Source organism: Chrysemys picta, chromosome 4 (genome assembly GCF_011386835.1).
Source record: "Chrysemys picta bellii isolate R12L10 chromosome 4, ASM1138683v2, whole genome shotgun sequence".
NCBI classification, from domain to species: Eukaryota; Metazoa; Chordata; order Testudines; family Emydidae; genus Chrysemys; species Chrysemys picta.
In genome coordinates this window covers 86,337,214-86,539,496 of record NC_088794.1, presented here as the reverse complement: position 1 = coordinate 86,539,496, position 202,283 = coordinate 86,337,214, and the positions used below count along the sequence as shown (strand labels likewise).

Below are 202,283 nucleotides of genomic sequence, written 5' to 3'. Positions count from 1 at the left end.
GGCGGGGGTTGGATGGGGTGGCAGGAGGTCTGGGGGCTGTTAGGGGACAGGGAACAGGATGGGTTGGATGGGGCAGGAGTCCCGGGGAGGCTGACAGGGAGCGGGTGGGTCAGGTAGGGGGCGGGGCCGGGGCCAGGCCTCGGCTGGCTGTTTGGGGAGGCACAGCCTCCCCTAACCGGCCCTCCATACAATTTTGGAAACCGGATGCGGCCCTCAGGCCAAAAAGTTTGCCCGCCCCTCACTTAGAGACTGAGAAAAAGTCAGTTGAGAAATGTGTTATTCTGGGAGATAAGACAGAAGAGTTATGGTCCCAGAATTTAGTAGCTAGTGCGGTCTTGGGAAGTGTCTTATTAAACAGTGAAAAACTAGTGAGTAATTTAAAGAAAAGGTATGTGCAGTTAAAAGGAGCTTTTGTGCAAATTAACACTGCAGAGCTCAGAGGGGACTGGATAGCTGAGGGTAGTGCAAGTAATAAAATGTTAAAACATTAGATGTGATTAAATGTTAGAGGATGTTGGTGTTTAAAAAAAAAAAAAGCTTGGTGTGATAGTGAAACCTAGCAATAGCAGTACAACTCCATGCAGTCATGCCTTAGTAATAAAACAAATTATGTAAAGGGGAGATCAGGTGGGGACAACTATGTTTTGTCCCCAGAAGCCTTTACAGCTGTTCAGAAGGAAAAGGCCGCTTCCAGGGGAATGTATCTGTAAATAATTGTAAATGGCTGCTGCTGGCAGAGTGACAGTATGATCAGAACTATTTGACTGTGGAGAGACACAGTGAGTGAGGTAATATCTTTTATTGGACCAACTTCTGTTGATGAGAAGAGAGAGTTTGTAATACTCCTTTCGTATGTTTAAAATGAATTGGCTTTTAAAAGGTTCCACTAAAATTCCATCCAAATTTTTCATTCTCAATTGCAAAGGGGGGAGGGATAGCTCAGTGGTTTGAGCATTGGCCTGCTAAACCCAGGGTTGTGAGTTTAATCCTTGAGGGGCCACTTAGGGATCTGTGGCAAAATCAGTACTTGGTCCTGCTAGTGAAGGCAGGGGGCTGGACTCGATGACCTTTCAGGGTCCCTTCCAGTTCTATGAGATAGGTATATCTCCATATATTATAAAGTTGACATACACACACTCTTTGGGCAGCAGCCAACTTCTCTGGGCAGTCTTAACTTTGTTAGCACTGAGACACCCAAAGTGTTACCTATTACAAAGTTTAATGTTTTTTTAAATTAAATTGTAAATGTTAAATATAAACCAGTAAATGAAAATAGGGAATAAAAGGGCACAGGCAGAACTAGGATAGTGGGGAGAGACCCTGCATCCCTTTTTCAGTAATGAAGCAACAGCTGAGAGAGCTGCAGAAGAAAAATAAAATATTAATATATATTACGTGTGTGTATATATAATTGGTATGGCTAATATGGTATAGCAAATAAAAAGTGAAAGTTAAATTATGAAAGGAGTGAGCATTCCTATGGAACATGCAGTGTATAAAGTAAAAGGGGTAAAAGAAATGTAAACAAGACATACTACTTAATTAAAATCCTACCATGGCTCCAAAGAGGCTTTTTCAGATGGCTGTGTGCTTTGGAAGCAGAAACCAACTCAGCACCAAGAAAGATCAATGAATATAAGAAATGGTGATTAACCATTAAAAATTGTATCCAAAAGTTCTGATTAACTGTGGTGTAAAGTAAAGGTTATTAGGGAGTGAAAATCTATATCGGGATGTTTTGTAAATAGAAAAAGAATAATTGTATTTAAACTAAAACAAGTGTATACAAGATTGAAATGCCTTAGTGGATTGTTAAATGAATGCAACTGATGGTTTAGGGTTGGTTAAACCTATTAAGAAAATGTTGTGCAACATGTAGATGATATCCTGGTGCAGACAGGGAATGCCATTAAAAGGTACTAGAAGTCCTGTGTGAGGTTTTCTTGAAAGCTGGACTAAAGCTAAACCCAAAAAAGGCTCAGCTCATGAAGCAGGAGATTTCCTTCCTGGGACTAACCCTACAACCAGGCCTGTGTGCTCCAAACAAAATCTTCATGTGATTTTTAGAGCTGCCCTTCCCTATTTCGGAAACAGCACTAGATCACTGCTGGGTATGACAGGCTTTTGTGGGGGATTTCATCCCTGATTACACCGTAATCCTTGCACCCCTATACCACCTCCCCCAGAAGAAGATAGAGTGGGAATGGATCCCCCCCAGCATACCCTGCCAGCGTATAAGTTAAAAGAGGCTTTTAGCACAAACTCCAGTTCTTAGCACCTCAGCTTATACAAAACCTTTTGGATTTTTTGTAGCAAGCAGGGAAACAGCCATTTCAGCTATTAACTCAGGATCTCACAACAGAGAAAAACGTATTGCTTATGCTTCCTGGGTATTAAATGGAGTTGAAAAGCAGTATACCTGTATGAAAAATACTTACTGGGTGTTTAGTGGGCTCTGACACGTTTTAGATAGCAGGTGGGGCTGGGACACATAAAACTATGTGGCTCATACTCTTGAAAAGTATCTCTTGTCTGGTAAAATCAAAAATGGTACAGTGTCTTATGCTCAAATACATTTGTTAGTCTCTAAGGTGCCACAAGTACTCATGTTCTTTTTGCGGATACAGACTAACACGGCTGCTACTCTGAAACTAGTTCTAGAATGACATGGTCCTTGCTGCTGGAAAAGCACCACCTTGATGTCTGTCCTCTCAAAAACCCAGTCACCCTTACCAGCAGGACTGTTAATTGTACTCCATATGAGAGTCCTGGAGAAATTTTCTCTAAAAAGGGGCCCTTAACCCTTTTATCCCATGAGCAGTACATAAGTTAAATTCTGAAGGGCGGTAGCCTGAGGGACTAGCAATATATGTTGATGAGTCATCCTGTCACTTGGACCCTAGTCACAAGATTTGCTGTTTGAGCTCCCCCCCATTCAGGCTGAACCTGTGCAGCATAGGTGTAGTACACACTCAGCCAAGTGTACTGAATTGTCTGTTGTGTCACAGGCATTATCACTCTGTAATAAAGGACAATTACTGGTTGGTGTGATATGTTCAGATTCAGTGGGTCTGTGATGCTTTGACAACATACCTCCCTGGGTGGAGTATGAATTCATTTTGTAGTGCAGATCACAGGCCTTTACTCTTCTCAAGCCCTTTTGTCCTGTGTATAAGAATTAGTAGATATATTGGGTAACGCAGTGATATATGTGGTTACGGTAAAAGCTCATTCCAGACATAGGAAGTAAGCAAGAAAAATAAATGTGGATGAAGCTGCTGCTGCTAGGGAGGCTGTGGTGTGGGTTCCGCCCTGATTAGCCAATCCTTGCTGTTACCACCCATGCACAAACAGAAAACACTGATTTAGGGTATGTCTACACTAGCAGAGTTACAGCGCCGCTCAGAGAGCGCTGAAGTGAAACCGCTTTTGTGAGTTCACACTGTCATCTGCCTGAGCAATAGCGTGTTCACACTTATGGCACTTGCAGCGGTATCCGGAGCAGTGCACTCTGGGCAGCTGTCCCACAGAGCATCTCGTCCAATTCTGCTGCTAAGAGTTGTGGAAAGGCGGAGGGGGTAGCGGGGATCTTGGGTCCTGTTCCAATGCCCCATGATGCATTGCTTTGCATCCCAGCAATCCCTGTGCTTCCATCCGCATTTGGCACCATCTTTCAACGGTTTGTGCACTGTGTGCTCTGCCTCTTTGGTCTGCAGGAATGTATCCCGCACTGTTGACCAATATGCTGCTCACTCTGACTAACATGTCATGAGTGGCAGTGGAGTTATTCTTTAAACTACAAAGGCAAGAGGAGTGCGACATTGATCTCGCCATATGTAGGAGCTACGACATGAGATTGCTTGTGTCATTCACGGCAGTGCTGACCACAGTGGAACGCTGTTTTTGGGCTCAGGAAACAAGCACTGAGTGGTGGTGTGACATTATCTGATTAAAATATGACCATATAGATCTTTGTTGCAACCACTGTTATATATTTGTAGCAAATCTTGTACAAAGGTTGTCAAGTGAGGTGTCTATGAAAAGGTTATGATTTGCTGGTTATGATTATGCTATCTGTATGCATGCATCATTTTTGTATGTTGTTGAGTTATAAGTTGAGTTATGAAGTTGTAAGTATTGGCTCTATACTTTGATTTCAAATGTTTGCTCCTGGGGTAACACCCACTAAGTAATTAGACAGCACATCTTGGAGGGACTATTCATATTGAGTGACCCATCAAAAGAACATTTAACTAACAATGGACCATGGGAGACGCTTATCTACACTTAATGAAATTTCCTGCTGTGACTAGGCGAAATGCATGGACATGTGACTTGCCCATGTGACTCCAAACTCTATCTTGTTGCTAAAAGAAGAACAGGAGTACTTGTGGCACCTTAGAGACTAACAAATTTATTAGAGCATAAGCTTTCGTGGACTACAGCCCACTTCTTCGGAGGTTACTGGGCTGTAGTCCACGAAAGCTTATGCTCTAATAAATTTGTTAGTCTCTAAGGTGCCACAAGTACTCCTGTTCTTCTTTTTGCGGATACAGACTAACACGGCTGTTACTCTGAAACCTATCTTGTTGCTGTGATTTTCCACAGCAAGAACAATGGGCTGCCCTCCACATGGCAAAAGCTTATAAAAGGCCCTGGAAACACCTCCATTTGGCCTTCAATCCTGCTTCTTACCTCTGGAGGAGCCTTGTTACAAACTGAAGCTCTGAACAATGGACTGAATGACCCATCCAAGTTGCGGATGTACTCCAGAGACTTGACTTAAGCCAGCAGTTTATTCCATCACTGCTACAAGCCTGAGCCAAGAACTTTGCCATTACTATGTAATGGATTCCTTTAACCAGTTTTAACTTTCACCTTTTTTTCTTTTTATAAATAAACCTTTAGATTTTAGTTAATAAGAATTGGCTGTAGCGTATATTTGGGTAAGATCTGAAACATTCATTAACCTGGAGGTAATGTGTCCAATCTTTTGGGATTGGTAGAACCTTTTATTTTATATGATGAAATAAGATTTACAGAAATTTTCATCATATTTGACATGGGTATCTGGACGGAGGCCTGAGACTGGTTCACTTTAAGGGAACTGTGTTTGGACTTCTGAGTAACCAGTAAGGTAACAAAGAAGCTGTTTTATGCTGGCTTGGTAAATCTAAGTATTAGAATATCCCCCAGCTTTTTGGGGTTTGGCTGCCCCATTCTTTGCAGTTCACTCTAATTGAGTGACTACAGCTGGCTCCCCATTAGGACCCTGGTCACAGGTGGGATCATGCACGTATGTGATGACGAGCAGTGGCTACAGAACTTTCAGATGAGGAAAGTCACATTCATGGGACTGTGTGATGAGCTCGCCCCAGCCCTGCGGTGCAAGGACACGAGAATGAGAGCTGCCCTGTCATTGGAGAAGCGCATGGTGATTGCACTGTGGAAGGTGGCTACTGCAGACAGGGCCGGCTTTAGGAAGTGCGGGGCCCAGGGCCCCGGCAGGGATAACTCATGGCAGCGCTCCGTGTCTTCCGCGGCACTGAAGGACACGCCGCTGAAGACCCAGTAGAGAACCACCCGATGAGTACACCGCCCCCCCCCATGTCCTGCCCTCGACTGCCCCCCTCGGAAACCGCAACCCATCAACACCCCCGCCCCCCGCTCCTTGTCCCCTGACCAATCCTTCCCAAGACCCCCCACCCTAACTGCCCCCCAGGACCTCACCCCCTACCCAATTCGCCCTGCTCCCTGTCCCCTGACTGCCCCGACCCCATTCACCACCACCCTGACAGACCCCCGGCACTCCCACGCCTACCCAACCCCCCCTTCCCCATCCCCTGACCGCCCCCCCCAGAACCTCTGCCCGATCCAAGCCCCCCCCCAGCTCCCTGTCCCCAGGACTCCCTGCCCCTGCCTTATCCAACTCCCCTGCCCCGGTCTCTTACCATGCTGCTTGCCGGAGCTGGAGCCAGGGCTGCCACGCCGCCATGCGGGCCGGGGCCTGGGCTGCCGCGCTGCCCGGCCAGAGTTGGGGCCGGGGCCGGGCCGGAGGGAGCCGCCGGACTGGGGTCACTCGGCCGGAGCCAGACTGGGCTGCACTGCGCTGCGCCCCCCTGGAGCCATCCTTGCGTCCCCCGCCCCAGCTTACCTGCCGCTTCTTGTTTCCAGGCTTCCCATGCGAATATCTGATTCGTGGGAAGCAGGGGAGGGGGAGGAGAAGGGGGGGCGGAGCGTTCAGGGGAGGAGGGGGAGGTGAGCTGGGGCCGGGGGCGGGGCGGACAGCTGCCGCGGGGCCCGATTCAGTGGAACCGGTGGAATCGGCCTAAGGCCAACCCTGCCTACAGACTGCTACTGATCGTTGCTAACCAGTGCGGAGTGGGAAAGCCAACTGTTGGACTCATGTTGATGGAAGTGTGCAGGGCCATTAATCGCATCCCGCTCTGAAAGACTAGCTCTGGGCAACATGCGTGACATTGTAGATGGCTTTGCACAAATAGGTTTCCCTAACTGTGGAGGGGTGATAGATGGCACGCATATTCCAATTCTGGCACTAGACCACCTAGCCACCGAGTGCATGAATCGGAAGGGGTATTTCTCAATGGTTCTCCAGGCGCTTGTGGATCACCATGGGCGTTTCACAGACATTAACGCAAGCTGGTCCGGAAAGGTGCATGACGCACACATCTTTCAGAACACTGGCCTGTTCAGAAAGCTACAAGCAGAGACTTTCTTCCTGTACCAGAAGATCACTGTAGGGGAAGTCGAAATGCTCATTGTGATCCTGGGAGACCCCGCCACCCCCTTAATGCCGGGGCTTATGAAGCCATGCATGGGGCACCTTGACAGTAGCAAGGAGCAGTTCAACAACAGGCTGAGTAAGTGCAGAATGGCTGTTGAGTGTGCTTTTGGCCATTTAAAGGCCCGCTGGTGGTGCCTATATGGGAGGCTGGACCAGGCCGATGACAATATTCCTATGGTTATAGCCACGTGCTGTCACTCCATAATATTTGTGAAGGGAAGGGTGAAAGCTTCACTCAGGGCTGGACCACTGAGGCTCAGCGCCTGGAGGCCGAATTTGAACAGCCAGAGACCAGGGTTATTAGAGGGGCGCAGCATGGGGCCATAAGGATCAGGGATGCCTTGAGGCAGCAATTTGAAGCTGAAAGCCACTAATGTTTGTTGCTATGCTCAGGAGTGCAGTGCTTGTAATGCTAGGAGGTGATTGTGATTGGTGCAGACAAGGTACTATGAAGGTGTAAGAAAATTGCCTGTTGCTTTGCAGGGCGATGTTTGCTTTCAATTAATGGAATAAAGATTGCTTTCAAACCAAAACAACCGGAGGAGAGAAATAAACAAAAAACCACATCAGCACTGAGGGGGATGGGGGAAGGGAGGAGGGTGGGGTCCCAGAACTATTAAAGATTTGTGTATGTCCAGGTATCATATCCAACCTAGTCCTTTGGAGTACAGTGCAGCGGGTACTGTAATTCAGCAGGGCTAAACTGCAGAGGGACGTATGTTGAGTGCAGTGGGTACTGGGAGTCTGCATTGCTGGACTGTGATGGGGCAGGAGTGGAATGCAGCGGATACAGACGGGAGCCAGGAGGTTGATAACAGTGTGTTGGCGGTGTCTGGGGGGCGCATGGGAAAGAGTTTTGTGACAGCAGCTACAGGGGAGGGCGGGCTCGGAGCTGCTCGGTTTGCAGTGCTAGTAGCACCTGGAGCCTGTCCGCTTAGTGCTCCATAACGTTTAAGAGCCGCTCCATGGCTCCGTTCTGGCGCGCTGTGTTTTCCTTTCGGTCCCTCTTCTTGCTGTCCCGCCACTCCTTCAGTTCTTGTTTTTCGGCTGCGGAGTGCGTCATGATCTCACGCAGAAAGTCCTCTTTAGTTCTTCGTGGCTGCTTTCTAATTCTGCACAGCTGTTCAGCCTAGGGTGACCAGACAGCAAGTGTGAAAAATCGGGACAGGGGTTGGGGGGTAATAGGAGCCTATATAAGAAAAATACCCCAAAATTAGGACTGTCCCTATAAAATCAGGACATCTGGTCACCCTAGTTCAGCCAGCGATAACAAAGAGGGAGGCTGGGCTCCCAAGATCATATCTGTGAAGCCAAAATGCAACATTTTACAAAAGCAGTATTGTTTGCAACACTCAGACCACTGACTTAAAACACAGCCACTATTCACATACCTGTCACTAACTGGCTGACCCCAGGCAAGTACAAATGAGCCACAAGACCCCCAAAATGGTGAGTAACTGCAGGGGAAATCAGTGTTCCAGGGCCATACTGTACACTGGGCACGTGGCTCTTGGGGAGAGCCAACACTGTAGTGGGGGCTTTATAATCATTCCTGTCCCCACATTTTCCATAGGCTATGTTCATTATGGATGATATCGCGCTGCTGAAGGTGAGCAGGGAATCAAGTGAAGGTCTTCTCCATGACTGCAGCTTCTACCCCGGCCCTTATGCAGCTCGCCTGTGTGCAGCAATGTTTCCACCCCCTCCTCACAGTGATGGCAGAGTGGTGCGGGAAAGTTACTGTTAATGGGGCAAGAAACAAAGCAGCCCTGCCAAAGAACCTGCGGCAACGGATTGCCCAGTATTGAGGGAGTCGATCAACACCCTGTTCCGCTGCTCAGACTAGACATGTGGTGGTACGGGCATCATAGAGACACAAGCCTGCTCTCTGCAACCCTCGTGCCCCCAACAACTCACTTCATCGATTCCCAAAATCAAAGCCACTTACCAGGGGCCTCCTCTCTTGTTTGCACTTCACTAAGATCTGACAGCTGTGACTAGCTAGCCTCCTCTGGTGTAGAGAAAAGCTCCTGGCTGCATGCGTTTCTGACCTCCGAGTCGTCCTCTGCCTCTGGGTCCCCCTCCACATCCTTGTACAAGATTTCCTCCTCCTGTTTCGGTCCACTCTCGACTGGCAAGCGAGCCACTGAAGTAACTACAGTGGCCTTCGCAGTGAAGGTGAGGTTGCCACCGAGTATAGCGACGACCAGCTCTTTGTAGAACGAGCAGCTTGTGGGTGCAGCACTGGAGCAGCAATCTGCCTTCCGCGCCTTGTGGTAGACGTTCCGCAGCTCCTTCACTTTGACCCTGCACTGAAGTCACAGTCATAGCCCCTTTCTGTCATGCATCGTGAAATCTGTCCGAAGGTATCATAATTCCTATGACTGGAGCGCAGCTGGGACTGGACAGCCTCCTCTCCCCAAATGCTGATGAGGTCCAGCAGCTCGGCACCAAGCAGGGGATCGCATGGTGCATGGAGCAGGCATGGCCACCTGGAAAGATGCGCTGAGATCACTGCACGAGTCACCGAGCAAACACGAAGGGGACTTTCAAAATTCCCAAGGAATTTACGGGGTGGGGATGATGGTTGGTTACCTGAGGACAGGGCAGTAGAGTTCAAACCAGTGACCAGAGAGGCAAGAACAGGCATTGTGGGAAACCTCCCAGAGGCCAATCACAGTGCTGTAATCGACCAGGGTTTCTACACCAGCACCGCAGAGCTGTACCCCTGGCGCAGAAAGCTGTACACCTCTCATCAGGGTAGGTTTTTTTTACAGTGCTGCAACTGCGCAGTTTCTGCGCACTAAGTGGCTTGGCGGTGTTGGTGTGTACACCTCCGCAGTTACAATGCAGAAAGCTGCTTTACTGTGCAGAAACCTGCCTGTGTAGACAAGGCCTTAGTAACATTATAAGGACCTTAACCCCATCTGTAGATGGCGCAGTCGGCAATCCAGCTGACGTAATTATTGGGAAGTGAATTAACTAATTCCACCCGCAAACTCTCTTCCCCGGGTTTAGAGCTTCTTCATTAAAGTGCTACAGCTATGCAGTGTTTTAAGTGTAGACATGCCCTCCGTTAAGTATGTTTGTTTGTTTGTAAATGGTGTGTGTAAGCTAGCAAAGGGCCAATGATACAGCATCCAGAGAAGTATCTCCAGATGCAAGTTAGCTAGTTGGAGTACATCATGCTTCAGGTGCCCTTGTCTCTGTAATGGCAGGAAGGAAGGAATGCTGGAGCCCAGGACTGTGGTAGCTCCGTGAGGAGACGTGGCCACTGGAATGGGGTGGTTGGGAGGAGTGGGGGACACGGGTGGCTGGCTGGGCAGGATCTAGTCACTGCACAGCGCCCATCAGCGGCCACCTGCCAGAAGTGCATGATGCCGCGTGGCTGCGTCTCTCTTGGCTGGGTCTCACCAGTCCTGCCTTCGGGGGAGAAGGGTGTTTGCAGCACGTGCATATTTCAGGGGGCGGTGGGACCCTGCGTGCGTGCGGGGAGACTCGAGGCTGGCCAGGACAATGGGCCTGGCAGGGGGACAGTCAGGAGGTGGCCGCTGGTAGTGGCAGATCACAGCGCGGCGGGCCCCTGAAGGTGGGGTTGGGGCCCGGCTGTTGGATTCAAACGGCCCCGAAGGAGCCGGTGCCCGGGGGAGAGGTGAGGGCTGAGCCCGCGAGAGGAGCCCAGCGGAGGGGAGGGGCTGGGTGGGCGGGCGAGTCTCTGCGTTGGTCTCCCGTGTGGGAGCGCGGCCGGTTTCTACACGGGGAGAGGGAGCTGCAGCCACCACGGGGACGCTCCAGCAGGTTGCCGGCAGGTTTGCAGCCAGGCGCACGCGCGGCGCACACCCCCAGGCGGCTGCGCTGCCATTGGCCAGTCGGGGTGGGACCCGGGGGTGCGTCCCGGGGCGGGGCTCCGCCCGCGTGGGGGTGGGGAGCCGGCTTCTGGCTCCGGCGCGGGTGGCCTGGGGGGGTAGCGGCGATCGCGCGCAGGTTAAAAGGGGGCAGCGCGGCAGCCGCGCGAGCAGTTCTGTATCATGTCTCTGCGCAGCAGCTTCGCCCGGCTCCTGCGGAAGCAGGCGGGCTCCGCGCTGCAACTCCAGAAACCTGCCCACTCCGTGGCGCTGATCGGAGCCCCGTTCTCCAGGGGGCAGGTGAGCATCGCGGGGGAGCAAGCGCCCCCTGTCCCCCGAAGGGTGGGCGTGAGTGTGTCCCGCCCCCAGGCATCACAAAGGGATCGGCACCCCCGAGAGACGCTCTGCGGCCGCGGGAGGGGGAACCTGCCGCCCGGCCGGCCGCGATGGCGGGTCCCGGGTGCGGTGGGGGTCGTGCTCGGCTGGCCGCAGTAGCCGCATTGTCTCGTTGTCCCAGCGGGTTTCCCCGGGGTGGCCCAGGCTGCGGGGTACATTCTCGCCACGCTTCTGTGCCACCGGAGGGACGCCGCCGCTCCCACGTGAAGCGCCCTCGGGGAGCGGACCCCGCGGCTCACTGATGGCTGGTCGGGAAGGAAAATACCCTCCCCAGGTCGATTCGCGGCTCCATGTGATTTCTGCGGCTCAGTCCGCTTCTGTGAGCACCAAGCCTCGCCCCGCAGTGGATCCTAACGGAGCCCCTTTGTCTTACAGAAGAGAAGAGGGGTGGACCACGGCCCCGCTGCCATAAGGAACGCGGGGCTGACGGAGCGGCTCTCCGGCTTGGGTAAGGGGCGGGCCACGTGCAGTAGCAGCGGCTGGGTGGAAAAGTGGCCCGTCACTGACATGATTGGGGCCATTAGGAGACTGGGGGTATTGCATACCCCTACATCCCTGTTGCCTTAGCGTGACTCACTTAGCTGAAACATGAATCAGCCCCACACGCAGAGCTCTCTGCTGGAAGTGGTGGGCACCTCCCTGTCTAGAAAATGTCTCTGCCTTGTCCCTGTGAAGTAAGATGAATCACAAAACCCAGTATCTGTACTGGGGCAGCAGCAGAGATGCTGAGGATTGAATGGGCCATAGAGACTTGAAAGTAGCCTGTAAACCCCTGTTAAAAATGTTTGTCTGTGGCTCAGTACTAACTTGCACAAAACAGACATCATTTGTATGTATGTGGCTATTGGGCAGTTAAATTTGCGTGTGTGTGTAAGGGAGGCTTTGGTCTGCAGAAACTTGGGTGTGCCAGACCAAACACCCAGATTTTTAGGTGTGGAAATTTGAGAATATCATTCAGACAATACTTCTGAGAATGTCAGCAGCAAGGGCAAATGGCTTAATTAATTTACTGCACTCCTTCAAATAATCAACTACTTAGCTCAGCCCCTTAATAATAATACCTGAGCCCTGTCCCAAAAGGAGTCCAGAATTGTCTGAAGAAAACCTCAGGTTTTTGTCTCCAGTCTTTCATCTAATTCTAGTCTTGCATTGAGAGGATATAGGAATAGTGCTATCTCAACAGAAAGAAAATGTGATCTTGCCTTGTTTGTTAGTAGGGCTGGGTGTAAGCAAAAGCAAATGTTTGGTCTTGTGTAGTCTCAATAATTTATAGCCCATTCCCTCCTACCTTCAGAACCAGAGAAAACAAGTATCCTTACTTTTTTTGTCAATGGCTGAATAAGAGGGTCAGGCAACTTGCAAGTCAAATAGTAGACATGAATTCATGTTTGTGGTCTCAGTAGTGAGGCTTGGCAGAATGTGATTTTTATTTTTATTTTTTTTATAATTTTGATGGATAGTATCAATGTTGGTTGATTTTACATTTTCCACAGTTGTGTAAAATTATGGGTTTTAAACTCTGATCTCCTCTCAGGGGCTTTTAATTTTTTTTTATTTAAACTTTAACATTTGTGGGAAATTATGGGGAGGATCAGACAATTAATGACCGTAGACATGGATTCAAAATACTAAAGCTTTATTAACTGCTAAAACAATTTGTCAACATCACATGTCAAAATGTAGGAAGTAAATATCTTTAAATCAAACTCAAAGTACTTTGCAAGCAGCACTTTTCTTATTTTGTGTGTTTGTAAATTTCTATTATGGATGGATGGAATTTTTTTTGTCACTTTGTGTGTGTATGGTGAAATTATGCAGTGTTGTAGCTGTGTTGATCCCAGGATATTAGACAAGGTGGGTGAAGTAATCTTTTATTGAACCAATTTCTGTTGGTGAGAGAGACAAGCTTTCCAGCTTACACAGAGCTCTCCTTCAGCTCTGGTAAAAGTACTCAGAAATGTTACACCTAAATAACAGATGAAACAGATGGTTTAGCATAAGTATTGAACACATTTCAAGGGACACCCTCCAGTCAGAGGGGGCCGGGCTCAGATTCTGGAGCTGTGTGTCGCTCCCTTCCCACTCTTCATGGGGGCTGGCCAGGGCTCCCACGGTGCCCCTCAAATGTTCCTCCATGCCCCCCCCCAAGGGGGGTGCACTCCACAGATAAGGGACCTCCGATCTATAGTCTATAAAGTTGGCTGTGTTCCTTGGGGCTGTGTGCACACGGAATGGACTGCAGGGTCAGACCTTAAAGGATTAATTCATGATGCCTGCATGTAAATCCTATTAATACTAATTGCATATAAGTGTATGCACAGAGGGGAGATTAATCCCTTAATCACCAGGAAGCTATAGCTTCTTCTCCACAACATGGAGTTCTATTCAGGCAGATGATGATGTTCAGCAGATTTTAGTATACAGTGTTTAACCCTATCCTACCCAGATCCTTATGATTCAATAGCTAAAAGCTTCCAGCCTGCACTGCTTAGTATCTATAAATGAGTTGTCTCTTACCACCTCACTCCATGTTCACTTTTTGCATCATGCAGCATCTCTGGATATAGGCCACAACAGCCTTTGGCCATATCATGTTAGAAAAACGATTGATGGCTGTGGCATCCTGAAGTAAAACGTGGTTCTGGAGACTGGAGAGCCTTAAGTTTATCTAAAATCTCTGAAACTCAGAAGTTACCAGATGTAAAAGAAGGGTATAATGCTCAAGGGGGATTAGGCAATTCTTTATAGTTTATCTGTCAAGTGACTCCAAAATTCTTTGACCAGTCAGTTAGTCTATAGTTAACTATGGGGTCTTCTTCAGATAGCAAAGGTCTAAATTCAGTTTTGTTAAGAGGTTGTACCCAAATCCAACCTGAATAGAAATGTTTCCATGACATTGGCAACCAAAACTTCAATGAAAGCTTCTGTTTGCTGGGTGTTTGTTTATGTTTTGGTTTGTGGGTCATTCCTTCTCTTCTCCTTCCTCCTTCTCCCTCCCTATATTCAGGGGAAGGGAAATGAGATTCTTTTGACACTGGAAATGCTATCTTTTTGTGACGGTAAAAATTAAAAGTGAAACTGACTAAGTGTAGTTTTGTGTCAGTCATATGGAAAAAAATCAAAAATGAATAAATGGTGAAAAAAAAACTTCCAGGCTCAGATCCTCAAAGGTATTAGGTGCCTAATTTGTATTGATTTCAGTAGGAGTCAGGAGCTTAAATACCTTTGGGGATCTGGATCCCAGTGTTTACTAACTTAAAATATCAGTAAAGTGGGGGAAGGGCTTAATTTTTTTCTTTGTCCCTTTAAATATTAAAAAATTTCAAGGTCTTCTCTTCTTTTGTTGCTAAAATGCACTTTTTCCAGCACTGATATGAGCTGCTGCTTTTCTGTTCATGTCTGTTGTCTTAGTGTTTTATTGCAGCTTAAATTTCTGCAGCCCTGTTGATGAATAGGGTCAGATGGTGTATGGATTGCTATAGACTCTGCCAGAAGGGGCCCTCACTGACAAGCAATGATAGACTCAGTCAGCATCCACAGGGGAGAGTTTTATATGGTAGGGACAGCCTATTGCAGTGTAGCGTAGAAGGTTAGGGAGGAAGTCACTGAGCAAGGGGACGCTTTGTGTGTGGCTATTGTCCAGTGAGGAATAAGATTGAAATTCAGCAAAGGATGTTTTATTTTTCCCCTTAGCCTGGCAGGAGGGCTCCGAATATACAATATTGCTGTAGTTTCTTTTTCTTTTTATTCATTTGCAACTTTCTAATGTTACAGTAGAAAATAAAGTGAATTTACAACAGCTGTTGTGTGCACAACACTGTTGGTTATGACTAATCTAATTTTCTGGACCTAAATTCACTGTTAAACTCCTGATTCCCAGCAAAGGAAATGAGAGTGAAAAAAGACACTAAAAACCTTTTCCAAGTTCTTAGGACTCTGTCAAAGGAACTAAGTGATTCCCCTTCCCCCACTGTTGGCCTTTAGGTGGGAGGAGGGAGGTAATATTGTGAGACTGAGAAGCTCCTTAAAGAGATGTAATAACATTTAACTGACATGTACAACATCGGAGAATCAGCCTCACATTAATGCAGCTTTTGAAGCATTCACATTCATTGCGTGTCCATAGTACATTCAGCATGGACGTGAGCATGCAAAGAAAGCTTTTATGTGTGGTGTCCATACTCCCAACTAGTTCAAAATGGGGTGGGTGCATGCATGTTGTGTGCACACCTGGCGATTACATGTGCCGGGCGCATGACTTGTCCCAGCAGAAGAAGGTGCAGTGGAGGGTGCATTCTGTGGGTACATGGGAGCCTAAGTGAAAAGGCTTCTGCTTCCTTCTTCACCTGCAGTAATATGAATTAACAAAGTGCAATATTAGTTAAAAACAAGTAGAAGGAGCTTATTTATTTGGGGGTGGGGGGTGCGGACAGGGCAGAAATTATGGATCCTCTTTTTCTTCCTACTGGGAGGGGGGGGAGGTGTGTGTTTTAAATCAGTATCTTTTAAGTGATTAGTGTTCCTTGACTTATATTACAAAAGCAAGAAATAATGGTTCCTGTCTAATGCCCTGGAGTTGAGGTGGGTAAAATGCGTGAATTGTACCTCCTGATTCCTAGATCCTGTCTGCAATCATCTTTGTTGCTCTGGATGCTGAGGGTATGTCTACACTGCCCATGTGAGCGTGCCTCCCAGGCTGGGTAGACAGAGACACATTAGCTCCGCTTAAGCTAGCACCCTAAAAATAAGGGTGTGGAAGTTGCAGCATGGGCTAGTCACCCAATGTCTGCACCCTTATTTTTAGCATCCCAGCTGGAGCAGAGCTAGTGCATATCTGTCTACCTGGGCTGGGAGGCATATTCACAACTGAAACATAGAGGAGGTCGTATGTGTGAACTCCACATCAGGTTTTATTCTCCTTCCATCATCCCAGTTTTTCAGATGTGCTTGTGCCTGAATTAGGGCCGAGATTGTTATAAATAGTTCTTACCACAACTGCTTGCTTTGTGGGAAAGGGAAAGGAAAGACTTTAGAACTTTCCTGTCTGTATTGCCCCTTTCACATCTCACCCTCAATAATTGATATTTTTGGGAGGGAATTTGCAGTCCCTGCCTTCTGCCCTAACCTCTCTTCTTCCCCTCCTTCCCCCACCCCGAGATCATCTGGACAGTGTCCCCCTCCCCCCCTTGTATAATTTTCTGCGCTTCCTTCCAAAAAAGTCCTGAGCTGCCCCTTACTTTCCCTTCACCCTGAGGTCACGACAGCAATGGTTGCTGTTGGTATTGCTGTCATCTAGCTGGCTGGGACACGCACTGCTTCTCAGCTGCTCGCTTGTGCTCTTAGTGAGACAGAGGGATGGAGCCAAGAGGCAGAGAACATCCCAATGTTACACAGCTTGGCTGAGACGAGTCTGAGCCCCTAACCTGCCTTTCACCCTCCCAGCAACAGCAAAGAACAGCCTCCAGCAAAGACTTAAATAGATTGCCTGGGGTCAGCTGAAAAACCGGAGATGAGGGCTAATGCACCAGAATCCTGAGCCAAAAGCTGTAGGTGAGGGAAGTTTAGTTCTTCCTTATGTTACCAATAACTAGGCGTGGCACAACTTGTTTTTGTTTTTTTGTTTTCTAACTTTGAGAGATGTTTGTTTTTATTCATGTTTTTGAATAATTGATTTAAATTTTCAGTTGCACAAAATTATGGGATTTCAGTATTCATTTTTATGTTAAAAATGTTCATAGTTGCTGAAAATTTGGCAGTGAGATTAAAAAACTTAAAGCTTTATACCTGTTAAAACACAATTGTCGACATCACATGTCTAACTAGACAAAGAAACTATCCCTAAGTCAAAAGATCCTACCTGTTTTTAGTGTTTGTTCACTAATCTGTTTGTAACAAGCCTAATTCAAAAGTTGCTGGATTTTGACTCTAAGAAGTTCTCAAGCATCATTTTTCTTTCTTTGTCTCTGTAAATTTCAATTATTACTGATGAAGATTTCCATCCATTTGTGTGTGGATGGTGAAATTGATATTTATTGACATCTACTGATAAAAATCTTATCCTTCTAAGTTTGCTACTAACCCCTGAGATTGACAAAATTTTAAAATCTAATTGGCCAAGTTTGTGAGGCCTTATACTCAACTTGATGTCATTCGCTGTCTCAGCTGTGCTCATCCTCCCACTGGAAATTACAGTATTTGACACTTTGAATTACTTATCTTCCAGACAGAAAGAAAATAAATAAGAATGGTGGTGTGGAAAGGCCATGGAGGGAGGGGGCCCTGCCATGGGGGAAGGAGGAGGTTACGGAGAGTCCCTGCAATAGATGGGGATGGGAGCATGGCTTGTGGGGTGGAGGGAAAGAGCCCCTGGTGTGTACAGTGAGTTTGGCCTACAGAAGCAACCTGGTGGTGGACACTTGGTGTAACTTTCACTGTTAATGCTGCCTGTCCAAGCTGACTGAAGTGCAGAAAAGTAAACAGCAGGCTTGGACTGTCCTACAGTGATATTTCTTGAGAAGCCTCAGGACTTGGAGGCCCTTGACCTCTCCAGTCAGTTGCAGGTGAAGTACAGACTCTCCGCAAACTGAAATCCGCAGATCCCCTTGGCAGTGGCATTTGCAGTCCCCTTTCCTAACAGAGGAGAAGACCCTCCTCAGAGCTTAGAAGGTAGGTAACCTCAGCTTGAGCTACCACTCCCCTGATCACCCTGGGGAGGGCACCTCTTTTGTCCTTGCAATGAAGGGTCTTGTGTCCCTAGTCTGCCCCTGCCTAGTTCTTGTGTGCTGACTAATACAATGATATGCTGTTTGGGTCCCCAGACCACAGGAGATCAGGTTGTGATTTTAAAAACAAAAACAACTCTTATTGAAGTTTAAAGATATGCCTGAGCTGCAGAGTTTGGTGGCCAGATGTGGGTTTTTGGTTTGGATTGCTAGAGGGGAGGATTGGATTAGCTATGAGGTTTGGATCTGGATCCAATCTCCCAGTTTGGCTAATTAGATGAGTAGGGGGACATAATGTCATGGAGGGCTAATGAACTGGCTTGTGGGGGTAGAGGGAGACTTGCCAAGAGAGGGTGCTATGATGTTGGGCTCTTCGCTCACATAGTAGCAGTTTCATTCTTGTAAGGCTCGAGCTCTACATGGCAGCTCAAAGCTCTCTAGGAGTAGAGCTCTGCTCTGGTGGCACAGGAGCAACAAAGCAGGGGGAAGGCAGCTGCTGTCAGAGCTGATTAACCTAAAAGGGAGAAGCTCTACTCCTCTGTAACTTAGAAGCCTCTAAGGCAGGGGTGTCAAACTCAATTGCACAGGGGGCCAAAACTCAAAACTCGCGGGCCGAACAGTATAACCATTTATTTAACAGACTAAATATTTATGTTTTTTAACCATTAATATGAACCAAAATACAGGATATCATTCCAAAATAAATACATTTCAACTTAAAATATTTTGCTCTTCATAAAAAAATATCCTGTCAATACAATACATTCAAAATCTGTACATGCTGGAATATTAAAAAATCTGAAAATATAAATAAAAAATTGAATTTAAAGCAAAAGTATAATCATAACAAATCATAACATTCCATTTTCTTGTCCTATTTAGTCAGAGCCTGATACTTGGAGTCTTTTCTTTGCAACAAGTTCGTTTATGTTTGGGGTTAGGTTCTGTGTTGTGAAGATTCTCAGGATCGATTGCAGGTGTTCATCAGTGAGGCGACTCCTGTGTGACGTTTTGTTAATTTTCATCACAGAGAACAGCTGCTCGCACAGATATGTGCTGCCAAACATGGACAGGATTCGAGCCGCATGTTGGCGGAGCTGCGGCATCGCTTCAGGAATGAAGCGAGTGAACTGTGCTGGCCCCGCAGTGTCGTACTTTGCCTTCAGTGTCCCGTTACATTGCAGTTCTATCAGCTCCATCTGCATTTCTACAGGTGCGGTTTCCACATCGACTGCAAATGGGTTGCGAAGCAGCTCGAAGTTACTTTTCTGTGCCTCAAAGTCACTGAAGCGCCGTGCGAACTCAGTGCGCAGCGCGCTGAGTTTTTCAGCAAAGGTGGCATTTGGGAAAACTGTGGCACTTTCTTGGTTCCGTATTACTTGGCAACAGGGAAAGTGAGACAAGTTGCATTGGTGCATTTGTGTCTCCCATAAGCGCAGCTTCACTTGAAATGCCTTCACTGCATCATGCATATCGGTTATTATGTGCTCCCGTCCCTGGAGTTGAAGGTTTAAAGCGCTAAGATGCGACGTTATGTCAGCCAGGAACGCCAACTCACATTTCCACTTTTCATCCCGCAGAACTGTGCAGTCTTTCCCCTTACTGTCCATGAACTGGCAGATTTCCTCTCGCAGCTCAAAGTGTCTTTTGAGAACTTTTCCCCGACTTAGCCACCGGACCTCCGTATGATATGGCATATCGCCAAACTCGCTATCTATTTCCCGCAGAAAAGACTGGAATTGGCGGTGATTTAAACCGTGGGCTCTGATAAAGTTGACGGTTTGTGTTACAGTGTTCATCACATGATCCATTTTTAGGACTTTAGCACTCAGCGATTCCTGGTGTATGATGCAGTGATACACTGTCAACTCACCGGCACAGTTCTCCTCCCGCATCTTTGAGCGCATCCTTCCCACCAGTTCATTTTTTTCACCACACATAGCAGGTGCGCCATCTGTTGTAAGTCCAACGAGTTTTTCCCACGGCAGTTTCATGTCGGTTACACTTTGAAATACATTTCCAAAGATGTCTTCTCCTTTCGTTGTCCCGTGCATCGATTTAATGTCCAGTATTTCCTCTGTTACGCACAAATTGGAATCCACACCACGGATAAATATCGCCAGCTGTGCAGTGTCAGTCGCGTCAGTAGTTTCATCCACGGCAAGGGAGTATGCAACAAAATCTTTTGCTCTTTCAATCAACTGTGTTTTCAAATCAGTCGCCATCTCACAAACCCGATTAGCAACAGTGTTTCTGCTGAGGCTTACATTTGCAAACGCTCGCGTTTTATCTGGACAAAGGACGTCGCACACTTTCATCATACAATTCTTTACGAATTCCCCCTCGGTAAACGGCCGTCCTGATTTGGCGATCTCTTCGGCCACAATGAAACTTGCTTTCACAGCAGCTTCACTTTGTGATTTTGCTTTGGTGAAAAACATCTGCTGGGATGTCAAATTCTTCTTCAACTCCTCTACCTTTTGTAGCTTCTGTCCTGCGCTCAGGTTTTTGAATTTGTTCTCATGTTTCGTCTCGTAGTGCCGTCTTAGGTTATACTCCTTCATTACAGCGATATTACTCCCGCAAAGGAGACACACTGGTTTACCTGCAATTTCAGTAAACATATACTCATTCTCCCACCGGCTTTGAAAGCCTCGGTTTTCAGAATCAAGTTTTCTCTTGGCCATTGTTGGGGTCTAGCTTTGATTTGATATTAGCGTTGTATACATCAACAGACCGCGAACTTGAACCGCGGCTTGCCGTTGGCGGCAATTGCACTGCATCATGGGATTTGTAGTGTGTGTTATTGGGGCGTCATATCACAGGGCCATTAAAAACAGATATATAAAACGATTTCGCGGGCCGGATATAGTTGTATGGCGGGCCGGATGTGGCCCGCGGGCCTTGAGTTTGACACATGTGCTCTAAGGCAACTACTACCACTTGCTTCTCCAAAACAGCAAGTCAGCCGTTCTCTTCCCCCCTTCTCCCCCCCAAGCTCTTAGAGGAAGTCCACTGCCGCAGGATGGTCTCCTCCTTGCTACCATAATGAATCATGGAGCTTCCTCTGGATGTCTGCTGAAGGGGCTGTAAAACTTTTAACTGCAAATGTTGTTATTGCTCATTATGTGCTAAGAGCTGGGCAATCAAATCTTGGTAAAGTGAATTTCTGCAGGTGTCAAACTTACAGGAGTTAGGGTTGCAGGCTTGGGCCCACTCTTCTCATCAGCAACCCATTTATTCAGGAGATGATTAGGCTATTGAATAGGAGAGTCTGACTTTCTGGCCTGGAGTCCATTGATACAAGCCCCCACCCGTTCCATTTAGACATCACCTGAACTGGTCATGGGGCATATGCAGATGCCAAGTGGGATGTTTACATGTAAATCCAATTAGGGATTTGGTATTCATGTGTCATAAACCTAGATCCCATCTCAGCAGTCTCCCTTCAAGGCTCAGCCCATTAAAGCTCTTAAGCCTTTCCATGTTTGCAGGGCCAATTAAAACAAAAAAAATCGAATCCTGCCATTTATAAGGATTTCTTAAAAATCTGAGCTTCTGATTTCATCTGTAAATCTCCCAAGGTGTATCCACACTAGACTTTGTTTCTCATATTTCCCACTATTACTAACGCTTGTACAGTGACTGCTGGAGCACTTGTGTAAATAAAGTTATAGGTGACTGCTAGCATTTTAATCAGTGTGTCATCTATTATGTACTTAGTGGGTCTAGACCAGTGGTCCCCAAACTGTGGGGCATGCCCTCCTAGGGGGGCACAGAGGAATGTTCAGGGGTGGGGGGGATCACAGCACAGCCCGGGCCAGCCCCCAGAGGATATGAGACACTGGGGAGAGAGCACAACCCAGCCCTACTCTGCCCCCAGCTCTGCTCTAGCCCCGCCCCAGCCACAGTCCTGACTGCAGCTCCGCTCCTGGTCCTGGCAGTCCCAGTCCAGCCTCAGCTCCCTCCCCCAGCCTTGGGCCAGGATCCCAGACCAGCCCCAGCCTTGGCCCCCTTACCCTGACTGCACCCACCCCACCAATCACCCAGGAGCCACAACCCTGCTCCCAGCCCTGGCTTGTGGGGGAGGGGGGCACAATTTGAAAAGTTTGGGGACCACTGGTCTAGACTACAGGGGGGTTGAAGATGCTGGTTGCCACCAGTCCCTTTTATTCTCACCCATTGATAGCACCAGGGGAGCTGCATCCATGTTAGCAGTCATGGGAAATATTTTCAGAAAAACCCATTCTGGACAAAGGGTCCCAGTGTAATCTGATGCCCTATGATCATTTCACCTGCTCTACAAAGCAAAATAGTGTGAGCACTCTTCTCCAACATGCTGTTCATCTAAGGGCCTGTTGATACTAGGAAGCTTTGCCATTTTAACTATACCGGCATAATTAGTGTGGGGAACCCCCCCCGAGCGTGTAGGTAGTAATACCAGTATAAAGGTGCTTATATCAGTATACTTCATTTTGCTTCCCGAACTGGAATAAGTTATACTAGTGTAAACACCTGTTAAGTCCACACTAGGGTTTGTAGCAGTATATCTGCATCAGTAATGAATAAATATAACCAGGTCTGTTGGGGGTGATTTACTGGTATAACTTTCAAACGTAGACCAGCCCGAAGTGGTATTAACTTCAAAGGCTAGTTACAACCTATGAAGATGCCAACAATCAAAGCACAAACACTCAACTTGGAGTCTGGACACTCATTAAATCAGCTGTCTGCTCCATAGCTCTCTTTATTACTGGGAGAGGCTCTTTACTTGTTCTTTGAAGTGGGACTTTCCTGTCACATGTCCTTTTTTGGGAAATTGAATTCTCTGCATCATGATCCTTGGAATTTTTCCCCTTAGGTTTTGTCTGTATTCAAATCTGCAACAGTTTAACTTCAGATTGGTTTAAAAATCATTACAGTGCACTCTGATCACAGTGCAGATGCTCTTAATCCAATTTAAGCCATTACATCAATTTAAGCTAAATTGATGTAAAACAGGAAACTTTATTTCCTGACTCTTCCTCTTGTGTGTCCTCTCCTTTTCCTCCCACCCCGAGTTTTACTAAGATGACTTAAGGCACTGGAGCAAAAAATAGAGAGCTCTTTGTTTTTCTTTCATCCCAAAGCACTTTACAATTTTTATGTATATGTGGATCATTTTATCGATTGCTTAAATTCAGCCACCTCTGAGATAGAAGGAAAGAGGGAAGAATATGGATTCTAACTGGAACCACATATGGGATTGATGCGGGGGCAGAACTTAGTTATCTGAACTAGATTTTGGCATATTCCTTGTTTTTAAGTGCCATGGAATCTTTAACAACCATTTTGTTGGTTGAAACTTGGTTTTGCCTCTCATCTGAAAGACTCAGACATGTGAGGTCTGAAAAAGCTTGCAATTTGCACAGTTTTTTCAGGAACCCATAAAGTGGTGTGGTGTGTTTTTTGGGGGGGATGGAAGAGGCAACTTTCAGTGGCAAAACCATCAGGCAAAATATCATGAATTTGGCACCCAAATCAGCTGTCAAAAAGCTAAGCCGCACTGTAGTTTTTTGTGTTTGTTTTTTGGGGGACGGGGGTGTAAAAATGTGAAGTGATCTGGTAATGCTGAGTTCTCTTCCCCCATGAGTCTTTTGGAAGTGCTATTAGTATCAGAAGGAACTGGGAAAAGCAGTGATTCATTCCTGCTTTGGTTTTTCTTTACCCGCTTGGGAAAATCGGTATGTTATCTCATGTAATGGTAAAGAACAATGAGCTTGTTGCTGGGGAGAGATTCGTTGTAGTGGGACCTGATGTGGCTGTCATGTCCTTGGTTAGGGTTGCTGTTAGAAACATGCTGCTTTGCTGGCTTTAAGCTCATTGTGGGCTTGAAGAGAAGACCGTAAAGGGTTAAATAACATGGGAAACTGGGGGAAAGCAGTGTAAAATAGATGTCAGAATAGTTATGATAAATACAAATTCACATTCTCTGGCTTCTGGCCACCTTCCAGGAATTCCGCAGAACTGGCTACCCTGGTATCTGGAGTTGCCAGTTACAGGGCTTGTGCAGCACAATAACATTGTCATGTTATGTCACAACACATTGAGGTTGCATCAGAATATCCTGTTCTGATGCAATTCTACAATGTAAATGTTTCCCAAGCCTAGAAACTGTTTTTTTGGTCACCCATTAACGTCAGAGAGCCCAGACCCCGTGTGACACTGACTCACATGGGAGGAAGTTGGGGGAAGTGTGATGAGATAGGAAATGTCAGGGTTTGTGGACAAACTTGAGAGCACTGAGTTTGAATGGTAGTTGACTGGTTTGGTTTTGTGTGTTGGCAGAAGATAGTAGAGATCTAGTGTTAAAATAGATACTGGTTAAAGAAATGTTTTCTTGGAACCACATCTCATAAGATGTGCAGAGCAGTAGGGTGAGGGTATTGGGGTGTGAAATGTAATGGATGAGACAGCCCTATTAAACCATTCAGTGCATCTCCCTGTCAGTGCTTGAATATATGAATGTGTGTATATATAATGTAAAAAAAATAGTGGGTGTTTTTTTCAGCTTAGTTTTAAATTTCACGCTCTGATCCTTCTCCAGTAGGACACTATTCCACAGCTTTAGTAAGTCTTAGAAGCAGCAATGTCTCCTGCTGCCATTCTGCCCTCTTGCTTCAGACCTGATCACACAATCCCCAGATGTTGTGCACTTGGGTGTCCTAGATTCACATCTGTAGGGAAGACAGCATCTTCTCACCCTCCTGTCAATAGGGGAGATTTTTCTCTGCTTAGCTTAGTGCAGAGGTGGGCAAACTACTAGCCCCTGGCCCCTCCCCTCCTCTCCCCCCTCCCCCCGCAGCCTCAGCTGGCCATGCCACCAGCGCTCTGTGTGGTGGGGCTGCAAGCTCCTGCCAGGCAGCATGGCAGCGTGACTGGCTGTGGCTGGGCAGTGCGGCTGCCAGTCCTGCTGCTCTGAGCGGCATGGTAAGGGGGTTGGGGGGGGGGTTGGATAAGGGGCAGGGAATCCCAGGGGGCATTCAGGGAGCAGGGGATGGTTGGATGGGGTGGAGGTTCTGGGGGTGGGCTGTCAGGGGATGGGGAACGGGGTGTTTGGATAGGCATGTCAAGGGCGGGGGTGTGGATAGGAGGCAGGGCAGTCAGGGGACAGAGAACGGGGGTGTGTGGATGGGGGTGAGGTCCTGGGGGGGCAGTTAGGGGCAGGGGGGTCTCGGGAGGGGGCAGTCAGGGGACAAGGAGCAGGGGGGTTAGATGGTTGGAGGATTCTGAGGGGAGCGGATAGGGGGTGGGAGCCAGGCTGTTTGGGGAGGCACAGCTTTCCCTACCCTGCCCTCCATACCGTTTCGGAACCCCGATGTGGCCCCTCAGGCCAGAAAGTTTGCCCGCCCTGGCCTAGTGGATTAAAACTGCTTCAGAACAGGCTTCTTTATGCACAGGTCATAATGAATGATTCATCTGCTAGCTCTCTAATCATATCCTCTTACTGACATTCATACAGAAGCGACTGCAAGGCATATGTAGATGTACAAGTGGAGGCTAGTACAGGGGTCGGCAACCTTTCAGAAGTGGTGTGCCGAATCTTCATTTATTCACTCTTATTTAAGGTTTCACATGCCAGTAATACATTTTAATGTTTTGAGAAGGTCTCTTTCTAGAAGTCTATAATATATAACTAAACTATTGTTGTATGTAAAGTAAATAAGGTTTTTAAAATGTTTAAGAAGCTTAATTTAAAATTAAATTAAAATGTAGAGTCCCCGGACTGGTGGCCAGGACCCGGGCAGTGTGGGTGCCACTGAAAATCAGCTCGCGTGCTGCCTTTGGCACACGTGCCATAGGTTGCCTACCCCTGGGCAGTACATCCCAAACTCACCACTATGGCATGCCAGGTACCAAAAAGCTACCTGGGTTTAGGGTGACCAGACGTCCCGATTTTATCGGGACTGTCCCGATATTTCCTTGTTTGTCCCGCGTCCCGACCGACGTGCGGTCGGGACACTGGACAAACAAGGAAATGCGCCGGAGCCTGGAGCCCGGAAGTGCTCGCACCCCCCGCCCCGCCCCAACTCCACCTCCTCCTCCCACGATTGGCTCCCTCCCCGAATCCCCGCCTCTTCCCCGGGCTCACCATTCCTCCTGCCTCCACAAGCGCTGGAGGGAGGCCCGGGAGACTCTGAGGGAGCGCGGGGCCGGGGTGAGTAAGAGTCCGGCCTGGCCGCAAGCAGGCAGGACTCAGTTGGGTGGTAGGGAGAGGAGGGGGGCGGCCCGCGGGGCCAGGCGGCGGCTGTTCTCCCCCCCGGACAGCGGGACACAGGAGCAGCCGCTGCTGCAGCTCCCACTGCCGCGGGGGAGGAAGCGGCCATGGCGCTTGGCGGCTGCGGCGCCTCCGAACCCCCCGAGCCGGGGCCTGCTGCGGGGACCCAGCAGCGCGTACGCTGCGCCCAGCCCCTGACCAGTCATGTCTGGGCTGCTGCCCAGCTGGTACTATCCCGCGGCGGCCCCGGGGCGGAGGCATCGGCAGCCCAGCCCCGTTCGTTCCCCTGCGGGACCCGAGTGGGACGGGGGGGCTGGGGCCTGCTGCCCCCACTCCGGGGCCGCCGCGGGATAGCACCAGCTGGGCAGCAGCCCAGACGTGACTGGCCAGGGGCTGGTCGCAGCGTACGCGCTGCTGGGTTCCCGCAGCAGGCTCGGGGGGTTCGGGGGCGCCAGAGCCGCAGCCGCCAAGCGCCATGGCCGCTTCCTCCCCCGCGGCAGTGGGAGCTGCAGCAGCGGCTGCTCCCGAGTCCCGCTGCCCAGGGGGGAGAACAACAGCCGCCGCCCGGCCCTGCGGGCCGCCCCCCTCCTCTCCCAACCACCCAACTGAGTCCTGCCTGCTCGGGGCCAGGCCGGACTCTTACTCACCCCGGCCCCGCGCTCCCTCTGAGTCTCCCGGGCCTCCCTCCAGCGCTTGCGGAGGAAGGTTTTTTTTTTTTTTTTGGCCCCCGCCCCCCCGCGTCACCCTCCCCCCCCCCCCCCCCCCCCTGCGTCCCGATATTTGACTTGGGTGATCTGGTCACCCTACCTGGGTTCATTAGAGCCCAGGCTCCCTGATCTGGTCTGGTGGAGTGATGGTTGTACCTAGTAGCCTCTTGCTTTGTACGGAGAAAAGGGAATGTTTAAGTATGGTTTTTATAGATCATTCTTGGTTCCCCATGAAAACCTTTCCATTTTGCCTCTTTACTGCTGTGGATTCCTGCCTGATGAGTCACGAAGTAATCTGAGATGGAAGAGCCATTGTATAAGTAGGATTACTGTTTTTGTGTGAGTAAACAGTTACGTAATGAAATATAGCAGTAAACAGTCAAAGTGGGATTTTCCAGTTGCTTGCATGGTGTATCACAGCCAACCTTCTACATAGTAGTCCCAGGATTTAGAATGGCAGACTGGAAACTGCGTATGGAAATCTTTCACCTTTAGATCATTTCCAGTCCAGCCCAAGCAAGCAGTGAATTGAAGGTCATTCCTGACTGATGATTTTCCAGTTGCCTCTTTGTGTGGTATCCCCATTCAATTCCCTGCATCACAAAAAAACACCCCAGTGGCAGTATCAGCAGAGAGGGCATGAAGACTGAATTTCCTTGTGATCTCTAGAGCTGCGGCTTCTGGTTCAGGAATGAGCCACGTTGGCAGGGCGGTGCTGCTGCCTGCACTGTACAGGTGTTGTGGTTAAATGGAGATACTCTGTTTCCAGAACTACTGGGCCAGAAATAAAATTCCTCTAAATCTGTGCAGGGAAATTATCTGCTAGTGAATGTTCCCGCTTGTGGGAGCTAAGTGAAGAGGTGAATTTCACTTAAAGGGAAGGCTGGGAGTGAACATCATTCAGTCTGTTAGGACTTTATCTTCCCCAAATATCCAGGAGTTTGAGCATGTGCACCAAGGAGAGCAGATCCTAAATAGTTTAATTAAATATGGTCCTGCATTAAGTACACTAATGTAGATGCTTGGACAGCTCTGAAATCAGGCTAACCCAGGTCAGTTTGTGCTGTTCCCTTGGGAACTGAGGACAGGACTTGCTTGGCTGTCTGGATATTCCTTTGGAGTAGCTAGGACATGTTTGCTGGATTGCAGTATAGAACATAAGCATCTGTTTGAAGTTCAATTTTTTTAAATAGTTTTGAAAATAGTCATAGATATCAGATGGAAAGAATCACTAAGCCCCATCTGGGCCCCACTTCAAGAGCCAGTGCAGTGTTGATCCTATAATGTGGTGGTCTTTGTCCAGTCCAGATTTAAATGTCTCAAGTGATGGAGCATTCTCCACTCCCCTGGAGATTATTCCACAGCCAAATAGACTTTACTGTTTGGTAATATTTCCTCCTATTCAATCTAAACTTTTGATTGCGCAGTTTCATGCCGTTACTTTTGGTCTTATCCCCCTTGGATTGCTCTAACACTTTTCTTCTGCTTGGTCACACTCTTCTGTAGTAGGTTCTCTCTAGCCTTACTGGGAGCTGCTGCAGTTAAAGCTATAGCATCCTTCATATAAAGTAACTCAAAAGTGTCTTTCCAGGAAGACTAGAGAGAGAATAACTCTATTTCCAGAGCTGGATGCACATACTCTATGTACTCTGTCTGCATACTTGATTAACAGCCAAGTATCATTTGTTGGTCTTTTTGTTTGTTTTTATGGGTTTTATTTGTTTTAAAGAACGCTGCACTAGATCAGTGGTTCCCGAACTGGGGTCCGTGAAATGTTACAAGGGGTTCTCGTGAAAAAAATTTCTAATGGAGGACAGAGCTGTCCATAGGGACCAGGACAATTTGGGGCCAGCAGCCCAGAGCCCCTGGACTTCCAAGAGCTAAGCAGATCAAAACAAGCATATCTATCACACTGAGATTTAAACTTCAAGACTCCTTATAAGAAATGGAAAGGAAGGTGGATATTTTTTGCTGTTTTTAAAATTAAATAGACAGCTAGTATTGTTTTTAAAATTACTATGAAGAACAAGTTTAAGCTTTGTTGTAACGTGCGTTGTTTGCCTGGACTGCTCAAGACCTGAATGCTTGTGTAGGAGGAACTCTTCGAGTTGGCTTCTTAAATACCTTCATGCTGTTTCACATCTGATACTCCTTGATGAAACATAGGAGCCTTGTCTTATAAGAGGCTTATTCAAAATGATACAAGCTACAAAAGTGAGATCTTGGAAGAGTGTTGCCATTTTCATAAAGTAATAAAAACACTGTAATGATAAATAATAAGTGTGTAATAAGATTGTCATAAAAACAAATTTTATATTTCCAAGATCACTGCTTTTATAATTTATACCCAGGTAAAGGAGAAATTCCCTGGAAATATTAATTTTTAGGAGGGGGGTTATGAGATTTGACATTTTAGTGAAAGGGGTTCACAGGTTGTTAAAGTTTGGGAACCACTGCACTAGATGGACCACGCTGATCCAGTAGGGCAGTTCCTGTGTTCCAAACTTGGCTACAATTATTGGTGCTGCTGCATAAGACCTGAAACGAAACTGATTGGAAAATGACTATAATAAGTACAAGTGAACTCGACTTAAATTCTTGTTCATTTCACTTGTTGTTTCACTCTACCATTCAACAGACACATAAATGAGAGGCTAGGAGCTGGCAGTAAGTGTTGGTTCATCATTCTAACTTCAGCTCCTGGGCAGCTGATCATAATATCTTAGTAGTCTACTAAGAGCTGAAGTTAGAATGATGAACCAACACTTACTGCCAGCTCCTAGCCTCTCATTTATGTGTCTGTTGAATGGCAGAGTGAAACAACAAGTGAAATGAACAATATATATATGTCTCTATATATAAAGTTGTCTCAAGGTCACCAGTCAGTTCTCTGGCGTCCCAGCCTATTTAGTGTGTGTGTGTGTGTGTGTGTGTGTGTGTGTGTGTGTGTGTGTGTGTGTGTGTGTGTGTGGTTGTTGGTTGTAGTAAGCACAGTCAGGAAAGTAACAAATACTTTCCTCATGGATTGTATTTTCTAAATGGACAGTCTACCTAATTCTCAATTACTGAGGGACAATCTCCACTCATTGATATATTTTGCTTTCCACAACCAAATCGCTGTACAACTTTTCATGAGTGACATACCTGAGTATTTGGATTCTAATATCTAAACTGTGTTGTTAAATCTATTCACCAATATTTGGGTTATTGCTGATTATGTACTCTGTATCATGTGACGTTAAAAACAAACTTTGTATTTGTGGATAATCTAAGCACTATACCCAGATATACAGGCACTCTTTTCCCAACTTATGTATTAATATAATTTTTTAGCATTAGCTTTAATAAAATTTCTAATACGGCTTGCAAGATCCTTGGAGTAGGACCCTTGTCTTGCTTATCTAAAGTCCCAGCCTCTGGTGCTTAAATAATATCTAGTAAGAAGAGTTTATCGTAAAGGTTCCAGGAGCAGGCGAGTGTTTGCTCCTGAGAGTGTTTTCATGTAGTCTTCTCAGATGCACATTCTCAGCCAAGACTGTTAAGTCATCCAGAGAAATTTGAGCCAGACTCTGCAACTACAGAAAGCATTTGATGTGTCAGAGATAGGCACGTTGCTGGAAAAAGCCAGGCTGCTAAACCATCCTTCAGGGGTTATTTACTGTCCTGCTTATTCTTGCTCCAAGCCCTAACTTTTTTCAGTTATTTTTGTACGAATATTTCCATAACAAAAGCAGGAAATGGAGAGGGAAACCCTTCTTGAAGATGCTGTGTATTTTTTTTTAAATATTTTTAGTTTTATTTCCAGGGGGTTGTAAACCGTTTTGAAGGTATTCATTTCAGTGAATTGCCTGTGTCTCCAGTTGGTATCCAGTTGACTTTGGTTCATTTACATAGTATGACCTTGTTTGTTAAAATGCTGTGAAAGTTGGTGTGGCGGTGTCATGGTTCTGATCCCTTTGCAGTACCCCTTTGGGGTGTGACGGAGTTATGTACTTACTCAGGTTCTAGTCCTCCAGATTGGGGCAGTCAGTAGCAAAGGGCTTAGGACAGAATTTCAGCCCTTCAGCCGAGTTCCTTTGGAGACTTACCCCTTCCAGGGCTCCAAGGGAACAAAGAAAAGAACACAGACTAGGAAAACAAAACAGCCAGTCCCAGGTGAGCTGCTGGCTTCTCGTCCTTTGGAAGGGGGAGGGGAGGATGGCCTTGGTTAAGTCACAGTCCAGCTCTGTCTCTGCTGGTTAGCAACCGGAGCGTATAGTCCAGCCTGCCTTCACTTCAGAGAGCCTGGCCCATTCACAGGCAAGGGTGCAGGCTCTGTTGTGTGTCAGGCCTCTCCCTGGAAACTGGGGGACTAGCCATCTGTCCTCCTCCTAGAGCAACCTGCTGCTGAGCTGAGCTGAGCTTCACCCCTTTTGAAGTCTCCCTCCACTCGTGACATAACTTGAAAGTGCACCAGGGTGGGGCCACTTGACCCCACTTTAATTCCTTAACCCATTCCTACCTGGGGTGGGGTTTGTATCCCACCATCCCAATAAGTCATATTTATTTTATTCTAGTGAAATACTCTTTTAAAGATGCAGCCCCAAGATTTTTCTTTATAGTATTTGACAATGGGACTTCTACAATAGCCACTGAATATAGTCACGGTCACTAGGTGAGACATCCTAGCACAGTGGATTATGACTCAAGGCATTTAAGACTTTCTAAGTATGCTGACTTTGTTAGTGAAGAAAGCTTTGTCCTGCTAGGTCTGCAGATGTGGTGAGAAAGTCGTAAACCCTGAATTTGCTAAACATGATTGGATCTTACCTCTGGCAGTGGCCAGTAACCAATCCATCAGAGGAAGGAGATACATTGCCCTGTAGTGCACCCAGCTAGTTGTAAAGTCCTACATACTGTGGAGAAGAGCAGAAATCCTTGTTTTATGCCCCTTATATATGAGTGTTTTCTTCAGGTGCTTGCTCATGTCCATTCCATATTAGGTGTGTGTGCTCGCCGCATGCTCTGGTGCCGTAAGTTTTTTCCCTCTGTGGTATCCGTAGGGGACCGGCTCTGGCGTCCCTTGAAGCGTCACACACATGCCGGGGTATAAGGGGTGACGCTGGCTCCCCCCACCTTCAGTTCATTCTTGCTGCCAGTGACGGTGCCGGAACGTCTGCTGCTTCGGCTAGCTTTTTGTTTTGTTCAGTGTGTCTCACAAACATTTTTTTTCTTGTAAAATAGTTGTATTTAGTTAGTTGGTCCCAGACAGGACTCAGTCTAGGGACGGGGCATGCCCCAGTCCCCAGGCTTTAAGCCATGCGATCGTTGTAAGCAACCTATGCCATCAGTGACCCTCACACTAATTGTTTAAAGTGTCTAGGCGAAGGACACATAAGCGATAAGTGTCGCATCTGTAAATCAGTCAAACCCTGAACAAAAAAAGAGAGACACATCCGTCTCAGGGCACTCCTGATGGAGTTGGCGCTGACCCTGGCAAAGGTCCGACTTGGCCCCGAACAGTGCAGTGCTGGTGCAGTGCGCTCTGACGGCACCACCTATGAGCTGGCACCGATCCCCTGGCCAAGAAGCCCAAGAGGACCGCGAGGGGAAAATCTCCCACATAAGAAAGGGAAAGGAGAGGGCTGGAGGAGAGTCAAGACCTGTGCTGGGTGGCTCAACACCGCTGTCAGGGAGTTGGGTCCTAGCTTAAGTTGAGCGGTCTAGCACCTCCCGTACTATGCTTGCCACACTGGACAGTGACAAGGGCCTCTGTCACTGTAAGTCCCGTCGACACCCGAGGCCCTGACGCTACTGGTGTCACCCACACCAGCTCCAGCAGTACCCAAGTCCAAGGGTAAATCCGCCTTGGGACCATTCTGCGTGTCCCCACCTGAGCGGCACCGCTCCCCATCATGGGGAACATCCCACCAGCGCTCACCTGCATGGAGCCGTCATGCTTCGAAAGTAGGGAGGCAGGCTCAGAGAAGCCCTCTAAGGTCTCCAGACCCTGGGCACTGACAGCTGGATTTGAGGCACACCTGCAGAGGCATGCGCCCCCTAGTATGAGCATCGAGACCGACCCCTCACGTCTCCAATGCCTCAGCATCTATCACGTGACCAATTGGTTGAATGGAGCCACCGGTCACCCGCCTGCCGGTACCTGTTGCCAAGATGCAAATCCCCACGATCGGGAAGATTCTCCCAACGACCAGCCCACTCTGACTTCCGGTCCCAGTACCGGTTAAGCAGCATGAGGTGTAGATCGCCAGTCTACCAATGCCGGTCTGCCGGATGCCGAAGATCCCTGAGGGCCCGCGTGAGGAACTCGTCTTGATCAGACAGGTCGACGTTGAGACACAGTGGCCAGCACCGCATGGAGGAGGGCAGCCGGTCATAGTCACTCTGCAGCAACCGCTATGCTTACGACTCTGGCACTGAACAGAAGTCCTTGTTAGCTGGACAAACCCGGCACCAGTGGTACCGTCCACATAATCGGCGCTGCAACTGACCCCGTGGCCCCCTGGCCAATCGCCCGTGGCGTGGTACCCTTGGAACCTTAGGGGTTTACCCAGCCTGCATAGGCCGCCCAGTCAGTGGCGGGGGCCTCAGATAAGCCATCGGCTGCAGCATCCCGCCCTCCTCCAGAAGTGGAGGCCCTACAGGGAAAGACCGCCCCCCCCAAGCCCATGTGGACCTAGGGGAGCAGCCAGTTGGACCACCAGGGCATGTGGTAGATCCCTTGGCACTGGCTTCATCGTCGTCGGGCGAAGCTATTATGGGGTCCCCCTCACCCAGTTCAACAAGATGATGCCAAGGCTCACCAGGAGCTTTTGAAGAGGGTCGCCTCTAATCTGGGGCTCCAGGCAGAGGAACTTGAGGAGCTGTTGGACTCACTGTTTGACGTCCTTTGTTCCATGGCACCTGCCAGCGTGGCTTTATCCCTACATGAAGGGTTTTCGAAAATTATTAATGCCCTATGGCAAACCTCCTCCTCCCTGCCATCCATTTCAAAAAGGGCTGAGCCCAAATATTTTGTGCCAGCTAAAGGCAATGAGTATCTCTATACTCACCCAGCCCCAAACTCCCTCATAGTTGAGGCCATTGCCTCTCCCTCTGGTTAACCTGGGTCTACGCCCAAGAATAAAGACTTGAAGAGACTGGGTCTGTTTGGGCGAAAATGTATTAGTCTTCCAGCTTTCAGTTGAGAGTAGCCAATCACCAAGCCCTCCTTGCCACTGTGACTACAACATGTGGCAGACCATAGCCAAATTTGAGGTCTTGCTGCCCGAAGGAGCAAGGAAGGGAGTTCCGGGCGATCCTCAAAGAGGGCACGGCTGCAGCCAGAGCAGCACTCCAAGTAGCCTCAGGTGCAGCAGACTCCATGGCTCGCACCGTGGCCTCGGCCATTTCCAAGCAGAGGGCATCCTGGCTGCTCCTCTCAGGTCTGTCAACTGAGGCTCAGCAGTCGATGCAGGACCTCCCCTTCAACGGCCAAGCCGTTTGCAGAGCAGACTTGACAGTAAGCTGCATGGACTGAGACTCCCGCACTACCCTGAAAACTCTAGGGCTGTATGTCCCCAGTCCAGCCTGGAAGCGGTTCAAACCGCAGCCATCTCAGGGTCAAGGGAGCCAAACCCGGCAGGAGCTGCCCCAAAAGAAGAGTAGGAGCTACAAGTGCCACCCAGGCCACACCCCTCCATTCCCTGCCCAATCGGGCTCAAGCAGGGAGGCAAGCGAGTGTTTTGAGGATGCGCTCAAGGGCAACGTAACAGACTATGCCCCGGATCCGTCTTTCCCGCTGTTTCCAACCACCTTTCTTTTTTCCTCCCCGCATGGACCACTATAATTTCAGACCGCTGGGTCCTCAGTACTGTGGCGCAAAGTTATACCTTCCAGTTTCTTTCTACCCACCCAGTAGTGTAGCTAGCAGGGTTCAGGGGAAGTGGCCGCTTCCCAAAAGTGGCGCTCCGGCCGGCCGGCGGAACGGGGCCGCGGGCTGGCCGGCTCCCGGCGCTCCGGCCGGCCGGCGGAACGGGGCCGCGGGCTGGCCGGTGGAACGGGGCCGCGGGATGGCCGGCTCCCGGCGCTCCGGCCCTGAGAGCATTGCCGGGGGTCTCGGTGTCCCAGACAGCGCTCTGGATGGGGAAGCGGGGCGGCCCTGCGCATTCAGACCTGTTACAAGCTGGCACAGGTCCCATTGCTGCCAATCATGAGGGCCCACTCGACCAGAGCTCAGGCGTCCTCGGCGGCCTTCTTGGCGCACATTCCCATCCAGGACACGTGCAGAGCCCTGATGTGGTCTTCAGTTCACACGTTCACGGCGCACTATGCCATCACTAAGCAAGCCAGACACTGGGTTTGGCAGAGCTGTATTGCAATCTACATGTCATGAACGCCTACCTGCCTCTGTTGCACTGCTTGGGAGTCATGTAATATAGAATGGACATGAGCAAGCACCTGAAGAAGAAAAGACAGTTACCTTTTCCATACCTGGTGTTGTTCCAGATGTGTTGCTCATGTCCCTTCCACAACCCACCTTCTTCCTCACTGTCGGAGTTTCCAGCAAGAAGGAACTGAGGGTGGGGGGAGCTGGCAGCGCCCCTTATATCACGCTCTGTGTTGTGTGTGTGTGCGCGCGCGCCACTCCAGGGGCGCCAGAGGCGGTCCCCTATGGATACTGCTCCAAGAAAAACTTCCTGCGCTTGAGTTCCATATGTTTGTCCAGTATGTAGGATTAATAGGAGTCCTGAATGTTTGTTTTTCTTTGGTCTTATAGCACCATGACATGTGGTGGTGTCCTGAGCATGGCATGAAGGCACAAAATCATTCTGCCTGGACATAAATTAACATCCTGTAATAGAGAACAAAAAAGGTGGCACTTGTGTCTCTGAGGCTTTTTACTCTTCACCCTGCGCTCATTTTTCAGCAGCCCTCTACTTCATTGCACTGTTTAACAGGTAGAGAACTGTCCTTCTGTATCTGCTCTCCCTGTGCCACTGTAGCTCACTGGCTGGTCCCCACTTAGTCCGGACTTCGGACTAAGGTACGCAAATTCAGCTACGGGCTAGTCTTCACTTACCAGCTGGTCCGGAGGCACGCAATCGATGTTCTGTGATCGATTTATCGCGTCTGGTTAAGACGCGATAAATCGATCCCGGATCGATCCCGGAAGTGCCCACAATCGGCGCCGGTACTCCAGCTCTCCGAGAGGAGTGCGCAGCGTCGACGGGGGGAGACTTCCGGCCGCGTCTGGACCCCGGTAAGTCCGGACTAAGGTACTTCGAATTCAGCTACGTTATTAACGTAGCTGAATTTGCGTACCTTAGTCCGAAGTCCGGACTAAGTGGGGACCAGCCCTACGTTAATAACGTAGCTGAATTCGAAGTACCTTAGTCCGGACTTACCGGGGTCCAGACGCGGCCGGAAGTCTCCCCCCGTCGACGCTGCGTACTCCTCTCGGAGAGCTGGAGTACCGGCGCCGATTGTGGGCACTTCCGGGATCGATCCGGGATCGATTTATCGCGTCTTAACCAGACGCAATAAATCTATCACAGAACATCGATTGCGTGCCTCCGGACCAGCCGGTAAGTGAAGACTAGCCCTTAAACATACCTGCCCATCTTCAGCCAAGGTCCTTGTCTTGTTACACTGTGGAAATTCCGACAGATCTGGAGACATTTGTAAAGAACATCATCAAAGTTTTGAGCCTGTGACAGATCAAAGGAACATGGAAAATTTCAATAATTCAGAGGTCCGTCAGCCCAAGACACTTGATACTTATTGACTGGCTGTGTTGCCTTAGTATGTCTAGTATGTAAATGGACCCTAAAATGGTAATGCTGTTAGTCGTTAGTGGGTAAGTGTGCACACATCAGGGGAGTCTTTCAGGAAGCCGTCTCTAATTTCTTGTTTACTCTGCAACCCTCACCATCTGCTGAATATGTATCTGAGAATCCCGTAGCTCCGTTGCAGTGTTCTGCTCTGCCCAGTGGGATGGGAGCCCTGAGGCGGTTTCTCTGTCTAACACACTTAACTCCAGCCAGAGCTGGCTGGAAATTTCAGAGCTCTTTCTAATGGCTGAATCAGTGCTGTTGATGTAGTAAGTTGGGGGGGTGCCTGGTAGGGCAGTCTCCTAATAGTCACTGGTGAGCTGCAGGGCTTAGGCTGGGGAGCACCTGTTTCTTTTGGCGTAACCCAGTCATTGTGAGTGTATTTAGAATGCCTTTTGGGGTACTTGAATCCACACTTAACCTTTTGCTTTTTGCTGCTGTGTGTGTTACCAGGTTGCCAAGTGTACGACTTTGGAGATCTGAGTTTCACTCAAGTGCCCAATGACGAGCTGTACAACAACCTGGTCAAATACCCACGCTCTGTGGGATTAGCCAGCCAGGTGCTGGCTGACGCTGTGAGCGGAGCAGTGGCTGCTGGACATAGCTGTGTAACTATGGGAGGTGACCATAGGTGAGTCAATAGGTGGCGCAATGCTCTGGGCGGCAGGGCTGCAAGCTCTTGCCAAGCAGCGCAGCTGCAGAGCTGGGGCCTGACCCGGTGCTCTGTGCTGCGTGGTGGCATGGCTGGCTCCAGCTGGGTGACGTGGCTGCCTGTCCTGGTTATCTGGGTGATGCAGCTGTAGTGCTGCCAGCCACCGGTGCTCCAGGCAGTGCGGTAAGGGGGCAGGGAGTGTGAGGGTTGGATAGAGGGCAGGGGAGTTTGGGGGTGGTGTGGTCAGAGGGCAGGGAATGGGGATTGAATGGGGGCAGGGATCCCCAGGGGGCAGTCAGGAAGGAGAGGGGGGTTGGATGGGGCGGTGGAGGGTCCGGGGGCTGTCGGGGACAGGGAACGGGGGGTGGATGGGGCAGGAGTCCCGGGGGGCGGGCCGTCGGGGTGAGAAGCAGGGGGAGGCGGATAGGGAGCGAGGCCGGGTCACACCTGGCTGTTTGGGGAGGCACGGCCCCCCCTACCCGGCCCTCCATACAATTTTGGAAACCAGATGCAGCCCTCAGGCCAAAAAGTTTGCCCGCCCCTAGTGTATCCTCTTTCCCCTCCTCCAAATATCCCATTCCTCTTCTGTCTCCGCCCCCAGACTGGGAACAGCAGGGAGGCGGTGGACTGTGGTGAAATGAGGCAAAATGACTGGAGCCAACAATAGGGAGGCAGCAGAGAGTTCGGTTGGTGACTGTGCAAGATGAGCCTGCTAGGTGGGGGTAAGATGGGTTCTGTTGATGCTAATCTGGACCTGGGGCAGGTGAAGGCTAGGGCTCTTGGTAAGAAAGCAAAGCCCTGCCCCCATATCCCAGTACTAGTATACTCCTGCAGAGTTTTATGAAAGGTAGCCCAGTCTCCTGTGGGCTAATGCAGAATCATGATGCATAGTGATACACGTCACACCGATGTTCGTGTGGTGATGGCAGGTCTCACTGGGATGAGCTGCTGCAATGCAAATACTGGACATTTGAAATGTGGCAACCTCGCTTATCATAGCCCCTGGAATTGTTCAGTAGGACATACGTTTTTTATGTACTTTTTCAGCTTGGCGCTTGGTTCCATCAGTGGCCACACACGGCAGTGCCCTCACCTCTGTGTGATCTGGGTGGATGCACATGCGGATATCAACACCCCTCTCACAACTCAATCTGGAAACCTCCATGGACAGCCAGTCTCATTTCTGTTACGAGAGCTCCAGGATAAAGTAAGTGGCTCTAGGTTTTGTTGGGGGTGGGGGGAGGTGACTGTAAAGCACACTGTTTAATTTCAATTATGGTGAAAGGTGCTGGCTTATCTGCCCCTGAGGCTGATCTCCCTTTTATCCCCTAGATAAGATAGTTACAGGCATCCTATGTCTATAATCTGCTAGTGCTGAGAGAGACATTCCTTATTCAGCTCTTGGCCTCTTTGTAGATACTGCCACCTAGGGGCACTTACTGCCGAGGTACTAGTGGATTTTGTAATGGACACGTCTGCTAGGAACTGGACGGAGAGCATCAGCCCATGTCACATAAGTTGCTTGATCTAGATTTGAAGTTGGAGGTGAGAGGCTTCATGTCCCATTGCCACTCAGTCTCCTGTGCTAAAACAGACCTAATGCATCAGCAAAGGCTCCAGACCAGCAACTGGACAGCGTGTGGAACCTGCATATTCTTGTAGCCAATACACGGAGACTGTTGTAGTGCGCAGGCAGCAGTTCTGCCGGGTGAGCCAAAAAGGGAGCCTCCCCTGTCTGAGCCTGTAGGAGCTGTGCCATGCTCATCCCTGGCTGATGACCGTTATCTTTAAAGGCACAAGAAGAGTGGCCTGCTTCTGCAGCAGTCAGAAAAGAGGCTTGATATTGGTACACCTAGGGCATTTAATAACCACTCTGCCTCAACTGCAGCCTGGAAGCCCTGGTACAAGTTCCTATAGCATACTGTAGGAGCTGCCATGGTAACCAGTACAGTGTCTGTGGCATCTGCAGCAGGGACCTAGTTAGAAGTGAGCATGTCTGCTTCAGCCTAGGCTCCAGGTTAGAGAATGGGAGGTCACCACCTGCAGGTTGAGAATGGCAGCTGGAAATGCAGTACATCTGGCTCTCTTCACATATCCTACTTTGTCAGTATGCGTATTCAGCATGTACTGGGTACCTGCTGCTTATGCATCAGGATGTTCCTAAAGGAAGGATTTGACTGTTTGAAACAAGTGTTCAGTGCGGCATTACACACAATGGGAAGGAAATTATGCAGCCAAACCACCCCGAGCTGAACTCCCAGCAGATCCTGCAAGCTAAACTAGCTCTACTTGTGCACTGGAAACCTCTATGGAGCATCAATTAAGGTGGAAGTGGGCTTGTTAGCACTGACCCCCCCCCCCCCCACACACACACACACTTGGTAAGGAAACTCCCATCTTTTCATGTGCAGTGTATTTATACCTCCCTACTGTATGTTCCACTCCATGCATCTGATGAAGTGGGTTTTAGCCCACAAAAGATTATGCCCAAATAAATTTGTTAGTCTCTAACATGCCACACAGACTCCTCGTTGTTTTTATATAATCATTGTTAATCAGTAGCGCCTTGTAAGTGAAAGTTCAGTGGCTTGGCCTGACCTGTAGCGGGCTTGGCTGTACATCTGAATTACCAGAGAAGGGATTATGCATGAACAGATCTTTTATTTGTACTTGTTTAATAGATAAACTGTACTGATAGCTGGGAGAGGAGAGCTTACCTCTCCTTCCTAACTCTCCTTCCTAGGTCCCCCTTCACTCAGACCTATCACCCAGAAGCATGAAGAATATTCTGGTTCTACTCTTCTAGCTGTATTACTACACAGCCTTTTCAAAGTGCTGTACAAAAACAGACTAGTCCCCGTCTGCCCTTTAAACTAGGTAGTAATGTCTTACACATGCTGTCTTGCCCAAGGTCACACCATCATAGTTGCAGAGGATTCCTAGCTTCCAATCCTGGGTGTAGTCTATTAGGTCACTGACTTAGTGATGTCAGCGATCATGACTGAGCGTGAGCTGTATGTTTGGCTCCTCACAGGCTGCCTTTCCATGAACACCCTCTCCCAGTGAGAGGCTGGTGCTTGTACTTTGCTCAGGGTGGAATCTGCAGTTCACCCCCCTCTTAGACTGGGTCTCCAGATCGCTGCACTCCTGTTTACCAGCAGGTCCAAGTTGGGTTTGATCCCTGCTCTAAACTTTCTGTGATCAGTATAAAAAAATGGATGGACACTGAACAGCCTCTTCAAAGTACATATCCATAGGACCATGAGAGGAAAAGGGTTAAAACAGACCTATATGTATATTGTCTTCCCTAAACTTTAGCCTTTCCTTGCACGTTCAGGCACCTCCACCACCACTGAAATTGGGCAAGACAGTCTGCACCCCCTGCAGCCTGTCTTACTCTGAACCTCAGTGGCCTACCCTCTAAGTTCACAGGTTATCTTTTTATCCGTTTTCAAGTTGCTTTGTCTGTCCTGGGCCTCTGGCTTATGCAGTTCACTGAAGGTGGGTCAGAGATGGACTTCTAGCAGTGGATTCACTGTATTATCCATTAAAGATCAGCAGTTTGTTAGTCATTGTCTGCTTTCCTGGAAATGTGTAAAACCACTCTGCCCCCCATAAAGCAGACAGCATATTCATCACCTAGAACATGCTGTTTATAAGAAGAGATTTCCCACGTTCTTCACATCAGCCTTTGCCAGTTATTTACAGAGGAAAAACTTTGCTGTTGCTACTTCTGCAGCCCATCCACATAAGTTCCACTGCAGGCGCTACAAATTCAATGTTACCCTTATTTGTCCGTCCGTCCAGGTGAAAGTGCTGTCGAGGAATTAGTCCCATATTTTGAGTCAGAGCTGAGATTCAATTCCATCTGTCATTGCACTGTTGAGACACTGTACACTAATCACTAACTGTGATAGGAGGTGGGAAAACTTTGGGGACAGACAGTGGGCTGGAACTTGAGAGATTTGAGTTAATTTCTCAGAATCCTGGCATGCCCTTAAGTTACTTTCTCTGTATGCCTTAGTTCTCATCTGTGAAATAGAATTAACACTTCCCTGCTGCACAGGAGGATAAATTCACTAATGGTTGAGGTGCTCAGTTACTATGGTGAGAGCTATAACAGAACCTAGTTTCCAATCAGTAAAATGGGGATAATGTTGATCCCCCTTTGCAACGTATTTGCATCCTTGTATGAAAGGTGCAAAGGAGTAGCCATTTTCAGCCCCCTGTAGTACAAAGGCCTTGCCAATGTGCTATTCTCACTCAATGGAAGGGTTTACCAGAACTGGATGAGGGAATCTCATTATTGACACAATTGCTTTATCAGTGAAGTTGACCCTAGTTGGACCTCTCCTCTATAGGCACTTGCTGCCACAGTTTTACTCCCTAGGAAGTCTGCTTTCTAGCTCAACTTCCATTAATGTGAGGTAGCCCCTTTTACCAAAGGCATTTCATAGCATGCAACTTCTGGGGGGGTTTCCACACTGTTGAGCTGATTCTACCTTAATGGTACAGTCTCATGTAAATAGTTATGACCTTGTAGTGCCTCTTGTGCATAGATCTAAGTGCCTTAAAGGTACCTTTTATCAAGCACTTGTACCCATCTGTGAAATGGGTATAACTGAGCGAGAAAGGTTGTGACATGATCAATGATAGAGCAAGTTATTGTTAAAGCAGGACTAGAACCAGCCCCCCTATTCTCTCAGGTTATATGCTTTCCCTACACTGCTAGGCAGCCAGCAGCCTAAGACACTACTAGGTACTTCATTTTTTTTTTTATGTTCCTTAAATGCTGCTGTTTGTTTTAGAACAAATAGTATGAAAGGGGCAACGTTGAGATTGTTAGGAAATCTTGATTTAGCCCTGTTCCCAATCTATTAGACCTTGCTTTTCTGTCCCCAGGAGGATTTCACTCTGGGAGGAGAGAGGGTAGCATGAGGAAGTGAGTGTCAAAACTTTAACAAGTCCCTAAAATTATTTCCGTTGTGAACTGGAAGCTTGTTAAACAGCTGCCACTAGAAGTCGCTTCATAGCTATATACCACCATTCTCTGCTTGCAGATGCCGCTGCTTCCTGGCTTTTCCTGGCTAAAGCCCTGCCTCTCAACATCTGATATTGTCTACATTGGTCTGAGGGATGTGGATCCTGCTGAACAGTAAGTGCAAGACCGCTGTGGGGGGGAGGGCTTTTTCTTACTGGTGAAGTCTGAGCTGCATGTTCGCTTGTGCTAGTGCTACATATTTAAATGGCGTGGGCTGGTGGTGAGGGGTGTAAGGTTTAAAGTACTAAACGTTTTAGCCAAAAGCAAGAAAGTTTTTTAAAATTTTCTTTTAACAGCTATATTTTGAAGAACTATGACATTCAATATTACTCAATGAGAGATATTGATCGCCTTGGAATCCAGAAAGTTATGGAAAGGACATTTGAACAATTAATGAGCAGGTAAGTTGTCACTGAGGAGGAACAGAAGCTGCTTGTGTCGGACAAAACATAAGTTCCTGAATTGTAAGCTGTTAAGGTGTTAGAGAATAGCCCATGCAAGTCTGAAGTATTACTTTCCACACCACCATACTCGTCTTTCTCTGCTTTCTGTATATGATTTAAAAGGAAAAAAGTGCTCAGTTACTGCTGGTGAAATGTAGCCGAGTGCCAGTCCTATCCACAGCATAAGCACAGCACATCTAGCAGCTGTGCAGACTTCAAGACTGAAGTCCAGTCTGTTGATTTTAATCCTTGGGCTCTTTGCTGGCATTGCAATGAAACTACTTCACACTGGGTCAGGAACAGCCCTACTGTAACTGTTAGCTGCTACAAATGTGAGATGGACTCAAGTGCCTCCTTCACCCACATCTTGAAGAATCTGGAACCTGGCTATTAGTTTGAGGAAAAGGTTAAGTCTGCACCATTTGATGCAGCTCAGACATATAGTAACCATAGAGTTTAGGTAGCTCATAAAACCACCACTCTGGTTCTGAATCTCCATGGGCACAGAATCTCACTCTTCCTTGAAGTTATTTTTTAAGCCCTTAAGGGTTGGAAATTCCTCTTGGTTAATGTGTTCAGAGTTAACTGCTGCACTAATGCAAGTCTGCAGCCGGTTTGAAACTAGAGTTGTAAGGGAGATGACTTGTCCCATTCATCTTAATCATAGCCTCAGGGCTTACACGATGCCCTGGAATTCAGTACTTTTGCTCTCTAGTTTTCCCCACAAGATTGAGATAATTAATGCTCTCTGTGCTGTTCCATGGAGCCACACAGCATGGATTATGGGGCCAGAGCTGGAACTACTACCTTTGCTGTGCAGGGGCAGCATCTGAGCTAGACAGTGGAACAGATGATGTACTGGTGAAGTGACAAGCTTCCCCCTTTCCTGGCACATGCTTTAAGGAGGGTAAGGGAGAAAGAGGAAGTCTTTTGAACATGGCATGCCTGGACAGCCCTGTAGGAGTCCAAGTATAAGTTTACAGCATAAAGAAACACAACTGATTTTTCATTGGTTTTCCCACCTCTGAACCATAGTTTGTGGGGGGCTTAAACAATGGGAAAGTGAAAATAAGAACTTTATTCTATGTGCTGTACAGTACAGGGGGTCCTGACCACATGCACGATAGCAAAATATCAAACCACTAATTTTATTTTTCTGCAGAAGACAAAGACCAATTCACTTGAGCTTTGACATTGATGCTTTTGATCCTTCACTGGCTCCAGCAACAGGGACACCTGTTTTAGGTGGATTAACATATCGGGAAGGCATGTACATTACGGAGGAAATACACAATACAGGTAGGAATCAACCAGCAGTGTTTGATTAAACCCAATTATCACACAAACCTCTTCACCAAGAGCTACTTCTATCTTTACAAGAAGTTATTTGCGACATTAACAGGTCACCTTAAACCAGATATGCATTTCAAGTTGCTTCTCTATAACCAGACTGATAGGACTAAGTAGTAAACTTTACCTCAATGATTTTGAAGGGGCATGGTACAGTAGATCACAATGCTATAGGTCCCTACTTTATTTAGCAATGAATAGATGGGGCCAGACTTTCAGAATTTGACATGCATGAATGACCAGTTTTACATCAATATTCCTTTTTTGCATAAGTGTGGTAACTGCATATTAAAAATGGTTAGACAACTATTTTGTACATACCCAGTTCTAAAAATCTGGCCCTCATCTTGCAAGTGATCCTAAAACCCAAGGTTCAAGCTTCCACTAGGGGGGGAAAAAAAAAACTTAAAGAAGAATGCTATTGTGGTAGTCAGCCCTGACAATCCCCTGATCACTCTTGCTTCCATGAACGTGACTGAAATACTTGTTCTATCCCAGAACACCAGTCTTGCTAAAACAAGACTCTCAGCTCTGCACATTTAACAAGTTTTAAAGGTACCATATTGCTTTAGGGCTAGGATATCTAAAGTGAGGTATTAAATCCACTTAGTTAAACGGCTTATGTTTCTTAGGGATTATTACTGTTCCTTGTTCGACAATCTTAACTAACTCTCCATCTAGATGTGCTCGACAGATCTGGAGCAGTGTTGAACCTAGGCTTCAGGCTCAATATTAGGTGGACAAGGTAGCCAGTGCTATTTTACCAGACTAAGACCTCTGCTGTCTAACTGCCAGGCATTGAACTGAACCACTGATTCCCCTAGTTAAACTCCAATAGCATAACTGAAATTCAAGTAGCCACAGCTGGAGGAAGAGAAGCTGAACAAATCTTTTCCTCATTTTAAACTTCCACCTTTATGGTTGTAAGATGTTTTAGAATGTAAAGAGGCATTGCTTTCAAGTCTACAGCCAGAGATGTGCAGTACCTCTACTTCTAGACAGTTCTCACTGTTTGTTTCAGTGCTGTATAATCACTGTACTGCTGCTTGGGGAAGGTGGAGGTGGTACAGTTGCTGGTCAGAATGTAGAATAGTACTACCTCCAGTAACATGTGAGAGGCCCCAGGGGCCTCCCTGTTTGAAGAACCAAACAGGTTCAATATTCACATCTGCTAGCCCGAAGCAGCCTTTGAGCAAGAGCCACAGACAGCACTGTGGTTGGAATTCTAGCACTGGGGGATGGGCTTACCTTTCCCCAGGATGTTTTAAAGTGCAAGGTTGGGGATAGGAGCCTTGAGCTACTTGGTGACTAGTAGGATTCAAGCTGCCCTGGTTCTGGATGTGTCTCTTACTGGACTTCTGTTCCTGCTGTTTGATGGGCTGTTACTTTTTTCTTAGGATTGCTTTCAGCTGTGGACCTGGTTGAAGTAAACCCATTGCTTGGAGCCTCTCAGGAGGAAGTGAATGCTACAGCCAATCTTGCAGTGGATGTGCTAGCAACGTGCTTTGGGCACACAAGAGAAGGGGCACACACTGTTTTTGATGAACTCCCAACACCTAATTCACCAGATGAATCAGACAGTGAGGAGCAAGTGAGGATTTAGGACCCCCAGATGGTGGAAGACACTTCACATTGAGCATTCCAGGGCTCTGCTGAGGCATGTGAGTGGCTAGATTAATGGCCATGTCAAACACTTGGAGTGTTACTTTTTTTAAAGAGACTAGTTTTTTCCATTTGACCAATAACTACTGTATGATGTATACGTTTTATTCATTTAGTCAATTAGAAATATGTAAATTTAGACAAGTAATAAAATAATTATTACTGTCTATTACCATTACTTCAGTCTTAGTCTGTGTTTTCTTTATAACCACCATGTCTTTCTAGAGTCAGTACCTGACAGCTCAACCAGAGAACTTCCAACTGGACTAGACATCTCATCCACTTCTGGCGCTACTGCCACCCAGTTTCTCACTTATGTCCATGCATAATCCTTGAGAAACAAAGGGGAACACCAATCTGGGCTGTGCAAGCTCAGCTCTTGCGGAAGAACTTGTAGTAGACCACACCTCCTAGGATGGCTAGTTCCAGGATGATGATGACAGACAGCAGCAACTTGTTAGTCATAACTCTAGAAAAAGAAAAGGGAGTTTAGGATCATGATGGCTAGGGCTGTTGAGAAATATGTAGGACTGTCCTACTACATATGCTCCAGTCTGGTTTAAAAACATTCTTTAAGCAAGCACTCCAGCTTAGATCCTACCACTGAAACTTAAGCAGCCAACAAGCTTTCTTTTGAGATAAAGTAACAGCTGACCGTTACGTCTTGTCATTAAACTTAGAGTACTTCTGTTGTGGAGAATTATCCACATAGTTCTCAAAGTAGGAAGAAGGGATTAAGCAGTGTTCTCTAACAGTTATCTGGGACTTCTCTATTTCACTACTTGCAGTACTGCAGCTTTCTCTTTGCCCCCTCTCCACCCCAGCTTGTGGATATTTATCTAACTTTTTATTTCTCACTAAGATAGACAAGACTATCCCATGTTCACTCAAGTCTGTTATTTCTTGGGAGTAGAGATCCCCACATAGGACTTAATGCCAAAACCACATTATTGTGCATTTATTTGAAACTGCAGAAGCCACTACTACTCAGTGTTTGGCCTCTGAACAGCAACCCATTTTACAAGAGTATCCTCTAATATCTTTTAATCAAAGACCATTTTGGCAGTCTTGCATTTAAGTGGATAATATCTATATATTCCAAGGCTAGAGGGGACCATTGTGATAAGCTAGGCTGCCTTGTATAACAGAGCCATAAAATTCCCCAACAATTCCCTTTTGAACTACAGCATACACTCCCACCTCTACCAATGCTTTCCCCAAAATATTCATTTGTTATTGTCACTAAAGTTCAGTTTACAGAGATGACTAAAGTAGGTCATCAAGAACTCCCACTGCATCAGAGGGTAACCACATTGTACTCTTTAGAAGAATTACTAGTGGCAAGCTAATTCAGAAGCAGGTTAAAAAGTTGACTTTCCCTTTTATGTTCATGAGACAACTTCAGCCCCCCAAAAAACCAGCCTAAAACCAAATCAGTAGGCTGTTTGGATCTCTACAAGCTTTGGTAAAAAAGTTAGTTTAAGAAAACTGGTCAATTTCAACATCAAAGAAAGTTAAGGGAATGTACTGAGGAGGCCACTTAACACTGGTGTTCTGCTCTAGACTAGAAGGTGAACAGCACAGACTGGTGCCAAGATGCATTATTTGTAATAAGCAAGTCCCAAGGATTCAAGAAGAGCCAATAAACTTAAGTAGTTAGGCACCATGTAAGTGCAAGGTAACACTATGAATTGATACTCAAGAACTAAGCAGCCATTGTTGATTGCTTCTGCTTAGTGAGCAGCCTTTTTAAGCTATCAAAAGCAAACAATGTGTTAGCAGGGGATAGAACAGGGACCATTCTATAAATGTATGGTGCACATTGCCCATGAATAGCTGTCAGCTTGTTCCTTTATCTCAAAAGGTGTTGAAAGAAGAGATTAATGGAATAGGGAAGACTATAGGGGAAAAGATTTTAAGACTAAGAAGCCTATTAAATGAACAATAGAGTGCCACTCAGGAACTCAAGTTTAACTATTCTAAAGGAAAAGAAAAATAGGTAGTGAAAGTAAGGCACCTTAATTTCCACTTTGCATTTAACTGTGACACTGAGTACCTTTCCCAGACCTGAAGGAGCTCTTCGTAGCTCCAAAGCTTGTCTCTTGCCAACAGAAATTGGTCTAATGAAAGATTACCTCCCCCACCTTGTCTCTCTAATATCCCTCCATGAGCAGGTATTGAAAGATTCCACAACACTTAGAAAGGAGAGAGAGAGAGAGACAGACTATAGCTCATTTATTTAGGCAAATTTCAGTTACATTCTGTTTACCTAAAATCCCCCAGCAGTTCCAGCTGTTATAGTATTTTAAATTTCCTTTGCTGTGTGCTGTAAAATTGCTGCACCATTCTATCAGAGGTGACTGTATTTGGGTACTAGATGACAATTCCTGCACCGTAAGTAGTTTTCTGGTTGTATCCTACTTTGAGATTTAGAAGAAAGGCATAATTGTCTGGGATTGGTTATTAGTGGAGGCTAGCATTGCTTTAAAGTTTTAAAAGATAAAGTAAATTCATCACACTACTCACCTTTTCGACATGGAACGCAGGATCTTACGGGTTTTGCTTAGGTTTTCGCTTGTGTTCACTAACTACAAAGAAAAAACATTAGTTTCCACTTATTCTGAAGTGAAATGTGAGGCACAAAGCCAAACCCTGTACTCTGACCCACAGTCTGCCAGCAGTTGGTTGAGGGTACAATGAATTAAGCAAACAAAAGATCTGGGTTCAAGAAGAACCTTCCTGTAATCTTAATGCTCAGACACAGCATTGTTGCTCTAAGCATCACCTAGAAGATGGATCTCAGGTGAGGAACAGCTGCATTATACAGTAGGTTGCCTGTTGAGGTTCACTTGTGATTACTCAAGCCAGGGATGTCTCAAGTGTGGTCAATGCCCTCTCCAGGAGGAGAGAAAAGCAATAGTAGGATTTGTCTAAAATACTGATTTTGGTAAGTTGTCTGATATTTTCAATGGTGGTGTTCCAATTGTAACACCACCATTGAAAACTGAAGGATTTTTATTTTTTTAAAGGGGACCATCTAGTAATGAGCAGCAATGCATCATGTTGTCAGATGCTATCTAACAGGGTCATGGGGGGAGCTTACTCCCTCTTCCATATTATTAAAAATAAGCAAAGCATTAGTGAAATGAGGCAGCTACAATTTTGGGAATGGTAGTGCAAAAACAAATAAAAGGTTAGAGAAAGATTTAATACATGGGCAGAAAAGGAGATTAGTTAATCTATTAGTTGAAAGTTAACATCTATTACAGCCTTTACACTATTCAGTCAACAAGCAGTTTCTAAATCACCTAGTAAGAAACAAGCAAAACAACTTAGGGTTAGATTTTTAAAAGCTATCACATTATAAACAATTCAGGTGCAAACCTGAGATTCATAACATGTGGTCATTACAGCTTTCAGTATAAAATTGTCAGCCCTGTTCCAGAAGTTCAAGGTGTGTGGGTGGGTGGAGATGGGTTGTGAGGGAAATCAGACCAGTTGTCCTTATTGAGTCAAACTAGGGTTTGTCTACACTAGCACTTCTATCAGTCAGGGCTGTGAAAAAAAACCACACCCCTGACTGACATAAGTTTCACAGACAAAAGTGCCAGTGGTGATAGCACTACAGTGGCAGGAGAGCATCTCCTGCCGCTCATTGGGGGTGGTTTAATTATGCCAGCAGGCAAGCTCTCTCCTGCCAGCATAGAGCAGCTACACAGGAGACCTTACATTGGCACAGCTGCTATAAGGTCCATAATGTAGACATTGCCTCAGAGCCACTTTAGAAGTGCATGCCACTTGCCCTCCATTTACATTCACAAGCACCCTTGGTAAATGGATCTATTTATGCCCAGGCTTTCAAAACCATACTCCTTACACCTAGTGCTTTCACAGAAATCAGGGTTTACAGATCATAAAGCAAACAAGCTGTGATTCCAGCTCATTGATGCCAACACTAGCACCTGTTATTTTTCCCCATGAGTAGAATTCACTCATTTCACATAAAACAATGATGACTCCTATGTAAAAAAGGATTTGTGATGGCAGATCTGTACCATTCTGCCTGCCAAGAGTCCCCACTTCGGGCACCTTTTTTATAAATAGTTGCAAATATCCCCTGCTCACAGCTCTGGGAGAGTCCACAAGTCCATTTAAAAACAGTTAAGGGCACATATGCAAAAAGAAAGTGAGCTTGTATTTATTACTATTTCAGTAGAGGGAACAGCAGCCAGAAAGCACACTATAAATGCATAACTCCTTGAACGAGTTTAATAGGATGGTATATCCAAAGGACTACATTAACTCTTGGCTTCAGAAGAAAGTAGCTTTGACAGATGCAATGTTTTGGAAACAGAATATTTAGGTTATTGGATCAGCTGTATAAATGTTGTACATCTTTATAGGCTGTCTATTGATTGTATTCCTGGATGAATGGATGGTTCCTGCAGGAACTATAGTTAGAAGGTAGTGATGACTGTCAATTCCCAATGCTGAAGCAATTCAGGTAACAAGACTTTTGAAGTTTCGCCTCCCAGGAAATAGCCTATGCTGGTTTGACCTGATTCAAGAGACCCGCTGACAGAACTATACAGACAGCCCTACTCTGGGAGAGGGAGTCACTCACATTAAATCCAAGCTCTGATCTGGGACGACGGGTAAATGTACACTTTGAGCTAGAGGTCTGATTCCCAGCTTGAAGACCTTTGATTAAGCTATCATGCTAAAAATAGAAATGTAAGTGCTGCAATGCTGGATTCTATTCTTTCTTGTGCATCAATATATTGGTTTACCAGGTTTCCATTACTTATGTGCAAATCTACTGAAGGCAACAGGATTGCAGAAATGCAGCCAAAGATCTAATGAAACTTCATTAGTGGTGATACTACTCAGAAATAACCAAAGCTCAACTGTGCACAGGCTTAGTTTGCAGAACTAGAGGTAAGAACACATCTTCGCTTGTTAAGTGAGCAAATTTGATACAGAGATCCTAGACACAATGACTGGATCAGAGTAGAACTGCACTTTGGTTCAGTCAGGGTTAGGATTAGGCTTCAGTGTTTAAAGTCTGACTTTTAGGTCAAGTTTATATAGTTTAAAACCACTATTAATAGTTTACATTATTAGTTGTTGGGCTAGTTCCTGCCTTAGCCCCAGGGAGCTGGAAGAGACCTCTTGCGTAATCTAGCCCATTTCATCCACATATTAAGTCAGGTTGAAAAAACGGATTTAGCCTCTTCCATTTGCATCACACTGTCAGGGTGACAAAATGACTAATGTTTAAACAGGATGCAGTCACTAGCACAGGACTCAAACCCAAACTGAAATGAACTCAAATTCCACTTCACAGTTTATTCCTTGTAACAAAGCGCTTTTTATGATGGAAATTTATGGGCTGCTAGGCTGAACAAAGGGGGACAATTTTTTATTTGTCACCAGTCTACCGTCCTCCACCCTGATAACTCCTCCTCCTTCCCAGATGTCCATATCGCAGCTTTCATACCCAGGAAGTAAACATCTGATGGGAGCACCCAGATCTCCATCGATGCTACCATTCCCAATAGATTAATGCCAGGCTGTTATGTTACAGTGCCAACAGCTTTTACACTCACTCTGCTTTTGGTGCGTTCCAATTGCTCTCGCTGGTCCCCAAGTTCCTCGATTATCTCTGTACCTATCTGATCCGTCTCTGCAGCAATCCGGTGTGAACGGTCAATGCTCTGAGTGGCTCGGTTCAGGCTCTCTGTCCCCTGGAGAAGCAAGCCCCTCTGCGACTGCAAATGAGTCTAAAAAATAGGTTTTACTGTTTAGCTATTAAACAGGGGAGCAGAAACATACTGGCTTCTGATGGATTCTAGAATTGAGATGCATTGCTTTATAGACCATGTGTCTATAATGGTGACAAGGTCCTTTTAGGTTAATAGAAGCAGACAAATCAATGTTTGAAAATATATAGTATGTCAACTCTGTATTACGTAATATTAGCCCTTACTACAGATTAGAGATTTATCTGCAACATTTCTACAGAATAGGGAGGAAGCTAGAATTAAATATAACAAACTACAGTAAAAGGAGGAGGAAAGAGGACAAACTCACTACAAAGTTATAAGAGCCAAAAAACAGATTTAAAGACAGATTTCCTTTACATCCTTAACAACCACAACCATAAAATGCAAGTAAGTCACTGCTAGAGGCTGAAATATGGAGCAAGAGATGCTGTTCCATATTTAGGTTCATTTGATTTTCCCATCTTAAACTCAGTTGTGCCCCATTCCCTCAAAATCAGTAGACTAGGACTGGAGCAGAGAATTCAGGACTCTTCTTCACTACCATCTGTATCTGTTGTAATATAGGCTTGTTGCATATTACCACAAACTAGAACATTAGAAAGAAATCTATCTCCAGTAAATGCAAAAACTGGGACTAAAGCATTGGTTCCCAAACTGGGGGTGTGTGAAGAAATTCTAAGGGGGGCGCGAGGCTGCCTGGCCCTTGAACTCCCTGCCAGGGAGGCTAGCCCCTGGCCCCTCCCCTCCAGTCCCACCTCCCTTGTAGTTACACCTCCATGCAGGCAGCATGGCTTGCGCCCGCCCACCTCCCAGACTTTCCAATAAGCCAGTCCTGCTGCTCTGAGCAGCCTGGTAAGGGGGCAGGAAGTGGGGGTTTGATAAGGGGCAGGAGGTCCTGGGGGGCAGTCAGGGAACAGGGAGCAGTTGGATGGGGCAGAGGTTCTGGCAGGGATGGTCAGGAGACAGGGAGCAGACGGGGGTTGGATAGGCGTGGGAATCCGGAGGGCCTGTCAGGGGGTGTGGATAGAGGTCGGGGCAGTCAGGAGACAGGGAGCAGGGAGGGGGGTTGAACAGGAGGTGGGGTCCCAGGAGGGGGCGGTCAGGGGACAAGGATCGGGGGGGTTGGACGATGGTAAAGGGGGGGGGGGCTTGAAGGTTTCTCAAAAATTAAAAAGGGGGCGTGATGCTGAAAAGTTTGGGAACCACTAGAGTAAAGGTACTCCAGCAGAGCAACTCAAGGATAGCAAATGTATTCTCTCTAGAAAACCTCTTTTGGAAACAAGAAATAAGATTTCCTGTGCCCTATCACTTGCATGATTTTAGGGACAAATAAATATCTACTCTAGGAAGCCAAGAAGAAACAAGCTGTAGTTAAATAGATAGAGGTCTGGGGTAGTTCACACACAATTAAACTACATTCAAAATAGGGTTAAAAGGATCATCTTAAACCTAGCAAGGACATGAAAAAGGAGTCAACTGAAGGGTTAATCTTAGAGCTACAGATGCGATCTGGGAAAGGTTTTAAAACATTCTGGTTAGAAATAAATGTCATATTTTCCTTCCTTTAATCTCATTTCCCTCTGCCACTAAGGGATCCTTACTTAAAAATAGGATCTTTGTTTTTATCTGCTCCTTTTATCCCTACCTTAAGTCATTCCTTCATCTGCTGCATTCACAATTGGTTGCTGTGGAGATTTTTATGAGGTCACACAATCAGAGGATTTCATGGGAACAAGCAGCAGCAGATGGAATGCCTGGGCCACCAAAATCCTCTTTTCATGCAAATAAGTAACCCAAGTCGCAGAATGAGAGAGGCTCACTGACCTTGGATCAGAACTGGCCCTCAGAATAGAATATTTTCCTAAACTTTGAAAAAGGCTTTACATCTACCATCCTGTACTAAGGTATTGTAAGGGAGGCAACAAATGCATCATGCTGCAATATCTAGACAAATCAAGGACAGCACCTCAGTTTTCAAAGTTTCCTGGCTTCTGTAGTTTTAGATCTGGTGAAAGATATCTCGAAGACTAAAGTAATCCAACCACAGGACAGGTGCAGGATGGACAGCACCACAAACTTCCCACACAGATCAATGTGCCTCAGAGCTTTAAGACTGGAGGGGATTTCAGTCTCTATAGTTCAGTCATACTTTGCCTTAACTGTCTACAGTACAAGAAATAAAACTAACAAATCTGGTACTTAAAAGTTTTGAATGGCCTGATCAATTTGCTACTTAAATAGATGGCTTCTTACATGTACCTGGATTATTTAACAGAATTATTTTAAAACTAGCTTTACCATTGATCCTACATGGTGCATTTAAATATATACTTCATTCACCTTTGACAGTGAAATGAAATTGGTCATTTAATTTTTTTCCTGCACTACTACAGTTGTGTTTTCTGTGCTGTAAAGAATGTTTAAATAAAGTATTTTAGTATGTATAATGAAAATCTATTTTTAGGTTTTTAAAAAAATATTGAGCCAAATGCTATTTGAGCATCTCTTAAAAAGCAAGTTTGTTATTTTGAGTTTATTCTTTCATTCTTACCAAGTTGATACATGCTTTTTTTTTTTTTTTTTTTTTAAAGTTGCAGGTACAATTTTCCTCTTATGCAAAATACTCCCTATTATCCAGGGTAGGTTTACAGCCAGGTTACATGCGCTCAGAAACTAAGGAGGGTAAGATAGAAACACTAGCTAGCACAGCTAGCTACATCTGAAGTCACTTTGTGTCACAATCTAGTTTTAAAATATAGTTAATATCTATTTGACACTCACACTCTGCTCATTTTCCATGGAATAGATTCCGTATTTTGTGTCCCCCCGACTTCCAGGGCCCAACCCCAAATCTGTGCTTTTAATCTCTCTCTGGAACATGGCAAGGTCTCTCTTGTAGGTCCGGATTCTGTTCATCATTTGGTTGCGGAAGGACACTGGGGCATATTTCAGTTCTTCTTCCATCTCCCGCAGCTTTGAAGAGAAAAAGTAGTTATAAAAGTACCACATTCATTCTACTAATATAGAAGGGTATTCAAACTATGCCCAACCCCAAGCTGTACTTGCAACTTGACAGGAGTCCAAGGGATGAACCTATTTTGTGAGGGAGAACATTGTAGTTGCCCGCATCTATTACAGAGGTGGAGCAGCACACAAATCTACAGGTCCCAGCAGCTGCTTGGCTCAAGATGGAGTGCTGCATACCAGGCCAGGAGTCTCCACAAGTCACACCTTCACATAAACATATGGGACAACCAGATTACATGATTCCACAGGCCACATTTTGTCCAACCCACAGCACAGGGTTCATACTGTGTTAAACAGTCTTCCCTCAAAAGAGTCCAAAAGTTAACAAGGTAAGTCCCAACAGTTTTGTAACAGTATCATAGATATTCTCTGAATTAAGATCTCAAGTTTATGATTTCATTTTTTGAGGTGAAAATATTTTAAAAAAGGTCGTACTTGTCAATATCGTGTCATCAGTACCTTCCATAATTGGATAGGTATTGTTACTCACCATCCCAATAAGAACAAGAGACTACTAAGACACTGGTATACATGTGTGCTCTGGTATAAGACATGGATTGGGGAATGATTCAATGAAAGAGACTAAAGCCAAAATTCTAACGTTGATTTTCTATATAACATTTTGATAGTTGTATTTTGTCCTTTTTCACATTATTTAAACAGTTTTAGGTTGGTGTCAGGTTTAGGTTAGGTTTCCAATCACATCTACACAAGCGGATAGGCCATCAACCAAACTTCCTGATCTGAACTCTGAGGGGTTCAGTAACATCTCTAAATAGGACGTGTGACTAAACCTGGGTGAATAACTGATTTTTCAGTTTGCTGGCAGTTCCGAAAAGTTGTTTGTTTTGTTTTGTTTTTTTTAAAAGAGGGGGAAGGCCTCAACCAGAAATTTTCTGGAATGTTGGGCAAATCAAAAAAGTCAACAAAAATTTCATTTCTGGTCAAACAAAATGCTTCATAAAAAAGTGTCCAGCTCTATTTTGAGCCGAGTGGGAACATACAGATTTATGGATCTCTACACCAATAATCCTTTGATGGATCAGGAAAGAAAGGCAATTATTAGAGATTCATAGTTTAAGGCCAGAAAGGACCATTAGATCATCTTGTCTGACCTCTTGTATATCACATGCCATTTCATCCTGTTACCCAAAATTGAGCCCAATAACTTGTGTCTGGTTAAAGCATATCATCCAGAAAATCCTCCAGTCTTGATGTGAAGATATCAAGAGATGACAAATCCACCACTTCTTCTAGTAGTTTGATTTTCAAATATACTGTGTCATGTTTCAGAGGTTCAAACAAACATGGTTCTTAAAAACTACAAAAACCCAAATGATATATTATCACAAAATATACGGGGTCAAAAAGAAACTTCTGGATTGTCCTGTGATGGACAATGCACATCAAGGCTAATGTGAATGAAATATGCAATCCATATATCTAGTACAGTAAGTTATTTCACCAGTGTAACTGACCACCATGTCTGCAAAGCTATATGCTACAGTAAGTGAAGTTTAAAACATGTATGTGTTCCCATGGGAAGAACCAGGGAAGAGTACCGGGACATACGTGTATACTCAAAGAAATAAAATTTTAAAAAGGTAACCATTACATAATTATGGAGCAGAAATGTTAAGCCTATAGTGTTATGTGTTTGGGGGTTTTTTAGGTGTAAAGACATTTTTGCGTTGTTTACCTCTTCCGTTGCCCCAATAATCCTGTATCGCAATGTTCTTCTTTGAATGGCTCTGCATATTCACACTTATGGGTATTGTGCTACCTAATAGTAGAATCTTCTCCAAGCAGTGCCCATTAAGAGTGCACATGCACCCTTTTCTACCCCCTCCTCAGCATTTCCAAACGTTCTCAGGGCGAGGCTATATAAGGGGCACAGCACCCTCTACCACTTCAATTCCTGCCAGCTATTGTGCCAGACAGAAGTGAACCACTCCAATCCATCTTGGATCCAGGGTTTTCTCCACTGTAGTGCCAGATAACAACGTAAAGAATTAAGTGTAATTTTTAGTATAGTAATAAATTTAGATAGTTTAGTATAGTTGGTGAGATTCAGTTCCCTGTAATAGCCGAACCGAAGAAAAAGCAAAAGTCAAGATTTAAGAGGTGTGCTGGTGCCCAACTATCTTCCTGGAGACAGTGTGATGCACCCTGGAGTACCCAGTCTTGTAAGGCACCGCACCGCTACCTCCCCTTAGAGCTGGGGTTTTCACAACAAAAATTTTGGTGGCCTCTGAGTGCGGTCACCAACTCTTGCTTGTGGCCAGTCTGACAAATTTTCCTAAAATACTTAATTAACTTTAGGAAAAACAAATAAATATGCACACACAAATTACAATGATTTGGAAATGTATTTGTTTTGGGTTGTTTTTTTTTTGCAGACTCAATTAAAAAACTCCAGGCTCCCCATCACCCCCTCTGCTCCCCTACATTGCCCGAGCTCCCTTCTGCAGTGTCACACCCCAGGCTCACCCTGCTCCTTGCCTCTTGACCACCATGGTGTCCAGTAAGGCCGGTCCAGCTAAAGCCCAGAGCTAGACCCCTATGGCTGGGGGTGGGGGGGAGGCTGAAAACTGGAGCCCCGCCACCCCACGGCGTGGAAGCCTGGAGCCCCACAGCTAAAGCACCAAGCCTGTTGCTAGAGCCCCAAGGCTGAAGGGGAGTTAAGCCCACCCTCTTAGCCCCACTGCTTTGTCCCCTCCCCCATCTCTGCCCAGGAGGCTGTCGTGACTGCAGGAAAAGCCTCAGGGGGCACATGTGACCACATTTGAGAAACGTTTCCTTAGAGCAAAGGAGTCTTGTCTGTGCTTGCTGTGGATCAGCTCCCTGAAATCAATAGCTCTGGCAGCACAAGCACTACCTTCCAGGCCTCCACAGTCTTTGCTCTCTCTGTGTAGGTAGTGATAGGTATATACCAACCCACCCCAACTCCCACGAGTTCTTACAGCACTCCCTGCCCCTTACCCACTGCACACTCAGAATTACCAGGTTCTGTTACCAAACAGCAGTACACATCAGCTTGTAAGTTTCAACTCAGGACAAGCACCTCGCTTAACATCACAGCACTTAGGTATATTTAAATGAAAACAAGAATAAGTGATAGTAAGAAAGGATATTGGAAACAAATGATTACATACAAAACAAAATCATAACATGCTTTCTAAAGATTAAACTTACCTAACAGGTTAAAGAAGTTTATTTCACCCAAAATCTTCTGTAGTGTTTTCAGCCAAGGCTGGCTGAGACCCCACTTTCATGACTGCAGACAAGCCATCCATTTACTTATTCCTAGGTGCAGGATACCAGAGTGTTTTCTTGCCTTCTAGAACTAAATGGACATCCATTGTGTTAGCTCACAATGTTTAATTTACATCCTGAAAGAGATGCATATATCTTGCCTCCTGTCTGGAGAAACCAGTCTAAGGCATGTCACCTTTTGGTGACCTGCTTTTACCTTAAATGCTTAAGAACATAGTTTTCTGGAACAGATGCATAACTCCTTGCACAGTACACGCACATACATTTCAGAGTGATATTGATGACCAGTGACACTGGCTTTCATTTGAGACCTCACACAAGATTCTTTGGTGAACTAGAATCTACATACCAGAATTCAGAGACTCCTGTAACCCCTCTGTATCCCTCTTTTAACTGACACAAAGATGTTTTTGAGTCACAGGTGGACGACCATCTTAGGTATCTGAAGGGTCTGGGGGAAGGCTGCTCTCCTTCCGGATATTCTGTTTGCCAGGCTTTCATGTCCAGAGTGCATAAAGTGAAGCAGAATAGACTACAGCTACTACTGCTTAAAGAAGCTCTTGCTGGTAAACCTTCTGGTTCCAGATGGTTGTCAGATCAGAAATCTAAAACCGGTTCAGTTCCTCCAGCAACTCAGAACTGTGTACAGGTTCCAGGATTTTGGGATCAGCTCTAGATTTATCTATTAAAACCATCAAGACTTTGAAGGCACTCTTGGTGGGAAAAGGTCAGCTGCCTTCCAAGAAACCTAGAGCCACCGTAGCGGCTATATTAGTTCCAAAAATGAAGGCAAGGGAGAAGACAGCCATTCTTAGCGGTGCCAGATCCCATGCATCACGCCTATTGGAGCAGTCCAAGTCTGACATTGGCTTCGGTGGTTCCGACCCTTAAACTTAAATCAGCTCTAGTTCTGACTGAACATCAGAGGCATGGATCTGAGAATTTCTCTGGATCAGGTACTCTCCACGTTGGTGGGACTGGCTCCTTCCTCTGCTCCTGTTCTGGGACTGCCCTTGGATCCAAAGACCATTTTTTCTGTGGTGGCTGATGTGCACCTTCCCCATTCTGAGCATTCCACGAATCCGAGTTATGGATAATTGGCAAATAGGCTTTACAAGTTCTGCAGTTGGATTCCTCTTCTCAGTTAAAGAAAAGAACACAGATGATTAGTGTCTCTCCAAATCAATCCATACCTCCTCCTAAGATTTCTACAAGGTCGCCACACAGATTTTTCCTCATCTTTTATTTTTCACCATCCTCTAGGTCCATTGTTGTCTCCTATAAGGTCCATAGCGGATCCGAGGTCTGATCCTCATTTAGAGAGAGAAGAATTAAGAGACTTGATTTGCTCATGCCTTCTCAGCCTGGGTTCCCGCACTCATTTGCTTCTCTTATGGTTATGTTTCCAGATCCCAGCTACTGGCAGTCCTGGATTCTATGGCCTTATTGGGCTCCACCACAGGAATGCTTCAATCATCCTTCTTATGAATGGAAAGGCAATGTCCCGTCTGAGAAAGATTTGATATCTGGACAATCCTTGGATCTGATTCCACCACATCCACCTGCAAATCAGGCCGTTGTGCCTGACACTTTCTTATTTCAGCCACTCCTCAGGGTCCTCTGTCTCTTCAGGTAGTAGGGCGCTGGTCTGCTTAGCTGCTGATCCACAGTCCCGCAGAAGGCTCTTCTCCCTAGGAGAGATGTATACCTCCTTCCCTGGTGCAGCCCAAACTGAGCAGGGCCCTCCCTTTATACTTCTTGCCCTGTCCCGTTACTTCCGGTGAAGTGGGTGGGGCGGGTTTGACTCCACCCACCAGGGGGAGGATAGTGGTCCCTCACTCAAGTCGGAGGTAGACCACTCCACCTCACCGCACTCTGAGGCCACCAAAAAAATTAATCGGTGTGAGAATCCCTGGCCTAGCCTTCAGAAACACTCAGAGCAGGCGTAGAAAGGGGTACACACACATTTTAACAAGCACTACTTGAAGAGGGTTCTACCGTTGGGTGCCATAAGCCAGCACAAAACCCATAAGTGTGAATATACAGAGTCATCTTGATTTTTAATGCTCTGCCCATTATAGGTTTCTGGCAGAACAGGATTAGAATGCTCAGGATCCATAACATGTTGACAATCGCACAAACCCAGGAAGAAGAAGGGATTAGACTGCCATGTTCAAATGATTCTAGGATGCAGAACTGCAACAGAAGAGAATGTAAAGCAGGAATTCGCTGCTTATCTCTTGGGAGTCCCCCTGCAAGACCAAGAATCCTAAGGATTGTGATTGCACCTCCAGCATTCTGTTTTGCTTGGTAATAGTGAGGTGGCATTTTAGTTTAATGCTAGTGAAAACTGCAGGCTTGACAGTCTAGATAAATATGGTTCCATTCTCCAAAACAGGTAGAGGATGTGCCCTCCGCACTAACCCCCATCACGATTGAAGCACAAGGACCTGAATAAACCATTTCTAAGGAGAAAGAGAAATAAAAGTGTATGGCTGACGTCGCATTTGGGCTTCTCCCCAATGTCACAATTTCAGCCACATCCTTACCGTTTCATTTGCCTCCCATTGTTTCTCATCAAATTCTCGTATTAGTTTCTTCTTCTCTTCTGGAAGAAAAATGGAACCACATCAAATATGCTAAAAGGAAATTAAAACAGATCTCAAGCCAGCATAGCATGGGAACATCATACAGAAGACTGAGTTAACAGGAAGAGGCTGACTAACAGTACAGCAGGCCAAAGTTCAGCCTAAAATGGGGACCACCAGAAAATTCTTATAAAGGGCCAGAGAACTTAAAACCCACCACATTGTGATCAAGAAGTGAACACACAAAGCAACACTGGCCGCTAGTTTTGGAAGACCAAAATATTGCTGATTTCTGAGACGCCACAAACATCCATTCCCAGGACTATGCTGAAAAAGTTGCTTAACTCAGGAAGGTGATAAAGACCTATGTTGGTATGTCTCTCTCAAACAATTGCTTATCTTGGTATTTAAAGTTCTGTAAGTTGAGTAGATGTTAACCCCAGTGTCCTGGCCAAATTCTAGTCCTGGGGGAATTCTGCACCACTACACATGTGCAGAATTCAAGTTCCCAGCAGATTTCTTTGCTTCCCCACAGAAAAATGACTTTGACAGGGAAGCTGCAAGAGCAGACACGCACCACTCCCTAGCAGCCCAGGTACAATGTTTCGGGCATCCAGAGCAGCTGGTGGACAGGTAAATCACTGCGGGGCTGAGGACACTACAGCCAGTGGCTCTAGGGTGACCAGACAGCAAGTGTGAAAAATCAGGACAGGTGGTGTGTGTGTGTGTGTGTGTGGGGGGGGGGGTAATAGAAACCTATATAAGAAAAAGACCCAAAAATCTGGACTGTCCCTATAAAATCGGGACATCTGGTCACCCTAAGTGGCTCCTACCCTGAGCCAGGATCAGCTTCTAGTCCCAGCTGGGCTGGAGGCAGGAGAGGATGGGACTTCCTCTTCCCCTGCAAGGAGGGGTTGCGGTTGTGTCACGCCCAGACCCAGAAATCTCCCCCAGCTGCAGGAAACTCAGCATCCTCCCCTGCTTCCTGCCCCCATCACTCCTCAGCTATGGGGGGAGGGGTCACTGTACAGGGAGCTGCTCTCCCGTTCACCCAACCCCTCTGCATCCAGACTTCCCATACCTAGCAAGCCTCACCCGGTACATCCAGTACCCCCCTACTCTTCCATACCTGAACCCCACTGCACTGAACCTCAACCCCTGCATCTGGAGCCTCCCCCACACACACCCAGACCCGTACTTCCAAACCCCCACCTTCTGCACCACCCTGAGCCCCCACATCCAGACTACCACATCACTGAATGCCAACTAGCTGCACCCAGACCCCCACCCCACCAAACCCCAACAATCTTTACTTGGAAGCCCCTGCAGAGTCCCATTCCCCCTACACCTGGAACCCCGCCCCCACGGGTCTCTGTGCATCCAGATCCCCCCACACCTAGACCCCCCCACTGAGCTGCCCGCACCCAGATTGTCCCACACAGAATCCCCTCACCCCACACCTGGATCTCCCCACACTTGGATCCTGCCTGGTTGAGCCTACCTGCCCCACACCTGGTGCACCTGGCGCAGAGGGGCATGGCCCCAGTGTGTTTTTGGGGCAGGCCCAGACCTTATGCTGTGTCAGGGTCAGGTGCAGCCTCACTGCTGATTCCATGTCCTGGGGGTGGGGGTGGGAGAGATGCAGGGCAGGGCCGGCTCTAGCTTTTTTGCTGCCCCAAGCAGCAAAAAAGTGCCGCCCCCCAGACCCCCCGCCGAGTGCCGGGACGCACCCCCCCCAGCTGAGCGCCGCGCCACCCCCCCCCAGCCGAGCGCCGGAGCCCGCCCCCCCCCCGCGCCAAGCGCCGCCGGAACCCCCGCCCCGAGCGCCGAGCCCCGCGACGCCCCCCGCGGCCGGAGCCCGCCCCCGCCCCCTGCCAAGCACCGCCGGAACCCCCCTCCCGCGCCGCACCCCCCCGCCGAGCCCCACGCTGCTGGAGCCCGCCCCCGCCGAGCATCGCCAGAACCCCCTTCCAGCGCCGCGCCACCCCCTCGCCGAGCCCCGCGCAACCGGAGCCCGCCCCCCCAGCGCCGCGCCGCCGGAGCGCCCCCCCCCACAGAATGCCGCGCCGCGCTCCCCCCATCGCCCCTTACCAGGCGCCGCCCTAAGCATGTGCTTGGGTGCCTGGTGTCTAGAGCCGGCCCTGATGCAGGGTGATCTTCCTCCTTCATGCAGCCAGTGGCCCGTGCTCCCCCACTACCATGTTGAAGCCTTTATTATTGACAAATAAAACGTGCAGAAAACTTGCAGAATTTTAAAGTTTTGTGTACAGAATTTCATGTTTTGGTGCAGAATGCCCTCAGGAGTAAAATTCCATTTATGTAATTTCATTCTACCTTCTTAAGTTTTCCCTGCAGTCTCTACTGGATACAGCATCCTTCTCTTACTTTGTTGGACAGCTACTGACTTCAGCAGTAGGTGAAGAAATTCATGTGTCTATAGGTGATCTAGAATCCTTCCAGTAAGAGGTGCTGTCAAGAACTCAGACAATAATACTGAAATAATGCCTGAATGCACATCTCCCTTAGCTAAACTGATAATCCATGTCACCCCGATGAGCTATGTATGTTTCAGTTTTAATGTGGATTGCCCACTTGCTACTGAGTCCCTGTAATGAGTGTCTGGGCTTTTGAAGTCAATGTGTTGTGTTTTGTTTTAAACGAGCCTGAACAGATACACATAGCATTTGCTAGATGCTTTTACCTGCAGAGCCCATCGCACCCTCATACTGCAAAGATCATTGGGAATGGTATTGTGTAAACATAATCCCTTGATGCTACAAGAAAGCAATAGTGTATGTTTTTTATAAGCTTGCAGAAAGAGCTTGAGAAGGCCACAGAACTGGTTTAGAGCACAGTAAAGGGAAAGGGCAGTCATGTTTGCAAGAATTCTGATAAAAACTATTGTTTCTCTCTCCTAGAATTCAGTGCAAGTTTGTCCTGACTTCAAACAAAATCAACCTAAAATAAGGAAAAAAGCCACATGTTAATATTGACATAACTCATCTACTTCAAGTGCAGTATTATGAAGAGACTACAGTCTCTCCATAGTTCCAATAGCAACAAGAGCTCTATTACAAGGTCAATTTTCTATTATGAAGTCCCGCAACTCTGGTTCCCTAAAGAACTTTCAGTAGGTAGAAGTTTGAGAAAATATCGAAGTCTTTAAAATAGCTCCTTTTATTTTCGTTACTTGTCCGACTTCTGTTTCCCTTTCAGCCCAAAGGGAAATTAGACCATAATATTTTAATTGCAAGTAGCTTTTGACACTGGCTCAAGCTGTCAGCTAACAAGGAAAAATTATGTTCTCAAATGATACAAAAAGGCAGATACTCTAACAGTATGGGCCATGACACTAGCTGTCAGTGCTAACATAATGGTCCTTACCTTGTGGTGCTATAATAGACTCCTCACTGCAGTACTAAGGGAATAAGAAGCTGTATAAAAATATATATTTTCTATTCATGAGGGAATGCTGCACCAAAAATTAAAAATTCCACATCAAAAGACTAAAAAAAAATCTGCAAAATTTGGAATATTTTGTCAAAACAACAATATAATCACACCAGTTTCAATTATTTTGGTAATTTATTTCAAAATTCCTGTCAGCAAGTATATCTAACAATACAGACAACAAAAATTCAGGAAATGTTAACAGATTCCTTACTAGGCAAATTAATACAGAACTCCGAGTAATAATTCATTTAAACTACAATACAAAAACGTATTGTCCACACCCCTCAGAAGCAGTGAAAAGGCTTGGGGGAGTCAGAGGTAATGGAGGAGCTGAAGGAGAGGGAAGCAATTGCTGGGAAGAAGTCTGGGAGTGAATGTGGAGGATTGTTGGGTGAAAGTAAGACGTATGGAATGGGGATTTGGGGTTTTTTTGGGGGGGGGGGAATTGTTAGGGAGCCTCCCCCATGCAGACCCTTGCTGACCTTAGCCTCTCTCATTCAGGCACATCTGCCCTTGTCCCCATGTGTTAATGCACCACCATCTCTACCATCCCATGTGGCTTTGCAGCCCCACTCGGCCACCCCCTCCCCATCCCCTTGCGGCCCAAGCGGTCCTGAACCCTCACTCAGCCACCAGAGTATTTCTGGAACAGCACAGATCAGAAAAATATAACTATGGAATTTTCTATGGCACTGCTGTTCTTTCAAAGTGATGCAAGAAACTGTCCAAAGTACTTGAGAAAATTCCCACCCACTTAAATAACCAGATTTCCACTTTTTGGCTGATGCATTTTATCAGGGCTTGAATATTAATATACCTCATTATACTCATTCCAAAACCCTTTTCAAAGCTTTGAGAATCACTGCGCGCGCACACACAACGAAATGCAATCACGTCACGAATAGAAGATGGTCAGTTTAACACTCCAAAGTAATACCACAGAACAGCATAAGACAAGATGCAGAGAATAGTTTAGCAAATTGAAAGTGCAGAGTTAATAGCCAATTTGAATACAAACAGGACTTTGGGGGTTAAAATTTCTATTCTTGAAAGAAGTGTTGTTACATTGTTAATGACTATGAGTAGTCAGGACCTGGGTTTCATAATCCTCATAAAAAGGTATCTTTAGCATCACTGTATCACCTGGTATCACGCTAGGGCATTAATTGAATGCCAACAAAAAGAAAAGCATCACTTAAGCCACCAGTACAATTTACCAAGCACCAGGGCTTATATCCAAGAGACTAACTCTGACAAGATCCCAAACCTGCCAAGATCTCACACTATGGTGTTTTTGCGGTGTGTAAATTAGAACCTCTCTCTTCATACAAGTAGAAGTTACTCTTGTACACAACTACTCACTATTTCCAAATATAGCTACAGCTTTGTAGTTAACATTTTATTACTTTCTGCCATCTCCAACAGGCTTTTGGTTCTGCAGAATTTGATTACACCTCTACCCTGATATAACGCTGTCCTCGGGAGCCAAAAAAATCTTACCACGTTATAGGTGAAACCGCGTTCTATCGAACTTGCTTTGATCTGCCGGAGTGCGCAGCCTTGCCCCCCCACGGAGCACTGCATTACCGTGTTATATCCAAATTCGTGTTATAGCGGGTCACGTTATATCGGGGTAGAGGTGTCGTAATTTGTGTCCAAACCATTAACCCCTAAATCAACCTAAGGCTGATGCTGATATTCATAATGCTGTATTTTGCCTATTTTCATGCCTCCGAGTAATAGCGTACTGCAGCTTAAGTAAGCAGCCAAATAATTGCAAGTGACTATATCACTACTACTGTAGTTTGAGAAAGAAAAGTTGTCTAAATGGTGATAAAGGGTAGGAAGTGTTACAAAAAAAAAAATTATTACAATGGTTCTAGCCTTATGGAAAAGTCAGAATAGATCTGACAGTCTCATTCAGAACAGTCAGGATTAAACTGCTACTAGAATGTATCAAGCCAAGACTAATGCAATAGAAGGAACAAAGCTTTGGAAGAGCCTATGTTGTTATCCATGTGATCATAACGGCTAAAAAGAGTGATTCGATTCTTCTTAAGAAGAAACAGGAAATAAGTAAAATCATTTTACTTTTTAGTAAAGGGTAACTGATCAATATTGTTTAGAAATCCCACACTGCCCTAGTATTTTACATAGATATAGAACAGAAAATTTTGCATCTTGGTCAAGGAATTTATCTTGTTTATATAAAGAGAAACAGCTCTCTAGATTTGCATCCCTCCACCAGAGCCCAAGAATTTAAGATTCTTATCCCCCAAAGAGTTTCAGAGGCAGCCAAATTCCCTTTAAAGTAACATGTTTTATATTATCCAATTCTGAGGAAGGCTTTGGGGGACTTTTCAGAAGACAAAGCCCCTAATTAACTAGAAGCAGAAGAATCATCTAGTAAAGCAATAGTTACATGGATGGGGAAATTCTTGAATTCCCCCTGTAGCGGGGCGGCCTGGCTTCCAGGCGCCCCAGGAAGCGATGAGCCAGAACAGCCGCCAGAGTGGGCGGAGCCACCGCGGCCTGTCCCCGCCCCCCCGGAAGTCAAGGGGCGGGACAGGAAGTATAAAGGCCAGGCCACAGCGCTCAGTAGCTGGCAGTGGGAGAGGACAGACGCTGGTGCCCGAGCTCCCACGGACCTGAGCCTGCCGAGAGCCCGGTATCCCGAGGAGGACTGGCCGAGCCTGCCGAGAGCCCGGTACCCTGAGGAGGACTGGCCGAGCCTGCTGAGAGCCCGGTACCCCGAGGAGCGGCCTGAGCTTCCCCCCGCCGAGGGCCCAGAGGGAGCGACAGACCTACCTGGTGCTCGGGGCCCGGAGGAGCCCATGATCTGCGACCCAGCAGACGGAACTCAGGAGGAGCAGGTACCCATGGAGGAGGAGATGGGAAGTGGCCCGGGGATAGCAGACCCCGAACCCATGTCAGTGTGTTGCGGTCAGGATCCCCACTGACTGCGCGGCAGACAGACTGCTGCGGATAGGGCCCCGGGCTGGAACACAGTGGAGTGGGTGGGCCTGTGTTCCCCCCTGCCACCCTGCGCCGGGTGGCAGTCTCTCCTCCTCCTTGTCCAAGGGGCCTGGGCCCCTGACAGACTATCTGTTGGCTGCCCTGCCCTGACCTAGGGCCTGGGCTAACCCAAACTGACCCAGCCCCTGCTACAAGGCCTGGGCCACTGACTGACTATTGGTTTGCTGCCCCGCCCTGACCCAGGGCCGGAGCTGTTAATTGTATGCTCAGTCCCTGCCTAAGGGCCTGAGTTCTGAACTGATTAATTGTGTGCTCAGTCCCTGCACAAGGGCCTGAGTCCGGAACTGTTACTTGTGTGCTCAGTCCCTGCACAAAGGTTGAGCTCTGGACTACCAATTGCGTGCTTAGCCCCTACCCAAAGGTCGGGGCCCTAACTGTTATTTGCTTTGTAGCGGGGTGGCCTGGCTTTCAGGCGCCCCAGGAAGGGACGAGCCCCACCCCGGAACTACTACACCCCCCAAACCTCTTGCAAATTCTTTCTAAAAGCATTCTTGGGGATTTTCCTGGTTTAAGCAATGATTTTTAGCATTTACAAAGGTCTCTTTGTAACAGAAAGTCATCCTTAAACATATAAGCAGCAACTCATTTCTCAAGACCCTCAGTTCTCCATCAAACTTTAATGATCTATTTTAATGAAAAACTTTCACCACCACTGTTCATAAAATGACTATTTAAAAATAATAATAGAGCTATACAATTAAGTCAACTTTCTGCTTGTTGTTCTGTTCCGCTTTTTAATGTGGGATAGTGTTCTAGATGGGTTCTTTCTTTGCTCCCCTCACTGTGAATCAGAGTGCCTCCCAAAATTATAAAGTGAAGAGTAATTTCTCACTCTTCCATATAGCGAACCAGCAAAGGATGGATTATAGGGTTCGTGGGAGGGGAGGCTTGGTTGAAAAAGTAGGTAATTTATTTTGCTCTCAAGGAACTGAGTTTTTAAGTCAGTTTCAATATCAAGCAAGATCCAGATTTGCGGTCGATTCACCAAAAAAGATCCATTCTTCTGAACACACATATTTCATTCTTCTTGTTGCTAATACGCTGGTTCCAGCAGAATATAGCCATTTTGGAAGGTCATCATCCCAGATGAGGTAATTCTTAGGACAATTTTAAGGAGAGTTTTGAAGAGGAGAAGACAGACTTTGAATTCAACTCAGTATTCAAGGGGGAGCCATTTGACAGTGGACCACTGGAGTGTTGTGCTCTCAGAGACTGAGCATATAGGTTACATATTATGTATAGAGAATTACAATAATTAATCCCAATGGTCACATGACTAACATGCCATAAAACAAGGACTATTTGCCCTATTCACTCTTCTGGCAGAGAAAAGAAGTCAGCTGAGTAGACTTGAGGTAATTATGTGTCAGGCTTCTCCGAAGTAAGGGAGCTTCCTGATCGTGAAGAGATGCACTCATATTGCTAACATTCCCCTTGTCAGGCCACTTCCCTTTTTCAAATATAACCAGAATTCACCAGATGAATTAAAGGGCCACCATCAACTTTTAGAGAGATACTTCCATTGCAAAATGTTTTATCTACTTATCAGTATTTGCTATATTAAACATTACGAAAACTGAAGAATTTTTGAGGAAAAGCTATTTTTCCAGTATTACTTTCTGCCTTTGACAACATTACACATAGTATTTCACTTTAGGAATCTTCTCTAGATTATGTGGGTCTCACATAGCAACAGAGAAGAGAAAATCATTTAAAAATAGGAAAACATAGCAGTAAAACTACAAAAATTGACAGGAAGACTCAGCCAGCTGTACTACTGGAAACTGCTTTATTATTAATTCATTTGACTAGATTTCCACCTAACAATCCTTAAGCAAGATTCCAACAACATTTCAGAAGGGAAATGCAATTCACCCAGTAGACCTAGAGCAGGGGTGGGCAAACTTTTTGGCCCGAGGGTCGCATCTGGGTGGGGAAATTGCATGCAGGGCCATGAAAGTAGGGCTGGGGCAGGGTGTTGGGGTGCAGGAGGGAGTGCAGGGTGTGGGAGGGGGTGCAGTGTGCAGGAAGGGGCTCAGGGCAAGGGGTTGGGGCAGACGAGGGGCGCGGGGTGTACAAGGGGGCTCAGGGCAGGGGGACAGGGTGCAGGAGGGGGCCCAGGGCAGGGGTGCAAGGAGGGGTGCAGAGTGCGGAAGGGGGCTCAGGGCAAGGTGTTGGGGTGCAGGAGGGGTGCAGTGAGGGCTCAGAGCAGGAGATTGGGGCTGAGGGCAGGAGGGGTGCAGCAGGGGGCTCAGGGCAGGGGGTTGGGGTGCAGAAGGGGCTCAGGGTGCGGGCTCCAGCCCGGCGCCACTTATCTGGAGCGGCTTTGGGTGGCAGCAGTGCGCGGCCGGGCTCAGGTAGGCTGCTTGCCTGCCCTGGCCCCGCGCTGCCACGGGGGTGGCAATCCTGCGGGCCATCGTTTGCCCACCCCTTACCTAGAACAACATTAAATGAATACCAGGAAAACTTTCTCCACACAAGAATGCATCTCTGCAGCCCCATAGAGCAACACTGCCTCTCCTGTTTGTGCTGAGATCGAAGCCAAATGCCCAAAGCATACAAATACTTACACAAATTTCAGTAATTCCAGTGATGTCAGTGGGACTGCCCAAAGGCAAAAATCATGCATAAGTGCTTACAGGGTTGGGACCTTAGTTAACCCAACAGTAGGCATGCTCAAGGGTGAAAGCTACCAAAACTGGCAATAACCAACCAGTAACATATAGCAAAGCAAGAACTACTGAAAACCTACACCTCAGAGCATGCCCTCCAAGACAGGAAAGCCACCAGCAGCTGCAGAGGAGAAGAGAACAGGAGAATTAGCTCAAAGGCAGCAAGTGGTATATCAGACCTCTGCAGACATTGACATATTCCCTCTCTACATAGCTTTTTACAATAATCTTGTGAATTTAGTGTTAGTGACTGGTTCTGGCCTGACAATTTCAGAGACTGAAGATCTTCATTTATCCATAGAATATGTATTACAGGGACAGTCCAAACTTCCCCTCACTGCCCCATCAGTGCCTCATGCATTTAGCCAAAATCATCTTAAGGGTCAGACTTCTATCTACATGTCCCATTCAGTTTTTGGCCTCTTCCAAGGATGCCAATAAGAGGGCCAATTAGCTTTGGCTAGTTGGAAAGCTCTGTATTCAATTATCAATCCCCTGAGCTAAGCTGCCCACAGCATTATCCCACCTGCTTCACAAAGTGAGAGGATTTCTGTTCTGAAAGTTGAACAGCTCTGTTCCTGGAACCTACAAGATTTTCGAGCTGATCTGACACTTGTTACTTGCATCAACCAGAAATACAAGTTCTCAAAAACATCTCTGCTCCTCTGCAAGCTACAAACTGACAAGCGCAAGTGTCGTAACTCTGTGAGGCTACATTGCTTGCTACGGAAGGCCAGCACGAGGATTGGGAGGGACCGAACACGGACAGGAAGGGGCTCGGGGAGAGGGGATTTTGATGCGGCTCTAGCCAAGGGACACACTTCAAGCTTTGGGCGCTGCGGGATGACCCAGCCTGTCCTGGCTCGGCGGGGCGTGTCAGGCACAATCCAAGCGCAGCTGCCTGCCGTGTGCTTCTGAACGCTTCCGGCTCCCCCGGAGCCCGCCCTGCCATTGCAGGGAGGCTCAATAGCAGCATTAGGAATTTGGAAATCGCTCCCCCGACTGCCCCAAGCAGCGGGGCGTGGGGACGAGCCGAGTCCCGCTGGCCAGGCCCCGCTCTGCGCTCCCCACGGTCACTTGCGGCAGCGCTTGTAGCGACTCTTCAGCCCAGGAGCCGGAGGTTTCGGAGGCGGCCCTGAAGGCCGGAGAAATCTGCCCCCAAACCTAAGGGCTCCGGTTCCCGCGCAGAACAACTCCCCGCCCCCGCCAGCTCCGGGGGATCCCGACACCGCGCTGCGGGGAGACGCGCTCCGCGCTAGACACTGACCCGGTAGGAGGGAGGGGGGGGATTCCTGCTCCCCTCCAACGTAATAACGGCCCCGCGCTCGCCCCTCCCCCCGGCACCTCACGGGCCGCGCCCGCCCTGCCTCACCGGCCGCGCTCCCCCGCAGTCTCTCCGGGACGCCCCGCAGCTGCGCCTGCAGCCCCCGGAAAATCTCGTGCAGCCGCTCGAAGTGCTCGGAGGAGCCGGAGCCCCGACCCGCCATGGCGGCGGCAGCTGCCGTCTCCCGGCCCTCTCGCCTGTTGCTAGGATCCCAGGCCCATCGCCCGCTCTTCACAAACACTTCCGGGACGCGAGTCGGGGCTTCATCGTGCCGGCCACTCGGCCCGCCCGGGAGGGTGCCTTCCATAGCGCCTGATGATCAATCACTCGGCACCGCCCCTCTAGCCACGAGGTTCACAGCGCAGTTCCCCACCGCCTTGCGAGAGCAGCATTCGGGGTCTGAGTCGCCATTCCCGAATGGCACTAGCCCGGTTCTACGGATCAGGCACTATCCTTGCCACCTCGAGAGGGAGGCCCCGAGACTCCATGCCGCGCACTGCATGTTGGGAAGTGTAGTCCTGCTGTGGGGAGGATCACGCGGGAGTCATGGGACTTTCAGGTAGGTAGGTCCCAAGGCGGCGAACGACCGGACCGGACAATGCTGGGTGGAGCTGCCTCTCTCCCAGCTGCCCTTAATCGCTGGGGGTTTCTGTCCCAGCCTTATCTGTAGGGTTGCCAGTTTTGGTTGGACTATTCCTGGAGATTTAATCACATGACACTCTTTAATTAAAGATTACTTTTTAATTCCTGGAGACTCCAGGCTGATCCTGGAGGGTTGGCAACCCTATGATTGTCTGTCACAAGGGGCGCAGCCACCACGCTGTTCTCTATTCTGGAGCAACATGGGCCCCCTCCCATTCCTGCTGGGTGCAGGCAGCTGGGAGCCTTGTGGCCCCAGTTACCTGTCAGGAGCCTAAACTTGCCAGACTTGGACTCAGATCAAAAGTGAATGTTGGGAAAAATTGTCTTTAAAATACCCGTTGATGGTTTACGAGCCATTACTTGGCCCCCAGAATGATGGGGTGTCCATGGCCCTGGTGAAGTGTTGGGATCATTTATATAATGAGAATTCTAGAGTAATTGTGTTTGACAGCATTGCACTTGCTCCCTGCATGCCTCTGAATAACGATGTGGTTGGTGGTCAGGCCTTTATCGAGGCTGGCAAAGTTCAGTTCCAAAGCAACAAGATTGGTTCGACAGTTGCTGTGACCACGCACAGTCTATACCTGTTTTACCCCATCACTTTGTGTAGGCAAGGAATGGAAAATGTGCAAGAGTCCTGCACTGCAAGCACATCCAAGAGCAAGGTTTAAGGTGGTTTGCTCCCCTGACCAGTATAGCAAGGATGTGTACATACCAGCAATCTCAGAGAAACCCAGTGTGTTGAGTTTGTTATGCTATGTCATCCAACACAGTAGCTTTGCGTTCAGGTTCTGGCTTGGCAGATCTGGACATTGAAGTCTCCTGTCCAAGGAGCAGATACAGTACAGAAAGTCAACACAAATTTTCTCATGTGGCTTAACAGTAGTGGTAAAAAAAGGAGTGGGTAAACTCTTGCTTCCCAACCTTAATTTTCAAATCATAATCAATCATTATCAGAAAAAGAACAGTTAATTTGTAAGTATAATAATAATTAATATATGTATTCAGTCAGTCCACACATGGAGTAGCACTAGTTGCTTATTGCAGATTTTACAGGCCACTTGTCTGGTGCTGGATGTAATCACCCAGTAGATGACTCACACAGCAGTTGTTGTGGTCACAGGAGAATAGGGGTAACTAAAGCCTTTATTTCTTAAATGAGAAGTGAGTAAACTCCGTACTCTCCAAATGTGAAGAGCTAAAACTCTGGTTACCCTTGGCTATTTTACTGCTTAACAGTTTACTTCAAATGTGACCTGGAGGGCTCCCTTTAGGGTTAATAGTCTCTATGCCCCATTCAGTAGTTTCTTCCTTACCCTTTGCTAACAAGAGGTCCAAGTGGTGGTAGTTATGGTAGTTGTTTTTGTGATGTGTACACCTGACCACAGGGAACTAGCCTGAGACACTTCCATTCATCTCATGTAGGACATCAAATGATTTCCTGCTCTCATCAACTGTGCTGCAACCCTCAGCTTAGGAAGCAGAGTTCTTTCAGGAACTTCAAAGGTATCAAATGACACTCCCCACCCCCCGCAGTTCAGATTTGGAATACAAAATTGACTCCATTTTTGTCTTGCCAGTAGAGTTGTTAAATTCCTTGAAACAATAAGTGAAGTGTTAGAGTCCTTGCTGAGCTCCTCCTTGTGGAAGATCACCTGCTGTATTGGATGCAACTGTTGGATCCTGGGTGCTTCCAACCCTGCTGGGTCCAAGTAGCATTCAGAGACTGTCTCTATGTCTGGCCTTCAGACACACTCTCAGGGTACAGACTCCAATGCTGATATCCTCTCTTGGGATATGGAGCCCTGTGACCCAGCTGCTCTAGGTCCGAAGACCAGTGTGGATCTTCCCCAGTTTCTCCAGTAGCTTAAGTACACCTTTCACCAGAGCTCCTCTTGCACATGCGCTCTGGGTTACAGTTTAATGGTTTGGGGACAACATGACCAGGGCGTCCTACCCGTACGTGGCTGCATAGGGCACCCCAGCCCTGCCTCTTCCCACCTCTGCTCTGCCCCACCCCCACTCCACCCCTTCCCCAAAGCCCCCGCCCTGCTCCATCACCGCCCCGTCCCTTCCCACCCCTTCCTGCCCTGCTCTGTCCCAGCCCCGCCCCCACTCCCCTGAGGACTGCGGCAGGGTCAGGCCTGTAGTCACCGGTGGCGGGAAGTGCAGCAACTTGGCGCACTGCCAGTGAGTGCTGGGGGGCGGTTCCCCCATGTCCCCCAAGCCAGCCCCACTCCCCGGGAGGCCTGGGGCCCCACCCCCCACGGGGGGCTGCGTAGGGCCCCAGAATGGCTAGGGACGGCCCCGAACATAACAAATAAAGGATCATGCTGGTTTTGCAAAGGCACTTCATAACCATACACATTTTACTCATATAAGAGCACAATAGCTTTACAGATCTATGCAAAAATAACAAGCATCTGAATGCAAACCCTTCCCTCCAGTACCGTCCTCACTCCTGGGTTTTGGTCAGAGTTTTTAGGGGTTCCATGGCTCAACTGCACCACATTCCTACTCAGTCTTCTCTTCCTGGTGATGGTCTACTTGCTAAGGAGCATGTTTCCTTTTAAAAGCAGTTTCTAGCACCGGGTCTCTTTCTGTCCTTGCCCTCGGGTTTTTCCATTCTCTATTCCTCTGTCTGTTGCTGGCCACTGAAGATCATTAACAGTTCATAGCTCTGCTGACAGTCTCCATTGTTCTGCCAGCAAGGGTGGATACAAACTGATGTTTTTAAAAAAAAATTTAAAAATTAGACTTTTTAAAATTAGATTAAAAAAATTTAAATTAAATACAGGTATATTCCTTTTTTTTAAAAAGGAATTTATTTATTTGAAATTGACAACCTATGTTAAGGCCTAAACTTCTTATAATCTATTAAAATAATTAAAATTATATACAGAAATAACATTCAAGCAGTATATATTTGCTGCCAAGATTTAAAGAAAGTCAAACCCCTAAAATAGTGGAAGTCAGTGGTTAAGGACCTGGAATCACAGTTTGTTGAAGTGCCAAACCATCTTTTGAAAGCAATAGCCTCTGCCGCAGGTGCAGAGAGAATATTTTCTTCATTTCAGTTCATTCAACTAGTTCAGTTCAATGACTGGTTCATTCAAATTTAAGAACCCAATTGGAAGTTAAAAAAGCAGGAATGATTGTTTTCCTCTTCCAATATATGAATAAAATCTAGGTTTGAGAAGATGAGATCTTCTACTTCTAAAACATTGGGTAGTCACCAGAAATAATCACTTCAGTTCACTAATTATAGATAATACTTCCTTTGTTTAAAAAATCAGTTTGCTTTAAAAGGGAAACATCTTTTGATAAACTTTTTGATAAAGTTATTTTGTATACGGCACATTTTTTTAAAAATGCTCTTTTTGTATATTTTTAATTGAATTAAAATTTCCTTCCAAATAGAGCTTGACACAAATTACAAGTAAAACTTAATCAACTAATAAATAAGAAATTCATCATTCACCATTTTGTAACATAATAAAAATGTTAAAATTAAGAATCTGAATAAATGTAAATTAAGCTATATAATTGCTTAAATAAATGTGTATAGATATGGGGTATCTCCTGGTTAGCAAAAAGAATCACAAATTTAATGTAAGGGCTATATTTTGTTGCAAATCAACATGTTTTAATGGTTACCAACTAATGAGAATTAATCTTAAAGAAAATATCTAAAAAGTACAAATCAAGGTTTCCTGCTTGCTGATTTAAATCATGACCAATTATTGATGGCCACTAATGGCCCTTTCTTTCAGGACTGGAGATTGTCAGGTTCGTGCCATAAAATGGAAGATTTAATCCATATAAGGTCATAGTGAGAAAGAGATTTCATACAATCAAATGGAATTAATAAATTTACATAAGCAGATTCCCCAAACTGTCACAAATACTTAAATGCCTGCATAATTAAGTAGGAGTGCCTACTATACTGCATCTGAAGAAGTGAGGTTTTTTACCCACGAAAGCTTATGCCCAAATAAATCTGTTAGTCATTAAGGTGCCACCGGACTCCTTGTTGTTTTTGTGGATACAGACTAACATGGCTACCCCCTGATACTATATAGTATAACTATTGTTAAATATCTAACTGGACTCATAGGGAAATGTTCTATTGTCCATGGTCACTATGCAATTTTCAAATAGTCAGAACTTTGGTAAATCATAACCAAGCCAACCAAAAGCACCACTGTTTCTCAATGAGGACTGTGTTCATTCCAATTTTAAATTCTTGCTGGTTTTGTTGTGTCTACGTTTAAAAATAATTATTAGAATTATTTTATAATGGGAAGTGTGTTTTTTCACTGTCTCATAATTCAAGTCTGAAAGATTTTTGCTTGCCCTTTCCAGAAAAATTCACTGCAGGGCATAGACTGAATATGGAAAACTAAAATTGAATGTTTCAGAAAGTTATGAGTGTGAAAACAGGAAGTTATAAATGAAACTTTTTCAACCTTAATTATAATGGTTGGTACCAGCCATCATAAATATAGGTATGTGACATAGGCAATAGAAAACTTTTAATTTTAAAGGGTGCTTGCAAACAAAACAAGACATTTTCAAAAGGACCTCGGTGTCGGAAACAACAGATCTGTGTTTGCTATAGGTCCACTGAGAGCTGCCAGCTTTGGCCACCACTATATGTAAACACTGAGCAGTAAAGTTCTGGTGAATGAAGGAAACTGGATTTTGATAGCTTCTTTTTCTGTAACCAGTGCCTGCACTTAAATCTTTAGAAAATGTGAAAAATCCAGAGCTGTCAGGGAAGCACAGCAGACCCATTGCCCCAGATTCTAAATTCATTAAGCTCTCTCCTTCATTGGTAAAGGGCCCACTGGAGGAGGCAGAGTGACCATCAGTTTAATTGTCTTGATCATTAATTCGGAAATGCCAGACTTTCCCTTAGCTCTCTCTACACACACGCACAAAATCATCTACATTTTTCTAGAGCTAATAACAGAAACCTAGAAGTGGGGTTAAAGAAGGGTCATTTACTGAAATCACTGGTGTGATGTTTGAATGGGATCATGCTCCAAACAGCCTGGAAGAGATGAGTCTTCCAGGCTGAGCTTTCTGCATAATTAAACCTGCAGAACTGCTGTTTCCTCAGTTGTGTGTTTCTTTCTGAGCATCCTGGCTGAGAGAAGAGCACTGGTGCTGGTGGCACAGACCCCTCAGCTTTATTTGTGTTTTAAGAAGATAGTTCACCAAACAGGGTAATACAAACACCGCAAAGAGATTAAACACAAATATCCATCTGGGAATTTCTAGTTTGGCCACTGATGTAGTACCATGACGCCAATATAATGTAATTCATCATAGAGTGATCAGAACTACTGCCTGCTTTGCTGGCTGTTCAGTGAGTGAAATGTGGATGTTGAACCTGTGTTTGTGATGTGCGACATTTTGAAAATGCTCATCTGGAAGCTGTGAAGTGAAGTAGAGCTACATCATAACAAATCGGTGGCTGACCAGGGTGGTATGGTTGTCACTATCCTGCATAGCATGCTACTTGGAATTTCATGATGACAGCAGGGCTAGACCCCCAGTGCTGCTGCTACAAAAGGCATAGACCTCCATCACTTGAGCTAAAGGGCCCCGGGATTCTCTGTTGTTAGCAATATAGAGTCTGTGACACATTTTATCACTTCTGAGTGTATATACACACTAGCCAGTTAATTTAAATACCTTTAAATATTGCACTTTGATGCTTAGACCTCAGAATACTTTATCAAGGTGAGTACTGTTAGCCCCATTTTACAGGCGTGGCACAGTGAGATAGTGAAATGACTTGCCTAAGGTCACTTAGTAAGGCAACAGCAGAGTCCAGAATAGAACCCAGGTTCTCTGGACTCTTAAGAGCACTTTATCCATCAGATCAGAAGCGCTGCTGATATTTAGCAAATTATAAAACAAACCTCAGAAAGATATAGAGTAGAGAACAAATTAACTCAGTAACTAGGACGTTATTGATCCTTTAGATCTAAGGAACTGACTTGCTTGCAGTTTTGTTTTATTTTGGGGGAGAAGGTATATCTGTTTCCCTGCAGAGAAATCACTAGGTATGTCCCTTTGTTTTTTTTCCACCAGTACGGCACATTACCCAGACTGGGTTGTTAGACTACAACTCCCAGCACGTTGTGCTCTGCCTTTCTTCACACAAAGCTGATGGGTAGGACTACAACTCCCTGTATGCAATGCTCCCTAGCTGGTGTATTTCACTCGCCCTCCCCTCTCTCTCTGTTGAGAGACAAGATTCATTGGAAGGGAGGGCAAACAACAGACAGCAGCAATGCTAAACTGCTTGGCGACCGTGTTGGGAATATTCATCTGTGTTCCCCTTCTTCTGTTCATGGCAGCTCCCTACATCAGGTCTGTATTAGATGATTGATTAGCTACTGTGTAAACCCTTTTACCCTTTAACAAGTGTGCACCTTTTTACTTCTGCTAAATGGGGATCCAGCAAGTGCATTCTTGGTAGAGAAGGCAGATCAGTTTATTAATTATTGCACTTAGAGAAAGATCAGGTAATATGGTAGCATATCAAATCTACAAAGAAAAAATTTCAGGATTCTGAGAACCTGGGTTTACATTATCATGTTATCTGTGAGTCTTAAAACCTCTCCATTCCTCTTTATAAATGAAGCAGACTTAAAAAGCAATTAAAGCAGGGAAGTGGCAGTCAGGCTATATTTGGTTTGAACCATGTCTCTGCTGTCCATTTGCTTTGCAGTCTTGGGTAAGCCTCTCTGTGCCTCAGATTCCCCATCTGTAAAATGGAGCTAATAACTAATTTACCAAGATGTTATGAGGTTTACTATATTAATGTCTGTATAGCACTTGAAAGGTATACAAGTGCTGCATAAAAACAGTATGACCATAAATGCTTAGAGTAGAGTATTAAGTAAAAGAAGAAAGTTGTTTTGCTTCCAATAAATTTTAATAGATTGCTTGCTTTTGGAAAGGGTTTGGACAGGGGATTCTTTTTTGACTTCACCAAGTGAAAATGTTAGTTAGGCTAACCTTGAACCCTGTATCTAGGAAATAGTAGGGAACAATCCTGTATTCACTCCTGATCTTGGACTGGATTGAGACCTGCTGGGATTTCTAGCTCTAATTTCTATGATTCTCTGAATCAATTCTCAGGTTAAAATAAGATCTTGTACTGTTGGCAATAAAATGACCATATTTCGCACCTAACCTGACCCCAAGGTAGCCACTTTAAATGCGTTGTAAACTTTCTGTAATTGCCGTTTTGTTATCTCTGAGCACTTTAAAGTTGATGTAAGGTGGCAACTTACTTTGGGAAATATGAAGTTTCAAAGAATTAAAAAGATAATTGTCAATCCATAAAAATGTGAAGGAAGAAGGCCAAATTTTTCCTTAGTGTAACCACACTGTCTTGGTTGGAGTTACAGCTGGGACATCTGGCCCAGTTCTTAGTCATTAAAACCAACAGTGTCATGGGAGGCTTTTTATTCACCTCACGCTCTTTTAAACTCCTTTAATGTAGGTGCATTAGATTAGTTCAGATGGTCTAGGTGAGAGGAAGATCATTGGATGATCTTCTATGATATCAACAGCCAATAGGGTAACTCTCATCCCACCTGTGTAACAGTTTGTACACATCAGTGAAGAATTTACAACACCCAATACAGAAAGCTACCTACTGTGTTTGCTGGTGCTTCAGGCAGTTTCTGGCTGGGAACCGGCCTACTCATAGGTACCTGGACTATAGGCCAGGGCTGGGCAAGAAGACTGATATGTTGGTTAATGCTGAAGCCCAGGTGAGGATCTGGAACAGAAGCAGTGTGCTGGGGCACCTGAGATAGGATTTGGGAAAGAAAGTGCCTGTGTTAGCTCATGGGACAGGAGATGGGAGAAAGGACTTGCCTGCTGCCTCTGGTTTACTCCTGCCTCTGGGCTGTGTATAGTGCCTCTCTGCTCTGGGGCTGTGTACCACATTCCCCTGTTATTTGGTGCTCATAACAAACCCCCTGCTGCATATATGCAGACATTGTGGTCCCCACCTCTACTGCATGCAGCCTGACATGGAAAACTTCAGATCTATCCCCTGAACTAAATAAAGGAAGCTCTCAGCTAGGTGGCAGAGTACCAGGGCTTATGTCCCCGTTGGGGTGCAGCCACTGGAAACCAGGGATTAAGACCCACCTGTCAGTGCATTACATACCAATATGTTTATAGCAGAGTGGGCAGCTTGGAATATTGTTTACTTCAGGGTGCAGAGGTTTGGAAGGTGAATGGGAACCTGCATCAGTGGCCGTAATGACCTCTAAGAAGGGTGAGCAGTAGCTGGCGCCAGGGAAGGAATATAAGAAAACAGGAACCTGGAACTGGCACTTTATGTAAATATCCCCATGTCTTTCCAATTGTTCTGAACCCAATAACTAGGTGGCTGGATCAAAGCCAGCAAGCAGGGCAGTATAACACAGAACACTAAATGCCAAGCCCCAGGACTGACCCTGATAACCAGAAAACTGTCCTTGTGAATCCCTAGTATCTCCTCTTCTTGTCCTCTCTCCTAGGAGATATGTGGCAGGAGGCGTGTGTAAGTCAACAACTAAGCTGAATGGGAAGGTGGTGATGATCACGGGGGCCAACACAGGCATCGGGAAGGAGACAGCCAGAGATCTCGCACAAAGAGGCAAGTCACCTGTTCCTTCTCCACCTCCAAAAGTCCCTCTGTAATTTACATCTTCACTGGGTGTCACTGTTTTCTTCTCTGGATCTGGGAGGGGATTATTTTGATTGACCCATCTATACTACAACTATAATGGAGTTTGAAGACCTGGTTACACATGGTTGTCCTCTGACCCAGTAAAACACATTTAAAAGTTATAATGGAGATAGACCCAACCATGTCCTAGGAACTAGGTTAGAACCCTGGAGAGTCCAGAGCTTTAATATAGAATCACAGGGTTAAAAGAGACTGCAAGGGTCATCGTTTCTAATCTCCTGCCAGGATTTGTTGCGTCTATAACATGGTTATACATCCTGACGACACTTAAACTTTTAGCAATACTGGAAGCAGGTCTCCTGACTCGATAATAATTTTACTGTAGGTGAGCCTTATAGCTTCAGTACTGCACTTTGGTGGACTCCTAGACACACTTTCAGAACTTAGTCCTGGAAGTCCCTGTTATCATTAGACCCTCCTACCTATGTGAGGCTGGAAACCAACTTAGTTTCATTGGTGTGTGTCTTTGTTACAGCGTGGCTGAGGCTAACTTGGTTTAAAGCTATTTGGACAGCTACTATGGAGGGAACTAAATTACATTCTTAATCATTTGAGAAACAGTGCCCTAACCAAGGCCACCTCGGTGCAGGAGTGGTCCATTCAAACCTTGGCCACTGTGGTGAGACTACCAATGTGGGAGTCTGTAAGACCAATATTGCTGGTGTTGTGCAGTGGACACCTTGCCTACAAGGAGTTGGACAGAGACATTTCAAGCTTATTTCACACCAACCAAAGAACAGTCTTGAGAAGGTAGCACTCTTTGGTCACTACCTAGCTGGGCTGCATTTAAGCTGGTAACTCACAGGTAGAAAGGTCGTTTGTCTGACCTTTGGGTGGCCCCCTGCCTTTCTGTCCTGGCTCCCCAAGCTGCCCCCACTGCTCATGGCCCATGTTTCTGCTGTCCTTTCCCCATTGCAGGTGCCAGGGTGATCATTGCCTGCAGAGACATGGCAAAGGGGGAAGCAGCAGCCTGTGAGATCCGAGCTGAGACAGGGAACCAACAAGTAATTGTGAAGAAGCTGGATCTGGCTGATACCAAGTCTATCCGAGAGTTTGCTGAGAACTTCCTAGCAGGTATGGCCCCTAGATGCTGTCACGCTTACTGTTAGGGGAGGGTATTTAGTTAACACCATCTCTGATCAAAAGGGCAGCTCTCTGCTCTTTAGTTCTGAAGAGCGAACGTGGTGTAGCAGACAGATCGACCTGGGAGTTGCAACACTTGGGTTCTATTCCAAGTTTTGCCATTGACTTGCTGTGGGACTTTGGGCAAGGCATGGCTTAATTGCCTTGGTAAAACACTTTGAGAGCTGAATATGAAGGTCCTATATAAGTGCTCGTTATTATTATAAAAGTGACTGTGAAAATGCCCCTTTCTTATAAACTCATAGACTTTGTCAGAAGGGACCATCATGATCATCTGGCCTTACCTTCCGCACATTGCAGGCCACAGAATCTCACCCACCCACTCCTGTAATAGACCCCAACCTCTGGCTGAGTTACTGAAGTCCTCAAATCATGATTTAAAGTCTTCAAGTTACAGAGAATCCACCATTTACACTAGTTTAAAACTGCAAGTGACCTGTGCTCCATGCTGCAGAGGGAGGTGAGAAACCACCAGGGTCTCTGCCAATTTGACCCAGGGGAAAATTCCTTCCCGACCCCAGATATGGTGATCAGTTAGACCCTGGGCATGCGGGCAAGACCCACCAACCAGAAACCCGGGAAAGAATGCTCTGTAGTAACTCAGAGACCTTCCCATCTAGTGTCGTGTCACCAGCCATTGGAAATATTTGCTGTTAGCAGTCGCAGATTGGCTACCTGCCATTGTAGACAGTCTCTTCATACCATCCCCTCCACAAATGTACCAAGCTCATCCTTGAAGCCGGTTAGGTTTTTGCCCACTCTGCTCCCCTGGGAAGGCTGTTCCAGAACTTCATGCCTCTGATGGTTAGAAACCTCTATCTATTTTCAAGCCTAAACTTGTTGATGGCCAGTTTGTATCCATTTGTTCTTGTGTCCACATTGGCACTTAACTTAAATAACTCCTCTCCCTCTCTGGTATTTATCCCTCTGATATATTTATTCTTACTCACTATATGAGTCCCAGCTACTTTAACTGGAGTTGTTCCCTGTGATGGCATAGAGTCATGCTGTCCCAAAGCAAGGCTGAAAAGTGGTAATAGTCTGTCCTGCAGACATGGGCTGGACCAGTTCCACCCCACGACACTGCCAGCAATATTAAGCCAGGAGGGAGGGCACACTGTTGCCAGTGGACTTTGTCAGACACTCCCCTGCTTGATAAGATTCTGTTTGGTTGCATGGTGGGTAGTCACCAGAGACTGCAGTACTAGCCTGGGGAGGAATCTTTTTATATTTTGGAGGGGAGGGACAGCTGCAGCTCAGTCAGCCCAAGTTCTCTAGCTGATCTATGCCATGCTGGTGCTGGGCGGTTGTCAAGGGATCCCAGTTTAATGCTTCATCTCATCCGTTGTTTCTTGCAGAGGAGAAGGAGCTACATATCCTCATTAACAATGCAGGTGTGATGCTATGCCCTTACTCCAAGACGGCTGATGGCTTTGAGATGCATCTGGGAGTCAATCACCTTGGTAAGAGTCTGAGAGTTAGATGTGGCAGACAGAGCCAGCTGGGACCTTTTAATAAATGTTGGTGGGAAAAAATCCCAGGTGGAGACTTTGCATCCAAGACTCCTCCTCTCCAGCCCCTAAGAATGCAGGGAAATAATTGAAGATCAGAGTCCTTTAAGCCTCAGTAGAGACCTAAGCTGTTTTGGGAGGGTCCTAAATTTCTTGGGGAGGAACGGTGCAGGGGAAGCTTGCCAGTCACTGCCCATGGAGTGCCTATTCTGAGGGTACAGAGCTGGCAAATGGGACTGCCATCTCCTGCAACCTTTCACCAGTTCCAGCTGTTTGAGCACCCACAAGTAGAGGCCACTTTTGAAATTTGGTCCCCTGACCTGCCTGTGTCTCTTGTCTCCCATCTGTGAAATGGGGCTAATAGTGAGCTGCCTCAGTACTTGGTCTGAAGTGCTTTGAGATCCTAGGATGGAAGGCACAATAGAAGGGATTTGTTTTAGTTTGCCTCTCTCTCCCTAGGTCACTTCCTCTTGACCTTCCTGTTGCTGGAGTGCCTGAAGCAGTCGGCCCCAGCCCGCATAGTCAATGTGTCCTCACTGGCTCATCATGGAGGCAGGATCCGCTTCCATGACCTCCAGGGTGAGAAGTGCTACAACTGGGGCCTTGCGTATTGTCACAGTAAATTGGCCAATGTACTCTTCACCCGGGAGCTGGCTAGACGCCTGCAAGGTGAGTCTGAGAGGGGAGTTGATTGTATACCAGATGTGGCATACTGAGATCCTTTGGGCTCTGGAGGGTGGCATTCAAAATGGCACTAGAAAAGTGGCTGTACACCTACCTCTACCCCGATATAACGCTGTCCTCAGGAGCCAAAAAATCTTACCGTGTTATAGGTGAAACCGCGTTATATCGAACTTGCTTTGATCCGCCAGAGTGCGCAGGCCCTCCCTCCTCCCCTACCCCCCCCCCCCGAGCACTGCTTTACCGCGTTATATCTGAATTCATGTTATATCGGGTCACGTTATATCGGGGTAGAGATGTACTTAGATCCTGTGCAGAAATGAAGATATTCAAGGTGGGGTAAGGAAGTGACTTTGTGTGGGTCCCTGGCAGGTGTTCAGGGTGGGTGGGAGCAGATGCAGTCAATCCAAAGGGACCAGCAGTTGGCCTAAGCCAGTGGCTATGCCCCTACCCTCGGGGCTAGGGCGAGGGAGTGAGCTGGCCCTACTCAGAGGAATAGGTTTAATTGTTTTCAATGCTTGTCAAAAAGCAAATCTGCAAACAAACGAGCTGCATCCGCACAGACAAAGCAGCAATTGTGAACCATGGACTGCTACTGAAAAGGCTTTGAATGCTGCTGTGCGCAGCATAGGAATCAAAGTCCACAGTGGAACAGCTGAGGTTTGCTCATCTCTCATGAGACTCCAGGTCTGAAAAATAGAGATAAGGTCTCTTATCTAGAGTCCTAGTACTGGAGTAAATCAGGAGGGGTCTGTACTTTACAAAGCAATGGGCAAGCCTCTAATGTTTTTGCTAGGCTGCTTTATAAAAGGCCTAATGACTAAAATGGTGCAGTGTTCATAATTGGGATGAGATGTTGTCCAGCTTTCCAGCAAGCAAGTGTAAGGGAGTTCAATTTGCCCCACTATATCTGCATCTGGACCTTTGTTTCTTTAACATGTTAGATACTGGGGCAAAACAGGAAGGCTGTTAATGCCTTCCTTCGAAAGAGGCTCTAGTGCATGTAGGCAGGGTCTAATTTGATAAATGCTCCTTGTTGTCCCTCTTGCTGTAGGCACTGGAGTCACTGCAAACTCGCTGCATCCCGGCTCTGTTTATTCCGAATTGGTCCGGCACTCGATTCTAATGTCCCTGCTGTGGAAGACGTTTTCTTTTTTCTTGAAGACTCCACGCGAAGGAGCCCAGACCAGCGTGTACTGTGCAGTGGCTGAGGAACTGGAGTCTGTGACTGGACAGTATTTCAGGTGGGCAGAATCCTTGATCGGCTGTGGTGGGCCAGAAGGGTGCAACCCAGATGTCTCGGGGGTGTGGGGATAAGAGGTGTGGGCGAGGTAAGGCTATAATCTTTGTCTGAGAGGGGACTGTACTGAGGCTTACACAGATCTGAAGGGAGAAATGTTAGAAATATGTTTAGAATTTGTACCAGTTACAAGAATCTGAACATGTTGGATTGGAAAGCGGTTGCTCGTGGAAAGGGACACAAAGATAAAAGTCATATTTGCAAGGAATTCTTTACCTGTATAATGCTTTAGATTATACCCAGTCCTGTAGTCTTTGAATGGGCTCATGCTTAAAACACAAGATAAACATAAGAACGGCCATACAGGGTCAGACCAAAGGTCCATCTAGCCCAGTATCCTGTCTTCCAACAGTGGCCAATGCCAGGTGCCCCAGAGGGGCGCCAGGTGCCACAGATGGGCTGTCATAGACTCTGGGTTCTATTCCTACTCTGCCACAGACTTATATTGAATGCTTGGGAAGTCACTTAACTTCTCTGGCCCAAATCAGCCCTGCTGTATCTTCACTGAATTCAATTGAGTCACACCAGGGATGAATTTGGTCCTCTTTGCAGTTTTCCCCCTATCTGCAAAAGGATGATAGTACCTGCATCTCAGTGGGATTAGGACATTTGGTTCAATAATGTTTGTAAAGTGCTTGGAGGTCCTCAGATTATAAGGCAGTAGCAAATGTGCGAGGTGTTGTGCAAGTAGAGCTCAAGATTTTCAAAACTGTCTCAAGTTAAATACCTCCATATGTGGCCTGATTTCTCTGCTTCCACACTCTGAAGCATGGCACATCCTGAAGCTGCACGCATTGCAGGAAGCTTCAGGAAAGGAGATCCCTGCATGTCTGTGCATACATTGCAAAATGGCTTCCATGGCTCTTCTCTTTCATTCAGTCCAGCTCCATTTTGCTACTGATCTCAGTTGAGCTATCTTGTGACCTGCATAACCATCTTCTTACCTCTTCCAAAAACACAGCTTAGGATGGCTTAACCAAGTGATCCACATGTAACTCTTGGACAGTTACATTCAGTGCTGCTTTCTGCCTTGATCACTTCACTGTGACCGCCTCTCATTTGGGAATTCGATATGGAAATGGCCCTTTGATTTTACATGAATGCAGTTGACATGAGATAAAACTCCCTCCTTCATATCTGAAACTAGAAACTTAATCTTCTCCCTTGTGATTGAACCACAAGATTATTCCAGGATACGCCTTTGTGTCTGATCTTCAAGTACAGAGTTTGTACCATCTTAATCTGCCTTGGCTATAGAAATAGGTCCCTTAATCCTCTCTCAAGTGCTTCCATCTCCCAGTAGATAAAAGCAGCCTTTGTGACTCTCCGCTGTCCCATGTGCTGGAGCATGTGAACTCTAAGTGGATTTCAGGTTTGTAAAAGAAGCAAGCATGAACTCAGTGGAGAAATGGTTAGCAAATAGCAGCTTGAGTGTGTGTGCCCAGATTTATATTGGACTATCTCTGAAATAGAACTGTGTCCAAATCCTGACACTTAATTGAATGTAAATCGTGACAATCACTAATACTACTTTAAAATGGCCTTTATATAAATAGGAAGCGATGAAGAAGAAAGCAGCTGTAGCAGAAGCTGATGTCCTATAGCAAAACAGGTGGAGAAGAGATACAGCTGGAGACTGCCACAGCTCTTCTTAGGCACATTTTGTTCATCTCCTGTTTGTTTAGATTAGTGGGTACAGTTCTGTGCCACAAAAGAGCAGTGGGAACCACATGCTGATCAGTATCTCTGACTGATCTTCCTGCCCTGATCCATATCTCTAGGCTGCCTTTCCTGTTTTCGTTGCTAAAATGGCAAGCTCCAAATAATACATAGCCATCCACTCCTTATCAGTGGAACTCTTGAAAATTTTAGGCATTTTTTTTAATGCTGCTTTGTATTTTCTTATCTTTTAGTCTTATTCAGTGAATTTTTGTCTCAGACACTTAGGGCAATAGTAAACTGCATTTTTCCTTTAATCAAGAATACGTAGGGGGCAGGTAATGGTAATGTGACTGCTGCTGCCAGATTTTTTTCCCCCTGGACTGCACATCAGCATTCCCTACATTCTGAGGCACTCAGCTTGCTCAAGCATCATGAGCAGGTTCTAGCGTGCTTGGAAATCTTGAACAGGTCGTGAATTTTCCTTCCCTTACTACAACTTCAGTTTATTATGTTACCATACCCAGTAGTACAGCTGAGAGCATACAGACCCTGCGCCAAAGAATTCACAATCTGGTATCAGATGTTATGTAATAAAATGGAAGGGGGTGGGGGTGGAGGAGCAGGGGCAATAGCACTAAGATGACTAGCTATTCACCAAAGGCATGTGCATACCATGGGAGAGAAGACAAGGGTAGGCTTTTTAAAATAAAGGAATGTCTGACTCTGTGGGTGTCAATGGAAAAGCTGGTCTTTGGGAGGAGTTTGGAATGTATAAAATATGGAACTACCTTGTTTAGTGAAATCAGTTTGTATGTACCAAGTCTTTATAAACAGAATGATTGGGTAGTAAGTTAACTCCTGCCATTAAGTGGGAACCCAGTACAGTTCAAGTAACCTCCACCTTTACATTACAGCCCTCCTACCCCTACCGCTGTTGGCTTCTCAGACAACCATGCTGAAGAATTGTGTTTAAATATTTGTTGATTGCTGTTGACATCTGCGGGGAGGGGGGGAAATCTTTTCTCCAAGCTCTGCTACTGCTGCAGCTTATTCCACAGCTGTACCTCTTGATGAGGGGGCAGTATCATTCCCCTTTCTTATGATCTCCTGCCTGCGAGGCAGCCACACTGGTTATTTATGTGGCCCACACAGGTACATGTTGCTTTATAAACATACAAAATGAAAGGCCAAGTTCTCAGATGCTTTCCTGATAGCATGTTATTTTTATAGTCATGTCCCAAAGGCTTCAGTGAACTATGGCATTTGGGCCATTGCTGTAACCTTTGTATAAACCAGACACTAGCAGGCACAGCTTGGAACTCTAAGGATTACAGTGGTGGTCCCTTATGTACCAGCTCTCTTTTCCACCACTCCTACCTATGCTGAAGCCTGCATCTTTACCAGGTGCAGCAGTATGGTGGCCTGGCTGCCAGCTGCCTCCTCTCCTGCCGCCACACATTCCCTCTGCCCTCCCCCCCCCCCCCAAGCAATGCTATCAGTTCTCCTCTCCCCCTCTTATTTTTAAATCCAGCTTGAAGGAATTAAGCTGGACAGCATCATCAGCTAGTGTCTCCATGCATTTTAACTGGACCTTTTACCTGTGCTAATGCAGCCAGGGCACCTGATGAAAGTCTCTTCTTTCCTTCTGCAGTGACTGCCGGCCAGCCTATGTATCCCCTCAAGGCCGGAATGATGAGCTGGCAAAGAAGCTTTGGAATGTCAGTTGCGAGCTGCTGGGCATCCAGTGGGACTGAACTGTGGAAATCCCTGAGCTATAGTGAGATAAGCCTGGATTTGATGTTCTTAAGGAGCAGTTTGCTTGGGCAGAGGAACACAAGCAACCATGCAGCTAGCCCCCTGCCTGGCACTTGCCATGGCTTTACCAGTGACTTTATAGACACAACTGCCCTTGAACTTCTGTGATGTGTTATGTTTTAAAAGAAAAGGTGAGATCACTGCCCCTCTCATCCCCCTTTCCTAACTGGAGGCTCAGGGCAAAGTGCAGGGACTCAGGGCTTATCCTTTCCCCTCCCAGCCTTCCATTCCCATTCCCATTCCACAAGACATTATTCCCCTGGTTTCCCCAAAAGAAGTGGAGGCTTTAGGTCAGTTAGGTTTCTGTACAAGACAATTTAGAAATTTTGCTTGATGCTTATGGAAGGGTCTTTATGCAGCCGTAGTAACCAGACTGGTTGAGTGTTTCCTTCAATGTATGCTCCACTGAGTCGCTTGTCTCCGCTCCACTGCTTGGGAGGGGATCCTAAAGCTGCAGCAAGCCCCAGCTCACAGGAGCAAGTCTCAGGTGATTTGTATGCTGAGGCCCCTCTTGCCCCTCGAGATTGTTAATCAGTTGTACTTCAGTAGCCCTTAGTGCTCCAATCAGGCTTGAGTGCCATTTTGTGCTAGGCACTGCATAAACAGAATAGACAAGGGTACTTGTACTAAGCAAGCCATGCCCTTAAGCAGAAGGGCACAGCTTCTGCAGCTCTTTGAAAGCTAGGTTGTCATACAAGCACCACATGGGGCAGCCCATCTTATTACTTTTACATAGTAGAAGGAAGCCTAGAGCAGGCTTATTAAGAAATACCTGGCCCTTTACATCTTCTCATCAATGCTGAAGTCTTAAACTTGTCACAATAAAAGCCACATATACCTTGTAGGTTTTGGAATTCTGAGGGGGGGGGGAGGAGGGGATTGCTGCCAGTAGAGAGTGAGCTGAGAAGTGTGTTGTGTATAGGGTAGTAGGTAACAGAGCCTGCCCTCTACTTAGCAGAGTGATTCAAGCTGTGGCAGATACATCACTGCCACGTTTGCTGTCCTGATGGAGGATATTGGAAGCCATATGTACAGTAGAGCAGACAAAGGCAGGGATCATTCATACCGAGACAGCAATGGCCACATTAGCAATGGGGCAGGAAGGCGAGAGTAGACTCTAGTTTACATTGGCATTAAGTTTGCCTGCCCAGTAGTTCTAGGGAGAGGCTAGCCAAGGCTGGCATGTGGCACTTGCAACATGTTGGTCACCCCTGTTGCAAAGGGCAAGTAAAGTTGGTCATTGCTGCAGACATGCAGACTCCAAACTCTTCCCACCCTGTGTGGTAATTGAGCTGCTTGGCTATAAGATGGCATATTTTGTACTTCATTTGAATTTTTTTTCTGGAAGCATCACATAGCTAAAATGTCACTGCAGTCAGGGTATCACAGCTTGCAGGATTGCCTTCCACCTATTAGGAAATCCAGACATTCAGACCTGTACTCTGTGTAGTCACAAGTGAATGGCATTTGCTCTGAGAAGAAGATGCCTAGTTCCTGATGAGGTTAGCACTACCAGCTCTTTACGGCGAGGCTTGACCCTGCAAACACCACTGAGTTACCTCCAACCATTACATTACTAAATAAAATCATTCCTGTTTTACACTGTTACTCTTCCTTCTCATGTACTTAAGTTGTTCTTGAGTGGGTGGCAGTGGAATGCACTAGTTTCATGTGTACAGTGTAGGAGTGAAATTAAATACAATATAGGCTGTATATTAGGAAATATTTCCTCATCGTGAAATTTATTAGGTTGTGGAACAAGTCTCCCAACTAATTAAGATATTTAAACCTAGACTAGGTTAGGAAGATTAGAGTGTACAGAACAATTCTGCACTGGTTTCCTGGCTTAGAACTCCACTATTTGGGAACAATCCTACACTGCCTTTTTCCTAGGTCAGGGGTGGGCAAACTACAGCCTAGACATTTTATTCCAACCCTTGAGCTCGTGCCGAGGAGCGGGGTCTGGGGCTTGCCCTGCTCTGGTGTTCCGGGGGAGGGCAGGGGCTTGCCCAGCTCTGTGCAGCTCCTAGAAGTAGAGGCATGTCCCCCCTCTGGCTCCTATGAATAGGGGCAGCCAGGGGGCTCTGCATGCTGCCACCGCAGCTCCCATTGGCTGGGAACTGCAGCCAATGGGAGCTACAAGGGCAGTGCCTGCGGACAGGGCAGCGCTTCCGCATAGGAGCCTGAGGGGGGACATGCTGCTTCTGGGAGCTGCTTGAGGTAAGCACCGCCTGGAGCTTGCACCCCTGATATGCTCCCATGCCCCAATCCCCCTCCCACCTTCCAAACCCCTTGGTCCCAGCTTAGAGCCCCCAACCCTCCAGCCAGAGCCCTCATCCACACCCCAACCCCCAATTTCATGAGCATTCATTGCCCACCATACAATTTCCATACCCAGATGTGGCCCTCGGGCCATAAAGTTTGCCCACCCCGTCCTAGGTGTTTTCCATAACGGATGGAGACCCAGACCAGTTACAAACACAAAAGCTGAAGAGGCAGAGGCCACCCAACTATGCTAGAGGTAAAGAACAGAGCAATACACAAAAGAGGGACTGGGGCAAGTGACCTTTGCTGATAGTACTTTATTCTCCTTTGTTCATTGTAAGCAGATTATAACTTAACAGACAAATGGCTCTTTCAGCTACTAGTGTTCAATCCATTTTTATGCTTAGGCTTTTTTAAGCCCAACACTAATTGCACTACTCATGACAAGTTTTTTAGGGTCAGGGCCAAAATTCCAGTTCTGCTGGTAAGAAAAAGATCCTTAGAATTCTAAGTTAAGGACTATCAACATTGCAACAAACACTCGATAAAGTGCGTAAAGTACAGTGCAACGAAGTCAAGCCGAAAGACAGGCACAAAAATGGCTGGGCTACATGGCAGGCACCATTCTTTCCTTCTATATTGTTCAAGTTCCTCTCACTGACACATACAGAATGGTAGATACTGCATCAGTGCACACAGTACAGACCTCTCCACCCATATTTATTTGTAGATTTGGTATCAACCCAAACCATAAAAAGTATCACACCCAACAAGATAAGCCTAACCCCTGGAGCACACTGCAAGGCCGGTTCTGTCTGAGACAATAAAAGCAGCTTTTATTAGCCTTACTAATGGGATCTCTGAGATCTGGGGTTAGGAGATTCTGGAAGTTAAGTGTGGTCATCCCGGATTCTTAGCTCGGAGCTATTTCTAACCCCAAATCCAATGAGCTAAGCATCTCCCGCCGGGAGAGATGTTTGAGTCAGTGGGACAGTGGTCATGAAACACTCAAAATGAGATCAACCAAGTCCTTTTAATCTCATTGGAGGTCTGGTCTATCACAAGGACTCTAGTTGCCTGTTTAACTTACCTTATGCAATGGAATTAGTTATATTACACTTCCAGAAACCAAACATCTTTATAGATTGCATTTGGCTGCAAGTGAGCCAGTTGACTGTAATATACTGGGAGCTGCTGAAAGGGAAATTGAGTTGCCCATCTCTAAATGTTAGCAGTCTACATCCATAGCACTACAAGCATGTTGTGGGCTGCCAAAGCTAGGGAACTTTTTTTAACCATCACTCATTTCTGCTTCTTCCATTCTCTGCTGCCTGTTTCTCCTTACTCTTTTCCCTCTTCTCTGATTAACAGCTGCAGAGAAGCAGTAGCCAAATCCAAATGCCCCTGAACAGAAACACTTTACACTAGAGGAACCTGCAGTTAAATGAAGTAGAACAGGAGAGTGTGGCTTTTGGTCTGTTTCTAGTCAGCAGCAGACAACTGGGGAAAGAGATTCTGTGCAGCAGCAACTAATACAGGGACATCACTTGAGCTAAAGGATGCCTGCCAGTCCCCAGTGTATTCCAGACAGTCTGAGCTATTTGTTCACCCCAGGAACATATGGGGGGGGGGTTAAGTATATAACAATTCAGTCCAAAATGTTTCACTTTGTCGGAAGGGGAAAGGTTGCGTTGGGAAGGACACTCGTTGCGTGGCTCAGCAGTCTATTACTTTGCTGGGTGATTAAATGTCACCATATAAACCCTTTTATAAAAGGAAGGTGCTTTCCCTACAGTGCAAGGGGTGTATTGCTCAGCTTGCTTACACTACGGAGAAGGACATAAGAGTCCTTGTGACTATCCAATGACAGTTGCTTCCCTAGTTTAATCCACTAAGTGATACAAGAGGTATGACAATTCTCACAGACATTCTCATCCTACTTTAAGGTTTCCCTTTGTCTCCCCTTTGTAGTGCATCCCGTTCCAATTACATCCATCCATCCAAGGGCCCAAGCAGCAGGCAAACACTTGCCAGTGATTTCAGCATAGAGACACCTGCCATATACAACTAGCCATTGCCTTTCAAACCAACTAAAGGATTTGCACATACTGTGCTAGTGTAAAAAACATGGTGATAATTAGTATAGATCTTTAAAAAGTCACCTCAAAAGTTCAGTCCCAAGTCTATGTAAATGGAAATAAAAACTCTTCAACCTTTGCAATGATAGATTCATTATATTATGGCTCTGGCTAATAGAAATCAGCGATTTAGGTTTCAACCTACACTGAGCTGAGATGGGATGGGATTTGGTCATCAACTATACACAGGTTTACTGGGTTAAAACAAACCCATTGCAAAAGAAATCAATGCCTCTATGAAAGAGCAGAAAAGTGCGTTCTCCATAATCCTTAGTCTTGCTTGGTCAGGTTTAAAACACAGAAAACACCCTGAGGTAGAGATTGTTGGTCATTAGAACACAGGATTGGCACTTGTATGAAGTAAATTCCTTCCCTTTAGCTACAGGCACTCTAGCAGCTCCTGCTTGTCACGGAGAGATCGCTGAGCTCCTCTTCTCTGTGCCATATGGAGTCTTCCCTTTTTGGATGTTGGTGCCTGGAAGTTATTTCCTAGTGGTCTGGGTGAACCAGCTTTTTTGTTTGGGCTGGTGCACTGAAAGCCACTGGGCACAGATGGCCTGCACAACGTCTTCCCCGCTGTTCTCAGCCAACTGCCGCACATGCTGCACCAGCTCCACAGCTCTGGTATTCTCTTGTCTCACTGAGACCAGGTAGGCAGAACGCAGCTTGTTGCACTTCAGGTAGGCTTGGATCTGAAGCAATAAAGAACAGCGGTTGTTCGCCACAGCTTCCCAGACTGAGTTCTAACACACAGGTATAGGTGAGGACCCATTGGGAAATCTAGTTCAGTAGGCTGTACTATTTAGAGAGGGTGTGAATTGTGATGCAGAGGATATGATGTAGCAGAGGCCAGGTTCTGCTATAAGAAGTGTACTACAAAGGGCCAGTGCATTAGACTTTTTAAAATTTAAGCGTCTGTCACTGGCTTTTAGAACTTGGATGCTGATCATCATGGAACCAAAATCAGGCTTCTTGCATGTGTAGTTCATGCTTGAAAACCTCCATATCTGAACAGAAAAGATTCACAGAGGCATTCTGCCCATGGCCTAGTTCTTTCAAAGGTTCACATTAGGGTCACTGTAGCATTGAACTTATTGCAGTGACAAATCAAATCCAATTTCTCAGCCTATGTAGAACAGCATGTCTGGCGGTCAGAGCAGGAGAGTGGGAATCAGGACTCCTCGGTTCAAGTTCCAGCTCTGCCACTGATTTGCATGTGACCCTGGAAAGTCACGTGACCCCTGGGCCTCAGTTTTTCCATCTGTAAAATGGGAATAGAATCTATTTACCTATTTGTGAATGTAAAATTATTTGAGAGTCTTATACTGAAGACAGTAGAGAAGTGCACTGTATATAATTAACAGAAGCCATGTATTTCAGTCTTAGCATAGTCTACAAAGAAGAGAAATTACCAAATCGATGAGATAAAGGATGGTGTGTGCCTACCACAATGGCAATAATATAACACTGGAATAATAATGAACTCAATGCTGGTCTCCATAGATACACATAGATCCCCATCAGCTGCCTGCTGCCACTGGGAAATTAAGTGCATCTATGAGAAAATAAGTAGGAAGAACCAAAAAGAACCAACTGAATCTTTGCATTGCCTTTAAGTCCCACACAGTAGCTCTCAGAGACCTAAGAGTCTCTAACTTTTGGGGACACTTCACTCCCAGTGTTGAGGAGAAGAGATGAGATCAGCCACTTACAAGGTATTTAAGCTCAATCTTGAGAAGCTGTGGTTTCCAGGCTCAGTGTTCTCACAGCAGGTTAAGGGTTTCCCATTACACTTTACTCACCTTGTTTTCATCGCTGTCCATATCCTGGATCAGATTGTCCAGATCCTGTACCCCAAAGGGGAAAAGCAGGTTACAATTAGAGGACTGTAGATTGCAAACCATTATATCTTTATAGCCTATCAGATCAAAACATTGCACAGATGAAATTACAGCAAGGTGTTTAAATCATCTCAGCCATCAACTGTCCCAGTTCCTGAGGTGCCAGGTACTAAGCCCAAATCTTCCCTCTTACTGCAGTTTACCTTGTGGCCCAACACCACTGTTGTGTCTTCAAGGAACCCCATGAGGGCAGCTTTTCCCCCCCATCAGGACTTCCTTCCCCCCTCTACGCAATAGTAGCTCCATGGAGATCTTCCTGGTTTCCCACCTCCACGCCCCACACACACACAGCGCAACGTAAAGGCTTTGTGATGAGCAGGGCAATCTTAACGGGTGGCTTCCTACACAGGCAACGATTCTTGGGGGCACACGTGGCTGTGCTCCCTCCTCCATGTGCCCTCTCTACCAGCAAGGGATCTTCATGGAAAGAGATGCCTCCTCATCCCAAACAGCAATGTAAGGGAGGATCCCACTGGTAGAAGGATCTTGCACAGCACCTTGCTGGGAGATTTGAGTGAAAGGACTCTGCAGCTAGACAATCACATCCCCCAAACAGCCATTTCCCTGTGCAGATGCACACTGATTTCTCTTGAGATAGAGCATGTGAAATAAGGGGCCAGAAGAGGTTGACAGCATGTCTCAGTGCAGGGTATGGATGCTGAGAGGCAAGGGACTGTCCCCTTTCTAGCCTATCCCACCTCAGAAGACAGTGCCATGGGGGCAGCATTACCTCAGAGGGGATATCTTTAAACTCATCCAGGCAGTTTAGGATGATGATATCCCCGTCATTTTTGGCTGCAACTCCAGACTCATTGACGCATTTAAGGAGCTGCCGGATCTCACTGTAGTTCTGCTTCTTCACCAGCGCCTTGGCCACTTTACTGTACACAGCTGCAGCCTCCAGCTGGAAGTCCTAAAGTGGGAAAATGGAAAGTATCAAAGCAGCATGTTGGGTCATGGCAGATTCTACCAAGCCTGCCCAGAGGAGGAGCACTCTGCTGCTAGGAGAGCAGAGTGTGGCTCAAGTACAGTCCACACTGCTCTAAAACGCAGTCCCTTGCCACCCTCATTTGCCATACAGAAGTACAGCCCTCAGAGCAAGAGGGCCTAGCATGCCATTTTGCTCCGAAAGGCCAGGCCACTCAGATCATAGTGGGACCCTAGTTTCCAGGGGCCACTCCTCTGCACTGGAAATCTGGGCAGCTGCAGTCTGCTCCACTCCAGGCAAGGAACATTCTCTCCTTGCACCCCACCAAGCTACTAATGTGGGTCTCTCTCAGCTAAGTACCTGGGCTACTAGTACCATGCTGGCAAGTCTCTCAGCCTCAGCCATCCACACATGCTGGAGAGAGACATTTCCAAAAACAGGGACAGTTTCCAATTAAACACTTTCTGCTCCCTGGATGAGCAGTCTCTAGGAACAGCATAGCGCCAGCTCTGGGTCTGTTTCTTCACTGCCTCCATATCCTGCGCAGTCACTGACACCTGTGCAGAGTGGGTATCAAATGCTACCAAATCTGAATTCTCCATTCACACCTGGGGTAGCACTTTGCAGAGTGTGAGTGACTGAGGAAGGTGCAAAGCAGTGGAGAACACTGCTTGGTTACTCTGGGAGAGCAGCAGGGAGGAAGGGAATGCATTGCTAACTCTGTGGATGAGCAAGGAGGCAAGTTAGTTGTCTCTGAAGAGACCAGACCCATCTCTCAGCAGAGCAGGCAGTGCCCTAGTTTTCTCTTCACATGGTGCCTGGAGCCCCTTCCTTCACTTGTTCTCTCCCATCAGAGTGTCCCCTTTCTAATCACCTCTCCTTCAGTGGATGAGCAGGCACCAATTTATTCAGATGCACAGCAAGACAGCCTTCTGGCTGATCTAGAGATCTCAGAACTGCCAGACTGACATTGAGACACAGACAGGGGAACCTTGAAAATTAAGCTCTACTCCCTCCCTCAAAAAAAAAGTAGCTTAATTAGATCTGGAAGTTGATATCAGTGACCCTCTAAACTAAAAGCTGGCCAGTCAGCTCATGTCCTTGGCGGTGAGGGGTCCCTGACAATGCATGGAGGTTTAGAACCTACATAATTGATTGGTCTGTATTTTACACAAACATGGGGACAGATCTGAAACTTATGTTTTCCCCACTTGATGCAAAGGGTCTGGTAATAAACAAACAATGGTGCTTTATAGGAGTGGGATCAACCTTACATGCAGCAACTTCTTAGGTTTTCCATACCTGGAGGACTCTGAATGCAATTCCAAAACCTTCTTCAATGTTCTTCCCTTCCAGCATGACCTAAGAAGAAATTGCCAACATTAGACATAGGGGAAAGTGAGACATCGCCATTTGGTTATGTGTAGAAAACTCACAAGGAAATGAATTCACTTGCACAAAGTAGCCCAGGCATTTTACTGCCTCTTGCCTGAGTTCAGCACTGCAATAGCATTTGCCAAAAGGCAATTTACAGCCTTGTTAAGAAGCGTCTCTAACAACGGGAGGCAGCATGATCCAGAGAGGGAGAGGCAAAGACATGAGTTCTGTTGTCAGGTGCCCCATGGTGGGCAAGTTACTTAACTTCTCTCCCCCTGTAACATAAGGATAAGGATACTTACCTACCTTTAAAATGCACTGAGGGCTACAACTGAAAAGTACCTTTTGTATTATTTGAGGGTCCAGATGAGTGCTCCAGGCCCCCAAATCATCCTTTAATCCACAGAACACGTCAAGTTAAGGCAGCAATGTTATGCTTTAAATGGTAGTTAGTACCTTGCCAGCTACATCCATCTTCATGTGATTGTTTCCAAAGAGTGTGGGCAAGGTTGAGCCAGTTATCTGAGAGGTCCCCGAACTCTCACACCGATGCAGGAACTTGGTGACTTCCATCTGTAGCTCAACTGTATTGATGTGCCTAGATTGGGAAAAAATTCTCATTTAGCTGGCTACAGAGACGCAGTCACATAACCATTAATGAAATGCTCCTTCCACAAATGATTACTTTACTGAAAGTGCCTCAAAAGGTAGATGTGTCTGTAAGAAATTAAAAATGGCTATTTTAGCTGCTCTTTGACTTGTGCATACAGTAATATTAACATTAGCGCCTTCTGTCTCGCCCCAACTGCAGCACTGAAGTGCTCTCCAGAACCGCATGGGAAATGTGCGTTACGAGTGCTCACCTGAAGTTCAGCATTATGCACACCAACCAGCTGTGGATCCTTAACAACTCCCAGACATACACACAGACGAATTTTTGTTTAACTGCCGTCAAGTGTGAAAAAGTTTCAGTAACTTTAGAAGAAAATAGACCTTAAGAAAACTGTAGTTATAGACACTCCAAAAGTTAGAAAGAGAGGACTAAACTGCTAACATTTTAAAGTTTGGAAATTCAGTTAACCATCTAACTTGCTTCTAAAGCTCACATCTAGCTCCGCTACTATTCAGGCAATAAGTTTAGCAAACAAAATGTAAATTGTATAGACTACGTCCATATCAGTTTTGCCTACATATAGGAGGGTAGGTGGTACAGGGACTGACATTCTGTCACTTGAGGCTTGTCTTGACCAGGAAGAGCAGTGTTTACCCTACATCTATACTAGGAAAAAGGTCGACTTTAGGTTGGGCTTAGCTAGAGTATGTTAGATAAGCCCAACCTAAACTCAACCAGTTTTCCTAATCAAGACAAGCCTCAAGTGAAACCTCATTCCCAGAACTTCATTTTCTGTTTTGCAGATACCTTGACACATCAGTGGCTGTCATTTTCTTCCGAAAAGTGCAAGCAGCTTTTTTCCTTCCGGAACTCCTTGAAACCTCTTGCAGGTAGACTTTGAGGTGGTCCTTGACCTTCAGGAGCCATTTCTGTTTGTCTCCCAGCTCTGTGTAAGACTTTGCCTTGTGAGTGAAGAATCTAATGCAGGTCATGGCAGCACGGACATGATCCTCAAAGAAACAAACAAGTAATGAACTTTTAAAAGGGGGAATCATTTGACAACAAGACTATGATCTGTGATGTTGAGAAACGCTGTAAGAATCTCAGAAGCTGAGAAGACAGAGCATCCATAGGCAGAACATCTTCAGAGCTACTTTGACTGTCGGTACTAAAATGCTCACACAAAGCAAACATTATAGTTCCCTAAGAGGGCATACAATTAAAGCATCAGATAAGATGGTGCAACAAGACCAGATTCATGACAATAAGCACAGCAGATATGAATAGACTGTATTGCCTGGGGTCTTCCTAGGATCAGAAAGTTCCTAGCGGCTTATATTCAATAAAAATTAAACAAGCAAAAGACATACTATGCATCTGAAAAGCACAAGGACTTCACTGGCCACAGGACAATCCTACAGTTAGAAAACAACTGCAGACATGGACTCTGCAGTTACTCTCTCATTTAAGTGGTCTTAAATTTCAATAACAGCTATCAATACAAAGGATCCCAAAGTGTGGTACAAAACTAGACACACAGGAATCATTGGACTCAGTATAGAAATATAGCCACTCGGGGACAAGACAGAACAGCTGCTTAACAGTGCACAGCAACATTACACAACAGCTAGGGATGGAGCATATGGAATACACAGATGAATACTTGTTCCAACTGAAATCCCAGGGAATTCACAGAAAAACATAACGTGACCAACGCAGAGTTTAACACCCGAGTAATATTGCCGAATAGAGTGATACTATTCACTATTTCAGCAATAAAGGGGGACACTTACCTTCATAAACTGCTGCAATTCATACAGAATGTGGTAGTAGTTCTTTTTCTGCAAGTGTTTGCAGGCTGCAATCAGGTAGATACCCCAGCTCTCCAGACTTGGATCAATGGTTTCCAGCAAGTTCTCCAACATGTGCAGTTTTCCACTTTTATAACTTGGGACAAAGATCCCTTCAATGAACACTTCTGGTGGGCTCTCCTACAGGGGAAAAGGGAGCTTGAGGCAAATCAGCTGCAGGAATTGGCTTTTCTCTTGCCACTGAAGGGAATACCAGTGACCAAGAGGTTAACCCTACATTCTGGGCACAGGCAGGCACCCAGCACATAGCCAGCTGTGAACTGTTTTTAAAGGGGTGCTATCACGTTGTTTAATCACTGCATTCAAGGTAGTGACTGGGTTTGCTATTTTTTAAAAAAACCACTGCACAGCACAAGTTACAGAACCCAGTATGCACAGAAATGTTTTAACAAAAAACACATTTGGTGGAAACAGGTTAACTTTTCAGTGGAACCCTTCCCCTGCAGTGGTGAGAGCCTTAGCACCAAAACAACCTTGCACTGCAGTAAGAGAGCCAGAAAGTGAGAACTGCCATTTGAAGTCTCACTGTCCAAGTTGCAGTAGGAAGTTTTCAACCTAAAATTGTTTTGAATTACCTGAAAAATTTTACTGCTTGTCGCACCACTGGGCTCTCAAAAGTAAGCAGATTTTCTTAAATAACAAAGCAATTCACTTCTAAGCTAAGAACATGTAGGATATGTTCAAAAGATAACTGAGAATAAGGGCTTAGAATGGACCTTCTCAATTCTAACTATAGCAATCACACTGGTGATATAAAGAGAAACCAGAGCTGATAAGGCCACTTAAACAATTACCTATTAATAAACCAGTTAACAGATTGGGGATAATGGAGTTAGAACATACTGATTGAAATACCTAGGTCAAATTTATTTAAATTCTAAAAGGTTATTAAACCAGGTAAAATCCCACACACACTAGAACAGGGGTAGGCAACCTATGGCACATGTGCCAAAGGCGGCACGCGAACTGATTTTCAGTGGCACCCACACTGCCCGGGTCCTGGCCTCCGGTCCAGGGGGCTCTGCATTTTAATTTAATTTTAAATGAAGCTTCTTAAACATTTTAAAAAACTTATTTTCTTTACATACAACAATAGTTTAGTTATATATTATAGACTTATAGAAAGAGACCTTCTCAAAACATTAAAATGTATTACTGGCACGCGAAACCTTAAATCAGAGTGAATAAATGAAGACTCGGCACACCACTTCTGAAAGGTTGCCGACCCCTGCACTAGAAGTTTTAAGTATTTTTCAGTAGCTTTCATGCTGGTAAGAACTGGTGGATTGATAGTATTGGAGGAGAACAGAAAGTGGCTCTCTCTTCTCTAGCCTTCACTACTTTGGCAAGGGGATGAGACAATAATAATTCCAAGATGGAACAGTGCTAGTTAATGTTCTATATGACATGGACATTCAGTCATTTGGAATAAATCCACCGACACTGGTCAATAAGATTATAAATAGTTCAAGCTCAGAGGAAATAGAGCATGCTGGATTTTGCACTCAGTCATTATAGATACTGTACTATCCTGGTCACCAGTTTGGAAGGGAGAAGTCCTCCTAATGCTGTCAAAGCTCCAATTTAGATGATACAAGAGCAGATTCTGATACTGCCAGCAGAATTCATTACTCACCTTATTTAACAAATGCAGAAGTGCTTCTCGCATGCAGTCATGTCTCATGTAGAAGCTAATGATTGCTAGGTTAGTGCCATACGTGTGTAAATAGAACAAGCACTCCTGATAGTAGCTGTTGTGTTGGATCTTCCCTTCGGACATCATCTCCAGAGACAGGCTTCGTGTTCTCAGGGTTGCTTCCAGGTCTCTCAATGTGGCAAAGTAGTCATCGTCCTGCTATGAAGACAGAGAATCAATGACATGGGACTGTCCAGGAACAATTAATAGGAAGACAATTCTGCAGAGCCTCTCTGGGGTTAGTGCGTATCAACCAACCCCCTCTCTTTTTCTACTGGGGTATACATGGGATGAAACTCCAGCCATATTACTGGATAGGGAAACTGTATTCAAATCTTGCTAGCAGCAATGATGTTTAAACATGACTGTAGGTATTGTGGTTCTGTTCCAATATGAATGGGTCCTTAGAGGAGGTTTGTTTTTTAAAGATATTTCCATTGCTGATAGAGACTTCAGCAAATATGCACTTTAGTCCCTGACTTGCTGTTTTATCAGAAGACCAGAAATTTTAGGAGCACAACTATAATCATGGGGGAAAGCCCTCTTGGGATACCAGTTTACTTAAAAATTCAAAGCCTGAATTTTTGTTCGTACCTAATTATAGCTTACAGTAAACTCAAACTATATAAATTCTAAAAGGAATATTTTCAATCTGGAGGTTCTGAAATCCCAAGTTTCACCCTCAACTATTACATGACTATCAGAAGTTCTTGACAAAAGAGATACAGCATCACATTGTACAGCTGGATGGAACTTAGTCTCTTCATAAAGACACTTTGTATGCTCTGTATAAAGATATAAAAGTTGGTTTAATTACTAAAGCAATGCTAGTCAAAAGAGACTGAACTTCCACCTGCAATTGATAAGAGTTTTTTGAGGGTGGTGGTGTTAAAGCAAAGCTAGTGCTGGCAACAGATTCTGGATTGTGAGTCCGGGAAAACAAAGTTCTCCAGCCACACAACAGAGAACTGATACCAAAAATGCAGGCTTCTTAACTATGACCTTTGTCATAGTACCACAAGCTAATATGGAAGGGCTGCATCAGTGATGGTGGAAGGAAAGAGGAGGACTTCTAGGACTCATGCAATCCTTGCTGCCTCTGAGACCAACAAGGGGGGAAGTTAGTGCCACTTCTGATACATAGCGACATGGACACCAATTCATTAAGAACTAGACTGAGACCTCCACCCCATTTCCCACTGGCCTCCAAACAGCAGTCAGATGGGCCTCTGCATTACTGCATAACCTTCAAAAGATGAGCTTCTTTCCCATCTACTGGGCACTACACTACACAAACGGAATCCCATCATTCTGCTGTCAATCACTGATTGTGGGGTGCAGCCAGTGGGGCTTCTGCACAGGCTTCAGTATTTGTGGTGCAAATCCTCTCACCATCTGCTCCAGATGCTAATTATGTCAAAAAGACAAAAGCAGCCGCATAATACTGCTCCAGCAGTAACCCCTATAATTTGCTATGGATGTCCCACCTCCCCCGGTTGAATCATGTTCTTCCTAAAGAACTGTGCCCAGGCCTCAGGACGCTGACAGTTTTGGTACAGTTCTCCAGAGCAGGTAGAATAGCCTCTTACCACCAGGACTACGGGTTTCACGGTGGACTCCAGATATTGTATCACATCTTGGACCAGCCTTGAGCCATGATTCAACTGGTTCAGATCAAAGGGTGGCTTTAAGCATCGGCTCAATTTCTCTCTTGCTGAACTTAAGTTCCCAGCTTTAAGGCAAGCCATGCCCCAGGCATGCCATGCTCCACCTGGATCCAGCCCAGTCTTTGTAGAAACCTAAACCCCAAATCATTAGTTAGTAGTACATAATACAGAGAGACAGCACAGAAGACAGGAGAAGCAGATAATTACACTCCTAATCTAAATCTGTGACCTTCCATTTCCCAGAGAAGAAACGTTTTCTTTTACAGGAAGAAATGCCTTTATCAGTTCCACATTAGTGACCTTAAATACCAACTACTGAACTACCCACAAACTCTGATTATGGAAGCATTTTCATATTGCAAATGTAATGGAAGAGTTTAATCGATCTATGGTCAAGAAAAGTTCAATCCAACAGTTTTTACATTCCTAAAGGTAAAGTAATTTTCTCCTTCATAGTAGATTTTATAGTTTTATTACAAGAACAGAACAACACTAAACAGGTCTGTGGTTTAGGAAGGAATATGAAGTTAGTGATTTTCTGTTTATAGACTTGCTGATGCTTCATGGAAACATTTTGGCAACATTCAGTTTCACACAATTCTGCTGATAGAAAACATCATCCCACAGTTTCTTTAGCAGAGATGTTTGCATGTAAACAGGAACCATTTTTGTTTAACAGTTCATCTGCTCATGCTGCTTATTCCCTACTAGAAATCCTAATCCTGTTTGTGTCATCATAATCCTCTCCATAATAATTGTGATGCCACAAACAGAGGCTTATGAAATCAAGGGGGTAGGGAAGGCAGAATGGAGAGGATAAGCCATATGACCAGATGAGCTGTCAAGGTTTTATCATTGTCTCACAAATGAATGTTTTTCAAAGTTGTCCTAGCAGGTCTCCGAGTCCTTAAGTACAAATCAAATCACAGAACCCTAGAAGTTGCAGATAGGACATCCAGTCTAATAGATCTTTCCTAACTCCCCTACCAATGCAGGGTTGTTCCTGACAGTGCATTTCTAGTTTTTTGCCTGTCCTAGTTGGAATTGGACCAAATGATGGGGTTCCCATCACTTCCCTTGGCAGATTGTTCCCAAGCAGAATGCACCTCACTGTTAAGAAATATTTTTAGATGTTCAGTTTAAGTTTTTCCTTTTTTAATCACATCCCATAGTTTATGAATAAAGATCAGTAACTGCTTTGTATTTTAATATCAGAGATCACATCAATTAAGCTCAGTGAGGGAAAGCAAGCCATCTAAGATGATAAACTCCTTAAAAAAAACAAAAACCCAAAACCACCTTCATCCCCCCGTTTTTGTTACCTCAACAGCTAACTGATAGTATTCTGCTTCCAAAAGCCGATTCCTTAGCCTCGTTACTGCTGCAGGCTGCAGAATCTGATCCAGAGATGGTACATGGCGATAGGCAGCAGCAACTAAAATATTCAGCACATCCACCTTGCTGATGTAACTGTTTGGAAGGAAGCAGGAATGAAGTGAGTAGGCACATGCATGCCCAGTATATCACTATACTCTAAGGTTCATTAGCAAGCCTGTGGACACTAGCTAGTACTGCCAAGTCTGGTTTTGTGGTACATTTACCTGAACAGTTGGGGTCCCTTGCATTGCACTTCCCACTCTATTCTGCCTTACATTGATGCCCCAGGAAGGAATAAAATTCAAATTCCTGACAAGTACCATTGTAAAAGCCTACCCGAAATAAGTGTCTGAAAACAGGCAAAATGTTAAGCTTAAAAAAAAAAAAGAATCCTCCGTAGCAAAAGCAGCAGGTTTAAATAGTCAGGGAGATTTATTCCCATCTACTCCAAGAGTCTAGTATTCCCAGTATTGATTTTGTGGATAAACAGGTGACTTTGGCCTCTAGAGAGGTTAGTCCAGCACCTTTCAACACTACTTAAATTCATTAAAGGAAGGCCAAGAGCTCCAATGAATCCCAAAGGACAGCTGGCAATTTACCTGTCACACAAAGCTAGATCCTGGCTCCTTCCAGCTTTTACAAACATCATCTTGGCACTGAAAAGCAGCTGTTTCATGATGTCCATGAGAAGCCCAGCATCCACTTCAGGGTTAATCAGACCTTGGGACAATTTGCAGCAGTGCTGTATCATCTGGTGGCCACATGCTGTGCTATCTGAGTGCAGACTGAGGATGGAAATACACAAGGAAGAACTAGGGGCCTGTCAATTAAGAGTAAAGAAAGATCCAAGAGCTTGTAAATGGACACTGCACCAGCACTTAATAGAATTCTAAAGGGAACTGGTTACACATTGGACTCACCTCTCTGTCTCTCAAGCTCTTACCTGTTCATAATAAAATTCATTACGCACAATTTCATTTTCATCTTCACTCAGAGAAAGAAGCCACTCAAGTTCAGTTGCCTTGGGTACTTGCATCACTACAGAGCAATCCAAACTTCCATTACCACAGGTTTGTACTGCTAAGAAACAGGAACCAGTTAATCAAAATCATCCTGGGAGGGGCAGCAAATCAGGCGGAAAGCATGTCGTAAAGTTATTCTGTATGCTTTATTATCAGAGCTACCTGTGCTGTTCTCAGCACACACTCCAGAAGTTAGAGGGATGAAAATCTCATCCATACAACACGCACAGCACAGAACCACAGAAAGCAGCTATTGCATATGCTCAGTAGCAGATTTCCATTCCCAAACATCAAGTCCAATACTGTCTAAAATATTTCCTCAATAAACACCCATATCCCCAATTCAATGTATTTTTCATGATTAACCCTTTTGGTGCCACTCCATTACAGTATACCCACCTTCTTTTTTGACCACCTGTGAGCTACAATATTTGTGGGGTTTTTTGTCAGAAGATCGGTGGAGATAAGTGCTCTGTGGGTGGTGGAAGGGAAGTCACTGAGGCTGAGAAGGGGAATGAATAAACTGATTGTAGATGAAGCACTAAATGACTTACCTACTTATTTATTTTAAGGTTGCTACCTGCAAATCGTAAACTCAAAGCTGAAAAAAAGATCCAGTAGCTCTTGAGCAATGCCAGAACAGTACTGTCGGTTTAAGGGACCAGACCAATGAGTTTTTAAAAGGTCCAGTATCTCAAGCTGAGATCGCTAAGAGTATCTGCTCTAATCTCTGGAAAGCTAGGGATCTCAGGTTTCAAGTGATATATAGCATTCATTTCTAGCCCTGGTACTAGGGTGACCAGATGTCTCAATTTTATGGGGACAGTCCCAATTTGTGTGTCTTTTTCTTATACAGGGTCCTATTACCCCCCCCCCCCCCCCCCGCCACCTCCACCTCCACCTCCACCCCTGTCCAGATTTTTCACACTTGCTGTCTGGTCACCCTACCTGGTACTGTAATTCGTGAGGTATGGGATCATGAAAATCAGGTCTTTCTGATTACTATCTGGCTTTTTGGGGCCCAAATTTAAATCTGAGCTAAGAATCTCTCCCACCAAAATTGACATATGCTGTAGTCAGACCAAAGCTGCAGGCCATCTTCAAGCAACTTGGGATGCATTACCCTTCTAATGCAGTAATTTGAGATACTAGATGCTAAAAGTGACAACACTGAGCCAAAAAAGCCAGCTAACACCCCCTTTCAAAACCCAAATTCTACACCAAGCAAAGTTTTTCCCTGAAAAGGGGGAAATGCCACATACTCCACAAAGTCCACCAAGGACTATCTATTGGTATGGACTTTACATGAAATGTACTCCGAGTGTACTATGACAGGCAGCAGTATGAAACCTTAAGATATACAGAAAATCATGGCAATCAGAACAAGCCCATTTTAAAAGTGTGAGTGACATCCAAGTTCTTAATATCCTTATTCAGCAAAACATCCCCATAGTCCCACAATAAAGTCAGTATCACTTTGCTGCGGTTCTTCCCCTGCTAAGTCTGAGAGGCTGTCCAAGTCCCATGCAGCTGTCCTTGTTGCCATGCTCAAGAGAAGCTACACAGGTCCAACGAACTGAAGTGCACTAAATATTGGACACAAATGAAAGACTGAACGAAGTAATGAAGACAAAGATCCTCCAGCAGCAACTGACCAGAAGTTCCATTTTCAATTGCTTCAGTCTGAGGTATTTATCTTTGTATTTATTAGTCATCTGATACTAGCTGCTCTTCACCTGACCATTGTAGCTCCTCTGGAACACAGCAACAAGACCTGCTTTCAACAACAAACAGCCTGTCACAGTTCACTGGGAGAGAGGATAATACTAGCTTGTATTTATGGTTGGTGGAACTCTTGAGAAGCTTCAAAAACTTATGTTTTAATCTTAGTTACTAGAAGAATTTCAGTATTTCAACTAGCACCCATACTTCGTGGGCCCTTTTCTCATGACCTGGAAGACCAGAACAAATGCTTGCAAGATCCACAGGTCCTAGACTAGCAGCCAGAGAGAAAAATACTTCAATTTTTATAATGAGGTACTTTCAGATCCTTTGCATGAAGATGCTTGAGAAGAGCAAAGTGCTTTTATAAATACGAATGAAGTCTCACAACACTATTTACAGATGGGGAAATTGAGGCACGGAGAGGTTAAGTGACTTGCCCATGGTCATACAGTTAGACAGTGTCCGAGCTGGAACTGGAACCCAGCAGCTCAATCCTCAACTCCATTCATAGTTTCCTGCATGCCTGACTTCAGACTAAAGATATTTGAAAACAGCAGAGATTTTGTTAATGGAAGTGCTGTTGGATCCTTTAGCTACAGCACAGCTTCCAGCTTACTAGCAATACGAAGATGACAATCGTGCACTTTTAAAAGCAGAAATTGAATGTTACTTTGTTCTCACCTTCCCTCAAGTCTTGATCTTCCTCTTTTGTGCTGTAAAACAGAGACAAAAGCTTCACACTCATTCCAACACACTGAGGAAAGAGTGATTAAAGCCTGGCAGTTAAAAAAAGGGCTCGTTCAATATTGCTAACATTTTCGTAGCATTAGTTATCAAAAATAAACTGATGACCTCCCCTTCCCAAAAAAATATACAGATGGAAAAATAAGTATGTGGCACTAAGAGCATTTCACCAACATTAAATAATTAATCCTTATAACCTCCAGAAGGGAAGGTATTGTATCTATTAAACAGGCAGTAAGGAGTTAAGAGACTTCCTTAAGGGCAAAGAAGAAGAATGTGTCTGAGCTGAGATTAAAACTCAGGAGTTCCTAGCATCCAGTTCTCTGCGCTGCCTTCAGATTACGCTACCTCACATCCCCACACACCACCAACCACAGTACAGAAAGAACAAGAAATACTCAAATCCTTTATTGTCCAACCTACTTGCCCCCCTTTGGCTTCCTTGCCCCACACAAACAAACAGAATTTATTTTATTACACACACACACACACTTCGAGATTTGAAGAAAAAGCAATACGAGGTGCTCAGGCTCAGTGCTGGGCAATAGAGCATTAGGGTCCTGTTGATATATTTTGGAAATGCCGCAAGCTCCCCGATTTACTGCTCATTCTTCCCTCATGTACCCTTTCAAAACTGCACTGTGCTCATCTCTTCCCAGTAGGCCCACTGATAGCAAGGCAGGGGGCACAGAGGTGACTGCTCTCCCACTTTTCCTCACCACACCCTCCACTAGCTCACTGAGTCTGTATGAAATGAGTTTCAGTCCAATTCTCAGGGGAAAACATCCACATCACAAAACCCTTCATTGGCACTCTCCAAGGGCTACTTAATTCACAGCCTCACTTCTGAATCCATGGGGGTGGTTCCTCCTGGTCAGATTAAAGCACGGTGCTGTACTTATGCTGTCTCTCACACATACAGAGCTGGGGAAGAGGGGTACGTGGAACTATGCAGAACTTGTATGCAAGGACTTACATGCTTGTGTCTTGGACTAAGCCAGCTGGACAATGCTTGTTGTAGTAGCTGTAGCACTGGTCACATACACGAGCCGGATTTTCTCTACAAGCTTCCACCACCATTTTCTTGGTAGAGCAAGAACTGCACACCAACCTCCCACAACGTCTGCAGTGATGGCGCCTATTAAACTGAGACACAAGAGAAATTATGCTTAATTGGAAGAGTGTAGTAGATTAGCAGCTAACATTTCTCTCCTTTATTAGAGCCACTCAGCTCATAGGTGAATTTACCCTATTAAAAACAATGAACAGCAAAGAGCAAATAATTTCTGTTCATCTTGGGTTTCAAGACTCTCTAAGGTCTGCCCACTGATTGTTTTTTCCCAAAAGGTGATGATGGCAGGGAGAGCCAATGTGCCCAATTGGGACTAATTTGCCAAAGTCTTCGACTTTTCAGCTTTTATCTCTCCAGATGCAGAAGTTCCGTAGACTGTGTCTGATTGGAAAAGAACAAGATGACATTCCACAAGATCCCTTAGGAGTTTACTTTCCCAGGATCAAATTCCCCCTTCCTAGGCTCTATTTCTATCACTTCACCTGCCCCAGAAAGATCTTTCAGGAGCCATCAGTGTAGCCTGTCACCTCAAATACATTTAACCCTCACAATCTCCCCCTCAGCATCTGTTTGACCGGCAATTTGGAAGATACCAACATTATAAGGGACAAACTGCTAGCATCACTGGGGGCTCCTAGGAAACAGTCCATCTGAATTAGCTTTCATGTTAAATCACCAGCTGGAGGGAAAACAAAAAAACCAAACAACCAACACATGCCCCACCACAGCCCTAGGAGTATCTGTATTTGACCCTGGTTTCTTACCATAGTAAAACGTTCTGTTTTGCAGACCATGCATGTAATTTCAGTTTCATCGGGGATCCATTGCTGCTTTGGTGGTGGCACCTCAGGTGGCACAAACTCTTGAGGAAACAGATTCCGAGGCAGGCTTCTCTCTCTTGGACTTGAAGATTGGATGATACCTTGGAGAACCAAGCCAAATGTGGAATTGGATTTAGGCTGCTTAGTGGAATTTCCTCTTGGTTACCAATGAAAAGATTACCAGTACCCTTCAACCCTCCATGCTAGACATGGTACATCACACTGTAAGGCATTCAGATACTTTAAGTAGCAAGATCTTTCTTAAATGCAGAAGAGGCTTCTTGCCATCTTGCAATATAACATATGCTAATAGAGACTGCAAACTCTTCCAGTCACTTCAGTACCTACTACCACAGGCAAATCTTGCTTTTGTGTTTGCAGACATACATCACTATCCCCACCACACCTGGAGAAAAGTGATCTTTGGGCTTGTTTGTGCCTTGTCAGCAACCAATCTTACATGGAGAGACTCTACAAGGCAGGAATGCAATGCCAAATACATATGCTTTCATACATCTATATTTTGTGCTGCTCAGAAGTGCCAGACTGACATCTCTGGAGACTGATTTTTCTTTTTCACCCCAGCACAACTACAACATGGGCCAGCAGCAGCCTAGACTTCCCCACAGTGCACCCCCTGCTTCACCATCACATCACATCCTTGGCCTGGAGGAATCAATTCTGAACTGCAAAAGGACAATTTAGTCTCCATGACCTTTTAAATCCTTGGTCTCACTACTGAGACTGCTAACTTGGCATCTTGTTGGTGCTATTAATTGTAGTAGTTTGTGGGATGTGGGTATTTGCACAAATCAAAAGCTGTCAAATATTCACTACCAGCCTGGGTTGAACAGGAATTGGCTCCTGGATGTGAAAGGCATGGTGACCCTTTACTACACCTGTAACCCATTCAAATTCCCTCACATACTACTTCTAAAAATGAAACAAAGTTAAACTCCAACTGAAGTAACATGCTCCCACTAAGAGAAAGCTACTTCATGTTCATCAGGCTGACAAACACTGGAGTGCAGATTAATGCCAGATGCACAAGAAGAAACAGGATGATTTGGGATGGGACTTGGTGGTTGCTGAGTGGAAGGGTTTCTCCCTCCTCTCTCCTTCCCCCACACACCTGCACAGTGTCCAGGGCAGCACTTCTTTGAGAGGACACAAAGCTGCCTACAGTATCTCTTGGACCTCATCTAGACTAAGATTTAAAAGTGCGATGTAACACATGCTAACTAACCTGTGTTTAAAAGTGTAGTGGAGATAAGGCACTCTGCTTGAGCTAAAATCTAGTGACTGCAGTCCCCACTTATTGTGTTGGGTGCAATACAAACATAGAAAAGAGGAAATCTCTACCTTGAAGGCCTTACAATCTAAAGATGCAAGCAGATGAAGGGTAGGCAATGGGGACAAACATATAAGCAAATAAGTATGGTGAAGAACAGGCATAGCTTTATTGATTTTTTAAAAATTGGGGATAGAGGAAGGGAGTAGGAAAAGGAAAGCAGTGAGAGAGGACTATCGCTGCTCATCAATCACTGATGCCGTTATAACCTTCTTACTGCATGAAAGCCTGTCGTAAGCTTATTTAAAAAGAAAAAAAAATGCTACCTACCTGTAATTGTGCTTTCAGGAAATGTTTTGGTATGACAGCCCCACCCTACTGAGCTCACCCTCTCAATGCATTACTGATGGGAATTCCTCTAAAGTTTTAGAATTCTACAGCTGTTGGACAGCCTCACCAATGGCTGGTGCATGCTCAACCTTCTGAGGGGTGGTATAAGCCTGCCTTCACCCCGCAGTTTCTTTTTCAGGGAAAAGACAGAAGCATACAGGCTGCAAAAGCACCGCTGGAAAATGTGTGAGTCAGCAAAGATCTATTATAGCATGTTTGCAATTCTTGCTCCTGGAAAGTAATTGTTTTTTTCTGAAAAGATAAAAAACATTTAGTAGATCCCAAACCCAGAGGTTACGAAAGCTCCAGGAAGAGTTCTACAAAGTGGGGGGAGAGATAGCTCAGTGGTTTGAGCATTGGCCTGTTAAACCCAGGGTTGGAGTTCAATCCTTGAGGGGGCCATTTAGGGATCTGGGGCAAAAATCTGTCTGGGGATTGGTCCGGCTTTGAGCAGGGGGTTGGACTAGATGACCTCCTGAGGTCCCTTCACCCTGATATTCTATGAAAAATGATAACTAGCTGCAAAAAGCAAAAAGATGCAACTCTGAACTAGCAAAATAGTGAAGAGCACCAATGTTCTACAAATCTTCTGGGCATAACTGACAAAAGATTAGATCTAGATGCAGGCAAATCTTGGATTTAGTGGACCAGATATGACCTTGAAATTGAGGTCTGCTAAAGAATTAGAATGCAAAACGCAATTAGGGAACCATTTACACGAGCGCTGTGGAGCTGGTGTAACAATAGATTAAGCTATCAAATGAAAACATGGACACCCTTGGGGCTTTAGTGTGTTCCAGATAGAAGCTAAGGGATCTTTTAACGGTCACACTCAGTCAAGCATGAGAAGATTTTGGATGGACGATGACAACAGTATTGTCTTTCCAAAAAGGAAATCTTGGGCCAAAGCTTCTCAAAATCAGAGCTCCAAGTCAACTTGCAAAAGTAGACAAGAAACCACAAGTAGGTTCCTGTAATTGCATGCACAAGTTAGTTCACATCATGCTCTAAACATCACACCATTCCTAGTTAGGCTTCTGTGCTTAGATTATGTTTAACTAGACTTCTATGGATTAAGTATTATCGAGACCATCCCTGACAGTTTGTGTAATCTGTTCTTAAAAGCCTGCAATGATGGAGGTTGCACAACCTCCCTAGGCAATTTGTTCCAGTGCTTAACCACCCTGACAGTTAGGAAAATTTTCTTAATGTCTAACCTAAATCTCCCTTTCTGCAATTTAAGCCCCTTACTTCTTGTCCTGTCCTCAGTCGTTAAAAACAATTTGTCACCCTCCTTTTTATAACAACCTTTCATGTACTTGAAAACTGTTTTCATGTCCCTCCTCAGTCTTCTCCACACTAAACAAGCCCAATTTTTTCAATCTTTCCTTATAGGTCATGTTTTCTAGACCTTTAATCATCTTTATTGCTCTCCTCTAGACTTTCTCCTATGTGTCCACATCTTTCCCAAAGTGTGGAGCCCAGAACTGGACTGCCTGGAAAAGGGACAGTTAGTGCCAATTGTGCTGGTGGTTTTTGTGATGTGGACACCTATCTAATAAGAACCAAACTGAGACCCTCTCCCTACAAACTCATGTTTCCCAGACCTCTAAACAGTGCTAGATTATTACTCACCTGTGCTGAATTTGAACAGAGAGTGCAACTACTGTTATTTTAAAGAGAGGGGTGAGATGCAGGATTAGGGCAGAGTGAGAGGTTGAGGAGGAGTAAGAAGAGGACCAGAAACAGTGTGACCATTAGACCTTTTCCTTACCAGGAAAACTGGCAGGAGACAGTTCTGCTGATCCTGATTTAGACAAGGTGTCAGACTCCGATACCTGATTGAGACTCTCTTGGGTGCGAATCACAGAATCTAGGGCAAAGGAAATAAATAAAATATTGGTCATACATTCATCTGCCAATAGGAAGATTATAATAATCCATTCACAGCAGTGTGCAAAAAAGTATGAGTCCACATGGGATTAGCTCGTGTGACATAAATTACAACATCTTTCATGCAGATTAGCCCACAAATTAACTAACTCTACGGCATGCAAACTATAAACACAGATCTTACTGCTCAGAGACCTAAACAGAGAGAGACACTCCTATCTAGGGACAGGACTATTGTGAAAGACACATGAATAATGGGACAGGTGCTGCAACTCTCTGCTAGAATACCACAGTTGTGACAGATATAACAACACTATTAATCCGACTTTGGTTCCCTTCCACTGGAACAGGATGGTCAAAGCAAAGAGGAAGCATCTGACTCCGTGGCAGGGTAAACACACATACTAATATTAGAGCGTCAGACTTGATCTCCTGCAAGCAACTGACTGGAACAAGCAAAAGATGCGTATTTTATTAAACAAGCTCAACCATTAGAGGGAGGCATAATGCAAGCAGATGCTATGCAGGCTTCTCACACACAGCTCTGCCCTGCACCACCCTCTGCTGTTCCAGTCCCAGACCTCTTGAGGCAGAGACAACCAATCATACAGAACTGCCCCCAAACTGGGGGGTTTTGCAGAGAGTACAAACAGGAGTCAAGTCTTAACGATTTGATCCATTTAGATCGGGGTAGGCAACCTCTGGCATGTGTGCTGAAGGCAGCGTGGCACTCACGCTGCCCGGGTCCTGGCCACTGATGTGGGGGTCTCTGCATTTTAATTTAATTTTAAATGAAGCTTCTTAAACATTTTAAAAACCTTATTTACTTTACATACAACAATAGTTTAGTTCTATATTATAGACTTATAGAAAAAGACCTTCTCAAAACGTTAAAATGTATTACTGGCACACGAAACCTTAAATCAGAGTGAATAAATGAAGACTCAGCACACCACTTCTGAAAGGTTGCCGACCCCTGATTTAAATCCACACAACATAAACTCACGTTTGTTTTTGGGCAAGATGTTATTGAAGCACCCTATTATATATTAAGTCCATCAATGAATTTACATTGATGAGATTAAATGGTAAAAGGAAGGAGGCCCTGAAAAAAGCAGCAGGTAAAAATTAAGACTATTTGGGCTACTAATCTTTTGAAAACACCTGTTGTGGTGAAAAGGAGAGGACTTCTCAAAGAATATGCCCTAGGCTGGAACAAGGAGGGGATATCTGGCTGTATAAAACCCTGCAGGAAAATGGAGTAGGGTGCTCTTAAGGGTAACTGACAACAATGTGGCCTCCACCCCGCCTTCCCTGGTAGAAGGGAAAATTCTGAAACGCAGTCACCTGATCTCTTCTCTTTTAATGAGTAGGGGAAGTCGAGGGCTTTCTCTGAATACTTGGAGAGCAAAGCATCCATGTCGTCCACAGTGAAGCCGATCTCCTGCCCAATCAAGAGCTGGTGCAGCGTCTGTACGGCCACAGCTGCCCAATCCACCTTCATGTTCATGAGCAGCTGCTCCAGCATGAGCAGTGGCCTGGAGGACAGATGGGAGTAGCTAGCACGGTAGGCCTCAGGAAGAGTCAGCAACACCTTGGACACAGGAAGGAGACAGAGGGAGACCATCATCACATAGCCAGAATCCAAGGATTGTCTACATCCAAAAAGCACCCAGCAGAACGATCTATATGGTGGAGGAAGCGATATCTAGAGGTTAAAGACTAGACCTGAGAGCCTGGGTCCTATTCCTGGCTCTGCCTCAGACTTGCTATGTAACCTTGGGCAAACCTTTTGAGGCAAGAGAGTTTGTTTCCCCATCTGTAATATGAAATATCACAACCTCCCTGTGAAGTAGGTATGTAATTGGCATTTGTAAAATGCTTTACGGTTGTCAGGTGAGAGGGGTTATAGAAAGGCAGAATATGGTTCTCCCACTACAATAGACAGCAGGCAAAAACAACAATTAACCCAATCCTTAATTTTTTTGCAGCTGGGTTCCACTACATTCATTATAGGGTAAAAGGGAGACAGTAGATCAGGGGTAGGCAACCTATGGCACATGTGCCAAAGGCGGCACGCGAGCTGATTTTCAGTGGCACTCACACTGCCTGCGTCCTGGCCACCGGTCCGGGGGGCTCTGCATTTTAATTTTAAATAAAGCTTCTTAAACATTTTAAAAACCTGATTTACTTTACATACAACAATAGTTTAGTTATATATTATAGACTTATAGAAAGAGACCTTCTCAAAACGTTAAAATGTATTACTAGCACGCAAAACCTTAAATCAGAGTGAATAAATGAAGACCTCGGCACACCACTTCTGAAAGGTTGCCGACCCCTGCAGTAGATAGTACCTTTCCCCAAGAACGGCCACTTACTACAGCCACTTTCCGATATACCAGATAAGCTAGGTAACAGAAGAGTGTATTGCACCATGCACCAGTTATTTTAGGGAGCACTGAAGCAGGTATGATACTGGTAATGTTAAAGGGCAGAGTTATAGATGAGACTTCAATCCATTCAGTTTGCTTAAATATCTGCTTAAAGCGGAGCATAGTGGTGTTACCTGAAATTGGACCGGTTAGTAAGCTTAGGGAGGACCAATGACCCACCAGAACTTGGCAAAAAGCAACACGTTTATTATACTGATAAGCTAAGCTCAAAAGAAAGGCGGGGAGGTGGTCACACTCTCACTTGCATACTCACACTCCCAGGACAGGCACAGCACTGGAGATGTCAGGATCCTTCAAGGTAAGTGTCCCACAGTGCAGCGTTGGATGGTGCGATGAAGGTAAGTCTTCCCGAGGCACGATGAAATGCAATGTGGCGAACCACTGGCCAAGCGGTCAAGGCGAAGGGCCTTCACTGGAGGTACAATCTTGTGAGTGCACTCCTGAGCACATGGCCCCTTCCCCTTTTAAGGACCTGCTCCTCATGGCCTGCGACTAGAGATGACTTGGCCACATCTGGCTGGTCACACTTCACTTCGGGCAGTGTCCATGCATTGGGCGTGTGATCGCTGCCTAATCAGAGTCCCAGACACCTTGTCTACCTGGGAGGTCTTCTGATCTTCCTGCTGCTCAAGCAGCCCATGCATCCCACAAGCATTCCAGGAGGGAGGGGGAGGGGGAAAGCCACTTCACAGGTGTTCAAAGAGGGAGAGGAGACCAAAAAAAAAAAAGGGGGGGGGAGGGGAGGAGGTGTAACAGACCTTTTGAACCTACAGGTTATACAGAGCAGAGTTACACAGAGCATACAGATCACTGCTGCTCCTACAACAAGTGGCAAGAGCAAGGGACACATTGGCTAGAGCAAGGGATGGCAAAAATCAGGAGACCCAAGTTCTAGTCCCAGCTCTGTCATGGATTTGGTGTGACTTCTGTAAAGGCAGCTGCTCTCTCTGTACCTCAGTTCTCCCATCCAGATATTGGAATAATACTGCCCACATCTGGAAGGCATTTGGAGAGCCTCAAATGAAATCCACCATATATGTGCTAAGTATTACACAGGTAGCAGTGCCATTGCTCAGAGTGTGTCAAATAGCTATTGTACTTTCTACTTCTATCCAAGAACAAGCTTGGGATTCTTTCCCTCTCCCAAGGCAAGAGATGTGGGCATGTGTTCAACATTTCTCTTAAGCCCAATGTTGAGAACTTTGGCTGTGACCGTGCCATCTATTTTTTCACGATTTTGTTCACAAACTGTCATCAGATTAGGCCAGTTCTTGATATAGTGCTCAAAACAGTCCACTACTGAGTTCCATCGCACGTCTTGTGGGAGAGTTAGCTTGGTTCCTCCCACTTTTTTCAGAGTAGCTGCTGCAAAGTGGTTGAAATTGAAAAATATTTCCATAACAACAACATTAGCCTTTATTTCTGGAACACTGACATCTTTGGCTAGGAGGTGCATCAAATGAGCACTGCAACCATATGTTATTAGTTGGGATTCTCTTCATACTCTTCTAATCTTGGATATATTTGCAGCATTGTCTGTGACCAAGCTGCATACTAGACATTTGAATTCCTTCACCCCCCCCCAGTTTGTTATAGTGTGTACCTTCTAAAAATGAAACCTACATCTATCTCTGAGTTGTGAAGAATATGTATTAAGGTTATAACCAACAAGAATGCACTTTTATGTAGAAATCCATGATTAAATTGAATCTTCCTGACTAGTGATTTAAATCAAGTCCACCCTGGTTCCTTCCTAAGTGAAGTACTTTGCATTTGTCCTTATTGAATTTCATCCTATTTACTTCAGACCATTTCTCCAGTTTGTCCAGATTTTTAACCCTATCCTCCAAAGCACTTGCAATCCCCCCCACACACACACACTTGGTTTTGTCCATAAACCTTTCAAGTGTACTCTATATGCCATTATCTAAATCATTGATGAAGATATGGAACAATCGGACCCAGAATTGATCCCTGCGGGACCCCACTTGATATGCCCTTCGACTTGACCGTGAACCACTGCTAACTACCCTCTGGGAATGGTTTTCCAACCACTTATTCATCCATCCTATAGTAGCTCCATCTAGGTTGTATTTCCCTAGTTTGTTTATGAGAAAGGCATGCGAGACAGTATCAAAAGTCTTACTACAAAATCAAGATATAGCACATCAACCGCTTCCTCCCTATCCTCAAGGTTGGTTACCCTGTCAAAGAGAGCTACTAGATTGGTTTGACATGATTTGTTCTTGACAATTCCATGCTGACTTATCACCTTATTATCTTCTAGATGTTTGCAAAAACTGATAGCTTAATTATTTGCTCCATTATCTTTCAGAGTACTGAAGTTAAACTGACTGGTCTGAAATTCCCCTGGTCGTCCTTATTTCCCTTTTTATAGATTGGCACTGTATTTTCCCTTTTTCTAATCCTCTGGAATCCCCCTTCCCCTCTTGTGCTGACTATTCTCTGCTTTCAATGGCCCATAGAGTCCTGACGATCCTGGAAGCTACAAAAGCCCCAAAATTCAGCATATACAAAGATGGCTTAAGGGCTCCTCCTCCATCTCTCACCTCCAGTTCATACACTTGGTTCAGATAGGTACTGAGAATTGGTACCTGGGTCTCCCACGAGGTACTGCAGAATTCTCCTCTCAGACCTACCGTTGGGTGGTTGTAGAATTAGTATGTATTACTGTAAATGCAGAATGGAGTGAAGCAGCTGGGATTCTGTGGCTTTGCTCACCTTTGATCCCATGTAGAGAGCCTGGATTTCGTTATGGCGTGTAGCTGTCAGGTACTTGTAGAAGTGGGTAGTGAGATAATTTGCTAGGAAGTGAGAGGCTGCCAAGCTGGGATGCTTGTCAAGAGACTGTTCGCTTATCACAAGGCGCGTATCAGAGTCTTCTATTCTTTCTAAGAGCTACAAAAGCCAAGAGAAAAATATGCAGACAATCCTGATTACATGGCAGGGGAAGGCCTCTTAAGCTCAGCTAGTCCATTTACCTTGTGTGGAGCAGGATATTTTCCCTTACACTAGTCTTTCAAGCATTTTATCTAAATTGCAACAACCTCGTAAAGTACCTGAAGGTATTTTAGTCACCTCTATGTGCATATCACTGCACAGCCTAACTGCTCTCAACTTAATGATCTATGATCAAGAACAGGTTCCTAACAATTAAAAATAAACAGATTTATTGCAAATTAATTTAATTTAACAGGAAGTGAGATATAGAAGACCAAAAATTAAGAGTCAAATACTGAATCATCAAGATGACCCCTATGTTAACCTGTAAGGATCCTAAAGTTCTCTGTAAGAGGGCACTTACTAAAATAACACAGAGAGAATTAAATTAACAGTCCCATGATTATTCAACCCAAAAGAATTTTGCTTTCACACTTCATTAAGTCAAGGCAGCAATGAAACCAGATTGGTCAGTTTCACTTCCTGGTTCTTCTGCACTAGCAGCACAAGAACATTCCATTATAGTTTCTAATAATTAATCCAAACCAAGAAACCCTGCATATTCATTAAGTTAAAAAAAGCCATGAAAACATTTTTGTTATTAGGCTTTTGCAAAATCCTTCCCCTCCCCCCCACAGAATTTAAAATCTGGGTCTCATAGTATCCTTTCAAAGAAGCTTGCTTTATTAACACATACACCCCCCCACAAACCAGAACACTAGCAAAAGAAAGAAGGCTTTGTTAGGACCTAGGGCATGTCTGCACTAGAAACTTAAGTCAACCTATGTTAGATCGACTTACAGTCACTGCAGTAATTACTGCAGCATTTCATGTCCACACTACCCTCCTTCTGTTGGTGGTGCGTATCCTCACCAGGAGCGCTTCCACAGACTGAAGAGGGGCGGGGGAGGGGGGTTGAGAGCCTGGGCTCTTGGCTCCCCATTGCTGGAAGCCCGGCTTTGTCCTCTGGGCTCCCAATAGGGAGCTACGCGCCCAGAGTCCAGGCAGCTCTGAGCTTGTAGTGGGGAGCAGGGCAGGTGCAGCTCGGCTGATAGCGGGAAGCCCTGATAGGGGGGCAACCAGGCTCTAGTTGGAGCCCCTCACCCACCTTGAGATGACTGCCCAGCTTCCTCATCAATTTCACGGCTCCATACTGTAGCTGTGAAATTGACAAGAATGACAGCCAACAGCCAATATAAGTAACAGTGTCTACACAGACACTGTCCCCCTAACTTCACTGACATACACCTATGCCTCTTGTGGAGGTGGAGTGTTTAATGTCACTGTAGTAGGGCACTTACATACTACAGCCTTGCTCCCACCGATGTACACAGACATAATTAGGTTGACATAAGCTGCCTTATGTGGACCTATCTCTGTAGTGTAGGCCAAGGCTTAGTGGCCATCAAAAGTGTTCTTTAAAACGAGTTGCCAAAGTGTAGCATAGGGGCCAAATGTGCCCCATGTAGACAAGTCTTATGGTATTTAGTGTTTTTCTTGAAGCCCCAACTTCAGAATCTTAGCTTTCATTTAGGAAAAAAAAATTTTTGTAGCCCTCATGGTTACAGAGAAGAGACAGAAAAGGTGACCCCTAAAGACTTGAAACCTACCTAACTATTTAGCAATTAAGAACCTAAAATGTGTTATTTCTGAAGTGTCATGATTCTCGAGATTGGTTTAAAAATGTTTGGAGTCTATTGTGTTTTTTGAATGCTTGGGGTTGGCAATACTGTTGGTCCACAATGTGTGAAAGTTGTCTAAACCTCAGCGTAGAGCAGTGGTCTCCAAACTTTTTTGATCGCACACCCCATCAGTAAAAAGTTTTTGAGCATGCACCCCCTGCTCCCGGCCGAACTGCCGGAGGGGGAAAAAACAAAAAAAAAAACAAAAAGAAAATCTGCGCTGCTCCAGCGGCGCTCCTCCTGCCGCGCATCCCGAAGGATCCTCTTGCGCACCCCCTGGGGTGCACGCACCCCACTTTGGAGACCACTGGCGTAGAGGACAAAACTAAAGGTCTCTGCAGACAACATTCCACTTTGATCAAAGTGGACTGGCGGTATGTGTTGAGACCTGTCATCTGTACAGGTTGAATCTTTGTAACGAAGAGTTCAGCTGCAATCTACATTTATACAGCCAAGGCTTCTGGCAAGTAGCCTAACTAAGGGCTGCAATAGCAGCATTTGGGTACCCTTGTTTACCAGTGACCTACCCTTTGAAGATAGCAAGGCAAAAACAGCCCTCTGGTTACCTGCAAAGCCTTTTCAGTGTCTCCCATTTCCAGCAAGTGCAGGAGGTGCTCCTGGTGAAGGCTGATCAAGTGTTCTCTTGGGACAGGGTATAAGTGACCCCATTCTTCACACAACTCATAATCCTAAGGAGACGGAAGGCAAACAACAGCTCCCTTCATTACGGCTATTCACGCCCATGTTCTGATTAACATTAAAAGGCCAGTTCAGTAGTCTTACGGTACTCTTTCCTCCAGCAAGAAATAATTACAACACCAGGGTTGGACGGGTCAGGGGAGGGTAATAAATGATACAATGTTGCCAGAGTCCCATCCTACACTGAGCTAACTATTGTAACCTGCCAGTGAAAAAAAGGCATTTTGGACAAATATTTTTGTAAGTGTTCTTGGATTATACTGAGAATTTCCAGCAAGGTTGTTAATAGTTTCAGAAGGATATATTCCATGGGCTCTACATCATTGGTTATTTTATGCTGTCCAAACCTGTATTTCACCAACAGCTGTATTTTTAACTTTAAAAATTCTAAGTTCAAATAAATGTAAGCTCTGTCTAGAAGAGCTTATTTTTTTAATTCCCAGTATAGCACACTCACTGCATGCTGCTTATTCTTCCAAGCATTAAGAAAAACCCATCTAGCTTTGCTTCTCCTTGGCAAGGACAGCATGTTACTTACACACATCACCCAAGAGAGTCACTCCTTGTCGGATTTCTGAGGTAGAACGGAAGAAATGGGTTATGTATGGGAATAAAATTAGGACAAAACTATGGGGATGCTTGGTTTTCATTTAAATCCTGACATTAAACAAAGATTCCAATTAGCTTCTTCAATACACAATTTATTAAGAGTTTTTCTTCTTGCCCTGTGAACTCTGTTGAAACAAGCATCTAAAAACATTGCTTAACAAAATGTAATAGTGCCACCATTTTCTAATTTTTAAACACAAAAAGCCATGCAAGATGCCATACCTTTGCCTCCAGAATAACACTCATGATAGCCTGGGGATCATCAATGCAGGCTTCTTTCAGATCTTGCCAGTCATTCCATGTTGGGACATCTTGCAAATTCAAAATCTAATAAAATAAAATGTTAGAGTTTCTATGAATGATTGTTTTGAACAATATTTCTTCAAACCCATCACCAGGCCCAGGCAGACAGCTGAACTGGTTGCATCAGGAGTTAGCCCAAGCCAGGAAACTACATTTATCATACTAGAAAGGGTCTGGGAATCCTAGGTGAATTCACTTCAATTTCAAGAGGACTAGATTAAAAGATTCTATCACAGAGGCCTAAACCCATTTATATCTATATCTATAGATGTCTGAAGAGATTGCTGGTAGAGTTCCAAGAGACAACACAGCACCAGTTATGCTATGATTAGGCCAAACCTACTGGATAAGCAGGCAAGAGTCTGGATTCCTCAACTTCTTAGGCTTGTAAAACTGGGATTGAAAATTCAGACAAGAATAAGCTCTCTTGGAAAGTTTCCAGTGATTGTTGCCTCTGTGCAAGTTGGAGGAAAAAGAGACCCTGAAAGAATGGACTCAAGTTCTTTGGATTTTTTTGTGCTTTTGTCTCCAGACTTCTCTGGAAACAAAGCACAGAGGCAACTGGAAAGGAAAAATTTTGGATGAGGGAAGGAGAGAGTTAACCTGACATTTCAGCACTTTCAGAAAGCTGACCAGGTTTGAATTTTGGATATGGGTTTGGGGAGGATGTTTTATGTGCCAAAGGGAACCAAGGGTTAAAGAAGTTTTTAGGCAGGTATACTCCATACCTAGTTACTTCATAAAATGGTTTTTGTACCTTTCGATAAACCTGCAGTTCTCCTGTTTTGCTCTGCAGATCAGACTTCAGTTCTTCGGTTATGCCAGGATCACAGATGCAGTATGCTAGGATTTCCAGACAAGCCTCAAGGGGCCACCTGTCCAGGCAGCGCAGGGCCAATCTACTTCTCAACATTGCATCCTTCACTGGGAACAGATACTGCCAACCATCCTTATCTGTGAAAAGACAAGCTACCAGCATGAAGCCCAGCTTCTATGCTTTGGGGAACAGGGGGAGGAGAGAAAAGAATTTCCATTCTTTGGACTTGCCCACGGATCACCAGATCAGTCCCCAATTTCCAATCCCTATTTCAGACTGTACACTATAAAGAAAACTCATTCCCTTTACCGTCAGCAGTCGCACAGCTCAGCACAGCATCCCTCACGCTGGTCAGCTCCTCCATATCCTGACTGTACAGGTCCAAGACCTTCAGGGCTCTGGGCCAGTCCTTTGCAGCGAGCGCTTGCTCAAAGACTTCCATTAATACCTCAACAGCCATGGTAGAATGCAAGCCCAAAAGGACAAGTGACATGTATGGCTTGCCACAGAGACCACTAACCAAACCACTATCTTCCTCCTGGGGATCCTGAAGTGGCTCAGACATGGTGAGAAGAAAACTCTCCAGCATAAAGAACTCCTTCAGTAATGTCTCACACTCTTTGGAAATCTGCTCCAGGCCCAAGGGGACCTCCCTCTTGCCCCGAAATTCCATCCATGACAGACTTGGTTTGGGGACCTTCTGTACCTTGGATGCACAGAGACATGCCACAGTGGCCATTAGCTTCGACTGACACTTCAGGAAGGCCAGGGAAGAGGCAGTGAGTGTGTGCTGGTTCAAGTCAGTCAGGGAAGAAGAGGGCTGAGTAGAATCCTCCTCAGAGTCCATAGCTGGATTGTGGATAGGTATCTCAACATCCGGCAAACAATGGTAGGCATGAAGATGTGCTAGGCTGCTGATGTTAGTCAAAAGAGACCTGGTCTGGCTGCTTTGCCTGGCACTGCACAAGGACAGTGGCTCACAACAACAGTTAATGATAACTTGCTGCACATTTAAGTTCAACTCTTCTTTTGCCAACAGTGAAGAGAGCCTGGAGGAGTGAAAACAGCACCAACTTAGCAGGTGCACGTGCATAATACCTTGCACTTACATAGGATCTCAAGAAGTATTACAAACATTAACAGTCCTCAACAGTTCTCCAAGGTACGTACTATCCCCTTTAACAGGGGAAAATGAGACCCCGAGGTTGTGTATTGCCTAACTTCACAATGATTCAAGCAGCAGAGTTCTGAAGAGAACTCGAGTCCCAGCAGCTATTTCTCTGCTCTTACTAATAGACAACATGGTCTCAAAATGAGATCTACCTTGTTAATTAAAAAAAAGGGCACTCCCAGGTCAGGCTTAATATCCTTTGCAACAGCTGCGTGTCAGTGAGAATCACCAGGATTATGCACCTAATCCTATTTATAACCTTACAACAGTATATTTTGCTCCAAATTTGGAGTAAGGAAGGAATGTCCCCCAGTACAGGGTGACAATGGAGACGTTGGGGTGTTTTCCACCTCTCTCTGGGGCATCAAACAGGGAGGATCATTAAGAATCAGGTGGCTCATACCACCCATTTCCTCAGCTCCTTCCCACTGCCTATATATCTGTGAACTGTAAGTTTCCTGCAGATAAAGTCATTAAAATGCATAGTCTGGCAACTCATCCCACCCTGTAACTAAACCCTGCATTTATTCCTCTGTTTTGGAGGGAGATGGAGAAGGATCCCCTAGGATCCTGCTGAAAAAGAGTCATATCAGCCTCCCCCACAGCAAAGTACTGGGCACAGCCTTTCTGGAGCGAGTGGATTCCATTCCAAGTGTCAGGGGGGAAGGGGAGGACATTTGAGAACAAAGCAAAGTTCCCACCTCTAGCAGCTGCAGCACTGCCATCCTGGCCAGTCTGCGGAGGTCAGGACCCAGTGACTACCTGCCTAAAAACAACGTACGACGATCTCATTAGAGCTCAATTAATGGAGTCTGCCAGGAAACGAATGGGATGGAAGATGTAATTTAGCCAGACTACAGAAACTTGCTAAGCACAATATCAAATCTCTTTGATAAAGGCCCAATGTTGGGCCTACAACAAGAGGGCTTTTTGGTAATATGATTTACTCCAATTCTTAGTAATCACTCAGAGGCAGATTTACAGTAAAACACAGGGTGCCCTGGCCCAGGGCCCCCCAGGCCAGGCAGCTCCAGGGGCAGAAGCTTGGTCCTGCCGGTTCCTGGGGCTCCTGCTGCAGGCTCCGAACCCACTGGCAGTCCACCTTCCCCCTCCCCCGACTCTTCCCACCTCCTCCCCTGAGCATGCCGCGTTTCCGCCCCCACCCCAGCGCTTCCCCTGCCGCCAAACAGCTGTTTGCCAGCGCTCAGGTTGCTCCGGGAGGGAGTGGGAGGAGGCGGAGAAGAGGCGGGGCGGGGACTTGGGGAAGGGGGTGGAATCAGGGCGGGGCGGAGAAAAGGCAGGGCCCCCGCACTCCCTCTACACAAACGCCCCCCCAGCCCCATGCCATGAGCTGCTCAGGGCAGGGGGCTGGGAGCACCCCCGCAACCCAGCCCACACCCCCAGCCCTGACTCCTGCACCCCTCTCACTCACCTCCAGTCCCCTGCCCTCCCTGTCTCCTGCACCCCCTCACCCACAGCCCCCTGCCCACCCCGACTCCTGCACCCCCCGCCACATCTCCACCTGCACCCCTCGCACCAAACGGGAGCTGCACCAGGTAAGCACTCCACACCCCAACCCCCCACCCCAGCCCTGAGCCCCCTCCTGCACCCTAACTCCTGGCCAGACCCAGCACCCCAACATTTTTTTAATAAAGCGCTCTTATCCAAAGCACTTTACAGTAATTAGCTAACGGTACAAACAATATTTTGAAAGATCATTAAGTGGTCCGCCGAGACCCTCAGCGATTTTCAAGTGGTTTGTGGAAAAATAAGTTAGAGTACAAAAACAATCAAGGTACCTCACTTTATTTTCATGTACTTCCTATTACTTATAGGAGGAGGAGAAGGAGGAAGAAAAAAAGAATAAAAAACGGGAGCGAGGGGGAGGGGGGGAAGATAAGATAGGATGTTCTTTTTCTTGGCTGGGTCCCAAGGAGGGGCCCCAAAAAATGAAGCTGAGCACAGGGCCACACTAACTCTAAATCCGCCACTGTAAATCACTTAAATAATTTGAAAGTGTACAGGGCGCTGCTCGGCAGCAGGGCAGTGCCAAAGGTATAACAGATGCCTGCACTGTAAAGTTACAGAATTTGGAAATAGCAGCAAAGATAAAAAGTACATAACAAAATACGAACAGAAGAAGAGGGAGTTTTAAAGCTTAAATGCTTCATAGACTAGCTGGGTCCATAAGATGTTTCTTGGCGGAAACAGTGAGCATTTATGTAAGCGGGGAAGTTATTCTGGGACGATGGGGTGGCACAGAACTTGAAAATGTAATGAACATTTACCATAAGCTATTATTGGTGGACTGCTCTGGGATTGGTTGTCTTTTGAAACAGACTTAGTAAAATCCAGACAGAAATATACAACGTTGTTAAGTTTATTACCTTTTGTGCAAATATCTCCAAATGGTTAAAATGTAAAATATACAGTAAACACCTGCTGCTCCAACAGCTGCACTGGCCATGGCTCTAGCAGCGAAGAGAACTTCACCCTAAAATTTCATGCAATAAGTCCCTTGTCTGATATACATGGCTCAGGGCAATACCAAGAAAGATCCTTCAGTTTGGTCCTCAGTACAGTGAATTACATAAAGACACTGAACAGCTTATAAAGTATTATCAAATATTGTCTCATTTAACACCTGCTTCAGTTATCAAGTCGCACCAGTACCAGGCCAATACAGAATTTAAAGATGTAAAACATGCATTAGATAATCCAGTCTACTTGCCTGCCAGTGTAATATCCATGCCCAGAAGTTCTCAAAAAATGATCTTGGGAAACAATTTTATTTTTATTTTGTTACATGTATAAGATGTTGACCACTGTGTCCAGAAGTCAGACAGTTTCAATTTAAAAACCACACATCTCTAGAGCTCTCAGTTCAATTCCCAATGGCCAGTAGTTGTCTAAGTCACAAAACCATAAGTTTCACTAATTGCAATTCTCTGTGGCCATCTCATTAGAGAAGCCAGGGACTAATACCTTCCTCAGATCTAGCAGAAGTCTGCTCTGCAGCCATTCTAGTCATAGAGAGCAGAGTCCAGCCCAGTTCATGAGCATTAAATTCATCAGTTAAGTATTCACGAAAAGCACCAACCTGTCAGGAGGAACTTGTCTCTCAAACAAGAGCAGAGAGAGCAAGTGAGATGGGCTCTGTTGTAGCAGTATGAAAGGGTTCCCCACCTTCACCTCTGCAGTTTGATCTACAAACGTAAGAGAGACACAATTAAAAAAACAAACAAACCTAAATTAATGTATTACACAGACTGAGTTCTATTCAGCTAATCTGTACACTAGGCCTCTGAAGCCCCTATGCTCAAAATCACCAAGGCATGAGGGCCACAGTAATGAAGCAAGTTGGCAACCCAAATGACCTAATTGCTCTGACTCTGATGTGCCCCACAATCTTTTGCACTATCTGGAGGAGGCATTGCAAGAACCAGCATAGTGCCTTCGGACATCTGAGTAAGACCTGGCTGCAAATGGCAGAGCAAATCTGCTTCAGCATGAAAAACACTACAGGGAAAAATTGCAGCGGAAGCTTGTCAGAGTCACAACACATGCACTATTATAGTGATCTGGTTTATTAGAATTCTCTAGACACAGGTTAACTTTATTTTCTCAGCCTATGTTTTGTTTTGCTTGCCTTGAAGCAAGAATTGCTGCTGCTCTTACAAATGGAGTGAAAGGTTGGGATAATTTCACTGACACACAGAGGGGAGCTGTGTAAAGCTTCTTACTTGTACTTGTTCCACAATTTAAATACTACTAGTAGTAGTAGTAATGCTGTTGGGAATTTTTTTTAATTATGTCAGCATAGTTACATTGACCAGGGACATGAAAATAAATAAATAAATAAAATTAAAAAAAAAAAAAAAAAGAATCACCCCCCTAGCAAACATAGCTACGCCAACAAAACCCCCAGTGCAGACACAGCTTTAATGATGGAAGAGAGCTTCTGGCAACACAGACAATGCGGTTAGACTCATAGAATATCAGGGTTGGAAGGGACCTCAGGAGATCATCTAGTCCAAACGCCTGCTCAAAGCAGGTCCAATCCTCAACTATTTTTTTTTGCCCCAGATCTCTAATCTCTAAATGGCCCCCTCAAGGATTGAACTCACAACCCTGGGTTTAGCAGGCCAATGCTCAAACCACTGAGCTAACCCTCCCCCCTATGGTAGTCATGGTTTCAGTGTCTCTGCAGCAGGAATGTCTAGAGTTGCTTGTCTGCAAGGCAGGTCAGTATCATTAACCCCATCTTAGGCCTTGTCTTCACTTACCGGAGGGTCCGGCGGCACGCAATCGATGTTCTGGGATCGATCCCGGAAGTGCTCGCAGTCGGCGCCGGTACTCCAGCTCGCCGAGAGGAGTACGCGGCATCGACGGGGGAGCCTTCCTGCCGCGTCTGGACTGCGGTAAGTTCGGACTAAGGTACTTCGAATTCAGCTACGTTATTAACGTAGCTGAATTTGCGTACCTTAGTCCGAAGTAGGGACTTAGTGGGGACCAGGCCTTAGAGGCACAAAAAGGTGAAGTGTCTTGTCAGAGGTCACCCAGAGGTGTCAGAGCCAGGATCAGAACCCAGGGCTCTGGTATCTCAGGTTAACTCATGATTCACATTCAGGGAGATGGTGTTTCTAAACTGACAGAAAAACTCCTTCTGTTGGTGTAGGCGGAGTCTACACTAGGGGGCTATGCCAACATAGCATTGCCAGTATAGGCTCTGTAGGGCAGATGTACCCAGAGACACCCCTTCTAAACTATTCTTCCACCTCCTAAAACAGCAGGAAAACACGGGGCACCACTGGACTATTACCACACATTTCTCCAGTTATGGAAACATGAAGTCATGAGAGGTTGTGTTACACTGGGGCACCAGTACCTTCCACACATGCAGTAACCAGACATGCCAAACCCACAGGGGGAGGAGAACAACACCGAAATTGGGCTTGTTTTTGGCTTAATTGGCTTGTGAGTTGCTTGTCGGCTAGTTTTTGGCTTCTAGCTTGTTGCTTGTTTAGCTTGTAGCTTCTTTTTTTTGATCAGCGTCCAGCAAGGGGGTGCACAGCAGGCCCACCACAGTCCGATACTGCACGCCAGGGTGGGATCTAATCTCAGAATGTTGGGGTTCTTAGGGATTGGCTTGTTTTGAAATGGGATTAGCTTGCTTTTTGGCCTTTTGTGTAAATTGGGGTGCTTATTTACCATGTGAAAGTTGACAACTGTGACAGTGGCAGGTCCTGTTAAAGTGAAAGTCTGAAAAAGGTTCTGTCATCTTCCTTTTTCCTCTACCTCACTGAGGGATGTAACTTTGGAAGGCAGTTTATTGGGAAGCAACTCTTAAATCAGATTTGTGGAGTTCCACATTAGAGCAGCCCAGTGACTCCAGATTAAACTGGCTGGTTCACAAGTAAACTGACAGGTTTCTTTCCTCCTAACTGCCAGTACAATATACTCAAGCTAGGGCTCTTCTGGCTCATGTGGTATCAACGCTAAGTGTTCTATGAGAACGTTCTGCCCAGTTACATCTACACAGCCCGAATTATCTTCAATGCCCTCGCTACCCATCAAAGAAAATGGAAAGACTCCCATATAGTTATTTTCCAGAATGGACTCATACTATAAGATTTAGATAATGTCACCTCCTTGTGACGGGCTTCTGTAACGGGGCAGTTACCCCACTTCAGAGAGAAAAGGCTAGGCTGATTGGGGAAGCAGTCACAGCTGGGGCCATGCCCCAATCAGGCCACAGCTGGCCCTATAAAAGGGCTGTGAGCCAGGAGCTAAGTCAGTCTCTCTCTAGCTGTAGAGGGAGAAGGACCTGGCTGTCTGGGAGAGAAGGGTACCAGAGTAGAGTAGTGCTGGGGAAAGGCAAGAGGAGCTCTAGCGTGGTAACTCCCCAGGCTGCAGGCCTTGTGCAAGGCCTACGGAGGTACTGGGGCTGCAGAAGTATAGCCTGGGGTTAGGCAGAGGCAGCTGGTCTAAACCCCCTTGGCAGTGATGAGTGGTTTACAGACTGCAGTCTGCCCCGGCAAGCAGGGGGCTAGATGATGACTGGCAGTAGCCACTGAGGCAAGGTGGGGATAGAGGGTTGGGGGTTCCCCGGGGAGGGGAGACCCAAAGTGTGGGGGTACTGCTGGGGCAGTACCCTGAGGTAAAGAGCACCGGGGGCCAGGAGGGACACAAGGGCCAGTGGCAGGTGAGACACCAGGCAGTAGGAGGTGCTCCGTATGCTGGAGAGCTAATTCCCTAGACGACCAGCAGGAGGCACCGCACCGGTGAGTCTTCGCTTCGCTACACTTCTCAATAGACACGTCACCTAGCTCTGTATTCAGGCTCCATAGCACAATAGCAGCCAGCGTGTTAATATAATCGAAGAAGCTCTTCACACAGTCCGTCCTCACGCTGCTCACTGGCATGGTCTGAAGGTGTTGGTCCAGGGTTTTCAACAGAAGTTGGATTTGATTACGAACTGGATGTGCCTCCAACTCTGTAGGCTTCAGAGATGCCTGTTCTACCAAGTTGGTGATCAGGCTCCCTTTGGAGTCTAGTAAAAAATAAAACAAAATTTGATTAGAACTAAAATACTTAAATACAGCACTGACAACAGCAGGGTTCTTAGGCTACCAAAGTTTTACTGATGGATACTCTTGTTTACTCTCACCTTACTGGGCAGCAACAATCAAATAAAGGAAAAAAACAGGAGAAGCAGAACTACTATTTGTTTAGCTATCAATTAACACCCAAGTGTTTTGTTTTCCTCTAAACAGACACTGTCAGTTTAAAAGTCATATCTGTTTTTAGAATAAATTTTTTTGTATTTCCATCTCAGCTTATTAAAACTGTACATTTTAAAAAAATGAATTTACTTTTAGTCATTTACATTTTGCTTTTCTCTCTGCTTGAACAAATACAACCTAATCAGTTTAACTTTTACTACTGGTGAGCTTCTGATTTTGGTGCAACAGCCCACTGTTGCAAGGTTTGTATTGCAAATGCTGGGGGCGGGGGGGGGGGGGATTTTAAATCCCCAAAAGAGTGTGTGCATTTACATTTTAAAGGTTCACAACAGCATTGCTACTAATACTAGGTTTTTAAAAAACTTATTTTTATCTTGTCTAAATTGAGGAACTAAACTACTAGGCTGTATCCCTTTACATCTGTTTTAGGCAAGTTCGTTCTTTTAAACAAGCACAAAGATGGCTGCAAGAGTCTTTAATGCTAAGAGAACCCATGAAACTCACCTGCGGAATCTTCAACATTTGTCAGTGTCTGCAGGACTTGATCTAGGTTCTGCGATAAAACAATCTGATTAGCAATACACTCCTCAGTCAGAGTTGGGTAGCACATCTGCAGAAGGTCCACAATATTGCATCGAAACTGACTACTTATTTTTTCATCTGAGACCTCTGTTGAGAAACAAAGATCAACAATAATGATAGTTAATGCTAGTCACTAAGTCTTGTGGAACTAGAAGAAACACAGAAAGAGGAGAAGCCTTACACTTCTAGTTACCCAAGTGCACTGATTTTGAATTGGTTAAGCCATAGAGATGATGTAGCTAGCAGAGCTAAATTTTCCTAGTGGGAATTCAGAGGCCAGAGAAAGTAGTGTAAAAAGCCAAGATAAAGATACCTGTGCTATCATGCCCTCCCAAAGCCAGAGGCACTGTAGTTTAAAGGGCTGACAATTTTGTATTGTATTTAATTGTATCGTCAGTCAACTGTCCATCCTTGGCTTAATTCCTCTTCTGTTAGAGTGCATTCTTCTCTCTCTTTCCCCAAGGTATTATTTTCATGTCTGTTGCCTGTAATTCTTCTCCCCTCTTCCCTGCACCCAAATCATTTTTTCTCTGCACTGTGCTCTTAAATTTCTTTTCCATGTTTTATGTCTCTGTGCGCCTCCCTAATGACCAGCCCCCAGACTATTCACTCTGCTCCCATCTGCCCTTTTAGGGTATGTCTACACTGCAATGTAAGCCCTGGGCTAGTAGAATGGGAGTTAACAGATCCCAGGTTTGTTAACATAGGACTTGAGCATCTACACTCATTTGTAACCCCAGGTTAGGAATTGTTGTCCCAGCCTGGGGCTCCAGCACATGCATTATGTGGGCCTGAGTCCAAGCACCCATATCTCAGATTTCCTAGCATCCTCCAAAATGTGGCCACTCTAGCCCTTTGTTAATGATGCAGTGTGGAAAAACTTGACTGTCCACCAAACTTGACTGTCCAGAGGCCAAAGAAAGTCAGACCATGAGATTGTGGAATACTTTTGGCAGACTTCTTGGCTTGACTCAGGCTCGAACCCTCCACCCTTGTGGGGTTCCTGATCCAAGCCCTGGATTAGCGTGATTTGTTGGCAGACAGAAAGGAGGTTAGAGGCTTGAGCCTGAGTTCAAACCCTGGGCTTACTCAGCAGTGTAGACATACCCTTAGGAAACAGAGTAGAAACTCACGTCCCCTTGCTTCCTGGCTCCCATTACCCTCCAATGAAAGGAGCAGTTCTAGTCTTCAGCTCTGCTCTGCCTTCCTTCCTGAGAAGCTGCTGCTCTCTGGTTCCCTCTCTGGGGAAGGAGCCTGCTGCTTCCAGCCCTCTCTTCCCTAGCCACATACCCAGCTCAAATCAGTTTTTCACATCTTGTACGCTGGACTAGATTTTCAAAGATAGATGTACACCTCTACCCCCATATAACGCAGCCCTTGGTAGCCAAAAATCCCTACCGCGTTATAGGTGAAACCCATTATATTGGGGTAGCGGTGGCAGGGCTCCAGCGGTGATTTAAAGGGCCCAGGGCTCCCCGCAGCAGCCGGAGCCCTGGGCCCTTTAAATCGCTGGCCGAGCCCCGCTGCCGCAGCTCCGGGGTAGCGGCAGCAGGGCTCCAGCGGTGATTTAAAGAGCCCGGAGCTCCGGCTGCGGGGAGCCCCGGGCCCTTTAAATTGCCACCTGAGCCCCGCTGCCAGAGCCCCGGGGGTAGCAGCAGCAGGGCTCCAGCAGTGATTTAAAGGGCCCAGGGCTCCCCGCAGCAGCTGGAGTCCCGGGCCCTTTAAAGCGCCACCTGAGCCCCGCTGTCGGAGCCCCGGGGTTACCGAGCTATATGCAAACCCGTGTTATATCGGGGTAGAGGTGTATATGTGTACCCAAAACTACTCATGCAGCAGTCAACCTCATTTGCAGAGGGATGCATGTATGTGCTTCTGAAAGTTTTAGTGCATGCCTGTGCCACAGATAAAAACATGAAAACACAAATTTTGTCATTCCAAGTTTTAAAAATCAAACCCATCAAATTTAATCATTTATATTAAGATCTTTTAAAAGCGGTTCCCGATGGCTTCCACATCTCAAGCTATATTTTTCCATGGTGCTTTATGGAAATCTTTGGAAGACTGTTTAATGAACAACTACTTAGCTATATTTACTTATCCATTGTGGTAAAGGCCAAATCCAGTCTATGGATTTTCAGTACACCCAAAAAAGTTGCTGATACATTAAACAAATACTCTTCCATAATACAAAGGGAATAGATACCAATTCAGTATACAACAAAGACATTTCAGAAGCAACAAAGTCTGCACATGTACTCCTTAGCCCTAGAAAACTAGCAACCAATACAACAAAAAACAAGACTTCAAAACATGCAGAAGGGAAAATACTTACCTGACTTGGACTGTCCTTGTGACATGCAAGGGTAGTTAAGAATTTTATTTATCTGTTGAAGAACTGCTGGGAAACCCCTTATGCCATCAGAGTGCAGTAGAATGAAGTCGAGTCTGCGGCCTACAAACAACATTGGATAAGGGAGGGAAAGTAGGGGTTGAGGGTGGAAGACATATGACAGAGTTCATTAAAACTCCTTGTTACTATGAACTACAGTTATTTTAAAACTAGAGAGAGCATACAGGCATTTTTTCCAAATCCCACACAGCTGAACAGAGAAAAGGGAAACCTACCCCTTGTTTCAAGGCTATTATGTAATCGTCTCTCTGCTGTTTCCAACAGCTGTTTGCAGGTTTTCCACAGGTGGCACTGAGTACAAGCTAAGTCAAATGCTGCCATTGCTGAAGGGCTGAGGTCTGCCACAACTTCACTCATAGGATCTGTATGCTCCAGCTGGATGCTGCTAGTCCAAAAGTTGTCTTGGAGAGTAGGGACAAGGCTTCCAGAGGTGGCAAGCAACTTATCAGTAACATCCGAGATAGAATAAAATACCATACCTAAACAATCCAGCAAAACATGCAGTCACTGGTTAAACTGAACAAATATTCAATGTCCCATAATGGATAATTCTTTGGTCCTTTACTAATGCAGTTCAGCATCTGGTCAGCTTTTTGGACCACTGCTGTATATGGAACAGAGGTTCACACTGAGCTAGTCACAAAGATGCCTGGTTAATTTCCCTGAGTGGTTACAGCTAATTTAGAACCCACCAACATGACAGTCTGAATAGTTTACTATGTTCTGACAATATGCAACACCTTGTACTCATCAACATTGACTATCATCTATCACGTTGCCCAGATTTGCAACTTTGTAAGGTTATTCTGAAGTTCCTCAGTCATCTCCAGTTTTTAAAAGCCTTAAATAACTGTTACTCATAGATTGCCAGCTCCCTGTTGTTCTCATTTTCTAGGCCATTAATGTAAAAAGGCCAGTTTATTCCTCCAAGCAATCATATTACAGTCACCGCTGTATCATCTGAGCTCTTGTTCTTCCTTATTTGTTTTCCACCTCTTAGACAGATTCCCCATCTCTAATTTGTAGGATTCAATCATTCAATCCTTACCTGCCGCTGCTGCACTCCCAATAGCCTGAAGCGTTGAGCGGCCACTGCCAGATCTCCTGATGCCTCCAATACCATCAGCTGACTGATATGCAATTTTGTGCTCCACTTTTGCGAGCTCCCGCACCACCTCTTGATAGCGTTCCATGAAAACCAGCTCACCATAGCAACCCGAAGACTCCAGATTAAACATCAAAGCCACCTGTCACAGGTAGTAATGAATGCAAGTAATACCGTACATCATCAAAATACTGTTTGAAAGGCTACATAACATTTTACTAAACTTAAAAAAAAGCCTCAACTGAAAACAAACATGAGTAATTTCAGCCCACGTGGCAATTTTATTCAGAAAGTTATAGATGCCTGAAAACAGGGATTTATAATGGAAACGCTTTTGCAATTATAGCTATATAGCTCTGCTTGCCTTCAGTTGAGGCCATAACACTGGATTTGGATTCACTTTAACAACTAACTTATAAAGATGCTACAAGACTCGAATACATTGTACATTAAAAGGATGAAGTAGCTAGTCCCACAGTGTAAATTAGTTCTCATCAGCCAGGGAATACCATCTAGAATATTCTAAAGTTACATTAGCAACCCACACAACCATCAGGGGGAACATCAGTTAAACCCTGTTCCAAGTCCTGTTAACATCAGTGTTGTAGAGACACAAAGTAGCAACAACAACAACAACAACAAAAACCACACCACAACAGATCTGTTAGCCCCAGGAGAGGAAAATAAAAATACCATGTTTGCTAACTGGAATTATTTAAGGGCTTGACATTTACCTACTGCTGACGCAAGGGTAACTATGCAAAAGCACTTGACAATGTCCCTCTCAATCTTAGCCAGGCCACTGCACTTCCTTGAGGATTCAACTGCCAAAATACTTCAGGTCAGTTTTTCAGAAAGGCAGCCTGAAAGCTACATGCAAAAATGCACATGCAATTGTAACTGAGTGTGGCAATATAGAGGCACAATTACATGCACAAGTTGGCTAATTGCACATGTAAACGAGGGGCCTAGGAGTCAATGGCAGACACTTCTGCACACAGACCTTGGGCCTCCTGTTCCAACAGCTTGGCCACAAAACACACCACCTTCACCTGCCCATAAAGCAAGTGTGCCATACACACCAGTCCAAGCCAACAGCTAGGGGACTACAGTGTGTCTTTGCATACTACAACTGGGCATGAATGTGGTGGAGTCATGTTTTTTGGATCAGTGACCAAAAAAAATAGCTCAAATACTGCCTCTCATTCAATAGTGGTGTTTCACACATGGGCTCCTCACCTTCTCCCTCACCCAGTTGGAACACTAAGTTAGGCCCAGGCCTGGTAAAGTCTTTGCAAACTTTGAAAACCCAGGTGAAAAGAGGGTATTTTTAAAAGAGAAAAAATTTCCTTGAGGGTAGTGGCTTAGATGCTTGTTTCCCTCCTGCTGCTGGATTCCCTCGGACACCTGAATTTGGAAAACATTCTCCCTCACATTTGTGTGTCCTTCAAAACCCAGCTGGCTGACACAGTAGAAATTCAATACAAATCTCCTCAGTCATCACCAGTGCAGGCTTCCATACAGAAGCCGTTTCCACGTTTTATTTAGTAATGATCACACACACTTACCTGATGGGCTTCTATAAAGTTCCCCCTCAGGATACAGGAGACTAGGAGCGACTCAGGTGGGGAGAGCATCATGGGGATGAGGAGGTTCTGCTGCTGAGGCTTCAGCCTACATTCCAGGTCACTCCAGCCAGACACAGTACTGGTACTTCCCTCTACAAGAGCAAAGAGGAAAACAACATGCTGGGTTATAATGGAAACAAACTTTTCATCAGGCACCAATGCTTCTCGGCTTTAATATGGAGGTGGGGAATTTGAAGCGGGATTTACAAAACAGTTGTAAGGGGTTGTATTGTCTGCTTTAAGTGACCAACATCCAGCTGATCATGATTACATATAATGCCTCCCACTGCAAAGAATCCAAAGCACTTTACAGAGATGAGTTCACCCATCACCTGCCTCTGTGGCAGACCCTGTTTAATAGGCACTGCAGCATCACACAACTATTTAGGCCAGAAAGTGAAGAACATTTTCAGTTAACAATCCTACTGTTATACTTTTCATGGGATCTTCAATAACTATTACTGATCTGGACCTCAGTTTTACAATTCACCTGAAGGACAGCACCTCCCAGAAGCCGACCATCCCCAGGAATCAGCAGGGGCACTGGCCCAGTAGTAGCAGAGGGCTGGGTCTCAGACAACGATGTTGATATAGAACTCTAGGTGTTCGTTGATGGTCTTCTAATCAAGTGCTGACCTGGTCTATTCCTATTTAGCTTGTGAGATCAGCCTGAAGTGACAGGCACTCTGTCAAGTACCAACTGTGACTGCTGATTGGACAAAGAAGCTGAAAGGCAACTTCGGGTCCAACAGACTCTGTATGCCATGGAAAAATACAGAGTTTTTAAATACAGCTTCATTCAGACAAAGCATTCCAGAACAATTCCCCAACAGACATGAGTCAAGCAAAAACCCCATGGGCTTGAGAGGTGATGAGCCCACACCGCCATCAATGAAGTCAGCATGGCACTTAGATACCACAATGCCAGATGCCTTAGAAAGGTATTTGGGGTCAGCTCAGGCTCTGGATTAGTGTGACTTTATCAGTGATATTTTAAAGGTACAAGAGCAAGAGTCACAGTTCTAGCTCTTACCACAACCATAACTCCATCCAAGCACATACATATTCTGTATTAACGCATTAGCTGCTAAACGTACATGATATATATTTATATTGTAATAATAAGAGGGAGAAGACAATTCAGGGCCCTGGTACCCCAGTGTTTGGGAGAGGGCAGTTGCAGTCCTTTAAGCCTTTTTATGAATTTAAATATTTTTTATTCTAACAAGTCTGTGGCCTCCTAGAGATTCACAATTGTCACTACACTGCATAACACAGCCATTTCCAAAATCACAGAAGCAGCAAGAGAATACTGATCTTCCTGTTCCAAAAAGAACAGGTCCATGGTATTCAACCTAGAATCTCTGTTAGCAGGAGAAAGTCTGAAAGTCTAATGACTCCATCCTGCACAGAGCAGTAATATACACAAACCAATCAGTTAATGCCAGTGCTGCATTATATTATTGTGTAACAACAAAACAAAGAAATCCTTTCAATTAAATTTAGTACCTGATGTGCTAGTGCTCAATTCACTGCTTGTACTCTCCAGTGATTGACTTGAAGTTCCCTCTTTACAATCTGAAATGGAAAATAAAAACAGCATGAGAAATATATCGGACCCAGACAGGGCAATGAAAGCTCCTCTTCTGGCAAAAGAGCTCAATGGGGATAACACAGTTTATTAGGCAAATGTAAGATACCACTGATGTGGTCTTGACATGAGCCATCACTTAAAGAAGACACTCACTCTGGAACAGAAGAGTGGGCCATCCAGTCTGGTTTCCCGATAGTGGAGAATGTCAGATGCTTCAAAGGAAAACTTAACCACTCCCATTCCAAGAATAGTCCTAGTTCTACAATGTTGTTTGAGAGCCAAAAAGGATGTGAGATTTTCTTCCCCGCAAGGTGATCAGTTTAAGTCTTGAGGCAGGAGACTCAAAGGCTACAGTAATTTTTATCCGAGTTTCTATCACTGCAGATGCTATGCTCATTCATGATCATAAATAGGTTTTTGGGGGGGGAGAAAAGGGGAGGCTTTTTCTTTTTTTTCCTTTTTTTAAAAACACAATTATCTTGCAAGTTCCACAGAGTAATCATATGTATAGAAAGAATTATTTCCATGCATCAGCTTTAAGTGTGTTGCCTTTTAATTGTGAGGTGGATTTTGGAATGACGACATCTAACCAATGGGTACTGGACTGGGACCAGCCACACTTCACACAGAACACCAATTGTATCTATCTAGGACACTGACTAGAGAGCTAGAGGAGATAGAATACTAGGCCAATTTCCAGTCCCGTGAGCCACTCATCTCAAGACACCACCAATTAGTTTCCTATCCAGGTCACATGACATGCACTCGCAATGCAGCCTCCACGGCAATTTCTTAACTCACCCATCCTCCATCTTTGAGTTTGACGGCGCTTCCTCAAGCTGGAGCATCTGGTTAAGGAGAAGTGTCTCTTAGAGGCTGCAAGCTGATGTTCTGAAAGAGTAGCAGTCTTAGTGATTTCTTTAGGAGTCATTATTATACACATACAAATGGACTGACTGGCAACTGGTCATGACAAAAAAAAAAAAAAGGCCAGATACATATCAAGAAACTAGGCGCTTAGTACAAATAAGGACGGACACACACCAGTGTGGTCCAGGGCAATGCCCTAGTGAGAAGTTCAGACTCATCTGTCCACAGATGCCAAGGAAGGTTCTGTGATTCCTATCAGTATGCTACTGCCCCTGGGCTCTGCTCAAAGAAACTAATATTTAATACACCCTCAGGAGTCAGGTTCGTTGGAGAAAGAACTGCAAGGCCAAACCACATTCAATAAATGGTTTGGCCTTGCAGTGTAGATAGGATGGAGTTGTGTTGATCCATTTACAATGCAAGGTCAAACCTTATTTTAACCAGGTTGAATGTTAGCATGTTATAACATGTCCTGCAACATGGTAGATTTTCCTTGTGCAGACTTTGTGGCCAAACTAGTTTATGAACTGCTCTAAACACAGTTACAACACTTCAGCTCCACGAACGTTCTGCTAAGTCTGAGCCCACACAGGTTCCAGAAGACATTAGCACTACACCTCAAGACTGACCTGCACTACCTACTGTTTTCCCAGCCCTGGGCCTCTCTAGAGCAGACGGTTCCAGCCATCCACATCATGTAGCGACTTTGTGAAGCAGACAAAAGAAGAAACGGAGAAAACAGTCACTTGCTGGCTACACTAAAGACCAGTACACTAGCCCACCAGATTAATGAGCTCCTCTCCCACGTCTGCTGAAGATCTTTCAATTCAAGGATCACCAAGCTGGTGCTACTGAGAGCCCAGTGGATCTTACCTGTATTTCTGTTACTCATCACTACTTTGTATCGCCACTGAGCTTCAGAGAGGTATTTGGAGAACTGCAGCACTCTGCTCCCAAAGACATCTCTATTCACAGAGAAATTCAAGCACTCCACCAACTCCAGCTCCTCATGGGGCACGTTACTCGAATCCCATGGGAGAGAATTCTTAATTTCTTCCAGGTGGTTGAGGAGCATCTTGAGGATGGCATCCACTGCCAGATCATCCACTAAAAATCCATTGACACCACTGGCAAAATGTTTCAGATCTAGACAGCTCAGCCTGGAGGATTCACAGGTCTCCCCACTTAATTCTGAGCCAACCAGAGTTTGGGTACCATGGTGGACTGTCCGGGGGGCCTGAGGACGTCTCTCTGCCTTCCTTTCAGGCTCTGCTGGGTGCTGTGGACTTTCTGAGGTGGAAGACTCTCGGCTGGCACCACCATCCAAGTTCCCAGCACCACAGCAATTTTTCACAATATAGTCCTCTTCTGCATAGTCCTCAGGCAGGGAAGTCTCTGTGTAGAGGTCACTATAGGAGACAAAAAGCAGGGAGAAGATGTTCTCCAGAAGCTCCAGATGCAGAGGAGCAGGGACACTCCGTAAGAACTGCTGGCACTTGGCAAGATACTGAGGAAAAATAGCTGGACAATCTGTATGTGTTATAAAAAAATAAATAAAAAACACACTTAAAATATTTTCCAGGAATTGTTTCCTCCTCCCCTACCCACTTTCTGATTCCACAATGGTGCTCAAAGTTACAAGAATGGGAACCAAGAGAGCCATTAAAGAACAAGATGGCAATGGACTTTTATAAGAATCTTTGCCATATCAGTTCAGAACACTGGTCCATGTAGCTCAATATCCTGCCTCCAGCTATAACTAACGCTAATGGTTCAGAGGTGAACCTTCCTCTCCTGATAAAGCATCTAAATGTGCAATGAGGGAACTGGGAATTACTCCTCTCTGACCCCAACAGTGACCACCTTATGCCCTGATGCCCAGACTCAGATTTCGTCCATTTTAGCACATTTCTATAGCTTGTTGCCACTAAGAAAGACCATGTAACCACAACATTAGCTACAAAAATATCAAGCTCTTTTTAAAAATCCCAGCTAAAATATCCCATTAATACTAACATTTTCCCCTTATAGAATGTTTTTAATCTAAGGATTTTAGAATACTTTACAAAGGTAGGTATCTTACACTTAATAGTAATAGATGTAGGAAGTAACACTTCTCTACCTCACATAGATGCTGAGAGATTTATTTGTTTGTAAGTGTTTTGAGCTCTTTGGATAAAGGAATTATAGATGTTCACAGTGTAATATTAAAATAAATTACAATCCACAGAATCTAGCAACTAGATATGTACAAGCTACTAAACCTAGGCAAGGAGGCCGATCTCCTGGTGGTTCTTTAAGAGGGGTCGAGTCCTCAGGGAGGTCACTGAGAAGGGTGTGCATGCAGTCCTTGCACTTCGAATGACGGTGTGAATTCACACACAGTGCATAGATTGCGTATTTCATGGCGCAAAATGCCCGGAAGAGCACCAGGTTGCGTTGCTGACTCAGGAAGCTGGGAACTGGCACCGCTGCAAAGTGAAACATGGGAGGGTAAGTTCTCACATATTTTGAGGGACATTGACTAATTCTAGTTTCTAACAGGTCTTCAAGTTCCCCTCCATCCCGAATTCCTTTTAGAAAAGGAAAGTAGGGATTTTTCTGCCCTCTCTGTATGGATGTTTATAAAGAGGACAAATATTCAGCAGGAGGGAAACTAACAAATTATACTGCAGAAGACAGTGAAAACTACACAAAAGTAAATACAATTTAAAAAGGAAAAGTAATTTTGTCCCACATCCCTATTAACTTGTCTTGGGATAGTCTCCTTACAGGGTACTCGTGATATAGTAGGGTCAAAGTGTTCTGACAGAAGTAAGATTTTCAAATTGAGAGGTGCCCTTTAATTCTTATATTTCAAGTTGTAGACATGCTTCCAGGAAATTAAATACCTCAAATCAATTATTTACTAGACAATTCCACAGCCAATTCTCCCATAATTCCTGTCACACAGGTTCCCAATCTCTGTGTTTTAAGACTCCTCCATCTGCTTTATGCTCTATTCCACCCTGGCTATTGCTAAATTCTCTACATCTCAAATCTGCCTCTTCCTCTCCAATTCTATTTCTAAACCCTTGGTTTTTTTATCTCTTGCTTCAATTACTGCAATCTCTTCCTCTCCGTTTTCTCCAGGTTCCACATCACAACCCTCAATATCCTCCAACATACAGCTATCAAAATCATCTTCCTTGTTTACTATGCCAGCTACGTTGTCTGCTTTCCTTGAAACTCTCTCTCACATCTATATCTATATCTAGATATCACCTCTTCAAGCCCCTGGCACAGCTTGGTTCCCATTTCATCTTCTGCTACTTCCTTACATTCTGATAATTCAGGTAATCTTGATGCTCTCTTAGTTTCCTTCTCCCATGAGTAGCTCTGCCCTTTCTTCTTGCCATTTCCTATACCTGATCATCATCCTTGACCCTGTGCACCCCACAATCACTCTTCTTCAGTCACCTCTTATATAGGTGGCTTTCCACAGCTGACCTCCACCCCAGCCTTCCTCCATGATATGATTTAACAACATATGAAACAAAGAACAGAGAACAAGATCCCTACTTGGCAACAGTGGGAAATTTAAGCAAATCTATCCTAGTATAAACATTGCCAAAAGAGCTGTGTGGCTGGATGTGGTTACAACACAGAAGAGTTAAACACATTCAATATATGGTTTGGCCTTGCAGTGTAGATAGGATGGAGTTGTGTTGATCCATTTACAATGCAAGGTCAAACCTTATTTTAACCAGGTTGAATGCTAGCATGTTATAACATGTCCTGCAACATGGTAGATTTTCCTTGTGCAGACTTTGTGGCCAAACTAGTTTATGAACTGCTCTAAAGAATTTGTATTAACCTAGCTGTATTATAGTTTGACTCCAACAAAATTGGCTGATTAAACTTTTAAAATCTAGTTTGGGCGCTACCCCACTTGAACAACACTTATGAATGACTATTAAGCATGATTAAAGGTGACCAGTAAAGGATTTGAAGGAAATTATACCCTTTTGGTTTCTTTATGATAGATACCAACAACTTGAAAGGTCTCCCCCACGAATTCTCCCCGCCCTTCTCAGCTTGTTTGGGGGGCAGGAAAGGTGTCACATGCTAAAAATGTGGTCCCTTTTTATCACATTAAAACAGCAGAGCTGAATACCATGTACAAGTTATTACTAGCTCATCAGGGAACCAAACACATAGGCAGTAGCATATTATGATATTTCTGCTTTCAGTACAACTTATGTTCCCTATGTAGATAAATGTATTGGTTTCTAATAGATACTGCATTATTGTACAGTAGTGGTCCCAAACACTACCATTTAAAACAATGTTACTGCAGTGTTTGGGACCACTACTGTACAATAGAGTAGTACTTTTTTAATAGAAGGACTGGGCCAGTCCATCTGCCTGCTGGTAGTGCAGCATGGGGATTCATGAACTATTCAAACCAATATACTGGAATCACATAATGCCTATGGTCCTGTCCAAACACCGGGAGCTGAACAGCATTAGCTAGAATAGTGATTAACTATGTTAATCAGAGTGCTCAAGCATTGTTTCCATGAAAACCATGAGCACAGATTTTCTGAGAATCATACCATAAAACTAAGGAGTTTTACACAAAATAAATCTGCCAGTGTAAGCACAGCCTAAGGTCCATCATTGCAGCTCTACTGGTGGTAGCAATGGTGGAGGGTGGAATGTAGACAATACTCGAGTGTTTTTACCATCCTGTCCTGTAAGGGTATGTCTACACTGCAACTAAATACCCGCTGTTGGCCTGCGTCTGCTGACTTGGGCTCATGGGTCCTGGGCTATAGGGCTGTCTAATTGTGGTGTAGATGTTCGAGCTTGGGCTGGAGCCCAGGCTCTAGGACCCCACAATGGGGGAAGAGTCCCAGAACCTGGGCTCCAGTCTGACCGTCTAAACAGCAATTAGACAGCCTCCCGTAGCCCAAGCCCCATAAGCCTGAGTCAGCAGACACAAACCCCCGTTGCTGGCCTAATTGCAATGTTGACATACCCTTCACCTACTCAGTACAGTTAGCCATTGCAGTGATAAAAACGTCAGTCTCATGTCTGTAAGGATACATCCTCTCTTGCTAAAACAATGGTGGGAGATTTTCAGAAATGCATAAGGGCAGACAACCACACAGACTAGAGCAGAGTTTGACTCACATGGCTTTCCAGAAAAAGTCTTCATCCAGACTATTCAAACATAATTTATCTCACTGTGTCTCCGAACACCATTATAACTGAAACACTTTATTTGGGTCCTTTCCACATTGGAAGCAGAAGTGCAACAGCTGCTAATAGGTCTATCTTTAGACTAGTCTTTTTTTCCTGACGCTTCCCACCACTGTAGTTCTGTAGGTAGTAACAACTGCAGGAATGATAGTTTAGGAAAGGTGACTTCTGGTGTTTTAGCCAGGTGTCCTATAACCCATACTCCAGTCTGTGCATTTGACAGCACTTTGTGTCTGGTCAGTTTCATTGTTTTGTTCATGGTCAATTATACTGTCTCATGCACTAAAAGAGAGATCACCCTGATACACTGATCTGAGGGGGAAGCTCAGAAGCATGTTTTCCTCCAGACCTTGTAATAAGGTGTTAACAAGTAACAAGAGCAGCAAAAATTAAACTGAGGCAGTAGCAGACAGGTGCATGCACAGGAAGGAAGCGAAGTGGGTGGAAGCCTTTTCATGGTATGTGTTGCTATTTTTGGGCTCACCCAAATTACCCTTTTAATCGTCATCCTCAGAGTAGAAAACTCTGTTTTTTTTAGGCTTCCCCTCCCCCCACTCTTTCAGTTTCAGGATACGCTATCTAAATATACTGTGTTAGGAAGCTGAACTGTAAAAGAATTCACAGTCATAGCACTCCTTTTAAATGCAAGTCTCTTAATTCACCACTGAGCTGGAAGAAAAGGGAAGGTTTAATTTTCATTAGCTAGTTCTGTAAATTCAAGTGATCTTAGAGAAGTGAAACCAGAGCTAGAATTATCCTTCTGTGCAGCTGCATGAGTCAGGCAGATCTAAGTGGCCTGAGTCTTCCCGCCCCAGAGAGGTCTCGGATAGTATTTCATCAGCAGGCATTTAAAGGTGGAGTCCAGTATTATAACTGAGATTCTAACAAACATCTATCTGCAGAGAGGAATAATGTACTAAGTTAATGTAATGGCACAGCCTCAAAATAAGTCTCAACAACAGGCCTTGAAAGAAAAAAAGAAAGATCTTGCTGACTGTGTGAGATAATTACAATATAATTGAAAGGGGGGGAAAAGGGGGGGGGGGGGAGGGGAGAGAACCCAGAAGAATGCCCCAGGTTGGGTTTCATCCTAGGCCTATCCCATGACCAACCTTTACCTCTCCTCCGTCTCACAAACATTCATTTGAACAGGTGTAGGGAGCTGGAAGGGGAGACAGAGATAAACCTCTGTTCATTAGGGGCACTATTTGATCCCCAACTCCCTGTCATCAGCACACACATAAAGTTAGGAATTTAATATTAAAAAATAGGAAGCCACCAGCTTGACAATTTGTGGTAGGAGATAAAGAACTGGCTTCCTTTTAGAAAGCAAAAGAAATCAGATTCAGCATTACTGCAAGTTCTATCATTGAAAATTATTGGTTCATTTAAACAACTCAAAAAACATCCCATACACAGACACACACAACTCCCACAAGCAGGGGAAAAACAAAAACCAAGACACCTCACAAGAGTCGGCAGCTTTCCAGTTTTCAGTGCTTTCTGTGGAGTCAAAGCTACTGTGCATCAAGTAGAGCCCCTGCCAGGAGGCAACCACTGACCTAGATACTAGCTTCACTTACTGGAGATACAAGCACAACAGGCGCTTCTGAAAAACTTTTGAAAATTCCTTTAACATATATTACATAGTAATCTAAGGAATTTCAAAGCCTAGATTTATTTCTTTATTTTATTTAAAATGGGCACTCCATTGGCTAGCATAGGGCCAAATGTTAAGGTTAAATTTAAGAGGCTTTTGCAAAACCTAACATTAGAAAATGGCATGGCGTTTTGTGCGTCAGTGAATTTTTAAAAAATGAGTATGGATTTTTATAAATATAACTGAATCTTCCCTTCCAGTTGGAAGCTGAAACCCAAGAGCCTTGTGCATGTGAGCCATAGAGAAACTGACCTGTCTACTGTCACTCTCCAAGCTGAGAATATGTAGGGAAAGGACAGTGAAAAGCAAATGAGATTTTAAAATTAATTCACTTTCGTGATAAATGAGGGGGTATAGATCCCTTTTGTGGACACCCAGCCAGCCAGTTAGCTATAGCTGTTCTCTATTTGCTTTACCTCTAAAGGGTGGAAAAAGTCTGCCTGCATGCACAGGTACAGGGAAGTGAGCGGGCACCTGACCAAAAGAGCCAAAACTTTTTAAAATTGGGAAAAAAAAAAAACTTTCCCTTTATCTGTCTGTCTGTTGTTCTCTGGAGAGAGGAGACACATAGCAGCAATGCTGTAAGAAGCTTTAAGCCAGGTATGGAAAATCATCAGATCATACCTAGAACTACTTATTTGAACCCGAGATATGCAAGTAAATCAGGAAGACGCAATTAGGGTTATTTCTTATTGGCTTATGGACTCCTCTGTGCTAACCCCCAAATTCTTTTGTTTTGCTTGTAACCTTTAAGCTGGACCTCAAGAAAACCATTCTTGATGCTTAATTATTATATTTGCTCTTTTTAATTCTAGCAATAGCCTAAGTTCCAAATGTTTTTTGTTGTTGTTTTTTAAATAAAACTGACCTTTTTTAAGAACAAAATTGGTTTGTGTGTCTCCTAAGAGGTTAGTGCATATGTTGTTTAATTAGCTGGTGGCAACAGCTGATTTCCTTTGTTTTCTTTCTCAGCTTTTCCATGAAGGGTGTGTGTGAAAGGGATTGAGGGTACCCCACAGGAAGGAATTTCCAAGTGCTCCTCCCTGGGTTCTCAAAAGGGGAGGAGTGTTGCACTTGAGTGGTGGCAGCATCTACCCATCCAAGGTCAGAGAGAAGCTGTGACCTTGGGAGTTTAATATCAGCCTGAAGTGGCCAGTATTAATTTTTAGAATCCTTGCAGGCCCCAACCTTCTGCACTCAAAGTACCAGAGTGGGGAATCAGCCTTGACAACTTTTATTAAGTTATACTCAGAAAAAAAAGTCTTAAATATTTTTGAAGTACTCTGGTGGAAGATGCTATCATGTATGTGCAAAGTTAAATTATCATCTTCAGAGTCCCTGGAACTGGGTTTCATAACCTTCTCATAGGAGACAGTTCTCCTTTAAAATGGAAATTGTTGAGAATCACTTTCCTACACCCTATGGAGTTGGGTTTAAGTTCTGCTAAATGATATGTTTATTATTTGCGAAGTGCAAGTTGTATGCACTGATCCTTCCAGACGGGAGTACTATCAGCATTATGAGGATTTTAAAGATATATGCTGAGTGGACTCTTAAAGGTATCCTTCTGCAATCACATTCCTGCTCATTTACCCTGAGTCTGCTGGTCTCTGGCCGGAACCTTCTGAAGAAGCTCAATGACATCCTCTTCATTCAGGGCCAGAAGGTTGGTGAGGTGATGAAGAGAGTAGAGTGCAGAGTGGCAATCCAGACTGTACAAGTGTTGCAAAAGAATCTTCTTTGGGATAGTAATACTGCAAGAAAAAGCAAGACTAATCAAAATGGTGAAAATGGGTCCACCTCCTGAACCTTGTCTACACCAAGGTTCTTCCAGTTTTAACACTGACTCAACTTGAGAATTTAAAAATATTAAATAAAAATGTAGACAAACATCAAGTTTCTATAGCTTATGGCCACTAAGGGAGACATGTCATAGATATTGTATACTTGGCATTTGTATATTAAACCTCTACATATGCAATTCTGGCTACGTGGGGAGCCTTTGTCAAAATACATAGTTAGTAAAAAGAGTGCTTCTGGCTGTTTTACCTGTTTTGCTGTATGCACCATTCAAGAACCTCCACTTGAGCCCACAGCCCATCACAGAACTCTTTTAATACTGAATCATTGCACAGACCCTGTTAGAGAGAGCGAGCAAATTAGCATTAGCTAACATAAAATGAAGAGATCACATTTACACCAGACCAGTGGTGAGCTGGAGCCGGTTCACATGAACCAGTTGCTAAATTTAGAAGCCAATGTAGAACCGGTTCCTAAAGGGGCGGGCGGGCAAACTCTGGTCCCCGGGCCACATCCGGCCCGCAGGACCGTCCTGTCTGGCCCGCCTGAGCTCCCAACTGGGGAGGCTCCCCCAGCCCCTCCCCTGCTTCCCTCCCCACCCCCCCCACAGAGCCGCTGGAGCCCTGGGGAAGCGGTGGGGCTCTCGCGGCTATTTAAAGGACCGGGGCGACAGAGGCAGCTGGAGCCCTGCCCTTTAAATAGCCCCTGGAGCCCCCCGCTACCCACCCCCCTTTAAAGAGCCGCTGGAGCCCTGGAGTAGTGGCAGTGGGGCTCCGGCGGCTATTTAAAGGGCTGGGGCGGTAGAAGCAGCGGGAGTCCCAGACTTATTAAATAGCCCCCAGAGCCCCGCTGCCGCTACCCCAGGGCTCCAGCAGTGGGGCTCTGGTGGCAATTTAAAGGGCCTGCTGGCAATTTAAAGGGCCTGATGGGAGCCCCAGGCCCTTTAAATTGCCCCCTGGGGAAGCCGGGCCACCCCGGTATGACGCACCAGCTCTTGCCGGTACGCCGTACTTTCACCTCTGGGTAAGGGTGTGGGGCTGCAAGCTCCAGGGGCTGTGCGGCATCCTTACACAGCAGCATGGTAAGGGAGCTGGGCCGGGGCTGGGAGGAGGGGTTGGATAAGGGGTAGGGAGCGGTTGGAGGGGACAGAGGTTCTCAGGGGGGCGGTCAGAGGACGGGGAAAGGGGGGATTGGGTAGGCGTGGGAGTCTCGTGGGTCTGTCGGGGTGGTGGGGGATGGGGTTGGGGCAGTCAGGGAACAGGGAGTGGGGTGAGTTGGGTAGGGTCCTGGGGGGCAGTTAGGGTGGGGGGTCTTGGGAGGCGGTGGTCAGGGTACAAGGTGGGGGTTGATGGGTTGCGGGTTCTGAGAGAGATAGTCGGGGGCAGGACGTGGGTTGGGGTCGGACGGGTGGGTGGCGGGAGACACGACTTGTACTCACCGCGCAGTTCCCTACCGGGTCTTCGGCGGCAGGGGGGGCGGGGAGGTCTTCACTCGCTCTGGGTGAAGGATCTGCTGCCGAAATGCCGCCGAAAACCCGGAGCAAGTGAAGACCCCCTGCCGCCGAAGTGCCGCCGAGGACCCAGTAGTGAACTGGTTCTTAGGATTTTGGGAGCTCACTGCACCAGACCCCTCTACCTTACCAAGAATAGCACAAAACTAGAGTTTGGTTCACATGTGTGATGTTTAGTGGCTAAAGGAATCTTAACATATTTAGATGGGCAGATTTCTGCACTTTTACTTTATTTACACATTAAAGCAACAAAATGGAGGATAGATAGCTGCATTTTGTTTTGAAGGGGCCCTGTTAATGTTAATCAATCTAAACTTGACCCATCCATTTTTCCAGTCTGTAAGCCCATCCCTATAGCTTTAAACATTTTATTTGTAAAGAGAATTTAGTGCTTCTGAAAGATACTACAGGACTTACATCTCCAGAGCTGTCACTCTAGTTCAGAGGTAGGCAAACTACGGCCCGTGGGCCACATCTGGCCCGCAGGACCGTCCTGCCTGGCCTTTGAGCTCCCGGCCGGGGAGGCTAGCCCCTGGCCCCTCCCCTGGTGTTCCCCTCCCCTGCAGCCACACAGCCGCACAGGCAGCGCTCTGAGTGGCGGGGCTGCGAGCTCCCGCAGGGCAGCACAGCAGCGTGTCTGGCTCCGGCCAGGTGGCGCAGCTGCCAGACATGCTGCTCCGAGTGGCATGGTAAGGGGGCAGGGAGCGAGGGGGTTGGATGAGGGGAAAGGGGTCCTGGGGGGCAGTCAAGGGACAGGGAGCGGCTGGTTGGGGCGGAGGTTTGGGGGGGGGGGGTTGGATAGGCGTGGGAATCCCGGGGGGCCTGTTGGGGGCGGAGGTGTAAATAGGGGTCAGGGCAGTCAGGGAGCAGGGGAGGTTGGATAGGGGGTGAGGTCCCAGGGGGGTGGTTAGGGGCGGTAGGTTCCGGAAGGGCAGTCAGGGAACAAGGAGCGGGAGGGGGTTGGATGGGTCGGGAGGTTCTGAGGGGGGTAGTCAGGGGGCGGAAAGTGGGAGGGGTCGGATAGGGGGCAGGACCCAAGCTGTTTGGGGAGGCACAGCCTTCCCTACCCGGCCCTCCATACAGTTTTGCAACCCCGATGTGGCCCTCAGACCAAAAAGTTTGCCCATCCCTTCTCTAGTTATATACCCAGAACAGATACTGTATGGGTTAGAAATACAAGCTGCCTACAGACTCACTTCCAATATGCTTATGTTCTGCAATGGATGCCTGCCCCCTAAACACTGATCTGAGACTGTGCTATCTTATACAGGTCACTGATCAGGCATCAGACAGTAACTCCCTTAAGACATTATTGACCTGGGATGGACTTCAATCAATGACCTAGAAGTGAAAGGCTCAGTGTTCCATTATCAGTCATCCAAGGCAACCACTCACCAACACTGCCTGGATTGGAACCACAGGCTTAGTGATTAAAAGCTCTGTATACCCAGAAAAGGAAGAAGATTCCAAAATAAAGTGGACCCTCCAGTCTCAGTTCTGACATTTAGGCTACTGTGGATGTTATTTTGGGCATTCAGGACTAAGTGGATGGCACTGCTCAACTCAGATCAATCGTGCCTACAAGTTCAGTGGCACATGTGAAATGGACTAAATGTCAATGCAGTTCCTAGGGCATAAGTACCCAAAATACAAAGTCAAAACCATTGGCACTATTTGGCCTTGAGTTTCTGAGGTCAAAGACTGAATGGGCCCTGGAGAATGGCCCCAAGAACCCCATTCAGGTCACAGTTGAGGCACGTTAACGGAGATGTAGCGAAGGTGAACTTGCAATGCTGCTGCCTGTATACTATTTGTTTTAAGGAAAAGTTTGATTTACAAAACTCCTTTTAAAAAGAGGCTGAAAATCCTAACCAGAGGATTCACCCTTACATCTTCCATTTGGAAAGACATTTAAAGTTCAGAATCTCAGTTTATGCAGTTAGAACAAGTCTCATTTTAGAGACTTCAGATTTGATTAACAATCCAAGCAACTAATTTACCATGATTGGAATCAAACTGAACTGTCAGTCATAGCATTCAGCCATTTCAACCTACTCTCCACTCGCTTACTTGCCTGAGTTTTGTGAAGAGCATATAACAAGTTTTTTGCTGATTCTAAGCTGTGACAGTGAGTCCACCCTAGCAATACTAGAAGACGGCTGAGGGGGTTGAATTCTCGACTCAGTAAGCTGCTCAAGCCTGAGAAGTCTTCCCTTTTTAATAGTGTTAATGCAGTCACCTAGAAAACAAAAAGGAAGAAAGCATTTGTTATTCTAAAAATGCAGAATCCTGCTGGGGTGGTGATGGGCTGTCACAATAGTAGTTTCAGAAAGTGGTTTAACTTCCTCAAACCCAGATTTTACAGGACACCAAGTTTCTCTTTATTTGGACTACAAAGAAAAGGAGTCACTAAGTAGAAGCCAGAAAAATCAATCCACCCCCTCTCCCTGGCTACTCTTTAAGTCTGCGTATTTTCCAAATAGGTTTTATGCAGAAACTAGAGGAGAAACTTTTGAGCTATAGATGGAGTTTTTAAGCCAGTAATAGAACAGATCTTGGCTCATCTGTCTGGATTCTCATGCCCTCAATACACGAGACTTTATTTGTGCACTTTTATCTCCTATAACACCTTTCACCCCAGGCTCTCAAGTGCTTCACAAATATCCATTTAAGCCCACAACCCTTTTGTGAAGCATCATTATCCCCATTTTACATAAGGGGTACTTGAATCACAGAGAGGTTAAGCGGCTGCCAAGGTTACTCAGTGAATCAGTGGGAATCCCTGGCAGGGCTGGGAGTAAAATACAGGAGCCCCATCTCCCACATCCTCTGTTCTAACCATCAGATAACACTGCTTTATATCTTCCAGAGACCTCCATGCGGATATCTTAAATCATAGATGAAACAATGCAGATGGGTCAACAGATTATAAAAACCCACTGCTAGGTAGCTAATCTCTTGGCACCAAAAGTCAGGACTCCTGAAGACCTCTAGTCAAATGTAAAGTGTTCTAATGCTGGAATCCTGACACTAAATTTGATCCACTACTGGGTTTTCCCCTTCCCTTTCATCTTTATTGCCATACCAGAATCTGCTCCAGAAAGTGCTTGCTGCTGCTCAGGCAGTAGAAATAGGCAGTCTTCCAAGAATAAACCTCTTCAGGCTCTGCGAACAAAGCCAGCATTACCCGCTCTGTGTCCAACTGTTCAGATGAACCTGAGAGACACATAAATGGGATTACTTTCAAACACAGAGAGCTACCTCTGAAGAAAGCAGGCCCTGGGCAAAGTTTTCAGCAGTAGAACAGTAGGGAATCACTAAGCAAAAGCCATGTTCAGACTCCGTAACTAAGTCTCCGTAACAAAACATCCTTACGTGGCCAAACTCCCCCCTCCCCCAACCTGGCTTGCCTGCAAAGTCTCAATGGTCCAACTTTTAATGAGAAAACAAAACAAACCTTTTCCTGGCAACTTTGGCCCCAACAGTTTCTCTCTTGCCCTCTCTGTGAAGACGTTGCTGTACAGACTGAGCAAGGCATGGCTCTGCTTCCTCAGTATGCAGCCCAGTAACCTCTCTTCCCTCAGTGGGCTTCCTTCAGCCCAGCAAGCATCCAAAAGCTCCCTGCACAAGAGTCGGAGCTCGCCAGTCTGATGCTCCACTTCAAAATGCAACACGCTGAGGACACTGTAAATAGCATCTACTGTCTCACTCTGATCCAATTCTCCTGAGGATTTGGGATACCGCTGAAGCCTCTGCAGAGATTTTAAGGAGTCATGGAGAAAGTCAACATAGATGTTTTGCACAGAGCAACTGTGCTGGAGTGCAGAGCAGGGTGTGCCATGTTCTCCCTGCAGGAACTCCAGCAGGGCTTGTGCCCGCCGGGGAGCCCTCAACAAAAGCTTCCGAAGAGCCGAGGTTGCTTCCACACTGAATCTGTACGTGCGGCCATCTCTTTTCTTCCTATCCGATTCATGCTTGCTCTGGACACATTCAAATGCTTCGAACAGCTCCTGGGAGGAAACAGACATGTTTGGGAGCCTGAATGCCACCGGGTTTTTACACACACAATAAAAAAAAATTATATATATATATAAAACCAGGTATACAACAAACTTAAAGATTCAATAGACATTCACTTGGAACCATTAAATTTACCTTGGCAACCAACTCTGCTACAGGAATCCAGAACTACAGGCACTCAGTTTCAATCCCAAAATAATGCACTTTTTGCGAACACATGGCATCAATAGTTATGACTCCCAAGAAACTCAGATGCCGCATGCTGGCTCATCTAGTCCAGTATCCTGTCTATAATAGTGGCCAAATCTGGATATTTAGAGTATAAAACTCCCATAATGCTCCTAACTACAATACTGCATTATTGAGGGAGTTTCCCTCCTCGTGGTCCGTTTATGGCATGAGAATGCAGTGTCCTTATGATTTTCATCCTCACTAGAATCACTGCAGATCCTATTAACCTTTAGCAACTAGTCTTTTTTAAATCTTACAAAAGTAAACATTCAGCCGACAATTAAAAATCTTTGAAATGCAAATCCCCATCCAAAAAATAAAAAAGTTTTTAAAACCTATTTTACTTCCCACCACTGGTGCTGTTTAAAAAAAAAATTCAAAGTACTGACACTGGAATTTTTTGTTTTTAATTCTGGAAACTGTCCTACTGTATTAGAAAAGTACTTTCCAAAGCATAAGTTTTATTAAAGTGTCCCACTGATTTTGTTACTTTGGCATCCAGATCCAGGCTTTCCTTCATTCATCTTTCAAAGTGTCTATTGGTTTCCTCCCACAACTTCCATAATTTCAAAACCAAAAGAATTATTAGAATGTTACAAAGAGAAAAGCAGATGTATAGACCAGACAATTATATTCAGCAAATACTTGCAGCTGGTTAATACCAATAAGGAAGAAGTATTGTTTAGGTTGATGTAAGGAGGTAAAGTTAGAGATAATGCGATGAAGGTGAACAAAGGCTGATTATTAGAAGAAACCTCCTGTCTGAGGTCTATAACACTATGGAACAATCTAACAAGTAAAGTCCTGGAAACCTGCATTGTGTGGGATATTTAAAATGAGCTAGATAGAGCACTGGAGAATTACTACAGACAGTAACAGTGTCTTGGGCCCAAAGGACGTATTTCTGCACTTTATACAAAATTATCTCCCAAGACACAGGAGTCCTTGTATCCATTACAACCAACGGTCAGCCTTGTTAGATTTTAAGGCATTTTTACTCCAGTCCGGTCTGCCTTATTAGATTTCTCAGGCTGGGGTCAGTAAACCTAATGGAAGAATGGATTTGTGACCCCAAGAGCACTATGAAAGTACAGTTTCTGCTCCCCAAATGCATTTGAGATAAGTTTGAAACATTCCATTGTTACTGTATTTAAAGGGCTTTCACAAACCCTAACCTCTTTACACTTCCCCTCAACGCACAAAATCCCAATTGAGATGGAGAGAGCAGAGACAAATCATTTCAGCTTGATTTCAAACTATCAGCCTGACATTATGATCTGATGAAAGAGTACAAAATAGGCAAATAAGAGGACAGAGTCCCATGGTGAAACCATACCAGCTGCAACCTTTATAGACCTGACATGCAGCTTTCCTCTCAGTCAGCCCTACTGAAGGAGTTCTCCACAATAATCACTGTGCAGCTGGCTGCAGCCTCCTGAACTGCACCACTGAGCTCCCCCAATTCTGGCAGCAACCTTTTTAAAATCACAAATGTAATAATTTGCTCCAGTATCTTTCCAGGTATCAAAGTTAGGCTGACTGGTCTATTATTTCCCAAGTCCTCTTGGAACCCCTTTTTAAATACAGGCACTATGTATGTTCTTCTCCAGTCCCCTGGGACCTCACCTTTCCTCCAACAATTTTCAAAGATAATTGATAATGGTTCCAAGATTGCTTCAGCTAGTTCCTTAAGCACCTTGAATGAATTTCATCAGGCCTTACTGACTTGAATATATCTAGCGTAGCTAAATATTCTTTATCCTGATCCATGCCTTGGCTTGCATTTCTTCATCCTTGTTATTAATTGTGTTGCGTATCTGGTCACCATTAACTTTTTTAGTGAAGATGAAACAAAATAGGCATTAAACACCTTAGCCTTCTTGATGTCATCCATTATTAGCTCTCCTTCCCAAACATGGCCAGACAGCTGTATCAGCTCCATGGTCTGGAGTCAAACCTCAACTTGAGTTTGAGATGGAACAAGAAGCAGAATGGTAGAGGACAATATAAATTTTTAAAAACAAGGGCAGTTCTGGCCACTTTGGATTTCAAAGCCTACCGGCAAGAACGTTCAGTGATTCATTGTGTTCACACACTAGCCTTTCCTCTACTGAGGCCCAAACTCATATCCTACATTAAGTCAAAATGTGATGCTTCCAACCTAGTGCCCATTTCTGCAAGTCAGAAAGCTACCATACAAATAGTATTCTCTGTCCAGGGAAGCCCCAAGGCTGATGTAGCAGGAAGTGACATGAGGACTCAGGTGCACAGACAGTTGTGTATGGGGATATATGACTGCAACAGCAGAGGTAGCTGGAGGTCATGAGTCAGGTTTGTTAGCAAGGCTATGTAGAGAAGCTTGCTCAGCACCTGCCTACACTATCCCCCTCTAGCCAGAATCATCACCATTATATATGCCAAATTCACTACCTAAAGTGAGTAAACTTGAACTGCCCTTACATTCAACTGTCTTTATTTTGTGCAGAGAAGACCAAAGGTATGTTAATGTCTCAAACATGAGGTCAGTCAAGTTAACCAGTAGCATTATTTTCATCCCAAGAATTATCAATAAATCGGGCACTCAGCTCACCTTTAGGACTTCATCAGAGACATCCTTTTGCAGTTCTTCTAAGAGGAGTAAGAATTCAGTTTCTCTTTGGAGAACAGCTGGAATTATTTTCTGAAGTTAATCAGGAAAAGAAAAAAAGATAAAAGAATAGGGAAGATGTGAGCCACTACCTTAGGTTTACAGGTAAAAAAACCCCAAAACCTTATTTATTTGCTATATTAGGGCAGACATCTTCAAAGATATTTATTTTATTGGGGATTAAAAGTCCTTTCTCCCATCCTAAGCTACCAAGGGGCTGTTCCTGCACCAACAGATCCCATTCTCTATTTCCAACTACATAGCTAGCAACTGTCACTTCCCCATAACCCCTTTGGGATAGGGTCACCTTTCTTCAAAGATCATGAAAATTCATGAACCTAGGCAATGGGGTCAGAGGAATGGAAATGGTGAGGAAAGACAAACACATGACCAATCTTCCCCTTTTTGAAGGCCTTGTTTCTTTCTCCCTTAGGCAGTGTGCTAGCTGCTTACCACTCTCCTCCCCACGGTTCTGTATATGTAAACTACTACTCCCTGAAAGTATGCCATTTGTAAAGCATTTGTTTATTTCATCTTTTGGGGATAAAAGGGGCTATAGAAATGTAAGTTACTAACTCATGCTGTCTGTTCATAGGAACATCTCACACTGAACACTAAAAAGCTAACTCACACGGCCTCAAAAAATAATCCCAAAACGCTTATTTTAATTTCTTGCTAAGTTTAATGAAAAATGATCTAAGGAACCAGTTGTAATTAACAGCAGTAAGTCTCAAATTTTAATAGGCAACTACAAAATGTATTATTTTTCTGTTTACAAACATTTTCCATTTGGACGTCAACTAGAACAAACTTCTTTACCTGATCCCATACCAGCCATTTCTTGAGCACAAGGAGCCAAAGCCAAGCAAGTCTCTGAGGGCTGCAATTCTGTCCACACCTGCAAAGGTAATAGCATATGCCATCAGTTTCAAACATCTAGGCACCAAAACAAATCTCTACCCACTTCACAGTAGGAAAAGTGGCCCCACAGACCCAGTGTATGCCATGTTGCCAGTACCAAGGATAAAAAAGTATAATATACTTATTTCCCTCATGTCTGTTGGCAACACCAATTTAATTGTGTGTTTTTTCCTCCAGACAAAAATGATTCCAGGAATGCTGTCTGTGTAGATGATACTCAAATTATTACCAAAAAGTTATACAAGAAACTTAACATTTGATTCTTTTTTTTTAAATTACAAAAAGTTGAAATTTTTTAAGTTCCCCTGAAGTGTCAGAAACCCAACCTTAACAGCCTCACAAAAGTGCTTGAGAAGTCAAGAGAAAAAACAACAAGTGAAACTAAAGGTGTTGTTTCACTATCCAAATTGAGAAATGTGAAAAGTAGACACTTTAAGTGGTGAGAAATTAGATTTTTAAACATTTTCAGTTTTAATAATCTCGGGTGTTGTTAGTAACAAGCGAACATTTTAAATAAATAGGTTGATCATCTTCTAAACAAAAAGCACTCAATGTCAGCACCATTGCAATTCTAAAACAGACTCCCTCTCCTCCTCCAACTCACATTATTTCAGTGAAATCTTTCGAAATTGACCTTTGCTAGATTTCTGCATGATCTTGAGCTTATACCAATATCTTATCTATTCATATATGAACAAGGTTGTAAACTGACTGAGGCTGGGTTCCCTACATACATTAGTGCAACTCTGAGCAGGTCGGCACTCAAATGTTAACTGCAATAATGGAATGCATGAAGGAGAAAACACTGGCAAGGAAGCATGTTCTGCTTCAAGGATTCTAAGCAGGGCCAGATTAACTCTCCTGTGGGCCCAGGGCTATTACATTTTGTGGGGTCCCTGTATACAAGCCTTTTTCCTAATTTAAAACAAAACGATCACAATTATGGCATTGAGGCTATTACTGCTATACTACACTTGCCTTTTAATTTACATAAAGCCATTCTGTGGTTACATTTCAGTCTTAAAACATGTAGAATATAGTTTAGTTAATTCAAAATAGCCTACTTCTTACCTCAGAATAGCTGTTATATTAGTTTCTTTCTGGGAGGGAGTTGGGTGCAGGAGGGGACTCCAGGCTGGGGCAGAGTGTTGGGATGCAGGAGAGGGTGAAGAGTGCAGGCTCTGAGAGGGAGTTTGGTGCAGGAGGGGATTCTGATCTGGAGGAAGGGATTGGGGTGCAGGAGAGGGTGAGGGATGCAGGCTCCAGCTGGGAGGCACTTACCACAGGCAGTTCCTGGCTGGTCGCGCAGCCGGGCTCAGGCAGGCTGCCTGCATGCCATAGCCCCACGCTGCTCCCAGAAGTGCCTGGCTGCTGGCATGGCTCTGGGTGCCCCTAGACGGAGGGGGACAGCGTGTCTCCATGCGCTGCCCGGGCCCGCAAGCGCTGCCCCCGCACCTCCCACCGGCCGGTTCCCACCAGGGGCCACAGACGTGCCAGCAGCCGGACGCTTCCGGGAGCGGCGTGGGGCCACAGCATGCAGACAGCCTGCCTGAGCCCTGCTGCGCTGGGACCTCCTTAGCCCATGGCCCTGGGCTACAGCCCCTAAAGCCCCTGCGTTAATCTGGCCCTAATTCTAAGGGTCCATTATAGTTAAGAATAAAGAATCAGCCTCAATTTCTGAGAATTGCATCACATACACCCTGTTTAACACACTTCTACTTCCACCAGTTAGACAAAAATCCCACACAGCACTTACCTTAACTGAGACGGACAAGCTATTAGAGCCTGCAGGATAGCTGCAACTTTCTCAGAGCCATCCCCCTGCCACTGATGTAACTGAGGAATACAGGCCTGTGCTAGCTCCCAGTCTCCCCGCTGCACACAGTCACAAAAAAAACAGAAGAGATGTTCCAGAGAGGCTGCTTCCTCATTACCAAATGGATGCATCATCCCACTGTGACTGGACTCCTGGAGACAAGGGGGTGGGGAGGGGAGAACATCCAGAGGTAAGTCACAGCAAATCTTCCCTCAGTGCACCTGGAACAGAACAGGTCTAGAATCAGAAGCCAAGCTGTAGCTATTTCACTTAGTCAAAAATGTATTAAAGTTTGGAATGCATTCCCAGACAGTGATATGATCAATACCACAATATTTGTTCAAGTAGGTGATTTAAACATTATCACTGTGAAACATGCACTGATACTTGCTTAGAGTCAATGCTCTCAGGAAACAGGAGGGATCAATTTGTTTATTGAGAGCATAGTGCTAACAAAGCCCACTGGCCTATCTGACCTCTGTAGGGAAGGTAAAATGTGGTATTTTGACAACCCTGTAGTGAACAGAGCAGCTACAGCATGAGCAGTTCCAGCTCAAGCTCTCCACACTGGGAATTTCTCACCCCTATATATTAACTTGCCAAGGTAACTCAGTCAATCATGATCTAGAGAGATCATTTTAAAGAAGACGAGAGTTTAATCTCCATGGTCTAGTCACTCAAAATACAAGTGACAAGTAGTACAAAAAGAACAGGAGTACTTGTGGCACCTTAGAGACTAACAAATTTATTAGAGCATAAGCTTCCGTGGACTACAGTCCACTTCTTCGGATGCATATAGAATGGAACATATATTGAGGAGATATATATACACACATACAGAGAACACAAATAGGTGGGAGTTGTCTTACCAACTCTGAGAGGCCAATTAAGTAAGAGGAAAAAAAACTTTTGAAGTGATAATCAAGCTAGCCCAGTACAGACAGTTTGATAAGAAGTGTGAGTCTGAAACCTGTCAAAGTAGCACAAGAATTGCCATACCAGACCAGGGGTGCATCTAGTCTAGAATCCAGACTTAGCAGCAGCTAGTACCATTTGCTTAGCGAAAGGTACAAGAAACCCCCCCAACATGGTGCTTTGTATTTGTGACACAGACACATGTATTAGGACGTGGTCGGAGATTCACCAAACACTTTCGCAGGACTACCTTCCCCCACCCCATTCACCGTGTCAGCCCTCCCATCAATCGATTTCTCCCACCTCGCTCCCCATCCTCTGCTGTCCTTCCTACCCCTGAACCAAAGACCTGGAGCATCAGCCCTCCGGCCACATCCAGAAATGCCCCCCGCTAACCCCCTCCCTGGGTGCCCTCCTCCCCGCGCTCCGCCTCCCACTCTGGCTGGCTGGCTGCCTCTCGTGCCCCGTCCCAGAGCCCGCCTGGTGACCTGCCTGGGGTGAGTGGAGGTCGGGACCGTTGTGCCCAGCAGGCACCGGCGGTCCCGGTCCCTCCGCGTCGGACGGGTTGCGCTGCCCTGTACCAGACACACACCTCTTAGGGAAGCCCCATCGATGGTAGATCGGTCCGGCTCCCCCTGCACACTCGAGGCTTATGGGACGGCTCGCACTGATTGCATTCCCCAAGCTGAGCAGCCTAGTGCCACGGCCATCTTGAAAGACGAATCAGGTGACTTTCCCGACAGCCGGCACACCCAAAACGGCGAGCGCTTATTGGTCAAACCGGATGAATATGTAAATAATGTGCCATCTTTCTTTAAGGGGTACTGAAACCTCATGGGCGCCATTACTGAAGCGGGAAAAGAAACCACATGTCAATGACAGGGCTAACCCCGCCCAGGGGCAGCTCCTCCCTCCGTCCCCGAGCCAGACCTCCCCCCCACAGAGTTAGCCCCACCACCCCCTGCTGTCCGGTTACCCGCAGGCTCCACCCAGCGGCCGACGTAGCCCCTCCCCGCGTGCCTCAGAACCAGCCTCTCCTGAACCAACCGACCCGCCCCTCGCTCTCCGGCCCACTGAGCCGCTCAGCCCGTGGCCGGAGAGGCGGGAGCCGTGTCACGTGCTGCTGCCTGTTAATCACAAGAACCGCTCTGGCCTGGGGGATCAGCCCTGAGGCGAACCCGGGGCGCGCGCCCTCCCGCCGTGTCCCGGTGACCCGTTACCGCAGTTCCCCAGTGAGGCCGCCTGCGCGCGGCAGGGCCTCTGTGCGCCGAGCCCTTCCCCTCAGACCCTGCGTGCCTGGGGGCTCCCGCCTGATCCCGCTGCGGGGGACCCAAGGCCCCACCACGCAGGACGGGGCTTTACCCGCAGCTTGCTCTGGAGCTGGGCCGCTGGCAGAGCCCTTGTGTGGCCCGCTCACAAGAGGGCAGAATGGATGAAAAACACATGACTGAAAAATTGCCATTTGGTAGCATTTTGCACCCACTTTACAAGGCTGTAAATGACCGTGTAGGGCGCAGTGGAGGCTCAGCAAGACTTTCTCCTGTCTCAACCTCACTGATTTGGCTCTTCTCTGGCTTCTGTTTGGGCACCAATCTGCAGCCATTCCCCCAGAACGCAGTTGTGTGCTCCTTCCATCATAACCAAACACAAGTTGGGAGAGTTGAACGGGCTTGCTTATTTGATCATTTATTTTATTAACGTTGTCTTAACTTGGAGCTAAACAGCATGGTAATAGCAACGATAATATAATTAAATTTAACAAACTTGGGGGAGGGAAAACATCAAAGACGCCTACCACAGTAGCATTTAACTTCAGCAAGGGGAACTACCCAAAACTGAGGAAGCTAGTTAAACAGAAATTAACTATATGCATCCGAAGAAGTGGGCTGTAGCCCACAAAAGCTTATGCTCTAATAAATTTGTTAGTCTCTAAGGTGCCACAAATACTCCTGTTCTTTTTGAGAAATTAAAGGGTACAGTCACAAAACCTTGCAAGCTGCATGGAAAAATTTTAAAAACATCATAATAGAGGCTTAAATTAAATGTATTTTCCAAATTATAAAACATAGTACAAGGGTCTGCAACCTTCGGCACGCGGCCCATCAGGGTAATCTGCTGGTAGGCCGTGAGACATTTTGTTTACATTGACTGTCCGCAGGCATGGTCCCCCCATAGCTTCCAGTGACCATGGTTTGCCATTCCCAGCCAATGGAAGCTGCCGGAAGCAGTGGCCAACACGTCTCTGTGGCCTGCACCGCTTCCTGCAGCTCCCATTGGCCAGAAATGGTGAACCGCGGCCACTGGGAGCTGCAGGGGGCCGTGTCTGTGGACGGTCAATGTAAATAAAATGTCTTGTGGCCCACCAGCAGATTACCCTGATGGGATGTGTGCCGAAGGTTGCCAACCCCTGACATTATGCAAGGACCAAAAAGTGCCAAAATGGCTAAACAACAAAGTAAAATAAGTGCCTAGAGGCAGAAAGGCATCTTTTAAAAATTGAAAGTTAAATCCTACTGAGGAAAATAGAAAGGAGCATAAACTCTGGCAAGTGAAGTGTAAAAGTATAATTAGGTATAACACTTACAGACCCTGGTCATTGGCAGGCGCAATCAAACCTGTGACCTCTGGAGCTAACTGCATGAACTTTTACTGCATGAGCTAAAAGCCACATCTGTAGAACAGACTTATTAATCTCTCTCTAAGTGGTCTCAGTACTAGATGGGACAGAACACCACACCCAGAATGTGTGTGGGTTACATAGGAAGGCTAAAAAATAATTTGAAAAGCAACTAGCCAAAGACTCAAAAACTAATAGCCAAAAAAAAAAGTACATCAGAAGCAGTAAGCCTCCCCAAACAATCAGTGAGGTCACTGGTCAATCAAGGAGCTAAAGAAGCACTCAAGGAAGATAAGGCTATTGCGAGAAACTAAATTAATTCTTTGCATCGCTCTTCACTGCAGAAGATGTGAGGGAGATTCCAACACCTAAGCCATTCTTTTTAGATGACAAATCTGAGGAACTGGCCCATATTGAGGTGTCAATAAAGGAGGTTTTGGAACAAATTGATAAACAGTTGTAAGTTGCCAGGACCAGATGGTATTCACCCAAGAGTTTTGAAGGAACTTAAATATGAAAGTGCAGAACTATTAACTGTGGTATGTAAGCTATCACTTAAATCAGCTTCTGTACCAGATGACTAGAGGATAGCTAATGTGACCAATTTTAAAAAAAGGCTCCAGAGGCAATCCTGGTGATTTCAGGCTGGTAAGCCGGACTTCAGTACCAGGGAAATTGGTTGAAACTATAGTAAAGAACAGAATTAACAGACACATAGATGAAAATGATTTGTTGGGGAGGAGTCAACATGGCTTTTGTAAAGGGAAATCATACCTTATCAATCAGAATTCTTTGAGGAGGGGGTCAACAAAGGAGAAGGATGATCCAGTGGATAAAGTGTACTTGGACTTTCAGAAAGCCTTTGAAAAGGTCCCTCACCAAAGTCTATTAAGCAAAGTAAGCAGTCATGGGATAAGAGGGAAGGTCCTCTCATGGATCAGTAACTGGTTAAAAGACAAGAAACAAAGGGTAGGAATAAATGGTCAGTTTTCAGAATGGACAGTGGTAAATCGTGTTGTCTCCCAGGGATCTGTACTGGGACCAGTGCTGTTCACCATATTCATAAATGATCTGAAAAAAGGGGTAAGCAGTGAGGTGGCAGATGATTTGCAGATGATACAAAATACTCAAAATAGTTGAGTTCAAAGCAAAATCCAAAGAGTTACAAAGGGATCTCACAAAACTGGGTGACTGGGCAACAAAATGGCAGATGAAATTCAATATTGATAAATGCAAAGCAATACACATTGGAAAACATAATCCTGCCTATACATACAAAATGATGGGGGGGGTCTACATTAGCTGTTACCATACTAGAAAGAGAACTTGGAGTCATTGTGGATAGTCCTCTGAAAATATCCACTGAATGAGCAGCAGCAGCCAAAAGAGCTAACAGAATGTTAGGAACCATTAGGGAAGGGAAGATAATAAGACAGAAAAGATCATAATGCTACGATATAAATCCATGGTACGCCCACACATTGAATACTGCATGCAGTTTTGGTCACCCGATCATAAAAAAGATATAGTAGAATTGGAAAAAGTTCAGAGAAGGGCAACAAAAATTATTAAGGCTATGGAACAGATTCTGTATGAGGAGAGATTAAAAAGACTGGGACTTTTCAGCTTCAACAAGAGACAGCTGAGAGAGGGTATATGATAGAGGTCTATAGGATTGTGAATGGTGTTGAGAAAGTGAATAAGGAAGTGTTATTTACTCCTTCCATAATACAAGCACCAGGGTCACCCAATGAAATTAATAGACAGTAGGTTTAAAACAAAGAAAAGCAAGTATTTCTTCACACAATGCACAGTCAACCTGTGGAACTTGTTTCCAGGGGATGTTGTGAAGGCCAAAACTATAGCAGGGTTCAAAAAAATGTAGGTAAATTCAAGGAGGATAGGTCCATAATGGCCATTAGCCATGATAGCCTGGGATGCAACCCCATGCTTTGGGTGTCCCTAGCCTCTGATTGCAAGAAGCTAGGAGTGAATGATGAGATGGTTCACTCTGTGATTGCCTGTTCTGTTCATTCCCTCTGAAGCACCTAACATTGGCCACTGCAGCAAGACAGGATGTTGGGCTAGATGGACTGTTAGTTTGACCCAATATAACTGGTCTTACTGTTTTTAAAAATATGTTAATTCAGTGCTTTGTCAGAGGCATTATATTGAAACCCCTGGGGAATTAAATCTTTTGCATATCCACTGAAAAGGTACAGCATGGGCAATGGCAGTTCATGCTGCCCCTCAACTTTGCTCTATAGGGACCACTTAGCATACAAGAGTGAGAGGTGTAGGCCCAGTTCCGCAAAGGTATTTAGGCTCCTGAACTCCATTGCCTTAGTGTCCACAGACATCCGGTCCTTGTTTCTTTCACAACAAGGAGTCCAAATAGGGCCATCTTTGATGGTGTTTTTGTGATATGAATGCTTGTCCAAAGAGGAACGGGACTGGGAGCACCAATACCTTTCCCTTAGGCTACCTGGCAGCCATTAGATAATGAATTTCAGTCACTGGCAGTTTAGGGTTGATTCTGCACTGGGTTCCGCCTGGGTAGACTCTTGTGCCTGCATGGAACCCCGCCGAAGTCAGTGGGGTCCACACAGGTGCCAGGGTTCACTTGCATGGAGTTAATTGCATTATCATGATCTAGACTAGTACTAGAACTGATTACTAGTTTCCAGCTGTTTCTATACCTCTGAGCCATCAAGTTTTTCACTGTTTCTCTATCTCCTTTTGCCACTGTGTGATGGAAGATGAAGAGTAGGCTCTTGTGACTCAGCTATTTGAGCGGGTGGTGTCTAACCAGTGTTTGACTGAGATAATGCTCCCCCTTATATCCTCCCTTTATTCCGGGGTTTTTGTATATTTTTTCTGCACACACACACAAAAAGAAAACTTTGCTGCAAGGAGACGAGTAAAAGGCAGAGAGATGACAGAAAATGACAGGGGCACAAATGTAAGTGAATATATCCACTGGTGGGAGTTTTTTTAGTAGAAAATATGTTTTATATACATAAATATATTAAAAAGACACAACTGCTAGAGGTGCATGGGCCCTCCTGTAACCAAATTAAGACCCATTCAGAATCTCTTCCTGCTACCTCCTTCTGGATCCCTGAATAGGTTTCAGGCATAGCAGGTGTTCCATCTCAGCTAGGGAATGCCCTGTGAATGATCAGACCTCTGGCTGTATTCAGGGTACCATGGAAGAATTTATAAGTGCTAAAACCGCATGGAAGCCAGGGGTACACTTACATTTATTCTTTATCTAGTATCATACATATGAATATTAGTACTTATGGTATGGGGCTTTGCAAACATTAAGTAGTTAATCTTCACAGCCCACCTTTCAGATTGTAAAGTGTTATTATTTAATTTTACTGTCTCTCACTTAAGAAAGCAATGAGTGTTGGTGAGGAGGAGGAGACATATTCTCCACTACTTTGTCTAGTCTAATTTTAAATATCTCAAGGGAGTCTGCCCAGGGCTGCCCAGAGGATTCAGGGGGCCTGGGGCAAAGCAATTTCGTGGGCCCCTTCCATCAAAAAAAAAGTTGCAATATTATAGAATACTATATTCTCGTGGGGGCCCCTGCGGGGTCTGGGACAAATTGCCCCACTTGCCCCCCCTTCCACCCCCGGGCAGCCCTGAGTCTGCCACTTCCCTTGGGGTACTCCACAGTCTAATACATCTCACCCTTTGGCACTTTTCCTCTGGTGAATAACCTAAATTTACCTGCATGGGGTTGCTGTTGAATTCCCCCAAGGAATAATTGTACATTTTCTAAAAGTGTAGATTCTCTAGTCATTTTTATTTTTAAAAATTATTAAAAAAATAAGCAGAGTTTTATAATTGTCTGTGGGATTAGAAGGTATTTGGGCGTAAATGTCACTCTTGGGGGGATCTAACTTGGTGTTATATTGAAACTGAAAGGAGAATAGGAAATTACATACATTGAAATGAAGAAGGAAAATTTAGGCAGAATATTAGGAGAAATTTTCTAACCATGATATCTATTAGCATATGGAATAGTCTTTGGATGGGACTCCATAGAGAATGGTCCACATGCTGGTGTTTGGGACATTTTAAACCAAAGTAACCTAGAAAAAGTGTTAGAGTCATAGTAAACATTTTTTTACAATGGCACAATCATAGAATATCAGGGTTGGAAGGGACCTCAGGAGATCATCTAGTCCAACCCCCTGCTCAAAGCAGACCAATCCCCAGACAGATTTTTTTACCCCAGTTCCCTAAATGGCCCCCTCAAGGATTGAACTTGCAACCCTGGATTTAGCAGGCCAATGCTCAAACCACTGAGCTATCCCTTCCCAATCACCATAGTGCCTCACAATCTTTAATGTATTTAAGCTCACCACCACCTTGTGAGGTAGGGAAGTACCATTATTCCTATTTTTACATATGGACAAATGAGGCACAGAAAAACTAAGCAACTTGCCCAAGGTCACATAGGAAGCCTATGGCATAGCAGAGTATTGAACCCAGCTCTTTCATGTTCTAAGCCAGCATCCCAATCACTGGCCCATCCTTCCTGTCAACAGTCCTCCACTAGCCCCACAGGAATGTGCTAGAGCAGTGATACTCAGACCTCAACATTACCCAAAAGAACCACAGTAGGGTGAATGCATTGTTTCATTTACTATATATTATTCTCACAGCAAAATGACTGACCAAGTATTATTATATCAACTACAATAGGTTAATAACATAGTAAAAGCATCCTGATTGGTTAATAACTTAGATTAATAATTAAATCACACAGTGTTTTAATATCATGTGCTACAAAGAAGCACAGGATACACATTCAAGAGCCACTTGTGACTCATGATCCTCATTCTGAGTATCACTGTGTGAGAGAAATTTGTTATCTCTAGTTTGTATGCTCATGAAAATGAGCAAACGGTGAATTGCAGATTTGCTCTTTTTTTAACGTTTAATCGTCCAACAGATCTAATTTTTCATATTGTCCAACCAGATCTATTTAAAAAAAAAACATGTGATATACAGTAGAACCTCAGAGTTATGACCACCAGAGTTTCGAATTGACCAATCAACATACACCTCATTCGGAAACTGGAAGTTCACAATCAGACACCAGCAGAGAGACACACAAACACAAAAAGGCAAATACAGTACTATGTTAAACATAAACTAAAAAAATAAAGGGAAAGCAGCATTTTTCTTCTGCACAGTAAAGTTTCAAAGCTATATTAAGTCAATGTTCAGTTATAAACTTTTGAAAGAACAACCATAATGTTGTGTTCAGAGTTACGAACATTTCAGAGTTATGAACAACCTCTTCCATTCCTGAGGTGTTCGTAACTCTGAAGTTCAACTGTAGCAAATTACATTTGAATGGAAGCTGCTTCATTATGAACAAAAGATCATGCAAACTGCCACAAATATCTGATTTTTAATAGGCTTAGTCCTATGTCAGTAGAGCTACCAAGTCAGTAATATTAGAACCTGTAGAACTCATTGCCAGTGGATGTTGTGAAGGCCAAAAGAATAACTGGGTTCAAAAAGAATTAGATAAGTTCATGAAAGATAGGTCCATCAATGACTACTAACCCAGATGATCAGGGATGGACACAATCCCATGCTCTGGGTGTCCCTAAATCTCTGACTGCCAGAAGCTGGGACTGGACAACAGGGGCTGAATCACTCGTTAATTGCCCTGTTCTGTTCATTCCCTCTGAAGCATCTGGCCCTGGCCACAGTCAGAAAACAGGATATTGGGCTAGAACATTGGTCTGATCCAGTATGGCAGTTCTTATGTTCTTATATTTTATTATCAACTCCCTTAGCTCTTTTCAGCCCTCTCTCCTTGGACTAAAGCCTGATAAATCCTAAATGCTTATTTGTGCAGAGCTCCTGGTGACTTTAATTGGAGTTTTGACTGATAAGTCTGGCAAGATTTAGTCTTTTGACTCTGTCATTAGTTTTAACTGTGCACTGAGCTTGAAAAACAAAGCCAATGATGAAAATTACTAATAGCATAACACTTAGCTCTTTTATCGCATCTTCTATCTGAGGTTTCTCAAAAAAATTTACACAGTTAAATGAGTACAACTATATACTACTTATGTATTTATAGCACTTTACATTTTCAAAATATTTTATAAACATTAACTCACAAAACATCCCTGTGAGATATAGAAGTACTATCCCAATTCTAATCCTCTGCATTAACCACTTATTCTATTAAAATTGATACTAACGCCTTAAACAGATCAGGGAGCTATTTGGAGTTAGTAAAGGTAAAATTGATTTGCAGCTATTTAGTTTTCAAGTATATTTGTAGACAGGATAAAGAAAGAATTTTTATAGTTATTTTTTAAAAATGGCAGTGGTTTAAAGGTACTTTGTGGTTTGCATTGTTAGAATAAGTCCCAGGGGAAATTGATTGGTGAACAGAAGGCCGGTGAGATGACAGAAGTGTGTAATAAATGCAGTTTATCACTTGGTTCTGCAGTTTATCATGCGGGCTACAAATTTAGAGATCAATAATAGTTATTTTTTCCCACTAGGTGGAGCGATATGTTGGTGAAATTAAAGGAGGACTGAAACCAGCCATGAAAATCACTATTATTGGGGTCATATGTTCCAACCCCAAGAGGTAGGGTGGGGAGCTGTTGTTCAGTTGGTTATTTCACATACAGGAGTATCTGCCATAAGATACATAAGGCCATAAGCACAAGAGGTTCCTTGAGGGCCTGCATTCTTTTGAGTTTGGAGGGGAAGCTGTACAGACTCATAATCATGGGCCCAAACCCAATCTCTTTCTTTTTGCAGTGAGATTGACGTGGGGGAGACAACTGATAGCCCAGTCTCTCTAAAAATGTGATAAAGTGATTGGGAAGCAACAGACCTTCTACTGCTTGTTTCTATGATATAAACTACCTGGTGTGTATGTGCAAGCTTTCCCCCTGTTGGACAGTATCAGACCCAATCCAGGATCTGAGATTATGATGCCCACTAGTGATTGGAGACCTACAAAGACAACATCATCATCTAATTTTGCACAAGTGGTAGAATCCAGTGATTTCAAGCATAAAAACCTCTGGTCTGTAGCTGTGTGCAGTTTAGATGACAGCTATAGTCATTTACAGCTATGGATCCTGATATAGTCCGGGGGCAGCCCCAGGGACCGCCCAAATAGTGGCCGTTGCAGCTGGCTCCGGGAACTGCCTAAGCAGCAGCGGTCCCGGGTACGGCCGTAGCAGCGGGTCACCGGGGGCAGTCAAACCCCAATGCTGAAGCAGGGGCCGTCCAGAGCTGCGAGGCTCAGGAGACGAGATATAGTAATGGGTATTTATAGTAAAAGTCATGAACAGGTCACAGGTTGTGAATTTTTGTTTATTGCCCGTGAATTGTACATGAGTTTTACTAAAAATATCCATGACTAAATCTTATCTTTATCCATGGAGTATGTCCTTGAACAGAGTTAGCAGTAGATGTCTGTTCAGGCACAGCCACCAGCTGTGGGGGAAAATTCAGCAAAATCCTGAGGGCTGCTAGGACCTAGCTGGGAACAGGGCAAGGGGAAGTATGAAACAACTTGCTCCCTCTCCCTCCTCCTGGAGCCACAGCCCTGTTTCCCCGCTGCTCCAGATTCATAGATTTTTTAAGGTGAGACTGGACCACTACAGACATGTAGTCTGAACTCCTGTGTAGCATAGATCATAGAACTTCCCCTAATGTTTCCTGAATTGAGCATTTGCTGGCACTTTACACAGGTGTACATAACTACACAAGGGCTACGGCAGTGGAGAATCAGGCTACCTATGACTCAGAATTTACACTTTGCCTGCACCACTGAGATGAAAGACACACAATACCGCCTCCTTTGTCCCTCCATACCCAGCAGTCCATCACAAGTGGTCTAGTGTAAACCCGTTCCATTCTCAGCTCTCAGGAGTCAAGGGCAGGAACTTCAGATCCCTCAGAAGCTCCAAGAAGAAGCAGGGATGAATCACTAGATAGGAAACTACACAAATGTTGAGACAGATATTGCAACCACAGTCAATATCTTTGGGGATCATATTGTATTAAGTTTATGAATGGTTTTTGTATCACTGTGGACCAGGGATTGTATGCAACTCCAGAGGGAGGGTTACCATAGCCTCAAGGGGGTGATTAGTGTGACTCACCTGCAGGTACCACCCCCTGGGGAGGTTTGTATATTCTGATTCAAACTGGGTTTTCCAGAGACCGACAGACAAAGAAAGGGCTTTTGATATGAAAAGGCTGGGTTTAAACTGACTCTAGGTCAGTAAATGGACACAACCTTCTGTCTAAGAGGGGCTCCAAACATTGTGGAAGGGTTAGAAATACTTTAGCCTAGTAGGGCCCCCCTTAAACTAATAGGTAAATGTGTGTAGAAACTTTTATTTAAATGTTTTCTCTGTAATGCTTAAGAATAAATGTGCTTGAGCTGTGTGGTAACTTGTAATTGCTGGTAATATACTGTTCATAGCCCTGGGTGAGAAAGCAATGCACAGCAGCTAGCTGTTGGGTGGGCTTGCTGAGGATTTCACAGTGTACGAGAAGGAGCTGTGCAGCCTTAAAACCCCAGGCAGGAGGGAGAGGGATGGGGGTATCTGCCCAAGAGAGATAATAGCTGGAAGCCTGAAACCTTAAGTTGGTGCCCTCCAGGAAGCCTCAAGGGGGAATACAGGTGCAGTTAACTCTGAAACTATGACAAACTATCTAGTATAGACACGCCAGTTATTCCTTTTGTTGTTATATGATTTGCAATTCATGTAAAGGAAAGGGATCCTGGTACCAATCTGACACTAAAGAGCTCACTCCTTTCTTCCCTTCTCAAATCAAAATAAAACCGAAAAACAATCTCCATTGATCACATAGTAGAAGTATTTATAGGGTGCCATTACATTGGACATAACTGCAGTATCACTGTCACATCCTAAGACAAGTCACTAGTTAATACCTTACGACTCAGTGTTAAGGTAAACAACAGTAATCAACATTGCAGAATGTGGCCAGATTGGCTTGAGGTCTGCATAAAACTGGCTAAGCACTCCTAAAATGAAAAACCTGAAATAGATTCTTTCAGGGCAGGTCTGCTTTAGTTATTCCAAAGAACTGCTGAGGAACATCATTTCAGGATATTACAACCACCAGCAGGGCTGCCCAGAGGATTCAGGGGGCCTGGGGCAAAGCAATTTCAGGGGCCCCTTCCATAGAAAAAAGTTGCAATGCTATAGTAACATGTATTTGGAAATGTAAAAAATAACCAGTGAAATACATTCAAAAATTAATTTTTAATAATTTGAAAATACACAAAATACATTATTTAAAATCATTAAATACTTTAATGGTATGTATACATTTGCAAATAGATGATGGGCTGTCGCTGGGTGATGGTTGGTGCCAATGGGCTGTCGCTGCCTGGGGGTGGCACTGCTGTTGCCCAGGGCTGGGTGGGGAGCTGGGCTCTGGGTCAGGGGGTGCCCGGCTCAGAGGGGCTGGGCTTGGAGCTGGGGGTCAGGGCTGTGGGGGGGACAGGGTCGGGGGGTGCCCAGCTCAGAGGGGCTGGGCTCGGAGCTGGGGGTCAGGGCTGTGCGGGGAGTGGGGTCGGGGGGTGCCCGGCTCACAGGGGCTGGGCTCGGAGCTGGGGGGTCAGCGCTGTGGGGGGATGGGGTCAGGGGGGTGCCTGGCTCAGAGGGGCTGGGCTCAGAGCTGGGGGTCAGGGCTGTGGGGGGATGAGGTCAGGGGGGTGTCCGGTTCAGAGGGGCTTACCATGCTACTTACTCCCACCTCTCCCTTCTCCCGGAGCCTCAGCGCGCCGCGTCCAGGAGTGGCCCTGGACAGCACTGCAGTGGCGTGGCTCCATGGGACCTGAGCTCCCGCCGCTTGGCTGGAACTCGGAGCCCCGCCCCCATATCACACGGCTCTGAGCAGGAGGAGCTCAGGCCACGCCGCTGCAGCGCTGTCCAGGACCGCTCCTGGACGCGGCACACTGAGGCGCTGGGGGATGGGGGAAGGCGGAGGCGGGGGGGAGCCTCTGACATTCTCGTGGGGGCCCCTGTGGGGCCCGGGGCAAATTGTCCCACTTGCCCCTCCCCCCCGGGCGGCCCTGACCACCAGGCCATTAAAACGTGGCCATATGCCACACTAAGTGATTTGGGATGGATGCTGTATGTCCTTATGTGCATCTGTCACTCCAACCATGTTCTGGTAATTTGCTGAAAGTCCTGTTCATGATCACTGACTTGGTCCTTACAGCTTTGCAGTGACTCTGCTCTGTGACCCCATGGATGCAAGCAAGGATATTGGGCTGTTACTTGCAGTCAACTTCAGTGAGAAATCCATCACCCGGAATGCACAGATTGCTGGGAAATGGGGAAGAGAGGAGAAGAACATTCCCTACTTCCCATTCACAGCAGGGGACACATTTAAGGTATTCTTGTTAGTTATCAGGGGTGTAGTGGGAGAGACACTAGAGCGAGGGACCAGCTGAGTACAACACAGTGAATTTTATACAGTTGAAAGATGACAGATTGACGGCCCTGAAGAGTTAAGTCTTATTTATCCACCAAACTAGTACAGCATGGAGAGCGGCAGTGCAAGCTTCCCCCAACACCTCCTGACTTGGAGGAACCATCTCTATGGGCAAATTCTTTTTCCTGTTCACTGAGGATAATTTGCTGTAATAGCTTTTCAGCAGAGAGAAGATGTTACTTACAGGAGATGAAGAGAAATTAGACAGACCTTACACTCCACTTTGTAGAGCACTTGGGGTTCCAAAGTCCAGGCTAGTGAAATAGACAGCCCTTGGTGCTGGCCTCTAATTCCCCCTTTGCCCTTGCTCCTTTGCAGATGGAGCTCTTCTGTGAGCACCAGCAGATCCGTGTCCTGCTCGATGGACGGCAGCTCTGTTATTTCACTCACCGTGTTCGGTCCCTGCACTTGGTAACAGCTTTACAAATCTCAGGGGACATCAAGCTTACTAAGGTGGCTTGAAAAATGGACCCCACATCACCAATGAACTAAGACAAATGTATTTTCCCATGTACATAGAAGTGTTTTCTCTTTCCTTCTTGAGATTTTAAATGTGGACTTTGTTTGGGTTTGTTTGTTGACAAGTTTGAAATGTCTGCTTTTTCTCACAGAGCACATGAGGCTCTTTGCAAAGCCATTCTGTTGGGTCTTCCAGACTGCAAAGCCTGTGATTCAGACAGTGTGCAGTCTTCTCTATCCTCATTGGCTCTAAATTGTTCTGCCCTGCCACCTGGAGGGCCTCAGTCACCTGAGGATGGGTGGGGGTTATTACATCACATATCTAGAAGTAGAGACTGGGATTTAGTGTGTAGTGGAAGGCAATCTGTTAAATAGGTGAGGAAACCTGTGATGTGCCCCAGCAAGGTCCATGTTAGAGGACAAGACACCCTATTACCCCAAGCTATGATCACAGTGCTCAGCAGTCAGCACAAAGCACCCTGTGCCTCACACCGTGGAGCAGTGAATGGCCCACTAGCATTTCCAACTGTCTGTAGTGGGTAGAGCCCTCATGAACTGGGAGCTCTGTAGAGCTCCAGGTTTGGCAGTCTTGTCTTAACTGGCCCTGTGCAGCAACATCTGTACCTACATCTGCATCATCTGTTCCTATATCCAGCCAAATCTGCCCATTTACCGGCAAACCTCTTTATCTGCTTTACGAAATAAACATTTGAACCATCTTAATGTTGTGCTGATCATTTGCCCTGGTAGGTTTAGAAAAGCCTCCAAATATGTGCTTGTTATTATTATACATATATACACTAGACTGTGTACTTGATGTTTTGCAAACAGTGAAAAAAATACATTCCTTTCCAGTGAGTTTCAATCTACATGTCTCAGGCTTCCATCCTTTTCCTGTGAAACTCTCCCTTAAAGACAATGGGCCAGATTCTGATCTGAATTACCATGGTATGAATCTGGAGTAACTCCCCCAAAGCTAGTGGCCCGAAGACACAAGTAGGATGACCAGACAGCAAGTTTGAAAAATCGGGACAGGGGTGGGGGGTAATAGGAGCCTATATAAGAAAAAGACCCAAAAATCGGGACTGTCCCTGTAAAATCGGGACATCTGGTCACCCTAACAAGTAGCAGGGACAACTCAGCACATGACTGGTGGTGATGATGCTGACACTGTTCCTGCCTTGGGTCTTCTTCCCTGGCTCCTCTTCCCATTCCTTCCACACATCTTCATGCACATTACCAGCCAAAGGCCTCTGCCTCTCTGCGGGCCTTGTTGTGTACTGCAGTCCCAAAATGTGCATCTATATAAAGTTCAGGTAACTAATGAATGGCTGTAATCAGGGCTGGTTCTAGGGGTGGGTGAGCAAGGCAGTTACCCTGGGCCCCAACTTCCAGGGAGTGCAAATTGCTGTGCTGCTCAGCTTTTGTTTGTTTTCTCCCCTCTCTCTCTGCTCCCGATTGGCCAGCTTTCCACATTCCCCACACACTTGGGCACATGGGGTGAGAGGTGGCAGGGGGGCACCAAAACCATTTTTCTCCCAGCAAAATGGCTAGGACCACTAATGGTTGTAATAGAGGAAAAGGGGGAAATCCTCTCTGAAGAGAGAGCATTTTTTCAGTGTATAGCTTGGTGGACAGAAAACGTCAACTCAAGGAGGGATGGGCCTGTGGTTAAAGTACTGCAATGAGACTTAAGAGACATGGGCTCCATTTCTGGCTCTGCAATCAAACTTCCTGTGAGAGTTAGTGGAAGGCATGTACTACAGTATTTTCAAAGGGCTTCTTTTGGGCACTGCAGAAAATATGGCTGCCAGCTATGGGTGTTCAGAAAACAAGGAGAATTTTCTAAAATAATGTGGGCAGTCTATGTTCTTTGAAAATATGCTTTCAGTATTAAGCATGCTCCTAAATCAGGGGTTCTTAGCACCTAGGTGATGGCGTGGTCCCCGTAGGGAAAATGAGGTGCTGGTCAGAAGTGAAAGTAAGGCGGTACGCTCCGGTACGGAGTACCGGCAAGAGCCAGTGCACCATACCGGGGCGGCCCTGCTTCCCCAGGCGGCAATTTAAAGGACCTGGGGCTCCCAGCATCGGCTGGAGCCCCAGGCCCTTTAAATTGCCGCCAGAGCCCCGCTGCTGGAGCCCTGGGGCAGTGGCTGCGGGGCTTCAGGGGTTATTTAAAGGGCCGAGGCTCCTGCTGCCTCTACTGCCCAAGGCCCTTTAAATAGCCACTGGAGCCCCGCCGCCGCTATCCCAGGGCTCCAGGGGCTATTTAAAGGGCCGGGGTGGTAGAAGTAGGGGAGCCCCAGGCCCTTTAAATAGCCCCCGATCCCTGCTGCTGGAGCCCTGGAGTAGCAGCGGCAGCCAGGGGCTCCAGCAGCGGTTTAAAGGGCCCGGGGCAGTAGCAGCGGCCAAGCTCTGGGCCCTTTAAACTGCTGCCAGAGCCCCCGGCTGCTGCTGCTACCCTGGTGGGAATGGGGGAGGGCACTTACCGGTACAGGGCGGGCTGGGGCTGGCTCTGACCCTCCCCCATCCCCGCCCCTTCCGCCCAAGGCCCCATCCCTTCCGGGGGCCAGAGCCGGCCCCAACCCAGCCCCGTACCGGTAAGTCCCTATTTCTACTTTCACCCCTGGTGCTGGTATGCCCTGAGAGGGAAATGTTCAGAAGGCACAAAATGGCTGTTGGGCACTTATCAATGGGACTTAAGAGCCTATTTTCTATTCGTGCCTTTGAAAACCTCCCTGTAAGTCAACAAGCCAGCCTTTCTACTTCAAGTGAGTCTTTCCATGTGAAGGGTTTTGTGAATTATGTTGGGGAAATTATTCCATTACAATGCTATTCTGGCACAGATGTTTGGGATTGTGGGTGAAATTTGGGTAAAAAATGTATTTGTTCCTTGGGTGAAGTACCATTATTTCCCCACCTCTCGGTCTGACCTCTGGGAAAGATCATGTGAAAAGGGTAAAGCTGTTTCAAATACCCCATTACTAGATTTAATATGTTTAAGGGTCAATTTTACTAGAAAAGTGCAACATTTATTGGTTTGAAGTAGAAACAACAGTAACTAGGATTAAATGATTAGTTATCAGTCCTTTGGTGCAACTCAAACTGATCTCCAGCTGGGTTCAGGGAGAAAAGCTCCCCCTTACGATGCATTGTTACACAGCTGCCTAGGTGGATTGTGGGGTTCTCTTCTTCTTCTTCTATTTACAGCATTGGCCACTGTCAGAGATCAGATTCTGGAGTAGATGGGCCATGGGTATGATCAGGTATGACAAATCCTATGTTCCTACAGCACCATGAGTTTTTCCAGCACAGCAGGAGGCTGGATCCTGGAGTAGGTGGATGGACAGATCGCTGTTTTTTTTCCAGTGTGGTATTCCCTGAGGCAATCAGAGTGCAATTAAGCAAAAGACTCTGTGGTGTTATGTCAAGGGAGGTGGCCTCAGAAACCCGTGCTTGTGCTGGTTCTGGCCCAACCCACGGTCCTTGACTGCAGTAGACATGGGCTACTGGACTGTACGAGTCTCATAGCAAAGGGGGATCAGTAAGGCTTTTCTGCTTTAGGGTGAAGCACAATATGGATCTGCCAGAGGTAGATTGGATACCTGGATGAAAAGATTTGCTCTTCCATCTCATGATCAGCCATCCCAGAGTCAATACTCCCAGCAAAGACAGCAGCAAGCTTACTCATGAATATCAGTTATTCACCCTGATCCCTATTTGGGTACAGAGTCCATATCTTGCTCATGTCAGCCGCTTGATGGCCTCAATCCACTGTGCTCGCTCTGCCTTGGAGCTGGCCTGGATGTAGTAATGAGTGTCATTTTTAGTGATGATTTTGAAGAGGTTGCCCTGCACATTACCCTTCACCCCTGCAGAGGAAGAGTGCAACAAGTTAGTGGTGCATGTAGAGAATTGGTTTGTGGCAGGTGTATGTCTCATTGAGGGTGGAATTTGAGTTTAGCATAACTAAAGGTACTAGTAGATCTCACTGTGTGATTCTGGACAAGTCCTTTAATTCTTCTGTGCCTCAGTTTCTCTTGGGAATAATAATACAAATCTACCTCACAGGGGTGTTTTGTGGAATAACCAGGTAATGTTACACACTGTGAACACATAAAGCACTATCTAAATAGTGAATATTATTATTATTGGTGTTAGATACTATGGTGATGGGTTCCTTAGAAATCCCTACAATAAATTAGATTTAATCTCCTATCTGCTCTTGCCCATCATCAAGCTTCCTTTACATGGGGTTATATTCCCCATTCTCACCCTCACGGTTTTCTTTTAAAGGTGCTGTCTCACTGCGTCACTTATTATTAAGGCTGCATGTTTGTCACTGAGGTTGCAGAAGTCATGGATTCCATGACTTTCCGCGACCTCCGTGACTTCTGCAGCGGCCAGTATGGCTGATTCCAGGGCTGCCCAAGCAGCTGGCCCCGGGGACTGCCCAAGCAGCGGCTGGTGTGGCTGACCCCAGGGGGACCCCCACAGCAGCGGCTGGTCTGGGGGGACCCCCACCTAAGTTTTAGTCGGGTATTTATAGTAAAGGTCTTGAACAGGTCACAGGCTGTGAATTTTTGTTTATTGCCCGTGACCTGTCCATGATTTTTGCTAAAAATATCCATGACTAAAACTTAGTCTTACTTATTATTCAGGACGGGGAAAGAAGGGAGGGAAGCAACCTCTCAAGTGTCTCTCACCAGGAAGAGTTTCCCCATTTGAGACCCACATTTGCTGTCCCACACTAATCTTGTGCTCATTTGCTTTCATACTATAAATTATTTTGACAGCAGGAACATTGAATCACAAAGCTGAGATTCCAGACAATGTTGTTTAAGCTAAACAAATTCACCCTTCAATTACAGCTTTTTCCACTGTTATATTTAGTGTCCACTACATTTGGACCATGGCAGGTACAGAGGAAAAAAGATGGTGCCAGTAGGGAGCATGGAAAAGAGGGGATGTGGGACAAGGGATGCCTCTGAATAAAGAGCTTAACCTTATCCCAGTAAAAAGGAATTGCTCCCTTTACTATTGACTCTCCGAAGTATCAGCCAATGCCCTATTCTCTTCCCATGATTCATGTGGAGACCTGACTGACAAGCCCACGCAAAAAGCAAAAGGGGAAAGAAGCAACTCTTGGTGTATCCAAAAGTAGATCTAAACAGTCCCCCTGATCCAGCTCAATGGTATTGGGACAGGTATATCATCTTCAGTCCCCTACCCCTTTTCCCATTTCCCACAGGAGGCTCAGGACAGATTTGCACCACAATAACAAAAGGCATGAATTAAACTGATTAAATTATTTCAGTGCAAATTTGGGAGTAGACCAGCCCTCAGTAACCAAAGCAGGCAGCCTAAAGGTTCATGCTTACCAGTTGGGACTCCATTATCCTCCAGAGCTGAGACAAGGCAGCCACGGAGAGAAAACCCACCAACTGGTCTGTTTTCTTCCTGTAGGGAGAAAGTAAAATGGGGCCCAGTTGGAAGAGGTAAGAATTAGAACCCTTCCCTGAGGCAGACATACTTGATAGTGGTGAAGACACGAGACCACACTGAACATTTTGGATCTAAAACAAGTGCGTCCATGTCTCGGGAGAGCCCTCCCAGCACATTGATTCAGTTGCATCATTTTCTCAGCCAGAGCTGTTCTCCTTAATACAGTTGTGGGAGGTTAGTTATTTCAAGGGACAGAGATAGGATAACAATCATGTTTAAAACCTATTCTCTGTTTTACCAACAACATCTGACAACTTTTAAAAATCCATTAAACTTTCCCCTGTTGATGCTATTTGTTCATTTTATACTCTTCACTCAGCCAGGACAGTGAGACTTGATCAGTTTTGCTTTCAGGCTCTCTTGTGTTATCCCAGGACTGTGCGGTTTGGGTTTATAGCACTTTTGGCGAAAAATTCATTGTTTGGTCTCTTTAAATGTCACTAAAACATTTCTAGCCACATGCTATTTTGTATTGTACTGGGCTTCACTGCATCGTAAACTCAGTGGTAGCATTGTTTATCCATATACATAAGCTCTGCTATTCATTATATTGAATTATACTAGAACTGAGTAGCAGAAATTCCCATTAGCACTCTGTGATCAGGCCTCGTTCAAGGTTAAAATAAGGAGGACAAGGGAGCGGAAAAATCACAGAGGTGATGTAGCTTCAGGATGGGAAAGAGTCAGCCCAGAGAGGACACAGCCCCAGGAGCAAGAAGAATCCCTGAAGAGAAATAGCCCCAGAGCGGGGAGTGTGAGAGAGGAATCCCAGAGGGGAGATGGCTCTGGGGACAGACAGAGGAATCCCCAAAGAGCTAAGGCATGAGGGAGAATGTGGGAGGAGTAAAAAAAAAAAAAATCACAAGGGATGTGGCCCCGGGAAATTCCCGAGAAGTCCCAAGGGGAATGAGTGGAGGAATTCAGGGGGCACATGGCCCTGGAGAGGAAGTGGAGAGGGCAGTCCTAGAGCCCAATTTCCTACGTGGTTGACTGTATTACTATTACAGGTTTGTAGGAGACATATACATTGATCAGGTGTCCGAGATCAGCAGCTCCTTGCTCACTCACCTTTGTCGGGTCGTAGTAGTGCAGGAAAGCAGGGTCAGCCCTCAGAACAAAACGCCTCACCTTCCAGTTTTTCCTCTTGTGTCCCTGAGAAGCAAGAGAGATAAACAATTAACCCTCTCATTGTCATTGTGGTTGCCCTGTATTGGAGGCACCTCCCCGTGTAACTATGACACTTCCCATGAAGACCCTAAGCTTTGGTTTTCAAGTACAGTCAAAGACAATGGTAGTAACAGGCCTAGGATAGAGGTCTTCCCTGAAATCTTGCCTCTCTGCTGAACCACAATATGAACTTCCTTCCCCGGGGCAGTGCATGCTGCACACATCCACCTGTATTTAGCAATTTTACACCTATAGGGATATGCCCAGATTTCTTTTTCTGTCAGGGTAGACACTACTACAGAATAATTGTAAAGGAAAAGAAGGGAAGAATCTAGGTGAAATTACTTGACTCCCGTCCCTTATCTTGGAGCCTTCAGAACAAAGCTATTCACTCTGAGTGCTCTGATAATTCATGGGATTCCAGGCCCTTTTGGATTGCTTCACCCCCTCTTTCACAGTGTCAGTGAAAACACTTCAACCCTGGAGAAAGGAAGGTGCATCTAGTACCCCATCACCCACACTGGCCAATGCTTCACATACAACTCCAGAAAGACATCTAACAGCAACACATGTAGTGAGATTCCCTTCACCCAACCCAATGGGTGATCAGTTTATGCTATCAAACCTGAGGATTAACAGCAAGCTTGTTCTAGCAAGTATCATAAACTATGTTTTACAAACTAAGGGCATGAGCCTGCAAACAGTTATTCATTCACACATAATTACTTATATTTGAAGTCAATGGGAGCAACTATATGGACATGAATAACTGCTTGCACGAGTAGGTTCTACACATACATGAGTTAGCTGCATACAGACTGAGTGAAGTATCTCAGTGAGGGGACACAACATGACAAGTTAGGGTAGGTAATGAGGAATACTGCAGCCCCTTGAAAGTGAATGTAGTTACTCAGGATAGAATCTGGATTTTGGGCAGGACCCCTGTGCTCTTCTGGAAATTATTTTATAATCCTCAGTAACATTCCTCAGCAGTGAGTTCCACCACTCACTTATTTATATCAACAAATAGACTCTCTTCTCATTTCCAACTTTGCTGTTTACTCTGCAGTATTGGTAACATGAAAGCTAATTCTATAACAGGTTAGGACAGGTAATGAGGAAGAATAGTGCCTCCCTGAAAGTGAATGTAATTATCCAGCCTTGCTCTCGGCATTCAGCTTTACCCTCCATGCAGCCCAGAGAACAACTAGAGTTGGTTTTCTCAATTCTTAATGAGATGTGATGTTCAAGTGTCATATTTACCTGTTTTACTAAATATCCTTGTTTTACAATTGTTCCACTTAATTCAAGGATGTGGAGGTGCAGTTCTTCCCGGGAGCTGAGTTTCCTCTTATAGCTTTCAGCCTGCAAATGGAAAAAAATGGTAACTGGAAAACTTTTGGTTAATCTGATGAACGCTAATTAAACAATATACAGAATAGCTTTGTACTGACCTCGTAGTCCTCCACAGACCTGTCATTAACACATTATTTTTTCCCAAAGATATATATCCAATTCCATATGCCTATTGCACATCTCCCCAGTTGTAAGAGTACAATGGACAAATGAATAACCACAAAACAACACACACACACACTTACAATAGCCCTGATTTTTAGCAGAGCCTCAGCCTGGCCACCACTAATGCAAACAGAGTTAGCGCTAGGGACTATAGCTATATCCAGTTAGATGCGTAAGTCCCCTATTTGTAGGTGCCTCCATAACCAAAATTTAGCCATTCACCTCTGAGGGAAGAAAAAGCCTTAGAACGTATTAAAAAGCCCAAAGCTTCTCATTTTTAATTTGTCCTTCATATTTTTTTCACCTTTTATATATATTTTGCCATTTGGTACATACAGTGTGTCCCCTTCACCTTCACAACCTCTTTACCAGCTGTGGTGGGGCAACTGCCCCACCCCCTGAGAAAAGGGCTGGAACAGGCCTTTGAGGCTGCGCAGACCGGCAGCCAGTCAACGAAGGCCTGTGGAGGGCCAATCAGGGGAAGGAAGAGGCAGCTAATCAGGGCCGGGCAAAGCCCTATATAAAGGCTGCCTAACAGAGGAGAAGGGAGTCTCTCCCTGACTAGTGAGGGAGAAGGACCGGCTCCTGAGGTAAGGAGCTAGTACCTCAGACGGAGCAGTGGTGGGCAGGCTCGGGGGAACAGGAGAGCACTCCAGCCCCGTTACCTGCCAGGCTGCGGACCCTGCTACAAAGGGCCGAGGAGGTGCATAGGGTCAAAGGGGAAATGGCCCAGTGAAGAAAGGCGGACAAGAGGGGAACGAAGGAGGGGAGAAAGAGGCTGCCGCTAGAGGGTCCCTGGGTCAGGACCCAGAGTAGCAGGCGGGCCTGGGTCCCCCCGTTCCCTCCTTATACTGCACCTGGCCACAGAGGACTGTGGCCAATACAGACTGCAACTTGCCCCTGAGCTAAGGGGCTAGACTTTGGGTTGTGGTTGGCCACCAAGGCAGGTGCGAGTCCCAAAGACTGCTGTTAACCCCCCTGCGGAAGGGGGTGAGACTGGAGTAGTGGGCATTGCCAGAGGGCAGTGTCCTGAAGAGGATGCCGCCGAGCGGGGAGCAACCCGGGTCCCAAGGCAGCAGAGCAGACGATGGGCAAGACAGCAGGCGCAGAGGGTGCTCCGTGACTGGACAGAGCTAATTCTCGGAACAACCAGTGGGAGTCGCCAGCGGTGGTGAGTCTTGACCCCGTCACACCAGCCAAAAGCGAATCTGAGTCAGGAGGGATAGGGAGATCCTACTGCTAGAAGCCACATTACTTACAAACGTGTACAGTGCTGTGGAGTCATCTAGGAACTGCTCAGCCAGATCACCATTGCGCATGGCTTCAGTGCTCCGGGCTCCAACAGGCTTGGTGAAGTTTTCTTCCATCAGCATGGAGGCCAATGTCACAGCCTCAAATCGAGAGGCAACAAAATTACTGGAGATCAGCCAGTCCACCAGTGCAGAACCTACAAAGAGAAAGACCTCTCAGACAGAGAGACACAACATGCTTGCTCATCACAGAGACACAGACAGACAATTCCTGCCAGCTGGCCCATCCTGGCTTTATCATGATGGCAAAGACATATCAATGTCAAGCATAGGCAGGATTCACGAAAGGCGCTGGGTTCTACATTTGCTTCTATATTTCTAAAGAGAGGGGGATAAATTTATAATTGAGGAACTTTTTGAGGCAGGGCATAGATGGGCCAGTACATTCTGTTTGCCATAATCTCTTCTTGTATAAAAATAATCTGTTCTTGTATAAAAACTCCACAGTGGCTCCGTTTTCTCTGCAGCACAGTCAGGCATTGGGAGGCTGATTGTCCAGAGCTTATGTACCTGTAAAGCTTTCTTTGTATGTGTTGCCTTGTTCCATGTTGGGGATCAGTTTAATTCCATTACTGTTATCATGCATTTTGTCCACTATATGGCTGTAAAAGAGCAAAAGAGAGCAGTGTTACATGGATGGATGGACATACAAGCAGGGACTGTTATATGACCTGAAGCCACAATTGATCAGAGCTGTTTCAAGGATAAGGAAATGAGTTCTGCCCCAATGCAGGGCAACGGACTAGACACCTACTGAAATTTCCTTCTAAACCGTGTGTAGGGGAAATGGACTAATCATCCTACCTGAGGTCCCATGATGCAGAGCAATAGACTAGATGTGTCATTGAATACCTTTCATTTCAAAGTATCCTAGGAATGGGTGGGAAATGTTTACACTTACTTGAGGCTGATGTTTGAGGGAAGTTTGAAGGAATTTTTCATTCTGTGAAGCTGCTGAACCTGCACTGGGTGGCCAGCATGAATGGCTCCAGTAATGTCCAAAGCCCAAGAGTCCCGCTCTTCTCTGGAGCAAGATTCAAGGAAATATTCTGTGTTGGTTTTTGTCTTCAGCTTAATGACCAGCTATGGGCAGAAAAGTACAAAAGCAATAAGAGCATTTATCTAACACAGATGGAATGTTCCCCTGATGCCCTGCCTCATGCAATAGAAGCCCCATCAACCACTGCAGGGAATCCTGATCAGTTCATTGCTATAAGGACACAGGTCACAGCTCAAGTCTCGGGGTCAGTTAGCTCCAAGTAATAGCTGGATGCCCAGAGCCCAGTGTACTCAAGAAAGTGGATTGGCCAGAGATTATCCGGATAACACAGGTATCTACAACTGGGAAATGGAGTTTTCACATCTACGTTTATGGTTCAAATCTGCTGTATATTGGTAACACCTGAATGACATTGCTATACTCATTCTAACAGATGTACTGAAATACAGACTCAGTAATATATATTTACACGGATTTGTACCAGTCAGGGGAAGGTTGCATTGCTGCTGCTCACCTGTGGCTAGACACAGAGAGGACTTCATGCTCCAGAAACTTTCAACAGCAGCAAATTCTCATTAGAAAATAAATAAAAGGAAGAGGCATACTGGGCTGGCTGCTAGCCCAGATGCACAGTTCAGGGAAGGCAAAGAATACAGCTAGAGCATAGGTTCAACCATTGGGGAAGTTGAGGGAAACATATTCCTTCCTCTTTCTCACCCTCCCCAGTTACTATGCTGTTCATGTCCTTCTCAGTGTGACTGCAGGGCGGATGCATTTTTATCATATCCAACTCTCCCCTCCACAGACTTTTTTTTTTTTTTTTTGGTATATGATTGCACCTCTGAGCTGGAGTGTTCAGAGAAAAACAACCAGAGTGGAAATCCACAGAGACAGGATAAGGAAATCCAGTAGTAACCTGGCCTTCTCTGCTGAAAGGCTGATCAGCATCAACTGGTCCCAGTTCTTGAGACGCATGCAGGGGCAATAGAGCAAGAGATTGAGGAAGTCAAGGGAATGAAGGGGAGAAACCAGAGAATAAAAAAGTCATTGCAAAGAAAAGAATGGTGATGTGATGTTTCAAGACATACCGGTCTGTTCTCATACTCCAAGCATGGGCAAGTGATAGTACAACCATCCAAAATGATCGTGCCCTTAGGAGAAGGCTCCTTCCTGCCTCCATCAGGTTTATAATACAGCAGCTTGTCCTGCAGCAGAACAAACCATCTTGCTTTCCAGTTATGGACAATATGTCCCTATACCAAAAGAAATGTCCTTGGTTACTTTAAAGACAAGTTTAGAGGAGTATTTCTCTTTACACCTACCTTTCTTTTGCATAGAGACATGGTAACACTCTTATTATCCTTCTATGCAGACATATTTTTAGGAGTCTCATTGGAATGGTTGTTATGTATGTTGTGATAATACAACCAACAAATCTGGAGAGAGACTGCAATGGACTTCCTTGTGGACCATTACCCTGGAATTTTGATAAATGCCCCAAATTATTTAACCAAAGTCATGCTAAGGAGAGCTTGATGCATGCTGGGAACTTTGTTTTCTAAACTGACTCTTGCTGATATCTTTTGAGAATGTTCAAGGTCATATTTCTTATGAGTTAGATTGTTTCGATTAAAAGACAAGTCTGGAAAGGACTGCTAGTGGCAGCTGGGTAGTTTCCCATGGACTAAAAGTATAAATCCCAAAGTGATCTGAAATCAAGAGGGCTTTCCCCCTGCCCCCTTTTTGTCAGATTCATTGTTTGCCTTGTGTGCAGCTCTTTCTCCCACCAAGAGGACGGCAACTGCAAATTTATCAATTTACCACCACCAGAAACTCACAAGTTGAGCTTCAAGTTTCCTGTGTCAATATGTCTCCTCTGTCTTTATAAAATCATTGAACAAAGAAGATGCAATTTTTGCTCTTGCCCAAACATGGCCCTCATCTCTGATGGCGAGAATATTTCTGGCAAAAGCTCGAAGCAGATAAGTGACTCAGAGGAATGACCAGTCTGCAACATTGGGAACAGGGAGCTGGGTTTTGAGCAGGATTTACTGTATTGTAACTCTGAGTTGGAGTCACTGGGAGTTCAGAGTGCTCAGCCCGCTGGCAGCAGTAGTGTGGCTATTGTTTGAGTACATTTCAGTTTAATTCTCTATCAGTTTTGCACATTGGTAGGTTCAATGGTTCCAGGAAATCTTGAAAACTCTTGACTGAATAGCTGGGTTTTTTCTTACGTTCCCCTAATGCAAATTGGTGCTTAGTCATTCAGTGACTGCTGCCCATTGGTGATGCTGCCCATCTCCTGTGACTAAACTGCTCACTATGCTGCCGTTTCCTGTGTGTTCCTTTCATCCCAACCAAGTGAAGGCTGCTAGACTGCCAAATGCCTCTTGTGCTATAGTGCTGGGATACAAACAAAAACCTCTGTGATCCAGGAGTGTGAATAATTGGAGCTCTAAGGCTGGTTTTAAAGGAGAGCTTGCCCAGGGGAGTGGCACAGACATGCCTGGTCCTGTCTTGTGGTGGCAGTTCCGGCTTTATGGTGCAGTGGAGCTGACTTTACATATTTCACAAGAGATGAAGCTTTACAGTTAGTGAGTGAGGCACCAAGGTAGTGGATGCTTCACCATGTTAAAAAAGGTGGGTAAGGCAGAGACTGGGGAACGTGCAAGGTCCAGTCACTGCAGGAATCATTAATGTGTTTGGGATTGGGAGGGAACATTAACGATTTCTATGAAAACTGGTGTAATGTGGTTCTCTCAAACCTGACTAAGTCTGAAGACATCTTGTCCATGCTAAGCAAAAGTTAACTGGCTGGATCAGCCTTCGGTTTTGTTCCCTCTCTTCCTTCACTCCATTTTTTCTTTCCTTCTCTCTGTCTTTTTCCAGTGCCTGTGGATTCCCTCAGCTACTTTTCTTCCAGTTAACATTGTCTGTTTTAGCTGTTTTCTTCTTTCTCCCTTTAGTGAGTCAGTCTCTCTCCTTCATGTATTTTCCCCCGTCTCTTACATGGCCTTGTTTTGTGTTTATTCGTAGTCCTTCACTCTGGTTTTCCTCTCTTCACCTTAATGAATCTCTACCTCTTTTTTTTCCACGCCATTTCTCTCAGTCCCTTAATCTCTTCTCTCCCTTCCTCTCTCTCCTACTCTATATTCCTTCCTCCTTTTCACCCCTTCCCACCACTTCTCCAGCTGGTGCCCTTAGATCTTCCTGCCCGCCTCACCTCCACCGCTACAGTTGGACCAAGAGGTTCTCCATCCACTCCCTCCCCTGTGAAGACCAAAATGACTGCCGCACCCATCCAGGCAGTGCTTAATTTGCAATGAAAGAGGTGCCAGGGCTCAAGTAATTTTTTTACATTCATAACGGAATGAACAATAACAATGAAAGAGGTGCCAGGCTATGAACTGCCAAGCCTATAGGTGCTGGGGGTCAGCCCTGGCAAGCCCCGGCACAAATTAAGCACTGCACCCAGGGCAGCCTCACAGCTGCTCTGGTGCACTTATGCCTCCTGGGTAGAGCTGAGTGAAAATTGGAATTTCCATTCAACAGGAAATTCTGCTATTTCAATGTTTTTGTCCCACATTGGACAAAAAGGTGAAATATAAATTTTTTTTGCAGAATGAAAAGTTTTTAAAAAAAAAAGTGATTAGGAAACAAAACATTTCACTTCAGCCTTTTCAATTGAAACAAAACATTTCAACATTCCCAAAATCAAAGTGTTTAGTTTCAGTTTCTTGAACTGACCAGTTCAACTTTCAACTATATTTCCCTATGATGGCACATTGACTCATGGGAGTTGTTGTTCAGTTCACCTGATACCCCCCATTCTCCCCTCTGGGCTAGGCTCCCTGGCTGGACAAACCCTATCATGCACCAGTAGTCACGTCGCTGCCATGAAACACCATACTGCTCAGAGGGAAGACTTCATTGCATGATGAGAGAGGTAGACTGGCCAGGGATCCCAGCTCATAGGAGAGAACGGGGGCCTGAACTACAACTCCTATCAGGCAATGCACCATACTCGGGAAATTCATTTTTCTGTTGAAATGACTCAAAACAAAAGGTTCTGGGGCCATTTTACAATCCAAGATATTCCAGTTCAGGCCAAACCCATCTAAATTAAATATTTAATTTAAAAATTTCCAACAGAAAGGGAGGGAAAAAAGCAGCAAAAGCTCTGTTCCTGGGTGTTCTCAGTGAGGAGCAGAGGTCACCATCTTCCCTGGCTGAGAATGGCTGGCAGACAGTGGGGAGCTCTGACTACCTGAGCTGCCTTGGGAGCCCTGCTTGGGACACACCCTTCACATTAGCACCAGTGATGCTGCTGTATAGCGCACAGAAGCGTTTCCCAACGTGGCTTAAGCCTCACAAGCCCCTGATCGGCATTTCCCTTTCTGTATTAAAATAAAGACGATTATTAACAATTAAGGCAGACCCATAATAACAAGCTTTTGCTGCTGCTGCCCAGAAATAAGTTCCCCTTTCCACTACTGGTTGTGATCCAGCCCTGCAAGGGTGTGGGAAGACCTGCAACACAGATCTTCTTTCAGTTGCTGTCTCCGTGGTTTTAGCTGAAAGCATCTTACGTGCAGCTGTGAGAGTGTCCTGTTTCATAATGTGCCTGCATTCATGCTCATGTTCTGATCTTCCATAAAGCGGATACTTTTTCTTTCTGAATTTCCCCTTGCACAAGCTGTGGAACGCAAAATGCCAATCTAGTTAGCCCCCAAGAGGCTCTAAACCGCTTCCAAGAGTAGAGATTGAAAGCTTCACTCCTCACCCTAACCCCCACCTCCATCCCTTTGCTACCACCAGGCTTCTGCTAGGTTCCTCTACCTGCAATTTGCTGAGGAATGTTCTGGTGAGTGTATAATGTTGTTTTTTGATAACCAATGGCTCTTCCACCCACTATGAAAACCTTGGTGCAGGGAACCAGAACTAGGGAGGTTAACTCTATAAATACATGCACCTTAGACAGAAGTTCTGTGGTTGCATTTAAAATGCACCCACCAATTCAAAAGATTTTACACATTTGAGAGAAATTCTCTTTGAAGAATAGAGATTAGCAGTAGAACCCATAACTATATTCAAATACTTGCCTGGCTCCAGCAGACCCGCACTTCAGACGCAACAGACAGTTATAAGAGTTAAGTCAGTCTAAATATGTCAGTTTCAAAAGAAAGCCAATTCCTGTCTTGACTGAGCTCTTACCCTTTTAACAAGGAATCCCTCCTTCAATATTCCACTCACATCCTGCATCTTGGCTGCCAAGTAAAGAAGGTTGAGAGTGTGCTGCAAAGTGTTTAAGCAGTTGCCAACTGTCCCTCTGCGCAAGGTTTTTAAAGAGGACTGATTTCTCCAGGACCTTCCTCCTCTGTGACGTCTCTTTCCTGCCCAGCCTTTCCCTTCCCTTATCCTGCTTGTGAGACAGTAGTTAAACATTGAGCTGGCACAGCACCTGCCCTCAGGGAAATGCAGAGCAGTGAAAGTTCAACAGGATTGCAGTGCTGATTCCATAGAACTCAGTATGGTAGAAAAACACCCATCGGGTGACTCAGGACAAGCAGCTGCAAAATTATATGAATCAGGGAAGAGACAGGTATTCTATAGGTGGAAAGTGGGGGAGGGGAGGAGTAGAAGCTCTATTATTCAGTCCATCAAGATTCCAGAGAGTTCAGTATGTGATATGAAGTTTCTCCTCACAAATAGGTACAGAGATACGAGAGAGACAAGATGAGGAAGGTAATATCTTTTACTTGACTGACTTCAATAAAAGATATTACCTCACGCACCTTGTCTCTCATATCCTGGGATCAACACTGCAAATAATTGTAGGGATACTGAACTGCTGGACACCTTAAAGGACAAGATATTCTTGCCCATGAATTATTGTAAAGGTCTTGAAATAATTTATGTTGGGCTTTATAAGAGTTTTGTTTTTTTAAACATAAAACCCATACTTTGGGCTTAGGTGTCCTCTAAAGATGTGGACCAAAATTATCCAAAGTGTCTGCCTAAAGAAAATTAGCCTTCTAAATCTAATTTTAGGCAACTAAATTAATTACCTGATAGTTAGAAATGCTGTGAATGAGCCCCCCCCATCCCCTGCCCAAAAAGCATGACATCTACTTCAAGGTGCTCATCACTTCTGAAATTTAGGTCCTATATTTGGGTGCCTGAATATAGACATAGCCCTGGTCTACACTGGGGGGGATCGATCTAAGTTACGCAACTTCAGCTATGTGAATAACATAGCTGAAGTCGATGTACTTAGATCAACTTACCACGGTGTCTTCACCCCAGAGAGTCGACTGCTGCCGCTCTCCCGTGTACTCTGCCTGCATCTCTCGTGGTGCTGGAGTACAGGAGTCGATGGGAGAGCGCTCGGGAGTCGATTTATTGCGTCTAGACTAACTTTTGGCACTAATTTCAAAAAATGTTGGCCATGATTCATCCACTTATTTAGGCTTTGATCAAACAAGCCAGTATCAGCTAACAGAATTTGAATCAGAGAGGACAGCTGTTTTTTTTAAGTACGATCCTTTCCTATATAGAAGTACTGGCCTTTTTCTAGATCACTGAGGAAATTAAAATCAGTCTTTGTACATTGACAATATAAAAAACAACAAAGGAGCAGCAATGCCTCTGCTTTCCTGCTCCTGTCCCAGACAACAATCCAAAGTGTGAGTCACAAGCTGGGACATCTTAATCACTAACTGTTTGTACAGATCAAACTGTCATGCTCACACACACTGAGGAAAAGGAACAAGCAGGTAATTCTTTTATCTTTACAACATTGTTTTACTCTATCTGGCAAGGAAGGTAAAGACACTTTAAAGGTATTTGAACCTGACAAAGCATCAGGAATTTTACAATCCTGCACTGACCACTGGGGAGAGTATATGGGAAGTAATGGATTTTCTTTCCCCCCACCCCCCAGTGTAATATTTGTTATTCAAAGTTAGAAAAATCAGTTGCTATAAGTGTTCAAAATATATAGGCTGGAATTTTGAAAGAAGCCTAAAGGAAACTTAGGTGGAAATTCAATGGAAGTTGGGCACCGAACTCCCTTGAACTCAGCTGATTGTGAAGTTTGATTTTTGATCAAGAGATACCAAATGCAATAAATATTGGACTAATACGTACATTTAAAAGCATGGAATGGGGAGAAAACTGATGGCTGCAATTGAAAAACACCAAAGTAGATAATGAGGCAAGAGAGATGTGTTTTTAAGTTTCTAAATGTCTTAGACAATATAGTTGTAATCACCTTTCTAAACTTCAAGATGGCATACAATTCCTTCCTAAGCTGGCCCACCAACATTAAGTTTTAGTGCAGAATTAACGTTTAAAGATCATTTATAAGCCACTCACAACAGCCGGTTCATTAGGACACTGAATAAAGAAAAGCAGTGGGTGTAAGTGCACAGAATATGTGTTATCTCATTATTGTTAGTTAACACGAAGTCCAGACATGCACCCTTTAGATAAACAGCAGTTGGAGTCTAATATTCCACTGTAGAGCATTAAGGCTTGAGGCCTGAATTCCAACATTGTTCAACTTGTTACCACATGAAGCTCGCAAACTGGTGGATAACAACTTCATGCTAGGGAAGACAGGTAGAAGCCTGCATGGGTGTCTCTTACTCAGACAGTGATCTCAGAATTACTCAAGAACTGCTAATTGTTGAGGATCTAAACAGTGAGCTGGTTCCTTTCTCTTCTGCACACAGACCACCCATGCTTGTACCAAGGGGAGTGAGCAGACACTTGTGGGCCACATTTTCTGTGAGGAAGTACCTGCAGCCCTGAATATTTTATTGTTAACAGCTGCTGGATGGTGAACCAAAATCTTCCCATGGTGGACAACAGATGGCTGTCTATAATATTTCTCTCTGAAATATGATTAGCTGATGAAATGTGTGAACTAGTTTATAAAATGTAATCAATACAAAACAGTCTCAGGGGTACACATACAATATGTACACAACACACTGTATTGAACAATCAGGACTAATAATGGACTGTCCACAAAGACTATTTCACAGAATGAACTCAATACTAACATCACTCAGGCAAAAGCATGAGATATGGGCCTTACGCCATAACCTGAAGGTCAACAGGGGGAGTGAGTTCTGGAGCAGAGGGCCCTACACACTGGGGAAGTTCTACCAGCAGTCTCGAACCATACAATTCTAGGGAGCACTAGCAAAAGCCATCATAAATTTGTACGCAATAATAGAATGCTAAACCCAGCCCTGAATCTGGATAGCTACACTGTTCCTAAGACGCACTAACCCATCGATCTGCACTTAATTTTTTTAATGCTTTGAAATGGCTGCTGTTGATAAGGTTTTACCAACTTTTGTCCTATTATCTAGACGTTTTTCATCACATTCACAAAAGAAATAAGATGTTCTGTAGAGTTATTTTCCTTCTGGGGTAGGGAAGCTAGAAGGAGGACAGACTTTAGTGTAACACTTCTTGTGTCTCAATGACTCCACAGCAAATCAGGTAAGTTTGCAAATAAAAGATGTGAACATTTGGTTTTAAACTGCCAGCCTTGCAGAGTTGGTTTGAGATTTGAAAGTCCAGATGGGCTCTTTCTAGTTTATGCACCACTAGTAATAGTTAGTGACCAGGTCAAATTTGGCCTTCAGTTATACTTACACTACCCATTGTCTTCAAATTATTGCCCAAGTGTAATTTGAAAGAGAATTTGGGCTTGCAGTTAGAATTTAGTAAAACAATTCTGTTGCTAATGTACAGCAGGATTACTCCAGTTCACTGTTAGCTCTATAGGAATAGCTATAGTAAAAACTTTAGCTATTGAAGTGAGCGGATGCTCTGAATACACACAGAACAGATCTGTTGAGTAAGAATGTACCACTTCAACAAGGACCTCAAGACTTTTTAATCAAGTTTACTGTCAGCCTGTGACGAAGTGTGGATTTCCCTTGTTATGTTGTATGAGAGTCTTACTGTTGAGACTATGTGACTTTTACTGTTTTGTATGAATACTGTGTGTGCCTCAGTTTCCCTGTGTGCTGCACCAATACCTCAATGGCGGAAATAGAGGTGTGTGACTTTGGCTGAGACCTCTGGGGGAGGTGAAGCTGCTCCAGTTGCCTGCACATATGCTGTGACTGGTGCCCTTTGTAACCTGAGACCCAGGACTGGGATGCAACCAACTAGGTGACTGCTTGGGAAGCGAGACAAAGAGAAGGAGGAACAGCAACTGAGGTGTCTGAGGTCAGGTTGCTGGAAGCTGGCAGCCTGTTTGAGGAGACTGAAAGAGGGAGAATCCAGGGTGCCTGGCCCAGGACTCGCCATGATGGACTTGGCTTAAAGTCACTGATTTCTGTGCCAACAAGTTCTGTTCTACGCTATGTTCCTGTTGACCAATAAACCTTCCATTTTACGCTGGCCAAGAGTCACATCTGACTGCGGAGTTGGGGTGCAGGGCCCTCTGGCTTCTCCAGGAGCCCTGCCCGGGTGGACTCGCTGCGGGAAGCACACAGTGTGGAAAGGGATGCTGAATGCTCTGAGGTCAGACCCAGAAAGGTCAAAGCTGTGTAAGCGTCTTGCCCTGAAGACAGTATGCTCAGAGAGAGGAGGCATGCTCCCCCAGAGTCCTGGCTGGCTTCATACGGAGTAGTCCCAGAGCATCACCCTGGTGACTCTGTGACAACTGGTGGCAGTGGGGGGATAAACTGCACCCAATGGACAGAGCATCCTGCAGTAAGTGACTGGGGAGCAGTAGAACGAAGGGGGATTAGCGAGAGACAGGTGCGCTGAAGGCTCTGAGCAGTGTGGTTCCAGGAGGTGGAGGAGCCTACGGATTACCCCTGAGAGAGAGTGGACCCCCGAGAAGTCTGTCACACAGAATGGATTTGTGATGCATGGCTAGAAAGGGTTAAACATCCTGCAAAATAATGAACCCACAGAAGACATGTGGGGATGTAATGTTTGTGTTTTGGCATATTTATATATGTGTGGTGGACAATGTAATCAACAGTCCCTGTCTATGCTGTATTCTGATAATTCAGAGGTCTAAAGAACATCCTATCATGTAAATGAACTGTAAACACAGGATGTCTCAGTATTCATCTGTCTTTGAAATGTACTGTGAATGGTGGAGGAACAAGAAAATGGCCTTATGTTAATTCATCTAGCTAAGTAACGGTGATGGATCTTCTTCAAAGTCATCCTAATGATCTTTAGTTCCATGAGGAATTTCAACTTGTTAAAAGACATGAAATTGTATAAAAGGTCCTTGGGTCCTGATTATGTCATTTCAGATCCGCTTAGGCTTTGTCAAGGGAAGTTTGAGTCACAAAATATGAGTCACAGTTATGCTGGTACGCCCTGAATATGAAATTTGGACATTGGACTATAACCTATGAACTATTTCTAAAAGAACTCTTTGCAATTACGAAGCTCACCATCTCTGCTATGAATCTGCACCTCAAAGAACTGAACTCATGTCTGTATGTATATTGATCTTTTAACCATACTCTCTCCCTTTTGTTTTTTAATAAATTTTAGTTTAGTTAATAAGAATTGGCTGTAGCGTGTATTTGGGTAAGATCTGAAACATTCATTAGCCTTCGAGGTAATGTGTCCAATCCTTTGGGATTGGTAGAAGCTTTTCTTTTATATGATAAATAAGATTTACAGGTTTCAGAGTAGCAGCCGTGTTAGTCTGTATCCGCAAAAAGAAGAACAGGAGTACTTGTGGCACCTTAGAGACTAACAAATTTATTAGAGCATAAGCTTTCGTGGACTACAGCCCACTTCTTCGGATGCATATAGAATGGAACATATATTGAGGAGATATATATACACACATACAGAGAGCATAAACAGGTGGGAGTTGTCTTACCAACTCTGAGAGGCCAATTAATTAAGAGAAAAAAAACTTTTGAAGTGATAATCAAGCTAGCCCAGACAGTACAGACAGTTTGATAAGAAGTGTGAGAATACTTACAAGGGGAGATAGATTCAATGTTTGTAATGGCTCAGCCATTCCCAGTCCTTATTCAAACCTGAGTTGATTGTGTCTAGTTTGCATATCAATTCTAGCTCAGCAGTCTCTCGTTGGAGTCTGTTTTTGAAGTTTTTCTGTTGTAATATAGCCACCCGCAGGTCTGTCACTGAATGACCAGACAGGTTAAAGTGTTCTCCCACTGGTTTTTGAGTATTTTGATTCCTGATGTCAGATTTGTGTCCATTAATTCTTTTGCGTAGAGAAATTTTCATCATATTTAAGATGGGTATCTGGATGGAGGCCTGAGGCTGGACACTTTAATGGAACTGTGTTGTTTGGACTTCTGAGTAACCAGTAAGGTAATAAAGAAGCTGTTTTATGCTGGCTTGGTGAATCTAAGTATTGGAATATCCCCCAGCTTTTTGGGGTTTGGCTGCCCCATTCTTTGCAGTTCACCCTAATTGAATGACCACAGCTGGCTCCCCACTAGGACCCTGGTCACAGCAGCGTAGTTGGCAGGATACACATTACCACAGGTTAATTGGGTTTTTGGATCAGAACCACATGCTTGTTGAAAAAAATAATTTTGATATTGGAGAGTTTAAGGATTAAAAATCAGTTACAATGAGTGTGCAACAATCATATGAAGAACTTGATAGAAAAAGTCTTCAAGATTTGTGCTTACAAAGAGGGTTGTCTTTTAAGAAAAAAAAAAAACAGATCAAGAACTGAAAAATCTGGTCATGGCAAATGATCAGGAAGCAGACCCGTGAGAATGCTTGCAATAAGAAACAAACAACAACTTAAATGTGAATAGAAGCTTATGGATCTTTGTTTACCGGAGAAGCAAAAGATAGCTGATATGGAAAAGGAGGCTAAAGAAAAGATTGATAAAATGGAAAAAGAGGCCCATTTAAGGCATATAGAATGGCCGGCTGCTGAGGAGAAGGCTCACCAGATGCAACAGGAATCTGCTAGATTTCAGCTCCAAGTGTTGGAAGAGCAGAAAAAGCTGCCACAACCTGGAAATCCATCCCCTCTGGACAACAAAAATTGGGAAAGAATTTGCCCCATTTACAAAGATACCGAGGACATAGAGGAATTTCTGTCTATCTTTGAACATCTATGTGAAATTCACCATATCCCAGAGGATCAGCATATGCCTATCCTGCTGACCAGATTAACTGGGAAAGACAGAGAAGTGTTCAATGAAATGTGTATGGATGAAGCTTTGAATTATGTAAAATATAAATATACTGTGTTAAAATATTTTAAGGTTACCTCTGAAACTTACAGGTTGAAATTTAGAAATTTTAAAATGTCTAATGGTATTTCTTATGTAGAATGTGCTCATAAACTGTTGGGTTTTGTCACTAAGTGGATTACTGGTGAGAAAGCTTGGGGTAATTTTGAACAGTTAATGCAATTAATTACACTTGAACAAATGTTAAATTTGGTGCCAGGTGAGGTTCGGGCTGCTATATGCAATGGAAAGCCCAACTGTGTTTTGCAGGCTGCTGAAATTGCACTGAAATTGTCATGAAAGAAGTAAGCTCCTGGGAAAGAATAATCACTTTTCACCCCAGTTTAAAAGAAAGGAAGGGTCTAGGAGTAAACCTAACCCCAAGGTGGATAAAAAAGCTCATGGGAGCCCAGAGTTCAAAACCTCTTACTCTAAAGGGAGGCCAGTTACCTGTTACCAATGTGGAATGCCTGGGCACATAAAGCCAAATTGTCCAGAATTCCAAATCACTCCACGACCTGATACCCCTGTGAGTGCCAATGCCATAACTATGAGTGCAGATGCTAATCCTGTAAATTTTAACGTTATCTCCCTAGCCCCAAAGGAGGATGTAGGGGAAGGACAGGATCTCGTGAATTATGTCAGAACTGAGTCTTGGAGGGGTATGATGAATTTATTAGAAATGCAAAGGTGAATGGTGTGGATTGTCGTGGTTGGCACGACACAGCATCAGACATTACTTTGGTTAAGAAGTGTTATGTCCGAGAGGAGGACAAACTGGCAGGCAAGAACATAACTTTTCTGGCTTTAGCTGGGTTTCCTGTAACTATTCCTTTAGCTAAGATCCACCTGGAGTGGTGGGATTTTAGTGGTCAACTGACAGTAGACACTCGAGATAAACTTCCAGCAGACGTTCTGATAGGGAATGACATTATGACTAAGTTTAATACGGTTAATGTCATAACAAGGTCTCAAGGAAAGTATGGTGCTGATGCCTCTAGCTTGCCTGATGTCAGTGAAAAGAGCTGCGAAGGGGAGGAGATGGCCTCCAGCCCTTCAGCTATAGAGTCTGCCAGCCCAAGGCAGGGGGATCAGGTGAAAATATTCCTGATGTATCAGAGATGGTTCTGAATTTAACTGAAACTCAGAAGGAATTTATTGCGCCCCAACAGAGCGATGTTTCATTGGAACAGGCCAGAGCCAGTGCTCAGAGTAATGCCCCAATTGAGGAAGGAAGGGGTACAGTCTTGGTAAGTGATGGATTGGCAAGGTTAGTGGAACATGAATATCCCTATACCTTACCAGTTACCAGTGTGGATAATTGTGACAGTGAAGGAAATGGAGTACTTGTGGCACCTTAGAGACTAACAAATTTATTAGAGCATAAGCTTTCATGGACTACAGTCCACTTCTTCGGATGCATATAGAGTGAAACATATATTGAGGAGATATATATACACACATACAGAGAGCATGAACGTGGGAGTTGTCTTGTTCCTGTGTCTGTTAGGGGTAATGACTTGCTACCCTAGTTTCCAAGCAGTTGTCTGTGAATAGCCATGTGTGCTGGGACAAAGGAAAGGATATCCCAAGTTGTTTGTCTGTTAAAGGGGAATGTGTCTCCAGCTCTTTTCTGTTTGTAGAGCAGACAGAAAAAGCCTGTCAGCCTATGATAGTTGAAAATTTATCAGTTAACCCAGAGTTGATTCTGGATACAACTAAAGCCGAGGAAGGAAGTGTTCCTAAATTTGTGTCTGCTAGGGATGATGACATTGCAACTAGGTTGCATCTAGTTAATGTCATAAATAGCTCCCAGAGATCAAGCAATTCTGGTGCTTCTATTTTGCCTGTTGCTAGTATGTTGCTGGGTAAAGGTATGACAACCTTGTCTAATCAGGGTGATATCATCAGGGCCGGCTCCAGGCTCCAGGCACCCAAGCACATGCTTGGGGCGGCACCTGGTAAGGGGCGGCGGGGGGAGCGTGGCGCGGCATTCCGCGGGGGGGGGTGCTCCGGCGGCGTGGCGCTTGGCGGGGGGGGCGGCGCGGGCGCGGTGCTGGGGGGGGGGGTTCCGGCGGCGCTCGGCGGGGGGTGGGGGGGCTCCAGCGGCGCTCGGTGGGGGGGGCGACGCTGGGGGGGGGCTCGGCGAGGAGTTTGGGGGGCGGCGCTTTTTTTTGCTGCTTGGGGCAGCAAAAAAGTTAGAGCCGGCCCTGGATATCATAGCATGTTACCCACTGACAGTGTGGAAACTTGTAATAAGGAAGAGAATACTTCTAATCTTGTGACTATGAAGTCTAGCAGTTTACCTGAAAGGGTTTTGTGAAAATCCTCCTGATGGGACAGAGGTGATTCTGGATTTAAGTGAAACCCAGAAAGAGTCTGTTGTTGCTCAGGAAAATGTTCCTTTATTGCAAGCTCTAGGTGAAAAGGGTAAGGGCAGAATTTCTGTGAAAAATGGGTTGTTGCTTAGAAAGATTCCTGAAGAGAAAAAATCGTCAGGGTAATTTTTGCAAGCAGTTTGCTGCAACTGATGGGTGTGGACGTGATTTGACCCAGTTAACTCAGGGTGAATCACTGTATAGAGAAAGCAACAGTTTGTGTGGGAGACTTGTTCCAGTTCCTAACTGCCAGAGTCTTTCTGAGCTGTATAGATCTACTGACTTTGCTTTAGAAAGACCCAGTGTGGATAGCTTTGAAAAAGTTTCAAATGAAATACAAATTGTTAGAGAATTTAAACAGCCCTACAAGCTTAACCAGCTTGTTGGGGAGACAATGTTGTTGGAACATGAATGTCTCCACATTGATTCTTTAAGTAAGCTGTCTATGACTCAGGTATTGAGGAAAGATCGGGTTACTGGTTACAAGGATGCAGGGGAGAACAGGCAAACTCTCATCTCTAGATAGTTTGGATATGACTTGTTGTCTCTTAGTGGACTTGACATCTGATTCCATGTGGAAGCAGAGGCTGGTAATGAAAGGACAAAGGAACCTGGAGTCTAACATGCTAGGTTAAATGGATGGTATCTCTTTAAGACAGACACCAGCCTTGGAATTGGTAAAGCTTGAGGATTTGAAAACTAGTAAACAAGCTAGTGTCTGTATTGATGCAAATTACCTGACTAGGGGGGAGAAGGACTTGCCCATAGCCATTAGCAAAGAGGACGTACCCAGCCAGCCAATGGATTCTGTTACACGAAAGAGTTCAGATTTTGACCGTACTGGACAGGGAGGAAGGGAAGGATTAAAACTTGAAAATAAAAGCCACAGGTTAACCCTAAAATACCAAAACTCCAAGAAAGTGGTTAAACTGAAAGCCTATGTTAAGGAAGACCCTGAGGTCAAGAAAAAGCTACAAAGATTCAAAAGAGCTATTGAACAAGATGCCCTAAAGAACGATTTGTCTAAATCAAAGGCTTGGCATGACAAAAATGATTGTAAATGTACACTTACGATAAAACTGATGCTACTGCTAATGATTGTAACTAACTTGTTGCTGATACCATGAACTGTAAAAATGTACAATATGCTTTTTTTTGTGTGTGGAAAAACCCTTGGCCATATTGGGGGCGATACGTAAGAACTCATTACTGTATGTTGTAAAAGCCTTCATGGTTATACTGTTTCATTACACTATGCTAAAAGGCCTGATGATACTGATATTTCACAGTTAGTGCCTGTATCTAATCTTGAAACTGTACACTGCAGAAAAACCACTACAAGCTTGAACTGCTGTGCACAAAGGGAAACTGAGGTACAACATCTCATAGCCTTCATGGCTGAATGCCAGAGTAAGTGCTCTCTAATGAACATTAATGGCCATGTTAAGTTAACATATAGACCAAACCCTGGAATCACTAAAGTATTTCACAAAGAATGGGCTAAATTTTTGGCTGAGGCCAAAGCATGCATCAATAATTTGGCCTTACAAAGAATTCAATGTAAAGCTCATATCAATGTTGGAAGGTACTTAAGGTGTATTCAGGAGCTCTAATTTCACCCTTCCACACCAGTCTCACGTTGGGAGTGTGACACATGGCTAGAAAGGGTTAAACATCCTGCAAAATAAATAACCCACAGAAGACATGTGGGGAGATAATGTTTGTGTTTTTGTGTATTTATAGATGTATGAGTAGGGTGGACAATGTAATCAACAGTCCCTGTCTATGCTGTATTCTGATAATTCAGAGGTCAAAAGAACATCCTATCATGTAATGAATTGTAAACACGGGATATCTCAGTATTTATCTCGCTTTGAAATGTACTGTGAATGGTGGGAGGAACAAGAAAATGGCCTTATGTTAATTCATATAGCTAAGTACCGGTGATGGATCTTCTTCAAAGTCATCCTCATTACCTTTAGTTCCCTGAAGAATTCCAACTTGTCAAAAGACATGAAATTGTATAAAAGATCCTTGGGTCCTGATTATGTCATTTCAGATCTGCTTAGGCTTCGGAAGGGGGGAAGTTTGAGTCACAAGATATGAGTCGCAGTTATGCTGGTATGCTCTGAATATGAGATTTGGACATTGGACTATAACCTATGAACTATTTCTAAAAGAACTCTTTGCAGTTACGAAGCTCACCATCTCTGCTATGAATCTGCACCTCAAAGAACTGAACACATCTGTATGTATATTGATCTTTTAACCATACTCTCTCCCTTTTGTTTTTTAATAAATTTTAGTTTAGTTAATAAGAATTGGCTGTAGCGTGTATTTTGGTAAAATCTGAAACATTCCATAACCTGGGAGGTAATGTGTCCGATCCTTTGGGATTGGTAGAAGCTTTTCTTTTATATGATGAAATAAGATTTACAAACATTTTCATCATATTTAAGGTGGGTACCTGGATGGTGGCCTGAGGCTGGATCACTTTAATGGAATTGTGTTGTTTGGACTTCTGAGTAACCAGTAAGGTAATAAAGAAGCTGTTTTATGCTGGCTTGGTGAATCTAAGTATTGGAATATCCTCCAGCTTTTTGATGTTTGGCTGCCCCATTCTTTGCAGTTCACCCTAATTGAGTGACCACAGCTGGCTCCCCACTAGGACCCTGGTCACAGGGTTCCTCCCAGGGACCGGAGGGAGCTAAGAGAGCACAGGCCTGTGAGTCCGTGACCACTTGGGCACAGGACATTGTAGAGCTATGCAGAGACAGAGGGCTGCGCATTGGAAAGCTCACTAAGGCACAGCTGATTGCTTAGTTGGCAGAGGAGGATTGCTCTGAGGAGCCGGTTCCTGAGCCAGCTGGGAGCACGAGAGAGGCTGGGAGCAGCAAGGCAGCCCCAGGGCCTGCACTGGTTCCTGACCCAGCTCGGGCTGCGAGAGAAGCTGGGAGCAGCCAAGTGTCCCGGAGACCCATGTCCTCAACCAACAGGGGGTCTCCACTGTGTTCTGTGTCAGTGGATCTGAGACGGATGGAATCGGAGCTGAGACTGAAGGAGTCAGAGGACCATGAGAGACAGGGAAGGCAAGAAGCAGAACAGCAGGAGAGACAGCAGCAGCATGAACTGGCAATGGCTGAGCTGAGAGGCAGAAGGACCCGTCCAGGGGATCCAGGCCCTGCTCCTGTAACAGTTGAGGATTTGAATTTGAATCCAGGGAACCAATTGGCAGAGACTGAAGCAGTCAGGGAAAATGCAAATGACCTGGCTGGCAGGGGGGAGGAGCTGCCTGTATGTAACCAGAGCCCTGGAGCTGAGTGGAACAGAGAGATATTTCCTGCCCCCCTGCACATGGGGGAGGTGGCTCATGCTGGCTCTGATGCTGTGAGCAAAGCAGCGGGCTTGCTGCCTGCCCTCACTGGGACAGCAGGGGCAAAGCTGAGCCCAAGGGGATTCATAGATTCTAGGACTGGAAGGGACTTCGAGAGGTCATCGAGTCCAGTCCCCTGCCCGCATGGCAGGACCAAATACTGTCTAGACCATCCCTGATAGACATTTATCTAATCTACTCTTAAATATCTCCAGAGATGGAGATTCCACAACCTCCCTAGGCAATTTATTCCAGTGTTTAACCACCCTGACACTTAGGAACTTTTTCCTAATGTCCAACCTAGACCTCCCTTGCTGCAGTTTAAACCCATTGCTTCTTGTTCTATCCTTAGAGGCTAAGGTGAACAAGTTTCCTCCCTCCTCCTTATGACACCCTTTTAAATACCTGAAAACTGCTATCATGTCCCCTCTCAGTCTTCTCTTTTCCAAACTAAACAAACCCAATTCTTTCAGCCTTCCTTCATAGGTCATGTTCTCAAGACCTTTAATCATTCTTGTTGCTCTTCTCTGGACCCTTTCCAATTTCTCCACATCTTTTTTAAAATGCGGTGCCCAGAACTGGACACAATACTCC

The 202,283-nt window shown here is 45.3% G+C and overlaps 6 protein-coding genes across 16 annotated transcripts; 3 read left to right on the top strand and 3 right to left on the bottom strand.

Moving 5' to 3' along the window:
• Positions 1-10,679: 10,679 nt before the first annotated feature.
• Positions 10,680-45,870, top strand: ARG2 (arginase 2). Its single transcript, XM_005306684.4, has 8 exons — positions 10,680-10,950; positions 11,422-11,494; positions 36,998-37,175; positions 38,244-38,403; positions 42,257-42,351; positions 42,534-42,638; positions 43,843-43,979; positions 45,428-45,870. The coding sequence occupies exons 1-8, from the start codon at positions 10,834-10,836 to the stop codon at positions 45,631-45,633; spliced, it is 1,071 nt and encodes a 356-aa protein (XP_005306741.1). The 5' UTR covers positions 10,680-10,833; the 3' UTR covers positions 45,634-45,870.
• Positions 43,815-71,089, bottom strand: VTI1B (vesicle transport through interaction with t-SNAREs 1B). Of its 5 annotated transcripts, none has more exons than XM_065592919.1 (7): positions 70,903-71,089; positions 69,429-69,651; positions 60,331-60,389; positions 54,260-54,451; positions 51,302-51,475; positions 48,219-48,280; positions 43,815-46,161 (listed from the first exon to the last, which is right to left on the bottom strand). In XM_065592919.1, the coding sequence occupies exons 4-7, from the start codon at positions 54,440-54,442 to the stop codon at positions 46,065-46,067; spliced, it is 516 nt and encodes a 171-aa protein (XP_065448991.1). In that variant the 5' UTR covers positions 54,443-54,451; positions 60,331-60,389; positions 69,429-69,651; positions 70,903-71,089; the 3' UTR covers positions 43,815-46,064. The 5 variants fall into 5 exon arrangements, with proteins under 5 accessions (XP_065448991.1, XP_065448993.1, XP_065448992.1 ...); XM_065592921.1 differs by lacking the exon at positions 69,429-69,651 and adding an exon at positions 57,701-57,851 and having other exon boundaries at positions 70,903-71,042; XM_065592920.1 differs by having other exon boundaries at positions 69,611-69,651; positions 70,903-71,041.
• LOC101950060 (retinol dehydrogenase 12) lies at positions 71,016-89,989 on the top strand. 3 transcript variants are annotated; one of them, XM_065592917.1, is made up of 8 exons: positions 71,088-71,413; positions 77,602-77,883; positions 80,058-80,176; positions 81,188-81,343; positions 82,771-82,875; positions 83,383-83,592; positions 84,659-84,848; positions 88,218-89,989. In XM_065592917.1, exons 2-8 carry the CDS (start codon positions 77,804-77,806, stop codon positions 88,318-88,320), a joined length of 963 nt encoding a protein of 320 aa, XP_065448989.1. In that variant the 5' UTR covers positions 71,088-71,413; positions 77,602-77,803; the 3' UTR covers positions 88,321-89,989. The 3 variants fall into 3 exon arrangements, with proteins under 3 accessions (XP_008171022.1, XP_065448989.1, XP_042705262.1); XM_008172800.4 differs by lacking the exon at positions 77,602-77,883 and having other exon boundaries at positions 71,016-71,413; XM_042849328.2 differs by lacking the exons at positions 77,602-77,883; positions 80,058-80,176 and having other exon boundaries at positions 71,180-71,413.
• A 2,291-nt stretch (positions 89,990-92,280) lies between these two features.
• On the bottom strand, positions 92,281-160,313 carry ZFYVE26 (zinc finger FYVE-type containing 26). 5 transcript variants are annotated; one of them, XM_042849326.2, is made up of 42 exons: positions 160,165-160,313; positions 158,598-158,878; positions 156,740-156,818; positions 155,864-155,953; positions 152,480-153,032; positions 152,108-152,238; positions 151,097-151,261; positions 147,762-147,850; positions 147,306-147,466; positions 141,070-141,276; positions 139,679-140,335; positions 138,737-138,826; positions 137,851-137,919; positions 136,282-136,433; positions 134,657-134,855; positions 133,824-134,087; positions 133,531-133,650; positions 131,121-131,285; positions 130,196-130,423; positions 126,971-127,076; positions 123,009-123,748; positions 122,640-122,836; positions 121,802-121,906; positions 120,838-120,960; positions 118,371-118,547; positions 114,520-114,766; positions 113,054-113,152; positions 109,542-109,699; positions 108,682-108,851; positions 107,643-107,674; positions 105,158-105,294; positions 104,814-105,034; positions 104,160-104,307; positions 102,760-102,969; positions 101,111-101,329; positions 99,397-99,594; positions 98,411-98,613; positions 97,447-97,588; positions 96,916-96,975; positions 95,416-95,598; positions 94,587-94,631; positions 92,281-93,476 (listed from the first exon to the last, which is right to left on the bottom strand). In XM_042849326.2, the coding sequence occupies exons 2-42, from the start codon at positions 158,789-158,791 to the stop codon at positions 93,267-93,269; spliced, it is 7,743 nt and encodes a 2,580-aa protein (XP_042705260.2). In that variant the 5' UTR covers positions 158,792-158,878; positions 160,165-160,313; the 3' UTR covers positions 92,281-93,266. The 5 variants fall into 5 exon arrangements, with proteins under 5 accessions (XP_042705260.2, XP_042705261.2, XP_005306735.2 ...); XM_042849327.2 differs by having other exon boundaries at positions 101,111-101,326; XM_005306678.4 differs by having other exon boundaries at positions 105,158-105,291.
• A 4,688-nt stretch (positions 160,314-165,001) lies between these two features.
• LOC101950921 (galectin-related protein A-like) lies at positions 165,002-173,922 on the top strand. Its single transcript, XM_005306685.4, has 4 exons — positions 165,002-165,151; positions 168,744-168,832; positions 172,465-172,639; positions 173,059-173,922. The coding sequence occupies exons 1-4, from the start codon at positions 165,017-165,019 to the stop codon at positions 173,200-173,202; spliced, it is 543 nt and encodes a 180-aa protein (XP_005306742.2). The 5' UTR covers positions 165,002-165,016; the 3' UTR covers positions 173,203-173,922.
• Positions 173,923-176,209: 2,287 nt separating this feature from the next.
• Positions 176,210-189,110, bottom strand: PLEK2 (pleckstrin 2). Its single transcript, XM_005306686.4, has 9 exons — positions 188,917-189,110; positions 184,791-184,955; positions 183,604-183,785; positions 183,213-183,304; positions 182,652-182,839; positions 181,135-181,236; positions 179,773-179,856; positions 178,581-178,659; positions 176,210-177,071 (listed from the first exon to the last, which is right to left on the bottom strand). The coding sequence occupies exons 1-9, from the start codon at positions 188,962-188,964 to the stop codon at positions 176,944-176,946; spliced, it is 1,068 nt and encodes a 355-aa protein (XP_005306743.2). The 5' UTR covers positions 188,965-189,110; the 3' UTR covers positions 176,210-176,943.
• Positions 189,111-202,283: the final 13,173 nt, after the last annotated feature.

What these genes read in the sequence shown, in the direction of transcription:
- ARG2 (XM_005306684.4), top strand. Translation starts at nt 10,834, where the DNA reads ATGTCTCTGCGCAGCAGCTTCGCCCGGCTCCTGCGGAAGCAGGCGGGC. An exon ending in CCCCGTTCTCCAGGGGGCAG is followed by an intron (nt 10,951 to 11,421) that starts GTGAGCATCGCG and finishes TTTGTCTTACAG; the next exon opens with AAGAGAAGAGGGGTGGACCA. An exon ending in TACGAGAGCTCCAGGATAAA is followed by an intron (nt 38,404 to 42,256) that starts GTAAGTGGCTCT and finishes CTCTGCTTGCAG; the next exon opens with ATGCCGCTGCTTCCTGGCTT.
- VTI1B (XM_065592919.1), bottom strand. Translation starts at nt 54,442, where the DNA reads ATGGAAGAAGAACTGAAATATGCCCCAGTGTCCTTCCGCAACCAAATG. An exon ending in CCATGGAAAATGAGCAGAGT is followed by an intron (nt 51,476 to 54,259) that starts GTGAGTGTCAAA and finishes CCTATTTTTTAG; the next exon opens with ACTCATTTGCAGTCGCAGAG. An exon ending in TGGAACGCACCAAAAGCAGA is followed by an intron (nt 48,281 to 51,301) that starts GTGAGTGTAAAA and finishes TTTTCTTTGTAG; the next exon opens with TTAGTGAACACAAGCGAAAA.
- LOC101950060 (XM_008172800.4), top strand. Translation starts at nt 71,016, where the DNA reads ATGGCGGCGGCAGCTGCCGTCTCCCGGCCCTCTCGCCTGTTGCTAGGA. An exon ending in GGGAGTCATGGGACTTTCAG is followed by an intron (nt 71,414 to 80,057) that starts GTAGGTAGGTCC and finishes CCTCTCTCCTAG; the next exon opens with GAGATATGTGGCAGGAGGCG. An exon ending in GTGACTGGACAGTATTTCAG is followed by an intron (nt 84,849 to 88,217) that starts GTGGGCAGAATC and finishes TTCCTTCTGCAG; the next exon opens with TGACTGCCGGCCAGCCTATG.
- ZFYVE26 (XM_042849326.2), bottom strand. Translation starts at nt 158,791, where the DNA reads ATGATGCATCCATTTGGTAATGAGGAAGCAGCCTCTCTGGAACATCTC. An exon ending in AGACAAGTTCCTCCTGACAG is followed by an intron (nt 123,749 to 126,970) that starts GTTGGTGCTTTT and finishes TCACTCCTCCAG; the next exon opens with GCTCTCTTCACTGTTGGCAA. An exon ending in TGAAACCCGTAGTCCTGGTG is followed by an intron (nt 101,330 to 102,759) that starts GTAAGAGGCTAT and finishes CTGTCTTCATAG; the next exon opens with CAGGACGATGACTACTTTGC.
- LOC101950921 (XM_005306685.4), top strand. Translation starts at nt 165,017, where the DNA reads ATGCTCCCCCTTATATCCTCCCTTTATTCCGGGGTTTTTGTATATTTT. An exon ending in ATATGTTCCAACCCCAAGAG is followed by an intron (nt 168,833 to 172,464) that starts GTAGGGTGGGGA and finishes TGGTCCTTACAG; the next exon opens with CTTTGCAGTGACTCTGCTCT. An exon ending in CAGCAGGGGACACATTTAAG is followed by an intron (nt 172,640 to 173,058) that starts GTATTCTTGTTA and finishes GCTCCTTTGCAG; the next exon opens with ATGGAGCTCTTCTGTGAGCA.
- PLEK2 (XM_005306686.4), bottom strand. Translation starts at nt 188,964, where the DNA reads ATGCAGGATGTGAGTGGAATATTGAAGGAGGGATTCCTTGTTAAAAGG. An exon ending in ATACAAAGAAAGCTTTACAG is followed by an intron (nt 182,840 to 183,212) that starts GTACATAAGCTC and finishes TTCTCTTTGTAG; the next exon opens with GTTCTGCACTGGTGGACTGG. An exon ending in AAGGATATTTAGTAAAACAG is followed by an intron (nt 179,857 to 181,134) that starts GTAAATATGACA and finishes CTTGCTTCTCAG; the next exon opens with GGACACAAGAGGAAAAACTG.